The following is a 288,358-nucleotide window of genomic DNA, read 5'->3' as shown; positions in this document are numbered from 1 at the left end:
TTCTGTAAACCCATGGGCAGAAAGCCAAGAGGCACTTGCAAATGGCAAAGAAGCCACTTCTGGGTTAGAAGAGCTGAGGCTCTGGCACCCGGGACAGCTGACAGCAAGGCAGCCTCTTCACCATCGGGACCATAGTTTTCTGACACACCTCAGCAGCACGGCTGGTTCAAGGAGCTCTTTCCCCAGTTCCTCTCACCCCTTGCTGTTCAGTCTTTCCCCAGGCAGCCCCCTGAGCTGTAGTCATGTCACCTCTTTGTAGGGACTTTGTGAGGACTGGGTCAGTGATGTCTGGGTTGACTAGCAACACACACATGCAGACCAGTTCACCAACGAGGTTTAATATCCCAGCTCCACAGGTACTGGTGTTGGTGCAACCAGAGGAGCCATGGGGCAGCCCCATCAGCCAGGATCACTGCTGCAGACACCAGGCTGGAAGACTCTTGCTTGAGGGAACACGCCGGCCATCTGCTAGAGCTGGTCCTGAGTGGAGCCATCCTGCCCAACCTGAGTCTCGGGCAAGGCATTGGGACCATAACCCACCTGAGCTCTGCTGGGGGATCTGTGGGAAGAGTGAGCTGGGAGAGGAGAATCAAATATAGCTCCTTCAGAGGAGCTGTTTCAAAATAGCTTTTACCAGACTTTTCCCCAGTTGGTCAAAAAGGCAGAGAGTAGGCGAAGGGATCTGGGGGAATCTGTGTAAGTAAAGCTTATGCATACCTAATTTATTAGAAAACTGCACTATTATGGGAGTCCTCAGTAAACATGCAATTTGCACTCTGCCTGTAGTGCTGTGCTGTTCGTCAGCCAGGCAGGGGATAGCATTGTTTATTCAACTGCCTGAATAGAGACCTCTTAGTGGTGTGGAGAGGGCCACTTTGGGGACATAAAACTTTTTCACCTTAAAGGTGTGAGAAGATGAGAGCGTGGAAAAAATATTCAGCAGCACAACAAATCATGCAAAGCACCCCTCCCCTATTAGCTTGAGGGAAGGGGAGAGTTATATATTATCTGTTTATCTGTTGCTGCCACTGTAGTATTTCTGTTGTAGGCGTAAAGAGCTTACTGTTTTTATACCCTTATACACAGATCACTTGTGTTGTGTTACACCTGCATGTGCCCCTGAAAAAGCTAAGTTGTAAACAGCACTGGCACCAGTCATCTTCCCAGAAAACAATGTGCTTAATTATTAAAGCAGCTTGGGGTTCTCTGCTCAGGCTGGAGGCCTGAGGAGACTGGCTAGGTTTTAATTTGAGGACTGTTGTGGTCTCACTTCACGTTTCCCCAAAAGGTTTTTGTCCTGACTCCAGGGCAGGACAACCCTGTGGGGATGCGTGTGGAAGAGAAGGAGAAGAGCAAGCCTGCCTGTCTGGATGAGTAGGGCAGCTGTAGTGATCGCCACCCATCTTATTACACTTTTAGAACATGTGTACATAGTAGTGTAAAAGCTGAGCATGGCTGCTGGTGGTATTGAGTAAAACTCAAGCTCTTTTCTACTATGCATTGTGGAGTTTTCACACAGGCACTTGAAATATCATTGTGGTTTCCATATTCCCAAATGGTCCTACAAATTATTTTATGGTACTGTATCACTTAATCCTTTGTCTTCATTTATTAATACAATGCATTTTCTATAAGAATTTCATTGTGATACTCAAATTATTCCTGAGGTCGTTATTCCTAGCTTATGTGGCATTTCAGACAAAATTCTGTCTTGAATTTTTACTCTATACCATATTTGAAGAACTTAGTCTTTTGTCATTTATATCCTCTCCAAGGTAAAAACAAAACTTAAACGGGAGAAGAAAAGCAGTTACTGCTTTCTTGGGTATTTTACAGTTTGGGGATCTTACCAAGAAACTGTAGTGTTCTTGGTGTATGAGCTCAACTCCTGCCTTTGCTCTGTCAGAAGATTTGGCACCAACAATGAAGCTGGGATCTAGTGTTCACAATGTCAAGAAAAATTGCCTTTTCAAAGAAGAGTACAGAAATATGTCAGTCCTTCCAGCCTGATAATGAAGGGGTTTTATTGTTCATTTAATTTAAGGACAAGAGTACGGAACAAACCAGAGTGGCTTAAACCTGCATTTTTCAAATACCACTGTAGCATGACATTTTTAATTAAAACACAGTGGCTGTGGTGGGACAATGCAATGGAGCATTAATCACTGCACCCTGTGAAAACAAAGCTCTGTTTCACAATTACTTATTAACTTTTGTTCAGTATGTAGTGCTAAGAAAAGTATGCTGCAAGAGTTCTCTGCTAGTTACCAGCGACAAATCTGGAGCGCTATAACTATTACCAACTTGGATTTTGAGATTGTCTGTTGCTGTTAATAAGGTCCATTTTCTGTTAGTGTTTATCAGTGGCTGCTGGCAGAGCTTAGCACCTGGAGCTAGGAGCAGCAAATACTAACTCAGGAGCTGCTTACAGCTGTTTGCACCTTGACTTTGACTATATCCGTTTTAGAGGGGAGAAACAGCCTCTTTCTCCCTCTCTCTTTTTGCAATTGGTTACCGCATTTGCAGTAACCAATCATAGAATTCTATGATTCTATGAATATCCATATTAATTCGGATCTCCAAAGGACAATCAGTTTTGCATGTTTTGACATGAGAAAATTTATCTCATCGCTTTTTGTCTGACCCTTCTCTTTTTATAGTTCTTTTTAAAATTCACATTGAGTCTTTATCACAAAGGTTATCCTAATGTTCATCTTTTGTATTTGTCACTGGAACAACTTGTTCTTGTCTATTGTATGAATACAGCATTCAGATCTCCTTGAAGATCTCCTTCTACAATACACTCTTTAACAAGAGGAAAGAATGATTTCAGCAGTGTCCCTTTTAAAAAAAATAATTAAACAAAAAAAGAAAACCAGAACAAAACCCCCTCATTGAACAGAGATGAGGTCACTGCCAGGAACAGCTTAAGAAAGTGACTGAACCAGACTTGCTAAATCTGCAGTGGGTTATGATGAGTATGAATATACAGAAGCCTGGTATATTCTCCATACATGATGGTTAGTGCAGTGGAGAAGATAGCACCATGAAGGATGTAAGTTGCCCTATGCTAATGACAATTGATGATAACAAATTCTCAAATGACAGATCTGCTGAGGTTGTGGGTAAGGAGGAACTTAGCTCCGTTCAATGGCTTTAAAATAAATAATTCAAAACCTGTAGATGAATCTTTATTAAACCTTAGAATTAATGTATAAAAAGAAATATTACCTATATAAAAATCATACATTGCTGAAACTGGTCAAAGTTCTCGTTTTGTCATAGAGAATAGAAGACATCGTCACGGTACCTAAAAATACTGAGAGGTTTTTTTTCATTCAATAAACATGGATAGTTGTTAAGTGATGAATAAAAAAGTATAAGCAGAGATGGTCATTTCCATGCTCCTACCTTTACTGTTAAGGTGGTCAAGTACACAGACGATTCACTTCATTGTTCACAAATCCATATCAAGTCACCTTGCAGTCTGTAAAATACACGTCCAAAGGAAGCAGGGGAACCTGCTCTCCAAAGGTAACTCTTTTTCTCTGTTGACTGTAGAGGGAGCCTAGAAACTAACTTTACCTTGATGCCTAACATGTGCTTAGTAAGGTGCAAGCCCTCTTGCTTGTGTGTACAGCCATGCACACTGAAAGCAGCTGGAGCTGGATGAAGTCTCAAATCAAAGAGAACACCTATGACTGTGTGTGTCTTTTCTTCCTTCCTGTGTATTGAGTCATTTTACTCAGCAAACGTCCATCTTCAGATTTCTTTTTACTGCCATTGGATGACCATTTTGTTCCAGCCAGCTCCTAAATGATCCTGCTTAGTATAGGTTTTCTTGAGAAGAGAAAATGAAAAGCTACGTGAAGCTCATAGAGGGGCGCATGCCTCCTGTAAGGAGTAGGTAAAGTAGTTTGTAATACAAACAGAAGATTTCTTCTCCTCTTTCACTTTTCAAAATATAAACAAAATAAAACAAGAAAAAATGTTATTTTTATTTTTAATGTGTACTAAATTTTCCTTTATTAACATGTATTTTGAATTATCATTTTCTATTCAAAAATACTCCTGTGACCTGGCTGCAAAATATCATGCAAGTACAAAAATGTAACAGCGGATGTTAGTCTTGCAGATGTGCTGATCAAAACACACAGAAAATGGGAAGATTTATCATGCTTGCTGTGCACTTGACAGCTGCTTAAAAAAAAAAAGGCATTCGTCTGTATTGGAACAATTTAGCGGACTACACAGTTTGATGTATTTTACTGCTTAAAATTGATTCTTACCCTTCTGACAGCTCACTGTTTGGATCTAACATGGCACAAGAATGGAACTAGGCAACAGTGATTAACAGATCGTATCTTTTTTAGTCCACAGGCCTCCTCAACGCCATTATTATGAGCCAATCTTTCAGAAAGTGAAAGATGGTCACCCAAGGTGCCCATGCAGAACGATACTTTCAGTGATGAAGAACAGGGTGGAATTGATTCATTCCCATTATTTCAAAGTTTCTTCTACTCCAGAATGGAAATAAAGCTTCTAGAAACTCCCTGTAATTTTTACAATTTTTGAAGGGCTGATAAGAGAGATTTCATTTTGAGAAGCGAAAACAAAATGTTTCAGATTCTTACCAGGTCCAAGGAGCAAAATCACCTCTGGTTTTTACCCAAGACATGCCTGTTTGTTACTCAACCCTGACTCCTCTCCTAAACAAGGCTCCTACTGTGGGCTTCTTCAGGTGTCACAGCGACTCTTTCAGCAGCTGCAGTGCAGCCAGGACACAAGTCAGGTCTGCAATAACCTTTAAAAACAAGGTATTAGTTATTAAGAGTCCCTTCAGCTTTAAATGCAGAAAACAAAATATGCACAAGTGTCCATGCTGGCAGCATTACTCACTTCTCTCGCTCACCACCCCCAGGATTCGTTCACTCCCTGCACCAGGCTATTGACTTCCTAGTAAAGTGTCTGGAGATGTCGGTCCTTGGTTTGAAATGCTAGCCACAGAGTTTGCACATGCTGCTATGTCCCCTTTGGCTGGCAGTTGTTAAGAAGTTAATATCCACTTGCTGACTGTCATTGTTATCTCCAAGAGAGCACCATATCTTGTCAGTCTCCAGGTAGGCATGTCTAGACGGGTATGAACGCACCCCAGTCAGCACACCGACTTTCACTCTTCTGGCCCAGAGAAGACATGAATCACATCTAATGCCAAGCAGATACTAACATAAGGCAAACACGCTGTACGTGCTGCTCCACTCTTTATAATCGGCATACATTTAACAATAGTGTTATTTTAATACAAGCAAAAAAGAAAAATGTCTTCAAAAGGTGTTTACTTGAAATCTAATCTTTTACCAGTTGACTTTTCATCAAAATACATCAGATTTTTATCATTTGGCCTCTTAAAAATAAAAACCAAAACCAAAACCAAAAACCTATCAAACCACCAAAGGTACCAGCAGTCTCTGAAAATTTCAGACTAGATCCCTCCCTTGATCCCTCATGCAGGCGGATGGGAAGGCCACATTCTCCTCCTGACACCTTTGCAGGGAGATCTGTGCATATGCCCATGGCACATCTGGATGCACAGTGGGTGAGGGGGGGCAGGGAAGGACCACATGGTTCCACAGCATTGGGAAGGGATCACTGGATCACAGCTTCCCTAAAAGCTGCTAGGCACTTGTCCACTGACTGTTCCAACAAATGCAGGGGTATTGAACTAGAAACATAACTCTATCATTGATATTATGAGAAAGCCGAAAAAAATATTCCTGACTCCAAACATCTAGGCTTGGGCTTTTCCAGAAAATTACCTGCAAAACATTTAATTGAAGAAACTTTAATATGAGCAGGCATCCAGTTGTATGCATCTGCTACCCCCAGCAACATTGTCAGAGATAGCCTATGGATCATGCCCATAGGATCACATGCAGAATCTGCCTCAGTCTTGTCCTTTTCCATCCTAATCTTAATCCTAGAAAAAGTCAGTTATCCATCCCAACCTTCATAATTCTGGATAAGAGGAACCCACTTGGTTTCAGCCATAGTTACAGCAATTCTTTGCAAGTTATTTGCTCCGGGATCTTGTCTCTGATCCTATTTTATACCTTGAGAGTTTGCACAGTATGGTTCTCAGTGCATTCAGGCAGGATAATATAGTACAAACTGAGGTAAGGAAGTCAGACAACACTATCATTTCACAGATGTACATCCTGGAAAGAGGAAGACAGCGGTTCAGAGGTAAGCAAATCTGTGCAGTGCCTAGAAATCAGCCATACTGTGATGAAATCATAGCTCTAATATTATGTATATTTATTTTCAAAGTGATTCAAATGGGTACCTCAGTCTTTTTGCATGCACAGTTGGAGATTTTGAAAGAATTTTGTTTCTCAGACCTCATCACTCGAAATTGCTGCCTTTCCAGGGCAGTACACAAAGTCACCAGTCACCTTTCAAAGGTTTGACAGGTGTGCCTTATCACATCAGTTAAATCCATGCAAGAAAACCCTTGGCTAGGAAACCTGCAACCAAGTGCAGTGGCAGCACAGCAGTTAACTCCTTCCCTGCCTCTCTGGCCTCATGTTCACCTCTAGCAATAAGCCCTGATTAAGCATAGATTAAGCTGATTAAACATAGAATATTTATAAGGGCAAAAATACGAACAGAGGGAGCACTGAAAAACAACCACCAGAAGATTGTGCTGGCATTTTATTCTTCGCAGCTGATTTTCATCTAGAATATTGCTCAGTCACCCTTATGGCACAAGCACTGCAGCATTGCATAATGAAAAGCTGGCTGTAGGGTGACTTTTAGTGTTCCCTGTCTGTGCTGTGTATACTTTATACAGGGCTGTGTATACTTTGTGAGGAATACCGTTCACCTCTTTAAAGGAGAAGTAATAGTCTCTTCCCTAATTGCTTCCCCTGTGTAAGTAAGGAACATCCTTGACTCTCTGCTGCAGTTTGTACCATGGCTCAGCCTGGGGCAGCCTTTCTAGAGTCAGGGAGAGTGTGTACAGGGTGTTTTGCAGACAGACTTGATCGTCTCCTGCCCAAGCTGACACAACGTTAGGAAACCCTGCAGCCGCGGATGTGTAACCAGGGCATCGTTGTCCTGCCAACAGTGCACAGGGACCAGTCACAAGGAGAGGAACACCAGCTTGTGCCCACTGTAACAGCTTTTGTGATATACATGTCTGTAGTCTAGTACAACAGACATGAAATGTAAGTTTTCATGAAAAAACCCCAAGTACGTACAACATAGCAACTAATGTGGGGTGGATAAGCTGTTTGGGACTCAGGGTACATAGAGCTTAACTAATCTGCAAGACTGTTATCTACACTGTAGATGTAAAGTTATGTCAAACAATCCTGCCCTCTGCCCTGGCATCATTCAAACCACCCATTAAGATGCTCCGAATTTCAGCCAGAACTTGGTTAGAAGCCAACTTCAGGGCCAGGGCATGTGAAACAAGGCTTAGATCCAGAAGCCAGGAGCTTGCAAAAAGAATTAATTATTTTTAAGCATCATGATCATTATAGCTGTTCCCTTTGAGACATCTGTGAGGGAGTTAATTTTTAATGGATAACTTTCTAGTCCTTTCTGGAAATAGAGACACCATATGTCAGAGCTGATTTTCTGATCAGTTGTTTCTTCGGCTGACTTTTTCAAAGTTTCTGCTTCAAATTTGTTTTTTGTGTGATAAACTGAAACTTAGTTAAGCTACATTCAGGAACTGAGCCCTATATCCCTCTTCAATGAGGATCAGCTTTTCTTCTTCTTGGTCCTCTGTTTTGTGGTTCTTAGTTGTGAATATTTCTTTTCTCAGATATAACGTCAAGGCAGGTGAACTGTATGGATATATCTGCTTTTAGTGATGCAATCTCGCTTTAGCTATGGAAAATACTACATGACCTTTTCCCACCTAGATGATCCTGCAATTTGTGCTTTAGGTTGTGAACAGCTTCTCTATGTTGTTTGTTCACTTTCTTCTTTGCCACTATTGATAGTGGAAGAGGTTTTATCCAACAGAGACTTAAGCAAGCATTTGCCATTAAGTTTCTCAGGAGTACCAGTGACACCAGTAGTGCTTGAGCATGTGCTTAAGTACTTTGCTGATTTTTTTAAATTGGTAAAATAGGTACTACAGACAAAATTTTCTCCACTTCTTAGCTTTACCAAGCAATTTGGTCTTTTCTTCATTCTGTCAAACAAAATGTGGTGTATCACTAGAGATGGAATCTGCCTGCAAGAAAAAATAGCAATGAAAGCTACCATGCTGCCGCAGAGCATCAAGGGAAAAGTTCAGTCTAAAGCATCTGGGCTTAGTAGTGCAAATATTAAAGGAACAATAAGACAAAATCTGCTTAAACGTCAGGAATATAGTTCAGACTGTGCTTTGTCACATTACATCAGTTTCTGTAGCATTACGCAATGCTACAGCACCTTTCTTAACTTAATTCTGCACAAATCCTAATATGGTATCTCACATTTTAATCAAAAGTTGAGAACAACATTCTAGCTCCCCTTTTCTCCTAAAAAGTATTCCTTTCCAACACTAGCTGGAAAAAAATGAGTAGGCAAAATAATCTGGCTAATGCCAGAGAATATAAATTTCTTTTCAATTTGATTAATGCTTTCAGGTACACATTTCTCATCTCTATCAGGGTGGAATAAGTGGAATTCCAGAATATGAGGTAGAAGAGACAGGGACTGAACAAACACTACATGTGGTACTGATGGGTGGGAGCTGGCCATGACAGATCTGATCTGGTATGGTTTGAAAGGTATAGCAAGGGGGTCTTTCCAATCTTTTTTCAATGTTGATGCTTGTTGCTTAAGTTTTGGGGGAATTTCTTTCTCTGTGTGTTGAGAATGTAGGTTCCATTTTTAATACTTAAGTATTGAATAGCACTCTCTTCATTAGTCTTCAAGTTTTCTGGGGTCATCTTTTTTTTTTTTCATGGACATGCTTCTACTCAAGATTTTGAGGGCACAAGGACCATAATTATCTGATCTAACAGAACAGTTAGACCTTCCTGAAACCTGGGGAATTTCACTTTAGGCAGATGAGGTGATGAATTTTCTTTCTCTGCTGAGAATCTTTTGACAGTACCAATCTCCAGCTGCAATAGTAAATATACTAAGCTTTAAAGATGACTAAATTAGGTACAAAGCCACAGGGGATTTCCTATTACCTCCGTAAATGTAAGTATCTCCTGCTGATTAAATGTCCTGTAAACATTCTTAGCCAGTTACTCATGCAGGTTGATTGTACAGTAGGACTAAAGAAAAACACCTTCTTAGCTGAATAAGATATTCAGGAAACATATTTAAAGTAATAAGCTGGCTATAAGAGCTACTGCAATTTTAACAGAGAGGAAAAGAACAGCTGGATGCTGTTGGAGGGCTTGTGCATCTGTCCTCTTCATGCTTCCATCATCCAACAGTACTGTAGCTTAAGTTATTTGGATCCTGTCCCCTCTCCCACCAGATATTTGTACCCAAACAACAGGATAAAATAGCACTATTGTTTCATTACTGAATAACTTGAATGGGAGAAATGCAATAAAATGTTCCGTCTTAAGTATATAGAAATAGATACATTTGAACGGATATGTATAAAAAATGTGCATATATTTGTATGTGAAGTTACTTTTACATTCTGTTTTACTGTCAAAATTCCACCATAAAATTTAGAATATAATTAGTTGTCACATAAATGTACTTATGTCTCTAATGGAACAATTTCTGTTTCTCTTCCATTTTAAGTGCCTGCTTTGGAACATCTAGATGGGGGTTTTTACTTATGCAAAGATAACCAAACATTACAACAGTTTTGAAAATGAGGCCTGCAATGAAAATTTTATAGAAAACACATATTGTTTCTGCTTGTAATAGTTTTAGAGTTTGGTTTGGTTTTTTTTGTTTTGATTTTGGTTTTTTTTACACTGCAGGCACAAGGAAATGTCACCTTCGAGGAATGTTGATGGTGACATAACAGTATTAAAATTAATTTAAGGGTTTAATGTTAAATATGTGGTGGAAAAGAAATATTGGGGAGAGGGGTGAATCGAACAGTGATGAGTCATCTCCCACGTGAGTGGAGCACAAAGTCCCACTTGACAATATTCTCAAGTTCCCTTCCACTGACATGTCCCCACCAACCTGTGAAGAGCATGTCAGGGACAGACGGATGAATATTCCCTCAGTTCAGAACTATTCCGCACCTTCTGCTGAGCCCACGGGAAGCAGAAGTCAGCCCTGCTAAGCAGAAAGAAGTAGTCCTCCCCTGCCTCCTCCTAGCAAGAATCTTGAGATTGATCTCAAACATGATATCTTTTCTGGAGGTTTGTATGATTTCTGAATCATCTTCAAGTTCCCACCTGGGACAGTAAACACTGGGATGGTGCAACTCGAACTGTGTTTGGCTTCTCTTTGTCCTTCAGTCACCATTTTCTCCTTGTCCTCAAGTTACCCTCAGCGTGCTATCCTGCTAGACTTTAGCTAAATGTTTGTATAGACAAGGGCACTTTGTTCTTTTATGATTCATGAAGATGTACTGGCCCATTAGCATCCGCAAGTATAAAAACCACTTTTCCTTTAATTTAAATAAATCTCTTGCATCCATATGATGCATCAGTCTGACAGTCTTAATGCTGATGTGCCTTTCTTTAAGTACAGACAAAATCAAAGCCAAAGGACAAAATGTACAGTAAACAGGGAACTTTATAGTTCTTCTAACTGCAGAACAGAAAATGAAACAGACTGAGATTACACAAGGTGTTGACATATTTAGATTTCTGTAAGGCATCTGAAATGTTATACTGCACTAAATCACTTAGGAGACTGAATGATAAGAAAGAAACATGCCTTTCATTAGAAGGTTGACTGTTATGTCTCTACCTATAATCATAAGGAGTAAATCACTTTAAAGGGATGTTTTTTAAAATGAGATCTTTCTAGCCTTTGGAAGACAACATAAAAACAGTTTTCTTATATTATTATACAGCTTTTTGATATTCAAAGACTGAGAAAACTGGAACTATAATGAGAACATGGTTTGGGGGTATTCTAATTTGCTCACTAAAGTGGAAATTTCAGCACCAGCTGAACTGTACAACCAAAGCCAAGAAAAAGAATAAGACTGTAGAACAAGCAGGATAACAGCTGCTAGCCTAGGAAGAAACGACTCTGGAAAAAAACAGAGATAAATATTCAAATTAATATCATTTCTCATGCAATGTTATGATCAAGAGATTAGCATGATAGAGAGGATGTATGCATTAACTGATGAACTGTGTGTAGGGACACTGTGGGTAAAACTCAGCTGCCTGAACAGATATTTAGTGCTGTATGAAGTGCTGTTCAGCACCCAAAACATACAAGCATGTAGCACAGATATGACAAAGGACCTACCAGAGATGAAGACCTATTTGGAGTGGCAGCTGGAAGCAAGGCAAGATACACTTGTGCATCTAAATTTTCACTAGCTGCCTACACTTAGGCAAACAAACCCTACCTCTATTACTACTGTATTTTAGTACCAGTGTAACTGCTATGAGGACATGGTATTGTCTTCTACTTTCAACAGCTCAAGAAAGAGTGTAAGGACAACTAAAAGATACCTGAGAAGGATGCAATGAATGAGGAGACGGATACATCTTATGGTGATAGCTACAGGGAACTCAACAAATTTTTGAGTCTTAAAGAAAAACACAATTGACCAGAGACTCGAGCTTCCATATAGGAAATTCAAGCCTGAGAATGCACAGTTTTTCAATCTAAAAGATGAAGTTCAGCTAACTGCATGTCAAAGTTAGGTACATTCTTAGCAAAAAATGAGATGGGAGTTTTCACACAGATGCTAATGATTACAGCCTAGGAGGAAGGAAAGAGTTTTTTTTGTTTGTTTTCACCTTATTCCTTGAAAACGGTAATTACATTTGAATACTTCTCTAAAAGAGCAGCTCTTGTTCAAACAAAAATTAAGTTTTGGTCTTCATAATGAATATGGTAAGGATTGGTTTTTTTAATCTAAGTTCATGAACTTGCTTCCTTATATATTAAAATGACCTGAAAAGTAAATTATAGACCTGAGTTCATGTTGACAGTGACCTTGAGAGGCTGGAGAAAAAGGTCAACCAGAATCTCATGATGTTCAACGAAGTGAAAAGCAAAACCCTTCACCTGGAGAGGAATAACCTCACATACCAGCACAGGCTGGGGACTCATCAGCTGGAAAGGAGCTTTGCAGGAAAGGCTCTGAGGGTCCTAGTGGGCAACAAGTCAACCTTGAGCCAGGAGTGCACCCTCGTGGCAAAGGCAGCCAACGGTCTACTGGCCTGCATTAGGAGGAGTACTGCCAGCAGGTTGAGGGAGGTGATATCCTTCCCATCTGCTTAGCACTGGCAAGACACATCTGGAGTGCAGGGTCTAGTTCTGGGCTCCCCAGTACAGCAGAGACATGGACATACTGCAGAGAGTAGAAAGAAGGGCCACAAAGGTATTCGAGGGATTGGAGCATTTCTGATATGAGGAGAGGCTGAGAGAGATGGGACTGTTCAGCCTGCAGGAGAGAAGACTCAGATGGATCTTCTAGATATGTAAAAATACCTGATGGGGGTAGTAAAGATGGAGCAACACTCTTTTTAGTGATGCCCAGTGAAAGAACAAGAGGCAATGGGCACAAACTGAAACACAGGACATTCTGTTTAAAGAGTAAAAAAAAATGAAACTCTTATTTACTGTGAGGGTGGTCAAGGGTGGTCGAACACTGGAAGAGGTTTCCAGAGATGTTGTGGAATCTGCATCCTTGGATATATCCAAAACCCAACTGGACACTACCCTGAACAGCCTGCTTTAGCTAACCCCACTTTAAGCAGGGGCTAGGACTGGATGATCTCCAGAGGTGCCTTCCTCCCTCAACCACCCTGTGATTCTGTGTATCATATTTTTTGAAGGCAAGATTCAACTACATTGCACAGAAAAAAAAATGTTATTAAAATTGATGTTCTGGCCAGATATGTAAAGAATTTTGATTTTGGCATGGATTATGGGAGAGGAAGGAAGGAAGGAAGGAAGGAAGGAAGGAAGGAAGGAAGGAAGGAAGGAAGGAAGGAAGGAAGGAAAGAAGTGTCACAGTTTAAAGCTGGGCCGGCTATTAAACCTGTGGCAGATGCTCTCTGTTAACCCTGCCCCCAACCCCGAAAGGAAAGGGAAAGGGAAAAGGGAGAGAGACTTACGGGTTGGAAAGTTAAAACAGTTTTAATAAACTATAATAATGAAAAAGAGTATAATAATATTGGAATAATCAAATATATACAAATATATACAAAACCAAGATTGAGCTCCCCCTATGTCAGCCACGTCACCACCAGCACTGCAGGCCAGGCTCCGGGAAGGCCCAGGCTGGGCCCAGCAATGGACGGGAACTGGACTCAGGGATGCACGGATCGGGATCGGGGGCAGCAGGAAAACGGAGAGAGTCCTCCTTGGACACTGGCCAAGGGCTCAGGCTGCAGAAGCAGCCCGAAGCAGCAGAAGCAGCCCAAGCAGGCAGAGGCCCCCAAAAACCAGCAGGGAGCCGAGACCCTCGTGATCCCCCCGCTTTATACTGAGAATGACGTGTATGGCATGGAATACCTTCGTTGGTCAATTTTGGGTCACCTGCCCTGTCCTCTCCTCCCTGCAGGTGCGACCCCCCTTCGCTCTTCACTTGCAAGCAGTGAGGAATTTAGCAGTGACCTTGGTTTCTCTAGGAATAAGTACAGCAAGAGCCTTTCTGCATAACATCCCTACTGGTGCCTCAGTGATAACTACAAACTTTAAGCGTTATCAGTCCTGGAAGCAGACACTGTCTGCAAAACATGCAGTTAGTCTCAGAAAGTGCAGTTACTTAGAAGAGACTTAGCTGAAAGTAAAAATCACTGAAAGGAAAATTGGTCTGTTTTAGGCCAAATCAGGACAGAAGGAAGGAAGGAAGGAAGGAAGGAAGGAAGGAAGGAAGGAAGGAAGGAACGGAGGAAGGAATGTTGGGGGGAAGTGTTTGGAGGCAAATACTGAATTTGTCAAATGCAAATTACTTGATTTAAGGGAGTCACAAAATCCAGCAGTGACTTTAAAACTTTACTTGAAAAAGCTTACACACCTTACATTCTTCAGGCCACCCCTTTGCTAACTGATCTGCCAATTAATGAGAAATCAGATTTTGAATGTAAAGGCACATGCCACTCATTCCTTCACAGAAGAATGCACTGCTCCTTTAAATTGGTTTAAATTAACCCTAAAGTGAGACTTTGAAAACATGGAAATGAGATCAGAGAGTAAGCAAGTACATAACTATGTTCCTTCAAGTCCTTCACAGAAATACAGTGTTTTGGATAATTGTTTGATAAAGAGAATGTAAACAAATCAAGGTGGAGGAAAGATACAACAAAGCTTTTCTCATCATTTGGACTACTGCTAGCACCTTTTTACTTTTCCCTTATCACTGAACTTTCAAAGGAGTAAAGGAAAGAACCAGTCCTCGGAGAACTCCAACCAAGTAGAAGCATTTTAGAGGGAAGAAGCTATTTATGGACAAATCCTTTTTATAGACAGATTGAATTATTCTTAGCACAGAGCTAGATTTTCTGGTTTACATAAATGATGATTCATTGTTCTTGTGATTTGCAGTTCTGCATGGCTGAATTAAGTACGGTTTAGCAGCCAGTCATTGAGAAACTACTTTACACTACACAGAGATGAATTAAAGGTAAATTTAACTTGCACATGGCATGAAGAAATGTGTGTGACATATTTGATCCACTGGCTTCTTGAGTAATTTACTTAAAATAATTGCAGGAATGAATACAACAGGCTAGCAGGAAGGAAAAATGTGCTAGGAACCAGCCTGTCTACCTCAGGTATCTAACTTGCACCCAGCATTTTGCAGTCTGATGAAGCAGCCTCTTCCAGTCCTTTCTTACCTGCCTGTGAAGAGGTGACTGAAGACCTCCAGCGGGATAGCTGGGCTGACTTACTTAGATGTCTCAACTGAGGAGGTGAGGCCTTCAGAGGTGATTCTTTCTCCATTGCACCAAAGGAACTGAAGCACTGCAGGAGGCTACTTCCCTCTGAGCCCAAGATTTCTGTCCCTGTGACTTGCCTGAGCAACGTACTGTGGATCCCACCATTTTTAGTGTTGTTTTATCACCATGGAGTGGATCCCATATCCAAAGTCCCATCCTGCCTGACTTACTAAATAGCTTTTTAACTTTCATTTTTTAAAAATTTGTCTGCAATTACTGATCCAGGAAAGCACTGACTCTTGCATCCCAAAAGGCTTTTTATCCAACATGAAAATAAAGCACAAACTCAGCTACTCCACACCTCCCAAGATCTCCTCTCTGCTGTAACCTCCAACCAAGTTCCCAGCTCCTTTACACAGCGATCAGTATTGCCATCCTGCTGGACTCAAACTGCCAAACCTTTTGCATTATCGCTAGTGGTATCTGTCTCACACTACTCACTTAAGACAAATGTTAATTAACTGTTTGGAGGTCAAAAACCCAAATGCTGGTAATTCCAGTTACAAGTAATTTCCTATGCAACAGAGATACATGAGCATTTTGCCTGGACACAGCTGTTTAATTTAAAATTAACTATCTATCTGCTCAATCGGGGGGAAGATATTTTCATTGATACTTTTAGAGTAAGGGAGGGAGAACATAAAATCAGTGAGATGTTTCACATGTCGGGAGGCGAAGAAAACTGCATTATGAATGAAGCAAAGTAATTAACCCAGCTGTCCTCCCCATGAGCTTCATCCTCTGTAGTATAAATTAGGGATGCTCAACTGGTTTGGATAAAATAAAAATAAATATGCACAAAATTTTCATTTTCACTTTATTTCAAATCAATTAATTCAGAAATGTAAAAAGTACAAAGAGTCTTTGATCTAGATTGCTTTTTTAGTTCTACAAATTTTCTTCAGGTTGTATAATTCTGTGGGAGGTATATTTTCTAGACCTTTATGTGGTGGGGAGTCCTCACTCATATAAGCCTGAACCCACAAATACATAAGTACTTATCAGATTATTCTGAGGTTTGCACTTTTTATTGTGAAAGCTGTGGGAGGAGAAGAAGTTGAAGTTAAGAGAGGGAAATCTGAAAAAAAGCATGGATTTTGGAGACAGGTTCGTATATTTGGTGGCTGTTTTTCACTCCGGTGATAATTTTGCCAACCCCTGGAATAACAGGAAAAGACGTACCCTGAAACATGGTTTGCTGTTGCCCTTGCTCTCTGCTTCTGGTAGAAAGTCTTGGGTTCATTGACGTGTGATTGCCAACTTTGTGCAATTTCAGGGAAGGGATCTCTGTGAAAAGATTTCCAACTTGAAAAATGTCAAGGGAGTAAAAAGTGTCAAAGCTGTTAAATTAAGTGCATGGGGTTCTTTATTTTGGTAATATGCTATATGGAATATAAACTGAAGCTGTGGGTAAAGTTGATGCATACACACGGTCTCCACTTACCATACCCTCTCACAAAATGCCCTTTTAAATATAAGGTAATACTGGTTGCCACTATTGCACATTTTGGTTTAGGAGGAGGCTGAAACCCCTTTATTTGCAAATGTATTTGACATTTACACTCAACAATTAAGGTGACAAATGATTCTGCAACAAACATGATACCTCTGACAGTTGAAAATATTGGATTTATAATTAGGCTGTTGTCTCTTATTTTTTACTTCTCTAAAAGAAGGAACTGAATGCTGTAGAGGGTTGATGCTGACCCTGGCCAGCGACTAAGCACCAACCAGGCACTCACTCACTCTCCCCCATAGGGATCGGGGGGAGAATCAGAAGAGCTAAAGCAAAAAACCCTCGAGGTTTGAGATAAAGACAGTTTAATAAGTGAAGCAAAGAGGAAAAAAACCCACAAAGAAATGAGGCAAAGACCATCACTCAACACCTCCCACTAGCAGACCGATGCCCAGCTAGTGTCTGAGCAGCAGCTACCTTGGAAAAACTACTTCCCACCCCTCCAGCTTTTACTGCTGAGCACGATGCCATATGGTATGGGTTATCCTTTTGGTCAGTTGGGGTCAGCTGTCCTGGCTGTGTCCCCTCCCAGCCTCTTACCCACCATCAACCTACTCGCTGAGGGGGCAGAGTAAGAAACAGAGAAAGCCTTGATGCTGTGCAAGCACTTCTCAGCAATAGCTAAAACACTGGTGTGTTATCAACACTCTTTTTGTCACTAATCCAAAACACAGCACTATATGGGCTGCCAAGAAGAAACTTAACTCCATCTCAGCTAGACCCAGTACACTTCTATAAATTAATACCTGAGTCACATCCTGCTTTCTTTAGGTTTTCAGCCACTGCTCTCCTTTCACATGTTAAAGCACGCAAACCAAGTATAAAGTGAGACTGCAGTGTAAAGTAAAAATGGTTTTAGAGTGTTTGATCGCCTCCACTTGTATTGATTAGATAAGCTCTTACGCTACTTGCTATTTACCAAGAAAACTTTCTTGTCCCTGTATGGTGTAGTGGTGTTGCACGTATTTGTCTAGTAATGGAAAATAACATTTTGTGTTCTCTCTTCAATTCCAGTTGTCAGGCACATCACATAAGTCACAACTGCAGCAGCTAGAAACTGAATGTCTTCTGTAAAGAGGCTAAGGACTGAGTAGGCACAGACAATAGTCTTATTTTTAAGATTATGTCTATGATAAAACTTAGAAGATAAATTGTAGCTCATGGAGGCTTTTAAACTTGCCAGCCTGTGTCTTGACAACAGTGAAGCCAAGATAACAAGAGGCTAAGGACAGACTACGGGACCCATCAAGTTCCCAAAGTAGAAATTTATGCAGGCTGTATCAAACTAGCTCAGGTATCTCTACAGCACAAAAAGTTTCAGTGTAGTAGTTCCTTCGTACAACATAGAAGAAAACACCTTGCATAGTTGATGCCCTAACATAGCTGTTCTGCCTGGGAGGCTATACTGGAGAGCAGATGTAAGAAAGAAATAAATTCTATGTAACTGGAAAAAAAAATTAAATTCTTATCTGAGGTATATAGATAATCAAGGTTTTAGGAGTTGTATCTAGGAAAAATGCTGGAAAAATCCATGAGCCTAGAGGATCTAAGAAAACACTTTCGAGATATTGTACTCAATGGATGTCTCCAAAGCCTTGAAACCAAACAGAGCATGAATGATAGGACATGTAGAAGTGTGGTTCAACAGATAAAAGAATGTGCTCACAACAGAGCCTGTTGTGAAATCTAGTATCAAAGGTCCAGAGAACTCAATTAACTTTCCAATCTTTTGATTAATTATTTCTGAGAATTCCCACAAACAGAATGAGCACTGCACTATCTTGTTGCCTTGAGAATCATTGCATTTTATTGGGTTCACTTAATGACTGTTGCTTGATCTGTTGGCATTTAATCCAGAGCACATACACTAGAGTAGCAATCAGTGGCATGGGAAACCCACATGCCCTTCATATATTGTATTTTAAGGGTGCATGTCTGGCACCCATTATATCCCACTGCTAATACAAATTTGGTTAGTAAGGACAGCTTTTCTGGTAAAGGCATGTTTTGGGGCAAAGGGTGCTATTAATGTCAAATGTACTATATTTCACTTGATTACACTCCTCACAGATAACAGAGCAGCTGAGCTTTGGAGAAAGCATACCTCAATATTTGCAGCCACCAAAATGTCAGACTGGACTGTTAGGCCTCCAATAACTGCTGAAACATGTTGTACCTGATGGAGAAATACAGCTGATAGATAGGCACTAGGCAGATGCTGAGAGAGGAGAACAGGACTAGGGCTTGGTTCCTGCCTTCAAAAATGGGCTAACACCAAAACTAAATGACTACCAGCAGATCCTCTCATTGATACTGCCTCTTATTATCTTGAAGTTTTTTTCACAGGAGATGGAATTATAACTGCCCTTGGTTTCAACGGTAGAAACAGACTCCTGAAACATCTGGTATCATGAGGGTATCACATCTGGAGTTGCTTACTGCACACTGATGTTTGAATTTGTCCTGCCCTCCAAACCACTAGGGAGTGACTGCCATAACATCCATAAAGATCCACATCTAGATGACCTCTGTGTATCATTCTGAAGTTGAAGAAAAGTTATTCATGCAAATGAGTGCATATTTCTTTCTCCTATACACTAAGAGCCATGTCTTGCAAAAAGAAATTGAGTAGTTTATTGATTGGACATGGGCAACACACCAAAACTTGTGAGCTTCTTTCTTGCTATTCGCATCTCAGTTCACTGACTGGCCCTTCATACTTCCGTGCCACTTGTCTTAGGGCCATTTTTATTTCCAACAGCCTATGTTGCTGAAAAAGTTGGACACCTTCTCCAGAAGAGTCGATCAGGCTCCTTTTGTTATCAGCTGACAAGGTAGACATCCTCAGAGCTGGTACATACCTCCAGATATATCCAATAGACTTAATGAGGAGTCCAGGTGTCAATTTAGGCGACATGCAATAGGATAGATGTCTTCATTGTTTGTCACACTCACATCAACATTAGTCTGCAACACCAACAAGCCATGTTGAACACATTGTTCTTCCCAGTCCCAGCACAGTACATCAGTGACACACAAAAAAAAAATAATTTCACTGACCTGAGTCTTAGGTAGCAGGGGTCTAGGGCCAGACAGTATACAGGATCTTAGATGTTTCTGAGGGACAACTGGGCTTTGGATACCTGAAACAAAACGCCAAGTCTTCACTGTTAAAAGTGGGGGGAAAAAAAAGCGCCTCTCGCTCTCTTGTGTTCTTTTTTTCTTCTCCTGCTTGAGGAGACATTTTTTCCAATTCTGGTTACAAGAAAAGTTCTAATGAAGAGGAAACAGGCTGCCCAGGGAAGTGGTTGAGTCACCGTCCCTGGAGGTATTTAAAAGATGTGTAGATGTGGTGCTTAGGGACATGGTCTAGTGGTGGACTTGGCAGTGTTAGGTTAACGCTTGGACTCTATGATCTTAAAGGTCTTTTCCAACCAAAACGACTCTATGATTCTAAGATATCTTTAAAATCTATTTTGCTACCTGTCCGTTCCCTTCAAAACTAACTGCAAAGTCTCTAATTATGGCATGCCTCACTTCCAAATTTGAAAACATACTTTGATTTGTAGAGAATGAGGGAAATAGTTGTATATACTGCAAGTTCCACAGTATTTTATTTTTCTTAAGGAGGCAGATCAGCTCTAATTCACTGAGTATTCAAAGGATACTGCTCGCACAAATAATGAAAAAAAACAACCCTCCATTATGATCTGGCTCTTTAGTTTTGCTTCATGCTCTACAGAAAAGAATCTGAACATTCATCTAAATGTTGACACATGGTTTCTTTGGAGATGTAAGAAGCGATCGGTGTATACACAGTGCTAAATGTTTGCTGTATATGGATCACTTAATGACAGCTGTTTAAGATTTGTAAAGCTTAAAGGCCAGTCAAAACACACCTTAGTAAGACATTTGTGCAGCTTTCCTAGTCACTGTTGCTGAAATTGTTGTGAAACTCAGGGGAATAAATCAGAGCAGGTATGAACCTGCAGTCTACCCTGGCACTCTTTGCCTTTCCTCTGCTCATCTCCAGGGCCATCCAAGTCAGTGCAGGGATACCAGCTGCCAGAGACTGGTGTTTACTGTTTGTGCAGACACAGCAAATGGAAAAAATCCTCTGCTTTCCACCGCAGCAAGGAAACCTGTGTGTGTGTCTTTGTTTGGCAGGGTGACTTCTTTGAGCTGCCGGTTTTTTCATTCAGCAGTGAACCGACTAAGGGTAAGGACACAAAAAGCTTAGGTTGCCAGGCTGCCTTGGCAAAACTCCCACTTGGAGCATCAGCAGGAAGAAGACTCTGAGGACAAGGTTTTGCAGTTCATGTGCTAGGAATGTGGATGTGGACCGCTGATTCCTCTCCTGAATTTCTCTGTAGTTTTGGTAGGATGCAATGTCAATAATATGAAAATGTATCCCTTGGATACTGTCCTTGGGACTTTGCATGTAGAATCACCAAGATCTGGATTGACTTAATGAAGTATACACTGTCAACAACTTACACATCTTACTGCAAATATCAGTGTTAGGATACGTTTCCCTCTCTAGACAGTGAGGAAAAGAGGCTTCTTCAAAACCTTCATTCAAAGTAACCATTGTAGTTGGATCGCCTGAATTTACATACAACTGCTTTCCGTAGCTAAGAAGGGAGGGTCGCTTAGACACCTAAAATAGGGACCTAAGTACCCCTTCTAGCTGCAAAAATTCAAGAGGAAAGATCTATGCGGCTTCCACAGCTATTCAGTGAAGAGCCATTCAGTTTTTTGCAGCCATTTCCCAGCTGGAACTCAACAGTAAATAAATTTTCTGTAAGTGCTTAGCACTAAAGCAAAACTACAAAGAAAACTCATATTTCACATTTGGGTAACATGCAGCACAAGACGTGTTTTCCTGACACTCATTAGCTTAATATGCAATAAAAAAACACCCTGGTCTTTTTTATTGGTAATATAAAATAGACCAGGGAAAATTAAGACATATTATAAAAGTTCTGAAATGAAGCGTCTGTCTCAGAGGTCATCTGCTTCTTTAATATATCATTAAAATCCACTATTTACTAGTCTTTGCTTAGATCATTTCATGTGAACAGCTTCAAACCTTTTTTAATCCCCGTCATTCTCAGCAGCTTGCTGCATTGTTCTTTGCATTGTTCTAGTGAATTCCATTTCACACACACACAAAAAAAGGGTTTCTGCCCTGTAGAATTCTTTTGATTTTTTTACTGAACCAATTAAAATTTCATTTTTTGTCATTTCAATTAAGGAAACATTCCCCACCTCCAAAAACCAGACACATTCTGTCTTTTGCAAATTGCAGAAGGCTGTACACGAACACTTTCAGTGGGGACTATCAGCAAGGCATCAGGATGTGATGAAACGGGGGATTAACCTTTCTGAGATTGGGATGCTGTTGCTAGGGTTCCCAGCACAATAGATCCTTTCTTATTGTTGTGCTCCCTTGCTGTTATCAGAGTACAAATATCAAAGAAATATTGTTAATACTGCAGTATGTTGTTGTGGGATTCAAAATATTCCAGAAGGATTTCAAAACAATAAGAATGACACTACTCTAGAGGTAACAGGGACTTTGTACTGAAGTACGTTAATCTCTCCAGCACGATGAAAGATTTGTATACAATTATCCTTGGTGATAAAAAAAATAGATAGAAAAGCATGTGTGATTCTAAATCAAAGTGAAATACTATAAAATAGTGATATGTTTAATTTTTATTTTTATATTTTACTACCACTCCCTCCTCTTTGTATTCATAACCCTTCTTCCATTTTTTATACCTGTGTATGAGCCCAGTTATGTGTAGCTATTTGTTTAAGCATATAGTTATCTTTCTACACTCTTAAATCATTCTCTTTACCAGAACAAAATGAGCTTTATGCAGAACACTAGGCATCTGTGTAAATGGCTGGGGGCTGTCAGCCTAGGTGTGAAGTCCTCTGTGGAGTATGGGCTTCTTTGTATGAAGGTGAAGCCTCTAAGTACCAAGATGAAAGGATGGTCAAATGAGCTACAAAACGTTTCCAGTATTATCATTAAGGAGCGAGCAGCTAAACATCTCCGTGCGATTATCATAAAATATTTCACCAATCAATCTTTGCAAGTTTCAGTGCCAAACTGTAATTAGAGGCCAAAGGCCAGGAGCCAGGCGCCACGCAGTAGCTGCAAATAGTTCTGTGCCCCACTGTAGTGATCAGCTGCACGCCTGAGACAGCCCTTGCCCTGCCACTCCATGCTTACCCAAATGGCTGGGGGAGATCAGGGCAGAAAAGACAAAGGCTGCTGAGTGCTTAAAATCTTAAAAAATATTTGGTTTGTGCAGTGTGTGTCTGAATTGCCAGTAAAGCTCACTAACTTCATATTCACTGTCACAGTTCAAAGCTGGGCTGGCTATTAAACTGGTGGCAAGACGCTCTCTATTAACCCTCCTCCTTGCCCCCAGAAGGGAAGGGAAAAGAAAAAAAGGAGAGAGACTTATGGGTTGGAAAGTTAAAACCGTTTTAATGAACTATAATAATGAAAAAGAGTATAATAATAATGATGGTAATAATTAAATATATACAAATATATACAAAACCAAGATCGAGCTCCCCCGATGTCGGTCACGTCACCACCAGCACTGCAGGGCAGGCTCCGAGAAGGCCCAGGCTGGGCCCAGCGACGGATGGGAACTGAATTCAGGGATGCACGGATCGGGATCAGGGGCAGCAGGAAAACAGACAGAGTCCTCTTTGGACACTGGCCACAGAAGAAGGGGGCAAGAAGGGGCAAGACCTTCGTGATCATCCCACTTTGTACTGAGAATGACATGTATGGGATGGAATAACTTTGTTGGTCAATTTTGGGTCACCTGTCCTATTCACTCCTCCCTGCAGGTACGACCCCCCTTCGGCTCTTCACTTGCAAGCAGTGAGGAATTTAGCAGTGACCTTGGTTTCTCTAAGAATAAGCACAGCAAGAGCCTTTCTGCATAACATCCCTACCGGTGCCTCAGCGATAACTACAAACTTCGAGCGCTATCAGTCCTAGAAGCAGACACAGTCTGCAAAACATGCAGTTAGTCTCAGAAAGTGCAGTTACTTAGAAGAGACTTAGCTGAAAGTAAAAATCACTGAAAGGAAAATTGGTCTGTTTTAGGCCAAACCAGGACATTCGCTCACAGGAGAAATGACATACCTAGTAAAAGAAAAACAAATGCCACCGAGGAATTCTGTTTAGGTGTTGCCGGGCTGCTTTCTATTTGTCTTCTAGAGCTTAGGAGGAACAGGACTGGAAATGTGAACAAATGTCACAAAATGATCATCCCAGACTTCTGTGGTGGACAGGTATCAATACGCACATACATCCAGACACTGCTGCTTCTGCCCAAACTCTACTTTTTTTTTAGTTCAGGCTTCTAAAAACGAGAAAACTCCCCAAATTATTTAAGTATTTATTTCCTGGAAGGAATGTTAGATGATTCTAGTAGTAAAGGACCTATGGGCAAGTAGGAAGCTGTTGGTAGGATGAAAAGAGCAATTTTCTTTGAGTGGTAAAGAGCTTCTTCCTCTTTTTTGCTGTTTCTGTCACTTAACGCATCCTCCTTGGTACATTGCACATGCCACTTGCCCTGCCTGGTAGGGTAATGATCATAAGATAATGAGCGCTACTGAGTTTGTGCAGTGAATGCTGTGACTTGGCTGACCCATTTAAATATTATAAGCAGACACTTCAATGATGAATGATAAAGAAAACAAAGGTAACCTGTTCTTAGCACTTTGGCCTTTGAATATCTTAAGTTGGTTGCCACTAGTTTTGTCATTTAGCAAAAGTATAGTGCAGCCAGCAAAAACCAGCAGACAACAAAAATGATGAAAGTTGTAATTCAATGCACAATGAATTGCATACTTTTTGAAAACCGACTGTTCTCCATTAGTTTTGCAGTATTTTTTTTTTCCTGACACTGTTACGTAGCTAAATATTCTGGTTTGACTATTTAGGTATATAGACGTGTGGGAGGAGCACTTCAAAATGAACTTGTCTGGGTTATTTTTTTTCTGTTCCCCGTCAGGAACAGCTGTGAAATTTTTGGATGCGGTATTGAAAATATTTCACCTAAACACCTAAATTATTTTTTAAAATGTTTACTAATTTCAATAAGTAACAAAAGTGAGTTGTCCTGAGCAGAACTGTGTGATTTTAAAATTTGCCATAAAAATACTGTTTAGGTTGATTCAAAGCTATTTTAAAATTCTAGTCAGATTTTCCAAATAGTTTTGAACAAATAAAATGACATATCAGAAATTTTGAAAGAAACCATACTGATTTTTTTTTTCAGAACATATCTCAAAAAAAATTTCAGTGATAGACAAACTTGGAGGCAAAATGGAGGAAGAAATAGTAAATATTTATTGGTCAAATACAAAACTGAAATGTCTTCTAAAATATTAGAATGCTTGCCTGGGAAGTGAGAGATTTGTGTTTCAGTTCATACTCCCTTTGCTTTTAAATGTTTAATGAAAAATGGAAAAAGCTCCAGCAGAAGAGAATGAGAAATCCTTAACATCTAATCTCATATAGTCCAACAATGAGGGCATTCAATGATGTACTTATTATAAAACTAGTTCTTTGTTTTTATTAAAAGTGTTCTTAGTTAAATATTTTGCTTATCCACATTGTTTTGATTTGATAACTATATTGACAGAATTGTTTTAAGTCAGTCTGGGAAAAAAAATTTTTTTTATTTGAGTACCAACCAAGGCCAACCATGGTCATATCCATAGCTGTAAATATAAAATATTAACAAGGACAGAATTCTTTATACTCTCACCAAGAAAGAAGCAGAGATAACTGTTAGAAGGAGCAGGCTTTTTACATCCAAGTGTCTGCCATCTAAATATCTTGCTGCTTACCAGAACTCATAAAATGTTGATTTCTTTGGTTTGCTACAAGTTCATCAGCATAGAAACTATAGCCAAAGGACAGTCGTTTTCATGAGCAGCACTAGAATGGCTTCACCGTTTTATTACACATCTTTTTAGTTTGGGGTTGCTGGGGGGGTGGTTGTTTTGTTTGGTTTTTTTTAGTATTGGGCTTCGTCATTCTGTTTTGAGTTTTTTCCTCATAACAGTTCGAACTAATTAATGGACTTACATCCATCAGAATAATATGAATTTGAAGTAATTTTATTTAGGCAATTTTAGACAAAAATATTTCCAATGAACTTTGTTTTTATTGAGTGATGTATTTTTGGTGAGGAGTGGTTGTTTACTTGTTATTTCTTCAGGTGGAAGTATTGTTTCTATTAGCTTGGGGGGGATGGTAGGGGGCATTAAATTTACTTTTGTATCTCTTCAAGTTTCTCATCCAAGTTTGATAGATTTCCATGCCTTCCTGCTGTGTTTTCTGTCTGTTTTCTCCATGTTTGTCTGTGGTATTTTCGACTAGAGGCATTCTCTGCATCTCACTCCCATGCCAACACTGAAGGAAGCATTTCTGTATGGCTTGGTCTCTGTCTTCTGTTTACATAAAAAGTTCCTAGTGTTTGTTATTATCTATAAATGAAATGTTTCTTACCCATATCCTGAATGTAGGGTGGTATTTGTACTACCTCCATTTCTGACTTATCAATACATTAGTTAACTACACATCTTATTTTCGTTATCTTTGTTTTGCACACTAGTGTTAAAGAGATAGCTTGAAGTGTTTCCGTAATATAGCTATTTAAGTTTCCTTAATTATTACCTAATATATGTACTACTATCATTATATAATATTAATAATAATAAAATTTCTTTCTGGGCAGGGAATTATTAATGCAACACCTTCTAGTATGATCTTTGTGCTGTGGCTTGTAGCGGAAAGAAGCAATAATAGTGCTGGAAAGGGCCAAAATGCTTGGTTCTTGGAGGTATGCCAAGGAAAATAAATGCATAGTTACCTTTCTCTGCCAGGTAATCTTGCTGGTGCTGACTGGGACATAAAAGAAATTATTCCAGTCAAGTTCCTTTCCTTTGAGATATTTGTGCTGGCAGAGAAGCAGTCTCAAATGCATATTTATCCCAAGAACTAGTACCCTGAAGTTTTGCTCTTCTGCTTATTTTTAGTGTGCTTTACATGCGAGACACACAGAAGAAATAGAAGTCAACCTGCCTTACACAGTCTCTGCCATTCATATACAGACTTAGACACTTGTTTGCAAACTTGCCTTGTTACACGTCTGCCCAAGCTGCTTCTGATGGGGAGAAAACACTGCTCTTGAAAGTGATTTAGCTTAACACTGAAAGTTGTATTGCTTTGTCATTAATTTATTTTTTTTCCAGCTAACAAAGATCTTCTGGGAGAAACATGAGAGAAATCAGGTATCAGACATGCTCCCTGGACAAGAGAAGGAAATGCACTTAACAGTTTACCTGCTTTCTTTAAAATATTCCTATCCACTCTTCTAGGTTGAAACAAATGACACTAATTTCCTTCATCTTCTTTGCTTCTTATGGATGAAGAACTTATTCTACTTGTGTGAATATCTTTCATGATGTGTAATTCAGCTCAACTTTTGGCGGTTCTCACATTTCTCTGTCTCAGGTGATACACATCTAGGAATTAAAATCTTTCATTAAGGGCATAACTTTGAGTATTTATTAATCTCTACAGTCACATTACAGAGATCCTTGATTCATATACGCATTTAACCTTCAGGGTTTATCACCAGTTCATCAAATTGACTCAGAAGAATTTTTTTAATATCCTTTCCTGTGGACCCTCCAACACCTAATCTTCTACTGAATCTTCATTCACCTGAGCCCTCGACAGCTAGGTTTTAACACTATGGCGATTCAGAAGTGTCTCCAGATCACTTCACTTCTCCATTCTTCCATTTCTCACTTTTAAGTCATCCACATCATGCTCCAGTATCCCAGACACCTGCATGGTGTTAATCCTTCAAGAAAAGATGTTTTTACCTGATTGCATACCTGTGACTGGAAGTCAAATCTTTCATATCATGACCAATTCCTGTTGTTTGTTTTTGATTTTTCTTGCTATGCATTTACATTCTTCTCTTGGAGGAACCTTCTCTTTTTTGATCATTCTAGCCTATTATAGACAACCTGGACCCACTCCAGTGTAAGTTCTTGCCCTGAAGCCAAGAACACTCAGCAGGGTCCTCCCTGCTATTTTCAAGATCCTCTTAGTTCCAGTCCTGTTTCTCAGTTCTTGTTTTCTCTACATCAGCTCCTGTGGTAGGATTTTAATTTTCTTTTTGCTAATAAGGGCATCTTCCTGGTACCAGTTCTCATTTTGTCTGCGCCAGCTACCAGGGGTTCCTTGGCTGCCCATTCCCCTCTTTTTGTTGGACTAAATGTGCTATCATCTTCTCACTTGCCAACTTGTGCTCCCACTAATTCTTTTTCTTCTGTGAAACAAACCTGTTCTCTAGCTCCGAGTTCTCTCTTTTCCCATGTAGGCTGCACGGGCACATGTTTCCAGGTTCACTTTCTTATACTGGAGTTTGCTCTCTAGTTCTGTTATGCAGTGCATTTGCTGTATGCCTGAAAGTCAAGAGATCTGTAACTCAAGCATATTGCCAAGTGTTACATCTTCCCTCTCTCACACATCCTCCAATCATGAAGTAAATTCTACCACCACCTTTGGTTATGCTGCTTGTTTATTTGCCTCCTTTTTCATGAGTTCCAGCTGATGACTCTTCAACCAAAAACAGATTCCAGCTTGCGTACTGCTGGCAGAGGAAGGGAAGGAAATCATATCACTGGAGGTTTTAACAAAGTAGGAGTAATTCAGCAGACTTGGGCTTTTCTTACAGGCTTTTCTTTTTCTTTTTTTTTTGATGAAGGGTCTGTCAAGTTCATAAATTCACAATATGTTCTGGAATCTTGAAGTAACTTGAATCATTACAGCACAAATGCATACAGTTTTATCTATAGTTTTAATTTCCATTGTATGTATGCTGATTTATATTTCTTTGTGGAGGAGGGCTCAAAAATTACTCTGGATTTCTTTTTTCCCTGCTTCATTTTCTTTCTTTTTTCCTGCTGCAGAAAAACTAGTATCAGAGCAAGATCTGTGCAGCAATAAACCTTTGCCACTGGCAGGAATCTAGCAGTCACAAACAATTAGTTCTTTCTGTGAATGGTCCAAGGTTAATTTTAGCCTCCTAAACTGTCTCCTGCCAGATCTGATAAGTTTTCTCCTTTAGCTCCAGCTGTCTGGTCCCTGATGGGATTTGGCTACAAGGCGGATGGCATTATCAGCCCATTAACCATCACTAGCAGGAGAACTGTGATGCTGATGAATATTGATCACCTGTTCCACAGGGTTATCAGATGATGCTGAGTGAACCTGACGCTCAGTTGTTTCTGTGGGCAGCTTTTATTTTTTACTGGCTGATGGCACTTCTCTCCCTGGCTCTGCCCATGGAGGAGACAGCAATGCAGCAGGGCATCTCTGCTTTTGCCATCAACAGGTTATCTTTGACTGCAGGAAGGGATTGGAGTGAATGCTTTGCCCTGTCTGAGTCAAAGTCCGGATACAACCCAGGCAGCTCTCTGTCTCCCTTATCACACAGCTTTGCAAAATGCTTTTATTAGTGAAGCAGAGAGAGTCCCAGCAGGTTAGAAAGGATTGGAAACGAACTTTCAGGCACTGGAAGGATCTGTGTGGTACTCTCTAAACTGTGGATGGCTTGCACCAGAGTGGTGACCTAGCTGTGTCCATGGGGGGTAGGTATAAAAGATGTGAAAGGTCTACCAGTGAGACCCAGCCCGATGGGACATCAGTGTGCAACCCAGATTCCTGCAGACACTTGAAAACAGAGGGTGCACTTGATTGTTTTGTTTTTCAGAGCAGACAATTATGAAAAAAAACCCTATATGATGTCAGTGCTTTTTTCCTAGTCAAAGCAATATTACTAAGGGCTCTGGAGGCTAAAAAATACTTGTTTGGGTTTTTTTCTAAAACAAACAGTGTGGAAAAAGAAATATTATGTTTTCTTTCAAGGCATAGCAACAAAAATTCTGGGACTAAAACCAGGACCAACATATTATTTATTAATACATAAAATACTCAGTCAATTAATCAAGTTAAAATTTGACATATCTTTTATTTTGGATATTATTTAACCATTTATTTCATTACTTTGGCAATTGTAATTCATTCAAGAGACATTTGGGAAAAAACAAAACAAAACAAAACAGGATCATCATATTAAGACAAACATATTGAACAGATATCTCCTAGGAGTAAGTGGTACCTTGGAATAAAGATGAAAGAAAAAAGTGTGGTTTAGTATTACCTTATGGAAAAGAAGAAAGAAAAAAAAAGAGATTGTTTGAAATAGTCCCACTGTTTTGTTTGTTTGTTTATTTGCTCCAGTGCATGGTAGAACAGGAGTACATTTTCTATTTAAGATAACTGTTTCCCCTTTTTATTCTAAAGCAAATGCTCAATAGTTTTCAAAAATCTTAGTAAGACTTCTTGTTATTTAATTTCATAGTTTCAGGGGGCACTAGAATAAAATTCTATTTTTTTCTTTTTTTCCTTATATTTCTTCATACAAGCATTTAAAAGTTATTATCTTAGTGTATAAGTATAATTTCTAATCACAGGAAAATATAGCATCAATCAGCATTTTCTCAAATCTTTTTTTTTCCAGCTTGATCAGTGAAATGGGTATCAGCTGTACCATGGCAAAATACAGATGTGAATGGTGGAGGAAAAGGAGATTGCAGTGTCTGAAATGGAGGTGATATAAGTGTTGAATTCTTAATTTGAAAAAAAAATAAAATTCTGAAAAAAAAAAAGATTTTTCCAATTTAGAGACAGAAGTTAAAGTTTTGGGCTTTCCAGCAGAAGGAAGATTTAGAAAGCACACGAACTCCAGCTGCAGCCAACTTGCTGTGACCTGTAGGCAAGGCTTCCCCAGTGTCATGGAGAAAGCCTGGCCTCCCCAAAATGTAGAGCATCGAGAAACAAAGCCTGCCCATCAAACTTATACCTCTGCTCCACTCAAAGCTCATCACAACCCACACACTTCTACAAATATATTTGTTTCGACACATCAACCCCTTTCATAAACACTAGATTTTCTTTGAGAAAATGTCTTGTCAAGAGGCTCAGGTACTTCAGCATTTAACCTCAGTAGCATTAGAAGAATGCAAAATGGTAGATGAGAAATGGGATAGGAAGAGAAACAAACAAAAGGTAAGAAAACAGAAGAAAGAAGCGAGGGTTAGTTCATTTTTTTTAGAGATCAATATCACTGTGATGGTCTTGCTTACTCAGTGGAAATAGTTTGAGGAAAGCACAGAAGTGTAAATTGAAATGCTCAGCCACCAGTCACAAATGTGTTTCTCTTGACTGCAGATTATTTTAATGCCTATAAATTCGCAAACACTCTTTAGCTGGACTTTGCATCTCACTGATTTTTGGCTTTAGTTAGCAAAACAAAAAGAATACAGAATCAACTAGCAGAAAAAAACTAAAAGGATTAAATCATTCAAAAACTAATTTTTGTGTGACTTCCATCCAAAACCCTGTCCCTAGCTATCTACAGAGTGTTTTTTCCCAGTTTGTATACTCTGCAATTTATTATAAGACCTAGTTATGAAGCCTAAAACTTGAGAATCACAAAAGATCTATTTTGATCAAATATCACCTGTCATAACAGAAGAAATTAGGAAGAATTCAAGAAATTATATTTTTGACAGAAATGTAATGGGTGAAAGATAATCTTCCTTGCACTTCTTGATTTTTGGCAGCTGATTTCTGAAGGTATGTTGCAGTAACTCCAGGATCCTGTTAAGCTCCATACCACCTTTGTAGAGCTTACCTGTGTTCCTATGTGAGTTTCAAAAAAGGCATACAATCTCTCCAGGATTGCCTAATGCTAGAAAAACTTAATTCAATTAATATCTCCCTTTTTATGCTAGAAGTTTCTTGGATGTTGACTTTCATGGCCAAACTTTGATGCCTACTCTGGGGGCGTGTCTATTAGTTTCACGTCAAAAGTTTTCTAGTAATCTACATTCAGATCAACAAGTACCCGGACTTCACATAAAATCCATGAAAAGAGGCCAAAATGCTACATGCTGTTGGTAGTGTAAATAATTTTGGTAGCCAACAACAGTGCAGCACACCTTGACTAATTACAGAATCACAGAATCACAGAATCACAGAATGTTAGGGATTGGAAGGGACCTCGAAAGATCATCTAGTCCAATCCCCCTGCCGGAGCAGGATTGCCTAGACCATATCACACACGAACGCGTCCAGGCGGGTTTTGAATGTCTCCAGAGAAGGAGACTCCACAACCTCTCTGGGCAGCCTGTTCCAGTGTTCGGTCACCCTCACTGTAAAGAAGTTTTTCCTCATATTTATGTGGAACCTCCTGTGTTCCAGCTTGCACCCATTGCCCCTTGTCCTGTCAAGGGATGTCACTGAGAAGAGCCTGGCTCCATCCTCATGACACTTGCCCTTTACATATTTATAAACATTAATGAGGTCACCGCTCAGTCTCCTCTTCTCTAAGCTAAAGAGACCCAGCTCCCTCAGCCTCTCCTCATAAGGGAGATGTTCCACTCCCTTAATCATCTTCGTGGCTCTGCACTGGACTCTCTCTAGCAGTTCCCTGTCCTTGAACTGAGGGGCCCAGAACTGGACACAATATTCCAGATGCGGCCTCACCAGGGCAGAGTAGAGGGGGAGGAGAACCTCTCTCGACCTGCTAACCACACCCCTTCTAATACACCCCAGGATGCCATTGGCCTTCTTGGCCGCAAGGGCACACTGCTGGCTCATGGTCATCCTGCTGTCCACTAGGACCCCCAGGTCCCTTTCCCCTACGCTGCTCTCCAACAGGTCTGTCCCCAACTTCTACTCATACATGGGGTTGTTCTTGCCCAGATGCAGGACTCTACACTTGCCCTTGTTATATTTCATTAAATTGGAAGTTCTAGGTTTCTCTCTGCTCAAAGAGTACTGATGTCACAATACACCCAGCCAGCAGGCCATGGGGCACACTGTTCAGACCTTCAGCAGAAGCCATTCCATCATGCAGACTGGGATTCAAGAGTCCCAGAAGAAAAACCAACCAAACAAAAAAATTTGAGATCCTAGCTGAATAGCTAAACTGGACATAGACTGTGCTTCCAGACCCAACACTTTTGAGGGCGTATATATTTGACCATCAGGGATTGATAAGTAGCAGTTTTCAGAGGAAGGAACAGAGCACCAGATATGTCTATGCCCTAGCAGTTCAGTTCCGGATAATCTCAGGGTACATGACCCATGAGCTGTTAAAAAAAAACCCTCCAAAACCAAAGAGGCAAAGAATCAAACAAAACCAAAAAATCCTTACTCTCATTCTTGTTTTGCATTACTTTTCCCCCTCCATCTCAGAAGAGGGCTAGGCAGAACAAATGCTGGGTATATTGACGCAGTCAGTATTGCCTACTGGTTCTTGTAAACTCTCTGTGGAGATCACTGGCAGTAGACTAGATCACCCTCTGGAGGTGACCGAGTTCTCTATGCAGTTGAGGAACACTAAGTGATGCAGACTGGAGCTGTCTCTGGAGAACGCAAAGGTGTCTTCCTCACTTTGTTAATTGTGTGACTGGCCGGTAAGGGACCTCAGTTACGGACCTAAACTATGGGGACAGAATTCCCTCCCCTCCACTGGTTTTCCATAGCTTGGCTAAAAGAGAAAGACAAAGCTGTCACGATTTTGTTGATTTCTGAAACAAAGAGAATAAAACTTCCCTTTGCCTGAGGCAGACATTAAAGCTTATTCCTATACAAAAAAATGGGAGCTGTGGCTCCCATAAAAACATTCATATCTTCCAGAGTGCCTTACTCTATCTGGTTTTGGTCCAGCTTCCAACTGAGCAGAAGCAATTCAGCCACTCTGGAACAGCAGCATCCACCTGTCGCATGATTCAGAAGCAGTACCTGTGCTTTGAATTCATAGTGTGTTTAAATGCATTTTAGCTTTCAAGTGCAAAGAAGCACTAATGTACACGAAGACAAAGGAAAAAAAAGTCCAGAGAAATTTAATCGAGGGTTATTGTGCTGATTTTGCTCTCTTGTGGATATCACCCTACCTCAGAAGATTCAGGGAAAGTGCTTGATCAGAAGTTTGTTTTCAGGCAAAAGCTTTTTTGAGCATTTTGAATTGTGCTTTTCGAAGCTTTGAAGTTTTCTCATGTTCTCACACTGAGCCTAGTAAGGGATGGGTGTGCATACTGGCTTTCTTGCCTGTGAATCTTCTTAAACCTTACATATGTTTAATGTTTTTGAAAAGCCACCAGAAAGCCTATTAGACACAATAGCTCAAGGCACAGCTATAGAATATATGCTTCAATGTGGCGTTGCACATCAAAGGGCTGTGATAGAGTAGGACTTTGAAAACACTGATACGGGGCCAAGTAAAATACAGTTATAAAGTAGGACTGTCTTTCTCTGTGACCTCAGAAGTCCTTGTTCAACAGGCAAAAGGAGTATGCAGCGAAGTGATGTTTGTAAATGAAAGGCTGGGACATCCACCAGCATCCACGTGTTTTGTAACCTCTTGAAATGTTTTCTAGAGTTTGCCAAATTAGCTCCCATTTTTGTTTCTGATAAAGCCACCTGTTCTGGCTATGCCAGTGACGGACATCTTGGAAGAAAGGCAAGACCCTTCAAACATACATATTGATATTCCAGTGCACAAAATGGCAGCTGCACACAACTTCTTGAGGCTGTCATTCTGCTACCTGTTGTGCCCTATTTCCCTTTGATGATGGTTAAGCTCAGCACAACCAATTTTGCACATAAATCAGGGATCAAAGTCACAAGTGAAGTGGGCAAGGGGCCACAGGCGTGTCACTCATTAATGTCTATTCATTGACGTTAGCATAGTAAAGTGACACCGATTTCAGAGTTGGATATTTTACCTGTTTAATGACAGTCAGCTTTTACTAGCCTTCTCTGCCCGCTGCCTGTTATTGCTTCCTTCCCCTTTGCTGTGAATGTTTGCAGCACAACGTTTAAATTTGGATGCAGTGGCTGGCCCTCCAGTGGGGAAGAAGATGCTTAGGAGCTAGCTATTCCATGTAATCGTCTGCCTCTCGGTTTGGTGGGGATTATTGAGCATAAGTAATGAGGAAGGTGTTGGGAACCATAGGAGTGATTATGCACTGACCACTCAGTGAAGAACATTTACGAGCTGCTGAAATAAAAGCTACTCTGCACAATGTGTTAGATAGAGCAGTGGAAACTGTGATCAAAACAATCTCTTCTGAGAAATTAGGAAAGATCAAAGACAAAATAACTCCTAATAATATCAAAAACATTGACAAACTGCCACAGAAAGATATAGCTCTAAAGAACAGTTCATGCCTTAGAAAGACATTGAGAGAAATCACTGACAAATTACAGTACTCTGAAGTTCTGGGAGACTGGGACAGAGAGCGATTCTGCTGTCCTACACATAGTGCCATCAGCTGATACAGATTCACTTTAAGACTTTTTGAAGTTCTGAAGGTGGAGAGAGCCTCACTTTCCTCCAGATTATACAACAGCAGAAAGCTTTTGGGAGTATGCAGCCATCAGATCAGACCAGGTACTTGCCTGACAGGCAGCAAGTTTCAGGTTCTGCCCCATACATAAAGCAGTATGGGGCCTTGGACCCCCAGTTTCCTTACCTCAAGTAAGTACCCTAATCATTCATCACAATCTGTTAACAGACACCCATCCTGCCCTAAGGAATTCCTCTGAAAACATTTAATTGCAACCATATGTGCCCATTAGAAGCTTGAACAAATCAGTATTTCCTTTGCTTGTCATCAAAACTTTATCACCCAGCTCTAATTGCCAAATCTATCAGAAGTGTTTGTAGAGACAGCTAAAGGAGTGCATTGCTCATCTCCAATTAAACCTTTGCCTCAACACCAGTTGCAGGCACTGATAATCTGACCAAAGTACCTGCGAGTCCTTCCTACTCAAAGCAACCTCAACAGCATGCTGTGATGGGATCAGGGCTTGGGAGGAGGCAGGGGAGGGCACGTGTAAAGGCAGTGAAGTACAGGGCATGTCTCAAGGGACTGACAAGCCTCTTTCACCCAGGAGTCTCTCACTCACATTTGTTCTTTCTTTAGAAAAGTTGAACTAAACCAGAAAGGCAGTGAAACGTTTTCTGCCAAATGACTACAATGGCAGAGCTTTAGGTGACTGCTCAAGGAGAGCTCCCTGATAAGAGCTGTTGTGAGGACAGAGCTGGAAGATATCTCAGGGGGTTCCAGCCTCAGAGAAGGCTAAAGGGAATGACAGCTGAAGTTTAGGGAACTTCAGATGCACAGGAACTTTTATTTGCTATTAAGGAATTTCTGCTTCTGCTCAGAATGCTGACTCCAAATAGTGGGATTATTCTGCCCATCAGCTCCTACTACCATTATTTCTTTACCCAAATTTGCTTAATTTCTGTGGAAAGCAGATAAATGTGTTTTCTCTTGTTCATTAGATTTGTCCTGTATGATCTAATATTAGATTTACAATAGCTGAAACAATGAATACTTGTTGATTCTTTGGTCTTGTTTCTGACCGTTAATGGTAGCAGCTTTTCATATCCACGTATATGTGCAATAGCTACCCTTACAAAGGCCCCTGGCTATTGCTGTGTTTTCAGGGTGTAGTTCCATCTGCTTCATTCATCTCTCAGACTTTAAAACTGTCACATCTTAATAATCTACTAAACCCCATAAAACCTGTCCATTATCTATGTTTGTAGCCATAGAATTGCAGCTTTTCCTTCTGCATTAATCATGATCTGCCTGCTTTGCCTTAAGTACCAACAGGGGACAACTTTGTCAAATGGTACTCCACTAATGAAATGTGTGGTGCTTACCTACAGAGCAGAAGAAACGGGAACAAAAAGAAACTACAGTATCTGAAATAATGAAAACTTTGCAATATGCAGTTTTTAGTAGTAAATAACATTTTCTTTCTTTCAGAAGTTGCTTGGTTATTAATACCAATACTTTAGAGCAAGAACAATGCCTTGGTAGAGAGCTGAATGTCATCTACTTCAACAGAGAGCTTCTAGGCACCATGGCAATCAGCTTATCAGATATTCATAAAAGGGGATCATGACTACATCATGTCACAGACATTTTGTAAGCAGCAATGTACCTGTTTTAAGGGCTGCATGCATTTCTGTTATCCTGTTGCAGATTGCTTTGAAGTCACTTCAGATATTTCTACCAGGATAAGACACTGCTAGGCACTGACACAGGAACCACAGCTCTACTGTGAATTTTGTGTAAATAGGCAGTGTCTGTCCCATGATCAATAACAGGAGGACCAAAGGTAGTTACAAGCAACAGATGGAGAAAACACATAAGAGGCAGTCTGGTAGGTAATGAAAAGCAGCAGTTACAACATGCCAGCTGTCTGACTGTCAGACTTTTGGCATTACAATTGAGACAAGTTTGGAGGGGAAACTTGCATATGGACAATGAAGTCACTTTGCGGATAGAGTTTTATGCCATGCATAGGGAGCAACATGGAAGAAAAAGCATGTGATACATTTCCCAACATGTAGTTTTGAGTAGCGTGATCTCAATTTCAGAAAAATGCTTGATACGATGGATAACAAAGATTTCAAACCACATATGATTCGGGCTCCTAAGTCTAATTATGATGTGATAAATGGGACAAAGGAATGATGAGATTTTTCAGGATGTTTAACAAAGAAATTACAGCATGAAATGAAGATGATGAATGTGAGAAAGTAAACCCAGGTCATGGAAAGGGTTTTTTGGCAAGGCTGTGAAGATTCAGACAGATGACTTCAGGGGAAATATTAACTGATAAATCACTAGTATCAAGGAAGACCTACACTTGCTCCTTTTAAACTTGAACTTTTCCACTGAGAAAATGAAAGAGAAAGCCTCAGGATTTCTGCTGACTTCATCTAAGTTGATGATATAGACTGAAATAATTAAACTATAACAAGTGTTTTTCATATCTTTGTATCTCCCTTTCCCACTTGAATAGCAAAAAAGGCTGAAATTTTGATTTGGTTACTAATAAGAAAATAGAAATGCTGACTAAGGAAATGGCTAACAAGATGAATTAATCTTTGCCTCCTTTTAGGGGAAACAAAGAATAGATAGAATTATCTGTTACTTGACTTACAAGTCTAGAATAGTACACAGGCTTCATTTACATCTTATCTTACCATGAGCAGTAACTTGTCACAGAAGAAGGTCCCTGGGGGAATCAAAAGGAGATGGCAAAAGCTTAAGGAGGAGCTACTTTGCACCATGGACCCTGAAAAAAACCCAACCCTCAGTAAAAACAGTGTTTTCAACTCTATGCACAGGAGAGCATAGGCACCAAACCACTCAGCTACAAATTCTCTGAAGCTTTCTCAGATGCTGTCTATCCATAGGTTTTTCATTCCGCAGGTACACAAGGGCATGTCTACACTTAGATACAGATATCCTGGCTTGCTCCACTGCACTCTCCTGAACAAAGGAATGTGGAGATGCACAGTGCCATCCAAACTTGTGATCTTGAAAAACACCAGGTAACCCTGGAGGCACCTTGTGTATTTCAGAGTTGTGCCTTGTTACATGTCCAGAAATGCCCCAGTTTTGATGGGACTGGGCATCTCAACACCATGTTCATGCCTAAACTTAATTGCAATACAGAAAGCAGGCATTCCTCCATCCCATAATCCTGGAAGGATTGGTCCCATAAGTGTTCCCAAAACTTGTCCCCACACTGGGTACGCATCCCGTGCAGCTACAGGTATGTATTTTGATGCAAAGGGAAAGAGGATGACTCATGCCCCACCTGTTCTGTGTCGTAACACAGCGGTCTTACAAAATGCCTTGGAGCAGTTCCCACCCCATCCTGAGCAGTTTCCAGCCCATACTGACCTCCTCCCAGGAGAGAATCTGTATCAGAAGGCTGTGTGCTCTTGTGGCCTGCTTCATCCTGCAGAAAAGGATCCAAGGCTCCTCCAACCACACAAGGAAGCGATGGCTCCCAGCCTACCAGTTTGGGCACTCGCTTGCTCTCTACTCCAAACTCTCAAACAGATTTTTTTTTTTGATGACTGTTTATTCTGAAACAGAGAAGTAATGCTGGAAGCAGATGGGAGGATATTTGCGTTTCCTTGTTCTACCCATCCGTGGCTGGACTGTGCAAAACATTTCCAAGATCTGCATCTCTCACCTCATCTGCTCATCGATACCTGGCTCCTGCATCTTTCTCTCTGTTTGGTTCTGTAGAATAAATATCTCTAAGCATTTTTAAAAGACCCCATCCTTATAGATCAACATTGCAAAGGCATCTTTGGGTCAGCGTGACTTTACTCCAAACGGGTCCTGTTGCTGTCAAGTGTGTAATCAAGTACTTGAATGATGATGTTTCCAATGAATTGGTGATGACTTGATATCAATCACGAGTATTTGACTGTAAAATAAGAAAATGAATCTTCAAGACATATTAACATGGCTTTAATTTTTTTTTTTATGCTAGTGCAGCAGTGCAGTTAAAACTAAAGCAGGAGAATCACACATCAGATTTTATTTCTCAGAAGTATTTTTTGTGAGATCTCCCATTATGCCCTCTAGGATTCTTGTTTTGCAGATCAACAGCAGTGAGAAAACAGGATACGACTTGTTAGCTGCATAATTTCCATTTAAAATTAAAATAGTGTTGGTACTGACTAAGTTGTTCCTAGAATTTATATACATTTCCCAACCCAACTGACAACAAACTTCAGCTCTGTTATGCTTCTATGATCTTTCCTTCGTTAAAATATATAAATAAATGATGTGGTAAATTATCTCATGTCTAACTCTTGTCTTATTATTAATCTAGAGGGAGAAGAAGTTCTTAGAACAAGGCAGGAAAGACAGAGAATACAAGATAATTAAATTATCTTCAATCCACTCACAACAGGAATTTTAAAATATATGTTTATTCTTTAAAACATGTTTTTCTAATTGCAGAAGAGAGATCCCTTTATGACAATAATCATTTTCTTGAAGTGGTAAAGAAAAAGACTCTGTATTAGAGGTTCCCAGAAATTGAAATTAATCCTGAAGGAGCTCTCCAGGGGCATTACAGGAAGCAAAGGAGGGGTTTTTTTGCCTGATTGATTGTATTCTGATGAAAAAGAAAAAATATTTTTCATTGCTCTCTTAAATCAAAAAAAATGTAATTATTAATTATTCATTCCTCATGCAGAAGACTGCTGTTGCCAATAGGCAAATAAAATGAAGTACTCTTTGTCCCAAAGAGTTTATAATTCCTGTTTACATATGATGGATGAGAGAAGGATAAGGAAAATGGAAGCATAATGGCTACAGAAAAAGGTTCCTGCAGGCCCTTTAGTTTATTTTGCATATATGGGGGTAATATGACAAATAAACACACATCTGTGCATCTGTTGTATTAAATATATGTAATATGAAATCTTACTTATGGTCTAACTAAAGTTGTGTGTAGATGGTACCTCTGTCAGCCTTTTTTGTGGGCAAAGGACTCACTGTAATAGGGGAGAAGCTGTGAAACTGGGGCAATGAGAAGCTGATGGAAAAGAAGGAAAGGTTAATGGGGGGTGGAGGAGGAGGAGTGGGAACAGGACCACGTCCGAGGAGCTGGTCTCACAGGACAGGGAAGCCCCATCCCTGCCATCCCATGTGGCTGGAGGAAGACCTATGGGCTGCACTGGTAGACAGGTGACTTCCCAGATGATGGTCCACATTCCTGCTGTTGTGGCGAAGGCGCTGGTATTCCTCACACTGCCCTAGAGCCATCAAATGCTGCCAGCACAGTGGTGAAACAGACTGGGAACGCTGAGCTCAGACGTGCCAAGGTACTTTACAGAAAAGGATCTCTTGGAGCAACGGTTAAATGTTCTTTCAGACAGAAAGAATAAATACGTGCTACAACTATCAATCAGAAACCAATTAAATAATACAGTAATAGTCGAGTCACATACAGAGCACTCAGTATAAGCTGCTTTGGTGATAGGAGAATGGACAAAAATATTCACACTGGCAGACGAAATGAAAAAGCGAAAATTAAATCCCAGCATCTTTCTTCTATAGTTATGTAGGCTTGGTGTCTCTTATGAAAGAGATATCATGAGAGCCGGGAAGCCAAAATTCATTTCAGAAAAATACTCCTGTATCACTGGAAAAGGATGGCTATGCATATCCACCACCTCCCCTCATGAAAAACCCTTCCTGGCCATGTTGCCTACAAGAGCAGACATCTGCCTTTGCATTTGAAAACGACCCAATAGTGCCAGCTGGCATTTTAGTTGGCAAAATGTGCTCAAGCAGGGCACAGAGTCAGAATGGTTATTAGTCCATGGAAAAATGTAATGAAAAATCTGTGTGCATGGGTGGCTCAAAGATATTTAAACATGGTATTAAATACAAAATGCCTGTAGTTTAAGAGACTGTCTCAGTGGACATATTTAACCTTGTCAAAATTCCAGAGCTACCAACGTGCTTCGTAGCTGTAAAGGAGAGAACAGGCAGCTGGTTGTGCAGGCAACCAAGGATCCTACAGGCAACCAAGCATTAGCCTGATGTGACCAGAGAGATGGTGCACACAGAAAAGGTGTTTTAGCCTTTTGGTGTCCAGCATGGAAATAAGCAACAAATGCCACTCGTGCTGGGCCAAGGAGGAGACCTTGATGCTTCTGCTCTCCTACGATAAGGTCATAGCCTCAAATAGGGACTTGAGGAGGGGATTTGTAACCGAAGTCACCCAGGGCGGAGGGAGGGGACGGGCCTCTCTTCTGGACACCAGTGCTTCCCTGCCAACCTGAGGCAGATGTTTGTGAGAAACTGCAAATTCGTGACCTCTCCCACCAAGCAGTCTCTTTGAGTACTGGGGTTTGGGAGAGGGGTCAGGAGAGCAGAGAGGGGAATTGATGACACCCAGCTGACTTTGTGGAAGGCTGGATGTGAACAATAACAGCGGCTGCATTTCATGCAGCAGTCTAGAAATGACAGCGTTTGACAAGGACATGCTGTTTCCCGGGTTCCCAGCCCCCTGGGGCAGGGGGTGCTCTGGAGGCCTGAGGCAGCTCCTTTCCTACACCTTTGGGTGGCCATGTCTCTGTACAGCCCAAAGAAATGAGAGAAAGGTGCAGCAGTAAAATATCCTCTTGCCTTGAGTTTTCATTACCTCCTTCGCTGCCTGCTTTCCCCTGGGTGTTCCTGTTAGACATTTCAGCTTGCTTTTGTGGTTCGCAGGCAGTGCATGGGGACAGCCGCCCCATCAGAAAACAGCCGCTGCACAGTGCCCTCCCTGCTTTGCTGCGAGCACCACACCAGCCCGAGGAGGGACATCCAGCTGCAAAGCCGCAAACGCTGCTCTATCCTGCACACCCGGGTGAGGGGCATAGAATCATAGAATCATTCTGGTTGGAAAGGACCTTTAAGATCATCGAGTCCAACCATTAACCTAGCACTGCCGAGTTCACTACTAAACCATGTCCCTAAGCACCACATCTACATGTCTTTTAAATACCTCCAGGGATGGTGACTCCACTACTTCCCTGGGCAGTCTGTTCCAGTGCCTGACAGCCCTTTCAGTGAAGAAATTTTTCTTGATATCCGATCTAAACCTCCCCCGGCACAACTTGAGGCCATTTCCTCTCATCCTATCACTTGTTACCTGGGAGAAGAGAGGCATGTCACACTCTTGGCTGCATGATGCAATTGTTGAGCACTTCATAGAGCATAGACACATCTGTGTCCCACAGACTAGATCCCAGAAGTTAATGGGCTCTCTTAGACAGTGCTGCCGCATTTTGCAGCCACCCAGAACGCTGCAGTCTCTCACCAGTAAGTCAGAGACTTCTGCGTCACATGAAATACTGTAGCAACATCTTTATGATGTATGGGAGCAAATTATTTTGTTCTCTTGCTTATTCTCTTGACATAGATTTTAACAAGATGAAATAGCACAATGCTAAATTAATATAGTTTGATGATTTTGGTGGTAACAAAGGGGGAAAATGGTACAAGCACAGTCCTTTATAATTAGACTGCAATCTTGAGCTTTTCTCGAAGTGCTGCAGACTGTTTCTGAGATGCAGAATAATTTCTGGTTCCAGAGGCCTGAAATTATTTTTCAAGACACAAATCAAAATAATTTTCTCTTTCAGCCCTTCTTGTGCCTAATGTTTTTCAATTCTATGCAACATTACTACAAAGTTATTTATAAAGCTTCTTAGCTTCAACCAGCCCTGCAAACACATTATGGATATTGCTCAAAACATCAAAACATAAAACACTATTAAAAGTGCCCATCAAAGAACTACAGTAGATGCTTAGCTGTTGTGGATATTATTGATTTCACTGAAAAACGTGAAGCTGATGATTTATATAAAATCAGTAAGAGCAACTAAAATGGAAAACTGGAATGACAAAGACAAATCACAGTTACGGAATTAAATGATTTCTGTAAGCACCTGACGAAGAGCAAAAGAACATTCCCAGACTGTTTCAGGTATAGCAAATATTACTGTAAACAGCTTGCCAAAGGATGGTTCACTCCCGTCAGTGCATTTGCAAAGGTGGGGTTATTTTTTTTTAATATGTCATTTCTTTCTGTTTCTGTTTTTGAAAACTCAAATTTCAAAATGTATTTGTCTTTGAGTTTTTCCTCTCTTTCTGCGTTCACTCTTTACTCCCTTCAAGAAAGCAAAATTCAAAGACAGAAACAGGAAAAATCATGAGAAGTGTAATTTTAAGAAACTGTTAGAAAAACCCTCCCACACCAAATCCCTGACTTCTTTCCCAATGCTTCAACTAAGAGCATATAGACAAAAAAAATCAATTTTTGGATGGAAAAAATGAAACGGTTCAAAAAAAAAAAAAGGAAGGTGGTGAAAAATGTTCACTTTATGGAATTTTTTAAAATTTTTGGGAAGCCCGTTTTTTATTGATTTTTCTTTTCCTATGCAAATGGTGTAAGAAGCAGATTTTTTAAACTATCTTCTTTGTGCTGTAATGGTGAGCGCTCACACAGCCAGCTAATCAGAGCCCTATTCAGTCAGGCACTGCATGCATTGTGGTAAAGTTATTTAATTTGTAAATTTGACAGTAAAATAAGGCAGGTTTTTTTTTCAGATTGGACAGAAAGGACAGAAGAAGGGCAAAATACAAGTCTCTTTAGAGAGACTCCCAATGGGCAATTCAAGGGCAACGCTTTATTGGCAAATTTAATCATTTAACTTCAATCCAATTTACGTTCTGTTGAATATTAGGAGGGAGTAGTCACTTTTATTACGTGGAGACAAATAACTTCCTTCAAATTAAATGTTAACATTTAAAAACAAGAAGTAAATTATTGTGTCCATCCTGTCTGTTTCTAAAAAGTCATTCACATGATGTAGCACTAGTTCACTTGAAATGGGAGCTTCTGCTTTTGAGTGATATTGTGACTCTTGCAAGCAGGTGATGTTTCTGCTACGATTACTAACCTTAATTTTAAAAAAATATTTCTCTTTAATGAGTTTGCAGCTTATTTTTCAAAAGTTTTAGGGAATCTAATGGCCATGAGGGATCTGTGGGTCTTAGCCAAATCAGCCTCTCTGAATAGACCATTGGCATTGGCATTTCCTGGGCAATCTCTCTACTGGCTTGAATTGACTTTTAGTTCTAATCATTATTCAGATAATGAGAGACAGGGGTTGTCTGGGTCTTTTTCCCCTTCTAAGGCTTCTGGAGAAATGAACTCTGCTGCTGTGCAGAGAGCCAGCCTAACATATATTCCTTCCTTTGTATTCTTTACTTCCATCCCCCTCCTGCCCTGCTCCGAGGATTAGCATGCAATTCTGTTGATGCACTGGCTTTCTGCTGAACTTTTCCTTAGGGAACCTCCCTCCATAAAACTTTGAAAATACAAGCAGAAATGGTCTTATCTCAAGGATCAATGGCAATTCTAAAAGGACCAGTAACAAATTCTTCCAGGCTGCTTAATTGCACTAGAGAATATCTGAACCACTGACTCACTTCAGGCTAACATTTTTTTCTGAATAATTTTACATGCAAGTTATTTTAAATGTGACCTACAGTCTCCCAAAGCACCTCAGGCTCATCTACTTTTATTTTATAAACATCCTGTTTCTTGAAGACAACATAGTTATGCAACTTTTGAACCAGGATGAAAAAAATTTGAGACAAATAAAATGCAAATGCAGCCACTGTATCACCATAGGAAAACTTACAAGAATAGGTAGACTTGATCACGTCAAATGTGTGGCGGTTGTTTACACATGGGGTCCAAGGACTAAAATTTGTCAGCGGTAGAAATTGGCAGTGCCATCTTCTCTTTCCAAATGTGCCTTTAATGTTCAGCCCGTGTTTCTCTATATAGAAGACATTAGCATGTTTCTAGCCTCAAGAAAATGATATAGGGGAACTTGGATATTCACTGCAAATTATTTCCTGACGCTACAAAGGTCTGGGATTTTTTTGGCACCAAAGTACTGCTATGCTACCCTGTGATTTGCCTTTTCCCCTCAGTAATTCACAGTGACAGATTTTTAAACAGAATTACATCCCCCTAAGCAGTTTCCCGTGCTCTGGAGATGGGCAGGATGGCACAGACAATAAGGAAACATGACTGGAATACAGACGCGGCTGTTCTTGTTGTTTGGCATCCACATAGAGATAGGTGTTTAGCCTTTATTCCAACAACGAAATATCACTCTGTGCTCTCTGTGCATTTTATTTCTGAGGCAAAAAGAGTACATGAACATGCATAAAAGGGGAAATAGGTTTAGAAAAGAAACCCGGAACAGACTACTGTTTCTCAAAGGCTGAAGGTTGCTATTCTCGTGAGACTGGAACTTTAAGGCAGCTCAGCTCTTTCACAAGCCAATTGTTGCTATGTAAGAATGCTCCCACTGTGGGCACGTATTTTATCCAGTCTCATCCCTTATGTCTGTACTATGAATTTATAAATGAGAAGCAATATAGCAATACGCCTTTTTAAAGAGCTTCAGAACAGAATGTCCTACTGTCACACATGGCTGTAACAGAACAAAAAACTCTTTTTGAGAGTCAGATCTGCTGGAGAGTGAGAAGGATCTGTTGTCTTTTAGGCACAGAATGGTTAACATATAGCCTGGAACATGCCATAGATATCTTCCTGCAAAATCAGTATGTCTATAGGGAAGATAACTGTGTACTTTTATGGCATATATTTCTACAAACACTTTCCATGGCTGTGAGAAGGAAGAAAAAGATAAGCTTTCAGATATACAGAAGCCCGTGTATGGCATTCACAGACATTCATTATTAAAGAATTATTAAATGGTTTGTGTCATTGGGATGTATGTTCTGTGGCTTGTACATATAGAAACAGAATAAACAGAAAATAATATCACAATAACAGATTATGCACTGGCATAGCTACATCCACTTCTATGGTAGGACTTACCATTTATAAATTGATAAGACAGGTCAGATGCTAGCCTTAAATCTTTACCTTCCTTGCTTCCTGATTTAGGATGCTACAGTCTTTCCATGATGCTAGCCAACTACCTGAGAGAGCAGCAACAAATACAACAGAGAATCTATAATTAGACTCTGTGGCTCTATTGCCAACAACCTTTTAATTATCAAAGATTCTTTCTGAAGAAATTTGGATTTTGCCCTTGTTGCAGAAGAGGAAGGATCTGATTCTGCTCATAAAATTTTATAAGACTGTGTGTTATTAATTTCTTTTACTTTTTCTTACAGTTTTTCCATGCTGCAGTATAAGATTCAAACATGAACATGCTTATGGTCAGACACACTATGGATTGTATTGCAATAGCATGGAAAGGTCACACATGGAAAAAAAAGGAGCAGAACTGGTGCAATTGGCACTGAAGCACCTTCCACAATGAGAGGATTAACAGAAGCCTCTGTGATAGATCTCTGGTTTTGGATGGAAAACATGAAGTCAGGATCTCAGGCCCAGGTCTGATCAAAGACCCTGGTGCCTCATGGTCAATTTTGAGGCCCTTGGTCCTCCAGAGTTGAATCCAGGACTCTGAGTCAAAACAGGGTGAACTTCTGATCAAGATAAGGTTGTCTGGGCTTTGTCCAGCCCAGGTTAAAGTAGCTCCAAGCCTCTCTGGTCTCATACTTCTTGTTCCTGAGGCAGGCATCTCTGGTCCTGTCAAGATTCACTAGGTCTGCTCTGAGACTGACTGCCTGCCTCCTCAGCAGAAACATCCAAAATGAGATTCATCCTGCTTAAAAGCTGGACATCTGATCTTGACCTCAGAGGCCTTCAATCTGTGACAAAGAAATAGGTGCTCTCAAAAGTGAATTGTGTGTCACTTCTCTCCCCTGATTATAGAGGCAGCAGCCAGCAGAGTTGCTATTTATCTCCAAGAGGAAAGTTCCTTTCCCATGTTCAGGGGTTCTGACCTAGACCAAATGAGAGGGAGATATCAAGCACTTCAGCTTGCTTGAGACAGGAATGTGGGCAGAGACCTACCTCCAAGTGGCTGAGGAACTTAAGTTATTTCAGCGGAGTAATATGGCAGCAAATTGGAGGAGAGGATCTCAGGATCACAGTTGTGAACTAAAACACTGAAATTTGAAAAAAGACCAAACTGACCCAGCGCTGAGCTGTAGTTTGGTTCACTGTGTTTAATTAAGTGACTGTTAGTCTCTGAAGCTTCATTTTTCCTCTCAATCTCAGAGGCACAGATCCAGAGAGAACATGTTTGCTTCAGTTCTCTCTTTCAAAGATTATACTAAGAAGATCAGGCTAGTCATTTACAAATGCATCAAGCAAACAGAACATGTGAGGAATTTACTTTCAAGACAAACAGGAGGTCAGGAATAATCAGAACCTCTCACTCTCTTGCATTAAAATAGCGATAAGCAAAACGTGTTGCTCTACAGGCAGCAATGTCTAAAGTAGCCTTTCAAAACAAAAAGAAGGTTTCCACTTGTTTACTTCATTTTCTTCAAGCTGTTTAGCTGGGATCATATTCTGTTTTCTTCTGAAGCTGCCTTCTCCACAGTCAGTCTTCTCCCTGAAGATTTCCTTTCTCCTTGGTATCTTGCACCATTCGTATTTCATTATCCCACCCACTGTTAGAAATTGCTCTGTCCTGTCTCTCATTAAGTTCCTTAGCCAGCTTATTTCTCTTCTGTTTTTGTTTTCTGCTCTGCCTTTTCACACTTTCCTGTTGCAATCTTGCCCTTGGTGAGCTCCTGTCTACCTAACTGCTGTGCCTAAACACGTCCAGACGAGATCTCCCTCTGGGAAACCGCAAAGACTCCTCTCGCTCTCCACTGAGTCTATGGTGAGTGATTCAGTCACCGAAGTTCAGAGGATAGTTCCACTAGGACCCTAAAATTTAGAAGCAAGCTGGGTGAGTGGGACTAATATTTCTTCTCTTACAGATTTTTTTTTAAATTTAATCCCTTCATTCTACTCTTTTTCAGTTGTATCCTCTGGCTTTCTCCAGATCTTTTTCTATAACAGTTCCGCCATCCCTTTTAAGGTGGCACCTGCACAGACAGCAAAACCCCTCTCAAACTTGAATTGGTTTGAACACCTCACATCTGAACATAACACCTTCTTTCTTTGAAGCATTTCTGTTTCAGAGCTTCATCTCTCACCCTGCAGCAATACTGGGACACTGCAGGAGAGCAGAGTCTCTCTACTCAGCATGTTGGAAAGGTAACCTGGATGCAGTAAGAGCATCCCCTAGTCTTCCTGGGTTAGTGTAAAAGTAAGCTACAGAAGTGAAGCTTTTATGTAAAAAAAGCTACTCCATCATTTTTTTCCCTCTCCCAAATGCCATCTATTTGCCCAGCATTAGGAATGACACAAATGCCCATGTCCACTCCCAAGGCCATTTTTGGGCTGCTAGTCTCTACCTTTATGCTTATGGGCATGTTTTCTTCTCCTGCTTCCACTCACAGCAAAAGTTAAAAAGGCAAAGGCTGTCTCCAAAAAAAAAATCCTCTCTTCTGAACTCATATGGCCTGTGCTGACAAACAGCAGCTCATCACTCACTACCCTCATCTTTGCACACAAACCTGCTGAAGGTGAGCAGGGACACCAGGAGCTCCTTGCCAGCCCAAGCTTCCCAGAGACCCTGCTGGCAGCACAACTTGCTCACTGCTATCTGTACCTCATCAGTAATTTCTGAGAACACAATATCAAGAAAACAATCTACCACATTTCAGGAAGTGTAGGAGGGGAAGAAGTATTTTTACATAAAATTAGCCAAAAGAAATCCTCAGAACTGCTTGACTGAAGTCCATAGGAAAGCTGAAGGAGTTTAACAGCAGGAGGTTTCCCCAGTTCTTGGAAGAGAGAGCACCAGGCCTGCACAGCATCACATACGGCTGCTGGGGAGCTGCTCTCCCTGAAAAAAACACCTGCAATGTGATCAAGACAAATGTGTCAAAACCCATGTTGTGTGGGCATGGATTTAAAGAACTCAAAACCAGGATGTGAACTCAAGAGCTGCTAAACTCAATTGTTCTTACCAGACTCTATTCCTCCCTCCCCTGTGTTTTTTTTTTGTTTTGCACTAAGAAGAGCTGTCCATGCTGGGAACACTGAATCCAAACACTTACCACTTAACCATTTACCAGCTGCATACAAATATGAGGAATGAGAAATCACTGCAGACAGAGAATGGCTCAACAGTCTGTTTGAGAGCAGCCTTTTAGCATGCCTTTTAGATCAAGTTCCCTTGGAAAGAGAGGGATCCCCAAAGCAGCAGTAAGGGATTCCTCTCTTCCCTCATTATACTTGGACGCTGAGCTACAGCACAAGCCTCTACTGTGGTTTAAAGTGAGAGTGCCTTAATTGCTTCCTGAATTACGCTTATTATAGGAGCCTTGATTAATTTCTCTTTTCTGCTGCAATTCTAGTCAGTGCAAGAAGTTTTTGCTAGTGGCGGGCTTGCCTAGGGCTGTCATTCCTAAAAATCCTTCAACAGTCTTCATGAGTACTTACAAGTACAACATACTTCATAAGTAACCAGCATTCACCAGAAGGCAAACTGCACTATCTAAAAAAATGTGTGATTTTAAATGTGTCAAGGAATTTAGGTTTACAAGAAACTACTCAGGTCATCAAGCTCAGGTCTGCTGCTGGGTATATACCTCTCCCGCTCTAATGGGACTCCAGTTTTAAAAACACTTCAATTTCTTTAATACCCCTAATCCCATTAAAACTATTGCTGAGTTGTAACTCCAGATGGTAAGAAAATTTCTACTGCTGTTCAGCCTAATTCATTCATCACTGAATTATTCCTCTTTGTGCTGCCACCACTGTCTTTCAGCTTAAAAAATCCTTTTTCCCACAGTGTTTATAGATAAGAGCTAGAGTTTCTCTAGAGAGAAACTGACACCAGGCTGTTTTAAAGAGAGACTCCTGTACCCACTGTGCCTGGAATGTATTTATGCACCTAACATCTGTATCTCACCTAACACAGGTGCTGTTTGTAATTACAGCTGTCTTGTGCTCTGTAGGAGCAAAGAGGGGAGGAGAACAGAAGTGAGCAGTGGCCATGCCCTGCACAGTTTGGATTTCGTACTAGTTTCATCTTTCTGCCAGGGCTGTTTCTGTTATTTTTTGAGGAGCTCATTTTGCTCCTCGTGATCCTTTCTACATTCTGAGAAAGGAGAATTTCTGATGCCCAGGGCAGGCAGGTGCCCTTCAGGCCTCTACCAGACACTGCCCTGCACTGCTTTCCCAACGGGTGAGCAAACTATCTCAGACTTGGCTACTCCAGCACTGTGCTCCAGCAGGACATCCCCCTGTTTTATCCCTAATGTATATGAATTAACAAGGTTCAGATTTGAAAACAAAACAAAGAAACAAAACCTCTAAAATAGGACGGGGATGAACACTGTAATATCCAAATATCCCACCAAAAATCTCCTGCTCAGAACTTGCCTAACCTTACAAGCACTGGAAGCCTCCCTGTCTCATCTGTGGTACCCTCAGGTGCAAAGAAATCTGCTGCTGTGCACAACTGGGAACTTCTTCGTCTTCACGTTTTGTTACTGTGTCATCTCTCTTACCCAGGAGCTAGGCAGAGCCATGCTTAAATCTTCTCTTTACTTTAAGAAAGTAATCTTAAAGGCACAGAAGCAGGCCATCCTCATGAGCCGAAAGAGGAGCTGTGGGGGAAGAATTCTGGCCTGGCTGACCAGGGAGCTCTCGCAGGAACTTAGGGAAAAAAAGAAGGTTTATGATCTTTGGAAAAAGGGGCAGACAACTCAGGAAGAGTACAAGGATGTCGCTAGGCCATGTAGAAGGAAAATTAGAAAGGCGAAAGCTCAACCGGAACTCATCTGGCCACTGCAGTAAAAGATAATAAAAAGTGTTTTTATAAATACACAAACAACAAAAGGAGACCAAGGGAATATCTCCATTCCTTATTGGATGCGGGGGGGAACATTGTAACCAGGGATGAGGAAAAGGCTGAGTTGCTTAATACCTTTTTTGCCTCAGACTTTTACAGTAAGACTCGTTATCCTCAGGGCAACCGCCCCCCTGAGCCAGTAGGCAGGGACAAGGAGCAGAATAGACCCCCTATAATTCAAGAGGAAGTAGTTAGTGACTTGCTGTGCCACTTGGATGCTCACAAGTCTATGGGACCAGACGGTATCCACTCAAGGGTACTGAGGGAGCGGGCGGAAGAGCTTGCTAAGCCGCTATCCATTATCTATTATCAGTCCTGGCTAACTGGGGAGATCCCAGATGACTGGAGGCTGGCCAATGTAATGCCCATCCACAAGAAGAGCTGGAAGGACGATCCCAGGAACTACAGGCCTGTCAGCCTGACCTTGGTGCCTGGCAAGGTTATGGAACAGATCATCTTGAGTGCAATTACACAGTACATACAGGACAACCAGGGGATCAGGCCCAGTCAGCATGGGTTTAGAAAAGGTAGGTCCTGCCTGACCAACCTGATCTCTTTTTATGACCAGGTGACCTGTCTAGCAGATGAGGGAAAGGCTGTGGATGTAGTATACTTGGACTTCAGCAAAGCCTTTGATACTCTCTGCTACGGCATTCTCCTGGATAAGCTGGCAGCCCACGGCTTGGACAGGTGCACTCTTCTCTGGGTTGAGAACTGGCTGGATGGCCAGGCCCAGAGAGTGGTGGTGAATGGTACCGCATCCAGTTGGCATCCGGTCACTAGTGACGTCCCCCAGGGCTCAGTACTGGGCCCAGTCCTGTTTAATATCTTTATTGATGATCTGGATGAGGCTGTCGAGTGCACCCTCAGTAAATTCGCAGACAACATTAAGTTGGGTGGGAGTGTTGATCTGCCTGAGGGTAGGAAGGCTCTGCAGAGGGATTTGGACAGGTTAGAAAGATGGGCCGAGACCAATGGTATGAAGTTCAACAAGGACAAGTGTTGGGTCCTACACTTTGTCCATAACAACCCCATACAGCGCTACAGGCTGGGGGAAGAGTGGTTGGAAAGCGGACTGGCAGAAAGAGACCTGGGGATGCTGATCGACAGCCGGCTGAACATGAGCCAGCAGTGTGCCCAGGTGGCCAAGAAGGCCAATGGCATCCTGGTGTGTATCAGGAATAGTGTGGCCAGCACGACCAGGGAAGTAATTTTCCCTCTGTACTCGGCACTGGTGAGGCCACACCTCGAGTACTGTGTCCAGTTCTGGGCCCCTCACTTCAAGAAAGACATTGAGGTGCTAGAGGGAGTCCAGAGAAGGGCAACAAATCTGGTCAAGGGTCTAGAGGGTATGTCCTATAAGGAGCGGCTGAGGGAACTGGGATTGTTTAGCCTAGAGAAAAGGAGGCTGAGGGGAGACCTTATTGCTCTCTACAACTACCTGAAAGGAGATTGTAGCAGGGTGCGGGTCGGCCTCTTCTCCCAGGCAACTAGCAACAGGACTAGAGGACATAGCCTCAAGCTGCACCAGGGGAGGTTCAAGTTAGACATCAGGAAAAATTTCTTCACAGAAAGGGTTATTAGACATTAGAATGGGCTACCCAGGGAGGTGGTCGAGTCACCATCCCTGTAGGTGTTTAAGAAAAGACTGGATGTGGCACTTAGTGCCATGGTTTAGTTGACACAGTGATGTTAGATCAAAGGTTGGACTCGATGATCCCAGAGGTCTTGTCCAACCTAGTTGATTCTGTGATTCTGTTGATTCTGTGATTCTCATGATCTGAACTATATTTTGTACTCTGGAAAAGTAGAGTAAGACTTGCTCGTAGGGCTGGGATTCCCACAACAGGCACTGGGACTGTTTTGTTCATAAAATACCAAGCTGGCTGCCTCTTCAGTGCTTGGGCAGTGAGTCAGGTTCTACCCCGCTATCCTCCCTCCCCCAATTAATCTCCCTCTTTCCAGGAGCGCAGCACAAGCAGTGAGGGATTAGCTGCTCTGGGCTGGCAGTCTCCTCTTTTGCAGCCAGCGCTGAAGCTTTGCCAGGCTGCAGAGAGACATGGATCCAGGAGAAAAGCAAGGCAGTAACCTGAGCCTCCACAGCCTCCTGAATGCGCACTCATCTACAGAAGGGAGGTGACAGCCCTGCTGCCTCCCCCAGTCCAGTGCATCATCTCAGTGCATGTTTAATTTAAGCAGGTGTTTACTTTCATTGTTACTAAGAGCACTTGCACGCTACATTACCCACATCTTGCCCCATCACTGTGTTTTTAGAACATCTACAAAGCAGTTTTTAAAATTTTTGTTTCATCTTGAGCAACATCCAGGCCACCTAAATCCCATGAAAACATCCCACCCCTCAGTTTTCTCTGTGCAACTATCTTCATCCCCTGGGATTTAGAGGTCTTGCCTTCTTCAGCCAAGAAGACTCCCTCAGGCCCATAGCTGTCAGTCAGCCTTTCTTGTGAGCTACCTAATTGATCAGCTTAATGAAGTTAAACTGAGAGCAATTACTCTCAAGATCAGTACTTGTATTTTTTTACAACTGCGGAAGGGCTTATGAGCATCAAGCCTGCCTGTTTCTTCCCACAGCCATACCAGCTGGTCTGGAGAATGACGTGGACCTCGTCTCACTCCTGTTTGTGAGCCCCTGACAGCTACAGTACAAGCTCGTCTCAAACACACATGTAATTGTCAACTGTGTTTCATAACATGTGATGCATTCTGAAGAAGGTAGATGGAAGATGTGGCAAGAGGAAGCTATTGTTTTGCCTAGCAGAGGGGAGGTGAAAGGCAGGACAGCTGTAGGTAATCAGGGTGGAAAGCTGCTGCTGTGCCATTTTATAATCGGCAATTTGCAATCGGCAGAGACATTTTTTCTATCCTGCCAGCTGGAGGCTCTTGGCAAAGTGGTTATGTTTTTAGAAGCTAAACAAGTTCATCTTTCTTATTTTTCCCCAGAGTTTTGGATTTTACCTCAAGAGGTTTGATCTAAAGCTTTTTATTGCATCTGACTAACAAAAGACTTATTAAAAATGAAAGAGGACACATGAAAAATAGGAAGTACAAGTGTTCATCTGTATTCCACCAATCAACTGCTTTTTGAACATATGAAATCTAAGTGGTTCTGAATTTATTTATTTTCCATTCATGAAAACAAACAATTTTACACTGACATATAGTTACCACTGCAGTTTATGTTCCTGTAAAGATGTGTAGAGCTTTGAGTTGTCTTGTAGCACTGTACATAATGAAGTACTTGCAAATAATAGTTATCATATTTATAATACTCTGACAAGGGAATCAGTCTCCCGTGTCTTCTCCCCAAACTCTATGCCTCGTCCTTAGTGAGCTTTGATGTATGATTTGAACTTGTGGCATACAACTATTTTTTCAGCAATATAGAGTTAGTTTTGGTTTTCTATTTTAAAAATATATTTTAATGTCTCTATTATTTCCTCTGGAGATTATGCAGACACAGTGATTTTCTGATTAAAATATGTTGAACTAAAAGACTTAAAGTTTAAACATATCTTTGGTTTAGTGTTGGTGTTTATGACAAACTTTGAAACATGGAGACCATTTGGCTGGGTCTTTATTACAGATAAAAACTAGCCCTCCAACTTGTGCTGTGTATTATACCTACCAGGGTGTGATTTCAAAACCTTTTTGTCCCACATCTGCAGCACAACACACTGTAGCCCCGAGTCAGTAAAGCACATGCTGAAATTTGAGCACATGCTTAAAAGCAATTTACTTATTAGAGTATGCTGAAGCACACGCTTTCATACTAATGTGTTTTGTTGAACTGATGTGATGAATAGTCTGACTGCAATGTCCCAAAACATCTGCTCTCAGGAGAATTAGGTCATGTAGATTTTCAGAACTTCAGGGAAAGGAAAAAATTACAAATTCAGTCTAACCTGTTACCCAGGCCTTTTTATTTGCTTTAGAATAGCACAGGATAGCAAGGTATTTGCAAGATCAAAACATTAGCAAAACTACTTTGCAGATATTTGAGTTTGAAGGTTGTTGTTAAGATGACCATGGTGCTTCCTCCTGACCTCAGAGCCTTTGAAATAAAATCAAAATGATCTTGCATGAATTTGTCAATTAATTGAGAGGATGATATTTCAAGAAGAGCAACACCCAGAATCTGATCATTTCAGCTGTACTGAAAACAGCAGCCACTTCATGTTATTAGCTATTGTGAAATTAAGGTTGAACAAGCACAGAAATAGGCTGTCATTTTAAGAGGAGGTAAGTCGCGTTCCCTAAGAGCTGGGACCAAATTTCCCAAGTCCTGTGACCCTGAAAGCTACTCTTCAAGGGCCTGTTCAAAACTGAGATATGAACACATCAGGGATATGAAGTGCTTGGTCTGATTAAGATTTGGATAACTGCTCTTTCATTTTTTCACTTTTCCAATGGAAGCACATTGCTGCTGATTTCCTTCTCCTCTTTTCTTTTCATGCAGCCTTCATAGCTGAAACAAGTGGAGGGAGAGGAAATAAAAAATCAAGCATATGTGCTGTATCTTCCTTTCTGGGTCTTCATGGGCCCCAGAGTGTGATGCGGAAGGAAGATTTCGGTGCAATTAATACTTTCCTACAGTTCAAGTCATCAAGTCACCTTCGTCAAAAGAAAAATCTCTTCATAGCACAATTGCTAAAGATGTAGAATTTTATTTTCAGAACAGAATGAAAGACGTATCTTTCACTAAAGGCATCTTCCCTGAGCTTGTTTCAAAAAACTACTTCGCTGCAAATTCCTGGATCTCCTGAAATTAAACAGTAAGAAGAACACAGTCATATTGATCCAGATCACTTCAAACTCGAATACAATTTTTCTGTTTGCGAGGTACAAAAAAAAAAATTGTCTGCTGCTATTTTTCATGTTCTGGAAAATTGAATATTTTAAATTTTTACTATTAATATTTCCATTGCCTTTTTCACATGACCTGAATTAAAACTTTTGGTTAGATCATTTTGATTTTCCAAAATAAATACTTCAGAACCTGTGTTCTGCAGGAAATACTGCATCTTGGGTTTTTGTTCAGATGCAGGATGACAGCTGTACTTTTGAGTATTTCCTGCAGAATGATCTGGTGGTAAAATGCTTTCTGTTCTACAAGAAGACTGGTGATAAATGCAGTAACAGCTATTGTGTATTAAGTAAATGTGGTATGAAATATGGTTTAGACTCCCCTAAAACAGATGGTAATGATTCTCCTCCTAACAAGCAGAGAAGCTGAGAATTTGCAGCTTGAAATTAGTGTCCAGGAATAAGAGCCAGCAGAGCAAGAGGGAGTTATGATATTACGATCACAACTGTCATGCCAAGCAGACGCACAGAACAAAACTCGTTTCCATCAGCTTTGGGAGAAGTCTACCACCTGCACAGAGGGTTGCATAGAGAAGCTGCATATGGAGGGAAAGAGAGGTTATAAATGAAGATGTAGAATCGGTATTAGATTAAAAAAAAAAAAGATGTCTGAGAGCCTAATCTGCTTTTCTAAATCACTGCTAGAGCCAAGGTTTGGAGCCAAGTTGCTAAAGCTTCAGCATGGTGCTAAAGTACTGTGTAATTGCCGGGGATCTCTTCACCTCACACGTGCAGAAAAATATGCATTTATACAGCTAGTCCTGGCTGGGATGAGAGAGAAACATCTTCCGGGAGATCCTGTCAGAGTGATAAATAACAGAAATAATTCTTAAAATTAATGAAATGACTGATTTGCTGTAGTTATGTCCAAGATAAGGCAGGTCACTGCTTACTATTTTATCTATGGCTTTAATTGCTGAACCATGGCACATTTTCATGATGTCAGTACTTTGACTCTCGTCCCTGTTGTATCTCCTGACTCAACAGCTCCAAAATCCTCTCAAGCACTCTTCAGTGCAGATTTAGGGCTTTAACAGTGCAAATAAATCACAATAAAAGAAGTGTTCAGCATTCTATTAGATCATACATCTTGAAAAAGATAGTGGCCTGTATTTATGGGATAAGCCTTCGTGGATCTGAAAAAGGCTTATAGAGTTGCTGAATCTGAGCTCTTCTATGATGCTTCAGGGAAGAAGGTCCATGTGGCCTTGGGGTGTAGGAACAGAGAAACAATAAACTGAGTAGTGAGTCTGTATTACCTGTGTATATCAAAATCAGCTGTTGAGATCCTGAAAGCAGGAAGGAAGTTGAAAAATTGGATGAGATTCACAAAGAGACAAGAAAATTATTACAAGACGTAAAGCACAACTTCTAATGAAACATTCAAAGAGCTTAATCAAGCTAGGTTATCAAAAATATGCCAAGAGATCACTTCTTCACTGCCTGGCTGTCTCTACTGGGATCAGAACATGGGTTCTTCAGCCCAGCAGATGAAAGTGTAACTAGATCAAATAGCTGGAAGCTGAAAAGCTACTGCAATTCAGATGCGAAATAAAGCTCAGGTTTTTAGGGTGAGGGCAATTTATGGTTGGAAAGAACATATCCCAGTTGCTCTATGTTTCACTAGAAAATTTTAAACAAGAACCGATGACTATCTGGAAGGGACAATCCAGTTCAAATCAGAACTAGCTGATCTTTGTTGTGCAGAAGATCAAACTGTAAGAATGCTATGGTGCCTTTTCAGCTAAGAAACTATGAAAAAAAAAATCCCAGAAAAGAAAAGCTTTATTCTTAGGCAGTTTGATTGTGTGTAGGGCTGGCTGAGCCAACTAGAGCTTGATAATGTACAGGCACTGAACATTTACCTTAGACTACTTGTCTATTTTCCCTCTCCGGCCAGTCAGAGAGATGGCATCATGACTCATTTCACGCTCAGACAGGTCAGAGGAATTGTCCCATAGAAGTATTACACTCACTGACCACAGATGGAGCCTTACTGTCTGGCTTAAACTATCATCTGACCTGCTTTCAGATGACTTATTTTAAGTGAGATGAATGCTACTCTCTTTTCTCAATATACCATATCGGGGCATTTTTAGATTGCACATTTTTTTAGATTAATCTCTTTGAGACAAAGAGAGGGTTTTAATATCTCAATGGAAGCATGAAGGTTCTTTCACTCCAGAGATAATGTTCTGAGGCATTATCAAATGTAAATGATACAAGTGTTTTATCGCTTCTTCTGCTATTAAGTCATATGTCTTTCTACAGTGATTCTGGGATGTCTCATTAACTTCAGCAGACCTGTACAATGTAGTTAAGGGAAAAGTTCTGTGCACATATTTTATATTAACTTTCTTGAGCACAGTCTTACTTATCTTGTAAAGAACCGAGATTGCCTTCAATGGAACTCTTCCTGAGAAAAAAATGCAGGATTTGGCCCTTAGCTATGCTGTAATTCTTAGAAGGAATTTGGTATTTTTCCTTCAGTATTGTTAAAAAAGCTTTAGATACATCAGAGGTCTTGAACATATGCAGATCAGTACAGACTAAATAATGAATCCGTAAATGTGGGCAAGCTGGAACAAATCCTGTTACTAGTTTCAGAAAAGGGAAGATAAATAACAGATGAAAAGGATCTGCTTTGTTGCAAACTTTAACAGTGATGCTACTTGAGCTCATTTTGAGAGTTCAGGCAATGCAAAGATAGAGGGGAAGGGCATGTTTGTTGGTCTCTGTTCTCTGGAAAGGACATAAGCCTGCTTACCATCTTAACGTGTCTTGCATTCTGTCTGTGAAGAGGTGACCGGGTTTAATATCACTCAAAAAGTGTCATAGCCTGCTTCTGGCCCTTTTTTAAATTTATTTTTTTCTTTTTTCTTTTCTGGGATTAGGATTTCTTTCACTTTAGGGTGATTGGTTTCAATCTAGACAGTGTTTGTCTAAATAAATGGTAGTCACTACAACTTTTTGATTGCCCATGTGAAAGGAATTCTTGGCTTGGGTCCATTTCCAAAGAGAGAGATGCTAACAAGTGTTGATGGGCACAGCATGGAAGCCAGTAACTACATGCACCTGGAAATAGCACTCTTGGCCACTGGTCTGTTTTCTTCCTCACAATGGTCACAGCACTGTCAATGTTACTACAGTGGATTGCTGAAACACAGTTTTTGTTTTTAAAAGGAATAAAATTACCTTCAAAAAATTTTTCATAACAATGGCTTATCTGTCTTGCCTGGCCTGATGTTGTGCAATACACTTCGCATTTTGCACTGACTTCTTCAACTATTGCAGATTGGTCAGTGTCCTCAGCCCTCGCTCTCTTAAAATCATGTGTTTTTATCTTACCTGTGACAGATTTCATGTTAACTTCACTGGAATCTGATTTTGTCTTTCCATGGAGGCAGCTGGAGCATAAACCATGTCATATAATGAGAAAGGACAGTCTACAGCCAGAACTGTACAAGAGCCAAAGCTTGCATAGCTCATTTAGGAACAGGATTTAAATATCTGACATGTATTCTTATATTTAGGGCTAACACTGCTGTGCATTTGGAAGAGGCAGTAGTAAGCCTGGTGACAATAAAAGTAGCAAATAACCTGATGTCAAGGTTTCTATGCTATACCACTTCTTACTGTGTACTAAAGTAATTGATAGTTGTGCAAAAATTAAACTATGAAGTTTAAATATGTACAAAATATCCCGGTAGAAGTGTGGCTAGAGGTTCCACATTTAGGGCTTAAAATCAATTTTGAACTGGAAGTAAGGGTGCAACTATTTATTTATGTGCGAATAACGGTGTATTCACACACAAATTACAGCACTTACTCTTTCAGCAGATAATTAATTTCCCCACAGTTTACAAATAAAATAGTTAATTAATGAACAATTTAACATTTTTCCAAAGAAACTTAGGGCTCTTTGTCAGGACATTATTTATTTCCTGTGCAAATTCATTGTTTAAATAACAGCGTTTTATCAAATTCCTAGATAACTTCATTTATTGCAGTAAGATCTACATTACGATTATTTTTTCTTTTTCATGGGAGCTGAAAAAAAAAAGTAATCCTTTTTAAGAAAATAATAAAATATTGGTTTGAAATAGCTTCACTCCCTCGCTGAGAGCAATAGAATCACACCACTGTGGCCCTTAGTAGATGTTTCTGTTGATCTCAGACTTGAACTGGACTGTAGATTTTCTGTGCCCTTTTGAGAGTAGGTAAAAGCACCTAGATTTTTGAATTAAACATTAGCCTGGGTGGAGTACTGGCATGGAAAAATCCATTTTAGAAGTTGTGAGCAATGCGTCACTCTCATACTAATCCAAATATGTGCTGTCACTTCAGATGTGAGGGAGAATCTAAGTATGACTACGCTGTGACTCATCTAGTTTGCTTAGGAGCCTACCTGGCCTCCTTGCCAGGTATCTTTTCAGAGGCACCTTTTCATTATCTTCAGATATCAGAGCTATGTGTTCCAATATGTAATTACTCTCACAGAGAGAGGCTCTGTTTTCACATGGGAGGGTTAATCTGTCTAACTCCAATTTACAACTATTGGAGCTTATTTTGCCTTTCTTTGCAAGGTTAAAAAGCTCTCAGTTTTTTTTTTTTTCTATACATATGCACCTACTGCAAGGACTCATGCCACCTCTCAGCCATGTCTTCGGTGAAGTGAAAGACAGGGCTTCTCAGATCTCCAGAAATTCCATGTCCTTGAAATGTGAAAAGTAAATCATCTCTTACCATTTCTGTGTGCAGAAGCAAAATCATTGTCCTCTTTCTAAATGCTTCATATATATATTTTTTCCTAATATATATGCTAAGGATTATTTTGGATTTTTGCGACAGTATCACAAGTGAGTGCTCCCAGTGACACACAGCTCTTCAGATTTGACACTGGATTTTGCTCAAGACAAGCTCACGTGCTTATGTGACATTGCAGAGCTACACAGTTTTCTGCTTTTAGTTCCTGAGATAACTCTTTTGCAACTAGCTCAACTATACCTTCATGGCATTGCACCATTCTAGAAATCCCTGGCTTTAGGACACATATTTTTTCCCTCGTGCAGGCACAATCTATGTTCTATGTTCTCACAAACCATCTTTTCAGTGTTGTTAAAACAGATTTCATTGGACTGAGACCACTAACAAAGTGGTTCAGATTACACTGAAAGACTAACTATCTCTCTTTACCGTTTGCTTTTTTACCAATCCCTATGCCACTTGAAAATGGTTGTGCAAATATTGTGGAGCTTTGAGAGAGTGAAACCTGAAGGAAATTTGGTCCCATCTCGTTTGAGTAATCCTGGACATGCTTCTAGCAGCAATGATGTTCCCTGGGAATGCTATGGCAACACCAAAATGTTGGCTGCTTAGCAGGTTTACAGCATCCTGTGCATGATCCGTGAATAAACAGAGGAATCGAGTTCCCAGAGTGTCAGTCTGGCACATTTCACAAGCGCTACATTCACTTACCCAAAAAAACAGTCAGTCACTCAGAGAAAGTGCTATAGTGGCTGAGTGATAAACTTCCTGCTGCTAACCCTTGTATATACTAAGTCTAAGAAGCTAGGAATAAATCATGCATGGCTTAATTCAGAGGGGAAACATGCTCTCCTTCAGATTTTTTATTATTTTTGTACTGGCCTGCTTTTCTTTGTCCATACTAATTTTTTTTTGTCTTTGCATCTCCTTCCTAGTCTCTGGACATATTAGTACGCTTTCTTTCAGTTAGATGTGATCTGTCTCTGAACCAGAGGCTGGAGATATGGTCAGTGAAGTACCAGGTCTGAGCTAAAAAGCCCAAAAGGCATATTAGTCCAGGGTTCAGTGCATAGGAACATGTTCATATTGTTTCTAGTCTGCTGCAAACGAGAGCACAACACTGTGTTTGTACTGAGTTCTGTCATGCAGTAATTTCCAGTGCCCCAAATTGAATATAAGATTTACGTCTGCCTATTGGTCTCTTTTGCTGTGTGTATCTTAAAAAAAAAAGGAACACGAGGACTTTTACACGATTACGCTGTTTTTTCAGACAACACCTAAAACGAATGAGGTGGGAGTAGGGTAGAGTTTACCCCATTAACAGCAAGAGTTCAGACTCCCTAGTCACAAAGTCCATGCTTGGAAAGTTTCTCTAAGGAGAGACCATAGAATCACAGAATGGTTTGGGTTGGAAGGGAGCTTAAAGATCATCTAGTTCTAATCCCCCTGCCATGGGCAGGGGCACCTTTCCACTAGACCAGGTTGCTCAAAGCCTCATCCAACCTGGCCTTGAACACTGACAGGGAGGGGGCATCCACAACATCTCTGGGCAACCTGTTCCAGTGTCTCATCACACTCACAGTAAAGAATTTCTTCCTAATATCTAATCTAAATCTACCCTCTTGCAGTTTAAAACCGCTACTCCTTGTCCTGTCACTAGACTCCCTGATAGAGTCCCTCCTCATCTTTCCTGTAAGCCCCCTTTAAGTACAAGAAGGCTGCTACGAGGTCTCCCTGGAGCCTTCTAGATGCTTTGGGGAGACTTCTAATCCTGACTGAATCTTCCAGGGGAAATTTCTCTGTAAATTATTTTCATGGTTTATCACCTTCCCCGTTAAAATGTTGTGTCTGTCTTCAGTCCAGTTTTTTCTTTTAGTTATTTGAGCTTATAGAAACTGAGACTATCTTTATATTGTCACGTCTGTTTTGTTCTTTACTCCATGGATGTGAACATCATTCTTGAAGCTTCACTTTGGCAAACATAGGTAGAGTTCCCTGAACTGTATACACTGAAGCGTGTTCAAAACTGATGGCATCTGAACTGACTACTATCCCACTCAGAAGAGAAATCTTAGGGTTTACCAAAAATAGTTTCATAAAAAACATCAGCTCCAGACTCAGAACCAGTAAAATAAAATTAAAAACAAAACAGCTGCTACAAATTTTTAGGAAATAAATACATAACAAAAGGGAAAATATCCTGTTGCTGCTGTGTAAGTCGGATGAGTAGGCAGGGACTACTCTTCAGCATGGCAAAGAGACAGTTTAAGGGGGGCACGCTGGAAGTCTCCAAAACCCTTAGCAATGTAAAAAAACGTGGAGTGGCATTAATTGTTTGCTGTCTCTTCCAAACCATGAACTCTAGTTCTGAAACTCATATAAACTAGGTTCAAAACGAACCAAAGGAGGTGATTCTTCATGCAACAGGAAGTAGATGAGTGACTCTCCTTGCCAAAGAAAATGCAAGAAGTTGCAGATGCAAGTTTACATGGGTTCAGGAGAAATGGGGACAAGTATCTTAGCCCACTGCTGAGACAACAGGCTGACTGCATCCTCTGCCAAAACCAGTGTCACCATTATTATGTTTGATCCCTTCCTCATTCTTATGGCTCACCTTTAAAGGAGAGCCGAACTCGAACAGAAAACAACTGAATTCAATATCCTGTCTGAAGACCTTATTTATTTACATTTTTTTTTGGTTCTGATCTTGACTTAAAACCTCTGGATAAAAGTTGACTTACAAAACTAACGTTATGATAAAAACAGCATAATGATCATGAATGCCAAATGTCTGCATTAGAACAAGCTGACATTCATTATAAAGTGTCTTAAAGATTAACGAAGCTTAAGGAAAAAAGCTGCAACTTTTAAAACTGATTAAAGAAGTTATATGTACTAAGGTGGCTTAAGCTCAACATGCCTGTCCCAGTTTAAAGCTGGGCTGGCTATTAAGCTGGTGGCAGAGACTCTCTATTAAGACTCCTTCCCCCCCCAGAAGGGGAAGGAAAAGAGAAAAGGGAGAGAGACTTATGGGTTGGAAAGTTAAAACAGTTTAAATGAACTATAATAATGAAAAAGAGTATAATAATAATAATAGTGGAAATAATTAAATATATACAAATATATACAAAACTAAGATCGAGTTCCCCTGATGGTCGGTCATGTCACCACCGGCACTGCAGGGCAGGCTCCGGGAAGGCCCAGGCTGGGCCCAGCAATAGATGGGAACTGGATTCAGGAATGCACGGATCAGGATCGGGGGCAGCAGGAAAACGGACAGAGTCCTCTTCGGACACCGGCCATAGGAGAAGGGGGCAAGAAGGGGCAAGACCTTCGTGATCTCCCCACTTTGTACTAAGAATGACGTGTATGGGATGGAATACCTTCGTTGGTCAATTTTGGGTCACCTGCCCTGTCCTCTCCTCCCTGCAGGTGCGACCTTTCTACAGCTCTTCACTCGTAAGCAGTGAGGAATTTAGCAGTGACCTTGGTTTCTCTAAGAATAAGTACAGCAAGAGCCTTTCTGCATAACTTTCCTACTGGTGCCTCAGTGATAACTATAAACTTCGAGCGTTATCAGTCCTAGAAGCAGACACTGCAAAACATGCAGTTAGTCTCAGAAAGTGCAGTTACTTAGAAGGGACTTAGCTGAAAGTAAAAATCACTGAAAGGAAAATTGGTCTGGTTTAGGCCAAACCAGGACAATGCCACAAACACAACATGCTCACCCTAGAAAGTCTTATTTTTTGTTGAACAAAAACTCAACTCTGCACAAGGTTAAAGATTGTATTTTAATCACAGACTGAAACATCATGATTTACAAAACTGATGGTTAGATTTAAAACCAACCACTACATCTTTCCATGGGAATACTCCCCCCACACCCTAGCAGACCAGGGGTTCAAGTGAAGAACAGAGCTGTTCGTGTTGCCTTTGGGACTGAACGGTGATTTCCAGGATGATGATTGATGCTGCAAGAATTCACCTAAGATGCTTGTCAATACATTTCATTTACCCAGCTGGAAGTGGCTTCTTCTAGGGAACTCTGCTGGATTCATCAGAAATCCCAACCATCTTGCAGCTTTCTGTCCAGAGCCTTCTCTGCAGCTCCTCATCATACGTTATGTCAGCTGATTTTGTCCTTTCCTCATTGTAAAGGTAGCAGCCACCAGCTCCTTCCATCTCGGGTGATACTGCTGCATAGATGCTTGTAGAGGCTCCTTCCTCTGGAGTCTACAGAAACAAAAAAACCCCACAAATTCAGGCAAGATAGGTACAATAGAAGAATTACATTACACCATAGGACCTTACCAGTGACAACCAGCTTCCCTAGTTTTGCATCGCACTTGTGGTCTTTACGCAAACTTCAAGCTGATAGTGATAAAAATGCCACCTATCCAACCGGCAGAGTACAGTCTATTTCTACAACAGTGGTATTTTGAGATAGCTTAAAGCCACAGAACAGCTATATGGAAAACTCTAGTCCATTTTTTCAAGAACTAGTGAGATGGAGCATACAAAATAATTGATTTAGTTTTCACAGTTAGAGCTAATAAATCCAAAAGCAAACACAAATATTAAAATCCTAGTTTAATTATCCATTTTGCAAGGATGAAAGAGTTCGTACTCTGCCTTAAGAAGATGAAGGCTATGCTGTATGTGCAACGTGTCCATTGTAACAACATGACACGAGCAAAGGATCATGGACACCACAACAGCAAATTAAGATTCTGCAGTTCAATCCAAGCAGGCAGGTAAACCAGGGAATTACATTTTACACAGAGCACAGTAATCAGAGTTCTGCAGTGTCATGAAGCAAAGTAGTGAAAGATCTATAAAGACTGACGTACCATGAGTATTAAATGAAAATTAGTAAGTGAATAGCTTAGAGTGATAAATCCTTTCATCCCGAGGATATGCAAAACATTTCCATTTTGCATTTAGAAGGATCACACAGCTAGCACTGAAATTATTTCAATGGCATTTTTTTTTTATTGAAAGGCATATTTAAAACACAACATTTGATATATTTTATCAGTGATATAATTATGATCAATGCCTGCTAGATAATAATGTGTCATTTTACGATTCTTGCAGTCATTCTCTGAGTCACTAACAGTACCAATGCTGTTCATAGCTTGGTCTGCTGCACCCGACAGGATGTCTTTTCCCGAAGAGCTCACCTGATGAACGAGACAGTATTGAATAGGTTACTCGGTGCCTAATTAAAAAATATATAAATCTAAGTCATTTGAAGCTTTTTGTGACAAGGTTCAGATATTTTAAAAAGGAACAACTCCTCTGTTTTCTCACCGTGCAATAAATACAACACAACTTACTAGAAATAATTAATTTATCTGATGCATCTGGCATTTGGTCTCATTTATAAATAAGTTAAAAACACGTCACACAATCACACAATAATGCAAGTTTACCCAAAACGCAACCTCTCCAGCTGCTGCTGGGGCAGAGCACTCTCAGCATCTGCGAGGGTGACCACATTCCCTGAGTGACCACAGGCACATTCCCCAAAAAGTGAACTGCTGAAGAAACCTGCCCTGCTGAGGTATTTCCATGCACAGAGCTCCACTGGTTCCGTGCCAAGCCCTTGATCAAACGTGTTTAAGCTGAACAAAAAATACTGATGCCAACAGGCTGCAAAGAGCCGTAACACGACCGTACTTGCCTCCAGTGGCCACAAAATAGCCAGCTTTTACTATCAGTTACAACACAAAGACAGCATGTCCTGTTTCAAACACCACCTAATGAAATAAGTTGATAACTCAGCTATCCAATGGGCTATTCTCTTAGCAAAGTATCAGTCAGTATGTTAAAAAACATCAGGTCCACATAACTGCTGGAATATTTTTTATTTTTTAAGTAGATGACTGTACTGTGAGATACTATCTAGAAACACTTACAAAGTGCTTATTTACCTTAGCTTAGTACTCTGCTACTACTTCTTCACCCTTCTTCATGTTACAGAAAATAGCGCTATTCAAATCCTGTAGATTATTTAAACAACATAAAGCTATGTGCTTGCATAATACTTTGCAGGATCAGGATGATTCCAAAAAGGTGGCATCCACGTGCTCACATAGTGGCTACTATAATGATCAGCTATGAAGCAATATAAAATATCTTAATACTGTAAAGCAGCACAATAATGATGAATACGAGCGTTCACATTTTATGCAATTTATTCTGGATGACAGAGAGAAACTTGAAGTTTTTAAGGTACTGCTGTGCTTTACTTGAAAATCTAGTGACACAGATAAACCATTACTTCATGCAATGGTTCACTGGATGTTATGTTCCTGTGTTCAACAGCTTTCCAGCACAAACAAGTATAAATGTCAGTTTTGATGACCCTCAAATCTTAATGACAACAGCTAAAATCTAAAAGGCTTTAAAAAAATCGTCTGTGGGCAGAATTTGTGTGATTATGTTCTTATGAGCAGGGGTCTCTACAGTCTGTATGGATCTTCCTACAGTATTAGAAATACCATGTGTCGCTGATTCGACGGGAAGGTTCTCCCAGGATATGCAGGATTTATCAAGATTTTTATTTTTTCATGATATGTCAAGTTCCCCACCAGAGGGGATCTATTCAAAATTATATCAAATATGTTAAATGAAGGCTATGTAAGAGTTGAAAGACAGCTGTTGGTTTTACTCATGCAGCCCTAGTAGGCCTTTACCAAAGCATTTTATATAGCAAATTGTTTCCTATTCTTCAATACAAAGAAAATACCAATCAGGCTCAGACAATAATGAATGTGCTTACATGGCCACACTGTGACCGGTCTATAAGCACAGTGACATCATCATCATCCATTAAGGTCAGCTTGTGTAACTTTTCACAAGATTTAATTTCTTTTTCACCCTGTGCACTGTATCTAACATGCTGAGTAGAAGGTTCTATGCAAAATTCCTATTTAGTTTCTATCACCTGTTGCTAAAAGCGATTATCTAAACACATAAGAAAAAAATACTATAATACATTAAGCAATTAGTGTATAATAATTTAAGTTCAAGGAAAACAATTTTTCCAGTGCAACAGGGAGCAGAGTTGCATATGTATGATTAATTAATTGTCTTATCCCATCTTCTGAGTGCTTAATTAATGCTGAAAGCTTTAATTTTCCCTTACTTGAAGATCTCTTCATTGTTTTGGCCTGTTTTCTGGTTTAATGAAAGTAAAAAGGAATCCCTACACCAGGAGCCTCCTGGCCTTCCAGCTGGGTGGATGACCTACCTGTTTTGAGAGGCTGTAGGAAAAGCATATGCAGTGATTCCAGGTGGCCAAGAAGGCCAATGGCATCCTGGCTTCTATTAGGAATAGCGTAGCCAGCCGGTCTAGGGAAGTGATCGTCCCTCTGTACTCGGCACTGGTGAGGCCGCACCTTGAGTACTGTGTCCAGTTCTGGGCCCCGCACTTCAAGAAAGATGTTGAGGTGTTGGAGCGAGTCCAGAGGAGGGCGACCAAGCTGGTGAAGGGTCTGGAGGGTCTGACCTACGAGGAACGGCTGAGGGAGCTGGGGTTGTTTAGCCTGGAGAAGAGGATGCTCAGAGGTGACCTTATTGCAGTCTACAACGACCTGAAGGGAGGTTGTAGTGAAGTGGGAGTTGGCCTCTTCTCCCGGGCAACTAGCGATAGGACAAGAGGACACAGCCTCAAGCATCGCCAGGGGAGGTTCAGGTTGGACATTAGGAAGAATTTCTTTTCAGAAAGGGTTATTAGACATTGGAATGGGCTGCCCAGGGAGGTGGTGGAGTCACCATCTCTGGATGTGTTTAAGAAAAGACTGGACATGGCACTTAGTGCCATGGTCTAGTTGACATGGTGGTGTCAGGGCAACTGTTGGATTCAATGATCCCTGAGGTCTCTTCCAACCTGGTTGATTCTGTGATTCTGTGGTTCCACCTCTGGATTATGCTCATGCCTACCATGAAAGCACTGTACATCCACCTGCCCACACACAGTCAAGACTCTTTCCCAAAGTGGTGGATCTACTACACACTCACAGATCAACTGCAACACACACACAGGCACACCCCTCAGGTGCCTGTGTACCAGCAGGTGAGGAGCTCTTGGGTCGGAAGAAGCTGGCAGCAGGTTGCAACCACTAGAACAATTAATGAGTATCTAGACAGGGAACAGGATTAATTGTTCCAGCAGTGGCAGCCCCACTCCTGGTTGCCGACTTTCCTGGGAGACCCATAGCTCTTCCTTTATGACATGACAGCCCATCAAAAGATGATGAGGAGCCATAAAGCCCTTGGAAAAGAAAACAATCACAAGCAGGAGACTACTGTCAAAGCAACACATCTGACCCATCCTTTGATGCTAACGGCCTTCTAGGAAGGAGAGCACCTGATCACAGGCCAGAGAAATGACCAGCCAATGGTTGAATACCTCGATCTATAAAACCCAGGATGTTTGTCATGATGCTCTATACAAACAGGAACAAGTTCTCGTCTTAGGGACTCTGAAGTATTATACCAAAAGTTGCAGGTAGACAGACAGTAATAATAAGCATCATTCAAATCACAGGAGAGGACACTTTACACATTGCCAGAATTAAACAAACAAACACACAAACAAAAAAACAGTAACAGTATAATATATGTACATATAGGATCAGTAACATCGTCTTCATGAATTGGCTGGACTTGTCCTAAGACAAGAGGGATTCCTATAAATTGCACGATCCTTCTTCACTCTTCAGTTACCAACTTACTTGTGCTGAACTTTTTTAAATTGGATTTTTATTTACAAATTATTGTATTATTATTATCCAAGCAACTGTAATTAATACCTTTGTCATATCCAAGTAAAACTGATTTCTGCTTAACTTTTTCCTAATGAAATTCTGCATCTGCAATCCCTTTTACTTGTTACAGTATTGATCACATCTTTTACTTTTACATTTTTTTGCAATTAACTATTTGTTTGCAGTACCCCTTCGACAGTAACTAAAGGTCTGATTGATTGAAATTACATATCTATTTCTCATTACATGGGTAGGCTGTGGAAGAAGGAGAGAAAAGATTGCATGCGACTAGCTTATTGAAGCAAAATCCAGTCTATATATACAAAATGACATTATTTTGGCATTATCTGTTACCAAAAAAAAAGATTTTTTTTTACAGAAGCTTTGATATTTCTTTTTTTAAATATTCATCAACAGTAAGTCATCAACGCAGAATAATTTTCCCTTAGCATCAAATGGAATATTCTGTTCTACGAAAACTGGGACATATACTAAGAGGGTTTGTGTTTTAGTTTTGTTTTTTTAAAACTTGCCAGTTAACGCACTTTGATTAATGATTTTTAAGTGCCATATAATCTTGTCATTACTAGGCGCTAATGCTCGCAAAATGTGTTAGCTGATGACAGTCAGTCCCTACAGCCATGTTGCCACGAAATATCACATCCTTTTCATTTGTCTACAACAGGCGCAACAGCTTAACTCTTTGGAAAGCATGTATCTGCATCAGTTATACATGATGGCTTGGTGGTGCTTCCCTTGTTAGTTCATGTACTCATCCAGTTCCACCTTCATCTGAATTCATAGCTCAGAGTCACGAGCAGACAGTATGGTAGGTCCATTGGAAACCACAGAAAATTGGACAGGAAGCAAAACTAATAAGTTTCTATAATTCCTTCTGCAATCCATTTATTTTCCCAAGACCATTTTCAGTAACTACCAGCAGTGAGAACCTTGGCATGTGTCCTAAACACTATGACAAACAGTTTGAATGGTTGGCATGCATATTCTTCGAATTGTGCTGGTTGACAGAGTTGGCCATACGATTGAAAAAGCAGTAGTGATACAACCCATGGTATCAGAGGAGTACTTACTTACTCTGGAATAGCCCCAGCCAATCAGCTGACTGCACTTGGTTTGTATTTATGACTTCAGAACGCTGCCATCTTGAGAGATGGTAGGAGAGAAGGCTGGGCAAAGAGGACAGAGAGCAGAAAGCAGCTGGCAAACTCAATGACCGACACCGCAGTTGCATACTGGGGGACATGAATGAGGAGCCAAACAGGCAGATGTGCACCCAAGACTGCCTGGTATGCTGGCAAATGGCTTAACACTGAGGAAGAACAAGTTAAAACACCTTTATCCATACAATTTTTGATGCAGAACATATTAAGCATTGGTGGAATGCCCCTCATCAGCAATATTAAGTAGACTGCTGTAGGAATACACATCGATACTGGTTTTATAACAGTGGTCCTACCTCATATAATCACATCCATTATTTCATGCACTTTTCCATTCATATAGGAAATTGCTCATGGGCTGATGAGTTAAAGGAGCTTTCAGGTATTTTTTTTTTGGTATGAGGGTTCGGGGTGACCTTGCTTTTTTAAATGGGTGAGCTTCCATCAGGTCATTCTTGGCTCAGGTAACAAGAAGATGTCTCTGGCTAGTGACACGTTTCACAGGTTCCAGCTAGGAAGACACAGCAAACACTGAACAGGCCGTCTTCTGGGCTCGGGTACTCAAGCACTTTTGCCAGCGTTCCTTTACTTTTCTCAACGTTAATTATTCTGGTAAAGTTTTGCAAATGTTAGTACTTTACTGGCTTGTTCTGGACTGAAAAGCTCTGTATATACAGAGTTTTCTGCCTTTTCTGTCTTTCTTCAGGAAAGACAATGATCATCTGGGATCCCTGACCAGTACTACGCATATGCACAGTGGGGCTTAGCAACAAGAACGAGAACACGAAATTACTATTACATGGTACAGCAAAGTCTTTAATCTACTTGCTGGCAGCTAATGGAGGGGTGACACCCAGTCACCCTCAGTGCACTGCTTGACTCTCAAGAACAAAGGCAAACACGAAGACACTGCAACACAGGATAGTTTGAAAACTGTCAGAAAGGGAGTAGCTGGGATTGTGTTCCCATGAATATTAAAGCAAACAAACTTGTGAGAAAGAAACTCCCTGTGTTCCAGGGAGCACTGATTACTATGATCTGTGAACTACCAAATAATTTCAAAACCGGGTTGCTTACGGGTGCAAGACTCTGAGCTGAAATAACAGCTGGTCTAGTGTCACAGCCTCTTGGTGAAGACATGGGCTACGTGTGCTCAATGCTTGTTGTGTAACTTCTGCTGTGTCTAGACCTCCTAACGTGATCACTGCTTTGAAAATTTCAGCCAAAAAGTAATCAGTTGAAACACTGAGTATGAAAACAAAGGCCAGAAAGGAAACCATGACGCAGGTGTAAGGATGTGTTCAGCAACCTTTGATCAAGAAGGCTGTAACAGATGACTGTAAGTCCTGGTGAGACCAGTGGCCCGGACCAACTGTCAGATCCCTAGGAATCCAAAGCTGCTAGAAAGGTCTGGCAGCACAGCTTTTCTGACATCTCTGCCTTCACTCAGAAGCCCTGGTTTCCATCTGTGTTCTCTTTCTCCTCCTATTCTTTCCTATGTAGTTCACTATTATTCTCTTTCTATCCAATTTCTGCCTTGATTATAGACCAGAAAGAGATAGAGAGGTTTTATTGAATATACAGTTCTCCCTAGAGACTCAGTCAGCACCATCAAATTAATTTCTCTTCAATCACCAACTCATGGCAAACAGAATTCTTTAATAAATTCACTCCATAATAAAATTCTTTAGATTTCATCTTTAAAAAAGACAGCAGCTACAAACAGAAATGTCTGAGTTAAAACGTGAGGCCCTTCCCCTGACAATGTCATGGCTACAGAGAAATCATTTCTGAATCAAAGACACGAATAGATAATAAAAGATGAAACATTGATGAATTAAGAACACAAGGCAATTTTCAAACTAAAAAAATACAAAAATGTTGAAGGAAAGGAGCTTTTATAATATGAATAATTCATGCCTATTCTGGGAAAAAGAGAAGCTTTCCCCTGAGCATCCTAGCACAAGACGCTGTAAAGAACAGAAGCAGAGATAGCTGGCAAACAGACACAAAGAGTATCAAATCCTGAATCTCTCCTTCCCTTTCTATTAAAACCAAATTTTCTGGAAAGATCTTTCAAAAAAAATCCAGGTACACAGAGAGCCTTAAAAGCCCCACCTCATCTTCACATCAGCCCCCGTGTAGGTGGCTGGGAAGCCTGTAGAGAAAGTAGACCACAGAAGAAAGGAACTGCCCCCGAAAGACTGCCAGGGTCAGCCTGTTGCTCAAGGAGCCCAAGGAGCAGTCTGGTACGCAGGCTTGAATGCCTGATTTCTCATAATTCTTTTGATGGAGTCAACGGTGGAAGGTTTAACTTTGTTTTGTGTCAGAGCAATGCCTTCTGAAAAATCTGTTTTGCTGGAAAACCACCAAGCAGCTCTACTCTGAAGCCCTGGGATGGCTCTTCTGTCAGACCGAAAACAAGAGCAAAGGTTTACTGAGGAAGACAATGGCCATGGCTCTGAACTGTCCTCTTCCAAAGCAACTGCTTCAGACTAAGCAAGACATCACAGGTCATCTCAATAGCATCAGATGCCTATGTTATCAGGCAGCTGAATGAAGACCCTGTTGGTTAGTCAGCTTTCTGGGCCACAACGAAGAGATCTCCATTGACTTCAAACAGGAGTTTCAACAGTGAACTCACTTGTAGATGCATAAATGCACAAAAATAATTATGTGTCTTAATTTCAAACTGAATCTCTCCCACTTAGAAGTGCAATATAACCTCAGCGATTTGAGTGGAGTGTTTGTGGATCCATACTTTTCATTTTCTAAGCCGTTGAAAAGAAGAACCAGAAGAACAATGTTTAGTTTTAAGCGATTTTCAAAATGGAAACAAGAACCCAACTTTACATGACTGAATTTGAGCAGGGACTTGAAACTTTGGGTCAAAGTCATTAATCATAACCGAATCCTTTGTTCATTTTGTCAAGCGCATTGAGGAAGATTACTTTGCCTGAGGGTTGATCCCTAAGCTTGTTTTGCAGCATACAGCAATGTCTTCAAAGTCAGAACTGAGATATGGCTGCAGCCTCTCAAATTACGTTACACTTGTTACCTTGCTCAGCTCACTAACAGTATGCAAAATTTGACAGATAGGAGCCTGCTGCCCCAGACATTGCATAAACATCCAGCCAGAGACAGTCACTTGCCGGAAGAACATCCAGTCTCTGGGAAATAAGGCAGGCAGTAAGAGGAGGAGAGAGCCAAGAGAGTACACGTACTTCACAAAATGCTGGAGCCTCTTCTGGGAGTACGGCACTCGTGTGTGGTTAACCAGCCCTCTGGAAACCAGCTGATGTCCCTCAGTGACTTAAATCACTCAGAATTGTCCTGGGTATCTTCACATAATGTAGGATTTTCTGCAACACCTCTATTCACAGACAGGCAAGTGATTTACTGAAGCAAATGCGCAAGTCAGGAGAAGAGATGAGGAAAGAATGAGCCTCCTAAATCCTAATCCTGATGAATTGCGCATTAGGCTGTTACTCCTTTTCTGTGTTTGTAAAGGAAAATACACTATTTGTTTACTACCAGCTCTATGGCCACAATTACAGTATCATGTGAGCAATTCAATATAATCTTCTTCATTCCGAGATGCAGACTGATCTATCGTTAAGTAAGAATACTTAATTCCAGCTTAGTATTCATGCAAGATATATGCTAAGCAACCATCCTGTTATTTTTATTAACTGTGCAAGGCTTTAACTCTACTGAGTTTTGAACTATTACTATCTGAGAAATATAAATAAGAGCAAAAGACTACTCCTCCCTCCAACAAAGCTCCTGGAGAGGCAACCTCTTTGATAGGTAGTGGCTGGAACATCTGCATCATTTAATAATATACGCCTGATTTTTTTTTTGAAAACACAATTTAAATATGAATGAAAATCTGAATGGATCAAAATTAAAGAGGACTTAAAAGTACAAACAACCATGAAAGCTTTAGAGGTTTCATTCTCTATGCATTATCTTATACCAGTACATGGGTCATCTTTAGTTTGCTGAGTTCTTTCAAATGACGCCAGATTTTGGCAATCAAAATAAAACAACAAGAAAAGCACACAGAAATGTTCACATTTGAAATGGTAGCTGCATTTTTACCAGCCCCAGAGAGCAGGAGACTCAGCAAGGCTCTAAGTGCTGAAAAGGGAGCTCCTGAGTGCATATATCTCTGAACAATTTATTTTATTACCTGCCTGCTCACACAAAGTAAAATGTCTTTGCCAGCTTTTGCAGAAAACAAAAGAATTCAGGCATAAGATACATGGCAACTTCTGTCTTGTAGCTCCCTACTGTCATCTTTACTCTTTTACTTACTGCATAACATTTGACTAGTTACATATCATGTTTTCCCTTCTCAGAAAATGGGAACTGACCCATCTCCAACTTCATAGCCTTCTTATAAGGACTGTTTTTTTTAATACTTAGAAGCACTCAGGACAGGCATGGAACTCCTAAATATTTAAAAGATAACCACAATATAGCAAACCTTTACAAACTGCAAAGAGATCAAAAAGCATAAATAATGTACAGAACATAGACAAAATTAAATAACCCAAAATTACACAGGCCAGAAGCTATTTCACAGCCTCTTCTATTTTAAATTGCTACAACCCCCATTTTGCACCCCAAACAGCAGCGGGGCTATTTCCACCCGTGGGCTCAGCAGGGCAGTGGGGCTGGGGAAGGCTGGCTGCCAGCCCACGTTTCTCACCTGCCTGCTGGAGGCACTTGCTGAAACCAGACGGCTCAGGTGAGAAGGTGCAAATCCCTTCTTGGATCACTAGGTAAAGTCAGTGGAGGACAATTCTTGAGGACTCAGGCAGGCCATGTGCCTGCACTAGCAAAGATGGGGACCAGAAATAATGAAGTGAACAAACTAACCCAAAATGACTACAGGGTGGTACATCTCTGCATTAATACCATGCAAGATGAGAATAGGCCTGGGAAGACAGGAGAGATGAAAGCAAAAATACACTTTTCCCCCAATTTCTCACATCTACATTGCAGCAGCATGCCAACTGAGCTGCAACACATCCCACTGATGGGTCGGGGGACCCACGCACGGCCCTGTGTCCGGGGCCACGGAGGTGGCCAGTCTACAGCAGAGCTGTCTGCTCGCCACAAAGCACTTTTGTGGAAAAAGAGACATCACCCATCACCTCGCAGTGCTTATCCTCGCCATGTGTCTCAGCCTTCATCTCCTTTTCCCTTTTGCTGCCTCCGAGTCTTTCTGCAGGACTGAAACGTGATAGTCCTGCAGAGGCTGAGATGGCTGGAAAGAAGAAGTTTCAAGCAGATCACCAAATACCACTTAGCACTGCCCGTTCCCCAGCTGGTCTGGGTTTCTGTTTTCTGTATAGTTATTGTGTTTAAATTATAGTTCTGCAATATTCCCCAAGCTGAGAGGAAAAAGCCCAAGCTGGAAGGCAGATAAAAGTGGTGGGGAGGGACGAAATCTTATTCTGCAAATTTATGTTTCCTATAATTCCAGTTGCTGGCAATTTCAGCATTTAATCTTGAACAATAAACCAAAAACATGTACACAAGGGGGTTAATTTAGTTCTGTCCCTAGTGACATACTCCAAAGGTGGAGAACAAGAAGAGTAGACTAATTTTCTATAGTTATTTTAGTGAAAGGATAGAAATAGGTGAGAGTGGCTCAGATTTTCTAGTCCTATCTTTCTGATAGATACAGTAAACAGAATTAGTCAGTTCAAGCCAGTAATTACAGATTACACATCCTCGGTTTTGATTAGAAAAATGTGTCCAATAAGTTCAAGCTATTTCTGTTTAAGTAACAAAACCCTTTAAAAATGACAGTTCTCTTCATTTTAATTAAACTCAAATTTCATCTGGCCTAAACCAGGCCAATTTTCCTCAGTCTCTACAGCTGCTATACCAAAGGCCCATCTATATCCTTTTGGGTCCTTAAAATACCCTCTCTTAAGGTAGTCTATGCCAAGGATGCACGGAGCATCTGGACCAGTCACAATGGGGTGCTTTTTCCATTCATTTTCAGTTAGGCTTACTTCGGCCTCCAATACAGATAACTCTTGAGATTCCCCTGTTATTCCTGAAATACTGACAGATTCTGTCCCTTTATGATTCGATGGCATGAGGGTGCACTGTGCACCAGTGTCTACCAGGGCTCGATACTTTTGTGGTTCTAATGTGCCAGGCCATCGAATCCACACAGTCCAATAAATTCGGTTATCCCTCTCCTCCTCCTGGCTGGAGGCAGGGCCCCTCTAATTAAAGACTGGATTCGTGCAGCTCACGGGGATTGGACCTTCATTTCCCCTATTCATATTTGGGAAATAGGGACCTGAGGCCCATCTACCGTGACTGGAGTCCTGCTCATTGGTAACTGGAGCAGCCATCCTCCTAGGAAGATTCTCTCTGGTATTTCTGTTAGCTTGCAACTCACGTACTCGTGCCTGTAGGGTACTGGTAGGTTGTCCATGCCATCTGCTCATGTCCTCCCCATAATCACGCAGGGTAAACCACAGGATACCTCGTGACGTGTTCCGTTTCCTTTGAGCCGGTCCAGTAGGAGGGCGTTTCCTCCTAAAGGCTGCAACACGGGCCTGTGTAGGTAGAGATTTAAGTTGATTCTCGATCCTGGACAGTTTGTCTGACAGTTGTCTAAATGAGTCCTTGTCTTCCTTAGTCACTTTTCCCACAGCCAAGACAGGGGAAGAAATACTATCTTCATACTGTCGCATACAGTTAGCCATTTCGCCCACACTAGGTCGTGCCATAGCATCTTCTCCCCAGACTAATATTGACAATGGAGCACTCCTCACAACCTTCCGGAACATGGATCGGTTGCATTCCACTTCATCAGGATTTACAGGATCTACAATGTCCCGTGGGTGTCTATAAATGATCTCTTGCACAGCTAGTTCTCTGAGGTAGTTAATACCTTTTTCTATAGTGATCCAGTTGCTTAGGTGGCTCATAACATCATCTTTATAGGGATACCTGCTCTTTACAGCTGACAAGAGTTGCCTTCAGAGACTGATAGTGTTTGAAGTTTGTAGTTATCGCTGAGGCACCGGTAGGGATGTTGTGCAGAAAGGCTCTTGCTGTACTTGTTCTTAGAGAAACCAAGGTCACTGCTGAATTCCTCACTGCTTACGAGTGAAGAGCCGAAGGGGGGTCGCAGCTGCAGGGGGGAGCGGACAGGACAGGTGACCCAAAATTGACCAACGAAGGTATTCCATCCCATACACGTCATTCTCAGTATAAAGCGGGGGGATCACGAGGGTCTCGCTCTCTTTCTGCTATGGCCGGTGTCCAAAGAGGACTCCGTCTCCGTCTGTTTTCCTGCTGCCCCCGACCCCGATCCGTGCATCCCTGAATCCAGCTCTCGACCGTCGCTAGGCCCAGCCTGGGCCTTCCCGGAGCCTGCCCTGGCAGTGCCGGTGGTGACGTGGCTGACTTCAGGGGAGCTCAATCTCGGTTTTGTATATATATTTGTATATATTTGATTATTTCTATTATTATTATTATACTATTTTTCATTATTATAGTTTATTAAAACTGTTTTAACTTTCCAACCCGGAAGTCTCTCTCCCTTTTCCCTTTCCCTTTCCCTCTGGGGGGAGGGGGGGGGATAACAGAGAGCATCTGTCACAGGTTTAATAGCTGGCCCAGCTTTAAACTGTGACAAAAGCAAAGAAAACAATTAGTCATCTTGTAAACAAAACTACTGTTTCCCATTTTCTATCACAACAGCATACTAAAGTCATGAAATCACAGACAGATTCTGAAACCATACGATCATGGAGCTGTCTGCATAGCTTATCCTCTCAGTTACCCGAGAGGAGTAAATTTAAAGGCAAAGGCTATATTCAGTTGCAAATCAACAAATCTGAATGCTTGCTAACCAACCAGAATCAACCTGTTTTTAACAAATAACTAAAAATGCAAATGCAAAGGAGGACTGAATCTTGTTATTCAAATCAAGCTTTTTATTGTGTAGACTGAAAGTGAGTGTAAGCTCTGTAACTTAAATTCCTTTGTTTAAATCAACTGACCTGGGGGCTCTTTATTGTCTGCCAAGGAACCTACCGATGGCTTAAATTCAGAAAAGCCCTAAAGAACACGTGTAACTTTAGACAGGCAAATAGTGCCATCGATTTCAATGAGATTAGTCATGTTTCTAAAATTATGTTAGACACAATCTGAGGCATCATCTCTTTTACCATAGAGCTCATTATAGGGAGAGCAAACACGCAAAGTCTCAGTCACACAAATGCTTCCTAAGGTCTGAGATGGAAGCAAAAAACTTCCATCTTAAAAACAATTACTTGTGAATTTAAACCCATTGCATGTAATCAGCTAAACGGTCTGAAAGAAGGGCAGGTTGGTACTCGTAGTGCAGAGGGGGATGTTAGACTGGGGACAAGTGACAATGTTATTCATTTACAAGGGGGCACAGAGAGAAAAACAAAGGTGGCAGCTCTTGCCAGTGGGACAGATAAAGGAAATCAGGGAAGTGGGATGTACTGAAAATTGTTAAGTACTAGTAAGTACCAAGACCCAGATTTACTGTCCACTGAAGTTAATTTTAATATTCAGCTGTATTTCTAAGGTGTTTTGCAAACCTCCGTTAAAGTAGCAGATGGAGCCATTAATTTGTGAAAAATGTCTCCCCTGCAAAGGCCAGGACTGGATTTGATGACAGATGTGGTCCTTCCCGTGTTCCTGTTTCCTTTGCCAGACGACAGAAGTCACAGCAGAAGTGTCATGTTGCTGTACAGGTGACACAGTATACCCCAGCCCTGTGTGAATTACAAAACTGACTGTCCTGGCTCATGTCACAGGAAGAATTGGTTCAAGTTCCAAAAATGAGATTCATAGTGACAAATCTCATTACCTGAAGAAGAAAAATGAAAAACCAGAAAGGAGAAAAACATTTAATCCTTTCCACACCTAAAGTCCTTCCCCAGCCTGCTACTGGGGCGGGGAAAAAAAAAAGTTGTGGGGCTACCTCAGATAGATCCTGCCTCTGCAGAGACCTTCTGATGTGTGGCTGATTAGGGGCATAGTCTCTGGCTATGACCCAGAGACTTACACTTGCAGAATTATCATTAGCCAAAATAACACAGTGAGAATTAACCTTTTCTTTTTATTAAGTGCCCCAGGAGAGTTTCTGTTGCACTTGTATTCATGGAGCTTTTCGACTAAAAGGTTGGAGCAGTTGTTTAGAATGGGAAACAAACACTGTGAGGCTTTGTGGTTCGATAATACATGTTACAGACTCATCTGGTGCTGAAACAACTCTCTTTGTTTAGGGAGCCCATATTGAACTGCACTCTTTGGTAATGCCGCTTTGCTACACGCGTCCATTTGCCTTGAGAGCCCAATCAATGAGCCGTCCCTGCTGGCTCGCTCACGGTGATACGCTGCAAACAGCGATGTTCCAGATGATTAAACTTCTGATTCCTGGGAAAAATTCCAGCTGAATTAATGCAGAATTGTGCTGCGGTTTAGTAACTGCTTTTAACTCATAAAAATACAGGCTGAGGTCTGAGCAGAGGCTTGAACGCCAGCGCAGACCGCCTGTCCCAGCCCTCCCTGCTGCCTCTCCCGCCCGCCCGGCAGCTTGCTTAAAATTCTGCTCTTCACCTGCAAGTCTGCACAGCTCTGAAGCCGCCTATTGTTATTTAATATGTACTTCACAGAGGAATTGAATTGTTCCAATCAAGATTAGGGCTGCGTTTCTCTAGGTGGTATGCAAAGCACGTCTGCAGTCTAAACTTTCACCCGTTTCGCCGCCTGCCCTTTCACCATGCCCCACAACAATCTCGCAGATAGTCCAGGCTCTTCTTCATTCCCTTTTCCTGCTAAATTCATAAGTGCCTCTTGCCAGGCCCTCACTGCAACCTCACTGAGGGTGGCTCCTACATCAGCATGCCAGTCACGTGTCCCCATTGGGTCAGATCCCTTTTTGCAGCCCATATGCCGTGCAGAGGAGGGTCTCCTCAGGGGCTCCCAGTGCAGCACCGACACTCGCCCTCCTTGGATCACCCATCCGTGTCACCGAGCCCCTTCAGAAACCGAAAAGGGGTAGAGAGCAGCCTTCAAAACATGAGCTCTTGGGGCAGATGGCTCTTACCATCTGAGGAGCAAAGGAGCAAGCCCAAGGCTTTTGATAGTAGAGAAAGAAGAGGGGAATATTAGGTGAAACCTTGTCAATACATTGACCCAGACAAATCTGAGAAGACAGGAGAAATGGTGGGTCTATAAGTAGTGCCCAGCCCTTAGAGCAGGGAAGAAAACAAGGCTCCTCTTGCAGCAGAATTGCAAGGGGCATTGAAGCGGTGGTGTGACAGCATGTTGCATTGCTGGACGCATGGGGCATCTGGGAACGAGCACAAGTGGGGCTGGTCCCAGGGCATGGAGGCCACCAGCATCAGCCACAACCCCTGCCACTGCTCAGTCCTTCCCAGGGCATGAGCCACTGCTGCAGATGGAGGGACAAGCTGCAAAGCTCCCTTTGCTTTTCAAACGTCTGCTGAGATGATGTGGCTAGTTTTTAGTCCCTGAGCTCTGTAAGGGAGCCACAATTGAGAAGCAAGAGTTGCCCAAGCAGCAAGCTTTTTATATAAAAATAATCTAAACGTTTGGTTTTTACCAATTATATAAACTTCTTAGCGACCAAAATATAACTGACCTTTACTTTTAAATCTGTGCTCAATAAAAGAGGATTACAATTGTTTGTGAACTTTGCGAAGTCTGTAACATGGCTGGGGGAAAAAAAACTTAATTTATATTTGTCTAATCCCTAATAGCTGCTGACAGTCTGTGAAACATAGTTTTAATTATTTTCTCCTTGCTGAATCTCAGGTCTCATCATTTAATTAAAAAATAGCACATTACCAACAATTGGGACTAAAAGGAGAGTTATACAGTAGGAAAACCAGGAAATTACATTAGCACCAAACAGTGACAAATATGTCCTTCTTATTGCAGCTCTATCCTGAGACAGCAGAACATTTGCAACTCCCCTATCAAAAAAAAAAAAAAAAAAAAAAAAAAAAAAGCCCTTAAGACTTTTTCCATTTATCCTGGGCCTCTTGAAAATGTCAATGTGGTCTCTGCAATAAAAAGAATATTCTAAAGACTCCCTGCAGTTATTAATGTACAATGTACGTATCTTACACATTGGTGTAAAATAAGTGCTACTTATTTTTTTATCAGAATCATTGATGCATGAAAATGACTATAGAGCTAATCAACAGCTAATGACTATATTTCAGGAGCAATGCTCTGTTCAGAGGAAAAAAATGGCTGCAATTTACAAACAATTATTGACACCATGAAGCACATGAACCAATGCCCACAAGAGAGCTGAACATTATTTCAAATTTCTTCAGCAATACTTGTCTTTGTTCCTTCATCCCAATATAATTTTTCCTGCCTGTAATACTGTGAATATATTAAAGGCTAGTGTGAATTTATTAAAGACACTAGAACAAAAATGCAAAAGCTAGGCTTCTGATGGGTAAGTCTAACAGCCAGCAATGACATGACTATTACCGGAGCACTGTATCCATGGGACTCTGTGCAAAGCTCTTTCTTGCATAAGACATTGTCAGTCACAACATGATCAAGACCTCACCTCTCACAGGCCCAGTATAACCCTGCAGGACTTCAAATTTTTAAAGTCTTCCCAGTTTCTTTTTCAATGTGCAGTGGTTTACTGCTCAGAGTAACTAGAAGTATGTGAAGTGGCTGGAGCTGGAGGTGATGTGCCTCAATGCTCGCTGAAGCCTCCCAAGGAGACAGATTTATCACTGGCTCCTGAAATGAACCAGTGAGTTCCCATTAGCCTAATTCTCTAAATATAGCTCTGTGCCTTGTTTTTATTGCCATCTCTGTGTAGCACAAGGGAAAAGCATGAACTAGTCCAAGGTATGAATCCGAATTCTCCTCCACTAACACCGGGGAGAGAACAGCCCATCCATTCTACACTTGCATAAACAAACACCCAAGAGGTACAGGGCAGTGAAGAAGCCGATTACCTCTGGCTCTCACATTTTTCTTTTTGAGTCACATGCAGCTTGAGACACGACTGGTTTATAGTCTGAAATGATGTACCTTTACTTTAGGTTTTAACTGCAAATCAGTCTGCTTACCCCAGAACAAACATCTGGTCTTTGCTTAGAAAACAAATAGACAACTTCACGCCTGCCATCAGAGCACAGCTACTCGAACATCTGACAACAGTTACCAGCAGCATCTGATAGGAAGGAGAGATTTTCAAAAGAATAAATACCCAGCTGCGACTAGAAATAACCAGATTTGGGTGTCTTACTAGAGTTCTGCAGAAGAAAACATCAGTATTTTTAAATCACTAATATAACAAAATAGAGGAAAGCTGCTTGGTTCTTGAAAAATCAGGCAGATTCCTCTTCCAGTCTAAACTAATATTATGAAGAATTTACAAATACCTGCAGATGACCACAGCAGAAAAAACGCGCATAACCACAAAAAGATATTTGAAGAGAAAATAGCACTGAGGTACACGTTCTTACAGAAAATGTTTCCCTAAGCAAAAATAGATGCCCGTGCCAAGTATGCTCTTTAACTCTTTCTCTGAAAATGTAAACTCATTTCAAAAAAGCTCACTCAGGCTTTTTTCCTTTTATTTAGGCAAGTATGAGAAATTACAAAACGAGACTGAAGATTTTCTCAGCATACACCTCGTTTGCAAGTAGTACAGAGTTGTTCACACTCGCAGAGTTTGCTTTTGTGTAGAAAAGGAAATAAAATCTAGACAGTCCTTTGGCCTGCGCTAACTGCTGCTACATTAAAGAAGTACAAATATAACTATTTCGAAACTATAAAGGGTGAAGGAGGCTCAATGAAATGGAGATGAGAATATAGCCCAGAATATATTGACACAATTTAAAAATAAACATAAAAAAAAGTACTTATGGGGTGAGGAGCAGGAAAAGAAGCTGCTGCCCCAAAGCTTGTGCACCTGAGCGCAGTGCCCTGCCGGCTCCCGGTTTTCCAGTTTAATTTAGGGAAAAGGTTACCATCATCTATCATGTTCCACGAGTTGTCAGAAAAACCAGCCCTATGTATTTCATCATTAAGAAGCCCCACTGGAGAGGTGTTTTAAATGCCTGCAATGGAGGTTAGCTGACTACTTGCCAGTTGCACTGTAGCTCTGCCCTTTCTTCCAATTCAGAAGTATATTAACCAGAGGATAATTGCACGTGTTCTCATCCACAATCTACAATGACAATAACAAACAGCAGATCAAATGAAAAGAATCTTGCAGTCTTCCAAAATATTCAGCGCTTTGCATTTTTTAAGAGCTATTTATACATCTTTCCTAAAACTTCTTAGGTATCACAGGTGACTGAAATTAAGAGTGAAAAAATATTATTGAAAACTTCTTAATAATATATGTTTAACTTCTAAAGCTGCAGTAGGCTACATTTTTATTTAGTAAACGATTTAAAAGGAAATTATATTTTTATTAATATAATTTTGTATATGAAAGAGTTCGAAACTTGAAGGGAAGTGATATTTTAACACAAAAATTATCTAGTCTCCACAGATTTTAGCAAAGGGATTCCAAAACATGCAAGGTATGCCAGGCTTCTGCATTTTAGATACATCTGTTTTTCTATGATAAACGCACTATAGAAATGTAATAAGAAAATACTTGCAAAAGTCTGTTAAATACCTACCGTCACCAAAAATTTTACAGAAATACATGTTGACAGTGAAAATATGGAAAAACAAGAAATGAATTTATATGCACTTACTTAACAAAAATACCTTCCACCTACCACACATGAAAATAAGGATTTTTTTTTTATGCAAGAAAGCTGTTACATGAAGAAATACCTATTGGTACAAATGGTCCAGCAACGCATTGTTCTTTACCAGAGAAACTATGCACTGTTTACTAATTCCTTGAAGCGGCAAAATCACATGCATCTCAGTGACTTGATTCATAGACAGATATTTCCATCATAAATGTAAAAGAAACCTTACAGGCTGCTGACAGCAATGAAGGGTGAATGAAAGATTACTGAAATACAGCTAAATTGAGGGCAGCTTAAGAGGCCTACGTTTCAGTTCACCACACCATTTATTTCTTGACAGTTCAAATTTTCGGTATAATCCAAAGGATTTATTTTTAAATCTAGACACCCATTCATATCAGCGGGCAAACCTTTAACTCCATAACTTGAATCACTGACACATCTTAGCCATCAGAATAGATCCATGATCAGTAGTTCGCAGCAGGACTATTGTTCTGATTTGAAAGACCCACCCAAGAAAGACCAAGAATTCAGCTTTGCCCCCTCTAAAATCACAGAATCACAGAATCACAGAATCACAGAATCAACCAGGTTGGAAGAGACCTCAGGGATCATCGAGTCCAAACATTGCCCTGACACCACCATGTCAACTAGACCATGGCACTAAGTGCCATGTCCAGTCTTTTCTTAAACACATCCAGAGATGGTGACTCCACCACCTCCCTGGGCAGCCCATTCCAATGTCTAATGACCCTTTCTGTAAAGAAATTCTTCCTGATGTCCAACCTGAACCTCCCCTGGCGAAGCTTGAGGCTGTGTCCTCTTGTCCTATCGCTAGTTGCCCGGGAGAAGAGGCCAACTCCCACTTCACTACAACCTCCCTTCAGGTCGTTGTAGACTGCAATAAGGTCACCTCTGAGCATCCTCTTCTCCAGGCTAAACAACCCCAGCTCCCTCAGCCATTCCTCGTAGGACAGACCCTCCAGACCCTTCACCAGCTTGGTCGCCCTCCTCTGGACTCGCTCCAACACCTCAACATCTTTCTTGAAGTGCGGGGCCCAGAACTGGACACAGTACTCAAGATGCGGCCTCACCAGTGCCGAGTACAGAGGGACGATCACTTCCCTAGACCAGCTGGCTACACTATTCCTAATAGAGGCCAGGATGCCATTGGCCTTCTTGGCCACCTGGGCACACTGCTGGCTCATGTTTAGCCGGCTGTCGATCAGCACCCCCAGGTCTCTTTCCACTGGGCCGCTTTCTAACCACTCTTCCCTCAGCCTGTAGAGCTGCATGGGGTTGTTGTGGCCAAAGTGTAAGACCCGGCACTTGTTCTTCTTGAACCTCATGCCGTTGGTCTCGGCCCATCTATCTAACCTGTCCAGATCCCTCTGTAGGGCCTTCCTACCCTCCAGCAGATCGACACTCCCACCCAGCTTGGTGTCATCTGCAAATTTGCTGAGGGTCCACTCAATCCCTACATCTAGATCGTCTATAAAGATATTGAACAGCACCGGCCCCAGAACTGAGCCCTGTTCTCATACAATACCACATCATGGTTTAAATAAAAAAGTCCACCAAAAGAAAAAACAAACTAGGAATTTTTTTCCAAATTTTACTATGTGAAGTATAATTTCTCCATAAGAAAAATATGGCAAATAGTGGTGAAAACACCAATTCGGGTGAGGCAGACCTGCCATCACAAGGCAGGAACGTAAGAATATCTTTCTTCCCCTCAGGCAAAATCCTGAACCAAACTCTCTGTTCTGGATGTTTTAGGAATGAAAATCCTCATTGTGCAAACCCCCGCTAGTCTACTCTGGACTGTCAGTTGGACCTCCTCAGCTGAATTCCAGCAGGGCTACAAGCCTCCCCAAAGTTAGTCATCTCAAAGGTACGTTAGATGCAAACCAGACAGTCAGAAAGACCCAAGACAACGGCCTTGAGCTGCTTGTGGAAGCACAGGGGAATCCACAGTCTCTCGTACAAGGATCATGTTACTGTCCCGGCTGCCTGGCCTCTCTGATGGAAGGGGTGTCTTGAGCACTGATCAATTTCTAGAAAAACAGTTCTGTAACCCAGATTAGAGATTAACGGGATAGTTAAACCAACTATCTCTACATCTTCATTTTCAATTTACCTTGGCTAATTTATTTTTTAATAGCATGCACAGATTTCTTGACCAGGACAATATAAGATCTCATTTTCATTGAAGGCTCTTCAGTCTGACCCATAGCCCCATCTTGACTTTTCTCCTGTAAACAAAAGCCAGCACTGTTGGAAGCACAGTTCAACGCAGCTCATCAGCAATCAACTGGAAGAACTATTGTCTAGAAAGGCAAGGATGGAGGTGAGTGCAAGAAGTGGCACATCTTCACCAAAGGTTTTCCTAAAGAAAGATTTGCTCAGTACTCAACATGCTCAAAATCAAAATAAATGTTTGTTGGGAAATCTTCACTTCTGGATCCTTATACTGGGATTCCTTTTTTCTTTTCAGCATGGCAGCAAAACAGATAAACCTGAGGAAAAAAACCTGGATTCTAAATACAAAGGAATTTGGAAGGAACAGGGGACTGCAGGGACCTTTTGGGACATCTCTGATCTCTTCATTTTGCAGATATCCTATCAGCTGATCTTCTCCACAGAACTATTTAAACTCCATTTAAAAACAACAGTTTTCTTATAGCTACAACTCTGTGGAAGCCTTTTCCAGAATCTGATTCCAATGATTAGAAACAAGTTTCTCACTTCTTATTTCTTTCTCACCTTCTCAAAGTAAATACATTTCCAGTCAGCTTGCTTCAATTCATTCTTGTCTTGACAAAGTTGTTTCCTTAAAAGCAACTTCACTCCTGTTTATTTTGATTAAAGGCTATTGCTAGATATCATGATATAACTTGACAATAAAGAGGGAAAAAAAAAAGTTATTGCCTAGAGCTTCTATAGAGTCAAACTGAAATCAACACACAGAAGATGTGTTGTCTTTATGGCAACAGTGAGAGCACTGGTACCATCCTTGAGTGGGATGGTACCTGCTCACATTTATAAAGCCTAATGATGCTAATACTGCAAAAGCTTTCTTTCCAGCCGAGGGAGCATGGAACAGATTGTACATCACATGTACAAGTGGTGCTTCTGAGCACTGGAGGTGCTTTATAATCCCCTTGGCTCCTCTGAGTAAACGGTTCTGTAGTGACCTGGAGATGACAAATCCAGGTACCTGAGCACAAACACATTTTATATTTTATCACTTTTTCGAAAAGCTGGAAATAGATGACTCACCAGCAATCTGCCTTTGACCCAGTGCTGTGACGAGTGGGTTGAAACTCTCTTAGGAGAAGTTATACAGCCAAGTATCAGGTGATGGATAAATTTTGCAGTGAAAACAGTGGTTCATATGAAACAGGCTTTCCCAGTATGAGGGGAAAAAAACCATCACACCACCAAAACCAAAACTGAGCACCGAGTGCATATAAAATAGTATTAACAGGGCATGAGGGGGTAAAAAACCATCATACCACCAAAACCAAAACTGAGCACTGCATGTATATAAAATAGTATTAACAGGACAATTATATGTAGAAAAAAAATACTACGTAAAACACCCTGCTTTCTGCCTTCCAGACCTGTTTCTTGAATGGATTTCAAGCAACAACAGCTGAATCTAGTATTATAAACATTTGAAGTACTTACTACCTCTGGAGACCTGCAGGCCCTCTAAAGCGATTAGGGTTCGTTGTATCTGTGCCAGCCTTAATCCACTTCCCCAGATAATAGGCATATAAAATAGGACACATGTGCCACAAACCTAAACCAGGTAAGAAAAATAAAAGGCCAGCCCCAGATCAAGGACAATCTCTAAGGAGCAGGATCAGACATGTAAAATGCTTTACTTAAGGACAGTATTCCACATAGAGGATTCGAAGTCAGATCAGATAATCCTTGCTAAAAGAATACGCAATAAGATTTGGATCTGGATTCTTTTAGGTTTGGGTCTTATTTACTTGTTTAGCAGGTTCTGATCAGCTACACTTGTGCAAAGCCACTGATGAAGTACCAAAAACTTCATTATGATGGAAGTCATCATTTTATACGCAAAGGAAAATGGAGACCTGAGTTATCATTACTGGTTATGATGTATGAGAGTGGTGATCACCGAACTCCTCTCTGAGAAATGGCTATATTCACAGTTTGGGCAGTCATAAAAATAACCTCTGTACCTGAACAATGTACAACTCTGAGAGGTGCAATTCTGGGCTCCCCAGTTCAAGAAAGATAAGGAACTACTGGAGAGAGTCCAGTGGAGGGCTACAAAGATGATCAGAAGACTGAAGCATTTCCCTTATGAGGAGAGGCTGAGGGAACTGTGTCTGTTTAGTCTGGAGAAGAGAAGACTGAGGGGGGATCTTATCAACACTTACAAATACTTTAAGGGCGGGTGTCAAGAGGATGGGGCCAGACTCTTCTCAGTGGTGCCCAGTGACAGGACAAGGGGCAATGGGCACAAACTGAAACATGGGAAGTTCCACCTAAACATAAGGAAAAACTTCTTTACTTTGAGAGTGACAGAGCACTGGAACAGGCTGCCCAGGGAGGTTGTGGAGTCTCCTCTGAAGATATTCAAGACCTGCCTGGACACAACCCTGTGCAATGTGCTCTAGGGGAACCTGCTTTGGCAGGAGGTTGGACTGTATGATCTCTAGAGGTCCCTTCCAATCCTAACCATTCTGTGATTCTGTGATTCTGTAACAACAAGCATGCTGCCCCATAGTGCCTTTTCTACATTCATTTTTAGAATAGAGCCACCCATCAAAATATGCTCATAGCATGTAATTTTATTTTCAACACTCTGAGCTCCAAAAACAATGAGCCAGCTTTTTTCTCTATACATTTTTAATCATCTTAGGATAGCATGTGACAAGTGGCAGACGCTGTGGAAGACTGCATGTTGCATCTCAAGAGCATGGCAGGCAAAAATATTGAATAAGTCAATCAACACTGCTCTTCCTGAGACACATTCAGCCTCAGCATACTGGTGCCTGCTGCAGGGATGCAGTGCAGCTGGGAAGACATTGCACAACGCCACTCACAGCAAAGCCATGGGAGCATAAGGCTGCCAGGCATAAGGCACCAACTCTGGACCCTGCTACTCATTCAAAAAGTAACATATACGCTAAATTGGATAAAGTATTAATAAAATGGTAAGTTAAGCTTGTAAGATGGTGGTGGCTAGCTCCGAGACGCCAAGACTTTGATGAGCAATTAAGAGACACTGGGAACAACTCTTATTTTTTCAGACCGTGCCTGAGCCTAGGACCAGCAGCAACACCTCCGTCCTATTCCAGTGACAGAAAAGTAGGTCAGCATGACAGGGCCAAACAAATACCACTATAAATCCCATCTCTGATAAGCTGTCCAAGTTCATTCTTGTTTTATTGCACATTGCTCAGGTTTCATCCAAATCATCAATCCCCACAGAGCGCCTGGTCCGTGGTAACGTAACTCATGTGGTTACTTTCCCTTTCCAGTACTACAGATGGCAACAACCAATTGTAGTCATTTGCCCTGAAGAGACTCACAGACACAATTTAAAGAGAATGTTTAAATATGTAATAACATATAGAAACTACTAACTCTGGACAGATTGTATTAATGACTTGTGTTTGTGCCACATCTAGGACCAAGTTCCTTCTAGAAAAATGGAGGCTAGAGCCACTGCACCAAATTCGCTTCTCATGTTTACTTATTAAAATCCAACAAATTCCATGTATTTAGCTGAGAACATAATGAGAACAAAATGAACCATGTGAACTATGTCTTGCAGTATCTTAGTATCCTTTCTAAAATGCAAACACGAATGTTTGGGGCTGACAATTGTAACTGTTATAGTCATTACTAAAGCCAGAGTTACTCAAGTGATTTCTGAATTGAAACTTCTCAAAATTCAGAGTTTGGGTGCTGGATGATCCTGTTATTTTTAAAAATGTATTTGCTGTTTCCAGTTCTTTCTCAAACGGTGAATGGCGCTTGCTTTCCATGGTTCTCTCTCTTACGTCTCTTGTACATGCATCACACTATTATAAATACATACAGGGAGTACACGTAACTACCCAGTTAAATGCATGGCAACATCTGTGTGATAAATAGTGGAGGCACGTGTTGGATTATAAACATATATGAGAAATACATTTCATAAGTAACTGGGATTTCCTCATCTGTGGCTGTCCACGAACACATTTCCCACTTATATGAGAAATGGTCTGCTACTCCAAACACCTAAGAGTTGTCATACGAAAAACCAGCTTGATTACAGATTACATGTGCCCCAGATATGTGAACACCCCTTTCCAGTACCTACCCTCTCCTGTGCACATCCAAAACCATATTGTCTTCAGTTCTTTACTAGTGCCTCTGGTTTTATAAAAATAACACAAATTTCATGTCCTGTACCTTGGGATGGGATTCATCTAAACTAACTTTATACCTTTACACAACACAGATATCTACAGCTGAGCTAGTCACCAGAGGACCCCTTTGTCGTTCACAGGGTTAAACTGGCACTTGAAAGACTTGATTCATCTGGCCAGCTGTAGATATTTACCTTGGGATAAGACAGATCCAGAACTAGGAGTGACTCTCTACCAGCCGTAAGGGGATCAGTGGATGAACAGCTCTGATGCAGGCATTCATATTGCAGACATTTATGAGCTAGGAGATGTGTCACAGGTGGCTTCCAGGCACAGATGCCTGAGACCACTGGAAAAAGGGGATGTTTTCATCTTCTTGGCAGAACCTGGCATTTTCTGTCAACCTTTGAAAGCTCAGGAAAACTGTTAAAAATTGTGTCTATGTTGTTCATGGAAGAGTTTCCTTATTTCACATTGAGAGGTTTTTCAGTCTCCTTGGATTACTGGTAAATTAAGGAGTTTCACAGTCAGAGAGGGGAAAAGGAGTGCTTGTAAATCTCCAAAACACTCCTAAAATTTATTTTTCTGTGGTCAGTAGGGTCTTAAGGTGATGCAGCTTTGCAATATAAATTTTATCAGCATTGTTTTGTTACAGATGCATTACAAGTAGCAAAACAATAAGGTAGGTCATTCCCAGAGAAATATTAATTGATCTATAATGAATACCATGCCTGGTGGCAAACCGTCCATGTACACAGATATACGAATATGCACTCCCACAACCTCCTCCTCTGCACCTCCTTATTTCAGCGATCTAATTCCAAACTGCCACTTGCCTGCAAGCTCAGTAGCAGGATTTTCCATGGGAAGCCAATGGTCTTTCTCCCTAACTCAGTGTTATGGCTCTTTCACATGGAAGTGTGAAACTGCCTGTAACTCCTGTTCCTACCCTTGCTGAATGGTTCGCTTCAGTGGGGGCAGGGGTGGTGTCCTCCTCTCTTTCCCTCTCTCTCAAAGAGGTATCTAAGAGAGATGCTGAGGAGAAAGATTAGTGGCTGCCCCATATTCTGCTGCCAGTGGGTTCAAGTTTCAAACAGTGTTGTATTACCCGACCGAAAGAAAATGGACTTTTGATTACGTGGTGATGGAGGTAGAACTTCCCAGGCACATAAGGGGCAAGTACAATAGTGTGATCCTATAACCTCTAACTATAAAGATTATGGATTGAAAGTGAAAGGCTAATGGTCTAGTTGAAATTTCAAGATTTTCTCTAATTCCCCAACTTCTCAACCTCTTTTTTGAGACCTTTAAATTAGAGGCATTGTGGTTAATGTATTTTAAATCGACAGGAATCAGTACCAAGTCCCTGACATGTGTTTGGTCCACAGCAAATTATCTTTCTCTTTTGTGTTTGCTCCATTTTTCAAAAAGTCTGGGAATAGATTTACCATACAAAGGTATTAACCAAATACATGGGAAAGTACTGCCAAGAAATGTTAGCAAGGAATAAATTGATCGATAGAAAATGGCTTTCCTAACTAACTCTGTGGGTTCTGAATATCAAAATAGTTACAGATTACAAGACAATATGTGCTGATGTGCTACCACTGGTTAAGCTCATACATTTTCACAATTTATTAACTGTTTACTTACTCCCTCCCCATTACAGCAATACAGAGACTATTTTTTTCCCTCTTTTGGATACAAATTGAATTATTTTCAGACAGAATGAAAAAATCTGCCTGAGCTGTCAAGTTAAATCAGCAATCCTCTACCACACAGGAGTTAGGGATAAACCCTTTCTTACACAGTACTGTTTTCAGGATGCTTCTGACCTGCCAGCAAAATGATATCACAACATTTCAGTCGCTTACCAGTCCAAAAGTTTCACTCCGAAACACTTTCACATAGGGCAAACATAGGTTTCTACATAGTGCAAATTGTAGGTTTATCCTGTGTTTCTTTAGATCATTTTCCAGGCTAAAAAGGGTCAATACTGCAGGCAGCGTTAGACATGGAGACAGTTTTCCTGCCCTGTGAACGCTTTTGAAAGATGGAAGATAGTCTTCTCATTTAGAGGGATCTAATCCTAATTAGGACAGACACAAAACACTCCGTGCTCCAAAGCTGCCTTCTTATTTAGCAGTTAGAACAAATAAAGTAGCCAAGCTGCATCCACATACCCCATAAAAGGCAGGACCTGGGTGCCTACCCAAGTCCAGGGATTCACATCCAAGAAAAATACTGTGATCACCAGGATTTGGTAGCTCAAAGGTGGATTGCTCATTATCCTTCTCAGGTGGGTCGCTCCATCTTTCCCCCTAGAATTGTCCTATGGCTGTATGAATAAGCAAATATTTATTAGATGGCAAAAAAGAAGCCCTATGACTCTGAAGCTTAAATCCCTGTACCAATGTGTACAAGTATGGGACCTGTTTAAAGATCACAGTTACTGGGATAAAGTAGACTGTTTCCTTCTCTCTAATTTTGACCAGAATCCCACTTATGATCTGAAAAGCCTTTTGTAAAAATTAACCACAAATGACATGTTTCTGCAAAGAGTTTTCATTTTGTGAGAAAATTCCAGACTAGCTTTACGTGAGGACCACACACTCACATGGACCAAAGATGTTGATGCTGATGAATTGCTGCTTTCAGCTGTAGAATTTAATTATTCTCATTCTGTACAGCTGGCGTTATTGTGTGGCGATGTGTTTGTCTTCTGACACCTCGGCGGGGGGGGGGGATGAAATGAATTTTCTAGATTCACAGTGCCAAAGGGACAGTTTGAATAAGAAATGTTGCAATAAGACCTGCCTGACTATGTCTTCTGGCATGAATGATGAATCCAGGTTCTGTAGATCTTGTTTTCTAGCAGCGCTTACAGACTGGAAGCATTTCTTTAAAAACGTTACAGGATAATTACACTAAAGTTAAGCCTATTTTGACAGATGAAAGAAATGAACTAGCTTGTACCGTCTGATTTCTAGCCTATATTCCTGAAGGCCTTCCCTTCACTTTTACAGGCCAGCAGGTCATTAATACTACTCATTTTCAGTTTGTCAGTCAATAATCACTTACATGGCACTACGTCTTTGGAAATGACAGCTGAGACAAGATCTGATGCACAGTCTTCCTTCCACAGTGCCTTCCTAAATACCAGTCTGAGGCGGTTGAAAGGGCCGAATGCTCTATATCTGATAGTGACACATTCACCCAGCCTCTCATAAAGAAGGTTTAGGGGAAGTTTCCAGCGCTGCTATGCAGGAAATGTCTCTACTTCGATGGCATAATGAAGTGTACGAAGCAGAGCAGTCCCTGCCATTGGACATTAATGAGAGTCAAGATTATTTTTTGCTCTAAGGCATTTTAATTGTATCACAAGCAGAGGCCATCTGGCTTAAGAAATGAATATTCAGTATCTGTAGCAGAAGCAGAAATACTGGAGAGGGAAATGGTACCTTCCCGGCTTCCAGCTTGGACAGTACCCGTCACTAAAACTGGTGTGTTGCACAGTTGGTTAAATTGCAATTTGATGCCAGACCAATGTCTTTTTAGCCTATTATTATTGTATTACTTAGTTATTGTTTACTAGTTCGGACTTTTTGTCTTCAAAAGAAGATCACTTTATGTTAAAAACTCCTAAGGGATAACACATTTCACCACACTCTGCAGAGAACTGTGACAGCTTGTCAGCTTTTATTTACTGAGAAGTCACAGGGAGAGAAATCAATTTATTTTTTTGAGGAATAAACATAATTTCTCTCTTGCGTGTGACAGGTGCAATCCTTGTTTATTAAAAATGTAGAGAAAACATTTGCAAAATGAAAATTTAAAGAACAAGTATCACAGCAGACAATAACATCCCTGAGAAAGAATCGAGCTGAGAAAGAATGAAACCATGACTTCTAAACAGCAGGCTTTCATTTCACAAGTTTGGTGACTGTCACTGGCTCCTTTAGCTTGGCCTATCTTATTTCTACAGGGATGCCTCTCACTGCAGCTTGCTGGAAAAAAACAAACAAACAAACAAACTGATTTGGCAGAGAATTTTACTGAGCTACTTATGAAGACCAGAAGACAATGTTTCACAGTTCTGAGAAACTCAAGCTGTTAATAGTTTGAGTAAATTATGTACGTATCATGGCCTATTTACAAGACTGTAGCTTTATTTGCTTAAGTACCTAAATATCTTGAGGCAGCTCTGAGGTGGATGTTGAGCTGCCAGCCTTGTCTGCCACACCGAGCCACCTCAAATACAAGCAGCCCAGTGAGAGTGGGGGCCAGGCTGCAATCCCTAGGAGGTATTTAACTTGAATGCAGCTGGGACCAGTGCTGGCGGAAATGCATTTAAAGGTAGTGGAGGCTCTGCCATAATATTTTGGAATTAAATCAAACAACATGTTGACTCTCTCCCAAGGGAATGTGATGTGATAAACCCGTGATGTATTTCCTCACCGGAGCTATCTGGGCTGTGTTGGCTGTCACGAGCGTCAGGTTGCAGTGGGTGAAGCAATTTCCTGCATCCGTTTAGAAACCACTCTGGAATACTTCAGGGTGATAAAAGTTAGTTGAGCTGATATGATTAGAGAGCTATCACCTCATTTTCACTGTATTACTGCCATAATCCTAGAAGTAAGATTCATATACGTGCACTCGGGAATGAAATTCCAAGGGAGAAGAAATCCATAATATCAGCTATCAGCTAATACTATCAGACAACTGAATTTTCTTGTACTTGCTTTCTTATTTTTCTCAGGGGAAATTTACCCTAGTGCACAAGACCAACACAAGATCCACCCAGGCTTGAATGCTGGATACTACGGCACTCAGTACGGTGCTACTGAAATCGCCAGGCAGGCTTTCAACATGAGCTTGCTGTGGAGCTAAACAGCGCCTTGGGATGCAGTTCTGCTGGAGCTGAACAGGGCATACCTATGTGATGAACTGCTCCTGCATGTGAGAAAGGAAGGCAAAGTCAATCCCGAATGCATAAACATATCTTAAGCAATAAGCAAAGAGCAGAAGTCGGAGCTGTAACTCAGAAGTCTAAGGGAAGAGTGATAGTAAGAGTTCCCCTCTTCTTTGGCTTAGAGGAAAAACACATCGAGTGTTATAGAAAAAAAATGCTAAAATCTCAACCTCGATAACTGAAGCATTCAGTTATCCAATCCTGAAGTTATTCTGACTCAAAAAGCAATTGATGCGTTTGCTTTTCAGGCAGTACACACACCGCGCCTCCATGCAAGTCAGTACGTCTGTCCGTCACCTGTTGTAAGGCAGAATTCCTTTAGAGCGGTATCTCATCCAAACAATAGGGAGCGATCAGGAACTATCATCGGCGTCACTACTATTAGAGCTGTAAATATGAGACTCCCTCTTGTGATAAATCCAAACTCATTTTATGTGTGTTCAATGACAGCCCATTCAGTCTCTAAACATGGTCAGTATAATATGAAAATGTCTCCCTGGGCACACCAATAAAACTGAATGGGATTGAATGCTGTCAACAACAAGAGACTCAATTCTCACTCTCAGACACAGAAATTTTGTCAGAATTTTGTGGCTCTGGAGGAAATGCTGAGCACAACTTAAACATCAACATGAAACTGTTACGTTAGCAAGGTGAAGTCAGTCCAATGAAAGAACACCACCACTCGAGACTGATATTTAAAATGGCAGTCACAAGAAGCAAAACAAGTTTAATATATATGGTCTGGCAAAGCTGCATTATGCTTCTTTAAGAATGCATTACATATTATGAGCATTCGTATTACGATTTTATTGCAATATTCAAGGTGTACTCAGAAGATACTATTGATTTTTTTAAATATGGGTTTATTTGTTTGCATCTTATTTCACAGCCACTCTTCCAGCCTCCAGTTTCATTTCTAAAATTAAAGCTAGTGATATTTCCATATCAAAGTTTAAAATTAATTTGCTTTGTGGGACATGCCCCTTGATCTAAAATACTTCATTTTAATTAGGACGTTTAATTTTCTCTAATGGAATTAGGTTCCATTCAGTTAATCCAAAACTACTTTCTGAAAGAGTTACAAGCAGTAAATTTTCTCATCACAAGTCCTCCTAAGGCTTGTCCGCATGAGGAGACTGCACCTACGCGGCTAAACTGATTTCAGATTGATCTACTTACATCACTACAAAACGTTACTGAAGTTAACCTTAACTGGGTCTGCCCCACTTCTGGATCGGTTTTATGAAACAGCTTTAAGTTTCCTAATGCAGACCAGGAATAGACAATAGAAAATCAGGTACCATTACAAGTATGTGTTAGGATGAAAAAGCTAAATGAAAAATGTCCCAGCTCCCAGAGCACGAGTGTCTGGACCTGCACAGCCTGGAGTACAGCCCCTTCCCACTACCATTTTTGTACAGCTTCCTTCTTCCCTTTGCCCTCTTCTTTATAATGTGTTGCTACATGTAGACCATGCCAGATCATGTCTGCTTCTCATTAAGAGGACGTACAAGACATTTCCGAGGAACACTTTGCATATTCTGGCTCCATGTTAGGATGATGTTCTGCCCCCATGCATGCACAAAGGCACAGGGACAGATCAGGGCAGAGATAAGCAGTGCATGGGCACAGACAGTGAAAGGCATTCCCTTCCCTTACTGTGAGAGCTCGCTCCCTCCATTTAAAATGAGTGTTTGCTCTGGGGAAGGCCTGTCTTTATCAATTTTGTACATCTCAGCAGCACAGAGAAATGCACTAAATGTCATATATTATGATAGACTTCAAAACACCTTCAGCTCTGTGCTGACTACAGCTCTCACAATGTAGGGGCAGAGCAACAAAATGTTCTAAAAAACTGCGTACCTTGAAAAATAGCCAGGCTGTCATCCATTTGGCCACTTTTACAACCCAAGAGATATGCTTGTAGAGATCAGTATTCACCACTCCAGGGTCTACTACATTAGCAGTCACATGGCTTCCATTTGCAGTCAGAAGATGCTGTAGTTGATAGGTAAATAACACAAGGGCAAGTTTGCTTTGGGCATAGGCTCCATGGGGTGAATATGAACATCTGTGTACAGGAGAGAAAGAGAGAGGGAGATGCACATAAAAATAATCAGAAAGAAAACAGAATTGCACAAACATCAAATGTACTGCATTTTGCAATATCCAGCAAACAAACAGCTATACATTGAGTCGTCAGAAGAAACAGCTAATCACTGTCAGGCGTGTTGTTTGCTGGAGTTCTGGTGATTATGCTGTCAGACACCAAGTCTGATTTATGGCAGGGGAAAAAATTATAATAAAATTACATGGTACCTGCCAGAATATTTATGTCAAACTATTTAAAATAGAAATGCTGTGGCACCAATCTCCAGGATATCATCACCCAGAGGCCTTCAAACTACCCTCCCCTTCCTCACTGCCCTCATCCCACACACACATACCCTGTTCCCACCCAGTAAATCTGCACCTGATCATGCTACTCCTGGTTATTATTATTTGTATTGCAGCAGGACCTACTAGTTTCTGATGAAGGCTCCTGTGTTGGGCACAGGACAGATGAGTAAGGCAATCATTGCACCTGCCCCAGTGACACACCAGATTACGCACAGCTAAAGAGATGGATAAAAAGATGGGGCAAGGAGAGCGGCTGCAAGTGTAACCACAGTTATGCCATATACAATCTTTAGAGAAAAGATGTCTGGCTGGGTCTGTGCCAAACAGGAGGTGCGACGAAGGCACACAAATACTGAGAGTTATGGCAAAACATTACCTCTTGAGACTCCTGTGCACCTCCCTCATCTGGATGCTGAATTTGCCTTTCTTTCAAATCAGGCTTTCTAGGGACTGCTGATTAGTTGGGTTTCATTGCATGCAGGCAGCAGTATTTTTTTTTTTAAATAAGCAGGCTAGTTCCAGGCAAATTAGCAGGTATGTCACTTAAACTGCTCCTCCCGACTGGGGCCTCAGCATCACTTCCACAAATTCCTATGCCATGACAATTCACTCTTGTAATTACTACAGCCTCTCATCTAACCTTTTTTGTGCTTAGCAGAACCAGACTTAGTTCCTGGCATTACAAACAACTCATAGGCAAAGCAGGCGGAAGCCTAAAGCAACAGGCTCCTGGGGGCAGCAGAACAGCTTTGGTACTGATCCCCTTGCCTCTGCCAGAGCCTGGGGAAGGGGTGCTGCTTGCTGCTGCTGCCGATGTAGAGCGAGGGGTTAGGGTCCGTGGGGCAGTTACGCTCTCTCCTTCCCCTTCGTTGTTGTCCTGCCTCTGTGACAGCCGCAGCTACAGCTCCATCCTCTACACCTTCACCCTTAGTGCAGCAAACACCCAGGCTGGGGATGCTCCTACTCTGCTGAAAAGCCTGCCTTTGGTTTTCTATGGCTGCTACTACACAAAAGGTTTTTATTTTGAATGAATAACAAATACGTCTCAGAGTTCTTTTTGTTATTCCACTCTCATTGAATACCTTATTTATAATACCCTGCACACTTTGCCAAAGAAAGTCCTGGATGCCAGCAAACATGCTGACTCTGTAGAGGTATAAGGCTACTGAAGCAATTTAACTGTTCATGTTATCTACATGGACTCAGAAACTGGGAGACACAATGGTAAGTCGTACAGCTCAGCTACAGGAAGTAAAAGACAACAACACTGAATCTCCAGTGCATCTCTTTTTTTTTTTTTTTCCTTCTTTTTTTTTTCCTGTTCTACTCTTGTTCGAGCAAATCACAAATAAACAGGCTACAAAAGTGTTACATAAATTGAGAGAGAATAAAAAAGGACAGCTGATCATAAACAGCCCTTGCATCAACCAACGGCCTGAGCTGTAACGTGCTGGATAACGTAGCTCCATCACCTGCACCTCGGGGTAAAATGGGCGATGTTAAAGAACGATCACTGCATGAATATAAAAGTGACTTGGCATTAGTCAGGAAATTGCAGTTACATTTTAAATTCAGTAACGTCCATGCTCTGATCTGAGACACTCAAAATGTCACCTTATGCTTCATGCATATTTCAGCCCTTTTAACTTGAAGGACCAGATCCTCAGCCACTACGAGCTTCCCCTGCGCAGCCGTGCGGGGCAAAGCTCATGCCACCCATGGGAAGAAGCACTCATCCGAAGCCGCCTCCAGCGACCAGCTCTCAGCCAACCCTGGCACTTCTCCATCAGTGCCACCATTCCCGCACCGGTGGATAACCCAAGCTGGGGGACGGGACAAGCTTCCCGAGTTGACTTAGAGTGATCTTGCCTGGCAAGTGGCTCGCAGGGAAGCAGGGCTGGGGACTACACTGAGTTGTTCTGCTTGGGTCTAGTCTGACCTTCAGTAACCTTCAGATGCCAGGCAGGAGGATGGTGAACACTCCCCACGACTTCCCATTCCCACATTTTGTGCGAGTGCTGTTTTGACTTACCTTGTGGCAATGAAGCATGAACTACAAGGGCTGGATCCTCAAAAGCCTTGTACTTTGCATAGATATCTATGTCAGAGAAACATGAGTGCTTAGAAGATATAAAAAGCTATCCAATCAACGAGGAAGCCTTTTATATCACAGTGCAGAGATGCAAATGATTTGCAAGGCAGCAGGGAATCAGACTTCAATAACATACTATATATATATATATATGAATGATATAAAATTGGATACACAGAGCAGACACTTTTGGCAGAACCCCTACAATGATTACCTGCTCTCCTCCCATTTTCTCTGTGTGTGCTTTTTGCTTTCCAGGAATCTGACATCAATGGAGTACATAAAACAGAGGAATAACCTGTGACATAGAACTGACAAGGATTTTCGTTGAACAACTGTTCTCTTTTTAAGACCCCTTCTTATTAGAATCATGTTGTTTAAATGCCATGTTGGAAAAAAAATCAGCACTGGTTACTTGATTCCATTACATCCGGTCTTGACTCTATGTACCAGAAAAATTGGAGCACATAGGCTCCTGTACCTCTACCATGATTGAAACTCCCATGCTCATACATGTAGAATCTCAAAATGGTTTGGGTTGGAAGCGATCTTTAAAGATCAACCAATCCAACCCCCCTGCCATTGGCAGGGACACCTTCCACTGGACCAAGTTGCTCAAGGCCCCATCCAACCTGGCCTTGAACACTTTCAATGATGGGGCATACACAGCCTCTCTGGGCAACCTGTTCCAGTGTCTCATCACCCTCATCGTAAAAAATTTCTTCCTTATATTCACTATAAATCTACCCTCTTTCAGCATAAAACCATAAAATGTATTCCTCTTACATGTGGAATTATCTGGCTTTAAATTCCATGCATCTAAATCTATCCTCTCTTGGTGCTCTATGCTCTGTATATACATTTTCTACACTGAATGAAACTATAATTGTATATTAAATAAAATAATAATATTGACATTATGTATTTCCACATTGCTTTCATTTCCTGAAGGCTCTAAAGGCTTTCTGAAATGAAAGTACATACAAGAGGACACCCAGCTCAAAGCAGAACACAGCTTACTAGCAAACTGTGCTGGCACACCAGTGCACAGAATCACAGAATCACAGAATCACAGAATGGCTGGGGTTGGAAGGCACCTCTGGAGATCGTCTAGTCCAACCCCCTGCCAAAGCAGGTTCACCTAGAGCACATTGCACAGGAACGTGTCCAGGCAGGTTTTGAGTATCTCCAGAGAAGGAGACTCCACAACCTCCCTGGGCAGCCTGTAAAGGTATGCGAGGTGCCTGCAGTGCTTGGACCCCTGAGGACACAGTGTATTGGATTCTTCACAGCAAGGCAGGCAGACCCTCAATCAGAGAAACTTTACCTCCTAACTAGGTGGCCAGCCAGGCAAAAAACTGGTAGCTCCCAGCTCCCAGTGGTATACACACATGCTGGCCAGTCAGCTAGAGAGCTAGCAGGTACAGGTGTTCAACTGCCCAGGGATCTGTCCTAATAAATGCTGCCCACCAGGCTCGAGCTACGCTCGACAGCCTGTGCTGTGGTATGGCACAGTCATCAGCTAGGAAAAGTGGAGCAAGGACTTGGTGGGAACAAGTCCAGTGGGAAGGAGTGGTATGCCTGGCGTCAGTAGCTTGGAGAAGCTCATGCCCGTCCACTCATTTGAGTGGGGCTCTCTGTGGACCACTCTTCCTACCATGGAAAACAGTATCCCTTGGGGGATGAACCCCCTAGAGCATTTTGCTAATCCGGTGCTGATAAAATAGGGCAATGCCCAACTCACTAAATGGAAACTACAGGAGGAGTTAAGGCAGGCAGGATTTAATTAGCTGCTTTGAAATCTGGCCAAGAGAGCAGCAATATACAAGAACTTCTTCCTTTTAAAATAATTTTTTATTGATTCTATACTAATGAATAAAGGATCAGGATAAGGCAGGCTATGCATTTTCTGTTCAACTAATTTTCAGCAGAAATTCTTATTTTTGGCCTAAGATTTTTTGCAACATAGACGGACAAGCTTGAATTGTCATTACAAAAATTAGGGAGGAGAAGAGAAAGGGATCATTTTGCATTTTTGCCAAAACAAAATAAGTAAGTATTCAATTCTGGAGTGAGTGTCTTGTGGTTTGCTGATTTTTTATTTTTTTTTCTTTTCCACCAGAAGCTGATTTTACCACTCATCTCCATGATGCTGTCTCCAGCAGCAGTCTCCCTAGCATTTGTAAAAAGTAATGAGATGCCAAATTTCAAACCGGAGCCTGCAGTGGCTAATTAGGTGTTTAAATATGGACTCAGCTGCTATCCATGTTTGAAAACCGGATCCATGTTTAGCACCTCCCTTGGCAGCCAGTCTTACTCTGGTGCCTTTCCTGTCTGGCTTTAGTCAATCTATGTTCAGCAGAGGTCTCCCATTTACATCCAGTGATACCATGTTTAGTGAAGAGCATTAAGTAAGCCCAGGGAACCCACTGAGTAACAGGGGAAACAAAATTGCTGCTCAGCACAGACCACTTCCCCTGCACCTCCTGCGCATCGGCTCTCACGCTGCTCTCAGCTTTTTCTCTTTCATTAACGGTTGCTTTTGCATTATGCACACATGTGGAGGAAGTGGATACAGAGTGACTGAAGGAAGGGTGCAGAGACAGCACCCTTTCCCTTCCCCACCACATCTTCCTTCAAGAAAAGGCTCAGAGGACCCGTGACCATACCGACCAACACACAGCTACATTTAACCTGGCCAGTGCTAGCACTGACGCTCTCCTGATGTGGACATCTTTCACGCCGCACTTGTGCATGTCACCCTCCCCTCACCCATCACTATGCTCCTCAATTTCCAGCGTGTTAATTTGCCTGGAGGGCAGCGTGCGCCAAGATCAAACTGCACAACAACCCAATTGCTATGTGCTCCATTAAAAGGCAAGTGATGCAAAACGTGGGTGACATGCCGGGGTTTTTAATGAAAGGCCCCACAAAATTGCAATATATGCCTTAGGACGAATCAGTGAATTAAGCAAAACACAGACTTGCTGTATTAAAATGACTGAAGTTTCCTAATGATTTATGTATTAATCTTGCAATACATCATCACCATTGCTTAGTCAAGAATATAAGACTATTATTAAACACTTATGAAGCTTTCAGTCTTACATTTTCTTTCCCCAGGGAATGCAGCACAAGATTTTTCAAGATTTTGATAAATTTTGCAGTTTATTCTGAAGCAGCTACAGAATAAACATATTGCAGAATATAGGTATGTCTTTTCTGGTTATCATAAGCAGTTTCTTTCTTTCTATGATAAACTAAAGCCTAAGTCCTAAATACTGCTTGTTAGATTTAAGCAGACTTCTTGACAGTACTACATATATTTACTCCATGAAAACATTTGCTGAGTCTCATCAATTATGATTTTCTCTCAATAAAAAAAAAAAAAAAAGGAAAATACAGAGATAGAGAAAAGACACAGTTGGAGAAATTAGAATACATGTATTACCACTGAAAACTAGTATCTTGGCAATTGAAAGAAAAAATATATACATTAGTAAAACAAAACTAAAATCTAAAGTGTTAATGTATCTATTTATTCAGATGTTGTTACAGTTACCTTTTGTACAGTAGCTGCCCTGTTACCAACCACTACTACAGGCTACCATCTAGTCACCCCTTTCATATACATGCCTGGGTATTTTAGGTGTTCACTGAACAACTATACTTCATGTACAACTCTTTCATATACTTGATATACATATCAAAAATACATTTATAAATATATACATGAAACAGTCAAGGTGGCCTTAGCATACCCTCATGTATTTGAACTTGAATACACTGGCAGCTGTAATTTCGGTGAATAAGGACTCAAGCGTTAGGGACTCCTGAAGTGCCCTCATGACCCTGTGATGGACATGGCAGAAAGGAAGGCTACAAGACTGATAAATGACATCAGTGGTTCTATGAAAGCTGAAAAGCAAACCCTTGACGTCCTAGTTGGTTGCACCGGGGTTACTTAAGCAGCCTGGGGCAGGCAGCACTTTCAGAGCAGCCCACCCAGCCCAAGCTGTGCTGTGGGGGTTTTTTAAAGCCATGCTTCCCAACTTTCAGCACTTCACTGTATAAATACTTAGCATTCAGTGACTAGGTCCTTGTTATAGCTTGTAGGAAATGCAGAGGGAACAAAAATTAACTTACTGTCTTTGGAGGACTACATTTAGTGAAGGAACCTGGAATATCTTTATTATACAAATATTTATGAAAGGCAAAATTAGCAGGGGCTTCTCATCCTGGGCATAACTGTCATCCAGATGTAATCAATGCATCATTTTTTCATCCAGCTGATCCCTGCTCCTAATGGCAGGAGGTGAGATCACAGAATCACAGAATCACAGAATCAACCAGGTTGGAAGAGACCTCAGGGATCATCGAGTCCAACCGTTGCCCTGACACCACCATGTCGACTAGACCATGGCACTAAGTGCCATGTCCAGTCTTTTCTTAAACACATCCAGAGATGGTGACTCCACCACCTCCCTCGGCAGCCTATTCCAATGTCTAATAACCCTTTCTGAAAAGAAATTCTTCCTAATGTCCAACCTGAACCTCCCCTGGCGATGCTTGAGGCTGTGTCCTCTTGTCCTATCGCTAGTTGCCTGGGAGAAGAGGCCGATTCCCACTTCACTACAACCTCCCTTCAGGTAGTTGTAGGCTGCAATAAGGTCACCTCGGAGCCTCCTCTTCTCCAGGCTAAACAACCCCAGCTCCCTCAGCCGTTCCTTGTAGGTCAGACCCTCCAGACCCTTCACCAGCTTGATCGCCCTCCTCTGGATTTGCTCCAACACCTCAACATCTTTCTTGAAGTGCGGGGCCCAGAACTGGACACAGTACTCAAGGTGCGGCCTCACCAGTGCCGAGTACAGAGGGACGATCACTTCCCTAGACCAGCTGGCTACACTATTCCTAATAGAGGCCAAGATGCCATTGGCCTTCTTGGCCACCTGGGCACACTGCTGGCTCATGTTTAGCCAGCTGTCAATCAGCACCCCCAGGTCTCTTTCCGATGGGCCACTTTCTAACCACTCTTACCCCAGCCTGTAGCGCTGCATGGGGTTGTTGTGGCCGAAGTGTAAGACCCAGCACTTGTTCTTGTTGAACCTCATGCCATTGGTCTCGGCCCATCTGTCTAACCCTTCCAGATCCCTCTGTAGGGCCTTCCTACCCTCCAGCAGATCGACACTCCCACCCAGCTTGGTGTCATCTGCAAATTTGCTGAGGGTCCACTCAATCCCTATGTCTAGATCATCTATAAAGATATTGAACAGCACCGGCCCCAGAACTGAGCCCTGGGGAACACCGCTAGTGTGGACTTTGCCCCATTCACCACCACTCTCTGGGCTCGGTCATCCAGCCAGTTTTTAACCCATCGAAGAGTCCACCCATCCAAGCCCCGGGCAGCCAGTTTGTCTAGGAGGATGCTGTGGGAGACAGTGTCGAATGCCTTACTGAAGTCTAGATAGACTACATCCACAGCCCTGCCCTCATCTACTAAGCGGGTCACTTGGTCATAGAAGGAGACCAGGTTGGTCAAGCAGGACCTGCCTTTCATGAATCCATGTTGGCTGGCCCCGATGCCCCGATTGTCCTGCATGTGCCGTGTAATGGCACTCAGGATGATCTGTTCCATCACCTTGCCTGGCACCGAGGTCAGGCTGACAGGCCTATAGTTCCCTGGATCATCCTTCCGACCCTTCTTGTAGATGGGTGATCTCAAGAGCCCTCCTGCTCTACTGACTGCCTTGCTGTGTGCAGCTCCATCGCTGTGTGCTCAGCACATTTTCTCAAATGTATGAAACATGGACTCAAAGGATGGTCTTCTCAAAGTCTCACCAGAATCAGTATCTTAAGAAAAAGTCTAATTTTTCTGTTTGTGTACAATTACTGTTAATTTCAAATGTTTTTGATTATTTTAAACATTGATGGCAAGTTCAAGTTGTAATTACTGTAATTCCATTCTCCCAGGAAATAGATCTCTTTATAAAGAATGATATAAATTGCCTCTTCTGAAGCATCTTTTTTCTACAGTCAGTTCATATGCTACAGTGTTAAGTACTTGCTAATATTTGAAGTGGTATTTGAGTATAATGGTATCCTTTCATTCAATTTAAAATCTCCATCAAACAAATGAATGAGTAAATAAATAGAAGCAAGGAAGGTTTTGCATTGCTGCAGTCAAGAAACAGATCAAGGCTCCAAGACCTACATTCTGTGTCCTCATGACCCTTTTGAGTGACGGGGAAAACATCATGGCCACATATCTTTTCATATTATCTCTTGGATAATCTGGATCTCAGGTTATTGAAGACTGTCAAACATCTTTTAATATTATCTCTTGTATTATAACAAAAAGAGCTCTGAGGCACTCTCCACCCACTTGTGGAAAGCTTCCTAACTCTCCTCTAATAGAGCTTTTAAGCTGAAGGAAGCAATGTGTCTTCTTATGGTTTCTTCTCTCCCACCAGAATGCACACAGGGCCACGAAATGGCACGGTAATAATTTGAACAATCCAAAATCTTATTTCTGTTTTGATAAAACCATCTTAAAACTGGTGTAGACTTTTGCAGACCAGCTGCAATGCCAACAGGTACAGGAGAGATTAAAATGTGGAAGTTTTCTGCACCCATGAAACGACTGATAGTCCAGACGCAGCAAGAAAGGCTTTTGTTTGTGTGAGACTGTACATCACCAGCAGCTCTCGGCCTCTGTCAGAAAAGATGTGGGATTTAAATGAGTGTATGAAAGGGGCCTGTGAAGAGGGGGGTCCCGCTTAAGGAACATAAACGCCAACTTCAGCAAACAAAAAAACCTGCAAGAAACAAATAACGTACAGTGGCTCAAAGTGGTCCATAGCCAGCATTACAAAGTGATTATTTCAAAGCACCATAAGGGCCAGTGACAGCAATCACTTTCTCTACCATTTAGCCTTAGAGTTGGTTTTTGGTTTTGTTTTATAAATTTCTCAATACTGTGTCACCCTGCAACGCTGTAAACAGAGATCTGTAATGGAAAACCAAGCATTTCCTAAGAAGGGGCATGGCACGGCCTGGGGCCAGAGCACAAGAGATCTCTTCCACTCACAAACACACCAGAAGCAAATGAAGTCAGGCAGGTTTGGCTTTCCAGGAAATGACGAGAAGTTTCATGTCCAAACCCCGAAAAACCAACACACAGTCACAGAGCTGCCCTGACCCAGTTCTTATTGAAAACAGAATTAAAAGATACTGCTGCTTTGGCAGACTGATTGATTTTTGGTGGCAATTCAGATACTGACACCCCACCTTTGAGCTGAGAACCAAAAGACTTCATTCAAAAATCACAGTATCTCAATTTGGGCATTTCTGCAGTGCTGTATTACAGCTAGCATCACTGTTAAAAGCTCTGTGCTTCTCAGAAAGCTACTCTGAGCCACAGTGCACCTTGGTCTCTGTCCTTGGGAGGCTGAGATAGTGCTGTGTACAGCCCGTCTCCACCTCCCATGACAAGAAATGCAGGAGAACTGCAGCAGCTGACACATAATGAGAACAGAAGAAATGGAGAAACGAAGCTACAACTATGTAAGACATTCTGGCAGTAGTAAAACTCACGAGGGCTAAAATATTTCACTTTTATGGTGGCTTATTTTATTTAGAAAGTATATTTTTCATAAAACCCACATTTTTTTATAGAAAACTCCACTTAATCAAAAGATGAATTTTTCTTCACAGGTTTAAATATTCAAATGCCTGGTCTGCTTTTGAACAGATGAAGTTCTCTGCTGAAAGAAGAGGTTTAGGACAGGGAGCAGAGAAAAGGTTAAGCATTATCATTTGTAATCGCAGAGGCAGAAGTCTGCTGTTGACTCCCTCCACTACAGCTTGTAATCCTCAGCACACATGGCAAGATCAGGGATGTATGCTTGTGAAGAACCAGGAGCAACAGCCAGGCTGAACCCAGAGGGGATTTGTGGAAGGCAAGCTGATCATTTTGAACGTTTCCCTTAACACTTTATTCCAGGGATTTACAGGCACATGTGCCAGCTTTCCCCAGCTATGCTAGGCAGCTCGAAGGACAACTCCGCTGAAAAGGTACTGTGGGGATGGTAGTAGTTAGAGCGATTGAGAGGAACGCTAAAATCATTTGAAGAATCACCCAGGACCTGACCTCCACAGCTTTTAAGGTTCTCTCAGCTTTAATGAGTATTTTTGCTCACAGGGAGATGTTGAACTAACCTTCCCCTCTCAAGGGTGACAAGCTATCTCCACTCCCTATTCTCTGCAAGTCCCTTTTGCCTTCTCTGTCACACGAGTGCAGTACATTAACTTTCAAATTACCATCGAACCGTCTTGATGTTTTGGAAAACAGCACGTCTGCGAGATCCACTGCCCTGTGTGCCACAGAGAGCTGACTTCACCCATCCAACCCGCTGTGCAGGGAGAGGCTGAGCAGCAGAAACACCCATATATCACATCCCTCCCAACATGTTGCAATTCCGAACTCGTTCAGAAACACTGTGTCCTATTAAATCATTAACCATTATTAATAATCCTTTGTTAAGACCATTAATCCCTTTTAGGCCAGAAGGAATTTAACATTGTGACACACAAAGTAGCTACATTTCATTTCCCTGAATACACTGAAGTCTGGCGTTACCTTTGTGATAGTAGTGTTACACTGTGTTATTGTTCTTCAGAAACCAGTGAACCCTAAAAGTATTTTGATCAGACGGAATGAAAATACACTGATAAATGTAAAATCAAAAGTTTCCAAAGTTGGCATCCTGACTTAAATATTTCTTCATTACTGGTTGCAGGAATGGCTAGGGATCACCTGTGGCCTGCAACAGGGATAAAACACATGCTGCATATGAACTAAAACTCTGTCTTTTGGATTTATGAATTGGTCTGCTGATATAATAGCCCATTTATTTTTTTTAAATTCATTTACAGAATTTGAGATCTGTGCCTTCATCATTTTCCAGGCCAGCAAGTCAATGTTTGCAATTAATGCTAACTGCTGCAAAAGCAAGGGATCATTTTGCAAAGCAGCAAATCCTTTTGCATTTAAACAGAAAACATTTTGCAAAGAAGGACTGAAATACCCTTATGTAGGTGCATTAAGCATTTGAATACTTATCATCTAACTATAGACAGGAGTATGCTGCAGTTGGTGTTTGATCCTGTCAAGGGAACATGATTTATCTTGCAAATAGAACCAGAATATGCAATAAAAGTCACTGTGGGGAAGCTGTTTAAACAATACAACTCAAACAAAAACATATATCCCTTGAGTAAAATAAAATCTATAATAACATGTATCTAGCTTATTCTCAGGAACAATCTGTTATGATTACAATTTCTGCAGTTTTCACAGCATTTTATTAAGCAGCAGTCCAGTGACACAGCTCTTTATATGTAACTATGAAAGACTTCTGTACTAAAATGGATTAACAAATACAAGGGTAATATTTAAAATCCCTCCTACTTCCTCTTACAAATTTTCCTTTATTATTTAAAAATTTGGAAATAAAACAATAGTACTATGCTACTACTATGCTACATCAACCTCATGTTTGCTTTTGTTTGAATTGAACATATTGTACATGCCATAGTTTTTCCAGAGGGAATTAAGAAACTACAAGTGATAGATCAGTCGTGAAAAGGCACTGAAGGAACCAACTGGGAGCCAAAAAAAAAAAAAAAAGCTTTGAAAAAAATGTTGACTCATCACCATTCTCAAGGAAAAAAACTGCTTTAAACAAATGTCCATCTTAAGAAAAAGTAATTTGAAACTGATGGAGATACCTTACCTCAACAGGATGACGAAATTAAAGGTTTGGAGTTTCAGTTTGATCAACATTATACTTCAATTTACAAATAAATTAGAAATAAAATCTTCTGAAATCACTGAAATCAATGGTTTCGGCCCAAACTTAATACAAGTTCATTTACCAAAAACCACCATGCACACACACACAAGACGTGAAGACGAAGGACACCACCCATCCAAGAACAGGAGGCCTCCAGGGACTTTGCTAGACAGATTTTCCCAGCAGTATGTGACACCTCCTGTTACAGCCCTTATGAACTGCCTAGCAGAGGAGATGAACTGGAGTTGCCTCCTCTCCCCAGCATCCTCCCAGGTCCTGGGCAGAGCTGTTTACCCTATTTTACACCAGCTAGGAAGTACATATGGCAACTGGGACGTTTCCAATTCCTTTCATTCAGTCTCTATTGTCTCTAACATGATTCATGCACTAGGACTACAGGGAAAAAATACAGAAATTATCTGGGGACTGTACCTGCTTGGAGAGTTACAAAAAACATCAGCTCCTGCAGTGAGAGAGCAGAGGAAAGAGAGCAGAAAAAGTGTGACCAACTGTTCCTGACTATACAGGAGACATGAACCAGGATAGGAGTTGTGTTACTGTGGCTGGGGAGTTCATAGATCTGTGATTCACAGCATTACAGGGCCCATTTGGCATGCAAAGAGAGACGATGATGAAAGGAATAGTTAGTTATGGAGACAAAAGCTAGACAGAACACACAAAGATGCTACCCCTGGGAAAGGGAACATATTCAGGTGTGACCCACAGTCTGGGAAAGGGAACAAGGTCATCTTTCTTCTTACTTTGGTAGGTAGAGTACTTGAAGGAGTCCCCTCCACCCCAGCCTTGTAAGAGCACCATGAACTCCAGTGCACTGATCAAGCATTGTGCTATCCTCTCAACCCAAGAAGACAGCACAATGCTCTTCAAGCTTTTGCTAAAACCAGACAACCATATTTTTTTATTCTCTCACTTTAGAAAGTATTATTTAAGGCAGGCAAAAGAGGAAAAAAGGACATCCCAGCTACGCTGTTAGAGTGCACAGTGTACTACCCTCAGCATGCAATTGCTGAAATCACCACTGTTGAAACGCTTGCAGATAGCGTTTCTGTTAAACTTTCACCTCCTTGAAAACAGTCGTATTGGAAGTAGGGATGAAGGAGAATGATTTGCCTTAGGGATCCCCTTGTCGACTCATGTGATTGCTGTTGAAAATGGTCTGGATCTAAAAGACCACAAAGGTGTTTGATGTTCTTCATATACCCTTCAGCAAAAGAGCTGGGAGAACAGTCATTGCTCTTGTGAGTTTGCATTTTCAATAACACACATAAAACAAGCTATGCCGTGCCAGTTTGGAACAAGCTCTGTCCTGCCTTGATGTACCCATGCTGTGCCTCTTTTACTGGTGTGTGTGAAAAGGATGGGCAGGAAGGGGGAGAAATGACATTCATAGGAGAGAAATAAGACTGGGGCTAGGGGGAGAAGATAAGAGGAAGATAAATAGAGAGGAGGAAATGAACTGGTGGGAGGAAATAAGACAACTCCCCCAAATAAAAGAGGAAAAAATTATGAGATAGGAAAGGAAAAGGCAATCGAGACAAAAAAGCTCAAAAGACACAGGTGAAGATGAAACTATGGACACAGAAATCAAGCAGGCAGGCATGAAGAGAGAGATAACAAAGGAAGAAAAATAATTTAACATGCAAGGAAAAACAAGAAAAAAAATAATTAACCCTCCTGCTAAAAAAGAGCTGAAAAGAGAAATGTGATGTAAATCAGATTGGTAAGATGGCAGAAAACAAACCAAAGAGGAAACATGGAAGACAGTAACACAAGCTGCATTTAATACTGTTCAAGGGACAGATCTTCTAACAATTAGTTGTTACGCTCTTGCCCTGTGGTTACGGTGATACAGATGACATCTGGCTTCAGAGCAGAGCTCCGGGCAGCGAGTACAAGCAATGGTGAGCAATGGCCACAACTGTGACTACCAACCCAGAGTCTCCTGAGCTGGAGAACGATCCCATAGAAAAATACGTGGTAAAGCAGAGAACTGAACCTCAGATTACTGTCTCCTTTATGTCAAGACATTCTTCTGCCTTTCCTTCTCTGCCATGTCCAATTTGTGGAATGCTATCATCACAGCGCCTACCATGGGTGTCTATCGCATCCATTAAAGCTCTGAAACGCTGCTCTGAATCACAAGGCATCTCCGAGGCTCCGTGTTGTGGGCAATGCCTGTGTACGGTACCCTGCAACAGGCATCCTGCTGTAGGCACACACTCGACCACATAAGTGATCTCACTGTTTTTTAGCAGCACCATTTATTATTCACCCAAGTGAGGGCTTATCAGCTGTTAGGCTAAAAAAAACCCCAGGCATGTCTTCTTCTACCTGAACCAAGAAAAGGTTTGGAGCTGAATCCACAGCCCCCTCTGGGTCCCACCAGTGTGCCTGTGTTCTCGGAAAGCAGGCACTGCTGACACCCCCGAGCGATTCAGAGCATCCATGTGGGAAAGGGCAGGCAAAATCAGCCAGAGTCTGTCATCCTTTATGGCTCTTCTCACGTCAATGAAGTTGAAATGTAAAGGGCACAGTCTGGTGCAAAACCTGCAGGTATATTTCACTGGTATATTATTATTTTTTACATCAGATTGGTCATGTTCATGCTCAACCATAGCTTTCCTAACTGAAACTTTTCTTGTTCCTTTAAAATATGAGTTAATAATGATGAATCACAGGTAAGGACAATCCTACATTAAAGAGGCACAGTACAAGGAAACTGCTATAATCAAGGAAACTACTGTTATCTAGAGACACAGAACAGCCACATTTAATTTTTCATTCTGCACTTTAGCCCAAAGAAATAGTAATTACACTCCCCTCAGCCCCCTTGCATGGTGCCATCCAGCACATACCCATCAGAAACAATAAATACATACATCAAGTGAAGAGTAAGGGTAATCTCCCGTGGTTGTTTTACAAGCAAGAGATTAAACCATGACTACCCTGCAGAGTTTAAACAATGTGCTTGTAATAAAACTGATGCCATGGTATGTAATCAGAAGTCAAACAGAAAGTTTGACATGCCTAATGCAGCATTCATATGTAAAATGTCTGCAGCGGAAACAGCCCAGCCCTGTAATTTCAGGCTTTGTTCCAAAATGAAACCTCGAGCCGGGTGCCTCTGAGCACATGCTGAAGTCCCTGTCAAAGGACGGAGACAGAATTTCTCCATGGAAATGATGCAAAACTCAGTCTGGCTCTGTGCAGGCAGAAACGCTCTGGAGCCCATCAGAAGACAGGCTCTGTTTGAGCCTGTTAGTAAGCACGTAATTGCCACACGTGACTGCATGGGTAAATTTTGAAATGTATCTATCTCAGTTATCCTGCACGTTCCTCAATTAACTAAACAACTCTACACGGTTCCTGTATGACACCGGAGACATTTACTGCATCATTTGATGTCTTCCTAGAAGTATCCTGTAGGTGTTCACCCACAGTTTTCCTAAATGGAAGTAGTTGGACAGAATACAGCCATGCATTGTAACCCATCTTACTGGGTTAAAAACCCAGGATGGCCACGCTCTTGTTCCTCAGTATGGTCTTGGGGAAGCACATGGGGTGACACAGATGGGGCTCCAGCGTTTGCAGTGAATCACCAGGCTGATGTGTGAGAGGGCAAGCACCATGGGGACGGGAGGGATGACACAGCCCAGGGACGGGAGGCAGGCGAGAAAGCTGGAGAAGGGGTGTGAGGGAGGCAGAGGTGGGGGACCAGAACATCAGGAGCGGTGCAGGACAAGGTGGAGGCCAAAGGTGGAGGGAAGGGAGGATGGTGTGCCAGGAGCTGCAGGCCAGTGGGCAGAGCTGCCAGGGAGGAAGCAGCAGCAGGCAGCGTGTGGGCCAGGTGAAGCTGAGAGGCAGCCGGGCAGGTGGGGCTAGCTGCCTCCCCAGAGCCAAGCCAGCAGCCCTGTGCTCAGCGGGCAGGGAGCTAGCAGCCACAGGCAGCTGTCTGTGCCCATCTCAGGGCAGGATCAGGGCCTCTGTATATGCATTCACTTGAGTACAAAGTCTATTAGCATTCACGCAAGCCATTTTAAAACATCCCAGTTATTGAGTCTCCCTGATTAGGCAGTGCCGAGTCCAGGCTCTGCACCACAACCATCACTGCAGCATAAGCATCAGAAAGGAAAGCAAGGCTTTCAAGGTTCAGAATAAAAGACTCAGTTTACAAGCTTATAAATTATTTGTGTCTTTGACTGAAGGCTGCAAGCTATGTTCAAGTCTGAAAGATATTAAGCAACTGCTTGAGAATCACCATTAATTAAAAAAAAAAAGGCAACAAAAAACCCCCCACATTCAGTATTCAGTAACAATTCTCTTGGATTTTACTTTGCACATCCTTACTACAGATCAGTGAATACCAAAAATGGATCGGTACCTGCTTTGTAAGTCATTCAGGTGCAATTTGCCTACATAATGGGTGGCTGACGAGACAGTGATGATCCTAGCATTGTGACTGTGCGTTCCTGATTGCTTCAGCGTATCCAAGAGGAGGTTAGTCAACAGGAAGTGTCCCAAGTAGTTCAAGCCGAAGTGCTCCTCAAACCCATCCTCCGTCTTCCTTTCAGGGACCAGCATCACCCCAGCTGGAGGAAAAAGTAGAGGTAAAGCCTGTTCATTTATTTCAGCGAAGCAGCAAGCTAGAAAGAACATGGCTCTCCTGCTGCAGAGTGGAAACACGGCATTTAGAGCACTGAATGATTGGTGATGGCACTGTGAAGTGTAAAGCCAACAATGATTGATTCACGCCGAGAAAAATGTCAAAATCTTCACTTTCAGTTCCTTTAACCAGAAAACAGGTAGACTGACTCTCTCCCTCTCTCCCTCCTTCCCTCCCTGCAGAATTGCGAGGATAAATGAGTTGATTTGTGAAAAGTGTTTTGAAGACATTAAAAGTTGAGTTAACCCATTACTGGCATGCCAGAATGCAGTGCTGCAGATCCACAACAATAATTAATCCACCTACAATAGGTGGGAGCTGGGTGATCCCAACAACATTCCCTCCATCAAAGAGCTCAGAGCAGTGGAGACAAGATCAGGCTAAGCAGCAGACCTGCTCTCCCAGATGGCTTTCTGCTGAGTCCTGGCTGGAGTTTAAAGATCTGTTGAGTCTTCATCTGAAATCTGCAACTTCTATCTCACTGGTGTGTGTGAGAAAAAATGTAGTAAATTTACCCAATATATCTTAATTACTGTGCTTACAAGCAGCTGCATATTCAAATGAGGTTTTGAATGCTTATTTTGGCAATATTTTTGCATATATTTCTACAAACCACAATTTTCAAACTCAGTGCCTAAAATAAGCATCCATATCCCTAGCACACAGCATCTTGCAGAGAATCCTGAGCTCATGCATAAACTATATTATGTACTGAGGCTGTGTGGGGGATAGCTATCCTGCTCAATTATAATGTGGACTCGAATGTTATAAATTATTCTTATTTTATTAACATTTAATTATCGTACAAGTGGACCTGACCTTTGTAATTTAAATGTAGATGGATGTGGCTCATGGAGAATAGTGTTGCAGGCCATTTGTCTTCTCTCTAAAACACATGGATGTGATACAGCAGAAAGGCCACCTCTGCTCACAGATGTGTCAGCTTCATCCTCATGCTGCTTCATTTGTCCTTTAAAAGGTCTTTAACATCCCATTTCTTGATGTCAGCCTAACAATGGCTTATTAAATTAACATTTTAAATTGCACATGCTGTGCATCTGCACCATTCCTTCTTTGGGGGATCCCATCACCTGACAGTCACAGTCCTGCTTTGTTTCTGCTGCTTGGGCTGAGGAGGAGATATTTTCAGGAACTTTTTAGCACAGCCAACACCCATAGCAGTTCACCTACGGCTGCCTGTTGCTTAATAGAGCAACTGGAGAAGCAGCATGACAGGAAGAAACCAGAGAAGACAACAGAGAAAACAAAAGGGCTGCATGTAACACAGTGTACCTGCATAGGGAGACCTTAAGACCAAACGTGAGCGATGCTGACTGATGGTATGACAAAAGAAACACAATACAAATTACGTGACCAGGCTTTACAAAATCTCTGGCATCTCTCTCTGTCATTACAGCCACTCTCCCAGACCCCTCAGAATGATGGGAAAACCCATCTGCCGGGTGTGGTTTCTCTGCATGTCAAATCTCAACTTTAACAATGGAAAGACCCAAATTAGAGGGTGTCTGGTCGGGTGTCCCATTGTATTCTCCTTCCTCAGCAGCACTTACTCTGATGTATGGTGCAACTGCTTCCAGAGCTGGAAACAGATTTCGATTTCCTCCGTAATCTGCATATGCAACATTTAATGACATCCAGAACAGTGTCCAGAACTGAACACTCGCGTGAAGGTTATGGACAGACAGAAAGTTGAAACAAGTCCTGCTATGACTTTTTCTTGTTTTCTGGGAAGAAGGAAAGGGTGGGAAGGGCAACAAACCCCAAGCTCCCAGACCAAGTCTCAGCCTGCTACAGTGCGAGTTTTAGCAGAGACGAGGCTAAGCACCAGATCTTGGAGGGCAGATGGGAACAGCACCACATCTCTGAGCACCCAGGATGGTACAAGGAAATGATTTGCGTTTCTGTGAGGCCCATCCTGCCCTCCAAAGCTCTGACACTTGGAAAAGGCAAGAGGAAACAGTTTGCCAGAGGTCTATTTGCAGCAACACTGGTAAAATGCAAGCCCAAGAAAAGGCAGCCAAAGTAAAACAACGCTGGCACAGCAAAGCTGATGTGAACCCCAAATGCTGCTTCTGTATCTGTCAGGGTTGCTGCAGGGCTTGCTATTGGCACCTCCATGCACACACACACACTTCTGCTGGCCGAGTCAGACGGAGGGATGGAACAATTTGTCTGGAGAGGAGTGCAGTAGATGACTGCTACAGCCATTCAGCTTTGCATCACGACCAGCAGGCAAACCTGGGGAGGCTGTCGCTGCTCACACCAGCCCCAAGGATGCCTGTGCTACAGCAACTGCCTCCTTGACCTCCAGAGAGGTGCGGGATTTCAAGAGCACATAGAGGCTCTGCCCCCCCAATTAGTCTCCACCATCTGTGCTGCACATCCTGGAAGTAAAAAACAGATCTGAGCTCAGGTCAGGAGATGGAAAAAATTTACACTCCTGCAATGCACAACTGTCAAGATACATATTCCTGAAAATTATTTTGCTCATTTTTCAGGAGCTTCCTCTGAGCAGAAATTGTGGTCAAGTCCTTGAGCAGGCACAATCACTTCTGCCTGCATGTGTTGCTACTACAACTCCCTTTTTGTCTTCAAGAACTGGTCAAATAGTACATTAATCCAAAACACTTCTGAAAGATTTTTTTTTAAGGCTCTCATCTTTGAGGTGGTTTATATCAAAAAAACTTGCCCTGCAATTTGAGGGCAGTTTCTCTTATTTAAGGAGAAGCCATTTTAATTCGCTGAGAGTGAGCGTACAAAGGAATACCCAATAGGCAACCAAACCTGACCGCTTCTCCGACAAAAGGGAAAAACCTTGTAAGTGTAGCAGCAAGCTCTCTTTTTTAAATAATTAATTACCTAACATTCAGTAGATACTAAAAGTGGCATGCTATTGGTTTTCTTTTGTCCAGGAACATCATCAGCTTTACTCAAGGGCCCCAAATGGTAACTCAAAGAATGAAAGCTACTTCTATTTTTAATTCTTTCAGTTAATCCAATACTATTTGAAACATTAAAAAATGCCTTTTTTTTTTTTTACCTTACTTCCTCACTGTAAACTAAGAATGATTTTGCTTATTATTCTGGTATGGAATTCATACAACCCACTATTTTTCTGATTTTAATTATCAATAGTCAGTCTCCTCATTTTTTTGGAGTGCATGCAAGATTTGAAGTGGCAGCACACAGACCATTAATGTCAAACACCTCAGTTCTGATACAACTTTCTTAGACTTTTTTTTTAATAAGTAAGCTGAACGTGAGCTTTTACTTTGTAATTGATTAGCTGTTATTGAAATATTCAGACAAAAGACTGACAGTATGCACGCAGAAAATGACCTAAAGAACACATCGATGTGTGACTTTGCAAGAGTAGAAATAAATTAGAATAAGGAAAATATTTTGCTGCATAACTATGCTGAACAACTGTTCTTCTTATAGATACAGTAATATATTCAATGTGCTGCAGTTATGCATTTATTGTAATATGTTCAAATTATACACATTTTTATTAGCTATAATGAATAAAAAAACTCTACTCCTTTTTATTGACTAGGCAATAGTGCACATTTTTCTCTCAAAGAATAGATACATCTCAAAAGAACTGTCTTGTAAACAGTCATTTATCACGATTTTCTATAAAACTTTCTAATGAAACTCTTGGTTGGGGATCCATCAGCATATTAGTCTTATGTGATTTTAAGAGCATAATGGATCTCATAGTGCACACAACATAACCAAAAAGTTTATGACAGTTGGAAACATTGTAGGCCAGGCATTACATATTTTTATTGGATTATATAGGAGAATTTGTACCTTGTCTGCCTGTACTGCAGATGACGGTAAACATTACTGTAATTCCTGTACCTCCCACTGCAAAGACATCCTTCAGCTCCATTATAAAATATATTTTTAAGAGCTTTAAAAATACGAGTATTTCACTTATCTAGATTTATTTACAGTGAGCTACTTGGAGGTTTTTAAAGGCAGTTCTCTCAAGCTCTCTGCAAAAGAAAGGTTTAAAATCTCTTTTTCACAGGCAGAACAAAATGTCTCCTTCCCAGCCAGGCTCACAGAAGGGGTTTTGGAGGCAGTGCCCCCACATGCAAGTTCTTTTATCCCCAGCAACCCAAAGGCTGGGCAGACAACGCGAGAGGTCAGTGCATACACTTACACGTAACACCTTCACAGCAGGAGGTGAACCTTTATAATCACATGTACCCAATTCTTGCTATTTACAAGGAAGAGGTACATACTGTACCAAAAAAGTTCCCAAGGGGAAAACTTAATAGAGAGAGTAACTCCAAGTAGAAGTACAAAGCCTTTTCTCTATACAGGCTTTGTACTGGTGTAGCTGATTCATTTAGTAGCTTTTTCCATCCCATGAGTGCACCCATGCAGGCAACCCACCTAATTTAACAGATGATTGTCAAAACCGCTCTGCTCTGCACACCCGTACACCAAAAGATCCATGGGTAGATTTGTCTAGCTATGGAATAGTATAGCCCACCTCTGTCCTGAATAGGGACAGCTATAGTGGAGTGAACATCTCCATAACTATACAGCAGCATTCCCTGGTTAGGCTGCCTCTTCTAGATTGCTCATTTCACCTCGTTCAGTTGAGCTATGCTATCCCAGAATATGCCTGTCCTGTGGATTTCTCCTGGCTAGTGAGAAATGAGAAGGTGCAATGCCTTATTAGAAGAATTGCCCCCAGAAGCAGCTACTGGAGATACAGCTGTACTCACATAACTGTTTTTACAGGTGTGCCTCGTCTGGGCTGCAGAGAGGTGAATTTACAGCACTGCTGCAGCACACTGCTTGCTAAGCTGGGTCTGTAACCCAGAGCCCAGTGCTGGTGTGCTGCACACCTATTGGGATCCTAGAAAAGCATTATGAGTCTAGACAGGACCACACACAGAAGCCAGATTAACAGTATATGAAAGTTGAAAAGGCAAAAATCCAAACAGTTAAGAAGAAAAACACAGAAGTAAAAATTAAGCTTGGTACAGCTCTCCAATGCTATGGTCCTATTTCCTACCTCCCCAGAGGGACGGGTGGAGGTAGTTCAGACTCTTGCACTTCCTAATATCTTCTGGAGCCCTGTATGTATGTATATGCAGTTTTCTAAAGCAAACTGGGAGGAAACTGAAGCAAAGCAAGGAATTTTATCTCATGGTGTACCAGTGACACCTAGATGTTACCTAGAGTCCACACCAATGCGGTGTTGACTCTGAATCCTCTTGCATCTCCCCCCGGGCAGATGAAAGGACATCTGCTGTCAGCCTGTTTGGCAGGACAGCGTCCTGTGCATGGACCTTCCTTGGAGGGGACTGGACACCGTGAAAACTGGTTTGATAAACAGCTGCCGAGAGCAGGGCAGTGCCAGAACTGAGCCCTGGACTGCAGAGGAGAGCCGTCTCCAGCGGATTCAGTCTCTCCTGCCTCTTCCCAGAACAAGGTCCTCCACAGGAGTCTGCCTGAGCTTCTGCTCCAGCACTGAGCAAGTTCCCACTAGCTCCCATCTCCTGCTCCCTTACAAGCGGTCTGCACCTCCTGTTGCCATTTTGGCACGCTGGCTTCCCAATAACTCCCCCAACTCCCTGTGCCAGCCAAAATGCACGGCCCTGACGAAGCCAAGAACGGTGTGCTGCTTCCCAGCCAAAGCTCTGGGCTGCTCTCCCCTCCCTCTCCTACCCCCAGAACCTGGTGACCCAACACTGATCTTATCAAGGAACCGCATGTGTATGGGAAGGAGGGGAGAGGCTCAGCCCCAGACATGCATATCAGCTTCATCTGCCTCTCTGCTTCCCTGCAAACGGTAAGTTCGTTCTCCCTAATTTTCTTACCCAGCCACTCTAGCTCCTTTGTGTCTGAATCTCATGAGATCTCATGCTGCATCCTGCAGGCATCTGCCAGTCACACACCTGACTCGCCCCTTCCTCACTCCTGAGGCCACGATCCGTGGCTCTGAGGCTCCCACCAGCTTCCCTATTTCCCCTTCAGTATCAACCAGATGTGACACAGGGGTAGATGAGAATTAACTTGTACAAGTTACATCGAAGTCAGTGGCCAGACAGAAGAGAGAGGTTCCAATCACATCCTCACCAGGGGGGATAATTCTCATCTCTGTTAAATGTCAGCAAACTCACAAAAAAGATATCAGTCAATAATTCCCTCTCTGCAAGAAAAGGTTCAATCAGGTTGTGCACAACAGAGACTCTAGTCCTCAAGATAAAGACTTAATCGTCATGAATTATGTGGTGTCTAAGCACTTGCAAACTCTGGCTGAGACCTTTTCTTATAGTTCAAACATGCCTAATGCCTCTCTTTGTCCTCACTACCCACCTCAGCTCCCTCCCCCCATACTTGCTCTCCTATGAATTTCCTGATATTGAACAAGAATATATGCTACATTCATAGTTTAATACTGTTAAAAAGTCTTTCAATCAGCAAACTTAAATGTATTGCTGTCAAGTTTTCCCCCATCCTAATGGTTCCCACCTGACAGTCCTGTTACCTTGCATCAGCTTTATCTTCTGCTGTCTCTCCCTGATAACCTCCCAGACACAACCACCTCTCTTTTATTTCAGTTTTCCACACCAAGGTTTCTTGTATAAATCTGTCTCTCTTGGAAGTTACGGCCTTGTCCCATCTCCATTCAAACCGAGCTTCTTCCTCTTCCACATAACAGGTTTTGTTGCTATGCCTAAAAATGCAAGAGCCAGCTCTTCCAGAGAGACATGGTCACTAGCCAATTGAAGTCACCAGCTACATCAGCTCACTAGCCACGTTTGGCGAGACGTTTAGGTCCTGAGAGTGCTGAAATCACGTCCCTGCTCCACAGTCGCGTTCCAGTATATCAAGGTAAAACACAGACACCCATCACCTCCCATCCACCTCTCCACGCCTTGTAGTCTGCTTTTCATGGGACAGAAACTTGTCATGGAGATCATGGAGGACCCAGGCCCCCAGTCTGGACATTGGAGAGACCAGGAGGAGCCTGAAGCGAGCCACAGTGCCCATCTCCACTCCAGCTCAGAGGTAGCCCCAGGGAGCAGAAGGGACACTGGTGCCCAGCCTCACTGTTGGTGCCTTTGCCTGCACGCAGTACTTCCCACCACGGCTCAGGGTTGTGATTCCAGCAGAAAGACCTACTCACTCTCGACTCAGAACATGCTTGGTACAGGCAAAATCTTTAGCAATTAAAATGTAAAAGATGGTTTTCAAACTGCAGTGCTTAACCGGCTTCTGACTCAACCCAGCATGGGAATATTCCATGGGTGGCAAAAGGTGAATCTGTCTCTGACACAAAGGCAGCATCTCGCCTGCATTCGAGTCCCCATTCCAAACTGTGATAACACGAGAGCCTTTCTAAAGAGACTTGTCATCATTTTTGACAACAACAACAAAAAAAAAAACACCACCCCACGATGTTTTTCTTATCATTCTTGGAAACAGATGAACTCTTTTATCTGGCATTACAAAAATAAATAAATAAAAATAAATTAGCCTTAGGTAAATGCTTGGCATGGAAACTCTTAGCCCAAACATTAAAAAGTTGGGCTAACTAGTAAAGAACTGAAAATTTAGTAATGTCTACTGCTAGTGCTCCAGACCTACCTACAATGCTCACAAGGGAGAAGTGGACTGTGTTAGCTGTGCCAAAGCAGATAAAGCAATGCATCTTTCTACTGAAGACAAGCTCTTAGTTAATCAGTAAGTTAAAGAAAAAAAAAAAGAAAAAAATGCAGACAATTCACATTCAAAGACTATGAGAACAACAACCAAATCTTGGCAGGTTCAGCACAAAACTGAACAGGCTGCAATACCTCCTTAAGAATAGATTCACTTTCTGATTCAATGTCATGCTGCTACATAGGGAACACACAAAGCACAGGCTAGTTCCCTGCAAAATGCGTCAGCTGAAAATATAATCCACAACTGCGGTTTTGTTTTCACACTAAAATAAATCAGAGCATTCATAATTGAGTCTGGCTAGAAAAAAAAACTTTATTTCCTAAAAATATGCTTAGTAAGTGGCTGGCACATTGGTGAGTTATCCCACTCACAATCAGAAAATAGGAAAACCAGTCACAGCTTTCTGCTTCAACAGGAAGTTCTCTTGGAAGTAAAATATCTTGTTTTGCAATTTGTATAAAAAACATTTTTACCTAAAAGCTATGAAAGGATTAGGTAAAAATAAAACATGGGTCACTCCTGCCTCTCAGAAAAGCCAGTGGCAAATGTTCCACGCACTTAAGTAGAACCAGTTGGGTTTCCTAATCCATCAATAGCTGAATTTTATATCTGTCTTCCACTGATAAAATGTTCACATTCAGGACATAAAAGCAAACGGGTCAAGAACCTGCAGCATGTGGAGCCTGAGATATTTCGCTTTTCACAAAGTGTTTGATATCACAGACACAGAAAAAGCTTCGGAAATAATTAGAAAGACAAAGATAATATCAAACAAAAGTCAGGATTTTCATGAATGAAATCCTTACAGTCTGAAAGTTGGAAGTAGCCTAAAGTCACTCTTCTAACTTATTAGTTCTTCTAATAAAAAATAAATCTTTTATAAGAAATCTGATCTTTTTATATAGGATACACAACATTCTGGCAAACAATGTTATTCAAGTATAATAAAAGCTCTAGCTGATGACTGCTGCTAAAAATCTGGGCATTAGGTAAATGCTGGCATTGCACAATCCTTGGTTGCTCTGAACAAGCTGGGTCGGATACTGTCAGCAGTATCATGGTGCTCTGGTACATGTGCCCAGACAAGTTACTTCCCATACCCAAGGCACCTAATACCTGTAAAGACCAGTGTGTAATCAGCCAGGCTCCCCATACTTTCCAGTCACCTCTCTTACAAAGATGACCTCTTCTCACAAGTCTGAGTAAACGGCACCTGTCACACACTGAGCTTCTTCAAAAAATATGGCTCTGAGAGTATCATCATCTCATTTTAGAACACATTAACACTGCATGTTAATGCCCTTATGAATCTTCCAGTTTCGCCCATCTTCCATGAAATATCCATTTTTAGCCAATCCCCCCCCCCCACCTCGAATTACCTTTTCCAGCTCTAAACATCTCCCAAAGGCCCAGCTCTCCCATGATATCTAGTATCTATCATCCATTACATACAGGTAAAGGGCCACTTGCCCTTCTGCTTGTCCTCTTCTCTCTTTCTGCCTGTTCCTCTACACCTTTTCCGTGTCAGCTTTGCCTACATATTGCTCTAATTTGTCTTCAAGGAAGGATAAAGATGAAACATGATGCTGTAATCAAGACACTGGAACGAGATCCATGAGATATCAGATCCTGAGTTCACCACAGCCTTCCTGTGTGGCTGGAGAAGAAGCATTATTTTTGATGAAATCCCAGTTCCACTGGAGTCAACAGCAACCCTCCTCACTAACTTTCCCTCAAGGCCTCCTTCAGTGAATTTTCACTTCTCTGGGGTTTCTTTCATCTTACAGTCTGCGTAGCCTACAGCTGCTACAGAGAGGGGAGCTGGCTCTTACCTAATCCAGTGGGACAGGACCTTTTTATAGATCCCACTGTGATAACGTAAGTAACTATTGTTAAACCTAACTGAACAATAATACCCGTGAATAGGTAGGTAACTATGAAATTGTTTGTATTTGATATATCCACTTGTTCCCACCCCTCAAATCTCACACTTCTTCTGAAGATCTGATCCTGCAAATACTCAAATACAAGAATAATTTAATATGTGATCAACCATGACAGCATCCATGGGACTACTCAAATGGCTCCCTGCAAGAGATTACAGATGGACTGCACATGGCTGAACTGTGTGTAGAGAACACAAAAAATATATATATTTCACATACTGACCTACTGATACAGCTTTTATTGTGCCCTAGGAACTAAAGAGGGAAGATTATAGAGATTTATTTTATCAACAGACTGAGATTTCTCAGATGATCCACGAAGTACGAAATATGAACATCTGAACTAGCCAGCAGTTCAGAAATATTGATTTTAAATTGGCTTAGATAGGCTTCAACCTGAAATATATTAACTGTAATCTGTCTACAATAGGCTAATAATATCCTGAAAACTCCAAGTTCTTTTTTTTTTTGTGTTTGTGTGCATGCCAAGGAAAATACTAAATGTCCTTGTCATTTCCTCCCCCTCCTTTCCTAACCTGTAGCTAAAATCACAAACCATTCAATGAACAGCAACAGAGAAGCAGTTGGTATTTCATTGTTAGTGAGTCAGACTGTGCATGTTTGGTATCCGTAGGTACTCTGTTGTCACTAAGGATGTTGTGACTTTGGTGTTAGCTCTCTTGGTTTTAAGATCATTAAGTACAGTAAACAACGTATAGAGCAAAAACATTAACTACAAGGTGCTGAGAAACATTTTTAGCACAGAGAGAAAATGACTGACTTCAAGTTAGAAAAAACCTCTCTGGCATGAAACAGTGACTACTGCTCATGGAATTTTATGAAGTGTTTTACTATCTGTCCCTTTTGCAACCACAGAAAGATAGCAGACTTCCTAACGCGTCTGAACAGCAATACCATTTTAATGAATGTATTAAATAATTACAATAGTGTACATGCTGTTATTTGCTAAATGCTTTTCAACTGTACAAAGGCACAGTTCTTTTCAAAAACAAAACCAAAAAATTGGCACTCAATTGCTAATCAGTGGACTAGAAAACACATTCTTCTGACCTTCTGTCAGATTAAGTTTTCTAAACTGCTTGTACTGTATTCATCTTTCTGTGGCTCATAGTTCAGCTCTTAGCTTATTTTTTTTTTACAGAAAATGAATTTGTTTTCTGTGTCATAGCATTTTTCTCTTTTTAGCACTAGCACATTAGATTTTTTTTAAAAAAGTTTATGTAATACTCTGTTTGCATCTGTAATATGTTTTGTTTATTTTAAAAACCAAGAGCTGAGCACGCACATTACCGATGCAGAAAGCATAGTAATGGAACAACAGGCCTGTATATGTCAGCTGAAATAATGCGTGCATTCAACCAAATTTTTCCTTTTAAATTAGAAATTAGAAAGTTAAATGTATATGCTATAATCAGCTATAACAAAAAGAGAGGAGGTGACTCTAGCACACTAATCTCCATTTTGAATGCCCTAAATGCTCACGTAAGACTTCTTAAAGTGACTGAATTAGTTCGACACCTAAACCTTACTGAAATTTTTGTGGGACCTGCATGTCTAGCTCTACGAGAATACTTTGAAACTCAGGATTTTAGTATTAGTTTAATTTCCAACTAGATCCTTGAGCTAGGCAAGTGATGGAGATATAGTTCTTAAAAAATCACCAGTGACGTGGAAAAGCGCTGAATTTCATAATGATCTTAGGTCAGACATGTAGTATTGATTATTTACCTAGCACAGTAATTACAGAATCACAGAATCACAGAATCACAGAATGTTAGGGATTGGAAGGGACCTCAAAAGATCATCTAGTCCAATCCCCCTGCCGGAGCAGGATTGCCTAGACCATATCACGCACGAACGCGTCCAGGCGGGTTTTGAATGTCTCCAGAGAAGGAGACTCCACAACCTCTCTGGGCAGCCTGTTCCAGTGTTCGGTCACCCTCACCGTAAAGAAGTTTTTCCTCATATTTAAGTGGAACCTCCTGTGTTCCAGCTTGCACCCATTGCCCCTTGTCCTGTCAAGGGATGTCACTGAGAAGAGCCTGGCTCCATCCTCATGACACTTGCCCTTTACATATTTATAAACATTAATGAGGTCACCGCTCAGTCTCCTCTTCTCTAAGCTAAAGAGACCCAGCTCCCTCAGCCTCTCCTCATAAGGAAGATGCTCCACTCCCTTAATCATCTTCGTGGCTCTGCGCTGGACTCTCTCTAGCAGTTCCCTGTCCTTCTTGAACTGAGGGGCCCAGAACTGGACACAATATTCCAGATGCAGCCTCACCAGGGCAGAGTAGAGGGGGAGGAGAACCTCTCTCGACCTGCTAACCACACCCCTTCTAATACACCCCAGGATGCCATTGGCCTTCTTGGCCACAAGGGCACACTGCTGGCTCATGGTCATCCTGCTGTCCACTAGGACCCCCAGGTCCCTTTCCCCTACGCTGGTCTCCAACAGCTCTGCCCCCAACTTGTACTGGTACATGGGGTTATTCTTGCCCAGATGCAGGACTCTACACTTGCCCTTGTTATATTTCATTAAATTTCTCCCCGCCCAACTCTCCAGCCTGTCCAGGTCTCTCTGAATGGCTGCGCAGCCTTCCGGTGTGTCAGCCACTCCTCCCAGTTTTGTGTCATCAGCGAACTTGCTGACAGTGCACTCTAATCCCTCATCCAAGTCATTAATGAATATATTGAATAGTACTGGTCCCAGTACCGACCCTTGAGGGACTCCGCTAGACACAGGCCTCCAACTGGACTCTGTCCCATTGACCACCACTCTCTGGCTTCTTTCCTTCAGCCAGTTCACAATCCACCTCACTACCCGATCACCCAGACCACACTTCCTCAGTTTAGCTGCGAGGATGCTGTGGGAGACCGTGTCAAACGCTTTACTGAAATCGAGATAGACCACATCCACAGCTTTACCATCATCTATCCACCGGGTTACATCCTCATAAAAGGCTATCAAGTTGGTTGAGCATGACTTCCCCTTGGTGAAGCCATGCTGAGTGCCCCTAATGATCCCCCTATCCTTGATGTGCCTAGAGACAGCATCAAGAACAAGTTGTTCCATCACCTTTCCGGGGATGGAGGTGAGGCTGACCGGTCTATAGTTACCTGGGTTCTCCTTCTTGCCCTTTTTGAAGACTGGAGTGACATTCGCTTTCCTCCAGTCCTCAGGCACCTCTCCTGTTGCCCACGACTTAGCAAAGATGATGGAGAGTGGCCTAGCAATGACTTCCGCCAGCTCCCTCAGCACCCGTGGGTGCATCCCATCAGGGCCCATGGATTTATGGACGTCCAGATTGCTTAATTGGTCCCTGACCCAGCCCTCATCAACCAAGACAGATTCCTCCTCTATCCTGACTTCTTCTGGGGCCTCAGGGGTCCGGGGCTCCTCAGGACAGCCTCCAGCACTATAGACAGAGGCAAAGAAGGCATTCAGTAACTCCGCCTTCTTTTTATCCTCTGTCTCCAGGACCCCCACCTCATTCATCAGTGGGCCTACATTGCCTCTAGTGTTGGCTTTACCTGCAATGTATTTGAAGAAGCCCTTTCTGTTGTCCTTGACCTCTCTTGCAAGGTTTAATTCCAAGGAGGCCTTAGCTTTCCTAGTTGCCTCCCTACATCCTCTGACAACAGACTTATATTCCTCCCAAGTGGCCAGCCCCTCCTTCCATGATCTGTACACCCTCTTCTTCCACTTGAGTTTGCCCAGCAGTTCCCTGTTTAACCATGCAGGTCTCCTGGTACCCTTCCTTGACTTCCTACTTGTTGGGATGCTCTGATCTTGAGCTCGGAAGAAGCAGTCCTTGAATGCTAACCAACTATCTTGGGCCCCCTTACCTTCTAGTACCCTGTCCCATGGGATTTCCCCTAGCAATTGCTTGAAAAGGCCAAAGTTGGCCCTCCTGAAGTCCAGGGTTGCAATTCTGCTAGCTGTTCTATTCCTGCCACATGAGATCCTGAACTCTACCATCTCATGGTCACTACAACCAAGGCTGCCCTCAACCTTCACCGCTTCAGCCAGACCCTCCTTATTAGTGACGACAGGATCCAGCAGCGCTCCTCTCCTAGTTGGCTCATCCACCATTTGCATCAGAAAGTTATCATCAATGCACTGGAGGAACCTCCTGGACTGAGGATGGCTGGCTGAGTAGGCCTCCCAGCAAATATCAGGGTAGTTGAAATCCCCCACAACAACCAGGCCCTGTAATTGAGAGACTGCTCTCAGCTGCCTGTAGAAGGCCTCATCACCCTCCTCATCCTGATCCGGTGGCCTGTAATAGACACCCACAACAGTATCACCCCTGCCAGCCTGCCCCTTAATTCGCACCCACAAACTCTCAACTCGCTCCTGATCCGCCCCTGGACAGAACTCAATACATTCTAGCTGCTCACTCACATAAAGAGCAACTCCACCACCTCTCCTTAGTGGCCTGTCTTTCCTGAACAGGACATAGCCATCCATGACCACATTCCAGTCATGCGAGGCGTCCCACCAAGTCTCTGTGATTGCCACTAAATCATAGCCCCCCGACCGAACACGGATTTCCAACTCCTCCTGTTTATTCCCCATGCTGCGTGCATTGGTGTACAGGCATTTCAGGGAGCGAGCTGAGCACACCGATTTCACCCCAGGGGGATGGGAGGCCTCCTGGTCTACCTCAACACTAGAGCGTTGCCCCAGTGGTGCAAGCCCAGCTACTACCCCATCCCCCTTCGAATCTAGTTTAAAGCTCTCCGAATGAGCCCTGCTAATTCCTGTCCCAGAACCCTTTTGCCCCTACCACATAAACCTTTCCCATGTATTACGGTCACGCCTGGTGTCTTATAAAACCAGCCATTATCAAAGAACCCAAAGCCCTGCCTGTAGCACCAGTCTCATAGCCAGGCATTAATAGAGAGAATCCTACTATTCCATCCCACGTCCTCACCTGAAAATGGAAGGAGGGAGGAGAAAACAACTTGTGCCCCAGACTCTTTCACCAACCGTCCTAGGGCCTTGTAGTCTTTCTTCATCCCCCTCAGACTATGGGATGCAGCTTCTGCCCCACCTGTCTGGAAGATCAGCAGGGGGTAGTAGTCTGTGGCCTTCACCAGGTTGGGGAGTTGCCTGGTGATATCCCTGATTCGGGCTCCAGGCAGGCTGCAGACCTCCCTGTGATGGGGGTCAGCTCTGCATACTGGGCCCTCAGATCCCTTTAGGAAGGAGTCTCCAACCACTAAAACTCTTCTCTTCTTCCTTGTGGAGGAGGTAGCTATACGCCTGTCAGGTTTTTCTGACTGTGCTGGGACCTCTGATATAGGTTGCCTCTCCACCACATCCCCATTGGACCGGCTGTATTCCACTAGGGCTTCATATCTATTGCTCAGAGGCACCTGTGGAGGCAAGGTAGGCAAGGAGGGCACTCGCCTTTTGCCACGGCCATAGACTTGCCTCCACTCACTCTTCTCCTCTAGGTTATTGTTTTCCACCTGAGAAGGGCAGAGTACAGGGGCCCCTCGATCCTGGGAGCTCTCCGGCAGGTGCTCCCATTTTTGTTGCAGGGAAGGCAGAGCCTGGCTCCACCAGTCTATCTCCATTTCAGCCTCCCGAATGCTCCTAAGCCTTTCTACTTCGGCTTGAAGCCTTTCAACCTGGCTTTGCAGCTGTGCCGCTCGGCCGAGCAGATCGTCTACTTGCTCACAGCGCACACAGCCCCCTGTCACCACAGAGACGCTGTAGCATTCCCTGCAGCCTGCAACCTGCACCATCGCCTCCTTCCGTGGGAGCTCTGTCTGGGTTCCCACATCCATGCTATATCACCTGTCTTTAATAATATCATTCATGCTATATCACCTGTCTTTAATAATATTTCAACTTTAATTTCATAGTTTGCATTATTGCATAATGTTAGAACTTTCCTCAATTCATCTTGAAATGTCTGACTTTTTGATAGGCTCACACAAGCCCACAACAAATATCATATACCTTCACATACATACAGGATACATATTGATAGAGATAATATGTGGAAAGACCACTAACATATAGACATGATTATATCAATAAATTTAAAAGATTTTGATTTAAAGCAATTAAATAATACTAATATAGTGTGCACAAAAATGCAATGTAACAGTTCTTGGCATTTTTATATTAAACATAACCAAAGGGCACAGCCCTTGATAATAAAACTCTTGGTCCTGTGAAGATAGAAAGGAAAATTCTTATTAGATTTCCAATGGTCTGATTCAGAAGTCATGGGACCCACATAAAGTCTGATTTTCAAAAGCTGATGGAGACTTTCCATCAGCCCCAACAGACTTTGGGTCAGTCTCTTAAAAACATGTGACTGCCTACAAATACATTGTGCAGATGCTTGGCCTGCAGGCTCTTCCCCATATGCTAAAAAATAAAAGTACTTCTTCATATCAAGAATGCTAGAACTTCAAGATCTGTAAGAAATAAGAAAGTACTAGGTGATACTAAGAAACCTACTATTGTAGAAACATACATTGGGACATAAGAAAATCAACGATGTCATTATGAGACGTCCTGCAAGACATCTAATGGTCATGCAAAATACCTTTCTATCGACAACAAGTTTTCTGACAGAAAGCATACACAATCAGTGACAACATGCCCAACAACTCATTCCCATCAGACAGGTAAATATTGCAAGCATTGTCCTCTTCCAGGCACCCAAGCTTGTGACCAGGGTGCAGTGAAGGCAGTGGAGCTGGCAATTGTGATGAGGCTTTTGAGTGAGCAGTGCCTCCAGCCCTGCAGCTCAACATGGACCGAATCTTGCTCCTCAGTGCATTGCATTACAGTGAAAAAAGGGACAAAAAAAGGAAAGAGGAAGGGAAAAGGAAAAGGAAAAGCCTACCAACTAGCCCAAATGTCAGCATTTGTCTTGGATGTGCTCAACACTGATAGAAAGCCAAGAGAAGCTGTTCAAAGGTTTTTGCTTCAGGCCATTTCTCCTCCATTAGGTATATTCATTTTCTTCTTGTGTACCAAGAAATTACTTAGGCTTTCACTACGAAACTAGTAACAAAACTAAATGCTACAGATTATTTACAAGAGCAAACAAAAAAGGACTGAAAAAGAAAACCCGCAGGAAAGAGCTTTCAGAAGTGGAGGCTGGTGACTTGCCAGGTAATGGTCAGAGACTAACCTAACTATAGAGGAGCCTTTACAGCAGCTTTGGATGTGATCACTTCTGTGGTTCTGTTAAAGATTCAGCAAAAAGCAGAGCTGGACCATTCATTCCATTGTAGTTTCTAACAGGATTTTCTCAAACAGCAGATTTCTCTTGCCAAATGTATTTGGTAATCAATCGTAAGTGAAATCAAATGCCCTTCTTGCAGGTCACAAAAATATACACTGATTCAGGCAAATATTAGGCTCAAGCTTCTTTCTAAAAAGAAGCTTTGCGCCTACACTCTTTGGTCTCGTACCATATTAGGCACATTAGAAGATCTATTTTCATATAACTTTGTTTCTTGACTGAGAAGACGTATTTAACTGCCATTTTCATCCATCCTGCTTCAGCAGCAGGTAGGGCAGAAAAAAATCCTTTATTCAAGAGGGCTTCGCAGCTGTGCTGTTGCTTCAGCCCCATCATTTCTCCCGTAAGCTGCCCCCAAGTCCCTGCTGCACAGTCCTGGCTCTGCTCGTGTAGCCGGTGGAGGGCAGGGAATGCGTGACAGGCACATAGATCTCAAAACCCTTTTTTCCACAAAGTGCTGTTTTTTTCAAATAGTCTTGTTCCCATCTGTGTAACAGTTTGTACTCTGCATCTTTAAAAGTAGGTGTGTAAAACTGGAAAGATTTTGCAACCAGGATTAAATATCCTCTACCTTTAATTATTGCACAATTAAAATAATAATAGTAGGCTTTTTTGACTAATCAAATAAAAATGAACGTTTATTTGAACATTTCATGAATGTTTCATATCAATCAGGAAATAAAATACTCTTGAATTTTTATTGCAATATTTGCTTGTGTTACTGAGAGCTCTTTAAGGCATCAATGAATGTAATAAACCCAATTATTTACAGCACGTTTGCCCGCACTAGGACTGAAGACTGCATAGGAAAACATAAAATGTTCTTTGGGATGTCTTCAAAAAAATACATGCAAATAATTGGGAAAACAAGAACAGCAGCATATAACAGCAGAAAACTTCTAAAAGCAGCCTAAATTGTTGCTGGCGGGTTTTTCCCCTAGTTAAATCAACAGGTGAAAATTCTCCTTGAGCATGCAGGGTTTTTGGAGGAAAATTATTGTACGGGCTGGTTTCCAAAATACTGTGGGTATAAAACATAATTAGATCGCAAGTATGTGAATAACAAAAGTTAAAATCCCTAACAGTAATGAGATTCATTTGATAATTGTATGAATGCAAGACAAATGTTGTCCTTTTAATTTGTTCTCTGACCACTGAGGACGTAGCTTTATGGACAACTTTCCAGCAGCACCTTGATCTAAGCAGTGACTGCTATGAGGTCACTGGATAATTTGCTAGGTTATATTTCAGATGGATTAACCCCTCAACCCAGCTCACCAGGCAGCCACAGTAAATGCATGTGTTCATACAGGGAAAATATAAGGGGAGAGAAAGTAACTAAAGGTGAAAAGACAGGTTTTATACAGACATAAAGTACAGCCTTCCTTTCCTTTTTTTTTTTTTTTTTTTTAATTAGGGATGCTCAGGTTCTTGTGCAGTCACATGATTTTTAGTGCTGGAGAGCTAAAAAACCCAGCAAAGGAACAAGGCTTGCAATAACATCATGAGCAGGGATGGCACTGAAGTGTTCAGTCTGCTCAGCTGACAATATTTCCAAAAAATGCAATTTAACTCCTAGAAAAACATCCCTGTTAATGCAGCCATATTGTAACCTGCCATATGGTTCAGATAATCAATTTGAAATGTGAAGTGATAGAGAAGAGCCCCATTTGTCACATCTTCCCCTGCAGATATGTGAAGAAAAAAACAGAACTCACCATTATTCACCAGGACATGGAGCGGACAATTCTTTGCTCTAAACCGCTGCACAAATTGTCGTATAGACTTCATGGAAGCCAAATCACAGTATAAAAACTCCACTGGAAGAGAAGAGGAGATTAATAAAAACAGAGTTAAGTCAGTTACAATGACATAAAAACACACTTACAGGCATCAAGGACTCCTGTGATAATGTCACCAGGAAAGTAAAGATTTTAAAAATAAACCAGGCTTTTGAAAATTATGGGTGAAGCTGGTCTCAGAAGGTACCTTCTTTCTCCTTCCTTCCTTCATTTCTATTTTTAAACTATTGATTCTTCACAGAGCAAATATGAGGAATGCTGCTGCCAAGAGGTAAAGAAGGGTAACAAACTGAGAAAATATGTCCCAGTCCTACTGTTTTTTCTACTGCTGCCATTTAGGAAGAGGGGCTACAGCTCTTCAGCACTGAGATGATCAAGACATGGCAGCTGGAAATCAAATGGGGAGAGGAGAAGCCACACTGGGCATCACAATGTTTCCCTGATGCCAAATATGCTGCCCTGTGTTTTTTTCCAGATTATCTGCTGGGTGTCTGCAGCCTGAACAGTGATGAAGTTCAGCAACACGTTATAAAACAAAGCTTTATTGAAGCAGTAGGAAAGATGAGCAACAGCATGCCCATACGGCGACTCATCCGACCACCAACAGCAAACACAGCATCATCAGAGATGCTGTGGCTCCTGTGGACAGCCAGGGACACTTTGTGTCCGGGTCACCTGGCAGCAGCAACCAGTCACGCAAATGCCTTTTGAATGTGGGTAAGAGTTGTGCCGCCCCTTGGCGCTAGCAATGGCAGCGTGGTTTGAGAGGATCATACCTCACACGGATACTGTGGGCGGCAGCCTGCCTACGCTGCCGATGACGGTCAAGGGCAGGGTGGCAGGGGGGAGGGGGTCAGCAGTCTGCCTACGCCAGCGATGTTGGTCAAGGTGCAGGGTGTCAGTGTCTCAAAATATATTTAAAACTGGTATGGTTTTATTTCCAAGAAAATATGTCTCTAACAAAAGCATCCTTTGTCCAAAGCATTAGTCAGCCATTGACCTTCACTAGAACACTACAAATTAAATTAATTAAAATAAAAAAGATTATTTAAATCCCCTAATAACTTTAAACCCATCAGGACTGAAAATTCTCCTCCTGTTTCAGTTGTTCTGCTTTCACCCCCTGACTCTCACAGCACTGCTTCATCGGTTGCCTCGCCTTGCATGACAGCCACAGTCAGGGCCATGAAGTGAAAACAAGTGGTGCTCCCCCCCAACAGCAGTAGCTATCCCCACACAAACAATCCAAATTCTTTAGAAACTCTTCAAAGGGGAAAAAGAAAGAAAATTGTGACTTCATCCACCTTTTTTAGCCTTTTAGAAAGTATATATATTGCATGCCAGGCTTTTGGTTTGTTTCAGCATTAGCCATGTTTTAAGCAAGAAAATGTGAGTCTCTAGCGCAGATGTTATTCTCTCTTCTGGATTGCTACGTGTCGTGGTGGGACTCCAAGTCAGTTAGATGTTGTCATCTCCACCCCAGCCAGAGCCAGTACACTAGGGCTCTGAGGGGGGTGTGCCTGAACCTCTTCCATAAAGTGAATTTTCCAAGAAAGACCAAAAGGTGTTTCAACTTGAGAAAGTCAGACAGTACTGAGCAACCTCCAGTGACTAAGTCCAGCAGAAAGAAAGGCGAAAGCTGTACAAACCATGCTCCCCTTGCTCACTGTGTCCTTGCGGGGTGAGTCCTTATTGTCCTGTTTGATTTCAACAAACTCCCAGATTTCCCGAGCTGCGGGAACCACCGCACAGATGCCCGGTCCCCAGGATGGTTTTGGCTACCATAGCTGAGGACTGGGGCTCCAGGTCCTCGCTGTGTTTTCCCTGCTCCGCTCTGCCCTTCCACCTCACAGCCCAAGGGCTGCTCCCCTGCGCTCCATGGGAAGGAACAGCCACCCCCTTCCTTGCACATGGCTTCCCCCACCTCTTCCTATGAAAGAAACAGCCTTTAAAAGAAAGGAAAATTAAAGATATACAGTTCTTCACACACGCTAAAGAAAGACTTTCTGGCAAGAACATTAAACTATTGGGTAAACAGGCTCCAACGCAAGCTGCAATAAGAGACCTTTCCTGTTATTCTTTTTCCCGGTCCATCAGTGATGTTCACCAAACTGTTTCATCCTGTCACAACCAGGACTGTGAGCTATAATGCCTCTTTATAGCGTGTCTGTACAATAAGAGTTTAGGAAGGCTTGCAGGCACAACAGCAAGCTAAATAACAAAAGACAATCACAGTTCTTATTAAACTCCTTTACAGGAGAACAGTTCCTTTAGTTCCCTTCAGTTTTACAGGGCTTTAATAATCCTTATATATTTTGAACCTAGACAGCATCAGTCCTCTGAAATTGTCTTAGTGAATTTATATAAATTACTTAGTGTCCTTTTTCATTAAAAAAAAAAAAGGAAGCTTAGATTCCAGTTTTAAGATAGTGTAAATACATTTTTTTGAAAAGTCTGTAAAATCATATAATTTCAATGACACTAACCCATGAATAACACTGGACTATTTCTTGAGCTCTCTATAGACCTTTAGGAGGTCTGCAATTTTGTTTAATTTCACTGATGTCCTGTACCTAGAGGTGGCAAGGACATGCAAAAGTTATTAACTCCTGTTAAAGAAGAGAGTTGTTCAGGTCATTCCTCTTGTGGCCTAGCAGCTACATAAAACCACATGAACAGCACTGTAATTGCTCAGATGCACAAACCCAGTTGTACTAACTTATTAGTAACTAGTGCAACAACAAATGGAGTAAAGACCTAGGCAAAGCTTTATGCTGACTCTGCTGTTGCTCTGCTTCTCCAGGCAGCTCATCAAGGAAAGAGATTAGGTAAAGTATGATCAGCTTCTTAGAAAGCAGCCACTCACACTGCCAATGGAGGGGTCCCTTTTAACACAAAATATTCAACTTGGTACAGAAGGCATTGGACTTTCATCAGCTGCAGCATTTTGTGGCACAGTGCAAGGTCCAACCACTTCTTCACCACCTGTATGGACTGTGGCAACATTATTGACTCTCCTGGATTTTGCTAATGACACTGTATGTGCAAGGAAAGCAGGTCCCTGAGAACACTCACTGAGCTAAATTTTAATCTCTCCCCTCATCTGACCTCAAAGTTGTCCTTTTCTGCATTGCCAACTACAACGGTGGCTAGATAACCAGCGTGTCAAGGCAGGTGCTTTTCAGGCTGACTGCTACAATCCCGTCCTTCCCGGGAATTAACTTTTTGCTACGTCTGTCTGATCTCCCTTCCCTTAATTTTGTAGTTTTGCAGAGCAACCGCTGTCCTTCATTATGACTGTACAGTGGCCAGAGTAATGGCATACTAGGCCAAGGCTATCATTACTAAGCTTATTTACTTGCTTACTTGGGAAGCGTGTCATCATGTTCAGTATTTGTAAAGCACTTGCCATTGAAAAATCAGAACATGCTTTACAAAGGAAACCAAACAAACAAATCAAACCCCAAACTTCTTTTTGCTCATGGGGCAGAAATGTTAATAGCCAAAGTCCTTGTTCGTGCTTATTCGTGCACGGTGGCTCTTTGCCAGGGAGGCGGTCTCACTGGCGTGAGCGCCACGCTGACTGAGGTGCCATTCCACTCGAGAAAGAGTGCCAAAACATGGCTCCAAGTTGTGTGCTGACTCAGCAGCAGGACCATGAACAGAAACCCAGTTTCTTCTTTGTCCCATGGTCTGAGTATTTAATTTTTTTTAGCAGTGAACTGAAGAATTACACATCCACAAGATAAGGACAATGGTTAGTTTTTAGAATATTTCAAAGCATGCACAAAAATACCATGCAAGCCATTTTTAAAATGTCTTTATTAATAAAGACCAACATTTAATAATGTGAGCAAATGACCAAACCTGAACTTGAACTAGCAATGTGACTTGGATCACTTTTCAGAAACAATGATGGCAAAAGGTTTTCTGTATGGGATAAGTATGAGCAAAAAGAATAAATACATGCAATAACAACAAGCAAACTGAAACATATGCAAAAACTAATATTTAGATATATTACTTCTTACTTTTTTGGTTTGTCTGCCACTAGACTTCAAATTATTCAAGTACCTAAAAATTGACAATAGTGGTCATTATGCTTTCGAGTTTAATAACATCTTTTCAAAACTAACTGTTTCCTTTGATTTGCTGTATGCCATTACAAACAAAAATGGGGAATAGAATCTACATATAGAATATCTGCAGCTAATGCTACTGAATTACCCTATTTTCTAACTCTATCCCATTTTATATCTCCTTCTCCTATAGCGCCCCTTGCTTTCAGGTACTTCTAGAATTACAGACATGCCCACATTTCTGTCTTCTAGTGGATATGTTCCTTGTTCTTACCCAAATAATTTTTCCAACGAAAGCAAGTGAGCACATAATTGTCAGAAACTGGCTAAAATATTCACTGTTAAAAATATTTTACTATGATTTTATTGTAATTTGATAACTCAGTTGTCAGAAAGTTATTAGCTAATAAAATACAGAAGGAGCATAATTTTCCAAAAGACAGCTAGAGTTACTTATGCCACTATTCACACATGAATAGATATGTATATGATGGTGCTACAATTGCTGCTTTGCCTAATTGCTTTCTTTCAAACATGTGTCTGTCTGGTGCAGCATCTTTTCAGTGACAGAGAAGTCGGTACAATGTTTTTTGGGCTGCTCCTCAATCAGGCCATAGGAATCCCACAAAGCTATGCTGGCTGACCACACATGGCACCACTGAGCACCTGTACAGTTCAGTGCCTCTTCCTGTACTGTGCACCTTCTGCTCACTTGGCCATGGTAACTGCAGCCAGAGGACCTGAAGGACAGGCAGCCCATGGCTCTTGGAGAGCTTTCTGACACCATGAGCACCACGGGAGCCCAGAGGAGCCCCAGCATTACGAGAGCCTGACACAGCCCCTGAGTGCTCATGCTCCCACGAGTTTCCCCCTTCATGTCAGCTTCCCCATTTCTGTCCATCTGCTTCTTCACACTATTAGCACATCTTTCTTTTTAACATCTAGAGTTCCCCTCCTTTGATTTTCATGTCAGCCCAGTTGACTCTGGTTGCACATTTTGCCTGTGTCTGTATCACAGAGGCATAAAAAGCATGAAATGGGAATTTGGGGCTACTATGGAAGGAAAATTCAGAAGCAAAAAGAATGGACAGATATTACAGTGAATGATCAGGGACTGTAACTTCTGAGATATTCACTGATCAGCTGAACACAGGAAAATGCAATGTTTGAGCTCCTGCAAAGACTATGTCACTTAGGTTTGATCTAGATCAGATTAAGATGAGATGGAGGCCATCTATCAATTACCATTTTTCTGCATTCAACTCTAACTCATCATCTTGAAATTATTATGGACAGCTACAGCTCTGCTTCAGCAGAAATCATAAGTCAGAGTCAACTTTCTTTTATTACTTAATGCCAAAGCAGTTTTCCATCATGCTTTCACTTTCTTATTTTTTGCATTAGAAACACAAGCAGGGGATCCATTCTAGGGAAAGCTGCAACTCTGCCCAGTGCAGCAGGGAGCTGAGAACTCATAGATCATGGTGGAAAGAGGAGTACAGAAAGGATTGCTTTGCCTGTTCCCATTTGCCACCCATCTATCCAGTATCTGAAGATACCAGCAGGAAGAGTTACTTCTCCAGCAAGGCACAAAGAATGGTTCCTAGACAAGGTAATAAAAAATGGTGCTCAGTAGCCACATATTCATTTTCAAATACATGTTGTAAAAGCTCCACACAGGTGCATTGTTCTCTGGCTGCCGTATCTCCACAGGGGGTACTAAGGAATTTGGCCTATCGTCTGCTGTTCTGCCTCACGGAGTTATACTTTGGCATCTTCACAGCAGCAAGGAGAAATGTTGTCCTGCTCATGAAAGAACTGAGTATGCCTCTGAGCACCTGGACAGTGCAACGGAGATTATGTTTATCAGAAAGTGCTCTTAATGAGGCAAATATCTACCATCTGATAGATGCTGCATTGCAGAGCTAGAGAAGCTCTGTCAGCAAGGTGGCAGGTGGAAATGAAGTGGAGCAAATCCCAGAAGAGAAAATGCATGAACTGTGAGGAGGAGAAGACATAACGCAGTACTGACTGGAGCCTCCTTCCCTTTTGTCACTGCACTGCCCTTGCTGACACTAATAAACAGTGGTTTTGGCTGGTCCAGTCTTCAGAGACAAGCTTGATATCTCCCTTCTCCTGTGGTCCTCTACCCAAAGTAAGGTGTCCCAGAATCAACTCACCTTTCTCAGCAATCTCTGCTCATCTGCTTACACATCTTCCAGCCAAAATAAAAGTTGTTCTCAATCAAAACAGGGCTGCCAAGTGGGGGAAAATGAACTTCTGGAAATTCTGCCCAGCTGAGCTCAAAACTGTGGTCGCTACATGACCACATGTGAGGAGTGATCGTCCCTCTGTACTCGGCACTGGTGAGGCCACACCTTGAATACTGTGTCCAGTTCTGGGCCCCGCACTTCAAGAAAGATGTTGAGGTGTTGGAGCGAGTCCAGAGGAGGGCAACCAAGCTGGTAAAGGGTCTGGAGGGTCTTACCTACGAGGAACGGCTGAGGGAGCTGGGGTTGTTTAGCCTGGAGAAGAGGAGGCTCAGGGGTGACCTTATTGCAGTCTACAACTACCTGAAGGGAGGTTGTAGTGAAGTGGGAGTTGGCCTCTTCTCCCAGGCAACTAGCGATAGGACAAGAGGACACAGCCTCAAGCTTCGCCAGGGAGGTTCAGGTTGGACATTAGGAAGAATTTCTTTTCAGAAAGGGTTATTAGACATTGGAATGGGCTGCCCAGGGAGGTGGTGGAGTCACCATCTCTGGATGTGTTTAAGAAAAGACTGGACATGGCACTTAGTGCCATGGTCTAGTTGACAGGGTGGTGTCAGGGCAACGGTTGGACTCGATGATCCCTGAGGTCTCTTCCAACCTGGTTGATTCTGTGATTCTGTATGACAACACTGTGAGTAGAAAATGCAAAAGCACTTCTAGGCTGCTAACACAAACCTGGGGCTTATCAGTCTACAAACTGGGTATGTGTGGAAGCACACAAGCCCCTGTCAACAGAATGACTCCTATTAACAGAATTTTCCTACATTGGCCAGGATTAACACAAGGGCTGGGATGCAAGTTATGCTCAGACATGCATGATGACAGAACATTGCATGCTGTTCAGGACTATACGCTGCTTACTTTAAAAAGACTTCTAGGAAAACAAAAACAAACAAAACCCCACAGGTAAATAAGGCGTATACCAGCCAATTGCATATTGAGCTGTACAATGAGAGACAGTCATCATAAATGCAGCAAGCACAGCGTCTCCTGTTTATGCTGTGCTCCTGCCCTTGTGCACTTGATGACCTCTCTGGCTTCTACACCACAAGCACTCTGGAATCTCCCCTATTCTGCATTAGCAGCCAAGATTCACACAAATTAAATATTAAATAGATTAATGCACAGAAAATTCTAGTATGTGCAATCATACCTATGGCACTGGTTGACCCTTAATTCCAGCTGTGGTTATGGTGACCATTTGCAGAACTACGGCTACTAATCCTTCAAACTATTTTACGTATGCAACTGCGGACCAAAATGTCGGCTGTTGCCTGTTGTGCATCTTACAAGTTCACCCCCAGTCTTCTCCTCTGTCCTTTATTAGTCTGAATAATTTTGTGGCACTTTTTCAGACCACTGATTTTTTTCATAGATTATTAATAGAAATAATAAATGATGGCTAACTCTAGCACAGATTCACTGTTCAAGCTGATGCTTGTGATATGCCATTGAAGAAAAAGACAGATGGAACACATCCATCTGGCAAAGTGTGTGAGTGCACTGCCATGGATCAAAATAGTGAGCATATTTAAAGACATATGGTTTGGGTACAGTCATTAAAAGATACATTCACAACTTCAGTTAGACTAGTTTGTCTATGGCCTTCCAGCAGGCAAGTGAGAGCACCTAAATTCAGCTGCTCCTTCTCTGAGTCATCCATTCTAGTGCCACTAACTTTAAAGGCAGCCTAAAGAGATTATCTTCCTATGCCTAATGTCAGCCTTTGTGAACAGCCTCTGTGTGTCATCCTCCAGCCTATTCAGTGAAAGAAGAGCTCTGTATCAGCGTTCATGACATAAACAGAAATTCACATGGGGCAAATATTAGTAACTCATGCTGTTTTTTTTCCTCAGGATGGTTTGAACACTGTCTGCTTGAAGAGCTATTGTAAAAAAAGGCATTTCATGGTGCCATTTCTTAAACATGTAGCTTTAACCTATTGTTCTAAGAGAAACGGGGGAAAAAAGACTTCAGCTTTCTGAGAGATGTTTTCTCTCTCAGAGGTGGAAGAGCAAAACAAAAAAGAAATTTGCTCTCTGAAACTGAGCAGTCTGGCTTAGCTACTTTTAACTTCCACAAGAGAAGTGCGTGGCCTAGTCCAGTGACCCTTTAACTTCTTAAATTCAACAAACACCCCAGTAGCTCTTATATACTGGTTAATCAACATAAGCAAAATTCCAGGGTAAGAACAGTGTTTCAGTTCCATCACTACCAGCAGCTCCCATCACTGCCAAAATATCAGCTCATCACAGGACAGCACCCTGAATGGCTTCACAGATCAAGCAGCTAGAGCACTGGGATGTAACTGCAATACAAAAAGGAGGTACTCCATGAAGGCAACAGAAATGCCCATGCACGACTCTGCTAATTGCACCACCAGGGAGGATGTTATTTAAATATGCTACCATTTTAGCACAATTCCTACAGACATAGCATGCTTTGGGTTTTCCAAACATGCAAGTAGTGCTTTGCTGTATAATATTTGCTATTTTCTGTTCAGCAGGCACAGAGCTTGAAAAGAAGTAAGCTGCCATCAAGTTGTCAGAAGAGTAACCTTAGGAGGTGGTGGCAGCAGGATAAGAGAAGTAGGACCCACAACCAGCTCTCAGGGTGAGAAAGGTTATCTTGGCTTCCCATGGGTAAAACTTCCTCCAGATTATTGACTGGGGAGGCTTTATTTTTTTAGAATAGCAAATAAAATAATAGATACATACAAAATTTCCTCATATGCTTGCTGGAAATTAGATGCCACCTCCCTCCTCCTCCTCATGAGTTTAGGTGATCATCAGCCAGGTTTCTGACTGCAGAGAGACAAAGTCCTCCGATATCCTCCCTTGTTGCTATGAGAAGATTTTGGTTTTACCCCACTGAACAACTATTTTGGGAACCCTTTCTGTCATCATTTCTAGTATCTACTGCTGTGCCTCCACATAGGTTGAACGGAAAATATGATTTTGGCAGCTTCATTTAGAGCCCTGTGGAGAAATGGTGGGAAAATGACATGAGCACACCAGTTTCACTCTGGCGCTGTCATATGGGAAAAAAAAAAAAAAAAAAAAAAAAAGGGTTGCAGCGGAAATGCTTCTCATATCTCTTTTTGAGAATTGAGGAAGGCAACCTTGATCCTGTTCACAGCTATGTTTTCTTCCCTCCACAGGGACCAGAAACAAGAGGACAGGCCCAGGTAAAGTCCCTCTGCCTCAGGGCAACAGATGAGCTCACAGTGAGCATCTGAAGATTCATCATTTATGGACAGAAGAGAAGATGGTTTAGAATATCCTCATTTCTATTATATATACTTTCAGATGTATTTTCCTCTTGCTCCCTGGTGAACAGATTTTTATATTAAATTTCATAGCTATATTTTGTGAATTGCAGATATGTTTCTTTTTCTTCTTGGGTGACATTTACTCCTTACAGTGGCTTATTTCTACACTGTGACTTATATCTCATTTAAAATCTCAAAATATATGGCACATATGCGACACACACATTGCAGTTTCCTCATATTGACACTTCCCATCAGGAATAAAACTCAAGTAAACCAGCTTTTTGGAAGTAATACAGTGACAAGCTATTAAAGAAGATAACAGTCAGCAAGGCTTTTACAAGATGGCAAAATAAAAATGTACTTCAGAGCAAGCTAGGAGTATGAGTCTTCCTAGAAAAGATGCTGAGTCCTCATCTGATTTAAACTAGTATAGTTCTCCAAAGTGTATGGAGCTATCATTTGTTTCCAGCTTCTCAGCTCTGGACTTGCACATTCCAAATGCATCTTGGGTTGTGTAGCTTAAAAGCTAAGAAATCAAATCACTTGTATAATTTGATAATCAAGGACACATACATGCATATGAAAGAGTATTAATGAGGACAAAAAAAGGCTCAGCAATCTTTTGATGTCAGCCTTCTCCTTCAGAATATTTTATTAGACATGTACCCTGACTAAAACATGCACCAGCACTCCTCTTGAGCTGTTCCCCTCTTGACTTGCAGAATTTCTTTTCTATACGAACAGCTTACTGTTCACAAGCAAGTGTAATTTATTTATTCAAAACATTTTATCCAAGCTAGCCAAACCCTACCAAATTCAAATTAGCTGCCTTGCGCATATCTTTACACCCCTAAATGTTGCTTCCCTCAGCCTCCCCAATTTATTTATTTTTTGATGTGAAAGTCTACTCTCTTCACCTTATAAAATAAAAAAAAGAAGACTTCACATTCCCAATGTATTCATTTTGGAGAGAGAATCAACACGAGCTTCAGTGAAGATGAGGCTGTTCAGAAAGTCAGGAGTTTGCTAAAACAGGGCTACCTTAATTACAGACACTTCTAGAGCCATAATATCGGTAGAACAGACTTTTTGTTTTAGTTGCTACAGTAATGAACCTCCAAATCCAATTAGCCTGCTTTTGGACTTAAATAGCTCAGTGCTGATGATACCCCAGTTCCCACAGTGGCCCAGAACTGAGCTGGGCCACCTGGTCATCGTTGGTGCGGGTCGGGCTTCTCCTGTCTTCTCATGGATGTAGTTGTCAAGAGATGTGAACTGTCTTGTAACCTTCAGTCTTTTAAATTTTACCTGATATTACTGACTTTTAAAAATAGATTAAGACCTTCTGTGCTGTTTTATGGCAAGTATCAAAGTTTTCAGTCAAAACTCAGAATGCAACCAGCATGTCCTAGTCTGCCATGCAGGAGCTACTTTCCACGAGCCAATATCAAATAGATACTTGGAGATCTGAAAAAAATCCCTTCCAGTACGAGTGCTTGTCAGTACACTGTCTAGACATTTAATACCTGAATTCAACTTTCAATTCATGGCCAGACTTTAATACCAGAGAATCATTATGTGATGGCAAAACAACTCTCCCATTGGCTACATTTCCTGAAAAGAGCATGCATTTTCTGAGTATAGCTGCTTACCATTTCAAAACCACCAAAATAAAAACCTCCAGTGTGAAGAAGTATGTTTGTAATAAGCTTTGATATTACCATGAAAACACCTCAGCAAATATTCTGCTCCACACCCTCTGAGGTAACACAGAGAGTCTGATAGTGTCTCTGCTTTGTAGTACTTCAAGGACAAAAACCTTGCAGAGTCAAAGGAAATAAAACAGAGAAGAAGGGAATAATATTTCCAAGCTCCCGTCAAGACTAACTTTGAGTTGTCCAGAATACAACATCTTTTGCTCTAGACATGAGAACTATCCATAACACACACTTCTGCAAAGACTACCTTCCTTTTCCCCAGAAGTTTTATGCTTTTTCCCCCGTGTCAGTCCTAGCACCCATGCAGCAAGCTTGAGCAGCTCTCAGATCCAGTTTCAATCAACTTTTTTTTCTCCTTTTTCTCTTTTTTTTGAGATAGTCTTCACATGGATCAGTGAGTCACTCCTCCCTTCTGGCAGCAGAGGCAGCAGAACTGGAAAAGGGAAGGTAGCAGGAGCAGGCAGCTGGGGTGGAGGAGACGTGAGGGGCAAGGGCTGCCCCTTCCACCAGTTGTGCGGCTTTAGGGCCAGGTTAGTCACAGCTAACCTGGTTTCTGGCCACCCAGTGGGGTGGCTGCTCTCCCCTCGCATCCCTGCCCCTCTTCACTCCTTCCACACAGGTCTGCTGGTGTAACTGCTTGTCCTTACTTATGCCAACCTATACCTGTTGTTGGGATGTTATCTGGGTTATGGTAAGGGAATATAAATAACCTTGTGTAGCATTGCTGTCAACCTTTCCCACTCCTCCAAGAATCAGGATGCATAGGTTAACTTTTTCCTTTTCTTCAGATCTGACACTAGGCTGTTTCTCTTTCATGCTTAAACAATCTTAGGTCTGTAGAGGGCTTCTAAGATATGATTCATCTGACCTGTTTCACAAATCTAGTTTAAGATGAGATGAATCATGTCCTACAACTGTTTATTCCTCTCCACAGACTGCAAAGGGAGCTTGGGGACACTGACTCAGATTTAAACCTCTGCATTATAAACCTCAAAAATTAGGTGATTTGAATCCCAGCGTTCAGTTTCAACTAATAACAAACAAACAGAGAATGAGAGAAAAATCAGAGAACAGGGTATGTGTGCAGATGACTCAGTGATATTCACCATATTCAAGATCAAGGGGAAAAAAAAAAGAGTGAGAACTTCCAGCAGAATCTTGCCAAAGGCTCACAGATAGCTGGATAACACAAAGAAAATTCAGCTGGAAAAAGATAAGGAGTCTTGAAGGGAATTTTTAAGTTCTTTTCATAGTGTGAATGCTTCTGAAATAATTTTGACTTTTCAACACAAAAATTGACATATTGCACACTCTAATTGACAAACACATCCTGAGAGTCAATGAAGGTAAAGATAATTGTGGCGGCTGGGTTTGGTGTTGCTATGTATGTACATGCACATAACTGACACTGAGCTTAAGCAAACTGCAAGACATTATCATTTCTAAAATAACAACAGCATAGCTATGCATCCCAGGTGAGAACTGGCAGTTTTGCTGCTGTTCTATAAATCACACAGCTCTCACAGCTATTAATCTGCTGTAGAGACCTTAATAGCTAGCAAAGTGACAGGAGAAAGAAGTGCAGAAGAATAAAAAGCCAAGAATAGAACGAGTCTCTTGATTGCTGCTTCAGAAGCTGCCCTGTATGCTGGACTCCACCTCCTTTCTCTTTTTACTTCTATAAAAATAGGCATTTCTTATTATTTTCAGAAATGCATTCATATAAGAAAGGCTTTTTTTTTCTTTTGAGATCAATTCATCTTTAGAAAACTTTAGATCTCCCCCCACCCACCCCCAATCCTGTTTTGTTACTTTCTTTGCATTCTTCTTCCTATCTCACCTCCTTCACTGGTCCTCCAGAACTTTCAACATGATCACTCTAATGTAGTGTCCCTATTGAGCAAGGGGCTTTAAAGCAATTATCTGTTATTACGTTACATTACATTAATTATTATAGGTCCCTGCTAATGCTGACATGGAATTTCAGGCAATGTAAGCCAGAGCTGCTGAGCAAGGAGCCACAGGATTCTCCTCCATCTCAGTATTCAGTGCTTCTGGTACTTTCATTCTTCCTGAAGGCAGACTGACTTCTGGACATTTGAGTAATTCTTACTATTAGGAATGTGCACCCTGTGTATTGTGCAGTCTCAACTCATGCTGATAACAATTTTCATTAAACAGTTTGTGTAAACTCTTCCTTTCATTGGAAAAAAATATCCCTGCGAAGGCTACGTCTGGCTGGAAAGGGTACGCTCTCATTTGGGAACTATTTAGGAAAGAAACAGATACTTTTAACTGCATAAAACCCCTTTTTTCAGGAAAAAACAAACCAAAACAAAACAAAATAATTTTTCTAAACTTATGGCTCAGGGAAGGTACCAGGGGAACAAAAAATGGATACTTAAGCTTTTCTCCTGTTCAAAAACCCAGCCTGTGCATGACAGTCTTTGTCACTGCCCTTTATGCCAGCTCTAGAGAAAGGACTATCTGTACAGATAAGTCTTTGCATTCCCATTCAGTCTTTGGATTTACTTTTGGATGATACTTTCATCAGCTAAACTAATTTTAAAAAACTGCTGGTGAGATACTCCTCCAGGTCTGAATTTCTCACCTGCAGAAGGGGTGCAAGGTATGGAGCAATGCGTTAGTCGTGCTACAGTGATGGCAGCCAGGCTTGCTGGATTGGTCAACAGAGATGTATAGCTAAGGCAAAAGCATAATTACTGTAGGAATCTATTTCTGTATGCATCTGCTCTCTAGTTAGCGGGGAGGAAACCAGCAGGTAGAAGGGTCTGTCTTTTTTGAGGCAATAGTCCCAGCACTGTTTTTAACTTGGTGCACACCCTGGAAAAAGGAGGGAGAAAATAGAGTGTTGTTAGTCTGCTTATACCCAAGTATAACTCAAATATGGGTAAACCAGATTTTTTTTCCATTCTCTTATCTAAGAAAAATAAACTCAGAAAGACAAACCTCTTTTAAATGTTACATCTTCTGCAGGGAATTAATGATGTATGAAATTATTCTTCTTATACTTTCTGATGTACAATCAGCGTTTGGTTAATAAAGAAGCTAGGAATTCTCACCATAGATTACTATTTCTAATACAGTGATAGCTGTGATCCTGGCACTATGAAGAAGGGGAGCAGAGAGCTGGAACTGGCAGGATACTGGATCTGAGGACTTACAAAAGTTTTTGATTTCTGCTTAATGCCAAACTAGCACTTTGGGGAAGATAACCCCTCACATACTGGGAAAGAAATCAGATAATAACTTTTATGCAATCAAGCATGCTATTCTAGCAGACTACCTTCAACAGCAGGTCTGGATCTGAATGCTGCCTTTTGAATACATTTTGAATTGCTGCAGAGCCCCATATTAGCAGCGCTGCAAGATCAAAAGGCTCTGATGCAAAATTTTGGTGCAGCATGCTGCAACATATACAAACCACACTGCCTGTTTTTAGTAGATTCTCACCCACCATAGTGCCTCCTTAAGTCTCTGTTTAGGGCTCAGTTCAACTCGCACTTGCAAGAGGGCTGAATCTGCCCTCCGATGCCACGAACCCACCCAGGCAGCGCTTGGTAGGGTGGTGGGTCCCCTTCCAGCCTCCCCTCCCTCAGCCGGGAAAGGGCAGTGCAGCTGATCCTGCACCCATCTGGGAAAGTGTGTCAGCTCTTCCTGGGGGAAAGGGGGGAGCAGGACCGCAGAGCGGTTTGGAGCGACCATCCAGCCCAGGCATCCCGCGCCGGCACAGGGGCTGTGTGCTTCCTCTGGTTACTTTATAGAAGTGACACAGATCTCCTCAACCACTATTTTTGGGGATGAAGTAAATTTGGTTAGCTGTGTATAAAGCTCTGGAAGAACACATTTTTAATGGGCAGGTAGAGTGCTAATTTAAGGGTAAATTATACATTGGGTCAGCAGCTTGGCTGCTTTGCTGTTTGGTTCTTTCAGACTACTTGGATGGCAGCCATCAACGCTCTGTGATTTATCTCTAATTTTTCCACTTTTTCAGACCCTTGGCTGTTGTAATTCAATTTCTGGCAACTGCAGACCTTAACTCTATTATAAGTTATACCCCAAGGCAGACATACTGCCATCTGCACTGTAACAGTGGTGGTAGCTAGTGGATGCGAAGAGGCAAATGTCCAGATGCCACTTGGGCTCTGAAACAGCTTTAATATACAAATGATGTTTGGTCTAGAAATACCCTCTGAATCAAAATACGAGCCTCTCAGAAATATCAGGGTACTCTCCCAAGGGACCCCTCCACCCTGCACTTGACTTCTGCATATTACTTGCCCTGACAGCTTTAATGGATGCAGAAAACTAAGTATTTTCCTTTGCTCAGCCTCCAAAATCACCAAAGGAGGAATTAATCCCCATCCAGTCATCCTTCATACACACTCGCTTCACTTCCCTTGTCTTCCCTTATCCTCTCCTCCCAATCTCCACGCTCTCGAGAAGAAACCTTCTTTCAGGGGGTTTGTGCTTACAGCAAACCATCAACTTCTGCTTTCCTGAGAAATATATCCTGTTCCCAGCTGCCAGCAGCAGCTCTCTACAGGCTGCAGGCACAGTGCAGTGTGGCTGCATGTAAGAGCTGGGAGGCATCATCCCCTCTCCCGGGAGCCTGGCAACGATACAAGTCTTGATCTGAATTAAAGAGGGATGATTATATTTTAGGTAGAAGTTACCCCAAAATCTTTCTAAAAAGCTCAAAAAGGATGCAGCCTACAAACAGCGAGGTGGAAAGAAAACATGGGAATGGCTGAAGTATGCTCACACTTGTAGCATAGGGCTCCCAGCAAAAAGAAGGAGCCTCGCCCCATGCTGGTGTTGCACAGATCAGCACCAGTATAGCCCATCTTTCTGACCTCCTGTGTGACACAGGGCCTGACCCTACAGTTATTCATTCCTGAGTAGAACCTATAATTTCTCGATGGGCTACGGCACAGCTTGATGAGCTACTAGCTGAGGGAAGATAGCAAGAAAAAAGGATGCTACTTCTCCACAGGGCTAGTTATCTTGAGATGTGGACAACCTGTGTGGCCGCGGTTGCCATCTTCTTGTCCTCTGATGAGAAAGGAGGACAACAGTGGTTATCTTGCATGACAGCCAAGGGGGTGGAGAGCTGTTCATGACACCACTGGAGAATTTCTTTGCTCCCTACCATGGCTCCTTGGATAAATATTTAGATTTATAAACTGCAAATTTATTGATATTTCCTAAGCAGAGATTCACCTGATACTATCCAGGCAGAGTTTCATCTGTCTTTACCCAAACAGTTCAGTATCTGTCTAAAAACGTATCTTCAAAGCTTCTGGACTTGACAGTAAGAAAGTTGTAATTTGCTCCTTTTTGATAGGCACAGCTATCTATAGTACACATCCGAACTGTCTGCATGGATGACTTCCCACAATATTCAGCTTTCATTTCTGTTTTAAAATTACCTTACCAAAGAGAATGAGGTGAAACAGAAAGACTTCAGGCCTACTAACACCCATTCTCTATTAAACTATTATGAAAGTCATGAAGAAAAAGGTAAATTGATCACGAATATTTCCTGTCCCTATTCTGGAAACAACTGCATTCTTGTTCTCTGAAGACATCTCTTTGCCGTTGCCTCAGCTAAGTCAATGAGGAAAAAAGGGAAGTCCAAGCCAGAGAGAACAGAGAACAATTTAAGACATTTGGGCAACCTGTAATGTAATTCTGCTGGAGGGCAATATTCACTTCCACATAATTTTGTTTTTGTGGAATAAAGGACTTGTTACAACTTGGCACTGCTTTTTAGGAGATTTAAATTTCTAACAGAAAACAAACCCTTTAAGATGCTTGACTTGCATTGTTTGAAATTACTACATTCTTTACCTCTAATCAATCTGGTTTTGATCATTGCTCTTTTAAGATACATTTTCTTAGCATAAGCAGAAGTTACATTGTCTCTGCATAAGCTGTGACTCACAGCTATGATTTTATACTACTTTAATGTAAGACTGTTTTGAAAAGTCTCTCAAAAAAATGTGTATTCAACCAGTACATCAGCAAAGATTTTAAAAAAATGAAATATTTTTTTCAGAATTACCAATGCTGACACCTATTTTATCACTTGCAACCGTGTCTACAATACCAGCCAATAACCATTTTACTTCAGTTGGAGGGAGCAGCAACCATTAAAAGGCCAAAAGTGTGCAATCACGGTATGTGAGTGACAGCTCATGACATTTCAGAAGTTACAGGCTACGTTTCACCCACGAAGCTGAGGAAAAGACATTTGCACTCCATGCTCAGAACAGGGAATCCTTCCAGACTCCTCTAGATTGACAGGGTTAGTTTGCCCACAACGAGAGCAGTTTCTTATTCCCCTTTGCCCTTAGTTTCCTGACTACTACGCTTTGCGGCTGAAGTGAATCCACTCTTAGGAAGGGCCAATTTATGCTGCTCTTTTTTTCCCTGAGAGTAGAGTCATGGTGCGTTCTGTGTAACACCTGGCAGGACAGCTTAGCCTGAAGAAGAAATCCAGGGCACCATTTTTCCCGCTTTGTGTCGCTTCTCCTCTATTTCCCTCTACTGCAGTTGCATTCTTGTATTCTTTCAGTCCTCCTTTAAAACCCGGTTTTGCTTATGGTAAGGGAGGGCATAAATTACACATCCCTACTTCCGACTGACTTCTGTCTTCTGGAGCTTTTCAATGAAAGGAGGGGGAAGAGGATGCGCCTGGTACTTACAAAACGGTGGGAGCAATGCTTCTTGCGGCTGGAAATACACATCTCAAGAAGAATGTGTCATGCATTAATTCCTGGAAGAAACATCCAATCTGTCACTTTAAGCTATAAGATTTTGTTTTAATTACAAGAGGGGAAATAAGACCAAGTTATTAGTGGGGAAGTGACAAAACTGATGACTGACAAGAGAGAGAAACTTACAGCTGGTACTTATAAAATTTAAAGAACATATCTGTGCTCTCTCAGAGGTTATCTGAAAACTCCTCCTGTTATACTGTGGTCAGCTCGTGATAAAGCCACCTGTTAATAACAGTCAGACTTGGAATCCAAGAATGTTTAGAGATATTCTTTGGAGAAAAAAAAAGAAAATAAATACAAGTGCTATTAATTCTGTAACGCACCTTGGGTATAAAATCTTGAAAGCTGAAGTGCTCTGCAAAAGCACAAGCAAGATGGAAGAAGGAAACTTTAATTTGGAATGAAAATCCAATGGCTTAATACAAAGTTCTACCAACATAGCTCCAAAATCAAATGCGGGTCAAACACCATGCCTGGTTTAGTGGAACCTTAAAAGTACACTGGAACATACATAGATATTCCAACTTAATTTCCTTAGGATAAAAATCAATAAGAAAAAGGTTTTACAAATGTACTTTTCTCAACATCACTCAACTTCTTCTAGAAACAGCAGGAAAAGCTCTAATACTGTCCAAGTGACCAAAACTTACCATTTTCATACTTTGAGCAGATCTCACTCCTTTCAAACACTCAGAAAGAAAAACACGGACTGCAGAGCCTTATGAGACACAATTCTAGAAAAGCCACTAGTTCATGAAACCCCCGACCTAAGTATGCAGGTGAGTAAGGAAAGATTATCATGCAACACGGCTTATATATTTAAAACATCACAACATTAGAAAAGACATAGAAAAAGGTGGGATTTTTTTCTACAAATAGTGAGATTCACGTAGGCCCTTACTGCAGTTACAGTTCAGTGGGATCCATTAGAAGCAAAAGGATGAGCTATCACGTGCAAGAACATCAAAGTAGGCAAATGACGACACATTAGTGTGGCAAACGCTACAACTTTCAGTTATCTGTTCACAGCTCTGCATTTCTGCAAGGCAATGTGGATAGCATACCAATGCGTACAGGGACGGCCTGACAGATATGAATACTTGGTCCGTGATGATAACAAATGGTAAGACTATCAGATTCACAACAAAGCGTGGAACTGAAAAATTTCTAATTCAGAGTTCATATCACATTACTCAATCTACCTGAAAAGAATGCAGTGGGGAAAAACCATTATGAATTTTGAAAAAGCATTAAAAAATCATCAGACCATGCAAAAGATATCTCTGTAACCTATGAGCTTTTTCCTGGCCACTTATCACATTTATTCCAGCAGTCTCTGTCCTCCATCCATTAAAATGTAGCATTAGCTGGGGAAAATATTCAGTGGTATTTGAGTGTTTGAGAGCTGCTTGAACCCAAGGTTTCAAACACTTCTGTAAGTAAAATTGCCAGAGTTTATCAAGAAGGGTAAAATAGAGCAAAATAATTATATACATTGGTAATTAATTCTTTCTCTATTGAAATGCAAAAATTGATCTGTGACAAATAATTATTAAGCACTCTTAAGAGTGAAAATACAATGGCAATTTTCTAAATGAATTTAATGGCTGACTTACTTTAATTAGTGGTAAATTATTTATTGCAAGTTCTTTATTCACCTTCTATTTACACAGGGGAGGCTCAGTCCTGGTTGAGCTATAGAAATCACTGCAATAATAATCAATAAAAGATGTTACCTAAACCTTATGGTTTTGTCTGGGTTTGTGAAAGAGAGGGCAAAAGAAGACTCTGACTTTTATTTTACTGTATAAGGTTATGTACAAATAACCTATTTGCAGCTAAAGTTAGGAAGCATGGAGTGAGCAGACCTTCACAAATCATGGGTATATCCACAAGCATTATGTCATATCCCTTCATAAACTCATCAGCTTCTACTTTAGAAATGGGTCTTCTCTCTGGTAATTATGGGAAGCCTGATCCACTATCTCACTTCTCCAGCTAGTGGGAAACCAACATCTGGCCTAAACCTATTCATGGTTAGTTTATACCTCATTGTTTTTGTAAATTGTCTTTTACTGTAAATTTATTTGTACTGTTTTTATTATTTGCCCCATTGACATATCCATGAGCAGCAAGGGTATCCTCTCTCACATTTATTTTTAGACAAACCAGCCAAGTTAATTTAGTCTTTTTTTTGTTAAAGCAGACTCTCTGTTTACCTCAGAAAGCCTTCTCTATTTCAGTTTGTGTTCACTGTATTGAACATGCAGAGCAGGACAGTACCCCGCATTTTAGATGGAATTCAACATGAACTGGTACTGATATTTCCTAATTTCCTTTGGGTGTACACCACCAAATACATCCTAGGATCATTTATCTTTTTCACAGATATATGAAAGCCTAAGCCACTAAAGCAATGGCTTATCTTTGTCATCTTTAGTCATCCTAATAACACTGAATCCACTGATGTCCTCCTTTTCCTCAGTTATTTTTAACAGATGAGCTTCGAGTTTATAGCTCAAAACTTATTTTATGTTATGGCTCAGGGAAGCCTTTTGATACCAGACAGACAAAAAGCATCTCAGTATTAACAGTCTGCAGCTTATTAGCACAGCATACTTCTGCTGAACTTCATTGCACCACACAGAGCGTCATTTGAGATGATCAAAATTTAATATCAAAATGTTCAACTAAGCCATGCTGGAAAATCTACCATTAAAATTCTTCTAAGTCTCATCATATCACTCCAGAGAAAATCAACTATGACAAGCTTGGAAAAGTTCACATTTAAATAATGCTCTTTGTCCTTCATACAGGGCTTATAGAAAAAGTCACCACCAAAAATCACAGCAACTTTTTAACATACTACCTCTTCTTCTTTGCTAGATCTTTGGGGGAATATAGGAAGGAAAATGGGAGGTCAGAAGAAAGGGCAGTATTTTGAGGTAAAGGTTGCTGATCTCACAAAATGGCAAAAAACAGATAAAACATGTCAAGAATGAAAAAGAAAATATATGGCAAGATACAGTCATGTGAAGAATACAAAAGCAACAATTAATTGGACTTGAATTAGTTGGAAGAAAGTAAATTAGACAGGAAAGTTTTGAACAACTTTTTCTCAGAAATGCTTCAGTGGCCATGAGGAACTATGAGAAAAGATAAACACAAAGAAGCTTGGGGTTTGGGGTGGGGTTTTTTTGGTCTGGATTTCTGTGCAATAGAGGCTTCTTTTTTTTTTTTTTTTTTTTTTTTTTAAATGGCAATAAATGATTTTAAAACTTCTTTCAAGTTTAGTCATGCTGTAACAGGTAAACAATACCCAGTTCTTGGAGGGTTGCACCTCTATTTTTGAGTTGCATTCTAATCAGACAAATCAAAGTGCTCCACATGTACCGTCCCAGCCACAACCAGCACGTCATGGATCTGTAGCTGCTCTGGCCTGGTCGAGTTCCTGGCAGCAAACTCCAGCCCTGCAACTATGTAGCCATGAGAATAAACCTTACTTTCCTGACTGCAAACATCTTTAACATTTGATATTATTCCTGCCTTCCTATTTGATAAACCATGTTAACACAAGCCTATATTATATTTCTACATATTTTTTGTACTTCCTTTGTCATTATCGTATATTGTCCTACCAATGTGTATGTCCTATCACAATTTCCATTGATTCATTGTATCTCTTTTGACTTATGATTTCTTTTTCTAGTGTCCTATCACATCCTCCTCTACCACAGTCTCAGTTACAATGGGAGAGTGAATTGGCAATTCAAAACTTCTCTGCTTATTCCTTCATATTTTGCACCTACCACTGAAAGCAAAATTTTTTTCCTATGTTCAGATAGTTCCTGCATTGATCCTCTGTGCAAGCTTGCTTGACTTTACCCACAGCGGGAAACTGAAATCCATCTGCCCATGACTGATGGCTACATCTGCACCAACCACTTGCTACCTTCTGTCCTAATTCCTCCAGTTACCTGTGGAGGCAGATGACCCTCTTTTGGCACTAATCTCTGTCCTATTATTTAAATGTACATCTTGCTATACATTCCTTCTCCAGGATCTGCCAGACTTGGGGGATCTCACAGCAATCAGTGGAACATTACAGAGGTCATTTCCATCCCACCGGACTTGTGACTGGTGGTCTGGATAGACAAGCTTGCTCTGACCCTCCCCACTCCATGTTCACGAGTCCAATCCCACGTCTTAACAGCATTCATCAGACAACAGTGCTGTCACTCGTGAACACGTTCTTACTCTGGCATAATGCTTATGGATTTGAAAATGCAGGGCACGTTTAAATAGATGAACAGCAAGTAGGTTGTGTGTGGTTTTTGTTTTCAGTTTTTCCCTTGATGAAACTCTGCTATGTTGGAAAGCATTTTAATGAAATGCATACAGAAAACAAGCAGAAGTTGCTTGAAAATTAGAGTTAATTACACATTAACTGCAAGTCTTGTATGCAATGGTCTAAACGCAGTACTTAACACATTTATCATCAGAAGTTTAATGATAAAAACAAAACAAAATGCTTTTGGTCCTTTTTACAGTTGTATAAAAGCATGAATTAATTGGCTTATTAATAGCTAGAAAGTACTAGAGTATTAGCATTGGGCATTCTTCTGTCTCCCACTTTAATTCATTTGGAGTACACGCAGTATACGTACACGCAGTGTTGGCATAACTGTGTTCCTACAGAAACGAACAGATATTTTACAGGATAGAATGAACAGATACAAACAAGATAAGAAAAATGACAAGGAAATCTCGGGGAAAAAAACCACTTTGTTCTCTAAAAAGCAGTTCATAGCCCAAACCCTACACATCCAACTTCAGCGTTTCAGAGAAGAACTTCGGTTTCCTCATGGTCAGAAGAAGAAAGTGGGCTCCTTCAAAGGAAGCTTTGGAAGGTGACCTTGCTTCACTGACTGTATCAGAAATATGGGAATCTGAGTATTTGCCTAGATGATCAGAATAAATAAGTATGACAGGAAAATAAACACATTTCTATTCCCCCTTTTTTCGATTATAATTTCTAGCAGTTATGTGGAATTTATGAGTACTAAGCAAGTAAATGAGTTACCCAGTTTTACATTTGTCAGAGGTATCTGGAAGAGTAGTTGCTAGCGATGTTACAGTTTCTTGTAAAAGTGAGTGTCCAGATATAACGAAAATTATCTCGGAGAGACTGCATTCTTTGTGCCTGTCATTCTACTACTACTACTATGCTGAAAAATGAAACTGATTTACTTGCTCATCTATCCCAGCTTTTGTTTTTTTTCCTAAGAACCCACTGACCCATCCAACTATCCTGGTCTATAGCTTTTCTTATTCACATCATAACAGTTTTCTCAGAGACTCAGTAAGCTCATTAATTTATACTTCAGAACTAGAAACCCTTCTTTCAGAAAGGTAGGCTATTTTGATCTAAGCCTAGACAAGATGAAAAATCCATCTCTTCTGGAAATTTTTATTCTATTTATTTTATTTTATGTTTTATCACCCTTGTTATTAAAGCTGACTTCTCATTTGACCTTGCCTGCCTTCAACTGAGGGACATAGGGCAGATAATACCCACCCCACCCCAAGTTTTCAAACCTATCACCAGTCTTCACAGGAGTCCACACATCTTACAATAACCTTTATAAACATTAGAACTGTTGTATTACAACTAGTTAGTTTTCAGCTCTCCCTAACATGTTCTGAATTGCTTTATGCCTCTTTTTTTTCCCACTGCTGCTAACAGCCCTTTAGTTTTAGTACCTTTTTCATTTTTTTTTTCTCTTAAAATTAATGACAATGGACTGAGCTATTCCAGGAAAAAATCTACATAGTCAGACAGAAACCGAACACATATTTTTCGCCTGGGGTGTAAACTGGCAAGATGCAAGCTGGCTCTGGTCTGGAATTTGATGTAGAGCTGTGCATAAGCAAATACACTTGGCAAATACTCAGGTAACACCTAAGTTTCCCTCTAAGGCACTTTCTCCAGTTGTTCAGTCATTTCCTTGATCCACCCTTACGCTTTCTCCAGTTTTTCCAATACCTTATGTGTGTGTATACATACATGTATGTACACACATGTATATTTTGTTGCATCAAGTCTGAGTTTTTGAGTGTCATTAAAAGGGCATGTATATTCACAGCTAAAGGTTTTAATGTGCTGCTCATTCTTTTGATTTTGCACAGAACTATACAAAGTATTCATTCTTGATTTCCTTAATCTTAGGGTCCTATTTTGTTTGATCCAATTTTGTTTTAGAGTTGGGGGTTTTTTTTAGGAAAAAAGGGATTGATGCATGCAATTAATGGGACTTGCCTACTTACTTTTGTGCCGTCTATGGGCTATCTCAATTTATTAAGGTTAACAGTGAAATTATTCTAATGCAAAGCAAGCAATTTAACAGGTATGTAATTTGGGGAGTGAGATTTTTTTTTCTTTCTTTTCCAGGCCAAATTGTAACTCTGCCAACTGGAGCCACCTCCTTCTCCCCCGAGAAGCCAACCACTTCCACTGAAATGCCAGGAGAGACCATTTTCAAGGCAGCGCTTTGCATCCACACCATTCATGCAGCTCAGAAGCAGCTGACCAGATTTTTACTGAGTTTTTCCAAGTAACATACCCTTGGTCATGGGATCAAGCACGAAGAAGATATGAAGCAACTGAAAAGTAGAGGAGGTGGCAGGGGTTCAAATGGCAAACAAACCAGTATTAGCTGCTCTGGCGAGGTGTCTCAGAGAGCTGCAGCAAATTTCAGTTTGGAGTGCCTGGATGATACCTCCTTCTGCACCTGGCCTAGCAAGGTTACAGGTACTATTTATTGATTTTTTTTCTCTCCAGGATGGTTTCTGTGCCCGTACTGCAGATAGCGGCTGCCCACTCAGACGCATGTGCCCATTGTGCTGTCCGACGGCTCGCCGGGTGCTGCATGGGCCAAGCACCCTGCCTCTGCTGCGAAGGACCCTTTGTTCCTTGTGTCAGCAGGTATCAAACAAACACATCAACAGCGTCCTTTGCCCTTAAGACACCCAAACAGTGGAAGACCAATGGAGGCTGTAATGCAACTCAAACCAACGCTTTTTGGAAACACTGTGCTGTTACAAAACAGAGTGAGAAGCTTGTTTTCTAGGAAAATGAATCCTTGTTAGATGAAAACTACAAGGAAAAAGCTTTGAAAAATATGACAGAGCTGTACTGCAGGGTTTTAGTGGCATTTTCCTCATACTCAATACTGAAATTAATTCACAAGACTTGCCACAATATGCTGATAGGATATAGCTGTAATACTTTAAGCTGCTGTTAAGAATTCAAAACATGACAATCAAAACAGTTCTCTTTATATACGATTAGAACATTTATTTGCTTGTTCGATGCAAAATTAAGCAGTAAAAGCAACCAGCAGCTGGGAAGGCAGCGAAGCAATAAAATTGATTGATTGCCCAAATACATAAAAATCATATCTACAGCTTTCAGACATTCTCTCAAAAGAAGAAAATCATCTCTTCAAGGTTACCAAACAACCTGGTTATACAGGATGGCGAACCTGCTGTTAAACAGAAGACAAAGTTCGTCTGTGAGGTGTAGCTAATACAATTACTGGTTGCTCAAAATAGCATTCGCCTCCATAAATCTGTCTCTGTTTAAGTTAATTACCAGAAATTATTCAGCAAAGTAATTTTTCTTGATTCTTCGATTACATCAGACATACAGTTGTGTGTTAAGGAAAAACATACCAGTCGTATAACCCTTTTTTTTTTTTCAGAAAAGATGCTTTCTCAGGCTTCATTTTGCTTAGCAGCAGCTTGCTTCATAAGATTACAGATCACTTCACCACAGCACATCGATATTCTTTCATTCATACATTACAATAAGGATCCAGCTTTCAAATTATATCCATTTCTCCTGTGCCACCATCATTCTCTCAAAGTCAGCATTGTCCAAACCAAGTATTAAACAAGTATTTATAGTAAAAGTGGAGCATAAACTGCAGAAAAGCAATCAAGTTTGGTACACTCACAGGCAGACTCTCTAGTGAAAGACTGGTATTTTCAGTCTCTATTTGTCATGAGAGGAATAAGAACTATTTAGAATGTGGGCAAATGGTATTTAACAAATAAAAATATCTGAATTAAGAAAATTAACTGCTTTTCCATTGAAAGAAGTCCCAACTAAGAAACCTGAATTCAGCCTCAGAGAAGGTGCTGAAGACAACACACTCTTTTGCACCTAGAGCTGGGTCAAGAACTGTTTCTTATCCCCATTGACTGAATCAAGGCCACAGTTGGGCATGCCAAATTCACATTGCTCTTCATTATTATTACGTGTGACAGCTTTAGTCGATGTGAAGGATCAGAATCCACAGCACATGGCATTCAGGGGGACTCAGTGCCTCGCTCTGGCAGGAGCTATTGAAAATCCAAGCCATAAATCTGCCTTTGCAGGCTCTGATCAAGAAAAAAAATACTGCTGACAGGTCCAAAAAGTTGTTGAAATACTTTCACAAGAGAAGTTGCTTATGAGACAAAAGGATGTCATTCCTCAACACATATGAATAAAATCTAACAAATATATGGCAATAAATATCTTCAAAGGCTTTTGTAAGTATTAACTAACCAAAATTAATTTCACTAAAACTTCTACTTGACTCTTAAGTGGTTGGTTAAGCAAAATAGCCAAATAAAACTCCTACCTGCATGGTTAAACTACAGAATGGCTTCTGAAATAGATTTGATCAGCATTAATTACTTAATAAAGCATCATGAATTTTACCTACGTATATTGAATGGACATTACTCAGCAATCTCTGAACTGTAAGAGTTGCAATAGTCCTTTTGGTTTTCAAATTGTGGTTCAGTTTTCCATATCATTGTAATTACTGCAGCTGCACGGCTGCCAACAAAATCTTAGACTCAAAGCTCTTGGCTATGACAGCACATCTAAGTAATCACCATGGGATACTGGGCTAAACTCAAACAGGTTTCTTTTTTATGAGCTATATACATGAGCAAAAAAGCTAGAGCATGTTTAAACAAAGCAAATCAATTCAAGTCAAGCCTCCCTACTTAATAGATTCACACAGCTTATTAAGATGAGCAAACATGCCTTAATGAAGAACACCCATCTTCTAAAAGAGAGAAATAAGGCCTTGGTTCTGCTATTTAGGCAGGGCAGGGCAGTGCATAGCCCCAGTTTCAGGCTGTCTCAGTGCTCAGAGAAGCAAATCCACTACAAAATGAGTTGACTCTGGACTTTTCACTCCTCTGCCCATTACTTTTAGTCCTACTTTGCTATCTAGTAGAGTTGTCGTGGTTATCTGACAACTCCCCAGTGGGCACATCACCCTTTTCAGGACAGCAGGAAGCCATGGCTACAGAGACTTCATGTTCAGCTGGGCTTTTCTAGTGATAGGACAGCTTCTTTCACTTCCCCTACTGCAGCGTCTAGAAAATCACCAAGTATTCCAGAAGCTCCCAAGATGTAAACAAACACTGGGTCTAAAGGAAGATTTAGAGTAATACCATTAGTCAGTGGAAACTACCATGATCATTTCCTATAATGACAACTCTTCCCTTCATGCATTTTCTTCCCACCCCAGTACAAGTTAAAGAAGTTGTCAATGTAAGTTGGTCAACAATTGTGTCATCCTCGGACTGTGCCATCACCTCAGACGCTACAGGCTTTTTCCACTGACTTGTCAGTTGTGGGAAATAACCATTGCCACACTATGGCTTGTCAATGCTGCTTAATACCATAAAAGTTTCCCAAAAAAATTTATTCAGATGCATAGATTTGGAGGCAACAGTTCCCAAATGAGAAATTAGATTATATCAGACTTGGTTGTGAATGTAGTTGGGGTATTCTGCATAACATCTTTGACAAGAAACAGTTGGTCTGGTTTTCCTTGTGTTTTTGCTCCATTAGTAGTGACAATGGACAGCAGATGCAATAGAAGTGTAAAAATGCAACCATTTTAATTTGTAGCACTTAGCAACCTCTTAACCCTGGTAAATTTGTTGAGATGATTGACTAGAGTTAACTGAAAGGCTCAAAGGCTCCAGAACAGGAACTGATTAGCTGAGAATTTCTTATCATGGGCACTGGGCAAGGGTCCGTGACTTACATACGCAGACACACATCACATTTGTAAATGAACTACTTAATTCATTATGTAAATTTTTACAGCTAATTACAAAATGCATGCTAAGGAGTGCTTCATATTCCAAGGGATTTTGATCTCTGTGAAAGTAATTAAATATGGAATTGGTAACTAGATTCATCATTTACTGAAAAATTAAACAGGAAAATATAGCAAAAGGAAAACAATTACTATACAAGAATGTGGCTTCATGCAGAATCAACTCAGAATTTCAAATAGAAAACCCAGTTTGCCTAGAGGTTTTCCTGTTTATCATTTTTTTAAAAAATGGCTATCTGACATCATCATTTAGTGTGCACAGTACATCTTGCAGTCATACATATTCCCTCTCTGGTTGTGTCACCTCTCTGACCAAACAACCTGAAAATATATAATTATGTATGAAGAGAATTCAAATGGAGAAAATACTAATAAAAGTGGTATTGAATGACATTAGAAAGCTCACCAACATTACTGAACAGATTAAATTAGTATTTTTCCACAACATCAAGTCTCTGTCATGGAATGCAGCTCACAGTACATGCCTTTCTCTATCTTTTATTCAAATTAACTCCGAGCTTTTCCTTGCTTTGTGGCTTTATCCTAATGGAGAATTATGACGGAGCAGTCAGTTGTTGCCCAGGTAGTATCACTCACAGGAACCCTGAACCCCACCAGGCAATCCAAATGTGCATTGAATAAATAATGTGGTATCTGCCACATGAATGACTGGTTCTGTCATGCACGGAAATATTTTAATACTTACTTTATTTTCTTTTCCCCTCATCAGTCAAGAGATACTCTCTTGAGCTGCAGATACTTGTGGTTTTGTGGTAAGAGCAGTATTTCATCATGATCTACTACACAAAATACATCCATAGGCCATGAAAAGAGAACTTTTTAGGTACATATGCATTGAGTTCTGCAGCAAGATGCAGAGGTGCTGTGTATTATCTAAGACACAAACCCAGGTTCAGTCTATTTTATTGAAACAGAGACGTGTCACACCACAGCACCACAGTAGCTTCCAATTCAAGCATTTTAATACAGTGTTTAAACACAGTTGTTATCACTTGAATAGAAGTACCATGTTTTTACTTGGCATATGTTTTCCTTTAGCCTGTATCAGTAAGCTCAATGCCATCTCTTATTGACATGTTTCTTCTTGGCTGGCTTTGTTTATTTGCTATTGTGACTTACATCTACTCTTCAGACAAGAAATTCTATGCAATTTCCTTTATGATTTTGTGCAATATTAGCACCACTAAAGAAACACAGGTTCACTGGCAGAAGAACCCACTTATCTGTTTCCAGACAATTCATGCAGAACACCATCCTCCCTCCCACGAAAACACGAAAGCTGGAATATCACAGTTTGTCTTATGTGTTCCCCAGGATGGATCTCCCCCACATTTCTTCTCCATCTGTACTGGTAGGGGGTTCTTTCAGAAGGGTTATTTTAATACAGTACAGTTAACATATCATATCTGAACCACAAATCTTGCATCTCTGGCTGTCCTGGTTTGGCCCAAACCAGGCCAATTAGTCTTAGAGAAACCAAGGTCACTGATAAATTCCTCATTGCTTATGAGTGAAGAGCCGAAGGGGGGTCGCACCTGCAGGGAGGAGCAGACAGGGCAGGTGACCCAAGATTGACCAGCAAGGTATTCCATCCCATACATGTCATTCTCACTTTCCTATTTATCACTAACCCACTGCCTCCTGGAGGTGGGGCCCAGGAGGGACGGGCCCTCCTGTCTCCCACTGATTGGTACCAGCTTTGCCAATTCTCCAGTTAAAAGCCTGCAGGTGTGATGGCAGGGGAGCTACTGTATTTTCCCCTCTGCTTGTGCTGGGGGGAGCAACTCTGCCTGAGGAGGATTTCCAAGCTCTCAGTCTTGGTTTTGTATATATTTGTATATATTTGTATATATTATTTCTATTTTATTTTTATTATACTCTTTTTTCATTATTATAGTTTATTAAAACTGTTTTAACTTTCCAACCCATAAGTCTCTCTCCCTTTTCCCTTTCCCTTAGGGGGCGGGGGGAGAGGGTTAACAGAGAGCGTCTGCCACCTGGTTAATAGCCGGCCCAGCTTTAAACCATGACACTGGCATATTGGAATTTCTTTCATAACATACAGTTTGAGCTCTCATTAACATTTCATGACGCTATGATGATGCATTATGGTGGGGGAAACAGTCTAAACAAAAAGCTCTACTTTATAAATTTTCATTGCTATCAGGTGATCTACCCTCTTAGTACTGAGTTTCCATGAGTAAACTCAGGTGAGAGGTAGCCTGCATGATCAGAAGCATTTACAAAGCCAAGCACAAACTAGTTCAGTATCACATATAGAACAGTCCTGCAGTGACACATGTGGAGCTCGATATTCTTTGTGCTGAAGGCTATAACTAAATGTACGTTTACTACAGTGGGAGGCTTTAGAGAAACAAAATGAAAAAGGAAGGATAATGATCAAGATTGTTAAAATTACAGGGGAAGATGTGCATATTGACCTAGACAAAGGCTAGGTAACATAACATGATGTAAGAAACTAAGGCTTAAGGAGAGAGAGAGTTAGATAGGAGGAGAAGATCAAGCAGGCACGTGCAAGAAAAGCTCTTTGAAGTGAATTAACAGAAGAATTTATACTATAAAAGCTTAAAGTAGAGGCAAATGTGACCAGAAGCTTGGGAAAAAAAGACGATGGTGATGGTCAGCAATTTAGGCAAGCTGAAAGCAAGACAAAGCATAAGATTTGGAGACTAAATGATTGATATCTGATTCAGGTGGAAACAAATGAGGGGAAAAAAAAACAAGAGAAGTTTCCTGTATTACTCAATTGCTAAGTGGAATACTTCTGACTCTCTTAGTGTCACAAATTGTTGAATGAAGCTTCTGTATTATCTGTACATTTTTTAGATATAAGCACCTCCCAAATACAGCCAAATCAGAAAGAAACTGATTTAAAAAAAAATCCAAATATAAGATAGAAAAAAAGATAATTTGGAAGAGCTCTTGGAACAAAGCCTCCTTGTGAAAGACATGAAACAGAGCACGGAGAAACATTTAGGAGATAATGTTTCTGCAGGTTTTCAAGTCTGTTTCAGAACAGTTAAGAGGTTTTGCCACTCTATCTCGTCAGTCAGTCATGTGAGAGTGAGACTGAGGAATTCGACCAACTGGAAGCACAACAAAAGACCAGCAGGAACTTTACTGACAACAACAAAAAATTAGATTAAAGGATCTGAGCAATTGCATTGAGTCCCTCCTTCAGAACTGTAATAGGGAAAGAAGAGCTACTGGAGAGACAAGAGAAAAACAGAAGGTTTCTGTTCTGGACTAGCAAGGACAGAGAAATCAAGAATGCACTCAGACTAGTCCCCTGTTAGGAAGTACCACAACGCATGTACTGCGCATAATTTCAAGAGGAAGCATCATTGTTCATCAATACATAGCATTTCCTTCAGGAAGGGAGAATAAAAGTATCTTTGCGCTAGGGAGAGAAGCATTAGTAACTTCAGTTAGAACGGCATACTGACATCTGCCTTGCAATGTCCTTTGGAGAGTTGAAAAGACGAAGCATCTCCAAGCAGCTGAAAGCTGGGAGTAGGAAGTGGTGAAATGCCATAAGAGTTACGCAGAAGCAGCTAGAGGAAGCCGCACAAGTGAAGGCTATATGACTGCTCCACTCAGAGATAATGCACAAGACATAATTCAGTGACTATAAAGCAGAAACATGTACACTTGTTTTCATTTTAAAATAAATGAGAGTGGAGTTGCCTTTATTGGAACTGAAAATTCTGTGGGCTAATAGTTACTTCTGCATGGCATTTCTGCATATTCCCGGAGCTCTGAGCTGGATTCTGCACTGTGTCTGGAGGCACAACTGGTAATTCTTGAAATATGCCATAGGAACAGGACTCAAATACCTACAACAATTTTAGCTGCAGGAAATATTTCGAGAAAACAATAGTGAGTGAATAGACCATTTAGAGAAAGTGTATTATTTGCCTCACTTGGTGAAACCTGTTTTCTTGATGCTGCCCAAAAGGGAAAGAAGGGGATCAAGTTGACGAGAAATTCTGTTTCTAGAACAAACTATGTCAAGTTGGTTAATATCCTTGACTGTACTGGAGAGGTAAATTATTGGTAAACAATACTTTGAAACATTACCTTGAAGCTTTAAGCACATGCCCCAATAATCTGAGATGAAATCATTCAGCTATCAAGGTGTTACTGATTCTAAGTAAGGATAAGAAAGTTTAATCAGAATACCTAAATTATACTTTACTTTCATATTATACTGCTTTTACAGGCTTTTAAAGGCAAAACCATGTTTTTGTTATGATTTCATTAATGTCAGTGGTAATTTCAGCAGCACAACAACACATCACTAAAAGGATTTTGTTAAAATCCAACGTACAGCACAACTAGTAATGAAAATTCACCTGCACAGATGCTTCTAAAAATATATCCAGTGAGATAAATAAGAGATTCTATCTTGCTTTTAACTCTCCTTTGTAGATAATATATTGTGCATGCACTCTTCTACTGAAAATTTACTCTTATTTGAGCTTGTCTCTCTTATTCTTTTGTTGAAATCTGAAGCTCTATTCTGTCATTCACATTCAATCAGTCTACTCACATTGACTTTATGAACAGAAAAGTACCATTCAAGCAATTTGGACACCAAGCACATAATTTTAAAAAGAGAGATTGGACTTCCTGAACTAACGTTTCTTCTTTCATCTTCATACAAGACTGCTATTGTCATCACAGAATCACAGAATCACAGAATCACAGAATGTTAGGGATTGGAAGGGACCTCAAAAGATCATCTAGTCCAATCCCCCTGCCAGAGCAGGATTACCTAGACCATATCACACAGGAACGCGTCCAGGCGGGTTTTGAATGTCTCCAGAGAAGGAGACTCCACAACCTCTCTGGGCAGCCTGTTCCAGTGTTCGGTCACCCTCACCGTAAAGAAGTTTTTCCTCATATTTAAGTGGAACCTCCTGTGTTCCAGCTTGCACCCATTGCCCCTTGTCCTGTCAAGGGATGTCACTGAGAAGAGCCTGGCTCCATCCTCATGACACTTGCCCTTTACATATCTAAAAACATTAATGAGGTCACCCCTCAGTCTCCTCTTCTCTAAGCTAAAGAGACCCAGCTCCCTCAGCCTCTCCTCATAAGGGAGATGTTCCACTCCCTTAATCATCTTCGTGGCTCTGCGCTGGACTCTCTCTAGCAGTTCCCTGTCCTTCTTGAACTGAGGGGCCCAGAACTGGACACAATATTCCAGATGCGGCCTCACCAGGGCAGAGTAGAGGGGGAGGAGAACCCTCTCTCGACCTGCTAACCACACCCCTTCTAATACACCCCAGGATGCCATTGGCCTTCTTGGCCACAAGGGCACACTGCTGGCTCATGGTCATCCTGCTGTCCACTAGGACCCCCAGGTCCCTTTCCCCTATGCTGCTCTCCAACAGCTCTGCCCCCAACTTGTACTCATACATGGGGTTGTTCTTGCCCAGATGCAGGACTCTACACTTGCCCTTGTTATATTTCATTAAATTTCTCCCCGCCCAACTCTCCAGCCTGTCTAGGTCTCTCTGAATGGCTGCGCAGCCTTCCGGTGTGTCAGCCAATCCTCCCAGTTTTGTGTCATCAGCGAACTTGCTGACAGTGCACTCTATTCCCTCATCCAAGTCATTAATGAATATATTGAATAGAACTGGTCCCAGTACCGACCCTTGAGGGACTCCGCTAGACACAGGCCTCCAACTGGACTCTGTCCCATTGACCACCACTCTCTGGCTTCTTTCCTTCAGCCAGTTCACAATCCACCTCACTACCCGATCACCCAGACCACACTTCCTCAGTTTAGCTGCGAGGATGCTGTGGGAGACCGTGTCAAACGCTTTACTGAAATCGAGATAGACCACATCCACAGCTTTACCACCATCTATCCACCGGGTTACGTCCTCATAAAAGGCTATCAAGTTGGTTAAGCATGACTTCCCCTTGGTGAAGCCATGCTGAGTGCCCCTAATGATCCCCCTATCCTTGATGTGCCTAGAGACAGCACCAAGGACAAGTTGTTCCATCACCTTTCCGGGGATGGAGGTGAGGCTGACCGGTCTATAGTTACCTGGGTTCTCCTTCTTGCCCTTTTTGAAGACTGGAGTGACATTTGCTTTCCTCCAGTCCTCAGGCACCTCTCCCGTTGCCCACGACTTAGCAAAGATGATGGAGAGTGGCCTAGCATTGACTTCCGCCAGCTCCCTCAGCACCCGCGGGTGCATCCCATCAGGGCCCATGGATTTATGGACGTCCAGATTGCTTAATTGGTCCCTGACCCAGCCCTCATCAACCAAGACAGATTCCTCCTCTATCCTGACTTCTTCTGAGGCCTCAGGGGTCCGGGGCTCCTCAGGACAGCCTCCAACAGTATAGACAGAGGCAAAGAAGGCATTCAGTAACTCCGCCTTCTTTTTATCCTCTGTCTCCAGGGCACCCACCTCATTCATCAGTGGGCCTACATTGCCTCTAGTGTTGGCTTTACCTGCAATGTATTTGAAGAAGCCCTTTCTGTTGTCCTTGACCTCTCTTGCAAGGTTTAATTCCAAGGAGGCCTTAGCTTTCCTAGTTGCCTCCCTACATCCTCTGACAACAGACTTATATTCCTCCCAAGTGGCCAGCCCCTCCTTCCATGATCTGTACACCCTCTTCTTCCACTTGAGTTTGCCCAGCAGTTCCCTGTTTAACCATGCAGGTCTCCTGGTACCCTTCCTTGACTTCCTACTTGTTGGGATGCTCTGATCTTGAGCTCGGAAGAAGCAGTCCTTGAATGCTAACCAACTATCTTGGGCCCCCTTACCTTCTAGTACCCTGTCCCATGGGATTTCCCCTAGCAATTGCTTGAAAAGGCCAAAGTTGGCCCTCCTGAAGTCCAGGGTTGCGATTCTGCTAGCTGTTCTGTTCCTGCCACCTGAGATCCTGAACTCTACCATCTCATGGTCACTACAACCAAGGCTGCCCTCAACCTTCACCGCTTCAACCAGACCCTCCTTATTAGTGACGACAGGATCCAGCAGCGCTCCTCTCCTAGTTGGCTCATCCACCATTTGCATCAGAAAGTTATCATCAATGCACTGGAGGAACCTCCTGGACTGAGGATGGCTGGCTGAGTAGGCCTCCCAGCAAATATCAGGGTAGTTGAAATCCCCCACAACAACCAGGCCCTGTAATTGAGAGACTGCTCTCAGCTGCCTGTAGAAGGCCTCATCACCCTCCTCATCCTGATCCGGTGGCCTGTAATAGACACCCACAACAGTATCACCCCTGCCAGCCTGCCCCTTAATTCGCACCCACAAACTCTCAACTCGCTCCTGATCCGCCCCTGGACAGAACTCAATACATTCTAGCTGCTCACTCACATAAAGAGCAACTCCACCACCTCTCCTTAGCGGCCTGTCTTTCCTGAACAGGACATAGCCATCCATGACCACATTCCAGTCATGCGAGGCGTCCCACCAAGTCTCTGTGATTGCCACTAAATCATAGCCCCCCGACCGAACACGGATTTCCAACTCCTCCTGTTTATTCCCCATGCTGCGTGCATTGGTGTACAGGCATTTCAGGGAGCGAGCTGAGCACACCGATTTCACCCCAGGGGGATGGGAGGCCTCCTGGTCTACCTCAACACTAGAGCGTTGCCCCAGTGGTGCAAGCCCAGCTACTACCCCATCCTCCTTCGAATCTAGTTTAAAGCTCTCCGAATGAGCCCTGCTAATTCCTGTCCCAGAACCCTTTTGCCCCTACCACATAAACCTTTCCCATGTATTACGGTCACGCCTGGTGTCTTATAAAACCAGCCATTATCAAAGAACCCAAAGCCCTGCCTGTAGCACCAGTCTCATAGCCAGGCATTAATAGAGAGAATCCTACTATTCCATCCCACGTCCTCACCTGAAAATGGAAGGAGGGAGGAGAAAACAACTTGTGCCCCAGACTCTTTCACCAACCGTCCTAGGGCCTTGTAGTCTTTCTTCATCCCCCTCAGACTACGGGATGCAGCTTCTTCCCCACCTGTCTGGAAGATCAGCAGGGGGTAGTAGTCTGTGGCCTTCACCAGGTTGGGGAGTTGCCTGGTGATATCCCTGATTCGGGCTCCAGGCAGGCTGCAGACCTCCCTGTGATGGGGGTCAGCTCTGCATATTGGGCCCTCAGATCCCTTTAGGAAGGAGTCTCCAACCACTAAAACTCTTCTCTTCTTCCTTGTGGAGGAGGTAGCTATATGTCTGTCAGGTTTTTCTGACTGTGCTGGGACCTCTGATATAGGTTGCCTCTCCACCACATCCCCATTGGACCGGCTGTATTCCACTAGGGCTTCATATCTATTGCTCAGAGGCACCTGTGGAGGCAAGGTAGGCAAGGAGGGCACTCGCCTTTTGCCACGGCCATAGACTTGCCTCCACTCACTCCTCTCCTCTAGGTTATTGTTTTCCACCTGAGAGGGGCAGAGTACAGGGGTCCCTCGATCCTGGGAGCTCTCCGGCAGGTGCTCCCATTTTTGTTGCAGGGAAGGCAGAGCCTGGCTCCACCAGTCTATCTCCATTTCAGCCTCCCGAATGCTCCTAAGCCTTTCTACTTCGGCTTGAAGCCTTTCAACCTGGCTTTGCAATCAATACAGGGTATTGCATCGATACAGGGCTTTGCATCAATACAGGGTATTCAAGGACAGAGCCATCCCTAATCCAATACTGTATTGGGAGTATTTGGTATTATTTATTAATTGAATCATTTAGTTATGTAAAAGGAATAATGCACACTTAGGCCATCCTTTTGATCCACAGACCTTGTACGCATTACGTGAGAGATTTCTCCAAGGCTGAATTTTCAGGCTCCATGTATTACTAGAGTAAGAGAAGGAAAGAAAGAAGCTAGAGGCATTTGAAGAGCATGACAGCTCAGAGAAATAATCTGCAGACCATCTAAATGACACAGCTAGAATAAGTCCAGGAGCGCTTACCCAGCTGCAGCCTAAGGGATCTGCCATGCAGCCAGCTGCTGCTGCTATTTGACATCTGGGAACTGTAACTGGCATTGAAAAGCAAAAAAAAAAAAAAAAAAAAAAAAAAGCGGGGGGGAAGCACTGAAGAGTTATGTGAGGTTAACAACAACAACAACAATCATCATCTCTCTTTCCCCCAACGCTACAGAAATTTTGTTGCAGATGGAGCCTCTGTACACTGCACGGACACAGTGCACAAATGAAAGGTGAAATAAGCCCTGGCAAATGAGTGGAACACAATAAAACTACTAGAGAAATACACTAATATTGCTAAAAGCAGCACTGTATGCCCATACCTGACCAGCAGTTTTGTTACTTACTGCTCCACTTGCAAAGATTACCACGGCTAATGCATGCCGTGGGGATGAGAGTGCCTGGTTTTTAAGGCTGAGTCAGTGGTCTCAAGCATTATGTCAAGGGAATCCAATTCTCCACTCACAGAAAACCTCAGCCTGCTTTCCCCTGCCTGTTCAACCTTGTTTACTGGGCATGGACAGAAGTGCAAGCAGAGAAGTGACTTGCCTGAGAACATGCAGTGTGCTATCAGCAGAGCTAGGGAAGCTGAAACCAGCCTGCCAAGGAAATGCCCCTTGCACAAAAGCCTGGATCCTCCTACCACACCAGGGACCAGGTGGTCAGCATTTACGTAGTAATGCAAACTCATGTTTTCTGGGTTTCAGTGTTTTGAAAATAGCGATGAAATACAATAAAAGAGGCAGTCAGTACTTCCAGACTACTGCACAGAGCTGCTGGCAGGTTCCCTTTCTATGGCTTGTGCACTTCATCAAAGGTTACTCTATATGACTACATATAGCTTCCCATCCTCATATGACCCCCTCTCCCTCTCATGACTGACAGTGTTTGAGAGATGAGTGATTCAGATACGCCTGACACAACGTCGCAAAAGCTTTACTAAGTGTAATTTTATATAAGAAAATTGCCTGCTTCTCTGGACTGGATCAGCAATGTTTCCCCTTGTCAACGCGCAATGCTAGGGAAGCTTTGAACTGCTGCAGCCACTCTCTGAGAGAGAGACCTCGCTGGGAAAAATCATGGGTGGAAAAAAGACTTCTGTGCCCCTGCATGTGTTTCTGTGGCAGTTTCTATATTTACATTTTTGGGGAACTAACTTTGGGCCAGATTTTGTCACTCCTATTCACAGTGAAGAGTATCTCACTGCACAAATAGTCCTGAGGGACTAGACTGAGGCAATCTGGATCATGCTGAAGAGCTCTTTCCACTGTGAGCGATTTATTTTTCTGTCTGGCTTTAAAGATGGCTTCAGCTGAACTATACAGAACTGAAGGCAGTGTTCATGGTGGTGGCAGACTGTGACTTTTACATAGGAAGGACCATTTCTTCAAAGGGTCCTCTGCTCATGGCAGGGGCAGATGGCACTGATGTGAGCTTGGAGCACCTGCGTGAAACAGGGAGTGAGAAAGGTGAGGCACGTCTGCGTTACACTGATGCTGCTCATAGGCACCTCATCAGCAAGTACAGACAGAGCACTGTGCAAATCTCTCTAGCAGACAAAATTTACATTTCAGGCAATGAAGACTTGGCCTTTGTACTTGGCATCAGACAACTTACAGTGTTGCGCTAGACTGGAAATTACATTTCTGGAAGTTCCAGAATGGACAGCTGTGTCTAACTTATATAGACGTTGATACTGAATGCATGTACTAGAAGTGTGTTTCCGAATGCAGTGGAGCCATGGCCATCACCCCAGTCCAGAGCTTTTTCCTGAGGCAGTAAAGAAAATCCCACTGCACGAAGTAAACACACACTATATTGATACATAAGGTATGACTAGGCATAGTTGTAGACAACAGGTGAACAGGTCAACCACAGAAGTAACCCAAAATTTTTGCCTTTTCTCTTTAGTTTAGCTATAAGCACTTCTCCAAAGCCCTATAGAGAAAAGTACCTCACTGATTCACAGCTACTATTCAGCACAACTAGAAGGCACTTTGGGAGCCCAAAGATTTTACTGTGCCTGTAGCTTAAACAACAATACACACACACAGGAACTGAAAGGGGGAAGAAATCAGTTGGTCATGCCTGGCCTTGAGACACCCATCAAACCTACAACTTCAGAGCTCCAATGCAAGTCTTAACTCCTAGATCACGTACCCTAGCACATTTACATCAACCAACACCACAAAGAAGAGAAAAGGCGCTCCACTGGCTTATTTCAGAGTCCCATGGGGAGCTAAAAGTGTTCACCAGAAACACAGAGAAGTATAAAATGCACTGCATAATTCCAGTACATTCAGGAAAAAAAAATCCCAGCACCCACGGATGTGTTCCTGTTACAAAGACTTAAAACTGGCAAAGCTATAGAAAAATTCTGATGGGTCCTTATCTAAACCACTTACTCCATAAATAGGACACCTAATTTCACGCCCTTTACTCTTTCTTTCAATGATCCAAGTTCCCCTCACCCCCAAAGTAAACCAGAAACTAAAAAAAGATCTTAACATTACAAAACGTTAAGCCTGCCCTTCTGTACCTGTGATGAAAACTGCTCGTGCTCTGGAGGACCCAACAGTGTTACCCCCAGAGAGACCTGCTCTCTGTCTTCTTGTGAATGATGGCTGTGTTTAATTTGGGCTCAGATCCTGGCTGACATGTCTGAGTCCCTATAAATTTCACCCAGGCCCGCAGGATAAAGGGCTAGATGAGGGCTGGCATGTAACACGCAGAAAATGTAGAATAGGAAAACTCTTTGGGTTTGGGGGTGGGAAAAAGTTTGCCTGTCTGGTTTTGGGTTGGGGGTTGGGTGCTGATAAACATAACCTTGAATCAGATTGTGGCCTTTCCCTTGTGAGTCCTCAAATATTCCAGCCCAATGTGCTAAATGGATCAACACACAGGATCAATGCCTTAAAAAGCATAAGGAGGAAGAGCTAAGCAGTTTTCTTTTTGTTAGAGTTACCCATAGCTAATGGCTTTGCTGGACTGAAGCCAGCTACCATAACACATATTTCTTAAGTTTGTCTAGAAGTGGTAGATGTATTATTTGTTAACTTATCTCATGAAAAAAAAAAAAAAAGAATATAAATATTCTTTTACTACAAACAGACACAAATTGTTTCGCAGCAGGTTGAAATGCTTCAATATATATTTTCCTAGGAGCCTTTAAACCGCTGTTTCACTAATTCCAACAAACGCTTGTCTTCCCTTTAAAGGAATGAATTATGCATGGCAGGAAAGGAACAGAAAGAAGGGAGATGATCTCAGTTAACTACAGCTGCCTAGATGCTAGCTGCCCAGCTCCAGCCAGTCATTTATGCCCTCCTTCAAATAGGTGTCCAAGGTGGAGAAAATTGCCTTTTAGATGTGCCAGTCTCTCTCTTGTCACTAGCGAAGGCGTTTGGGTGAAGAGCTTGGAGGACCCAACTATCTCTCAAATGGCTGAGGTTGGCCAGGTGAGTCACGCAGTGCCAGGGAGCACCAGACAGGAGCAGAAGAGCTCAAGTTCAAGCCCCTAACCTCATCCTCGCCAGCAGCACCAATTGCTGGTTTCCTTATTTCTTCGTGGCCTGCCAAAGAGTGCTCCAATTCCCTAGGGCCAAGTCTGGTAAGTCTCATCTAACAGTCAGCTGCAGTAAATGCATGTGCAGCCCAGAGACATAGAGGAGCTGCTTTCAGCACAGTGGGTCACCACGCAAAGCGAGCAGGAGAAGGGCTTGTCTGGCCCATTAGTTATTGCTGCTTCCCACAGCATTTTCCATCAGCTCCCAGCCACCAGCAGTTTAGAGATGCTAACTGCCCAAGCTGTGCCTCAGAGACATTTCAGCAAATGAGAAGACCACAAGTTACACAACACAGTCCACAAAGGCTTTCTTCGTCACTGAGTTTAAGCAATACTGTAGATGAGGTTACATAGACCGAACCACAGCATGCCCAGCACCACCTATCCCAAAGGACTGTTTCTCACAGAGGAGATATCACACTGGGTAATGAAAGGCCTCGCTGCTTTCAAGGAATAAAAATTGCATGAAGCACACTTGAGTTCCTTCCTCGCAAAAGGATCTGTCGCTGAGTGAATGGAGTAGAGTCTGGGAAGAAGATCCATGCTATCTGTCTCCTGACATCTTGGGAACAAAAGTACATAAAAACTGTGTCTGGAAGATCTTGTTTATAGTCTTTACACCAGATGAGACTGAGGTTTTGATGCAGAAGGGTGGATGAGAAATCCTCTAGAACATATATCTCCCTCCACAACCACTTTGCTAGCTCTAGAAATCTCCAGCTCTCATAACACTGAAATATGATTTTTTCCCCTCTTGAGCACCGACTTAAAATTTCAGAAAATCAAGTATCTCAATGTTTCATGCAACATATATTAACAGTATTTTATCCTACCCTGTTTCCTATGGAATAATTAAAAAACCACCCATGTTCCTAATGGGTTGGACTTGATGACCCCTTCTAATTCAAGTAATTTGGCGAGAGCATGCTATAGATTTCCCTGACTATCCAGAACTTAGCAGAACTTAGACTTCCAGAGTATTCAGCTTTCCTCCCTGCAAAAACAAAGGTAATGATCAGCACTGATGTGTGCCTCTATCTCACCTCGGTATGCGGTGAGGATGCCACCAGTCAGAAGTACCTCCTAGGTCAATTAGTTTGTACATAGCTCTCAAAAAAAATGGGACAGATTGTAATTCTCGGCCTCAAAAGGACCATGTGGATATATCACCCAAAGCCATGACATGCGCAGGTACTACAATATTTAGCCTAATACAGTCTAAATATTTCTAAACAGGCCCAAGCCTCTTTGATCTGGGAGATAAAAGAACAACATGATTCAAAAATGGAAGTTAGGCACTCCAAAAAGCTGAAGTTAGGCCTGGCAACAGCAGGCAAATTTTTAATACTGGTAACAAATTAACCTCTTAATAATGCATATGATAGATTCTTCCTAAGTTGCATCAGACACAGTTTTGGGGCTTCTTTTCCCATAAAGGTCTGCTGAAAGGTCCGCTGACCACTTTATCTTACATCTCATTGGGTTTAACTTTTTCAGTACATTGGATGAATATTTTTTTTGTTTAAATATCCTTAAAATCTATCGGTTTGCATACAGTGTAAATGGGAGTTGAAAGAAACAGTTCAAATCATGCATTTATTATGAAACTATTTCACTGACACAACTACATTTTTCCCCCACCCTTTGCTGCTGCCCACTTTTTTCCTCCTACACAGCTGTACCCGTCGGTCTCTTATGTCACTTGTTTCTACATTGCTCCATGTCCTGTCACGGTTTATCCCTACTCATTAGATATTTGATGAGTGGGAAAGCAGCAAAAATGTAGCTAAATCCCCACTTCCATCATTATATATTTTAACGCCTCACAGCTTATGTCTGATCTATTACTACCGCACAGTTTGAAAGGCTCTACTTAGAAACTATATTTTAGTTAAAAATCAGACCATTACTTAGGTAAGCATCTGTACTTTCCCCTCTGTGCGTGGCATTGGAGGGAGTAGACGTACATAAGGACATAGAAGCTCTAAAGCACATTAAAGCATCTTATTTCCCATTTCCTCCAGACCCCTACCCTTCAAAGTCTTTCTGAAAATCTGACAGAAACAAGGCAGGGAAGAATACGTTTTCTGGGGCATGGGGCCTGCGTAGAAACATTGCGCCTTTGTTCTGAAGCTACACCATGAAGTGGGCATTGTTCAAGCATGGCAAGACGATTAATATGCTGCAACATCTTAGGCAGGAGAGCTTATCCTACAGGTGGATCAAGCAGTCCAGGTGTTTGGAAAGCTGTCCCCTGCCTCTTCCAAGGATTCCAAAACCGCGTGCTATTTTTGGAGCTTTTTTAAACCACTGTGATAAAACACCTGGGCTCTCTTTGCTCCTTATGCTAGATATTGCCACGGGGGAATATTTTGTGTTCCTTATGCCTGCCTTTATATAATTCACAAAAATAAGTGATCAATGACAATGTGAGAGCCAGGCATTCTCAATTAAGATCATATCAGCTCAGAAACAAATAATTTTTTTTCTTTTATTCCTGCCAATTCTTAATTAAAACAGGTGAGTAAATACATAAGACTGCTGAAATTTAATTTGGAAAGGCTGAAATTCCCAAAGACAAGCTGTTATAGGCATGTTACTGAAGAAACAAAATATTATTCACTTTATGGATCTTTACTTTTGGCTTACATAAGAAAATATTAATTTCTAGCCAAAATAAATCTTGATTTATAGTTCTCCCTGAGTCACTTAGTGAAGTGAAGCTTTTAGATCTTCACTGTAACAATAAATAATACTTTTTAAAAAAAAAGTCCAAAGCACAAAGCATACTCATGAATTCAGAGGCTGAACTGACTGTAATTAAAAAGTCCAACCTCTGCTCATCTTTAGAAATTGTTCCTGTATCTCATCCACCCTTCTCCTCTGCTTTCTGAGACTTTCACAAAATACACCAGAACACTGAAGTGACCTTTAAATCAACAATTTAAATCACTCTTGAGACTGAATATGGAGATTCAATACAAACTACTGTTTATTTATCATACTAAAAAAGGTGAAGGATCTGCGTTGATACAGCTAATGTATCCAATATAGCCAGCAGCACTCCACCTGCAGTTGGCATCCCAGCCATCCTTCAGCTGTTGCTAGCTCTTCCACCATTACTGCTTCTCAAGGTTTGGATATGTTTCTTGAAACTCTCCCTTGTGAGATAAAAATCATGTGTCCCATGAAAGAGCAACTCAAAAATCTTGCATTTATCTAGTGTTGTATGTTCATGCTAGTATCTGCATCACTTTCAGTTCAACATATCTAGGTTAAAGACACATGTCACAGTATTCACAAATGCCTTTACAAAGTCTTTCAGATGTTCTTCCTGGCAACTCATGTTTCCCTGACTCCTTCTCTTACTCCAACAAAAAGGGGAAAAAAATCCTTATTTATCCATATTTTTTCCTACATATTTCCTTACTGCATTCACTTAAAATTAGCTTCACTTTCCAGACAAGGTTTCTGACCAGTCAACACAGCATTCCCACTGCTCTGTGTCTAACCACTTGCTCTTCCATCTTCTCAGTGGACATGACACCCACATACTGAGGTAGATAATACACAGGAGGGCTCCTGAATAAAATACCCTCTGTCCAAAGATGCTACACAGCAGCAGCTTTCATCCTAGTGCGCTGCCTTCTTGGTGCCTTCAGCGCCTTGCTTTTGCCACCCACAAGCTTCATTCTTCAGTTCCACAAAGTTCAGTACAACTGTTACTATAAGATGGGGTTGATTTGAGGCACAGGCACTGGCCATTTCTAGATCATGCTTGTTTGTTTTATTTGAGCTTTTGCTGTTCTGCACACAGACCACTGTCAAAAAAAAAAAAAACAACCCACACGTTTTCAGCGTCAGGTTTGTTTGGGCCCCAAGAAGAACCCTTCCCTATACACCTGAGTTTAAGGGCTGACTAATGGCCCTGTTCATCAGGAGCCGAGTCATTGCCTCTGCCTGCTGCCAGTTCTGAGCACTCCCAAGAGAAACGTAGTGGTTCATTTGCTTTGTACCCAAACAAGTGGTAGGTGCCAGGTGTTATGAATTTTCTGTAAAACAGGCTGAATAGACAGGTGGTGAAAGTTGCTGACAACACAGAAACATTTAGCTTAACCAAGGCTTGGGAGGATCATTAGGAATTTCCCGAAAGACCAAGCAAAAGTACACAATTAGGCAACACTTAACAGAAGAATGATTGCAGATAAGTGCAAGGTGTTGCGCGAGAGCAAGAAAAAACAAACAATGTTCTGGATGAGTGTGACCTCTTCGAAATAAGGAGCCCATTAAAGAAAGGACTGCAAAATGCCTGCAACTGGGTGTGTGTGGGGCGGTATAGTATAAGGCAACTAAATCTTTGACTTGTTGTCTGTAACTACCATGCATAAAAGATAACAGCAGTTATACAGACTATTTTTGGCTTGAATTCATCCTTAATACAGAAGAGCCTGGTTTAGACTCATTGCACTGGGAATGCAAGATACAGAGATTCCAGCTCTTTGTCAGGCAACGTGTAGATGAAAGGTGACTGAATTCAGCTAATGGCCAACCTTTACAGGCTACTCTCACTGCAAATTGGAGCCCAGTGCTACGCAGTGTTTTCTAAGCAGTCAGGCTGATTAGCATACAGGAACTCTAGCATATACAGAAATCACACCACTACTCAGCACTATACAGGCTAAATAAGGGTTTAGAAGCCTTCAAAAAATCCTTGCAATTAACTGTAAATTCATTGAAAACAAAAATATTAAAAGGTATGCATTTCAAAATGTGTAGCTGAATTACAGTTCTTATTGACTGAAGAAATAGAGAAATTTAGTTTGTGAGGCTTTTAGTAGTAAGTGCACACATGGATGGGAACTGTACCTGCATGCACAGCCTTTGTGATTCAGATTTGAAGGGCTATGAGACTTGATGCCTCCCAGCACAAACTGATGGCCAACCGGGATCAAAATTCTGGCCTTCCTGGGCCACCTCCGAGTAATTGTCCAGGTCAGTTGTTGAAACTGTCACTTCACTGAAAAATCTGGGGCAAGCCTCTAATTAAGGTAGTACACGGAAAAAAACAGAAATATATTGTACTCTACAAAATTATGAGGTAGAATCCCTGATTGCGTTCAAGTAAATGGAAGGTTTACCATTGTTTGCAAGAGGAGATGGAAACACAGCCCCAAACCCCATTATTTAGAAGGCTATAATACTCCCCCCAAAAAAAGGTTGGAAATATTTAGATGCAATAATCAAGTAGCTTTGTTATTCATGTTTATTGAATGTAATCATACAAACTGTTAGGTGCAGAATCCTTGACGTTTCTTCTCAGTTCTGCGTAAATACCAAGTTCTGCTCTGGCCATATTATATTTATCTTCCTTTAATGCTCACTTTTTAAGGAGGTGCTTTTGAGTTGCTTTGCTCTTAGCAGAGAGGGATACAGGTCAACTGAAAAAAAAAAAAGTCAAGAAAGGAACAGTAACATTAAGGAATTTTTTTCATTCTGCCTTCGTAAAGCCCCAGTGTGGTTTTACAGGTTTCTACCTGCTTGCTGTTCATATTCAGCATGAACACTAAACCACCAAAAGAACTTCTCGGATTTTAATAGTGCTTGAGAACTGGGTCAATATGTGCTGAGAGAAGCACTTCAGATGCATACACCAGCACCTGCCACAGAAGAGAGGAGGGAAGAATGAACAGGGCTTCAAAACTTCAGTAATGGTGATCTGTAATGCCCTTTCAATTTCCAGTTTTGCAAAATACATTGAGTGGTGTGAGCTTCCAGTCCCTGGGTAGCAGGAGGAACCTCTGTGCCTCCATGCCATGGCATGGGAGCCACGATGGCCTTCGGGGGTCCTTCTCTCTTGAGCAAGGCTTCTGTCCTCTCCTGCCAGTCCTCTGCTCTTTTAAGATGCTTCAGCCTTTCTGAGAGCTGGGAGACCCCTCTACCTAAGCTGACGGCCTTTATCATCAGCAGTAAACATAGCCATCCAGCTGCACTTGGAGTAGGCGCTGCTGTACCATCAGCATTTCCTCGGCAGCTGGCAGACTGCAGGTGCACGCTCTCACACAGCGATTCGTGCAGTGCTGCTCCTCCGAGCACAGCCAGCACACACAGGGCTCGGGGGCTTCAAAATGCGAGGCCCTCCAGCCAGGCTGGTCTTCCTGCTGCTGCTTTCTTGCAGCGTTAATCAAGGGCTCTCCCTGCTAACCTAGAGAGGGAGACGACACCTGAATGTATCAGCATCGGTCCAGGCAGACGGCAAAGGATGAGCAAGGAGCTCTCGTATCAAAGGCAAAAGAGATCCACATTGCCAAGGAACTGGTTGGGGGAAGTGATGAAAAGACATAGATGGGTAACTTGAGGTTAAGTTCATACCCTTAAATTGCTGTGTCTACCCACTGACACCTATTTCTGCCTTGCCTTTGGCAGTCATACTCAGAATTTGCAGTTCTGAGATATAAAAAAAAGGAAGCGAGAAACAGTTAGAAACACAGACAATTGGGACTTGAGAAGAAAGGTTTGAAGAAAGGATGGAGGGATGGTTCAGTGGGAATGGAGAAGACAGGGAGACACTGGGACAAAGAGGGCATGAAGAGAAACACAAGAAGAGAGAAAAAAACCCTGAGAGTTATTTCATCCCATTCAGAGAAGATTAACCTAATGAATCTATCATTCTTTTTCTGGTTTTCAGTTGAATAATAGCAGAAGTTATCTTTTAGGGTTTTCCCAAGGCTAGCATGATACCTCTTCCTAGGACACAAACACCCACTGGACATCACATCACTCTTACTTTGTGTTTTTTAATTTGACAGCTTTGAAACTAATTTAACAGCATAGTTGCCAGAGAAAATATATCATGCAATTCAGATCATCCACGTGTACTCTTACAATCCTATATAAAATCAATGAAGGAACTTGTTTTTCCTGGTTGGGCAGTAGGTTTATGTCTCCATCTCAGAAGCCAGCTAAAGAGAAACTAAATAAAACTTAGCATCTTGGATGAAATGTGCAGAATAGCAAATCACACCGTTCCTTTAAAAAATGTCCAGTTTTTCTGACTATGCAAGCACCATTAACCTGGGATCATTTTTAAAACTGAAAATGAAAAGGCATGATAAAAGTACAGGCTGTTCCCACCGATACTGCTTGCTTGCAGTATGCAAACCAGAGAACATGAAGCAGCTCCTATGAGAACACAAATGCCATCTTAAACAGAATCTGAAACAGCAAGATGTGTGTTACAAAGCTATATTTCCCATTCCTTTAAAAAGAGAGGGAGAGAGAGACAGACAGGGATGGAGAAGGGGAGAGAGTACAGAAGGAAGGGAAAGGGGGAGAGGAAAAAAGAAAGGGAGAAGAGAAGAGAAACAGAGATGGAAATACAATGATGCTAGGAATGCTGAATGCTTTGGAAGACCTTCGGAGCAGATTAGGAAAGTTAAGTACACAGAATGGAAAGGAAAATATGCAATTTCCCTTGAGAGAAAGGTAGGGGGACATACGTAAGCTGAGGGCTAGAACAAAGCCAATATCCTCTTACATACTGCCTGGGGGATATAAACGAGACTGAAAGCAAAGCATCAGCCTCACGTGCACTGTGCTAGCCCAGCTCGTGCCTTGCAAGCAGGCACGGCTGTGAAAGCTGTGTCACTGTTAACTAGGACGTGACTCCCTGACAGTTTCTCTACCGTGTTAGTGCAATGAATGCAACTCCCAACAACGAAATCCTGAAATATGGACTGACTCCAGTTCTTTCCTCAGGGACTCATCTACTCAAAGGCTGCTTAGCATATACAGTAAACAAACAGCCAGCCCTTGCACACCGTATTTTCTGGATATAATCTTATGATCCTTCAAACTTACGTGGCTGTTACCTCTTTCCAGGTTCTTCTTTCTGTCTTCATATGCTTCTTCATTCTTTTCTACTCCTTGTGTTGTTTTTCTCCTTAGTCTCCCTTTCCTCACACTCTTTAGTATCTCTCATCTTTGTTGGGCTTATTAACTTGCATGTTAGTGTCTTAACTGTCTATTCTGGATTAAATTTAAAACTAAATTAAAAAAACATGGCCATTCAAAAAGAAAATGGAATAAGGAATGTGATATTTATGTTGCAATTTTTTCTCCCATCATTCTGGCCTCTCTTTTTTTCCCTTTTTCTCCCATTTTCTCCTGTTTTACCTGTCCAGTTCAGCTGCTCTTTGAACACATACATATATACTCCTTTTTATAGCATCCATTGCAGTAGGATGCTCATTTTTCTTTAACACAATGAGTAAACAACATAGAAAAGTGATTATCTGAAATCAATCTGCAAAATCTGAAATTAATCTGCAAAACAAGGAAATTATCATATTGTTTTAAAAATAAAAAGGATCAATAAAAAATCTATTTTTCAGCAAAGAATAATTTACTCCTGGTAGTGTAAATTTATACAATTCCTCTAAGACTGAATTCTCCTTATATTGTCAGCTACATATAATTTCACTCAGTGCTAAAAAGAAATTGAAGGAAAAACAGCACTCATTTTTATCCTCTGTGACTACCAGAAGATGGTGTGTTTTAAAAGGTCTCTATGGACAGTTGCGATGGCAGCTTGTGGAAAGGGTCCGTGAAGCCAGGCAGCAGGGAGAGCACCGCTCTGGTCCAGCAGGCAGGGACGGACCCACAACCGCTCTCTTTCCTTTCAGCTCCAACCCACTCCTCGCACAACTGTCCCCCATGCACCACCATGCTGCACTGGACCCGAACTCCCCACGGCACGTGCTTCTTACTGAGGGCTGAAGGAAATTAATTAAATTCCCTGTCCTGGCCTCATTCTACTGCCTTACAAATGGCTGGCGGGTAGCACTCTTCTAGCTGAAGGGAAGGATTAGCCCTTTTGCATCCAGCTTCTGAAAATAACCCCCATGCAAACACTTTGGAAGCACAAAAGCATGGCTTTATTTCAAAATATTATCTTCAAAAAGAAGGTAAAATTACGTTTAAGAGACTAAGGATACAGGCGCTAGATTCTCACACAGAGAATGGCATTTCTGGACTACCCTCGTGAAATTAACTTTGGCGCCAGCAACGTACATGACCTGATGAGTTCTTCTTCATCTAACCAGAAAAATGACTAGGTAAAAGATCTCTACCGCAGACACCCACTGAAGGCTGTGTACCCACGGCACATGGCTGAGACCCCAGGCTCTGCCCCAGGTTGCCACCTGGACAGCCTGTCTGCGAGGAGGCAGGAGGCAGACCTGAGAGCTCAGAGGGAATGAAGGACCTCTCAGCCCAGCACCAGCCAGCTCCCCAGAGCTGCTGCAGCTACGTTGTCCTGCCCGTCTCCATACACATACGCTGTCAGCATAGCCAGTGAGAGACAGCAGAGTTACTCAGTCCCTAACGCACCTTGGGGTCCAAATTCCCACCAATAAATGCAAACATGGGCCTAAACTCTCTACTTTTGACTGCACTGAGATAAAGTCCATGCAGCCCTGCTCTGCCCCACACAGCAAATGCAAGCTGCTACTCTCTGATTCCTTTCCTCTGGCACCATGTAATGAACACTGTATACTCTGCTCACCCATGCTGCTTGAGGAGGGGACAGGCAGAATTATACCCTCGGTGATGTCATTTTCATTACTTGAAACTCAAGATTTATTCAGACTTAATCTCTACATACACCCAGGTTGGTTAACATGAACACACCAATTTGAATTTCAGATCTATACAAAAAGTCACTGTTTGGCAGTTAATTGGATAATAGGTGAACACTGCCACAAATTGTTCTCTTTTGCAAGCAAAGGCAAATATACTATTTCATCCTTTTGGGGGGACACACAGAAAAGGATGCTGCTTTCTGAATAGCATGTTTCCAGAGATATGATTCTAGCAAATAAAAAAAAAAAAAGAAAAATCTATATTCTGTCTGTAGGACAGTCTGAAAGGGCATCTGGAGAGGCCAACATAATGTAATTGTATATCATCACTAGTTGTCAAGGTAACTACAGGATTATGATTCCAGACTAAAAAAATATTTCATATATCTTCTAAGATAGTGGTCTTCAGCCAGCCATTTGAGATCATCTTAACTGGAGGAAAAGCCTGAGTAAGATTCTCAGGAGAACTGCTCACTATGTCAGCCTTGTAAGACACGCATCGGTTCTACACCAAATAAGCACATTTTTTGACATCTCTCTCTATTATCTATGGCCTGTGGTTTCAAGGCATAAGGCCTTCATGGCACTGGAGGTGTGTTTTGCCTTCTTCATTCAGGAACAAAGTCTTGAAAGAAATCCCATTTGAAGACTTCACTTAGCTGGGACCAAACAATTAATTTTGCATCATCTCAAAGCAAAAAAAAATTACCAGACTGATGCAAAGTAGGCTCAGGCTCACTTGAAAGAAGTGTTTTCCACAGGACATTTCCATTTTGTGGCAATTTTTAAACAAAATCTTGTTTTAAACAAAATCTTTGCAAAAATCTTGTTTAAAATAAAAGAAATTCCTTTATAGCATGCATTTGAAAAACAACACAAAGTATTGATAAGTAGCAGCTTATTAATTCAAGAAGATTTCAAGGTTCAGATTCTAAAACAAAGATTGTCTTTGACAGTACAGTAGTCTGGGACATAAGAAACCCAGAATGAGTTGGGATGAAAAGACTTTGATCTGGATTGACCTGAACACAAACTACCACCTCTCGAGTTAATCCCTTCTACAGCAGGGGCACTTTCCCTGCTTTATTTTGCAGATATGAGTACAAAAATGTCCCACTCTCTCTTTCACCAATAAACACTCCCATCAAAACAGACACATCTCTGGGAAATATTCTGTCGTCACGAAAAATTGTTCCGATTAGGGCCATGGGATTTTTGCATGGACTGACTTCCAAGTGTAAAATAAGGAGAAAGCCTTCAAGATTTTAAGTTGGAAAATGAACTTTTCACAGACCTCCAGTTCAGAAGCCCCAAAATGCCATGACAAAGTTTTGAACAGGAGAAATTGCTTTTTCCTTACACTATTTTTTACTTTGCTCCCCTCCAATACCTACATCTCTTCCCCGCGCCCACTGCCCCGATGTGCCATCAAATTCCTAAAGAGAAAGAAGCACAGACACGATGCCATTTAAATGAGATCCATGTTCCAGGAAGTTCAGTAACTGTAAATTATTAAAAAAAAAGTGCAAGTGTGTGAGTATAAGTGAGACTGGAGTGGAATGAGAGAAAATATAGAAAAATACTGCCCAGAGCCCTGGAGATCTCTCTCTCCCACCACAGGCCCACACATTTTCCATGCTTGGGAGCCAAAACACTGGCAAGGATTATTTTTCAACTAGGTGGAACTAAACATCAGAAAGATGATTTGATTTATTTTGTCTCCTCAAGTCACGTCAGCTGTGAAGAGCTACACCTTCCAAGCAGCCTGAAGTCAACAGTAATCTTCATAAGAGAAGACAGTGGCAGACATAATGTTAAGACTAAATAAGGACTAAAACACAGCTGACTATTATCTTGGGGAAATTAATCAGGTGCTGTTAACAGTTCACACCACTTCATCCAGAAACATTGCCTTGATATAAGAGGAAAAATCTAAATCCAGACATGGTTATTAGATATCTAGTGATTCTCACGTTAGATGTTTTGCTCAATTCAAGAGTTTATCAGTCTCCTTAGGAGTATTTATTTTTCTTCTTAAAAGCAAGATTTTCTAGCACCAAGTACCAGAAAAGACTATAAAAAATGCTCTGGCATTACACATTTCCTGCAAGTCTTAATATAGGCTGAGAAGGGTTTCGAAGTGCACGAGCTTGCTAATTTCCATTCAGATTGTGAAAATGTGGCAGAGATGTCATGCGTCGTGTAATCTTGAACACATTTTATTTGGAATTTAGATTTTAAAATTTAGGTCTTAAAATAAAATATATTAGTCTATGCCCTGCATAGACAAATATAACAAGAAGGGCAAGCTGCTCTAGAGTCATGGGCAATATTTCCTGGCCTTTTCACACAGAGTATTGCTCTCAGCATCAGTGTTCCTGCACCCCTTCCCTCTGTTTCCACAGAACGGGTTTTACCTGCACAAATAGGTTTTTTTTACACTGCTCCAAAGCTCTTCTCAAATACCCATTTCCTAAGACTGCATTATAGTCAAATTATTGCTGTTTTTACCACTATCTGTACCTGATAGTCGTCTTATGGGCACTGTATGAACATTGATACAATTCCTTGAAGACCCTGCAGTCCAGGGATCTGTGTATGTTACAGTATTTGTAGTCAGGGCTGGACAGACGAAGCAGACAGGGTTTCATGTGGTTTTGGCTTCTAAAATTTCATAGACTCACAGAGTTACAAGGTGGCTGAGGCTGGAAGGCAGCTCTGGAGATTGTCCAGTCCCAGCCCCTGCTCAAGCAGGGCCACCTGGAGCCGGCTGCCCAGGACCATGTCCAGATGGCTTTTGAATATCTCCCAGGATGGAGACTCTACAAACTCTCTGGGCAACCTGTGCCGATATTCAACAGCCCTTACGCTAAAAAAGAGAAAGGTTTTTCCTATTTTTGAATGGGATTTCTCGCATTTCAGTTTGTGCCCATTGCCTCTGGTCCTGTCACTGGGCACCACTGGGAAGAGCCTGGCTCATAACCCATTTAAGAACTGGGACATGTATTCAGAGTTTTGATTCTTTGCCATTGAAAAATGACCCTCAAAACACAAGTTCAGCAGGGACACACTAGTGTTGGCCCTTCGGAGGTGCAGAGGCTCCTCTCCGGCTGTGCTCCCTCTGGACTCTTGCTGTATTGCTGCAAGGATGGAGCTGACAAGGAAAGACCAGCACTGCCCGCATGGTCAGGCAGACCATAGTCTGTCAGTTCACATGCAGCTCGCACCTGGAAGGTTACATGCACAGCCCGTAAGAGCTTCAAATATAGGCTCTGCTTTTCCCATGTTTACTTCAGGCCACAAGTTCTCCATGTTCCTGGTAGATGGATTTCTAGCGCAGAAGCCGATGGCATTTCCACAGAAAATATTCTACTCGTCATAGGCAAATTAACTTCTAAAGCTCTACATGTAACCCTCGGAAGCTAGAACTGTATCAAGTAGATCTTGGAAGACAGGTATGAAAGCATTCCAGAGAGAAAACAAATTGCCTTTTTCTTGGCTTCATCTTTCAGTATTCGCTGGCAATTTTCTTGAGAACAGACAAGGTCTGAAAATAGCTCATGCCACTCACCTGCAACTACTATTTGAGCAGGAAAAAATAATGGCATGCTATGGGAGGTGTGAAACCCAGAAGCACGTCTATCCGGCCACTGCTTGACATCATGGCTCTACAGGTACATAAAAGAGGATCGAAATCCTGCAAAAGGGTGAAATGGGAACTTTTTCAGGCCTTGCAGAGGCAATTTCATTTTGAAATTCCCTTTTCTCTGGTTTGCCTTCAGTAGGGCAGCACAATCAGCAAAATCCTAACCTCGGAGCTGCAGTCCCATTAGTCACACAAAGCTTTGGTGATTTACAGTCAGAAAATTGTTTCAAGACACGTGAAAGGACTTTGTTATTCTGCCTACAGCTACACCTGTGCACTTCTTTGTCTCTAAGTTTCAATTAGAAATAATTTAAATAAGAGAAAATCATGTTTCCTAGTGTCAGAGCCTGTTAATGAAATATGTTTCACATTTCCAATGGAAATGGGAATTTACGAAGCTAACAGGCAGAGCTTGTGTCTGCATTATGAATACATTTTATATTTGAAAGACTTTATCTCGATCTCACTATCCAGATCTGCAGCTCATCTTTAGCTCTGCGAACCATACTCGTATTGCTCTTAATGTCTGAATTGATACCCTGTTAACATGATGACTCAATTTCTAAGGTGTCTTAAGAAACACAAAAAATAGGGGATTCTCTATTGTTTTAAATGTCTGTAAGCACTGAGGAGAAAATCTTGTAACATGTTACACTGAAAGTTACAAGAAGAACAAAAAAGACGTGAGCAAGCAGGCTTAATGAATTTAACCATGTTTTTGCATCAAAGTATTATGTAAAACAAACAGAAAAGCTGGACAATTGATTTGCAAACTATTCATCTAAATGATTTTATCAGCAGGCTCTGGAGATACTTTTTCTGTGGATTAACATCTTCCCTGCTTAATATGGAGCCAAAAGTTACCAACTTTAGTGGGTAAGGGACTTAAGTACTATGAGCACAGAGAAACTGTATTAGCCCCTGCATTACTTTCTTAGACTCTAGAAAGGGGTCTTCCATCCCTTGAGCATGTGGAGGATCCATCCTTACAGACTTAGATTGTTTAACACATCTAATATTTTTCAAGATTCAAATATTTCCATATGGCTTGAATATACTTGATATAACCTTAGATGAGGCTACGGAAAGAAAATAAATCTTAGTGTTTAGGCAAGGTTCTTATGCCCATCATCAAATGACAAAGCAGAAGAGCTCTGCAGTTCCACGGAGGGTCCTGACAAGTGGCGTACTGTCAGATCGAGACTTCTTTACTCCTCACTCATATCACCACCCTGTCTTTCAAGATGTCTTCATGAGCCTGGTGTTCAGTTGTACAAGTCTAACTGAGGGCAGTCCTTGACCTGCCAAAGCTAAGCACTGGAGATAATGCGCCAGCATGAAAAAAGAAACCACGTAGATGGAAACTGCACTGTTATTGCTAGAAAACTCTTTAAACCAATCCTACAGGTCTTTCAGCATCAGCAGTGGTAGAGAAAGGATATGCCAATGGCAGGATGTGGTAGAAGGGACAAAGTAGCCACGTCAGGTCTTGCCACAAGCTCAGGATGTTATGCTTTTACACCTCAAAACTACACCATGAAAAGCAAATCTGATGCAAGCAAGCATAAACTCACACGTGCTTATGCACACTTACAGAAAATACTTCTCAACCACAAATACTTTCTACTAGTTTGGACTGGTTGGATGATCGCTTCCATAACGACATCTTTGACATGCCATGTCAAAGAAAAAGTCTTGGGTGACATTTTTGCACATTTTAACAAGGCATCGGTCTTTGCTGAACTGGCTTACACAGCTTTGGCCCACGTGCTGGGAATACCACCATTGACTCTTGGGCAAAAACAAATTTAAAAGTTTGGGAATTTGGGAACTATCAGCAGCTGACTTCCTCTAGCCTGCAGAGAAAGCCAACTACAGTCTGGTACAGAGTAGAAAAACGTGGACTGTTTCATTAAAATTGGTGCCTGACATACAGCAAGCATCAGTGGAGTAACTACCCATGAGTTCTTCTGCAAATATGCTTGGTACATATCAGCTAGATTACCCCTTCTTCTTTCAGGTAAACTCTTCCATCTCAGATCTCTAATAACAAGGAAAATCTCCTTGCTTGTTAGCAGGTTATACTGCAAAAGGGAGCAAGTGACCTTGTCATCTCCTTATTCCCTGGCTGAGCTATATGTAGCACAAACATCCCAAGAGAAAACTCTGGGAAAAAGCCAGGCTTGTTGAATGCATGTGAATTGCAGTGTTTTCAAGGCAGTATCATTCCTCCTACTGCTTAGCCCATGCTGTCTTGATGTGGGTCAGACTGTAAACGACACGATTTGGTTGTCACCGTGCTAACCTCTGCATTCCTCTGACTCCGAGGGATAAAGTTTCTTCTTCCTTTCTCACCTGGCTTCAAATGGAAGTGTCATGAATGCTGTAGATTTAGTGCGTAGTTTTATAATTGTGGTTTTATTTGAGTTGCCACAAAAATGTTGGGTGAGATTAAACACAGGCTTCTCCTTTTGAAGAGGTCTGTGCTTAATATGACTTTTACACCTTGTTTTCTCACTATTAATTTTTTTCTCCTTTGAGTCTAGTTGCAATTCCAGCTCCTACACTGCAGTTGTGAGAGCCTTTCCTTGGTACTTTGCTAACTGATATTTATGCATAAAGTTTTGGTAATTGCTGATTCCATTGGCATTCATGAACCTATGCTGGAATGAAAGAAGCTTTCATTCATGTTTATATATTAGTTTCCAACATTTGTATGTTTGTAATCATCAGGCTAAAATCAGCTTTCATTTGCAGAGATGTAAACTGAGGGTAACTGAGTCACGAGATATACTCTATTACACACATGGAAAGATTCTTTCTAGTACCGAGAGTTGAGTTTATCACAGAAACTTCCCAATTCCATAACTCAATGTAGTTTCTTCAGGACTGGTACCTACGGTTATGGCTACGTGAACAAGCGGTTTGGATCAATAGAAGTCAATCTCTAGAGCTCATTTTGTGTTGGGGACCTGACATAGGCACTTCTACAGGTTGCTGGGACTCTTAGTTCAGATAAGCTCTAAGTTTGCTCCCGTGCACTATGTTCTGTTACTGCTGCAGCTCACCTCCCAGGCTAATTCTGTCCAAAGAGAATCCAGGTCAGGACCTGCAGTGTCCTTCCTGATGTGAACGCTTGCTCAGCAAGTGGGCAACATTTGAGTGTTGCCTGAAAAGCGCTCTCCTGATCTAACGAACGAACACACTAACACAGACACACCCCATACGTAAATTACAGAGAATCACACAATTAGAATATCTCTGTGGCAATCCCTACCCATCAACAATTTTCCCAGCCATATAATTGCTACTATTAACAACACAAGTTCCCAATATAACAAATGGAAGCAAGATAAATGCCCACATCATTCTGGCTTCTCCCAGCTTTATGATTCAGAGTGGAGCAATCTGTTGCCCTTGGTCTTCTGGAAATAGTGCCCACGTGATAATTTTAATGACAATGCAGCACTTCTGGTCTGTTCTGGATATCTGAGGGCTTTGATTGCTTTATCATGGAGGAGGTTCTGAATTGGGTCTAACATGCCCCAAGGACCTGTACCCTATTCTCTTCCACTCAGCTATCCATGTCCTTCCTCGCTCTGTACACTTAGCAATGGGTAACTCAGCACAGAGACCCAAAACCGGGGAGGACACCTAAACAGTCTGGAATCAGCAGGGAGAGGAACCAAGGAGGTTTCTGGTGTAGCATCATGGGAGAGGATGGGTGGTAGGAAGAGGTGATGTGATACACTGCTTAGATTTTCTGCGTCCTTTAGCATAGCTGCCTTGTAGGGGAACAGCCACAACTGCTTTCCTCTCCAATATTCTACCATCTGTTGTTATTGGCTCTGGCTTGAATGCCTCCAGCATGGGAAACCAGGCTTCCTGCCTTCCTCTATTCAGAAATTTTGTCAGTCCTTTCTTCACGTCTTGCCATACTGCTGCAAAAAAAGCATCAGCTGTGTGCATAGCCTTTTTATTATTATCCTTTATCCTCCTCTGATGATACTGTTAACATGTTATTGCTCATCAGCTGCTTCATAGGATTCACTTATGTGCATGCTTTGAATCTCACTTGTCCCTGAAATAAGTCTAGATTATGTCAAGTAAAACTACTTACCTTTAGATAGCAGACAGAGCCCCAAACAGTGGGCCAAGATGTAGAAGGATAATATCACCTTAAAAACACTGTAATTACATGTATTCAACAAGCCTGGTCTTTTCCCAGAGCTGTCTCTGGGGATGTTTGTGCTATGTATGGCTCAGCCAGGCAACAAGGAGAGGACAAGGTGTCTTGCTGCCTTTTGCTGCCTAACCTGCTAACAAGCAAGGAGATCTGAGATCTGGATAGCAAACTGATGGCACCCACTCATATAGTTTGTCCATAGTAAAAGAAGGACAGCTATATTGTCCCAATCCTTGATCACACTGGCTGCCCAGCAATACTGTTTTGAGTAGTTCTCCTTCGAGAGTCCAACATTCCAGATGGGAACAGTTTCTGTAAGCAGTTTTTTTTATATGGGCCACAAAAAATGCTCAAAAAAAGGGAGGGGAAGAAAGTCAAGATAACTGATGTTATTATCACAGAATCACAGAATCAACCAGGTTGGAAGAAACCTCAGGGATCATCGAGTCCAACCGTTGCCCTGACACCACCCTGTCGACTAGACCATGGCACTAAGTGCCATGTCCAGTCTTTTCTTAAACACATCCAGAGATGGTGACTCCACCACCTCCCTGGGCAGCCCATTCCAATGTCTAATGACCCTCTCTGAAAAGAAATTCTTCCTAATGTCCAACCTGAACCTCCCCCGGCGATGCTTGAGGCTGTGTCCTCTTGTCCTATCGCTAGTTGCCTGGGAGAAGAGGCCAACTCCCACTTCACTACAACCTCCCTTCAGGTCGTTGTAGACTGCAATAAGGTCACCTCTGAGCCTCCTCTTCTCCAGGCTAAACAACCCCAGCTCCCTCAGCCGTTCCTCGTAGGTCAGACCCTCCAGACCCTTCACCAGCTTGGTCGCCCTCCTCTGGACTCGCTCCAACACCTCAACATCTTTCTTGAAGTGCGTGGCCCAGAACTGAACAGTGCAGTGACTAATCACATATTGAACTGTAGCTTTTGAAAAGGTGATACGTTTGCACAGCCTAGTCTTGGTCACAGTATCTGCACGCACATCCTGTTACAAAGCAAAGTGCAAAATCATCGATAAGCAGTAACACAGGACTGCTGCTCAGACTCGCAGAAGTCCTTTGTACAGAACAATGCATTTGTAAATACAAATATCCCTCAGTCAGTGAGGAATTCTGAAAAGGCAATCTCTTCCAGTTTGTTTTTAGGCCAAATCTGCCAGGACATGAGATTACTAAAGCCTCAGTCATTATAATTACAATGAAGAACTTCAGTCAACTTCAGATACACTTTCAGCTTCCTCAAACTGCCAGATGTATCTTGACAAAGTTTATAACTGAAGGTTAAAGTTTACTTCATTCAGAAAAACCAAGTAAGACCGGAGTGCTAGAAAAGTCTGTGATCACACAGATGTGAGAAAATAAGGCAGAACCTGGTTTATTCAGCTTCATGCAGGTCATGTGATGTAATTAATTCCAAATGGTTTTGGTCTCTGTACAGAAACTTCCAGCAATAGACTTTAACGACGTAATAATTACCTTTTTCCTTTCATGATCCTTCTGACTATACCTTAATTTATGATGCTTTTAACTAGCATACATGTATCCTGAGGCTATGATGGGTGCACATTTATTTAAGTCAAAAGATAAATCTTAATGAAAGGGTTTTTTAACACAATAATTAACGTATTTTGATCATCATAACAGTAATTATTAGAGGCACAAAAACAGAATTAGATCTCAGCAGAAGCCATGAAGATCCTAAACAGGGTGGAGTACCAGCACTGCCCTATTATTTTGCCAAGAAATGATACATCAAAGTGGCAGCAGTGAATCATCGTACACTACTGTGAACTACACCCAGTGAATCGAAGAGATGGAAATATTAGATGCACTAACCTCCACCATACATTGCAAATCATAATCGCACAGCAGATGATAGTGTGCAATATGCTTTTTCTCATAGCTGTCAAGCTATGCTCTCCTTATGCCTCCTCCAACATGATCGCTAACCAAATTAAAACAACAAAACTGGAAGAACCACAAAAGCATATGAATTTTAGCTTGATATGAAAGGTCCATTTATTTTTAAGAACAGTTTTACGTTGTGAAGCATTACAAGCTTTCGCCATGTGTCAAATAACCCAACTGGGCAGCACTGTTCTTTTAGAAACTTCTTTTTTTTAAAAAAAAAAATCACCTTTTTATGGGATTATACACACCATGAGTGGCAAGATGAGCAATGAAAAAGAGCACACCCACTCTTACCTTCTGCCTTCCTCCCTGTAGCAGAAATGACTAGTATTCTGATTTTCTGCCCAGCTATTAAATCAATATGCCCATACACCAACACAGGCAGACTGTAACTTGCAGCCAGCCCTTTTGCAATGGCACACATTAAAGAAGTCAACAAAACCCAAAAACATTTTTAAAAAACATCCTATTCGTTTTACCCTTGTGTCAGATTTACTTTAAGAATTACTTTCCCCAAACTAAAAAAGTTTGACAATGCACAAGGGAACCTTATATAAAAGAAGACACCAGCAAAAAGGCAGGAATAAAGTGTTCCTTAAAGAAAAGGATGTAGTATGGTACCTTTTCCAGTCAAAGTTTCTTCTTGTATTTTCCTCACCGCTTCTTGGCCCTCACTCTCATTGTTTCCAGCTGTTACAATACAGAAAAAGGAAAATCAGTGATGTAATCAACTTAAGGACAGTGAATATAAGCATGCCACTATGAAGGGCTAACCACAGTGTGAAATCAGTATGAAGTTTTAGGTGAAAAGGCATGATTCGTTAGTGTCAGGCAGCAGAGGTTTTTGATGAGGGCTGTACAAATGCACTGCTGTTCACAGGAGTTCTGCCTGTATATCTCATTTATTCATACAAGATATAGGACCATCTGCAGGCTGGACCAGCAGAATTGAGATGCGACTCTGTGAGCCAAGTGAATTATATCACATCCAGATGCTACAAAAGCTTCACTATAATTTAGAGCAGACCTCCCTCACTCTTTTTCCAAAATGGAGACTTCCACAGTTGGAGGAAAGGCCCCACTACCCCAGCCCAAATGCTCAGGAAAAGTTCTACTAGTGGTAACATAAAATGTGATTAAGCTTCAAATAAATGCCTTTTGTGCCATTCAGTTTAGGTGGACAGTTAATTGTCTGACATTTGTTTGGCAATTTTTTTATAATAACTTATATGAAAGGAAAAAACACAAGCACATGCAAAATAATGTGCTTGGTAGTACAAATTAGATTTTTGAAATGAAGTTTAGCATTCCATTTATCTATCCACAAACACTTTCCATAGCATGACACATCAAAATACCTATTGTTTATTATCTAATTTGGACATAAATGCTGATATCCCTTATGAACTTCATGAAGTTCCCGCCTTCTTTTCCTGATTATATAAACCTCTGCCTTGGTTTCTAGACAGGCTTTATCTTGTGCTCCTCTACACTTGTGCCCCTCTGTCCTGTCCTCTCATTCACTTGTTAGCTATGCAGCAGAAATTTCAGGTTTTCCACTTTTTTTCTCACTTTTTTTTAGCAACAGTGAATCAGCTCTATCAAAGATAAGGAAAGAATCATAGCATCACAGAATAAATTGAAGTTGGAAGGGACCTCAGGTGGTCATCTGGTTCCACCTCCTGCTCACATTAGTTGGTACGTGCTCATATTTACTTTAAGATGTCAGAACATGCCTTACAGTGCTATTAGACTCGATTCATTTTATCTCACAGAGAATGTGTTCAACAAGTGGGAGTGAGCCCTTTGAGACAGATCATGTGTCATCAATCGGTTGCACTAGCTGAAGGTTCAGAGCACTGAATGGAGATTTTTGGGACAACCTGACCAATTTGAGGAGGTAGGTTAATTCGTTTGAGGATGGAGTTTTTGCTGTGCTTCTGCAGTAAACAACAATGATTTGCAACACATCTTTGTTTTCATGATATGCAAGCAGATTCAATATTTACATAAATGTAGCCAAAATAAAGACATTTACCATTCCAGATACTGGAGAGAAAATAATTCTCACATAAAAGCTAGAGTCATACTGGCCTATAACTGTTCTCTATAAATTCCATTAATGATTGAATTATATTGCTCAGACTGACTAAGAAAGAAAGAAAAGAAAAAAAACCCACAAAGCAGATATTTGCAGTATTTTCTTCTCATTGTTGTTTCTTTTCCCCTTTAAATCTATCCAGCCTTGTATAGAACAAAAACATTCAGCTTGATGCTAATTTCCAGATACAGATGTAGCGTCAACAAACAAACCCTCCGGTGAAACTGCCATTTCTGGGGAAATCCGTGCACAGGGGTTATGGGCAAGGGATCAATTTTCCTCACTGTTTCACCTCAAGTGATATACTAGAGTAAGATTTCAAACTCCGTGTGTTATTATGTTGGATAGAGTTAGGCAACAAACAAAAATACTTCGGTGCCAATTCTGTGAAGATCTTATTTGATTCCTCTTTCATTCAGTACTCCTTATGCAGAGAACAGGCTTATTAAAGCCTCCAGTGTCTTGATTTAACTCAGTATGTTCACTTAATTTGTTCTTTTAAAAAAGCTTGTGTTCACAACAAATTTTAATTTGCTTTATTTTGCTGTTATATAAATGGTTATTCATTAAAGCTCAGTGCCTTCCAAATGAGCTCATTTTATTCATATTTGCATATTTTTCACTCTGGACCACTGGGAAAAAATAATTACTTTGTTAAACAGTCACTTCTAATGTCTGTTTCCAGCCTGATTCAACAGAGAGTTTGAAAACCAGATTCTGGAGGCCAGAGCATCGCAAAATTGAAATAGCTTCAGTGAAAGCTGCTACTGTAATAGAGGCTTTTGAAATACTTCTTTCAAAGAAAATCTTGTAAGAAAGAATACAGACACCAAACAAATGACCAAAATCCTTACAAAAAGTTCAAAGACATATATCAGAAAGATGCCATAAGACTTGGAGAGTAATCTATGCTTTTGAATTAGCTTAAAGAGATCAGCATTCCCTTGCTGAGGATGGGTGGGAGAGGAAAGGGACATCACACTGTTGTATTGCTTCTCTCCTCATGCATCCTTCTGGGATCCTCTAAGCAAAGTGAGTGGTAAGCATGAAAAAGAGCAACCTCCTTTTAAGTGCTACATTAATTATTTAAAATTCAAAAAATACTTTTTAAGTCACCAAGCTAACACAATCAGTTTTAGGTTAGGAAAAATAAAAAATTATTTGTATCTTCTTGATGAAGATGTGTCAGTAAAGTGCACAACCTTCAAGTGTACTGAACAGGAGTACAGCACTCTAAACTACAGAGGGGGAGAGTTTACTCTACAAGGGTCGAATCCTTACCACCACCAGCTGGTTAAGATCCTCAGTAGCATATTTGTCACGATTCTTTTTAAAACTTTGTGATCCTCTGGCTGGATTTTTTGCCAATGATTCATCATAATTTTCAGCTGTTCGACATGCTAGAATTTATCCATGACAGAATTTATCCATTTTAAGTGCAGTAGCATCTGTAGTGTAAGATCTGCCTACTCCGGATTCAAGTGGTTTGGAGGGGAGGATAGGAAAGGGAAGACAGATCATGTTCTTTATGCAGTGAGGGAATCTGAACAAAAGCTTTGAGAAAAAGGGATTCAATGCCTTGAGAGCTTAGATCATCAAAGTACCCAAAACCATAATAATCTTGCTTTTCATGCTAATTTAAAGTGTCTATTGGGAACTCAAAATAGATATAGTTGTCTCAAGAACTGTTTATGCAAGCTGTTCAGTGCCCTATCTGATGTTTTTCTTCTGCTTAGTCCGCACTGAATAGTGAAAAATTCAGGTGAGACTGATTCAATAACAACGTTAACTACAATACATTCTGACAATAGTAATATAAAAATAAATTCAAGTCTGAATGGATGCACCTGTATAAAATAAGATGTCATTTTAGTGGCACAAAAAAATTCTAATTCTTAGTAAAATACTGAAACTTGTGTTGAAAAAAAATGGAAAATAGATTTAAATACAACTTCTAGTCAAAAAAAAAATGACTCTCCTCTTCAACATTCTTCTACACAAAAGCCACAAGTCAAAGCACGTTGATCTAAAGCTACCACAGAAGTACATAGGAAAATTCTTATCAGCAGCAATAGGCTTTGGATCTTACCCTAAAGGTCAGGCTCTGTTATCTTAATCACTTAAGTAGATCCTAACTCCGAAAGCTATATCAGGGTTTTCAGTAGAATTACCACAGAGGATTGCTCAGCCTGAACAAGGATGGCAAAAACACAGCCCATAGAAACCCAGCACAGCTGGGAAACATTTATACTATCGCTAGTTATGGGGTCCTGATATATCTATATGTATTCTTTATAGAATATTTTTAATTTCTTTGAATGTGAAAATCTCTCCAAAAGAATAATTGATACTCACGTTCATAATTTATGTACAAAATTGATCCTGATAAAAAAGCAAGATCTTTCCAATTGGGGTTTTGCAAAAATAGGAATTTGCAATCTTGACATTACACGGGAACGTACAGCAAGACATTATAAAGAGATTTAAAATAGTCTATGAACAATGATACAGCCTATAAAGGTTGCCTGGAGAGAATAAGCCCACAATTCCAAAAAGCCCTCATTTACCAAAGTTACCAGGGGGAGAATTTCCCAACTTTCAGCAAGATAACACAAAAACAAAATGCAAATAAAGACTTTTTGAGATCAACACCGAGAAGATGCAAACCATCTAGGATGCAGTGGTCCAGAGAAAGACCTGACCCCTCCAGCCTGGAGCCCAAGAGCCACCCTGTGCACCGAGGCACCCCTCAGCCTGCAACAAGCCCTGCTGCAGCAAACCCGGGGAGGGGAGGCAGGGGGTGAGCTGCCCGGTGGCAGGGCAGCCGTGCCGGCACATCGCCTCCCAGCCCTCCCCACACCCCCCAGCCTCTGACAAGTGCTACCCCCTCATTCACCAGTGCCTGGGGGACTTGTCTACAGGAGATAAACGCTCATCCCTTGGCTTATTTAGCCGTAATTACGTATCGGTTAATCCCTGAAACGACAAACAACTTTCCAGGGTTCACAGCCTGACCCATGGCCCTCCCTACTCCCTCCTGATCACTTCAGGTCACCCAAGTTTAGAGGTGGTGCCCATAAACTCTAATGCATATGTGTATTACCAGAAGCAGCTTGACAGGATGGTAATAAATTCTGTATAAATGTATACCATCTGATTAAGGAGTTTCTGTGAGTTGCAGAGGGTGATAGTTATGTGTCTTTGTGCAACAGAATATAAAAAAGATTTGAACTGGAAATTTGAATTAAGGTAGTAAGTAGCAAAATCCTCATTAAGATTTAAGGGGAACTGATTTCATTGAAGCACCAGCCTGAAAAAGGGCACCAAAGCCTCAAGAGAAAAACAAAGTCCTATCAGTTGGTGTTATGAGAATGATGATCTCATGAGTGTGCATGGCACTGCACAACAAATAACATGCGTGGAAAAGAGAGGTCTGACTGCCCCCCAAAAACCTCTGAGGATGAGAAATTTGCACTCAGTACAATATGAGTGTTTTTTAAACAAATTGATAACATCTTCAATAAAAAAAAAATAAATCTGTCTAGGAAAAAGGAATACAGATCGTGGGTCTCACCCACAAAACTTCCAAGTCATGAATTTGTTATTCAATAAAGCCAGGTGTAAGGAAGTGACCTGGTATAAAAAAACATTGAGAAAGTGATACAAAGCTTCCTTATGTTTAGAAGTACCACGCATCCTTTGTCATCCAGTCCATCACACAGCAGTCACAATTAAATACAGGCCTTTTTGACATGAAAGGCAAAAGTATCATTGTAATTGTTCCTTTGAGAAACGAAGCAAAACTCAGTAAGGAGAAGGACGTTGGTTTGCAAAGAGAAAAGAAATTATCATTTTTGCCCTAGGTTTCAGCAACCCAGCTGTTCCAACGAGAAGTTAAGAATGACCCTGTTTATCAAACCAAAGCCACATCCAGAAAAGTGCCCTGTTTCCAACAATAACCTGTGGCAGGTACTTAAGGAAAAAGTGTAAGTGACAGCATTAAGACTAGGAGTGATGTTTTCTGATCCACCCTCCCAGTAGCAAGAAGTTTCAGAGATTTCCTAAATCAAAGGTCACACCGAGCCTCTCAATGAAGCTACCTCCACTACTTCATCTAATCGCACTTTCAATTCATTCAAGCGCTTGGCCTCAAACGGGTTCTGGGACAAGATGCTCTGTGATTTAGTGACACACTTAATTACATTAAAAAGGTGGTGCTTCAGTGGTGTTTTTTTTTTCTTTTGTTTTGTTGGATGTTCTCTACTTTGTGTACAATAAGACAGAGAATAACCACTTCTCATTCACTTTCGCTATAGCATTCATAATTGCATGACAAGACACCTCAGTCATCTGTTTGCAAGCAGTAGAACCTTTGTTATTAGCACAGAAACATCCCATCCTCCTCACCATCCCTCTCTCGTTTTTTCCAGTTTTACCAGATTCCTTTTGAGTATTCACAACAGGGTGAACCAATGATTTCTACAAAGGAAGAGGGACGCTTCCTGTCCCGTTTTCATCTTCTTTCCTGCTATATAATAAGATTTTATTTGCCTTTTTGACTTGCATTGAATATTGAAGATGTTCTGCAGAGAACTTTCAACAATAAATCAACTATTTTTTTGAGTGCTAGTAGTTAATTTAGATCCTGTTCTTGTAAATATATAGGTGTGGGTTTTTTCCTCATATGCAGTATTTGCATTTACTGACAGTATTTATCCCTCCCTTCACAACCCAGTCATTCAATATTGTGGGATCCTTCCCTGTTATTCATGGCAGTTAAGATTTCACAAGATCACAGGATAGCTGAGGCTGGAAGACACCTCTGGAGACTGTCCAGTCCCACCCTCTGCTACAGCTGGTTGCCGAGGACTATGTCCAGTCAGGTTTTGAGTATCTATCTCCAAGGATGGAGACCCCACCACCTCTCTGGGCAGCCTGTTTGACCACCCTAAATGTAAAAAAGTGTTTCTTATGCTTAAATGGAATTTACTGCTTTTTGGTTTGTGCCCAGTGCATCTTGTCCTGTCACAGGCACCACAGAGAGATCCTGGCTACATCATCTTTACTGGCACATCAGGTGTTTTATACACATGGAAAAGGTTCCCCTGATCTTTCTCCTCTCCAGGCTGGAAAGTCCCAGCTCTCTCAGCCTCTCCTTCTATGTCAGATGCTCAAATCTCCTAATTATCAATAGTCACATTAATTTGACTATCCTAAACACATTTGTGCAAAATGCGTCATCTCACTGTTCACCCTTTTTTCTGTATCTGCTTTTATAAATGTACTGAACATATGCCTATGGGTTGCGGAGTCCCTTTGCTCCATCCCAAAGCTGACAAATAATTCCTAAATGTTATTTTCTGTCTCCTAATCAGTTACTAATCTACAAGAGATTTTTCTCTTATCTCAAGAGAAAATAGCCACTTTAAAGTCTTTTGGCATGAACCTTGCCAAAAGCTGTTGAAAATCAAGATTAAATTAATTCACACAGTTGTCGAATTCTTGAAAGCATTTAATAAATGCTTAATGAATAAATTAAATGTCTAGAAAAACTGCACTACCTCTTCCAAAATTTATCATCACATATTTAATCCTGTACTTTCTAAAATGCCTGACATTTTTTTCAATATAAAAATCACACTCACTGGACTATGCACAACATCCTTCCTAAAACTGCCCACCTTGCACTTCTCATATACTAGGATGATTTAAGGTCCTATGCAGAAGATACTAGTACAGAAATAGTTTTATGCTATTGAGGGATTTTGTTTTTAATCCCAGTGGCTTGGTTTAGACTGTTTCAATTTATTTTCTGATGGGTGGCAATGTATTTATATTGAGTTTGTAATAATCTCCATACTGTTCATAAGCACTGCATCTTTTTAGCTGCTCATTTTATGTACTTCTTTCAGAAGAGATAGTGAATAGTGGTTGCCTGTCACAGAACACATTTTCAGATTGAAGACTCCAAGCCCATTTGGTTGTTCCTCATAAAGATGTTTCTCCATATCCTTAATAAGATTGCCCTTCTCTAAACCCTTTCCATTTTTATGCTATCCGTTTTGAAATGGGCAGACCAGAAGCAAGTAAGGTGCAGGCACACAAAGGATTTATACAGTGATAAACTCACACTGTCTCTTTTGTTTGTTCTTTTTCTAACAATTTTTAATACTTGTTTTTCTTTTCACAAGCTATTGAGCACTGAGTTTTCACAGAATGATCTATTGCAGCCCCAAGATCTTCCTCCAAAGTGATGATGGTCAACACAGAACCCATCATTTCTTTTTCTGGAGTTCAGATTCTTCCCCATGTCCATCACTCCATATTGATCTACACTGAACTGCACATGACTTTTAACACAATAACATCTCCTTATGGTCTTCCTGCAATTCTTCACACACGTCCCTGGTCTTTATTACCCTAAATAGTTTAAAACAATTTGAAAGACTTGTCACTTCATTATTCGCTCCTCCTCTAAAACTGTACGTTGAAAGCATGGGTTCTAACACATATCCCTCTTAAACTCCAGTAGTAACACCCTCTCTACTAAGAAAATAAATTTATGTCTATGTTCTGTCATAACATGCAATGCTACTGTATGAATGTAATAACATTTGTACTTATCCTTTGGGCTATGTAGTGTCCCTAAGAACCTCAAGGAACTTCGCTTTAAGATTTCTAGAAATCCAAACAAACCATATCAACCCAAATCTCTCTCATCCGCATGATGGTTGAACTCAGTTAATCAAAGTATTTTACTATGCAATACACCTGCACAGTTGATTGACCTACATTTCTACTTGAGATTACTGCCCAAAAGAGAATTCTTGTGCTCTAAGTGTCTGTTCAGATGTTTGTCACAATTTTAATAATAGTTTCAAATGTTCCAACGAATGCTGTAATGAGTTTGTTCATAAATAAGTGTCTTAAACCACTGCCATTTATCAAAGAAAATTATAAATTTTACAGGTGAAATGGTCAAAATGAATGAACATAAACAAATACATTTTTTAAAAAGGAAAAAGTTTTTTTAAAGCAAGGACAGTGACAGTCTTCAAACAGAAATTAGGGACTAAAGCGTTCGTCAAAATTCTTACTGATTTGGAAGGCTGTGTGTGGCTGTGGGCACATGCATAGTAGTGCACACATAACAGACAGCACTGTAAGTGGAGTTTTTCATAACACTGATTACGCTGTACTGATATGTTAAAAACTGAATGACAATTATAAGGCAATCCATAAGCATTTTCTTAGTGTTCCTGCCAGAAAAAGGAAACCATCACCCACTTTTAAAAGGCTGATAACATTTTGATACTTCCTGACTAACTACAACCCATTCAGGCCTAACAAAACCTGGCTAAAATTAGGAAGAAAAATACTTTGATAGAAAAAAATTATAACTCAGGCATCTCATGCATCTACGGATAGTGAGAAAAGACTATTAAAGTATCCCATATAAATTTTCAGTAATTGAAATGAAATCAAACTGTCTTTGAAAATGAACAATTGCACCATCTTGATAGGATTTAATTATCCTTCTAAAGTCACTTTGTAGTATGATACAATATAAGAATTGTCTGATTTATAGTGCAAAGAGTCCAGCTTGAAAATTGGAAACTAATGTGAATGAAAGAGATGACAGAAATATCTCTCATTTGGTCTCCTGCAGGGCTTACAGAGATTGCACAGAAGTGCTGAGTCTGGTGATGGAACTACACTTATTTATGCCAAAATTGCATGGCTCAAATAAGTCACTTGAATGTATATACATATATATAAATATGATGAGACTGTCTCCTTCATAATGTGAGCCTGTCTTAGAAAATTGTGACACTGATATACTCGGACACTAAAGATTGATTACACTGTCCTGAACTTTGTGTTTTATACCAAGCAGCATACGTGTAACATCGTTAAGCTGGAAATCTTTTGAATTTCACTCATCTTTCACAGAGAGGATTATCAAAGCTTCTATATTAGATATTGTCACACTTTTATTTCCAGACGCCTTTTATTAATGTACTGGGGGGGGTGGGGGGGTGGGGGGGGAAAGGAAAAATCAAACCAAAGCTCTCCTTTTTAAGTCAACAACTTTAACACGCACTCACAGAATCCTCTTAAAATTAAACCCCAGTGATGAAGGATGGAAGGGATATGAAGAGTTTATGCTTCTAATCAGTCTAAATTCAGACACAAACTGTGGCCAACACTGTGAACCAGAACTGAACCTGGTCATAAAAATGACCAGGTTGTCTTGATTTTCAATGTCCTTATTGCTAAGAGCGTATTTATTTGTAAGTTCACACAAAACACCATCTTCAATATCAGCTACTGGTCAACGGGCACCAAAAATGGTGTGTCATTTACCTCCTCCCTCTGAAAATGAAACTGCAAGCTTATTTACCAAGTACTAAATTGTGTAAAAGGGAGCAGGAGCTCGTGGTGTGGCTTGGCTCTGAAGACTCACCACTGGCAGTAGCTTTCCCTAATAGGGGTCCCAGCTGTCTGTCATGAGATTTTCCTGAAGTAAAAGCCCTGCTCACTGTGAGTAATGCTACCACAGCCTGGCAAAAAGTCTCAATGAAATCTATCAAACAAATCCGTAGAAAATTACTTTCATCATTTCAGCATTCACGCCGACCTTTTTCCCAGCGAGAGGCTGAGGGCAGGACAAGCAGCATCTGCAGAGGGAGACCATCCGTCGCTGGGAGAAGGGAGTCTTGTGCACCAGTGCTGGGACTGAAGCTGGGACTGAAGCAAGAAGCTGCAAAAGAACTGTGCAACCACTTGCTGAAAGGGCTGTGAGTGAGCACATTGCCCTTTCATGCGGTGACTATTCATGTTCCACAAGGTAACATGCTTTCTACTTATTTGTTTTCTGCATTCCACTGGTAGATTGGATTTGAAAGTTACTTCAAACATTCACTCCTCTAAAATGTCAAATGGAGTCAAAATCACATCCATCACAAACAGTGAATCATCTCACATTAGACATTCAGGTTTGACTCATTTGCCCGCTGTAGGGAAATCATTCTTTATTGCTAAATATTCCCATTACTTAGTTCCTGTAATGGGAAAGAAGCATTCAGTGAATGGACAAGATTGACTGTGAGCTACACAAGCCTCCCTTGCAAGCCCAAATTCACCTAACATCGACACTTTTTTCACGTAAGTTCATGCCTATATACAAACATAGGGTGAAAACATTTCTAGAGTAGAAAGCTTAAGCACGCTTGCTTTCTTACTTGAGGCTTACATCGTTGCTTGCATGGCCTGAAGCTGAAAGTGCTAATGCATGACAATGTGCCAGCAGGCATTTTAAGCATATTCTGGATGCTTGGGGCCAACAGTTAGCAACAAGGATGGAAGGTCGTTGCATTTAATGTGTTTTTGAGACTGTTTTAATCTTGCAGCTGGAACAAAGCCTGATACTATTCATTCTGCTGACAGGACTTCTTTGCTCTGAAGAATTTCACAGGCAAAGAAGACGGCTGTGACTCATGGGGCTCAGTGTTTAGGTCAGAGTTTGCCTGGAAGAATTGAAATGGTTGAAAACCTTACTCATCAAATGGTTCCTATAATTAATTTCATTAATTTACATTTGTAGAAATTCGTAATGCAAATATTAAGCTTGGTACAAATGAAGAGTGAATGTAAACGCGCGTGTCTGTAAGCATCAGGAGAAAGAGCAGAGCAAAGAGTTACAAGAATGTCCCTTATTGAAAATAAAGGACATGTTCAGGACCCTGCTCCTGTGGTGTTTATGCCAAGGCCACAGCTCAGAGGACTTGCCAGCAGATGACTATGCACTCTGACACCAGGAGGATAACATCAAGGTTGTGGCATATCACCCATACCATTACTTTTCCTGTTAGCCCATCCAGAAAATAGGTTCTAGACATAAGTCTATATACTCTAGACAAGGAAAAACTTACTAAGAGCTGATGACTTCTAAAGTGTATAAAATATCTGTCCATACACTAGCCTGCCATTTCTGATCAAGAAGAACCACAGAGACAAGATAAGGACTCAGTAGCTGGCGTACCTTTTCCCATGCTGCACACAAGTGATGCTCACCAGACCACATAAGCCCACACGTCTTGGTGCTTCTGAGAGTACGGGTGTGAGTGAATGAGATCTATGAGGGGGTGATTGTGAGTTGAAAAAAATCAGTTTATTTAGAGATTTTATAATTAAATATCACCTTCCCTTTCCCAAAGATCTCACACTGAATTTTGTTACACAAAATACCCTAAACACTAAATGGTATAAGTCTTCAAAAAAGTAGTAATGTTCTATGCTTCCATGACCCTATGTAAAGAGAAGAAAATTGGCCTTTTTGTTCACCCACTGAGTACATTTTTGCAGTGCACCTTAAATATGAAAAGATGTCTTTAGTGAAATATTAATGCTAGCATCATTAGCTACATCTAGCTATATTAGCTACATCAGCTACATCTAGCATCTAGCTGCATATGGCAGCATCTGTTTGCATTTTTGCAGATGCTTGGTTTTGACACATCTATTAAAACATGTATGAGTAAGTGGTATTCCACATTACACCTGTACGATTCCAGAGCTACTCCATTAGTGTTACTGACTGCACTAGACTAAAAATACATAGCTACTATGCTCTTATTTATTGTTTGGTGTGTTTTTTCTTTTTTTCCAGAAGATGAGAATACAAAACTGTAGAGAGAGCACATTCTGTATAACAGCTAAATAAAATGGCATCACCAGCTTGCTAGTGTATTATGAAACATCAATCTTCAGTGACCTTATGGGGTAAAAGTTACAGTGTTTTAGGTAAAAATCTAGTTAAAGAAAGGTGAACAGAGCAAAATGTAGCATTTTAAACATATGAGTATTCATGATGTTACATACTGATTTAGTAGATATATTAGTGCACATATATGAATTATAGAAAGCTTTAAAAATATGAAAAAAGTCTCACTAATATTGTCTGTAGCAGAGAGAAGAAATTGTGTGTTCAGGACATTTTTGGAGTTCCTAGAGAAATTCACCTGTCCTAACTTCAGATGTCTCAGTCTAACAGTCACCTTATAAATTCTTTATTATCAATGGAGAGAAACAGGCACCTCCAGAAGGTGAGTTGTCCAGCCCATCTCAAACTGACACGAATGAACCTCTCAGGGTATTTATTTCCTTGCCTTGCCTACTAAGGCCAGCTACAGTGACAAACTGAGAAGTAAATGTGCAATTTTTATACAAAGTTATAAGGCTTCCTCTGCCCTTATTACATGGATCATCCCCCACTACACACTGGAGTATTCCTTCAAGGTTTTCCTTAGTTTTCTTCTTAATGAACATGTGCACCCTAACGTTGAAGAATAGTCTATCCTCAGTAACAAGATAATAAAATATTTTTGTAATACCCATATTTTAAGTCCTTTTCATGACCTTATTGTTTACTTCTTATATAAGGTAGTCCAACTCTTCCAAGTTTTGCTTAAAAAAAATCCTATCCACTTTTCTTTAAGATCTTGCAAAACAAAACATAAATCAAGTCTTTATTTGTATATATATACATATATAATATACAGCATCTATAAATGCTAGCAAAACCCTCTCCTACCTTCCCCTGCCACATTTTTACTTATGCTGGAAAGGAAATACTCTTTAAAAGAAAAAAAATACTTTCTCAAACAAAAAATATATTAATATTAATAAAATAATGACTTTACCTATTATAACATGCATGCCAAGTCGTGCCAAATGCTTCACAGTTTGGTAACCAATTCCTTTAGCACCTCCAGTCACGATAGCAACCTTTCCATTTTGTGTAGGGAAAACTATATGAAGAAAAAGAAATAACGCAAGGTTAGTTCACAATAATAACATGATTATGAAGTTAAGATGTATTTTAAAGAGCTGTACACTTAACAGACCACTCAAGCTGGGCCAGTAAACAATCTCAGAAGTAAATGCTGTATGGAGATAAAAACTAGAGAGCATCTGCCATTATTTAATGCACTAGACCGAAGTTGATGACACAAAAGACAAAAACCCAGTTCAGAAATTTTCCCATTTCTATTTGCATGTATTTTGTCATCCTGCAGTAATTTGCCCTTTAAAATTTTCACCTTAACTTTGTTACAGAGCAAGGTGACAGCTCTTCCAAGTCAGCTCAGGGATCGTTTACTTCATGCGTACAGGGAAAAAAATTCAATCGGCAGCACGATATCCTGCAAACCTCTTGAACGACGAAGGACAGGCCTCCATCAGCAACACGGGGGAAACAGCAAACAGTTCAGTCAAAGATGACGCATCTAAGGGGCAGGAGCTGGTCAGCCTAATGTGCATAACTGAGCACTCCCTTGTTGAAAATCACAGGGTCCTGGCCCCTAAAGGAAGGAGGGGGCAATTTTTTTCATGAAAAACCCCACCTGCTTTTCCCACCCACCCCACCCCTCTCCCATAGGAGCCAGCGTCCCCAGTGCCTGCGGCTGGCCCCATTCCGCCACCACCCCAACAAGCGCTTCTTAACCCAGGGCAACACACAGCCCAGGGGGTAGGGCACGCTCTCCAAACCCCCTCTGCTAGGGGCTGCTTAGACCTACAGCCCGTGCCTCCTGCGTCCCCAGACAGTCCTTCAACCGCCAAGTGAGCCGAAAAGTGGCTGGGACAGCCCTGGCGGGGCAGCCACCATCCCGACTGTGAGCTCTCACACCAGCGACATCTTGCCCAGTGCATCCCTCCGAGATGGAGGGAGCTCTCCCGACAAAGGAGAGCGAAGGCGTTTCAATTTAACTGGGGGAGACATGAATTAGGTCAAATATCAAATATGATTTTTTGATGAGGTGGCGAATCTTTCAGGTGAAGCACCCTGTGGTCTTCAGGCGACTGAGGTAAATTTCTGTTTGCTTTTTTGGAAGAAGCTGCTAGGTATTTGTACAGGGAAAATGGGGCTGAATATTTCATTTTGCCGTGGTGCAGTGTCCGTAGGCCAAGTTATAGATAACAACTGTTAAAAAGATGCCAACTTTCATCTATCAAAGGACTTTCTATTTTGATTTCTAGGTTTTTAGGGGATTACTTTGTTGTACAACACAAGCTCATATTTTATATGGTTATGAAACACAGAACCAGTTGCTGCTTTCTTCACAGCAACTTCAAAAAGGACCCAGATTTCATCTTTTCTGAAATACATAGTTCTTTCCAGCATGATTCAACATGAATTTCTGTTCTCTTCCGGTAACAACGTGGCTCTTCCCATCCATACAGAGTGAGAATTGTTTGCAAGTATATGAAAATTAATTCCTATTACAGTGATATCCATGCATGTAGGTGTCCTAATATATATAATTCGAGCTAAATAAAACTTCGCCGAGAGCTTTCCTAAAGGGCTTCATTGTAGTTATAAGCAGTCCTGCAATTTCCACCAAAAATATTTCTCATAACAAACCCTAAGTGAAATGCCCACATTTTTTTTGCAATAGTTACGCCTAGAAATTAAAGCTAGACCTGACACTAAATACTTCGGTAAATTGTCCACTCTGAGTAGTACTTTTTAATTGCTTATTACTTTACTAGACTTGGCCTTTTTAGATTATGTTTTCCTGGTCTGTTCTCTGCCAATGAAGCAGAAAAAAAAAGGAAAAAAAATGTTTTTAAAAATGTAGACATGAAATAAAGATTTTAAAGATGAAAAAAAAATGTTCTTAGTGTGAAACAAGTTGTTGTCACCTCTGTGTGAACAGCCCTTGTGCCTCAGCGTGGCCGGATATGTTTGAAATTTGGCAAGGACATATAATCTCAAGTCCTTTCAGCCATGGAGTGAAAAATCACTGCCTGAATGATTTGCGTTCGTAAAAAGGAGGACCAGTATGTGCCCACTGTTCAACATTTTAGACCACATGAAAACACGATCACATTGCCTTGTACCAAAGGCGTGCTGAGAGGAGATAGGTCTCTCAACCAGGAACAGGGCAATACTCTTTGCAAGATGGCAGACAAATCAGAAACAAACAGCTTTTTGAGCTTTGTTAGCTCAAAAAGTTCAAGACTCTGGAAAATGAGCCCTTGCAAAGCAAATATCTCTTCGTTCAGTCGAGTCCATGCTGCAAGAGCCACTCTGAGGCCTCTCCTGAGGGGTCAAACAGCTTTAAATCCATACAGGCAGCACTGGCATTGCCTTGGTGTTAAAGCAGGAAAGGCCATTTCTGGCCACAATAGATACATGAATTTTGCGTGTGGCAACAGCATATGTACTTTTAAAGAAAACACCATCTAGAAGGCAAAAACATGAGCTGAAGTCCACTAAGTAATTTTCTGTTAAAGTTTAGTTAATCCGATCACAAACTGCATTGAAAATTCTGCTGACACGTGACAGAGCAAGTTGCAAAAATGCGAGATTTGCTTCCTCCCCAGAGCTCTCCCTCCCTGTTTATCTTTCATCCTGTTTCACCTGTGTCTTTGGGTACAGAAACCAGACAAAAAAGGAAAATAAAGTAATTTAGAAAAAAGGAAAATAAAGTAATTTCTGGTTTTGTTTATTTCACTATAGCTGAAAAAACATACTCCAACTGCAAAAAAAAAAGGAATTTCCTTAAGAGAAATTGCTTTCCTTTGGGCCTGAGTACCTTCTCCTCCTCTTCTGCCTCCCCATGCCTCCTCTTGAGTCCTCCCCTCTCACCACATTTCCAACCTGACATTTGGATTTCGCATGCTGCATACAGGTGCTGTCACTCCTTTCCATTACTGCACCACTAAATTTACTTATTGGATAAGAAGTGACATTTTAGTGCAAAATTAATTCACTTGGAAGAAAATGAATTAAAGAAAAGGAGAAAAGGAAGTCAGGGCTGGGGAAGGGGCAACAACGTGAAGGAAAAATGGGAAGTCAGAAGAGCAAAGTGATAGCAGGCATCACTGTGACAAAATGGTGCTAAGCAAAGGACAATGAAAGAAAATGTGTGGTCTTTTCCTGTCCATGAAGGCTGCAAAGAAAAGGACAATTTTTGGTCCCAACGGCTACTCAAGTCAAGTACGTTACCAACCTGCAATGAAGAGCATGACAGACACACAGACTCCACTGCAGAGATGCATTCAGTGAGATCCTATATTACAGAGAGCTTTAAAACAGGCCTGTTTGTAGCAGCTACCTCCAAGGACCTAAGAAAGCAGCCAGGGAGGGAGAAATGAGGGCTGCAGACACATGGATAAATGGCCAGTATCCATTTTATTTACAACAGGTACAGTTTGCAGCTTCCACAGAGCATGGTTTTGAATAGACACAACACTGCATGTCATCTCAGTGTATATCAGCCCACTTCATCCAAAATGGGAAACACAAAGAGAAAAACTGAAACACATCTTTGCTGGGCAGGGTATAAAGAAACCACCCCCTCAATTAATTCTTAAATTTGATTTTTATTAATCTTAAATTAATTTTAATCTGCAGAAAAGACGTACTGTTTCCATGAAGACAGATACCTTAATGTAAAATGAATCTCTATGAAAATGAGACACTGCTAGTTCTTACATCAATAAAAGTGGTCAATATCAAATCCAGGCTGTGTGGGTAAGACAGCAGCAACTACAATGAAAGGCAGTTTATTGGTGCCCTGTTCCCGCTAGAACTCCACTGCCGGGTAGGGTTTGCGAAACACTCACCTTTTCAGTGTGAAAACACCTCTTCTGTGATGAAACCCAACAACAAACTTTCAAAGCAGACCTGGGCTCAGCCTGGTTTTCCAGCAGATACTGGTTTATTTTGTGTGAGAGGTGGAGCTGAGCATGGCCCGAGGCTGGGAGCCTCCGGGACAGGAGGCAGTGGAGACCCACAGGCTTTCCCACCGTTCCCTCTGGCACTTCTTGCACCTCATTTAAAACACCCCAGCTCTCTCTCTGCCTCTGCTCCTGGTAAGCAAGTAGATACTGATCTCAATTACAGAGGCGTAATGCCAGTGATCTCACTGTGGGACATGAGAACCGTACAGTCCTGGTGCTAATGAAATCCCCTGACCAAGCACTAGCTGTTAATTTCCCTTTGTGTTCGAAGAAACGAGCCTGCAGTCCTAAGTGCTGCTTTATCACGCCGAAGTCTGAGAGAGGCTTCTCCCAGGCTGCAGGTTCTGCCCGCATCCCAGCATATTTGGAAGAAATAAGCCTGTCTACTTTGCAAGTGGATTAAGTTAAAGCAGAAAAATAAGGCATGTTTATTCTGTAATAAACATGTCCAGATAGGAAGCTATTTTAAAATAATTATTGTGCTTTTAAGTATATTTCTCCTTAATCTGAAATAACTTCCATGTACAGAGACATCCTCACACACAGTTGATACAATGAAGAATTTAAGGCAATTCTGTAATTTTTAAAAAATAGTAATTTTCAAGGGACTCTTAAAGAGGGCTGTCAAGATGTCTCTGCAACTGCCAAGACCACAGAGAAATAAAACAGACTGCAGACCCATATCGATATCCACTTCCATATCAATGACCAATTCCTGCCAGCAAAATCTCAACTCTGGAGTAGGGATGGCGGTAATTGAAGTAGACAAATCAAAACAGAGGCACTAAACTCACTTCTTTGCAGAAATGTACTATGTGAACACAGACAATGCAAACCTCAGAAGAGCTCCCCTTAAGAGTTGGCTTGTTTTGGTATTCTGAAATCTTTACAACACAGCCTGTTTGAGGCCAAAAAAAAAAAAGAAGAAAAAAGTATTAAAAGTTTATTAAAAGCAAATTGCATTAAATTTTTACAAAGTTCCATCTCCTACCCTCCTAATCCAGAATCTGCATTGTGGAACATTATGAGTCACGTGAAAATATAATATCTTTATATTAATCTCTTCATTAAACCCCCATTTTTAAGACATTGAAGGCCAAAGGCAGAATTTAGATTGTTTGAACCAGTCTCCAGTCCTTATCTGGCTAGAAAGACGAGCACTGCTGAAGGCATCTGAAGAGCTGGTCAGAGCAGCCACCCGAGAGGCACCATGCTGGGACCTGCCTGCACCTCCTGAACCAAGAACTCGGCACAGGGACTTCAGTGGCATTTGTGCTGAAATGACCCCTGCAGACAAATCCTAACAGTTATTTTTTTCCTTCCTCCTATAACTGAATAATTTACATGCAAATATTATGCCTGAAGGTAACTGGCAGAACCACACATGGAAAATAAAAAAGGAAAAAAAAGAAAAGAAGCCACAGTGAATATTTAGTTTGATAGAGTAACAAGAGCCAAGTTTGGAGCTGTTCCTGTATAGCAACACTGAGCGAGTGAGAAAAAGAGGGCAAATTGTAATCGTCAGTCCTCATCCAATGTCACAGGACATGGTACAATTGAGTTTTTCTAGTTGGCTAAAGAATTCATATAGCTCAGTCTATCACCAAAGTATTGAGCAATTTTTCCTGTCCCAAAATATTCTGACATTTTTCCCCCAATTTACACTGTGGCAATGCTGAGATTATAGCCATTAAGCTCCCTTTCAAAGCTGATGAAGAAAAATAATTCCTTTGCTACTCTGAGAGGCAATCAGTGGATGGCTGGGAAATCCACACAGCTTTCAGCAACAGCCTTTTGTTTCAGCCTGACAGTAACTTCTACGTAAACTTCTGTCTTGGCAGAAAACGAGTCAACAGGGTGCAGACTCAAAAAGTCATTCCCAGACTATCCTAACAGAAGACAATTTCAGGTATTCAAGTCCTGAAAAATAAACCAGACAATCTTTTTTTTTTCTCTCGTATCACACCAGCTTTTGTCAACAGAAAAGTTGCGGGTCCTAAGCCTGTCCTAAGCCTGTGCAGATGATCTTTCAAATGCAAATGGTCTTTCCAAATTTGCACACCAAAATCTTTTCTGCCTCTGCTGCTTCCTATCACTTTCCTAAAGAACATCAATATGCAATCAAGATGGAAGGCTTTTAAGGCTGGAAACCAGGTAGGTGGCAACCAGCCTGACTAGTCCTTCTGTGAAAAGGTATCCTGCTGGTTTCAGCAGTTGCAAGCCATCAGACCTTCCGCTCACAAACAACTGCCATGCACACATGCAGATCCACTGGCACATGACCAACACGTCCAACATACCTCGAATCGATGGATGCATCATGTAAGGATGATTTATTTGCCCAGGGAGAGCATCTGTTTCCAAGCACAACAGGAATTTTGCCCCAGCCAGGTGACAAGCCTCCTAGCTTTTGTCTTACTTTACTTCTGCAGAAGAAGCGAAAGTCAGGAATCACGAGGGAACAGAGGTACTGGAGACAGTCTGGCCCTGGAGATACTCATGGGAAGGGAAAGGTGCTGAAGAACCAGAACAGCAGGAGAAACCAAACTATGGAAATGTGTCCCTTACCCTACAAACACATAGTATCCCAAGGTGCTATTAATGGAACAGCAGCAGCCAGATAGGTTAAGAATTTCAGCAGCCAGGGGAAGACCTAATTTAAGAAGCCTCCTACAGAGCCACTGATAGGGAAGATGATGGATTGTTAATAACCACTCACAAAACCACAGCAAAAACCCTGGCATCCGTAAGACCAAGTTTCTTGTTTAACCATTGCACAAGGCGCACATGGGTCCTAAAACACTGTGTGCCAATGAACCAACAAACAATAACTCACACTTACCAATGCTGGAAATTCATAAAAGCTCCATCCCCTGTATTTCAGGCTGAGATATCTGACACAGGAACACATGTGCAGCCCACGCCTTGTGAAATGGACATTTCCACAACTGGGCAGAGCTCCTGCACATACACACGCAGCATGGGCAGCCACTGGACCAGCAGCAGCAATTTGCCTGGACACCTGGAAACCCAACTGGTGCCATAACTCAAGCCACAGTACCAGGTATCCAGCGAGCCCTGACAAACGGCCAAAGTGTAGCCAGGCAGCAAATGACACAAAAGCAGGAGAGTTGGCAGCTACGCCAACTAGAAAAGCAGCATGCTCACCCAGCTAAGGAGCTAATGCGTATCCTCATCCCCCTCCCGACCCTGTCAACACGGGAACAAGTGATACCTTTTCAGAGTTAGCAGCAAACATCTGCTGTGCCAGACTAATGAAATTTTTTTAACTGCCAACGAAAACAACTAAAAAAAAAATAACCCAAATTTAATCCTGCTGTAAGTTTATAGCATTTGTTTAGCTTTTCGACAAGCATGACAGCTTGCTTATAGAGATGAAGTGATAACATTTGCAGGCAAGATGACAAGCCCTTCACAGAAGCCACAGATACAAGTTCCTAAAATCGATTCCAGGACTCGTCCCCAGATATCTCATTTAACACATGGGAAAGCTGTACTACAAAGGATTAATAAGCAGAATAGCTCCTCCTCCCTCTTACTTTTCATCTCATGAACACATTGGGGAGCCTTGGGAGGTACTAGATAGCAACAAGTATTATGAGAGTTCGGTATCACAAGACTGCAGCACCAGTATCCAGAGCAAGACTTAACTATAGTAAAAGAAATCCACATATTAGAAAAGATGAAAGATAAACTGGCGCAGTAGTAAGAAGAAAGTTATGATGCCAGCATTACAGTACTGAAAGAAATATTTTTTTGCTAAAGAAAAATAACAATACCCTAAATAAGGCAGCTTTTCAGAGCAACAGTTTTTGGCACTCAAAAATCCAATTCCTGTGATAAGAGATCTCTCCAGCAACAATGGGAAAGGGGGTGGAAAACTGCACTAAAAATTTTATTTGCATGACACACCTATCTGCATTTCTTTTAGTGATTCTTGGAAAGACAGGATAAATGCAGATAAAGGGAGAAGTGTGTGTGTGGAAGGCAGGGTGTGGAAGGGGAAGCAGAAGGGAGTGTTAGACTCTCAAAGACACAGGAAAAAGTTTTTTTGGTTAAGGTCATTTTTGAGTCCTTCAACCCCCTTTCCCCTCTCTTCATCTTCCTCCCCTACTTCCAAGTATTTAGCTGAGACACATCTCCAAGCAATTTAATACACCTGAATCATAAATCTCTGCATGATGGTATTGTCCTCAAGTTACAAAAAGGTCCAGCAAGGAGACCTGCACAGACAGCTTGGCCTCCTGCTACTTATGGATGTAAACCCACTGTGGTTTGGTGGGGGAAAGATGGTGTAAGTCAAGGCACTGTAACCACAGTCTGGTAGAAAGGTAAGCTACGGTTATTGCCAAAGTCATCCAAAAAATATTTCTTGTGCACTTGCACATGTGTTTTCAGTGCCCTGTTTTCGAGGGCGTATGACTGGAGTGTTTGCATGAGAAGAAGTCCTGCCTGGTTACGAGAGCCAAGGGAAGTTGTATATTCACACATCTTTTGACTGGAGCCTGAGTGCTTTTGGTTTATTTGTCAAATAGGATCCTCAGTAGTACTGATCCTGGACTTTGTGATGCTCCTAGACTTGGCAGAAGGGCTGCATGGAGAAAAAGATAATTGCAGTTTTCAAAAACAACATAGATGGCAATTTTCCACACTGATTTATGCTGTCTTCACTCTGACTGTGAAGAACCTCTTCCTCCAACAAACCCCATGAAGACCTTCTGCCTGAGACTCATTCATCACACCAAAAAAAGATGAATGTTGCCCCTCCAAGAAGGAAGAGGCTGAGAATGGAGAAAACTAAAGAGGATGGTTAATCTGGGAAGTTTTCTTGCCATTTCTGAATTGGCTTCCTCTAAGACAATGGGAAACAAGGCTGCATTGAAAAATGGTTTGATGAAGCACGTATCTGAGTTTTTTACAACACAAGCTCAGGCTGAGTTTGACAGAGAGATATTAGGAAATTGATCCCAACAAATATGGAGCCGCCCTAAGGTAAAAGAAAGCAAAAGTAGAAGGGAGGGTGTAATTCCTGAGTCCTAAATCTCACTTCTGGCCATGTTTGCCATTCTCAGGTACTTTGTTCCTTTAGCCAAAACTCATCTAAAGATAAGAGATTTGAATCTAATTTTTACGAGTGCCAAATAGATAGATTGAACACACCATTATACAAATCAGATAGTTGGGAAATACCACAGTGCACTATTAAAATCTGCTAAAAATTCATCAGGAATCCAGGTTTGCCCACAATCTGCTCTGGGGGTAAAGTTCCCAACTGAATGTGTAGGAATAGGAGAGCACTCAGTCTCTGGGAGTTGGGGGGGAGGCGGGGGGGACAAGAGAGAGAAAGAAGTAAGAGATTGAAAAGCTGCCTTAGACCTGCAAGTACAAATTATATTAGTGAAATTACAACTCTGCAAGTTCCAAGCAGGCATCGAGCAACTTCTGCCACCACACGCTAGTCCTTATCTTAAACATCCTTGCTATTCCTGGCTTGAGCCAGTCTTTTGCCGGAGAAACACTAGTTCCAAGGAACAAGTATATTTCAGATAAAGGCTGATACTACATATCGACAAACTTGTGCAAGAGTATTTGGCACCGGACTACCCACTGGCGTTACACCACACATGGCATGTTTTGCTCCACTATGCACTCATTTCGTCTTGGGGACAGATGCCAACTAGGGACTCGGATGAGGCCATGAAACGCCGCCTTCGCTTGGAAGAGGAGAGGGCTGCTTTGCTGCCGTCCAGTCAGACACGAGAGGTGCGTGGGACACCACCATGCTCTGACAGGAGCGGCGGCTGAAGAGCACAGCGCTGATTCGGCTCAGCCGAGGCGATCGATGCCGGAGCAGCCCCCCGGCTTCACTTGTAAAAGGCACTTCACAAAAATCTAACATGGGGTTTTGTGAAATAAGGGCAAAACAATTGCAATGATGTGAAGAAATCCCAATAATTCCTTAGGGTATACTGGACAGACACACCCCGCATTTAAAAGACTAATGGATTTGTTAAAAATGCTAGGAGAAGAAACTCGACACTAGCTCCAAGAAGAAAGTACCCACTCCCTACATATGCATATATTTAAAGGATCCATTTACCCCTATCATTTCTTACATGGGAAAATACTATCACAAGAATAGAAAAGGACATATTTCCATTTGCTGTGTATTCTCTGCCCTGCTTATCTTTCATTCCTTTTATATATTTCCCTATTAAATCTTACTCTTTGGCTTTCTTCTCTTTCACTCCAGTCATGCTAAAGAAAGGGAAGTTATATACAGGTGTATCTTTAAATCAAGAAAAAGCATCTGGTTATCTTTTGAACAGATTTACTGATACTCACTCCCATACTCCCTCCCTCTGGGCAAATGTAACTGTGCAATACCTCAGGCAATGCCATTTTATGTAAAACTTCCCAATGCTCTTCAAGTCGTGTCACCTTGTAATTATATTTTTTTCCTGTTGTGAAATAAGAGATGAAAAAGAGGAGCTCATCCCAGGAGATTTAAATAGGGGTAATGGAAATAGCTCTGCATAGTCTAGTACCTGTAGAATGAATTTTCCCATCCTGTAAAAGTTAGAGACATTAGAATTTTTTTTTTTCATTCTGTATCAGGAACCGAAGACTGTCCTGGCTCCAAGCTTTTACAAACAGCTAACAAGTAGATGCAGCTCCATCTCAGAATGGTTTACATCCCTCAGGATATGAGAAACCATTTCAAGTCCTTGCTTTCAATCATACCCCGAGCACACAAAAGCCTTCCCAGTGTAACTCTCAATCTAACAGTGCAAAGTTTCAGTTTCACCAAACATTTGCCATTTAAAGAAACTTTTCCCTCCCGCAAAAGTCCCCAATAAATGTAATATTTCTCCATACCATGCTCAGAAATCCAGTGATCAATTTGTAAGATGCCATAAATAGAAAATAAAGTGAAATGTAAGTAATGTCAGAAAATGTCCTCTCTCGGAAAGACCACATCCCAGCTATCTCAAAAAACTTGACAAACAGTTATCTGCATGAAATGTGGCACAGAATTCCTAAGGCTTTAAAATTTCATGTCTAACTGTGAAAAAGTAGCATTTCGGTTACAGTTTTGACCTAAAAGCCAGAGTGATGACAGTGAGTTTGAAATGCTAAAGAAAAAAAGAATTGGCAGAGTGACGTGTGTGTTACTTCATTACAAACTGAGTAAATGTCACAACTGGCTGCAATGCAGAAACCTCATTTCAGAAGGCTGTAAATGCTAGGCTGGTTGTTTCACAACAGAGAGATCACAGGAAAAAAAGAAAAAACAAAACCTGTTGCTACTCTTGATTTAATCCCAAATAATGTAGAAATCAACCTGAGCATGCAAGCCCCCACACCTTGCATGGAAGAAAGATTCACTTTGAAGTATGAAGAAAGCTCAGAAAATGCTGAAACTCAGATATTCATCAGCACTTTCATACACAGAAACTGAAGCAAAGAGTGATCTCCTTACTTACGGTCAAACTGGAAATCCAAACCAGAAGCAAAAGATTGCTACTTGCTTTTTAGCATGTCACCACAGGAATTAAAAAGCCAACAGACAACAATTTATACTTTGCACTACCATCTATAGTTTTCAAAAGCCCAAATATTTTATTATTAATTTTCAAGACAGTATTATCATATTACTAGACAGTACAGGATATTGTATCACAATCCCCAGTAGCGTCTTTACAGGTTCTACTTTAACTGCTTGTAAATTCCAGCACCTCTTATTCTGACCACATGCTATTAAAAGATTGAATTAATCATTCCATCACTTCTTGCTCAGAGCGCAGATGCAGAGATATAGCTGAGCAACTAATACATTGGAAAAGTTGATTCCCTTACTATATTAGATTCTGAGGGAGAAAAAAGGAAAAAAAAAAAGTTGGCAAGATCATTAAGAGTAGTTTAAACTGCATCTCCTCTCTTCCCAGAGACAGAGAATGTAATTTCCATATCCCAATCAAGCTTAAGAGCAACCAGCTGAAGGTCACATTCAGATCTGCCTCTTGCAGCCAAAAAATGCTCTGCTGCCACTTAAACAATCCCCTTTGCTTCCCGTGGCTTCAGAGTGACAGTATTTCCATCAAACGTAAATAAGTAAGCAGAAGTCACAAGTTGGTATACAGAACTTAAAGGTAATTGAAAGTTTCTGGAGTACTTCACTTCAGAGAACTGTGCAATCACTTGTGAACTGAAGTGTTTATTATCATATACAAAGCTCCAGTAATTAGAATCAAGAAGAGAGGTGCAAGGTGATTAGAGATTATTGGGAAAAATCTAGTTAACAGGAAGTGTAGCACATAAACCAAGCTACCCTGAGATACCTGCAATTAATTAAAGTACAAAATGATAAAAAGCACATTTCCATATTAAAATCTTCAGAAGTGACTAATGATCAGAAGCCATTACAGCATCGACATTAATGTGAGATAACCCTCAGGTGCTACCAGCTTACTAAAAAAGATGGAAAATAGCCTCAACACCCCTTTCTCTCCCTCTCTGCCCTACTTCCACATCCTTCAAACCAGCCCCTGGCTACTCACATGTATTTCTTCAGCTAGTCGGCGCCTGGTGAAGAGTCTGGCCAGTGGCAAAGGCCGCCTGCAGATCATCACTCATATGGGTGCCCATTTGCCCCTCAGCGTATGCACCCAAAGCAGTGGCTCCAAGGAGAGCAAGGCTCACCTCGCTTGCGTGGGACAAGAGAGTGTCGATGGAGGCAGACAATCATGGGGCTGTGCAGCCCCCGAGAGAGCTGCCCTGCGTGGGGTGATGCCCCAGCTACCCAGGGCTCTGAGCTGCTCAGCCCTCCGCTGCCACATGCCACCTCCCAGGGACACTACCCGGCCTCCAGAAGCACAAATTCATGATGGAAGATAGCTTTGTGGGGTTTTAAAATTTTTTTTTAGAGACAGCTCTTATTTTAGTTGGGAGTTTTACTGAAGCCTCCTGAGCCTCTGCATGGAGCTGTTCTGTGTACACAAAACCACTTAAAAATCAATTCTAACTTGGAATGAGAAAGTACAAAGGGCATGCATATGTTTTGTCTTCAAGACAGCTACAACATTTGTTTTCCAAAGACGGAATTTTATTCATTTTTCTCTTCTTTGACAACAGGAGCAGGTCAGGGGTTTCAAATGGAGTATGAAAGTCCGAGTACAGAAAGGTCTCGACTGTACTATGTATAATTTCCTAATTCTCTCATGACAGTCCTTTTCTAGGAAAAGACTGATTTCTTCTCAGACTCCTCTCTTAACACATGCTGAAGTGATCTCATTCTCACACATTTTCTTTTGAATTTTCATCTTTCTTGTTCCTCATAAAATATGCACCGAAGTTTTCACAAGGAAGGTAGCTGCTTTGCAATAGAGACAGCTAATTGTTTTGAAAGATTTTATTTTTTAAATTAGACATTTTTATTTCTCAGTGAAAAGCTTATTTTTGAATGAAATTTTATAGGCCATTAATCTAATGCAGATTCACGGGACTCAGGGAATTAGCTAACTTAAAAGAGCAGCTACTGTGCATGCTCCATAATTGCTCTTCATCAAAATTGTCAAAGATTTTTAATATGCACAGTTACCACACAGATTAAAAGCTCTCAAAGTATGTCTCCGTATAAGAGGCCATTATTCCACAGTGTCATTATCTGCTATTAATATTTCGATTAGAGAGTGTCACACGCTCCTCTCAAGAAACGCGACTGCTCGCAAAACGAGTCCCATTGTTGATAATGCTCCGGGAGTACGACACAAACGACCTATTTTTATTCCTACATCTAATTAACTCCTACAAATAGCTTTCCAAATTTTTAAGGGAAAAGCTCATTTCATACAGAAACGAGTGTCTTTGTTGACTGACACCTCCTAACCATCCTGCTTCCAAGAAGAGAGGCGAAGCAGATGTGGTGCTTAGGGACACGGTTTAGTGGTGGACTTGGCAGTGCTAGGCTAACGGTTGGACTTGATGATCTTAAAGGTCCTTTCCAACCAAAATGATTCTATGATTCTATGATTAAGGTTGCAGAGACCACACCGGCCCTTCTGCATGGCCAGGCTACGGCCTCACCCCCCAACTATCTGATCTCACCAGCAGTTCAAACAGGCCGGTACATCCCAGCGCACTGTCAGTCCTTCTAAGGATGCCGGGCAGAAACACCAGCACTTTCCAGGCATCAGCACTGGCACAAACAGGCTTCACGCCTGCTTTCTGTGCCACCCGACCAGAGGATCTAGCTCAAATCGCACGGCCCTGCAACAGCCCGTTTGGTGTGAAATATTCTTTCAAGGCACGATTCCTTTTTCTTTTTTGAGAAAAAGACACTTCGTTTATTATTACAGGTCTTATAGTCCCATTTTCATCATGCCAAGCTGATAATCAGCTTCCAGTGGAGCTGATATACCTGGAGCCACCTCTCAAAGGACGGACCTTGCCAAGCTGATGTACGGCAGTTACCTATCTACAGCACTCGCATTACACCTCGCATTAAACAGCAAAAAGTTACACCTACGTTTAATTTCTGTTTGATGCTAAATAATTAAAATCATTTGAATGAAGCTTTTTTTTTTGAGAAGCATAAAGGAATTTAGCAATTTAAACATATCAAGGGGAGGGGGGAAAGAGCTTGAGGAATAAAAGCCTAAGAGCTTGCACTGGCTTGTTTGGCAGCTCTCTGCTGTTTCCAATATTTCTCTCTCTGGGGCTTTTTCCACGAACATGCAAGGCCTGTATTGCAAACACACGCCTTATGCTGCACACTGACTTCTTAGTGATTTGAAAGATGTGACCCTAAAATGCAGTTGCTATTCCAGACTCCAGCCTTACATCTCCATCAGCCCCCCGGAATACACTGTCTGAACAGCCAGCCCACTCACACTCGTTCCTCCAGCGGAGCTTTGCCACCAGTTAGGACCTCTCTCAGAAAAAATCATGGTGATATAGAAGGTAAAAGGTGCGCAGCTCCTTGCAGGGAGAGCAAAGCGAGCCCCTCCCGTCTCTGCAAGCTGTACCAGCAGCTACTAGAGTCCTCACATCAGCATTTATTTTATGTTATTTTATTTGAAGCTTTGCAACTTTCCGTACGGAAAATCCAGCAGCACTGAGGGTTACACCACCTTCATTTTGGCCACAGCACCACCTCCCTCCCAAGGTGCGCTGGGACACCTGGCTAACGTGTCTGTGTCCTGATGCAGCCTGTGACCAGCGCTGCTGTACCACCAAAAGCCCACACTCTGCTCCAGACACGGTTACTGGCATTCCCTGCTTCACCTGGGGAAACAGGAAAACATCTACTGAATAAGCTGTTCTTCTGCAAGTGTTGCCCTGCTAATGTATGTGGTGCCTTTACAAGGGAGTGCTTTGCCCAGCATGGCAGGACCCAGGCAAAGCCAGCCCCGTGCAGGTTTAGCCTGGAGAAGACAAGTTCAGGCAAAACAGCGGTAGTCACAGTCAAACCCAAGGCAGACAGCAGAGATGTCAACACGAAGAGAGACACCCAGAACAACTCACCAGGATCGCACCACCTACACTCCTGTGACGGCAGTGACGTTTCTCTGAGGAGTGCAGGCATCTTGCCAGCCCAGCGTTTCTCCAGTCCTTCTGCTGTTGCACACACCAGGGCTCAGCATCTCACCCTCCAAACCATCACCAGCCAAGCCAGAGGAGCACACCGCAAACCCATTTTGACACAGAACCCAATGCAATTGCAAGCATCATGCCCACAGAGATGCTGCCGGCAGAATGGCCACGCTGGCCTCACGCTGCCTGCTGAGCCACCGTGGTGGCTCCTGCAGCTCCCGGCCTCGGTCCCCGTCGCCGCAGCCCTCAGCAAAACCACGTGCCAGCTGTCAGCCAGACCGTACTTGTAAGGATGACTTTGTCCTTTACAGCAGAGGGTAGCAGCTTGGAAGAACGTGAACTGAATAAACTGGACCTCATTGCTGAATTACAATCATTTTCTGTATACCTATGTTATGTATATGCTTCTCTTTTAAAGAAGAAAAAGAATACTTTGAAAATTGGATTAGAAGATTGGGAAAAAAAAATCACGGTTTTCACCTGTGCCTCACTAGAATATTTTATGACTGGTTTTAATGAGTAAATATTGAGAAAAAAACATTTTTTTACTCACTTTAAAAATGGAGGTAGAAGAGATGGATAAAAGATATGCTACACTTAATAGCAAAAATCCCAATAAAGGTCATTAAATTAGCGTATAAACAAGACCATATGCCACTGTAGTATAACCCTAACGGCCATGCTCAAGCTGAAATCCAGGCTATGGCATTGCCCACCTATTTGGTTGTTTTACACACTCTTCCCTGTATCTTCAAATACCCCTTTCCTCCTTGCAGTGCTGGATGACTACACATAATGTCCTTAAAAGCTCAACTGCAAAAACGAACCCATGAGAAACTACAGGAGGAGTAAAGTTACATGCCTACAACCAAGTACAAATAACTCTGCTGGCACCAACCAGGTACTACTGATGGCAGCGCCTGCAGCTCCTGAAACTTGGTTCTGACTCGAGTTAGTTGCTCTTTAAATATCTGTACTATATAATTAGGAAGTACAGCATCATTGAGAGAACATGGGTTTTGCATTTCTTGACCTTTTTCCTACTAATTTTCAGCAGACTATTTAATGTTAAAATCATACGCTGTGCAATGCAGCGACTCCAGTTATGAATGCACAAATAAGACTGGCATATAGGTGATGGCATTAATTAGCATGAAAGCACTCCAACAGGCAGATTAGATGATATCTATATTCACACGGGATGGCTTTATTCATTAACAATATGTTATTTTGGAAAAATAAGTCCAAGAAGCCCTTGTATAGCTGCTGTAAGAAGCTTTTCATAGCACAAACGTTTCATTTTCAGTTATCCAGGTTATACTCAGTCGCCAAAAAGCCAGCACTTACTGCTCTGCAAGCACTGTGTTCATTGGGATACATTCAGTAAAAGAATTACAAGCTCATCTCTTCACTGTGCCAGTCCTGGTTTGCAGAAAGTGTAGTGCCAGTAATGTTTTATTTAGAAAGTCGCTTTCATTCTGTGTAATACGTAGACTGTTACATCCTTTATAAGCCATTTGCAATGGTACCACTGAACTTTTTTTTAAAGAACAAGGTCTGACACCAACTCATCTGTTATTTCCTTAGCCAGGACAGGATGACATGTTTGTTAAAATAGTATTATACAGAACTATCTGTTTCTGTTTTAAAAATAACCTGCGTAGGGCAGAGAGCATCTTCTGGGTTGGCTTTGTAAAGCGCTTGGCTTACAGGCCCTACTGTCAGTTGATTCAGTACCAATCACTAACAGGGAGCACCAGCCGGCTCCTGCTGCGGCACATCGCGCCCGGGCAGCGAGCAGTAGCAATCAATCCCTTGTCCACAGCACAGCAGATTAAAACTTAATCCCAAATTCACTGAACACTCATAAGGCTCATTAACTTCAATCCCTGCTTTGTCCATGCAAGAAACTCCAGCGTGAGATGTGAGGTGAGGAGGTGACGGGGCTTTGCTTTCGTCTGACATGACTCCGTTTTCTCTTGCCGGTGAAGCTAACGTCACAGAGGATAACTCAGCGCAGAGCTTACAGGAGATGAGTGTTTCCTCATAGAGTCGGAGGGCGTTTATTTATATCACCATGATACCAATATGTCAACAAGAAAAAAAGAAAATAAAAGGTTTTAACTGTTCCCCTCAAGGTCCTCTTTCAGAAACAAGTTCAGTGCATTTTTTAGGTCCAACTTTCCTTTTTCTTTCCTCCAGGCTAATTTAAAATATTGAGCAATGTTAGCAATCATGGTTAGACATTCCCTCAGACAGCAAAACATCCATGTCTCAGAAAGCATACTCTGGCAGAAAACAGTCACACTACAAAAAGCAGAAGCATATCAGAGCCAAGCGCTCTTAGTCAGCCTTATACAACTCAGCAGGTGTTTTGGGTAGGATGGGGGATGTAGTCTTCTTGCCTAATGAATTTTCTGTGAAGCATCAAACCTCTCCCAGCAGAGCACAAGTATGGTGAAAGGAAAGCAAACATCGTAATTTTGTTACAAAACTATGGCACTTTCTTTTTTCTTGAAAGATATCCTGAAATGAAGCAAAATATCACTGTTTTTTTGGTTATTTGCTTTAGGAATAGTAGCTGTCAAATATTTTTTTCCTTGCTGGCAATAACCCCATTTAAACCTTGCTACATCCTACCACATCTGCAGCATTAATGAAGTAATTTATACACTATGATAAAGCCACAAACCCAAAATCACCGTGTCTGTAATGACATCTGTAATTTAGAAACTGCAAGGATGGGAAGCTTGAAACTGGCAGGCTACGGTTTCTGAAAACACCAAGGGGAGGCTCTGTGTGTGTATATACAATTATGACATTTCTGGTCCATACTGCCCAAATCTTGAATCTTGCCCTGTCTGTAAGGCAAGGCAAAACCACGTAATCTGAGTGACACACATATCAAAATGTTTCATAAGACTCCATTTGTTCAATGCACTAAAAGATTCACCATAACAGAGCTGAATCAAGAATTACACGTCAGTGCCCATGTAACAGCAATGCTACCACAGCACTGAGTGAGGGAGCCCCAGGTAAAGCATTTGTGGTGGGACACTATCTGCATGGTCTAAGCAAACTGACATATTTTGATGCTAATACAAAAATATGCCTAAAAATAACATCACGGGGTCCTTGGCTACTTCCTCTTGCCTTCCGGCCTTGCAAAACTTTACCAGGCTGCTTCAGTGCCCACATCTAAGCCAAATAAGATTTCTGGTTATGCAACTTGTCCCACGCAGGCAGCCTCATGGTGGAGTCCGCACGAGGTCCTGCGTGACTAAAGACCTCCCACCCACCCAACTGCCCCAGCAGTAAAACTTTACATCCCTCAACTGCATTTCTACAACCTCCAGGTGCCTTCAACTGAAGCGTGACTGAGTGCAATTTGGTTAAACAACTCTTTTTATGATGTAAAGGAACAATTATGTTTTATAGCTCATTTTCTTGAGTTGCAGCATCTCTAATGCTAACAGAGTTTGCTCTATCGCCTAAACAAGCAGATCCTACTTCAAAAAGCCCCAAAAAAGTAGACACTGAGTGACCGAAGAAGCTCCTAATCGCACAACCAGCTAATGCTCGGGGTGAAGTATCACATTTATTGGCATAGTGCTGACCTGAAAGCAAAGGCTGTGTATTCTTTGCAAGATACCATCTGCCCATCTTCAGACCCAAATGCCCTATTGGCACAAACACAATCAATTGCCCGGCTCTGAAATCCACCAGTGCTTCAGCTGCACGAGCACTAAGCAAACACCCAGCCTTCCACCTGTAACGTTAGACCCCCACTTGCCTCTTTCCTTTGTTTTACATTAACAAGGAGCAAAAGTTCCTGTTTATCACGGAAGGACCAAGCAATAGAAATGCTCATTCACATCTCCTGAAACTGTTGATTTTATGCTTGTTAAGACTAAATCATCGAAGCTGAAACATCCTAGCAAGCAGAGTAATGACTAGATAAAAGAAGGTTGTCCTTTCACTTGTACGCTCACTGAAATACCATGGGTCCTATTCCATATTGCTACCATGTAGGTAACAAGGCAGAAAAGGAGGTGCTTAAACTTAAGCTTTTTACTCTAAGAATTTTACCTAAAAAAAATGTAATTATTTACATTTCATGTTCTCCCATGTTTTGGAAAAACACAGTTGCAATTGCCTCCCTCAACAACAGAGTAATTAAGACTTCCAGCTTCCAAGTCATGGGGGAAAATATTTCTCTTACTTCAGAAGTCTACCTACACCTAAGACCTCAAGTGTTTGAGTAACTCACTTTATGATCCTATGGATACAAACATTTGAAGCACACCTGAAGACAAAATGGATACATGGAAAATGAAAACTTGTGGGTTTTATCTAAAAAAGCAGCCCACCTCAAAATAGCATTATTTAAGATATATTTAAGGAAAAACACGATGCTGGCATTTCTAGTGGTTCTGAAGGCAGAGCATGCAAAATGGATCTCTTTTAGGGATTGAATTCCTAAATCTATATTTGGACACCTAACTCAAGGAGTTAGCGCAGAGGGTCTGAAGGCTCGTTTTTAGGCCACATCTTGTATCGTTTTCATCTTAGCCTAAAAATAAATATCAAATGAATTATTAATTTTGTAGTCTTGGTGTTTGCAAACTTATCACCCAGCAGTGTCATTGTCTGCACAATCGTCTTCCCAGGGTGGTCAACCAGCCCAGCGAAGGGGCAGGATCAGGGGAAAAGCCCTGTCCCACCCCCTTCCTTCAGGAATGTGTGGACCAGAAAGTAGTTCCAGCAACACAAAAACACAGGGAAAACACTCTGGAGGAATCAGTTTTCCCTCTGCAGAGCACAGCAACTTCCCTGAACTGCCTAGAGACGGGGCAGAAGTGCAGTCACAGACCAACGTTGCAGACTGAGCCGTACCCCTCACTGCAGGAAGAGTTCACCAGTCTCTGCGTAGGACAGCCTGCTTTAGACATTCACAGATCCCATCTCTGGGTAAAAAAAGAATTTTATCTTCCATCAGCTCTAATACACATTGCCAAAAAAGGCACAAAAAGCATATGCAACGCTCTTAACAACTGACAAATAGTTTCTTATATTATCTGTGAATTTATCTCTCCAAAAAGAACTGTGAAATCTTTGCGAACATCAGCCAAAGTAATAAAGGGGACGTGGGGTGGAGTGGGTAGGCCATAAACAAGGTGGTTGCTCTGTTTGCAAGACTACAAAAGAACTACTTCATGTGAGTGCTTTCACCTGGGGATTGCATCATACTTTCAGACACAACGTGCAGAAGGCTGCTCTTTTCTCACCTCATTTATCCAACCAGGCACGCAGAAATCTCCTAGCAGCAATGCCAGTCTCGCATTCGTAACACTGTGGGGTAAACTAAATATCATCCTCAACCTACTGTTCATGCAAACCAGTCAGCAAACCACATACAGCACAAGTGAACTTCTGCCTACTTTCACCACATCTTGAAAGAACACAGATAACATCCTCCTATTCTTACACTTCGAATGTAAGAGCTGCACAGCGAACAACACAGCAAAGGCCAGCAGTAACGTACACGCTACCTGCACAGGAAATAAAACAGGGCTTAAAATTAGGGACAAGAAAAGATACATACCACAAACTGATGGCTCCACTCATCCACAAGACCAGCTCTTTCTCACCACGGCACTCGCTCCCTTGGGACCTGCCAGATTTACGATCAGTGGCAAGTTCTTGCATTGCATGTGAATGTGCGTCTGTGGCAAATGACAGAGGCTGTGTCAAAATATCATTCAGAAATAGCCATTTTAGCCCGAGCTCCCACATACTAGAGGACAGGTTACAGTAAGAGCTTGTTCTTCCCTTCTTCTCCACTATCTTATTACTGAAAACTCCTCCCTGGCCATTTGGGAGCACTGGGGTTTGAAGGTGAGAGAGGTCACCACCAGCAGTGCGGAAACATCGAGAAGTGTGCAAAGCACTTGTTTTACATGGCTCTGAAATGTCAGGCTATGGGAGGGTTAGTCATTTAGTATTTTCAAATGTTCTGAGGATACCAGATCACCTATGTAAACCAAAATACAGACTAGATGAAGCCAGTTTTCTTCAATATCATGGTGTAAAAAAGTGTAATGACAAGGCACTACTGTTTTATGTGGAATAACACTACGAGTCTTGACATACAGGTCAGGGAAAGAGAATTGCCTTACTTCTCCAGAGTCCAAATTTGTCTTTAAAAACCCCGCAGATGCCACTCTAGATCACAAAAAATGCAGGAATTGCAGACTCCTGTTACAATGTCAGTATTTTTCCTAGACGGACCCACTTCCTATTCGCTCCCACCAATGAGGCAATCGAGCTTTTTCAGATTTAATTATTATTAAATTCCTTCTGCTCAGGTAAGTTCTGCTGTGTGCTCAAGAAACCTAAATTTGGGGCGACCCAACATGCAAACTCACAGCGAACTGTACTATCACCCAGAAAACAGAACTGCGCATTGTTTGCAAAAGCACTTTTATTTTTCTCACACACACACATCAGAAAACCACGTTTGAGAAGATGAAGGTTTCCCTTGGAGCACAGCGTTCATGACGTGGGATGGGATGTTTCTGGCATGAGGTCTCCTGATGCTGACTTGACATCTTCCTTGTTATGACTCTAAATTCCTATCACTGTAAAACTCACTGATGACTCATGAGAAAAAAAAAGCATATTAAAAAAATAAAAAAAAAAGGGAAAATGAAACCCTTAAACCCTTTCAATCACAATGTCTATAAAGACAGGGTGATACACAGAGACATAAAATGTCTCAAATTTAAAAGCAAAGCAGCATCCCTCGGAGAAATAAAAGATGAATTTCTCATTCCTGACTGCAAGTATTTGGGGACAATGACGTACTCAGAAAATCCTATGTAATCAAAGAAATTGCAGGTTTTTTTGAAAAAAACAACCATATTATGCATTGCTTGGAGAATCACTGTTGAACATAACGTGATGCACGTGCAGCTACAGACAAATACAGTCATACTTTCAGTGTACTAAGTAAACCAAAGGAATTAATTCTCTACAGACATACCTAGATAAATTATTATACTATCACAAACATTTATGGATGCATCTTGATTAGTCTTCTACCTGAAAGTGTTAAAATAAAGACAGTATTTCTTACTTATTTCAAATAAAAGTATCCCCTCCTGTCTCTGGTATAGTTAAAAAAAGGACTACCCTACTGCTTCTGACAGCTGAATATACATGTACCTCTGGCCACAGTACTTGTAACAGTAAAACCACTATAAACATTACCCCCAAAATATCTATCAAATAGGAACTGTAGCTTTACCCTCTACACAAAATCTTTATCTGAATGCCATACACCACTCTTTTCTACGTCAGCATTAAATACAGAAGTATCTGAATAATCACAAAATTTCCCAGGTACAGCTTCAGCCTAGAGCACAAACTAGTATCATGTTAAGATATTTACCTTAAAAACCCAACCAACCAGAGCAGTACACATCCTGTTTCTACCCTGACATGCAACAAGGACTACTATCGCTTATTATGCCTTTGACTCCGAGCATATTTTCCTATCTGCGTTGAGCCCGATTCCTCAGCATCTTCCCACTTACGTAGTCAGTTTTGGTCCAACTGAGCAATGTGTTCAAGTGTACGTCACTCTGGGGGGAAGAATCCCTGGCTCTGCCTTTTCGCAGCACAGCACAGGCACTGTAGCCCCAGCGGACTGTAATAAGGACCTAGTTTAAACTCATTTTAAACCGAGTTAACCTGTTCTCTAAGAACAGTGTCTCTGTAAAAACACGCTGGGGAGCAGGGCTTCTCCTCCCTGCTGCTCCAACCCAGGGCTCTGCCCAGGCAGGGCCAGGGAGAGGAGACAGGACAGAGGAGCGCCAGACAAAGTACAATTTTGCAAATTAAAGTCACTGGAAATAAGTACTAATTGTAATGTGTGGAAACCAGCACATGTATGCAGCAGGTAATAGTCTGTTCAACATCTCTGAAAAAAGATACATATGATCACCACTTCAAAGCATTGCAGATGGCAGCATCACCACTGTGAACACTAACCTTTCCTTCTGGCAGCAAGGGAAATCAATACCACCCTGCGTCGAAATGTCAATATAAATGCTCAAAAATCGTAATATTAACATTTCAGAGTCTGACGGACTCTCATTTGAAAACAGTTTCTGCAACAGCCTTTCCATTTTTAAAAAGACATAAATCACATTTTATCACTGGAGAAGTTTTTAAAACACAAGGTAAGCTGAAGACAGTGGTTTGGGTTTTTTTTTTTAAACTCAGTTCCCTTGTAGCATTTTAACCCAACTGCAGGGGCACTGAAAATGACTGTAGAAACAGTGAAAATCTGTTTAATTGATTTTTATTGTTCAATCTAAAGGAACTGCTTTTGTATGTAAAAATGACAGCATTATACAGCAACGGTAGGGATGTTTTGAAATTCCAGTTTAAATAATACCAAGTCACGAGACATGCTTTACTGATGTGCTTTTAAGGCAGACGTAAAATTACGCTATATCTTTAAACTATCTCTACAGCACCAAATAATAATGTTGTTAAAAAAGCAAAACCGATTTCTGTAATTTTCCCACATCCCCTAAAAATAAAACACATCTTGAATTTAGCAGCAGACTAGTCACTCAGAGGAAATACGGTGAGACAGACCATATAGTCTTGGCCTGGGGAAAAAAAAAAAAAAGCCACAAAACATAACAAACCAGGAGCCAAAGCAAGAGAGTCATCTTGGCATAGCCAAAAAGACAGCCTAGACTAGATAGCACTGTACCACCAGAACTGGGATCACCAGCCCTTCAGAAAGACATCATCCTCTGAGAAGGACACTCAGAAACGGAGACCACCAAAAGGAATATGGTGTGCAGAGACTAAAATGCAATTCTTACAGCATAAAGTTTGCTTTACCCAGTTGTCATGGAATATGTAAAATACACTACTTCTGTGTTCAAATCTGTATGCTTCCCCTCCTTCAGAAAAGACGTCCTCAAGCAGCACCTTCTTTTTAAGCTATCCCACAAGAAGGACAAAATCATGAACCGCGTCACTCTTAAGTTTTCAGAAGTTCTGTAAAATATTACAAATAGCCATTTAGTGCAAGTTGCTTTTGCTTTTAATATTCCTGCCTGCATATGAATGCTCCTGTAAACCTAACTGGACCCCCGTGACATTAGTTGAACTCTCCAAATTAATCTAATACATGGCTGCGACAGAAACTTAAAATAATGCAGAACTTTATTCCCTTCATTTAAACCAAGGTATCTCAGACACGGTTTGCCTGAAAAATTCACCTTTTAAACTCCAGTTTGGTTTGAGGTTTTCCTTTTGTCTTCACAGTAATCCCTGACAGCAGAGAGAGGTGAAATGTGTACAGAGGTTGGTCAGTCACACAAAACTCCCTTTAGTTATGTTGTTAACCCTAAGAAACCTTGCCTAGCCCACCGAATTCTAATCCTGAATTGGAAATACTCAGCTGGTGGCAAAAAGCCATTCTTCTTTTGACGTAAAGTACGTACTTTGAGAGCACGTTTAAAAATTCACTCTTCCAGCATGAAAGCACTCAAAAGCTGAAGTTACTCTATTGCCCCTCCAAAAAGATGTCTCGGCTGTACCCAAGAGAAAAGGAAACATTAGGCTGCAGATTCAAATTAGCTGTCACGAAACACGAACATAAATCTGACTTAAATAGTGTAATTTGGAAATGTGTTCTGGGCCCACCCTTGGCAATAACACCACGGTTTAACTCACATTGTAGCAATATTTAAAACAGCTCTGCAACTTTGGTTCTCCACCCAACTAAACAGAAAATTATGTCATTAAATGAAAAACACCACACATATTTAAGCAAGATAAATCTAAACTTCTGACATTTTTCATCTTCATATTTTTTTTAATCCAAAAGATTTGTACAGCATTTTTTTAAATAACTTACAGGATCAAAAGGATAATAAATGCATAGCTTCAAAACCTTAGAATATAACCTCCCCTTGTTGCAGAAGAGTTCAAAGTCATAAAGTGCTGCAGATATGAACACACATCAGACAAATAATCTAGTAACTAACTTATTTTTCTGGTTTATTTAACAATATTCCAGGCTTAGAACATTAAATAAAAATCTCACAGACAATGGGTAGGACTAACAATGGCTTTGTGGGGTTTTTTTTTCTTTTTCTTCTCCTTTTTTTAAAAGAATGCTGAGACACATCAATTGAACCAACTACAGTTTTATTTTGGATACCAAAAAATAAGAAGAAGCTGGAAGGGAGTAGTGCATTGCACCGATCTCAGTAAAACTGCTTGTAAGTGTCACTGCATATGGTTAGCCCTAGAAGGACGAAGACGGAAACAGGAGGTGGATGCTGCCAAGAGGGGTAGGTTGAACACGGACCAGGGGAGCAGTGCTCTGTGCTCTGCCTTGGTTGTGAGGGTACAGCTTTGATTTATGCTCGTGTAAGAAAGGATGCGCATGCCTTGCACTAGCACTTACGCAGCTCCTCAAGGGCTAGTGGCGGTGGTAGCTGGTGGAAGTGGTACAAGCAGATGCAACCGACATGAGCTGGCACTCAATGGACGTAAAAACCAAGAGGTCTTCCTGGCAGACTGCAGGCGTGTCACAGGAGCTCAGGTAACATCAAAAAGGGACCTCCTGTATCTTGCTCCCTGCCACTATTTGACTTTGCTGCCCTCACAGACAACCTACGTACCTGCGGGAGCTTAGGCCAAGCCTGTGCTTTGCACCTTGGGCAATCACATACACCTCTTCAGTGGATGTGGAGAGCAGCAACATTCAAAGGGATGCACTGTGAGTGTACTTAGTACAAGTGCAAATGGATTTTCAGGGGATTGAAGAGTGAAAACCCAGACTTACTGACAGCCAAACATGGGCCACACCATCTGTTAAATGCATTTTTCCTGGGCTTAAACGTGCCAGGTAGTTCACTACCGTTTACTCCACTGCTCCTATACTTCAACCTCTGTCCTTCTTCCTCACCCACCCGCCCCTTCCCGCCACCTACAAAGAACACAGAGGCCTCAAACTTCCAAAAACTATTAAACCAATACATAAACAAGCAGTCTGGCAACAGATTCAATTCCATCGCAATTCTCATTTTTGTATGTTCCTCCTGGCTGGGTCCTTTCTACAACCAATGATGAAAAAACGCAACTTTCTTCCTCCAGAACAGTAACAGTCAGTCTTCAACAGACCTCTCTCCAGTAAGGTTGGGCTTGACATAGTCATAAACTAAAGCCAAGGTGGGGGGGCGAGACACTAGTAACAAAAATAAAACCCCAAGCAAACCTTGACTGTAACTGGACAATGCCAAGAGTCCTCCTCCGCACCTTAGGGAAAAATGCTGGCTGCCATCCCACTCCGTGCCAAGCGTGAGCTCTTAATCTTGTTTATGACCTGCAGTATTTCATAAGAGATGGGGGGTGGGTTGGTTTTCTTTCTTTTGTTCTTGTTTGCCAAGTTCTCAAAAGGGCTTAAAACACTTAGGCGTAGGGACACAAAGGGAGCAATTACAATACACAACAACTCATCAGAAACAGTACTCAAACATTAGACTGGACCGGACTACAGCCCACTCTACAAACTGAATCGAAAAGAGACAGGAGGCAAAAAAAGAGGTTTTAAGTGCTAACATAACAAGAAACAATCTTAAAGACTCACCAAACACGTGGGGAAATGCAGGGGTCCCCTTCTTTTAAATATATTTACATAATATTAAAGCTTTTTATTTTGCTTTTCTCGTCAACAAAATTTTCTAGCTACCCTGGGCAAAGTCTCCATTTAAATTAAGACGTTAAGGATATTATAACATAGACAGACAGTAAGACCCACGGCCAGTACACATCTCCCCGGCCTCTCCTTCCCTCCTTCCCTCCGCTGCCGAGGGACCCGATGCCTTGCCTGCTTCGCACTGCGTGGCATCAGCCCCAATGCTGGCACAAAGCGAAGGTAACACGACGCCACCCCGGCTCTGCACACGTCATAACCACTTTGTAAAAGCACAAGAGACTACAATCAGGGTTTGCCTAGACACACACACACAAAAAAAAGGTTTTGCCATTTAGCTGCTGCAGTGAAATGGTAAAACCGGACTAATGCGGACACAGCAATACCAGTTTAGAAGTGTTTATACCATTTACACCGCACTGGAAAGGAAAATAACTTATCCCAGTGTAAGTGCATCCACACTACAGCCTATGCCAGCACAGTATCAGTTAAAATAATAATACATCAGTCCCCTAATTGACAGAATTATACCAGCTGAACTTTTCTAGCATAGACCAGGCCTAAGACATGAGGTAGTGAAAAAGAAAATCAGGCTCAAGATCTTTTTTCATTCCATAGCATCAATACGCTCTAAAAATCTTTGCTGCTCAGATTTACGGATTTTAAAAATAATGTTTTAAAATCCAAAATTTAAAGCTAACATCCTGAGTCACACAGGACTTACAAACAGAGGCATAAATCTTAAAAACGCCCTTGCTCAGGGTTCTAATCCAGGAAAATATTTTTATGATAGAAAGCACATAAGCATGTGTTTGTCTCCCACTAAAGCAAGTGGAAAAGAAGCAGATGGGTAAGTGCTTTCTGAAATCTGGGCCACAGTCAGAAATCACGGTCTTTGTAGAATTTATTTCCTCATTCATTTCAGTGCTGTTTAATCACAAGTCATTCATGTTTTAAGACAGTGGGAAAAACATAGACAATGGAAGCTAAATCAAGTTTGTTACAACTGTTCAGTATTTACAGCATTCATAGCATAAAACAGAAGTATTTTTGGTAACTTAAGACAAATACCTTTTTTCTTCGTTATTAAATGTACCGCAGCAGTTAAACAAACCCACTGTCTCGGATATTAAAGAAATTGTTGTTTACATTTACCGAGTCATTTAAATTAAAAATCTGTTCCTGTTCCAAACCCCACTCTCCTTCGTCTTCATCCTCCGGTTCCGCCTCGGACCCGTTCCGACTGTTTTCGTACAAAAAGATCTGCTCATCCACGTGAGCTGGGGCTAACCGGTTTCTCTTTGCACTTACAACATTAGCAGAAGAACCGAAAAGGCGTTCAGGGAAGACCCTCGTGGCCAAAATACACCAGTATTTTTGAAGAACCTTTGGTAAAACTGGAAACAGCGCTAGTCTGTCAGACCACCACTTCAGCGGGTCTTCGTTCAAACCGAGGACCTTTTGTGACTTGAAGTTGCTCAACTCCTCAACGATCTGAGCGTGCCATTCCTCCTGGTCTTCCACGCCTCCCGTCTGGCAAAAGATCTCTGCGAGCATGTTGTTGATGACACTGGTAGGAGGAGGAGTAGAGGAGATGATGATTTTTTTCACAGGGGGCTCTTCTGAAACAGTGAAGAATTTCTCTTCAGTCCTAAAAGTATTCTCTTTTACTTTCTCCAGCAGGCTTTTTGCTTCTTCCACCACTCTGTTTTCAACCTGCTGCCGCTCAAAGGCTGAAAGAAAAGGCAGTTTTTTGTAGCGGGGATCCAAGAAAGTTGCAACATTGAGAAACATGTCTATCTCAGGCGTGTGCTGGTAGGTGGTTGACAACTCTTTAGCGATCACCTCCTTTGCCATGCTGATTTCTTTCAAATCGTTCTCTTTGATGTTCAGGGTAGTATTCAGAAGCATGTGGAGCAGTGGCTTCACCATACTGATCGTTGGGTACTTTGAGGCAGACATCATCTCTGCAACCTGCTTGAAAGGCTGCAGCAGCTCCACCAGCCCTTCGATTGTATTCCACTCACTGGCTTCCAGCATGAGGTGGTGGTTGTTGCTGTCCTCCACGAGAACAGCAGCGATGACAAACTGCTGCTCCTTGAGGCGCTGCAGCATAGCAAGCGTGCTTCCCCACCAGGAAACACGGTCGCTTACCAGCATGCAGTGGAGAATATTCTGCTGCTTCTGCTTCTCGCTCAGCATGTACATCGCGACCGTAGACTGCTGAAAATATTCCACCAGTTTTCGGCACCTGGCAAGAAGGCTGCAGAGTTTGGGGAGCTGAAAAGCTTGTTGTATTCCTGCGTTAAAAGTGTGCCCCAAACAAGGCATCTGTACGGGAATATCTAGGAGAGAGCAAGCTTTCACAATGTCTTTACTGTAATCTGTTGTAGAACCAAAGACTTTTGTATTGATCCCCCACTCAATGAACGTTTCATAAAGGACTCGCGTAATAGTCTCTGCAGTATTATCCTCCGGTACTTCAAATGTTTTTAAACACCTCGAGTTCACCGCCAGGCAGTTGGCAGGACTGCTGCTGAGAAAGTGAACCGCGACGGTTACGTACGACCTGTTCTGGTTTTCGCTCCTCCACATGTCCGTGGATATGCCACACCACAGAACCTCGGTGAGCTCTTTGAGCACAATCTCTCTAATGGCATTGTACTTTTCAGGAATAGCTTTTGTACAAAAGTATTTCCGGCTCGGAAGTTCATACCTGGGGTCCGCTGTTCTCAAGAGGGCCTTGAAGGTGGGTTCATCAACGATAGAGGCCGGATACATGCCCTCACAAATTAAGCTGATGACTGCAGATGTCAGTTCCTGATGCTTTTTGTTTTCGTAGTTCTGGTAGGTCTTCATGATGAGGCTATCTTGAACAACCTGCTGCGATGACTCTGGCTTGATTTTGGAAAAAGCAGTGGCAAAGGCTTCCCTCATTTGCTCAGTGTTACTTTTCACAAATTCGCAGAATTCGTCGGGGTGATTTTTCTCAAGGTGGTAGGAAAGGTTGGACGTGTTTCCTGAATAGGCAATCTGTGCCATGCAAATACGGCAGTAGATCTTCTTCCACTGTAATATGCATCCTTCTGCATTGGTATCAAACCCAAAGTACTTCCACACTTTACTCTTTGCTCTCGGGTGAGCCACTAACTTTAGGTCTGATGGGGAACCTTCTAAACTTTTATTCTCCATTGCTTCTTGGCCACCGTCCCACCTTTTGATCCTTCACTCATTAATGAGTACCTGATAAAGGCAGTAAGATAAAGATACAATGAGAAAGCACAAGTTTGACCACACTTAACTATGTGAAATCAGCGTTTCTGCGAACGTATCAAGAAACCTACCTTACTAATTACATTTGCAAATTTAAAGATGAGATTTGCAGGAAGTGTGACCTACAAGAAGCCCATCGGAATATCAAAAATTAAAAAGGGTTTTAAGATATCACATTCTGCTGTGAAACTAACCTAGAAGACCTGAGTAAATCTTGTTTCTGGAATGACATAATTCTCAGTAAAGAAAGCGTAACCACCACCACCGAGTAGGTAAATTACTGTCACACAAACTGGTCATCTGCTATACCATTTTCCTGCCTCTTAAGTTATAGTTAGGGTTAGACCAACATCCTCTTCCTAAGAGTTACAGAACTTCACTGGTAACATTTCTTTTAATTGAAACCTGATATTGAAGGAGCAAATGTTTTATTCTTTGTTTATTTTTAAAAAAGTTTTGTTAGCTCGATGTAACTGTTCCAGAATTTGCTTTAAAAAAAAGGATATAACTAAAAAATCTGTGATGCAAATTATGGCATTAATCTGCTCCTCTGAAATGTAAAGATGTTTTCTGACTAAAATAAAAGGAAAGGGAGTTTGAATCTACATGCAGATCAACAATACGCTTCTGACACCTTTTCTGTCCTTCTCTTTCTGAAATCAAAGCCATCTCCTGAACTACTAGTCCACAATCGTGGTTCCTGGAATAGCAGTGCATTGTAATCACAGGAAAAGCAGACAGGGAACCACTAATAACAGTTATTATCCACATCAGCTGGAAAATAATTTTGCTGTGTTTTCTTCAAAAGGCTACAGAAGTCAGGAGGGGGTGACACTCTAGAGATGAGCGTGGCGAAAAGGCAAGACTCGGCAATCTGTACCTCAATATCTGCACAGGAAAACGCTTCATGTGCAGACGGTCACATGCAAGCACAACTTGAGGCCTGGAGCGTCCCTGTGCACAGTGCCGGCAGCCGGCACACACCAGAGCTGATCTCGCTACACCAAAGAGCCGAGCCACAGCACAGCATGACTGCATGCTGACGCTTCTCCATTTCCTCTGCACCACCAGCCGAGCCGCCGTGACAGCAACAAGCCCTTTGCCAGGGGCGTGGCCAGGATCGGGAAGGAGAAGGAAGCCATCAGTTTAAACACAGATGTGACTCCTACACAAAAATCCAACGTAGGACAGAAAGAGAGAAACATCAGGAGCATCCCTGCAGCCAGCCTGAGAGCAATGGCATTGCTCCTTCTCTGCTCGTCAGGAGCTGCACCTGCGCCCAAGCCCTGAAATCCCCTGGTGCTAAGACTGGCTGGTTGGGGGAGGAAGAAACAACCTGACTTTTTCATATTGCTGCAAGGGAATATCCCAAAAAAATGTATGTGTGCAAGCTTCTCCGGTGTGCTTCCTGCTGTTGATGAACATTCCCAAGAAAAGACATTTTCCCTCTGAACTATAGCCTGCATTTTGCAGCACTGTCTGAGCATCTTGAATGAAAAACCCAAGACACGTTTACCAGGACTAAACATATTTAAATACAGCAGTTGGTTTAGAAGCAGAATGAGAGATGCAGGGCAAGCATTTTATTGGATTTGTTTTCAGTATTTATATCTGAAGATTTATTCCTGAGTGTAGACCTTTTGTTTTTTTTTCCTGAGGGGGCCAACATCCTGACTCCTAGCGTGCCCTCTACTATGATTCATTCAGTGCCTTTTCAGTTGCCAGGATAACCTATTGATTCAAGATGGCAATACTGCCTAATTCCAAAGATGTGTGTATCAACAGCACCAGGGTAGGCAATCCCGCAAAAAATGGTGGTTTTGAAAGACAAAGTGGTGTAATGTATAATGATGTAACCCTGCCATAGCATCAGACTGTGTATTGACAAGGTACATCATATCAGTATGTATTGTTATTGCTTTTAGATCCCTCCATTTCAATGCATGACATGGTGTCTCAAGGAAGTACAGAGGCTCCCAGTATTTCATTAAATCTTACAGTTTCTTTTGCCGTTACGTAGCAGTTCACAGAATCACAGAATCAATCAGGTTGGAAGAGACCTCAGGGATCATCGAGTCCAACTGTTGCCCTGACACCAGCATGTCAACTAGACCATGGCACTAAGTGCCATGTCCAGTCTTTTCTTAAACACATCCAGAGATGGTGACTCCACCACCTCCCTGGGCAGCCCATTCCAATGTCTAATAACCCTTTCTGTAAAGAAATTCATCCTAATGTCCAACCTGAACCTCCCCTGGTGAAGCTTGAGGCTATGTCCTCTTGTCCTATCGCTAGTTGCCCGGGAGAAGAGGCCAACTCCCACTTCACTACAACCTCCCTTCAGGTAGTTGTAGACTGCAATAAGGTCACCTCTGAGCCTCCTCTTCTCCAGTTCCTGAAAGCAAGGAGGAAGGCACTGTAATAAAAGAGTTGATGCGTCTTTAATATTTAAAATTAGTATGACACACCTCGGATCATAAAGAGTTCATCACAGACTGATAAAATACAAGTTATTTTAGAGCAAGGGAGTGTTACACACTCACTCCACCCTTCATTCTTACATATGTTACAGCTTTGCCATTGTTTTGAGATGGATCTGGCACCTGGCAGTAGTGGCACAGAGTAGCATTGCCACAGTCAAGGATATGCCAGAATAACACAGCCTTTGTTGTAATGCTGTAAACCACACTTCAGCTGTCATAACAGCTCAGATATAAACTGCTAATCACCCCTGCCTCTCCTCAAGTGTTATACAGCATAACTGGCACTATGAAAAAACAACAACCAAAAAAAAACACCAAAACCCCACACCTCTCATTTTTCTATAGGAAGATAGAAGTATTTTCTCTTTCAGTGCAAGGCGGCATTCATAGCCTAGGCTTGGCAAAACCCAGAACAGCTTCCAACTCTGAAGTCACTAGCACCTTGCAGAATGAAATCCACTGGGCGTGAAGCACCTCACAGCCTTTGGGAAGTGCTGCAGCTTCTTACAAAGGCAGCTGATGGAAATGCTGCCTTTTAGCTCACCTAACTTTCCATGATAAAAAAACAGTGCCACTTTCGTTTGCTGAAAACCATTCTGCACGCAGAAGCCTTCAGGCTACAAACATGCCTTTTCCTTTCTCCCTTGAATCCCCACCCACACTGAACAGAGTGCACCTTCGGAGAAGTTGCTGCTCTCCTCGCCTCCTCCATGCAGCTGGCCAACACCACCAGCCAGTACTGGGGCCGAGGCTTTTAAGAGCCTGCAGACAGGCTCCTCTGCTAGCCTCGCAGCGGACTCAGCTGCCACAGGAGGAGGAAAAGGAGGAAGGGAGCAGGATTCCTGGCCCTAGCGCCTCATCCCCGCTCTCCCCAGGGTGGGCTGTGCTGCCTCCACACACCTCTCAGACCCCTCTCATTCTCCTAACAGAAACCCATGACTCCCCTCTCCAGGGCAGGGCTTGGGCCAAAACACCGAAACACCAGCGACGACGTGCGTTGCGGAGGGCAGCGGTGCTAGCCTTGCACCAGGCAGGGCTCAGTTTCCTCGGTGGCGAAGAAAATAGGTTCAAAACCTGTACAAGAGTCACTCAGATTGTGAAACCAAGCACGGGGATGTGAGGAAACGTGGGGTGTGCAGCCACCCTGCAACCTGAGCTCTGCCCCCTTGTGCGCGCACAGCGATGGCACCCTCTCTAATTACACGGTAGGTATCGTTGTCGCACAACCCTTGCCTCATTCAGCGCAGGGGCAACCATAAAACGAGTGTTCCCTCGCTCCTGAAACTACCTAAATAACTCTCTCAGGTGCATGCATGGGGGAAAGGGGTTAACTGTTAGAGGCAACTTTATTTTTGCCTCTGACAATCCTTCCTACCTGGTCGCTTCTCTGCCCACCTCTGGATGTTTTACAACTGAGAGCTCGTACGGCAGGAACTGCTCGGTCTATCATTATGCTTTACTCATACAAACTAAAAGCCCTCAATATGTGAGTTGAAATTAAGAGATGCATGTTCCTAAATTAATATTTTGTGATTAATTGTAAAGAAACTCAGTACAAATGATGATACTGAACAACTAGAAATTGGGGCAAATTAAAAATACATATGAAATTTCAATCACTTTTAAGAAGAAGTCAGCTTTAAGGTCTTCTGAACTTCAGACACATGACCACCTTCTTCAGAGCCAGTCTCCTCCTCATCACAGGTACAAAATTTTACTACAAAGACTTCAAAACTAAAAAACATTCAGCATTTAGTCTTCCCCTACCAAATTTCAATGAAACATGTACAGTAGAAGAGAAAATGCAGGAGGAAGATGCCAAATAAATTTGTTGAGAAGCTTTTAAAATACCAAGATTATTATTATTATATGAACCATTTTTGTTATCAGTAGGATGACTTTCAGCGACCACATTTCCAGTGTTAATATCCTGGTGTCACAATTAATATTAGTTTGTCTTTTATCAATCCACTGATTAGATTTTTGTTTTTAAAAAGCTCTTTATATCAAGATCTGTAGTCACGCAGGGCTTCTTTTTTTCCTCCAGTTAATTAAGATTAAGCACTGTAAAAAGAACATCCAAGCAGCAATTTCTAATGAAACTATTAATTGTTTAGACCACTGAACACTAACACAATTTATACTACCTATCGGCAGTTATACCGTTTATGCAATTAGTACTTGGAAAAATGTTTTAGCATAAGTTAAACATAAGTTCCCCTTGACTTCTGCACGCTGACTTTAGTTAGTGATGCAATCACTGACTGCACCCCATTCGTCCTCCCAGCTCTGTATCTCCCTTCTCTGCACTTCAAGATCAGAATTTCAGACCCACTTCCCTACTCTGTATTGGGGGGGGGGGGCTCACCTCAGTAGCAAATATTACTATCTTTTCAGTTTGCAACTCACAACAATTACCAAGTTTTTGCTCTGAATCTAGATTTCCGAGCTCAAACTGCCCTCTTTCCCCAAAAAACTGTCTGGAATCCCATCTATAAAAATTAGCTGAACCCCAGTAGGATGTGCCAGAACAGATGGTCACTTTTAAAAGCCATGCGAAAGCACATGTACCAAGAGCATGCAACACTGACTAAGATAGGGTAAAGAAAAAGAAAAGAAAAATGAAACTAATTTGGTTTACTTGGATTTAAATCTTGAACACTTCTTCCTGGCAAGTGCAAGAAAGCAAGCTTTTCTCAGACAATCTGGAGGCAGAAGGGCTGCACTGACACCAGACCCCTTCGCTCACCCACGGAGCTCAAGGATGAGCCACCAGGCATCCCTCAAGTTTTAAACCTTCCATGGGAGAGCTGCACCACTGCCGCATGAAGAGTGGGAACTCTGATGGGGAAACTTGGGACAAGAAGACGGGATCGGAGGCAGGGCTGACTCTGCCGCCCTGCCCTGCCCTTCCCAGCCCCACTTCTCCCCCCCCTCCAGGCTCTACCCGGGAAGGCACCCTGACAATAAACTGCCTGTACGGATAAGAGTTACAGACACCCCCTCAAAAAGATATAGAAACTTTAAACATACACACCTTTCTAGGTTACCGTCTGGAAAAGTTACTTGGTGTTTTCTTACAGTGAGTGTAGTTTACCGATTCAAGCTTTAATTAAGCATGTTCTAACAAACACTTTCACTTTTTGTCACACTACAGTCGCTGTTTAAGTTATTATGGAAATGAGGTTAATCTGGGTAAAAAAGTTCCTGTTGACAGGCTGATTCACTTTTTTAAGCAATGGCTGGACACAGCGAGTCGAAGCAAGGCAGCAGGTAACTGCCAAGAGGCAACTGCGTGCAAACAACTATCCGAGGAGGAAACTACTTGTCCTGGGAAGAAATCACTCCGAGTTGGGGCTGAAAGAAAACTTTCCACATCTGTCAGATCTGCCCTGGTCCTACTCAGACAGCTGACATTTCCCAGGCTGGATCTTCACTGCCTTTCTCCGGCATTTCCAAATTCAGCACTTCTTTTTTCTTTTTTTCAATAGCAGCTAAGAACGGACTGCAACAAAACACTCAAGTCACATTTTCGTCATGCTGTTTCTCTGTGGTTCGAAAAAAGATTTGGAAAGTGTTACACACCCTAGGCACAATACCCAGCTTTACTCTGCCAAGAAAAACTAATGCTAGAAAAATGCTCAGATGACTTCAAACTGTACGCACATCTGCCCTTTCCGTCACCAGGGTTCTCTCGTTTGTGTGGGGGTTTTATCTCTGTCTTTTGAGAACGAAAAAGGAGAATACCAGGCTATCACAGAAGTATCGGGAATGGATAAAAAGTAGATAAAACGCTACCCACGGCAGCCACATGTGATGAAATGCACAAATACGCTCTTACTGTGTGGTGTACCTGTCCCATCTCCCCAGTGCTTCAGATATTCTCTAAAGCAATTTCCTCATCTCCTTACCAAAACACTATGCCCCCTCAGTATTTTGTTTTTTACTGTTCCTCTGGTTAAAACTATCAACAGAGCCACAAAGGCTCACTTGGCTGCTAAGCAGAGAAAGTTAAAGGCACTGACTTGCAGGCAGTTGTACGCTCAGCTCTTATGATACCCTACGCATCCATCCGGACTCGTAGTTTGCTATATGTTTATAAATCCAGAAGCATTTTAAAGTCTTCAAGAGTAATGCGAGAAAAGAGGAAATTCAGATCTTTTGTTTTTGTCAAACTCAAAAGTTTCCTCTAGTCAGTATTAAACATGCTGTTGACCCAAACTGGCAAAGTGTGAAAGCGTAACTTCTCCAACAAATAACTAATCTCAAGTCCCGTGGAGAAAACCACAACTGTCACTCGCTTGTCAGCTTAAAGGCGGTCAGCGACTGACAGCCGGTATCAAAGACTGAGTCTGTAGAGCGCGGGTATTTTCCCCTCCCGGTGCGGCCGGGCAGGGAGGCTACGGCCGGAGGTCCCGGCCGCCCCTGCGGGAGAGGTGCGGGGACAGCAGCCGGCCGGGGCCGGTGGCGGGGCGGGGGCACGGCGGGCAGCGGCGGCAGGAGCGCCCGGGCCAGCGGAGGCTGCCCGCCGCTACCCGCCTTCCAAGCACCTACCTGGACTGAGGGAGGCTGCGCCCGCGCGGCTCCGGGCCGAGGTCTGAGGTGAAACCGCCAGAAAAGCAAAAAAGAGGAAGAGGAGAAGCGGGGACCCCCGGCCCGCGGAGCCCCCACACCGCCTCCCGAGGCCGCAGTCAGGCCGGCGTGCAGCCAGGCGCCCGTTCCGGGCCCGACCCCCGCCCCGCCCCTCCCCGCGTCCGGGGCGGCCGCGGCCCGGGGGCCGGACGGGGCGGTAGAGGCCGGGACCCACCGCCCGCCGGCGGCAGCGAGGGCGGGGCCGGGCGCGGCGGGGGCGGGGAGGGCGCCCTGCCAGCCGCAGCCCCCTCAGGGCCGCTGCCCTCAGGCGGCGTGGTGGGCCCGGCCCGCAGAGGGGTGTGGGGGAGGAGCCCGGCGGCGGCCGGGCCCGGGTCGGGGCTACCGCGGTGCCTCAGCCCCTTCGCCGCTGCGGGGCAAGCGGCGCAGCCGGGGCGACCCGCCGCTACGGCCAAGGTCGCGCCTGTCCTGTCCTGTGCGGGCCGTCCGGCCGCCCCGCGGCTGGGCCGCGAGGTCTCGGCCCCGCGCTCCCCGGGGCACCGGCGCTGCCGCCCCCGGCGTGGGTGGGCGGAGGCGCGGCAAACTTTCCCCTCTCTGCGGCGGGGGCTGCCGCCCCCCCGCCCGGCGCCGCCCCCCAGTCCCACAGCCACCCCGCCTGGCGGCGCCGGCTGCGGTGCTCACCTGGGGTCGGGGGGCAGCGCGGGCGGAGGCGGCGGCGCAGCTGGTGCAGGATGACGAGGAGGCCGATGCAGTACACCCGGAGCAAGGGCACCAGCGCAGACAATAGCGACATGGCCGCCTCCCGCCCCGCGGCGGCTGGTTCGGGGCGAGGCGGGCAAGGAGCTCGGGCGGGCGGCCGGCCTGTGCCGTGGCTCGGTGACTCCCCGCCGGGCCGGGCCGGGGGGGCGCGGCGCGGCCCCCACCCAGCGGAAGGGAAAGCGCCGCCGCTGTCACAGCAGCGCCCGGGTGCGCCGCGGCTCCCGCCCTTCTGGGCATGTGCGGCGGGGGAAGGGCCGCACAGCGGCCGGCGCGGGGAGGGAAGGGGAGGCGGCGGCGGCGGCGGCGGCGGTGGGCCCACCGGCAGCCGGCAGCGACGGGGCGGCGGCTCGGGCCCCGCCGTGGCGGTGGAAAGGGGACGGGGGAGGGGAGGGGGCGAGGGGCGCGGCGTGACTCGGCAGCGAGAGGCGGCGGCAGTGGGGGGGGTGACAGGCCGCGCGGTGAGGCCGCCGGGCTCCGGGTGCAGCGGCTGTCGCTGGCAGGTCTGTTGAAGCGTCCGGGCGGGGGTGAAGCAGCCGGCTCTGCCTCGGAATCCCGTGGCTGAAGGCGCTCATGGAGTTGTCTCACGGTTTCCCTTCTCCTCCGCACAGACGATGGGCCTGCTGCTGAACCGCGTGGGCATCGCTCGGCCTGGGCACCGACCCCTGTTACCTCAGGCATCCAGTCAAGCTTACCCCTGTCGTGGTCGCGGCTGTGACACGTACTGGTTTTCTCCAAATGCACCTTTATGTACAAAGCCGTCCTACATCAGGCACCTAAATTTACACCAGCCTCATGAACACATTCCTTACAGTGATACCTGGTGTATCACATCGCTTATCTCAGAAAGTTTTTGTTGTTCAGTTTTAAATACTCATCCTTATTTTTAAGACGCCAAGTATTTGGGAAGGAAGAGCACATCCTACCTACCAGTTGTTCTGGTAGATGGCTGGTTTCGGCTACAGGAGATACAGCACCTAGCCACTGACCTCGGGTTTTCATTCACAGAACTGGCAGTTTTTTGTAAATGCAGATGAGCCCCAATATCAACACAAAACAAAAAAATATGAACAGCCATTTCACAAGAGGAGACATTGACCTATATATTCAGTTTCAAATCTTTAGGTAACATTTTGTCTTTGAGGATGGTGGGGAGCCATACAAAGTTCTGGAAGTGCATTTGAAATGTAATCATCTCCTCCCCTTAAAAAAAATAAACATACTTTCTAGAAAAAAATACAATTAACAGTATACTTTTTCAATGTCAGATCAGATTGCTCAGCAGAACTGACTTTCTTCTGTCGGAAATATGCATAAAGTAAAAGCATAGTGTGTAGTTGCTCCAGGACAAAACCAACCATTTAATTTTATGTATCTCTGGTGAATATTTTATTAACACATGGAATTATGCAAACATAAATATTAATAAACAGAATAAACATGAAGTCACATCAATGAAGGATTTGTTTCTTCATGTATATTGTTCTCAACCATGCATCGAGTGGTAGAAAGAGCATCACATAAAAAGACATGAAAGAAGAAACACTGACATTTAGTAAAGGTGAATTATTCTTTCAACTTATCTGTAAAAATCAAATCTCAACTCCTTTATGTTGCTTTGCATCCTTTCTCAGAACTACAGCATTAATGAAAGCCCTTTGCACATTAACTGTGAAACTTGCCTACAGTTTATTTACACGATCTGTATATAAATATACCATGTTTTCCTCAGGTTTTCTAGTGTTATAAAATCAAACGATGCGCATTCAAGCTATGGAAATAAATACCCCTCTGTCTTTTTTCAGACAATGCTATACAAAGAATTAGACGGGAACCAACCGATGGGTTAACATCACGGTCTTACTGGCCCACTACTTTTTCTCAATGTGTTAAAATTATTTTCAACCCTCCATGGTTCATGAGTATGGCTTCACAGAAAGGATGAGGAAAATTTGTTTCAACACTATATTATTTTTTCTAAAGGCTGATGGGACATGAAGTGTAGGGGAAATGAAAACATTAACAAAAGGCTGTAGGGCTTTGATTCTTTTCAAACAGGGTCTTATAATACATCCTAATTTTAATTGATGCTTGCTTTTCAATAGTCACCATCTTCTTGATATTTTTGGGTTTTTTCTTGCAATCATTAACTACGAAGCCTTAAGTATTCAGGCTGGAATCTTGTCCTACTTTAGATACCTGACTGAGATGTTATTACCTCAATGATACTTTAGGTGTCTGAGCCCTGGAAGGGACAAAAGGAGCAATCTAATTGCCTCAGCTTTGCTGTACGGGCAGCGGAGAGAGAGGGGCACTTCTGAGGACCTGCAGAAGATGACTGCTTCCTTTGGGGTGCTTAGAGGGCTTCCTTCTTTCCACCGATGGTAAGTGAACTCACAGCACCAGTGGGCACAGCCAGCCTGCAGTTAGAGCACAGGTACCCTCTCGGAAAGTCATCGGAAACACTAGTAACACTCCATCCACACGTACTCCAGCCTATCTGTCCCTCCTGCAGGACGGACACTGATGAAGCAGTGTGTGATCACAGTGCTTCCACCTACATTTTGCATAAAGATGCATGAAGCCGTAAGAAAGGAAGTGGGTGATGTTTCTAGACTCTAATTAAGCCCTGAGTTCAAACTGCCCAGCAAAATGTCATGATCAGCAACTATCAGCTAGCCTGGATTGGTAGGTGTTGCAGCTGAGAGCCTGTGCAGCCAGGAACGCACGAGGCACAGGGCCACATCGCAGCAGACAAAAGCAAACTCAAGGTTAGCCTAGCAGTTCAGACGCTCTCTGGCACGGGGTGGAGTGTTCGGAGGTTATTCCCTATTTTTCTTGTTTGTTCCATGACAATCTCATACATGACACATCTTTTCCAGGTATGTGAGTTTGCTCCCCTTGGTTTTCTGCCTCTTGAGAAATGAAGCCAACGACTCCTTGTATTCACCACGTGGTAGTCAAGTTCAGTAGGAAAGGCCAATGCTTTTTGCCCCAGCATGGCGTAATAGTTGGGGCAGTCTTGTAAGATGTCAACAGTGTCATGACAATCCCTCTCAAACAGTAAAATGTGCACTTCCACTCCCATGCTTGGCTCAAGACGTGCTCTCTGAGTTGCGCAAGTATGTCGAAGCTGATGGTCCATGCCGGAAGAAGCGAGATAGAATTCTGACTGCTGCTAATTTTTCAGGCTTTTAAAAGGGATTTAAATGTCTGTCTTCCTAAGCTGGATTGCAGTGGGACTTGAGGCAAGAGATAATGCTATCTTCCCAAAACAGGATCTCCTTAACATGTGTGGGTGAATAAAGTTAAATGCCTGAGGAGCTTTCAGGTTCAGTAGGGAGGTGCTCACAAGATGAGGCAGTGCTGGGAAACAGTCGGTTGGGATTGCGTCTGGAATTCATGTGGGGTTTTGAGCACCTGCAGATAATTTTGACAGGCTGCATATGCTTTTTCCCCTCTCTATGCAAAAAAAAAAAAGAGTAATTTTTAGGTATCCCCAAACTAAGCATCATCTTGCCTAATACTGGGCACTTGAGATAGCAGTATGTTCTTAGGCACCCTCCATAGTAGCTTGGGGAGGGTCGGTTACCTGGAAAGGGAAAGAAACTTTGCCAAGGGGAGAGGTGTCTCCAAGCTACACAGTAGGAAGTCCCGGGGACTGAGAGCAGGCTCCTCTGCTGTGGGCAATCATCTAATGGGACACATTTATTTTTCTTTAGTAATGAGGGAGGAGATAGTAGATGGGTGTAAGACCATGACCACTGGTTCTTAGCATTTGCCCATGAAGGGGAACAGCTTTTGATCCCTCTCAAGCCTTTTTCAGATATTTTACTTTTCAATAAGATAATCTCATTGGGAAAAACTGACCTTGCTGGGGTGGCGGTTGCTATAAGGATGTGAACCCCAGGAACACAGTAAAGAAAAGAAATCTGATCTTTTTAGCCCAGCATTTAAGTTCATGGGAACAAGGAGACAGATTCCAGTCCATATTCCCTGAAGAGGCTACATTTTTTAGACTAGAGAACAGGACAAAATATGGACTAACAAGCACAAATAGAGTTCTGGAAATAGGGACAGCTTCCCTCTACAACCAAATGCTCAACCACTCAGCTATTATGCAAGAAGCACAGTGTGCTTATTACTGCTGCTCATGTTTTTTAAGTGAACGCCCCTGCAGTGACTATTGATTTGTGCATCTGAGTGTTCAGCCTATGTCACGCTTTCAGGAGATAGCTGGTCTGGAAAGCCTGGAGCATGAGTAGTTGGGGCTGGGTTTACATCCCCCCGCTCAGTACCCCTACTCCATATCAGGTAAGATTTGAGCATCCTCCCTGCAGTTCAGTTCAGAGACGAAAGAGTTAGAAGGAGGCATGGAGAAAAAAGCTGGTAATTTAGAACAAAATAAAATCCCCAAGCACATGTGTTTACATACAAAACTTCCGCACGAACATAAGTATAAAGCAGGTGACCTGCTAACAAAATACACAAGCTTTGTTAAAACCAACTTCTGTCATAAACCACTTAAAATAGTAAATCTGTGTAGAATTGAGTAGGGGTATTAGCAGCCTACAAAGTACTCAGCAACTTGACTTGGTGAACTGGCTGAGAGAATAACAAAACATCTGGAAATTCTAGATAGAGCAAGGATTAACCAGCATTATCTCAGCAGTGGGAAATCAGTTCTTACATATTTTTGGGACTTTATTTGAAAATGTCCATAAGTAGATGAACTGCTTGATTAACATACATGAAGTTTCAAAGCCCTTTGACAAGATCCTGCACGCAAGTGATGGCTAAGCAATTGGGAGATAAGACACAGCATATTTACAAAACAGAAGAAAAGAAACAAAACCCCAACTAAAACGAGAGCAAAACTAGAGTACTCGCCACTGTTGCAGCCAGCTGGACAGCCTCAGGAAATGGTGGGACCGAACCCCACGAATATGTGGGAGTGGTGGTTTTGGGCATGCTGGCTTCGTTAGGTCCCACCCATTAGAGATAACCAGGTGACTCTGCACCACATGCAGGGAGCCTTCACACTGGTGACTGGTGGCCAGGTCAAGGAAGCTGGGAGATGGAGTTTGGATGTCAACATCTTCAGAGTGGTACAGAAACGGCCCAAAGGGGCAAGGACTGTGCCACAACAGAACTGCGTGTGTGGTCGGGGGGCTGTGGGTGATGTTTGAGACAGTCCGGGGAGGCATCTTCTGCTGCCCAAAGAGGGCTATTCTCAGCTGTTTTAAACTTTTCATACAGCTTGAAGTGACCTGGCTTTGTGCCCCGGTCTGTCTGTGTGTGCCTCACACCGGTGTGAAGATACTTTTCCTCATGTATTCCTGTTTTGCCAATTGAATTCTTGGATTGGAGATAACACGTGTTGTCTTTAGGACCCACGCTGCTTTTGTACTTAACTAACTGCACAGATTTCCTGGGCTCCTTGGGGGCAGGTCCTGCCTGCAGCGCTCTGTGACTTCAGCATGGGAAAAGCATCTCTTATTTTTTTTGTTGTTGTTAAAGACTGGCTGAGGTGTTTCCAACTGCCTGTCTCTAGGCTGCCACATATGAGAGAGCAAACGCGGTGATGGGTAAAGAGACGCATAGAACAAGCTGGAGGGAAGAAGATCAGGCCAAAACACGATGCAAATGCTGAGGCAAAGGAAGATATGCAGATGACATAAAATAGGAGTTCTGAGAAGGCTAGAGCAGAGGTGGGTTGGTTTTGGTTTAGCTTTGCTGAAAAATGGTGCAGCTCAAAGCTAACCCAGATCACGGCATGCAGCGGAAGGATGAAGATGGGCAATTTTCTGGTCTGTAGGGTCAGGACATCTGAAAGCAAGTGGAGCTGAAAGCTTTGTGCAGTAAAACCATCCTTCCTGCGACAGGGCTCGGGCCAGCTGCCCACCCCAGCTCCAGGCGGAGGTGTGCTCGTGGGGTGTGCAGGAGGTGGACAACAAACAGGAGGGATGCATACAGTGACTTGAGCTAGGAGGTGCCTGAAGCCCGGTGTTACCTTTCTCCCTTCTGTATCTAATATACTAGGGGATTATTGAGAATGGGAGAGGGGTCCGGCAGTTCTTTAAGCCCACTCTCGCTTCTTTTTGTCACTTTTCTGGCACAGCTGCTTTGCACTCATCTTTGTCAAGTGGTCTCTGTCTCCTGAATCTCCCAGACACTGATTGCTGCTGCAGCTGGTTCCTCTAAACCCCCCGGCGGGCTCTGCACTGTCCCCTTGTCCTGGGACAGGCCAACACTGTCTCCCATTTTTGCCAATTCCACTCTACTTTACTTTCTAATCACCTGGACAAACCTGTCTCTCTATCTGCCTACAATCACTGGATTCCCCATTCTCTTGATCACAACCTGCCTGTCAGTTGTCCAAAAAGATTAGTACACCTTGAATTTTCCACTTACTTTAAATAAAGGAATGATTGCAGCATTATATAACTTGTTTATGTTTGGCTTGTGCAGTAATGGTTTGGATTTCAGCTATTCTATAGTGTTACATTAATTTACTAAGCACAAAGCAACTGTGTAAAAAGCTAGCAAGGTCAAGAAATGAACAGACTCCACATTTTAAATTTAAAGGAAAAGTTAAACAAAAGATTAAAGAGGTCCTGCTATGCTTGAGGACAAATTCACATCTGACATAGATGAGTTAAGAGGAGATGTCTGAAAAAACGCTTCTCATTCCTTGTCCTTGGGGTGATCCAAGTCTCTGTAAACACTAAGCTTTATTTTTCATTCTTCATTTTTGTCAGTATAAAAGCAAATCATAGTGTGATTAGTGCCGAATTGCCTTAAGAACAACTGCAGAGAAGATTCAGCCGGGCTCAGACCTTACACTTTCTCCTCTAACATTTGTCTGTGAGGAAGCATAAAATGTTCCAGAATTGTAGTTTGACCCCCTAGAATATATGCACCAGAAATTATCAAAGACAATTCATTCTGCTGATAAAAATAATTTAAAGGCTGGAGAAAGCAAAGGGCTCATCCTGACAGTTGTTAAAATTACACTTTCAGAATTATCTGAAGATGTCTGATTCCGATTATATATATGACATTAGCCTTCGTACTTTTCAAAGGTAACAAACTATTCTGATTATACATAATACATTACTTATGATAATTCAATTTCCAAGTCTATTAAGACAGCAGTTTAATTCAACTTCATCATCACATCCCAGTCTGCTGAGACAGTGCAAAATGAGAGATCGGCCATTTTTAAAAAATCTTTCACTAGAGACTCACAAAGTGTTTTTTCCCACCACACTGGCTGCCCTGAGAGCCGAGATTGCTTGAGCCTGATGGATAACGTTCAGATTCCCACGAGGTGCAGTGGTTAGCAACAGTGCATTTTGGATTCTGGATTAGTCTTGGTTTGTGTTGTTTTCTAATCTGCTGCTGCTGTTTCAGTAATATCAGCCATTTACACGCAGTATTTAATGAGGATAAGCTTAACATAAAGGACTCAGCTATCGCTGCTTGTATATATGTTAGAGATATTTTTAGTTTCTGGGTTTGAGGTTTTTTTTGTGTAAGAGTATGCTTTTAAGTACCAGCATGACATTATAAAATGACATAGGTAGTCCACATACATAAGAAGCTTTTAAAACTAAGATTTAAGACTGTTTTATACAAGTATTTTTCATCTAGTAAAAGGCCTTAATCCAAACCAACCATAATTCAAGTGAAGATATTGGAATCTTTAAAGCTACTTCTTAAAACTAGGCTGTTTTTTTTCCTAGAAACTTGCAAAAGACCATCACCGGCTGATCCACTACAGGTCACTCTGACTGTTTGATTGGTAAATTCAGGATAAGCTGCTTTAGAATTGCAGAACATTTTATTCCACAATCCAGCTAGAAGATGTTTTCCTACCCCCTGACTTCAAAGCAGATTTATCTAAGGTCTAGATTACTAAAGTGAGTTTAGACAACTTCTCATAATAAAAACCATAATATACGTATATATTGTAAATGTATATGCACGTTTATGTGTACAGACAGATAAAATAACATTTTGAAATTTCATTAAGCTCATGGAAGGGGAATGGCATTTCCTGCACCCAGGACTTACTAGGGAAGAGTTTAAAGGGGTTGGTTTATGCTGTTACTTCTTTCCTCAAAGAGTAGAGATCTTTTCTACATAATCACATTACAGCATCATTACTACTTTGAATAAAAGAGTTATATTGGCTATAACATGCACTTGTTTGTTACACAAAAATTATAGGTGGAGAGCAAATTCTCCTTGTAACCACATGTTCAAGCTGCAAGCCTTAGCAAACAGGTTTTGATCTATCACAAGTGTAAACCCAGGAGCCTTTACTACTGTTCCAGATTAAAGAAAAGCAAGCAACCAAAACCATACATTATGTACAGGATGAGTGGCTTTATGTTCACAATTTTGCTGGCTGAGTTTCTAACTTCAAAACAAGAGGGTTTCCTGAAACTTGCATGTTGCGTCTTGCACCCATCTTGCACGTGGCCAGCCTGTCTTTTTATTGGGGTTTTGCTTCCTAATGATGAGATTTTTAACAACCAATTCACTACCTTTAAATATTTTTTTTTCAAGGAGGAATCAAGGTAAAAACTGCGTTTTGCATCTGGCTTTCCTTCGTTTTTGTTTGTCACAGTATCAGTCATTGTCCTTGTTTTGCATTGTCTTGCAACCAACTGTTTAGAATAAGCCATCAATAGCAATCAAGGATCTGATTCTCTCTCTCTTGCTGTTGTTGATTAAATAGGGAGAGTATGAACTGAAAGAGAACTTCACTGCTGAATCAAAATACAGTTTATTTACATAAAAGGCCATAAATTTGCCCCTAGTCAGGCCCAAAGAAATGGCTTTTTTTACCTCCAGGTTTAGTTTTCTCTCTATTTAATTATTAACTGCTCCTGCTCTAATCAAAAGGTTAATTTAAATCATGATGTTATGAAAGATAATTTTACTCAGCTTCAGAAATGCATATGGATGAATGCATGGTCTGTAGTGTAGAGATGGGATCAAGCACTGAACAGCCACATTGGATGAGATGGAAGATCAGCACAGATTTCTATGTATCTGTTAAATGACCAGGACCAGATACCTCAGAGGAAAGTTTAAAATGTTCTCTGCAGACAACTTCCTACACGGTAATCTCCACTTTCCTTCTCATCTCCATCTATTATACTGATATTTAGTAATGATTGTTAGACTAAAATCCTGAAGATTTCACATCCATTTTTTTGTCTTGCTGCCATTAATTGTCTCTTTAGATATATTAGATATGTAGATGGTTCTCCAAATTATTTTTGAATTTTATTAAGTCTCTTCTAGTGGTGCTGCATTTCATGGATTATATACATTGTGTCACAAAATACTTCAAAGTTTTATATTTTACCACCTTCTAATTTCATTGCATAGCCCTTTATTTCTGTACTATGAGGCAGGAAAGCAAAATGCCCAGTCTATCTTTAAACCACTTATTATTTTATATACTGCCTTTTTTGTCTTACTCATTTCCTGTTTACTGTAAAAGATCTTTTATGTCTCTTCGGAGGGAGTTCACGATAAAACACAATCTGTTAACTTTTATTTAGACACCTCCTGTACAAAGTGTAGTATGGAGTGTCCGTTAATATAACTGAGACTGATATGGGAAGAGGTGTTGGTATAAAGAGTATTTCGTATATTTACAGTGAAAAACTACAAGTGTAAACTAGGCAGAGATTAAAGTACGAGTACTAAGCGAACCACGGACAGGAGATGTTCTTGTTAAGGCCTGCACAGAATTGGCTAGTCACACCGTGCCGCTCTCTTCCCTGTTTTTAACTGCGAGATCATATGAAAACACAGATGACAACTGTGCTAGATGTTTTCCTAAAATTCTGCTCCTGGGCTCTCCTGGCTGTCTCCAGCACTGGCGCACCTCTTTACAGCCATCCAGCCTTGGCTTTAGAGGGTGAAATCTCTTCACGTGCTGCGAGTAACGAGATCGGCACTGACGATGGGGACGAGCCAGGACCTTGTCTAGTGCCACAAAATGCCTTCGACAGCATCTGCTCTCTCATCAGCACACAACAGTTCTCCATCTGCGTCATTCTCCAGCCATGCTCTGGGACCGCATCACCCCTTCGCCATGTAGCTCACTACGCTGCTAAGGACAATTTGTAAGTAATGTTTTTTTCTGCACTTTCTTTTTCTGATTATTGTTGTTTGACACTTGAGAGAGGGAGTGAGAAAAGAAAAAAAAAAAGAAAGAAAATAAAGGAATTTGCAATGAGTTCTTGAAACATTTTAAATATAAGGCTTGGTCTCAACTAAGTTTCCTCTTTAATTATCTGCTGCTGCTACTTGGAATTTTCAGGGCTGTTTGAGCCCTGTAATAAGTTGTTTGATTTATAGTTATAACGATTTATTCCTGCTGGGGGGGAAAACCATGCTGATTACTTCTCTTTTGTTTTTGCTGTGTCATTCTCTATGCTCATTGTATGTACTGCAATGGTTTTTCTAAAAACATAAAAAATCAATCCATATAATTTTCTAATTTTCTAAACACTTGATGTACACATTGATACACAAGCTACAAACTATATCATGTGTGAAGATGAACACAACTGTTGAGTGTACAGATGTTTCTGGTTTTTTTCCCAGAAAAATACATTTTTCCATATACCAAGAATCAGACGTGCTCTCTGTTATTTTCTTGCTCACACAGAGCAATCTATTGCAATCTATTCTCTTGTTTGCTTTTTTTGCTATGCACTAGGCTAATCGTTTCAATGATTTTCCCTTAATAACCTCAAGCCGTTTTTCTGATCATTGCACTGGATATGGTCCTACTTGGTAAATATACTTTAGCTTCAATTTTTTTTGCTCCCAGACCAACCAGTTTCCGTTTATACATACTACAATGAATCCAGTAGAAAAGTCAACCAACTGGATGTTTTTATATGTGGTTGTTTTGTGTACTTTGAATGAAATTCATTTACTCCTTTACAGAGGGTCAAGAAGTACATCATTTTGAGTGCTCAGGAGGTGAGTTTCTGCTGCATTCGGGCCTCCTGCACAAAGGGGAACTTTGCTCTTCTTTCAGTATTAGCATTGTGCCTGCAAATAGAAATAATTTTACCTTCAATTAAGCTTGCTACGCATCAGTGGCACACTACTGACTTCAAGTTTATTCCACATTTACAAGAGAGAGGAGAATAGGTTTCACTACCCCGAAGATATATTTCTTAATAACTTGTAGCCACTAATCAAAAACTAATCCAGATTATTAGTGAGTAAAACCCACATGCATCTGAAGTGTGGAGTGACTTAATCACCTCTGTCCAGCGTCTCCAGAAATTGTCATGAATGATGATAGGAAATATTTGTTTCAGGGGGAAACGAGCGAGCAGGTAGTGATGGCGCATACAGCCTCCTTCCATCAGCTCCGCTCCCTGCTGCACATTAACTCATTTTCTTGTCTAGGAATTGCTCCACAGATTGACTGGTTTTATTTACCAGCCTTCCTAGGCAGAGCTTGGCAATGAGAAAAAAGCGTGGCACCTCGTCTAGCTAGTCATTTATTTATTGTATTGTTGCCTTGCTTCAATCCACTCTCTGCAAAGCTTTTGTTTATCTTTCTTCTTTGCCTTGTACCTGCACTTCAAGCATAAGGCTGCTGCCTCTCACATCTCTACAGAGAAGCCTGAACCTGTGCTCTCATGTCTCCGTGCAGCGACTCTTCCAAGGAGCTGGCTGGGGAGGGAGGAGGGTCGCCACCAGAATACCAAGCACGTCCTGATTGCCAGCCAGCTCCAGCAGTATCACTGGCAGTCTGGAAAGCAGAAGAAATCCTCCATAGTAATTTTGTGATACTTGGTGGATTTGCAAAATTTTAAAGCTTTGCCTGTTTGTCAGTGTCCTTTTCATTTGCTTATAGAATAAACTAATTGAAAATATTCAAATGTAAAAAGTAAGCCCTAGTATGCGTCTAGAAAGAAATATATCTATTAAGATCAGTGACAATTACATGACAAAACCCCTATGGACTAATTAGTAGAGTCAGCAAACAAACAGTGGTTTCCTAACAGAGGTTTTTTTTTTCTGATTTTTTTGCCCCTCTGATAATCTGCCAGTTCCTCAAGCACATTTCTTCACCTCCTAATATTCTGAAAGGCACCATTACTGTCTCCCACATCTTTAGCACCCACCAATTCCAATCAAAATAGCAGCAATGAAGATGGATACCCCCTGTCAGGCACTGCTTTGTCTCCTAGCAGAGAAAGGAGGGCAAAGCCAGTATGATAAATCACTTTCCTTAGAGGGTATAGTCAAGTGACATGAGAAGTTAAAGGCTTAAAATGAAGTTTCGACTTCACCTGTCATTTTCTGTGTCACAGAGTGGCAAAACCCCAGCAGTGAATACAGTCCAGCTCAAGGAAGGAGAGAGGGGCTGCATGGTCTGATGGCCCATACTGCCAACTATTTCCATGAAAGTCCTGGTGCTATGGCCAGGCTGCAAACCTTCTGTCAAAAGCTAATTTGAAGCTGTTAATATCTTTACAAGCAGTACATAAAATGCTCGGACTGAGAATTTTCTTTGATAACGCATGAAGGGCAAGACTCGAAGCCCAGCAAATCTGTGAAACACATCTCGGTAGGCTTTGGTTCTCTTTAGACATGACACCCAGCTGCGAAATGAACAGAAAGGGCAGAGCTGGGCAGAATACTTGAGCGTCTTGAAGAAGGGAGGCTGGGGGGGAAGGGCTGGCTGGAAATACCCAGCACCCTTTCAGGTCTTTAACAATAGATGACAAACAGAAAACAAAACAGCAGCTGGTATCACCTCCCAACACAAAAATGTTTTTCTCCACGGATCGTAACGAAAAGGCCATGTTTCTCTCCTGTGGTTTCTTTTAGTGACTTGGAAGACGATCCTCCATCTTCTAAATCCTTGGGGGCCTTTTCAGCCCTCAGAGTGGCCAGCCTGCTTTTGGGGCAGGCTTCCCAAGAACGAAAAAAAGCAGCGATAACTAAAATGTAAATGCTGTAGAGGATCTCTCCTCCAAACTGGGATTGTTCTGCTTTAGCCCTAATCTCTGCAACACCACCCTTGAGTCTCAGATTTATTTACTGACCACAGCCCCACTGTAGTTAAGCTGTGGTTTTGCTCCCGAAAGTGACCCTAGGAAAAAAACCTGAAATAAAATCATCACGTGATTCCACATAACTCAGGCCAAATGATATCCTCAATCACCCCCATACAATGCCATTTACTGTCGGTACGGTTGCAGAGGTGTAACTGGAAGGTGGATTTGGCCTGCAGAACTGTAAATCCCATGGGACAGCAGCTAGAAAAATGCCAGTCAACTTGTGTAGCCCAAACCGAGCTGCGGAGCTGGCGGGTACGGCTAAATCACATTGTAAATGTATAAACTGAAAAAAAATGTTCCAGATGGCATGTTCTTACCCTTAAATCCTTTCAGCTCTCACCTGGGGATGTCTAGACACAGTCATACAAAGAGAGGCAATACAGAAGAAAAAAAAAACACTCTTGTATACCAAAAAAAAAGATCACACTTGAACAGTTTACTGGAAAAATCTTAAACGTTCCATACCTATTTTTCTTTGAATATCAATAGTCTATTTTACTCTCATAACCTAAACAAGAAGGGAACAGGTCAAACAAATGTTAGCTTATAAAATTAGAGACTTTTCATGCTTTGCTAAAATCTCAGTGCTGAGATGTCTGATGTTAGAAACAATGGAGCAAAAGATTTAAATGACCGAAAGCTATTTTAGAATAAATGTGTCCTGCATAAGTCGCGTACACAAGAAGAAAATAAAAATTAAGGAAAATTGTTCAAATGAAAAGCATAAGCTGTGAATATCAATAGACTACAATATGTAGGCTCGCATATACTAGCTGTCATTGCTCTATTTGTCTTCAGATACAAAATTATTTAGGATAATTATAATTACAGCTGGTAAGAATTTCCTTGCTCAGGGAAACGCTAACATTTCAACATTTGTTTTCATGCTGAATCAGAACAAAAAATTTCAACTTCCTCTCAGAGAAAAATTCTGAAAAATTATGGTTCTTAGGTATTAAATATAGATACTGCAAAACACTGTCCTACATATATCAAGATTTGCAGCATCTAGTAGGAACTTATTGTAATATTTAATTTGGTATTCCAATATGATTACAAAGTCAACATGAAAGAATAGGAAAACTAAACACTTCCAATTCACAAAGCAGAATATGTTGATGTTGAACAAGCATGCTGGGGTGAGATTTTCAGCACTGTGGAAATGTTTGCATTTTGAAAAAAAAAAATTATTTGCTGCCAGTAAACTTTTTTTATTGTTTCACTAGCTAAGTTTTGACACCTTTCAGCACTTCTTCTCTTTGACAATATCCTGATCATGTGGTTTGTCTTTCCTTCTCGCTTCCTTCCTTCCTTCCTTTCTTCCTTTACATCAGTATGATGACAAAGCAGCTTTATTACTGTATTTGGATTTTTTTTTTTACAGTGCCTAGTTATATGGAAACCTTCACATCTCTGGACTAATGTACAAAATTGAATCCTCATAAAATCCAAGCGAGGCGAGTAAGCAGATAAAATGATGGACAAAGAGAGGTGTGCATTTAAGGGCAGAGCTAGGATTAGAAGCAGCATAGCCCTGGGTCTTACACTGTGCTTCAGACTGTCGTGCCTCTTGAAAAATGGCTCAGTGAATCAGCTCACAGAAGGGATTGACCAGCTGAAGCACCATGTGTAAAACCAGATTTTCAGTGTACTTCTGACAACACAATTCGTGCATGTGGGAGCGCAGGAAGCAGGTGGTGCACCTTCACCAGTCATTTAGTTCAGATCAAGGAGTGCGCTTCGTGAGGCAGAGCTCCTGCCTGTCCCAGCAGCCTGCCTGGCTTGCACCCTGGAGACATCTGGGCTACGGCAGAAGAGGCCCTCCACAAGACACTCCTAGGGCGTGCAGGTATTCAGACCATGCCATCAAACTTGACGTGGTCCAAAGTAACACCCCCTGGAGTATCAGCTCCTTTTTCCTCTCATCTGCTTCTGCTGAGCTAGTGCAGACGTAGCCATAAAAATACACGTGCCATCCACCATATCTGGAATATTCCTGCAACTATTAGTTAAGATTGGACCTTTTTGGAAGTATCTGTGAAGCAAAATCCTTAAGAAATGTGGTTAAGATGCTATGGAAACATACAGACCCTATGGCACAGCACAGTGTAGGGTAACGTAGGTGCACCCGTGTTACCTACTTATAAAGGCAATGCTTACACCAGGAGGTAAAGAAGTGCTCCTACACTCCATAACCCATCTCTGTAACCCCTTCATCTGCTTCTCCATGGCTGGAAACCAAGTACTTGGGCAGGATGTCTTCTGTGACACCCTCACGGGAGATGCCTCAGCTGGACAAGGAGGCAACCAGCTCTCCTGAACACTCATGAATGCCTAGTTCATTGAAAACTCAAGCTGCAGCGCAGCATATCCTGCTGTTCTCCTTCTGACAGGGGACTGCATCAAAAGCTTTGCCGGAAGGACAGAGAAATAATGTTTGGCAATGACGTGCCTCTTACCCAACAGCGAGAGCCACGGTTCCACAGCCCAGTGCTCACCCTGTCCCCCACGTGAGTGGGCTGGGCTCCCCGGCCCCCACCTACGTGGTCCCTAGAGGGAAGGCTGCAGTGTCCCCTTGTGCAACGCTCAGGCACCTCTGCCACCACCACGAGTGGCCTGCCTGCGTGTTGGCCAAGAGCAGATTTCAGCACAGCAGCCTCCACATCCAGGCACCTGCGCTTGGTGCCGAAAGACGGGGGGCTGCAGGAATTTGCTCTTCACTTTTCTTTTCAATAAACTGTCTTCAATAATTGCCTTGGCTTTAGAGTCGAAGGCCTCTGGAGTAATGAACAACTGTTATTTCTAGTACAATGGGATCGTTGTCTATAATGGTATGCCTTAATTGCTACTGCAGTGCAAATTATGAAAAGTAAGAATATCCAAATATAGAGACACTCGGCCCTTGTGACAGGAAATTAAGGTCTGTTCTCTTAACACTGCTGCATGCCCTGAACTCCAGCTCAAGTCAAAATCAATCACATACATTCAATACTTCGAAAAGCAAGCTCTTAACCTTTACAAACAAGAGCTTATAGAGCTCACGTCATGTGTGTTCTGGCTGTCCCTATAAATGTCCGATGCTTTTTCAGATCCTACTAATCTCCTGGGCACCCCGGTCCCATCAGAGTTAATGGCAAACCTTGGCTAAAAAGGTCAAAGTACATTTTTTTAAAAATAATTAATAAATCTGTGGGTGTGTTATCTTTTGAAGTTTTAGTGGGTTTGATTGCTTAATTGGTTGTTATTTTTACTGTAAGAAAAAGCAAGCATATATTGCTATATCATCTGCAATACAAAATCTTTCATCTTCCTTCCTATTTTTCACGCCTTGAGAGGCTATAGTTTTCAGCCTTTTGGACAAAATCTTTTCCATACCTGTTCATGCCTCGTGTTGTACTTCTTGGAAGCAATAACGTCCAGAACAAACTCAGGCTTCTGAGAAAGAGCGTGTTATGCAATTTCAGTAGTCCAAGAACTAAGAGTCTAAATAATTAATCTCCACTGTGAACTGTCTGAATAGGGTGGTATTGTCAAACAATAGCAGTGAACTGCTGAGGAAAGGTCCAATCCTTCTCTTACTGACGTCAGTGGGAATTTTGCCAGGAAGCTCAGCATGAGCAGGGTATAGCCCAAAGTAATCAGTTCTACAGATGATTACATGAAAAGCCCTTAATTATAGCATGATGATTGAGTATTATTACAGTCATGAGACAAAGGCATCTTCTGGAACCAAAACCAAGAACGCATTGAGGCTATTCCTCCTCCGAGTTGTGCCCCTTTGGCAGCAGCCTTTTATCAGATGACTTTTCACATGTTAGCACAGCTACTCTGGTTTTGGCTGCAGCCTGACACGCACAGCGAAACGAGCCCAGATTTCCTGTTCCACAGTTCCTCTCTGCTAAAGGTCTCTCAGCCCACAAAGTCTGTGCTGTTTGGAAAGTAAAATGTTTTCGGCAAACCCAGGAACACTCTGCACTTTGTTGTCCGTCTTCTCACTTCAGTTCCAAGGCAAGTCTTGCTCTGTAGGCGCCTTTTCCAGGCTGGGGAAGGGCAAGCAGCTAATGACCGTGCGTGATGGCTGCCATCTTGATGAAGGAAGACTGCAGCGCAGACCCCCAGAGCCAGATGCCTGCTTCAGCAGGCTCGAGCAACCTGCCTGGCCCTCGAGCTGAGAGCAGGAGGAAGCAGGTTATAGCCATGAACTGGGCACTGAGGGCACAGACGACATGTGCAAGCTAACGGGATGCCCATGCAATCAGGATCAGGATCTTCACAGTTCTTCAGTGGGTGTTTGTTAGGCAGATATGCGGATGCACAGTTTTGCACAGTTCATCTGAGAAACCGAAGCTTGCACAGTACCCTGCAAAAGCAAAGTCTGTATGAAGATGGGAATATAATTAGACTTTGTATGAACTTTGGATTAAAATGCTTTATTATTACTTGTATGTAAGGAAGTTCATTTTCTCCCTGTTACTTGGTGGTCAAACAGAAGCCTGCCCTCCCTACTGAAATCGGTAATTTGGCATCTTAGCAAAATCTGTTTTAATAAAGACAAGAGGCAAATATTTCTAAAGCGTGCATAGTCACTTCACTCAGTGTTACTAAATCACTAATACTGTTTGGTTCTGGGTTTTATTGTCAAAGTCACAGGAAGCTGCAATGATGACAGCGGGAAAACACATGTCCACAGCAAGTTTTAGGTACATTTGGGGGGGGGATTTTCTTCACTACCTTACTTATGAGAATAAGTAAGTTTTTATGTTGCGTTTTAATTTATTTTCTACATTTGTATGTTGCTTATGTTCTTACCTGAAAGGAACTATGAAATTCTCCCACTGCTTCCTGCCTGAAATTGCTCTCTCCGGATGTAGCTCTGATTTCCCTGTCATGATACATGTTGTCAGGCTTTCCCTCCTCTCCAAATTATCATTAAAATGGTACACTGGCAAGCAGTCCCATTTGTAACGGTGGGGGATTATGACATATTTTCAGTTATGTTCATAATAGTAGCTGGTAATTTCCTGAAGCTATGCTTTCTGATTAAATATCTTTTCTTTCTGCAGTCCTGTGAAGCAGTGGTAAAAAATCACTGCTATTTCATTTTAACCTCTCAAGGGAAAAGCAAAAATCAGTTGCCTAGCAAGTAGCAGTACTATTGCCTGTGTTAAAAGGTCAAGACAAAAATGTGCTGAAAACTTTTTGGATGCTTATATAAAGAGATGATTTATGACTTGGGAGTTGCTTATTACACAAGGGGGTCTGTATTTGACCCTGTGCATCCTGCTCTCACATATTTAATGCCACTTAAACAAGAGTAGTATCTGTATTCCTCAGACAAGCACTCTGACATTTCAGAAAGATAGCAGGTACCTCTCAGTTTAAATAAACTCAGAAATGTGCCTGGAAAATCATTTGTCATTGGCTATAGAAATGTCAGAGTTACAGATTAAGCAATAGAGATATTAAATTCTTTTCACTCTTTGACCATGTGCTAAAATAAGCAGCAAGTGCAAAGCTATTGTGCTTATTTTCTACGGGCAGCTACTACATTTGGTAATACCTTCCATGGAAATTCATCACACAATATACATATTACAGTCCTGAATATTCCACCTATTCTAACCCATGCTATCCTTCAGTTCTCAAGATCTTTGTATAGAGCAGCTCATATGTCACACATAGCAAACATGCTGCACCTCTCAGTTGGGTGGATAAATTTCCGGGGAGCTACAAGCTCAACTTACTAGGGTGCAACACCAATTTCATACAGAAACCTTTGGAAGTGAGAGCTCGATCTGGGTTTGGGCTTTGTGAAGAACCTAAGTGATAGGGAGTACAGGGAATTTATGCGTTTTACACAAAGAGGCTTGGCACACCTATAGCTCCTACACTCTGGAAGCACAATAATTGCCTGGCTGCCAGTGTTTTTAAGGGACAGGGAGGACATGGAACCACATCTACCCTTCTTGTGATTCGTAAGAAACAGAAAAATCTCCAGGAAAAGTGAGAAAGACCACTTCTATCAGGTACAGTGGAAAGATGTCCCGTCAGCCACACCGTACACCAGAAGGCATCATTGCATCCTGCGTCTTCTACAGCATAACCAGAAAGTCTGATAGACAAAGCTTTCACCTTACTGCTCACATTCAGTAAGCGATCTGTCTGGACTTAGCAACCAGGGTGAAGCAAAATGCCTCCCCCTTCCTTATCTGCTGCTACAGAGGCATGAAAAGTGGATCGTACATCAAAACGGGAGAAAGAAGCTTCTTAATCTCCATAAAGCTCTCAACCTCTGCCACCAAGTTTCCAAGTTCAAAATACTCCTTTTCCATTGCAAAGCATTGGTACAAGAGCTCCCCAATGACCTGAGCCAGCGAGCGTGTGAGCTTTTTCTGTCTCATCCATCTCGACCCAGACCGCTGGTTAATCCAGGCCTGGGTCCTGCGGTGAGCTCAGGCGGGCTGGCACGGCCTCTGACAGCAGCTGGACCGCAGGCAGGTTCAGCATCCCACCTGCAGGGACCTCGTGGCAGGGTCAGGGCTCTGGCAACTGATCCAGACATCCAAGTGGCTACAAAAACTTTCACAGAAACATTAAAATAACATTCCCTTTGTGTTATTTGTTACTCTTTCCCTCCAAATTTATCAGTTATATCAACCATTTGTTAAATTAGTGTTCTGGAAGGAAATCCACTTACATTCTCGCAGATTTTTCTTTGAACTGATCAACTGTATCAAAATGCTTTTCAACTTGTTAAAAAAGAAGAAGAAAAAAGGAAGAAGAGGGGGTTATGAGCTAACATCCTTTCTAATAACCACAGAAACCAGAATCTTCTGGAGAAAATTTGCATTTATCTCTTCCTGGCGTAAATCACTGTAACCCACTTTCCCAATTTGCCTGATGGTGAGGGATTGCTAAGCAACACCACATTTGCAGGTCAGCTGCCACTTCATGACTATGCCAATGTAATTTTTTTTTTAATTTTTTCAAAGATTATGTTGCTATTTAAGATTAAGAATATTTCAAAACATTAACATCTTCCTACTGTAATACTAGCTCTTGCTTAGTTTAAAGCTGCGTTGCTATGGTTGAATATTACTTGGAGTGTCTAAATATTTGGAGGTAAAACCTGCCATTCTCTTCAGTAGTATAATGAAGTAAGGTATAAGATCAAGCCTGATTTTAACTATCATAGATACACAGAATCATAGAATAGTTTGGGTTGGAAGGGACCTTAAAGATCATCTAGTTCCAACCCCCCTGCCATGGGCAGGGACACCTTCCACTAGACCAGGTTGCTCAAAGCCCCATCCAACCTGGCCTTGCACACTTCCAGGGAGGGGGCAGCCACAACTTGTCTGGGCAGTGTATCCTTATAAGGTGTCCTTTCTCTTACTCTGCCTGCCTTCCCTGTTCTTCGTGCCAACAGCAACTGTTTGATTTGACCTGAAGGAAAGCTGAACAGCTAGTTTGAAGTAGTAGATGAATCATTCTAATATCTGATAACTTTCCCAAAGAAAGGCAGCTCTCTCCAGGAGCAAATATCAGTCTCCATTGCTTAACGAGCTTATCTGAGCCAATGTAGTTAGCAGGAACACGCTCACACTCAAAAGCCGATTGCTGATGGTGGGATTTTCAGTGTGCTGCCAAACCGCCAAGTAGGATAGTGATATTCCTGATCTCCAGCCAAACTTCAGCACACAGCCTGTGCCTGAGCAAGCGCTGAAGAGTAACAGATAGATGACTTATTGCAAAAGTTCCCAACCACGCAATCCCAAAAAAATATAAGGTGCTCCTCAGCGAGCCACCAGTGGTGCTGGAGCATCTCCTGCTCTTGTTCTGCTCAGGTGCTGCAGAAGTCCCCTTCTTGCGAGCAGCCCAGGCATTACCCTTAGAGTGTCAACCAGACACTCAGCTACTTCAAAGAAGTGCCAAATAAAGCTGGGTTTTCATAAAAGTAAGCACTTGAACACAGCGCAGAAACCTTTTTAATGCCAAGGACCTCATTAAATTGTCAACTTCCTTGCAAACAGTGCTCAGAGGAGCGAGAACACAAACGCGGGGAATAAAATTCACCAGTGACGTATGCTGGTAAACCAGGACTGCCAGAGCCAAACGCTTGGGGTCATGAGTGAAAGCAGCACTTGGCTTGCACCTGAACCCAGAAGCCCCAGTGAAGCCATTTTCCTAAGGCTAGCAATGAGTGTAACAAGTGGAGAGCTGGGGCTGAGGGACCTCCAGGGAGCCAGGCTTCCCTCCACCAAGGGCACCATCTCCTTCTGGAGGCTCCCTCGGCTCCTGCCTCTCACCACCGACCCTGGCTGGGCAGGAGAATCCACCTCAAACCACCATCTGAATGTCAGCCTTGGGCGAGCACGATTTATTTTAGTGCATTTTAGCGGGCATGCTCAAAATAGCATGTTTAGCCTAAAAAACAATAGCATTTTTAAAAACTAGTATTTGGGGAATTTTTTTAAAAATCTGTTACCTAGTCTGTGAACCTTTCAGTACAGTAAGATGCCACTTTTTTTCTACAATCTGATCATTAGACACATGCTTTTCCTAAAAGTATGGGGAGACTAATGTAATCAGATGTAATTAGAAAGTCAAAGTTAAGGATTTTAAAAAACAACAGAATCTAATCAAACACAAATATGACAGTTGTCATCACTGTCACAGTGCTTACAGCAATTTCCCTTTAAATTTTCCATGTGTTTTCACCAAGGACAGAGGCTAGCCATTGAAGCCATTTTAATTATAGTTTTACATCACATTTTTTCTCTTTGGGTCTCTCTCTTCTCTTTACTAGATCTAGTTCTTTGATGGGATCCATACATGCCGAGGTTGCTCACACTGCTCTGATGCTACAATTGGGTATGACAGCTTTCAGAAACTTGCAGACAATCCAAAGGAAATTGAAAGGTGGAACCAGAGTTTATCACCGAGATCCAGTGACTTCAGTAACATTGTACGGAGCCCCAGAGTCTCCCTTGTCATAGAGGCAGCACACGCCACCTCATTTTTTTGGTGAAAACCATGGAGCACTCACATGCATTCAGCATGACAAAAGATCCAAATCAAAAATTTCTAGCCAGGTTCTGAAATGCCATGTAAAATGTCAGCTAGCACTGTAATAAAAAAGGGAAAACCTATGTAACACAAGAGTACTCTGATTAGCATTTTGCTTTTTAATGAATGTTACACATTCGTCGAAGACACTGGGCTTCAGAAATAACAAAGTACTCACTGGGTGAAAAAAAATCTTTGCAGTTCACTGGTAACTCTCATGAAAGCTCCTTTATGAAGTGAATATTCCTTTGGACACTTCTTTAATTGGACACATCTTAGGACCAAATTCTCTCATCAAAGGGTAGATACTAAGCTCTCACTGAAGTCAGTGGGACTTAGGCATCTCAGAAAAAAACTTTGCATTCATTGGTGTTCCTCTAGGGAGAAGAGAGAGTAAGAAAAAAAATGTATTTTTAATTAATGTTGTAAAAAAAATGATATTACAGTTTGTGAAATAAACAAACAGATAAAACCATTTTATTAAAAAATTGATTGCTATTTATGAGATTATTTGAAAACATACATCTCTTAGCACTTAAGTTTTTTACCAGAGGGTACATGTATTTCGTTCTGTGTTTATGTATTAGTATGTATTATTCATGTATTTATCCTCCATTATGTTCATATTGCAAGCTTTTACAGAAGTTTCTCTCTATTTAATAAAATACCTTTTTTTTCCCTTTTCAGAAAAATACCAATTTGAAATTATTTTTCCTAAAGATTATTAATAAAATAGAAATAGTACTTCTAACATTACTGAATTCTTAGTTGCTAGGATTAGAAATCACAAGTCCTACCAGTCACATAAACCACCTAACAAGCAAATCTTTATTTCGATGGAAAAAATGGTCAGAAAGGCCGGCTACCCTGTGTGTTAAAGAACCATATGAATCACAGAAAAGGAAAACTTACTCAGCTGTTGACTTGCTTAGTCTATCCCAAGTTAAAGCATAATTATCCTTTCTCTGCATTTTTATTTCAGAAATAAAGAGGCACGAAGGCAGAATCTGTCATAGACTCGTAGCCAGCTCCCGACAGCCTTCTGCTTGTGCTCCGACTATGTACTACACAACTCAATGCGTGTTCCACTGCGTTTCACGGACACTCACCATGGTTTTTCAGCTGCTAAACACAGTCCTTTGAAGAGGGAACAGTCTGAAAAACCTCATCTCCCTCACTTCTCTTTGTACCTTTCGAGGCAGATGACTTGTTCAGTGTATTTTTACTTTCTTGCCAATTAGCTTGACTACACATTTAGTATTTAAATTATGTTGTTAAGTCTTCTGTAGTTTTTATATTATTCTACATACAAATCTGATGGAACGTACCTGGCCTAGAAACCCTGATGACAGACAGATCCTCAGGTGTGCAGACATTGTCACGGTACTGTCAGTGTCCTTCGAGAAGCAGCCTTTTGCTGGCTCCAGACACTGAGTTAGGATGCCCAGGCCATGGAGGCCTTGGTCTTTGTTTTTTTTTTCTGTGCCAACACAAGTAGTGTTTAGGGTTGTGACTTTTGTGGGGTTGTTATTAAAGCCTTTTGATACTGAAGAGCTCTTTGGGGATCTTTTTGGTTTGCCAGTCACACAGCGATGCTAAGGCATTACCATTTTCTGCCCCAAGTCAGTTTTGTGCTCTTCACACTTACGATCCAGAGGGAGATGCTGCTGCTGACACATCCCAGGTGGAAGCTACCAGCCGCTTGGTTCAGCTGGCCTTTGGAGTTCATTTAATCACCAAGGAACCGATGGCAGTGCACAACTTCCATGCAACACAGTCACAGCTCAGGCGTTGCATCTTTCGTCCTTGAATTTTCCCCTGGTGCCAAAGGCTGGAAACTGAACTAGACAGGGGGAACAGCCTGGCTTTCCAGCTGCTGTACTGAGTGCTTTCAGAGGAGAGTTTTCATGTCTGCCAGAGTTCAGTCTACTATACAGGCTTGAGATATCAATGGCCTGGAAACACTTCTTTCCATTCTGCTTGAATTTCAGGAGTTAATAAACTTTACATTTTAAGGTAGCTTAAATTTTCCTGACAGTGTTGCTAATGGAGGTAGCTGTTGTACTTACAGATTTCTCCAAATAACAATGGCAAACTCCCTCCTCTGATTAAGTCAGACCATTTCTTACAACTCAGCCCCTGTTAGTTACGTCAGTGGTGCAGTACTGTGACGCATCTGCCCAAACTTCGTCCAGATATAATTTGAGAAGGTTTGAACTGACTTATCAGGACTAGGACTTGTTTATATGCCTTTGATTAGCCTGAAGAGTAAGATCTCCAAGCCTTCTGTTTAGGTGATGGAGAGTGACAGACCTTTCTAGATGCTGACCCAAACTAGCTAAATTCGATGCTGAATGGAGACCTCCTGTTTGCACTGTAAAAAGAAGATCCAAGGAAGACTGGCCTCCCTAAAAATCAGCCTTTACGAATCCCATGTAATAGATCCAGTGGAAGAGTCCTCTGAACATTATTAAGAGATGAACCTAAAATAAACCCCACACAGCAAATCTGTCTTGCAAATGGGGAAAGTAAAATTTGCAAAATACATCTTTTTTTTCAAGCAATTGTTATTACCACCCTGTACCCAAGGGAAGTCTACTATGGACCAGGGAAACACAAGACCAAGGATGTTCCTGACCAAAGGAACCTGTAATCAGAGCAGACCACTCCTGAGATGCTAAATAAAACACGCTCTGTAATTTCTCTTCAGATATGTCTCTGAAAATGTTCCTGTCTAATTCCTAACACCTGCCACCTTTTATACAGTCCTCCAGTAAGCTATTTGCCAACGTTGGTACAAGTGTTCACTGTACTGAAACCAATCTTCTCTTTTTCAACACAGTGCTTTGTGAGACACAATATCAAATGTTTTATTACACTCTAGACATACTACATCTCCAGTAACTCTCAATTTTTTTTTTATTTCCTCCGAACAATGTGACATTATCCAATATGATTTTATCTCTAGGAATTCATGTGTGCTGGTCATCATTCTCTCATACTTCAGATATTCAAACACATCCTTTTCTACCATTCATATCAGTAATTAACCACAGCTAAACATGCAAATTACTGAATGGGAAAGGTGGGATTCCTTGCTTCCATTTTTTAAAGAATTGCATCCTTTCTCCTCTACACCTCTCTTGTCTATTTACATTTTTATCATCTCTTTAGCTAGCTATACAGATGTTTGTCTTTAGCTATTTGCAAACTGGTTACAATTTTTCAAAATTCATTGTTGTGCTGGTTTTGTCTGGGATAAAGTTAATTTTCTTCATAGTAGCTAGTATGGGGCTACGTTTTGGATCTATGCTGAAAACAGTTTCGATAACGCAGAGATGTTTTCGTTATTGCTGTGCAGGGCTTGCACAGAGTCAAGGCCTTTTCTGCTTCTCACACCACCCCACCAGTGAGGAGGCTGGGGGTGCACAAGAAGCTGGGAGGGGACACAACTGGGACAGCTGACCCCAACTCGCCAAAGGGATATCCCACATCATGTGGCATCGTGCTCAGCGTATAAAGCTGAGGGAAGAAGGGGGGCACGTTCGGAGTGATGGCGTTTGTCTTCCCAAGTAACCATCACACGTGATGGAGCCCTGCTTTCCCGGAGATGGCTGAACACCTGCCTGCCCATGGGAAGTAGTGAGCGAATTCCTTGTTTGCTTTGCTTGTGTGTGTGGCTTTTGCTTTACCTATTAAACTGTCTTTATCTCAACCCATGAGTTTTCTCACTTTTACCCTTCTGATTCTCTCCCTCATCCCACTCTGGGGGAGTGAGCGAGCAGCTGGCTGCTCCTTAGATGCTGGCTGGGGTTAAACCATGACAACTGCAGAGGATCAGAGCATTATTCTGACATGTGGACTACTTGAGCCTAAAGATCACGTGCAGGTCTTTTTTACTTATTTTTTTTATAATTAGTAATCTGATACAATTGTTTTGCAGTTCTGTTATTGCGAGATTACCCCACTACTTTATTCTTTTGATAGATCCTATAAACATCCCATTTGAATTCTCAGTAATTTGGTGTTTATTGCTGTTCTTTTACTGTCCAATATACTGGAATGCCTTAAGCATCCTGATATTTTTTGGCATTGGTTTCCTTTGAAGTTCAATAAGACATGCACAACTACTGCCCTTTGCATCTTCCCACAGCTGCACCCACAAAATATTGTGCATTTGTAATATAAAAATAATCATTTGGTGGAATAACAGCAATCCAGAGGATACTTCTAATACTTGGCTACACTTGCTGAAAATTTTGATCACTGAAATATTGTATTTGATCATTGAAATAGAAAAATATTGTATAATATAATGGAAAAATTCAAAGTGAAATCTTGGACTAATCTGAGTTGATGCCAAGTATCCAACTGCTTTGTTGATTAGAGCTATACCCTCATAAAGAAGAGAACTGCAGAATTATCTATAATGATGCAAATTCCCAAATTATAAGAACACAAAATATGAACATTTTAGTATTTTTCTGATACTAACCTTAATTAAATTAGATTTTTACAGCTACTGTTATACACTTTTAGAGTTAAAAATATCATCAAGTGTAGGATGATGCTAGATAAAGAACAGTCATCAAATATCTCATAAAATACCCATGATGAGGGGCTTCAGTTGCTGGTACACAAGCTGCCCAAGTGTCATAATAAGACAGAGGTTACAGGCAAAGTTTCTGGGGACCACCAATGACTGCTTCATACAGCCAAAAATCCTACAAAACAGGGGAAAAAATCACTTCTGTGGATTCAGTCCTAAGCAATATTTTGGAGTCAGTTCAGAGCTAGTTAGAGCTTCAAGCACTTACAGTTGAAGATTTTGCAAAATTCTGTAACTTCTAAAAGATAGCCACTTTTTTCTGGCAGCTGTGTGTGACCAGTATCACAAGTGAATGATAGCTGGAGCACGTCACGAGGGCTCCTGGACTGCATCCTATGCTGTCCAAAGAGAAGCCCTCTCACACTCACTGGGAGAGCTCTGGGATATGAACCAAAGTCTGGGAAGTGGCGACAACCAGCAGTCCCATTTCAAAAGCATAGTCTTGATCTAAACCAAAACACTAATGCAGATGCTTTCTGTTTATCCCATGGGATGGTAGTTAAGTCCTACTATTACAGGTTTTCAACACTGGTGCTGTGTCATGGTGCTTCAGTTCTTCACGCATTCTATCTTCAGCAAATAAAATAAAATTAAGACTTAAAAAAAAATATTGCTTGAAAGTAGGAAACAGATTTTTGACCCTGAAATTACCCCGAAAGTATAATTTAGCTTTCTGGGCTTCTGGCTCGAAAGAAGGCTTTTTTTCCTAAAATAAACAAGAAAAAAAAAAGAACCTTTGCAACTGAACTCAAGCATTTCACAGACCTTGAGAAGGACCGTGCCAGTCAGGATTTACCATCTGTACGTAAGTAGAGCTGGGGAAGGGAAAACATATCACAGATTATTTGCTGTGAATTCCATGATGTTTGTTACCTCAAAACGCTTGGTATCATAAAGCTGCCAAGTGTGAGATAACTTTCACACATCCATCAGGCAGTTGTGTTACAACTGCTGCCTGCTCATATCCAGTGCCACAGCTTCAGACGGGCTGCAGCCAGAGCTCCTTCTTCAGTCTGCTTAGAGTCTGCTGGAGGAAGCTAGGTATGTTGAGAGAGAGATATATATATATAAATATGCTGAAAATTCACTGGAGCTGGGCCAAATGTAGATCTGAGCAGGGAGAGAAAGGGCTGAGTAGTATTAATTTCCGTATGTCGTAGTACTCCTGTATGCTCTTATGGTCCACTCTGAATCTCCTTGGCTTTGCCGCCTCCTCAAAACGGCTCTTTCAAGCTGTGCAATGCTCTTTTGCCTCCCCAGCTGTCTTCTCAATTTCTTCCATCCAACTCCCCTGCTTCCAGACTTTAATACAGTAATGGGTACGCTACTGTATCAACTTCTCAATGGCTGTTATTTGCTAGCTTGTGGAAATAGCCATTGAAAACAATTTTTGGCAACAAATGAGTTGCCATTGACAAGAACAGAAATAAAATCTAGACATCCTGAGGTTATTACCTCTTCACATTAGACGCGAACCTTGGCTAGCTATTGCAAACCTACATCTTGTAATAGGCAGCCTAATAATTTCTGACAAAATGGTGTAATAGAATACACATAACATAAGCACAAACGTTTTCTATGTTATATTTTTCTTTATGTTTCCAGCTATATTTCTGTACAAATGATAAATACGTAAAAGGCTCATTTCTCCATAAAGTATAAGAACAAAACCCAAAAATGCTCGCTGTAAAAATGCAGACAGCCAAGGTTACACAGGAGGTAACTCTGCTTTAGGATGGATTAATTTGTTCATGATGCATTATTATTCTTTACTGACTTTGCAGGAACCCTAACAGATAAAAACTCTTCCAAAAGAGCTGTGTTTTCACCGTCAGTGATTCTTGTGCAAAAGCAGAAAAAGATCTTGGCAAGACAATAAGACACAAACATAAGCCCAAGGCTATTCTTTTTCTACATAAATTTTAGTGTCAAAATGGTAGGAAAACCAAAATAATTTTCAAGCTGCTAGAGGGTATTGCCAACTGTGAAAAATAGAAAGATAACTATAAACATAATTATTCAGGTGTGCCCTGTTAACTAACAGGAAGACTTTGAAGGGCTAACACAGAATTTCTAAACACATTTGTTCCTGATAAGCAAGATATACAGATAATAAACAATTACAGTGATGAGGCTTTGAGCAGCCTGGTCTAGAGGAAAGGTGTCCCTGCCTGTGGCAGGGGGGTTGGAACCAGATGATCTTTAAGGTCCCTTCCAACCCAAACCATTCTATGATTCTATGATCCTATGATTCTATGATTTTCTCCTTTTCAAAATAGCCTACAGAGACAATATTAACCAGGCTGTACTGGTTCCCAGCAGGATGCATGTGGAGGGAAAGCCCTGAGGTAGTTTTTAATTCCATTTCTTCAGGATCTCTATTAGATGTTCTCTGTAGCAATACCTTCTGAACAAATCCACCTGGGATCAAATTCTAATTATCATTTAAGAATTCAGTGGAAAATCTGCAGGAGTGAAGGATGAAATTTGATCCTTAGGCATGTAAAAGAAGAGGTCATATTTGCAGTATTTTTCCTTTTGTAGCAAGAAAGAGAAGATTCCCAAAGGATCACTTGTGGTCCGTCACTGGTCTGCAAGCCATTTCAAAAGGTACATGCCTTGGAAGAGAAAGGTACCCATTGCTGTGATGGCATGTTACTGTGAGTGCTGCTCTTCAAGGTACAAGGCAAAAGAGGGCAGTGGAGCACTGTACATTTGAATAGATTAAACTAATGATCCCTGCAGACCTTTCATCTACATTTCTTTGCTGTAAAAATTATTACAATACTGAAAAAAGCAATCATCTTGTATTAATAATATCCGGACAGTTTAAACTGAACATCTCTTAAGCTTGCATTGAAAATGGCATTTATCTCCTATCAAGACTTGTAATCAATGGATTGAAACCTCCTTAAATTGCATGTTACCTCCTGAATCTCCTGTCACAGGAAGCACTGCATTTTCACTCACTAATAGGATTCTCCATGTTGGTTTCATTTGCGTCACCCCCCTCACATGTGCTCCAGGGAAGCTGGCGCTCCTGTCTATAACACAACTCTCCAAGTTTAAAAAGGTCAACAGGGGTTTAGGTGTCCTCACACAGAATGAGCTTTGTTTCCTTTCCTGTGTCACCAACAACAAACTATGTTGGATTTTCCCAACGTGCCATGACCAGTCATTGCTTATGTTGGGTGCTTTCTTAATTTATTGGGCAGTTCTGCCTTCTGAGTACTTCCCAAGTGTTTCTAGGCTTTGTCTGCACCACATCCATCTCTAAATGTGTTCGTTCATGCAACTTTAAATATTCAGCAGCACCATCTGTTGTTCCCATATTTAAGAAAAGAGCTTGAAGGTCAAAGATATCTTCAAACATCTCTAGCTTTATATTTTAATATAATAAAATCTGAAGTTTGGATTTGCTTTGGTTTTCAATTTGAGTCTGGGATGCTGTTTCCTTTCGCTGAAAACAGCGGTTCCCACTTCTGCATAAGCTGACATGGATAGTATGTCATTAAAAATAATGACATGTTATTTAAGAGGAATGGTCACAGTGAAGAACACTGGCCTCTCCACCCAACAGCCTTCTTTCGTCTTGTCAACAACAGCCTTTAGTCTTTATTTAAAATTACTAAGGTTTCCAGTGTCAACATATGCCTCTGACTGTCCTCGGGATGGCAGTGCTCTAACCAGGTTTATTAGCAAAGCTCTTACTTTCCCATTATAAGCCAAAGTCTGGTTCTCAAATGTCATTCACTTCAAAACGCTGCATTTTATTTAATGGCTATAACATGTCAGCACTGTCTCCAATGCTCCTTTGATGTAAAAAGACAAGGTGATGTGACAAGATACCTTTGATGTGCCACATCCAACCTGAAGTTTGAATTATTTATACGTTTGGAAAATTACACAAAATGATAGTGTAGTGATATGTAACCCGTTACCACTACATTCTCAGATCAAAACACAATAATCGCCAACATCATTATCTTATTCCAGAGCAGTTTCAAGGGTAGCTCCCTGGACTGGGATGCGCGGAGTCTGTTTATAAGTCTGGTTCTTCCATGGTGCTGCTGGTGACTTCAGGGAAGTCCCCCCAGCCTCCTCGGCTTTGGGTTCCCCTCCTTTAAAGCAGGGGGGCTAACACCCATCTCTTTTCTTAGGTGTCTGGACATCACGGTGCTACGTAGTTTTTATATTTACAGTATAGAGGCTAGGTATTATTCCTGTTATTACAGTTTTTGCTCTATTTTTACAGTGATATTATTCCTACTACTACAGTATTCTGCCTCCAGGGTGCCAAGTGCTGAGCAAACACAAACGCAGGCTGGTCAAAGCCTGCCGCTGTTTACACTTGAAAAATGCTTTAGAAGTGTAAGACCATCCTTTCCACCCCAGTGCACTTAAGCTTATGGGAAAATCAGTAATTTTCTCCACCAATTGACTAGGCCTTTTCCAGTAGGTCTTGCTCTGTGTAAAAAGGCATAAAACATCCTCAAATATAAATAGAAAAACTTTGCAATAGTGCTAAACCCACAGATGCTACTCTTCTTAGTGAGATGTTTATAGAAATACTTTTATGTTTTGGCTAACTCTCTGAGACACAGAACAACAGCTTTCTTAATGGCAAAAATATTGTTTATTCTTTACTTTTATTTACTCATTTTGTCCTTTAACTAAATAATAAAGCAATGTAGTTTTTCAGTGATGTACCTAATAAGCCATCTAAAATTAATTAACTCTTCCTTTCTCCTTTCCTTAAATAGTTCCTCATTTCCTGAATTATGGTTCTGTATAGATATGTATTTATACTGATTTTTAATATAAAACTATATATACGGATTTTATCATTTACATTTTATATCAAATTCTAAAATTTATATAAAGATATATATACATATCACTATCCAAAAAAAGAGCTGAGCATGTCCAGGTCAGCTGAAAATCAAGAGACTTTCCAAATCTGAGTGCTGTCAGTTACAAGACCACAGGGTCCCCACAGCACTTCAGCACTGTTAGAAGGGCATTCCACTGCCACGCACCAAAGCTGAGGATGCTCTTGAAACGGAGAATCCCCTACCCAAAGGTGCTGAGCACGAAAGGAGACAGGCATGGACGGGCCACTGTCTTTACCAGAGATAAAGTCCATCCAGAAAGTTAACTCAGAAGCACCTTTAATTTGTGATGGAGTCTATTTCCATTCTCACTCCTGTACTCACTAAAAGTTGGCATAAATATAATGGAAAGCCATATAAACTGCAGATTGCAGGAATTCCAGGAGCTGCTTTTGCAAACCAAGCTGTCTCGCTCTTCACTTCTAGGGCGCTGACCCAGCCCATGTAATAAACTGTGACCCAAAACTACGCAAAACAAGGAAATCAAGGTCTGTTCAGTGGAAATGGACAAATGAGAAGTGATCATTTTTATTTCAAGCATCATCAGTAATAAATGTATGTACACATGTGCATATACATAACATCTCTTTAAACTCATGGTAACAAATCGTTTGGGTGCAAACGGTAATGTATTACATATTACAGAGAATGTTTTTAAAAAATTGAACCATTATGATCGGCAAAAAAACAGCAAAATGCAGGTAAAGAATAAGATTTGCTTGTGCTTTTAAATTTAAAAAAAAAATCAACTTTTTACACATTACAGCAAGAGATGGAAAAACGTAGTTGCCTTCTGCATCGAAAGAGCTTATTTTCCTCTCATTATATTCAAAGGCGATAATTTAGCATTTTTCAGCCTGTCCCCTATCAGAGCACAAAAACCACTGTCTATGTGCTGAAAGGGAAATCCAGCACAGGCTTCCAGCAGAACAGGTCTGGTGGGAGGAGGATGAGGCTGGTAGATGGCTGTACGTGAGGACAAAGAAGTGTGAAGATACTGTGTCAGAACTGAAATCAAGTGGTAGACACCATCCAGCTGATCGTAACAGCAACATCTACACTCTTGCAACATTAATACAACTAAATTATTGAGAGAAAATTAAATGGATTTCACAGTTCAAGCATCTGTTCTTCTCATAAAACCGTAGCTCAAAGAGAAATGAAGTTACAGCACCAGTGCAGGCATCACAGGAATGTAAGAGACAGGTTATTCACAGGCTTAAGTAAACCAACAGCTATCTTAAAAATGGCGAATTAGGAAATACATCTTACTACAGAGCTGAAGATGTTATTGAATAAAATATTCATTAAACACATGGATACATGGCCGCACTGGGTCACAACATCAGGTTGTTAAGGCACATCACGATAAATTTAGTAGTGTGCATCTAAGCTCGTCTTCCAGCCTGCACCAAAGGGTGACTGCCACAACACAGCATGGCCTGCAGTCACGGCCTAGCTCTACACTGCCCTTCTGCACCAGATGCTGGATAGCCCCTGTCAGGGCAGACTCTTCTGGCTTCAAAGTGTCTCCACGTGAGAAACGCATCGCAAGGTCTGGCATTCCCAGACTTACCTGGGGTTTGCAAGTTCCCAAAGGATTTGCCTGCCATCCATCCATCCATTCATGCTATACTATACACTAATTTCTTGTTTCAGCTATTAGTGAGGTGTCCTGAGAAACTTTTCTCACTCCCCGAAGCGCAGCTACCACCAGTACACCCCATCCAGGATGCTGTCTTTCAGTTAGCCCTCTCCTTGCTGAACCTCAAGAAGCTTTTAGTTGCTTTTACAGTTAGCACAAGAACCACTTGATTTCTCTAATCATCTAGAGGTCCAACCTGTGTAAAAGTTTAGTTTGCCTAGCTGACATTCATAAAAATAGCAGTAGTGTACCCACAGGCTTATCCAGGAACGACTCCTTTTAGGTACGTACAGAGGTTCTCTGGAGTGCTGATTCCTTCACTTCTTTTCATGAAATCTGCTGAAGCAAAGGCACACATTACACAGCTATATTTTTCAACTGCATACCATGAACATTTTTTTTTCTCATGAGGTAGCAGTTTGCTTTTAATTTAGCAACACTTTACACAGGACACACATGACACGTTATTAATAAACATTATTAGTTCTAAGGTCTGTGTGACACATCAATCATTGCCAAGTCAGTTAAAAAAAAGGGTACCTGGCCACATGGGCTGAAGAGCGACAAAGGTGGCTGGATATCATCCTAGCTACATCACTTACTTGGCTGCTACTGTCTGCAGCCTGAAGAAGGTCTTCAACCATTTATTAATGCATATATATGTATCCTCAGAACCAAAGCCTTTGCAAACAGAAATTGGCACCGCTCCACTGAAGTCAGCTGAATGTGTGTAACAAATGAACAGCTCCTCCACAGCAAGCAAAATTTTGCCTTCCTTTATGTATCATCCCACATGCCCATAGGATTTTGCCTACGTGATTAAAAGGGAATGACTCACAATAGTGGCTGCAGTGTCTTCCAAGCCTGTTCCCACCTCCTCTGTTGTGCTGCACCTTCCAGCTGACCTTATTAGCAAAGCCAGAAGAGAAGAAACCCTTGGCTGATCAAAACAGCAATACTATTTCATAATACTGTCATACATTTATCCTTGGAATGAACATCACCTCCAACACATGGACTCAAGTTAAATGAATTTGGTGTCAACATCTTGTTCCTGGGACAGGAACAGTCAAACATTTAATTCCTAAAGGCAGCAGGTTCATAGAAGTTCTGGAATAAATACATTAGATAATACTATCTATATCCAGTTCATTCACCTGAGTACTCTAAAATTTTAAAAAGGGAATTGTCATGTGAATTTAATATGCAATACAGGATCTTGCTGCTTCATACACAATTCAAGTTTAGAACATAGAGAACTTTCATAAACTCACCTAAAAGGCAAGTTTTCTCTTCTCTTTCACCTTTAATTTAAAATCTCTCCAGACTTATAAGCCCAAATGATAGAAAAAAATAAAGTCAGTTCAGAAATCTCCAAAATAGCAGTTTATGTATTCAAACATGTAACATTCTGGCTTTTTTTTTTCTAGGCTCAAAATATTTTTCATCATGATTTGACACATCTTCAGGTAAAAAAAATCAACTGAGGTATACAAATGTGGCTTTCCATGAATTTAATAAGGGGGGTGGCAGTGAGTCTGTGTACTGACATGAGAGAATCAAAGTTTGAACCCCTGACAGAGATACACTGCAGCTCTCATTTATTTTGGATTTGCACTGAAAATAATTACTCTTGATAGCTTAGTCTTGTAATTTTGAAATAAACTTGAGTGTACACCGAAATGCTGGAATAAAGCTGGTCTACCATCACCTTGTGGAACATCCCTGCCCTCACCAGCATCTGCCCACCATCCACTCTGAGCACTGTGAGTAGCCTAGGCATAAGATGACAGGTTTGATCCTAAGGTGTGCAGTTCCCATGGGATTGTTTTTCTCTTCAAAGCAGTTCACATTCAAGCCAGGCAGTACCTGAAGATCCTACTGTACCAACTACCTGTATGGACATTGTAGTTAACATAACAGGCTTTGTACAGCTGAAGACAAACACAAAGTCAGATAGAAATTAGACAAGATTATGGAAAATATTATACTACACAAAAGTATGCCCAGCATGATTATATTATAGTCAGAGCGATGTAACTGAATTAATTACCAGTTCCTAGAAATGTGCTAGAGTCCCCACAGAGGTGTAAGAATTAAGCAGGCCGTAAGTACACTGTGATTTTTGTCTTCAACCTTCAGGCTACTATTATCTGTGATGGCTTCATTCTCCACGCATACATCAGCACAGTGGTCATTATGGTCCAGTGATGTACTGGCCTGAATGTGCCATTTCAGCTCCAGACCACACCATACCCAGAAGTGTTGCGTAGGAGCTGTCAGTGTAAAATCTAAGGATGGTCAGGGCTACCAAGAACAGAGCCCCACGCTGACCCAGTCATAGTTCTGTGTGTCCATCTTTTTGGTTTACCTGGCTAGCACATATTCAGAGTTAAGGGAAAGAGCATACTACAACAAGCAAGCCGCTGCTTATTCCAGTAGAAGACTCTCAAAGAGTACGTGGTTCGTAGGATCATACAATCCTAGGAAAATTCAAGTTGGAAGGGACTTCAGGAGGTCTGTAGTCCACTCTACCGCTCAAAGCAGGGACAGCTTTGAGGTCAGACCACGTTGCTCAGGGGGTCTTGAAAACATCCAAGGACAGAGGCTACACAACTTCTCTAGGCGACCTTCCTGACTGTACTCATAGGGAAAAAGGTTTTCCTTACATCCAGTCCAAAGCTCCCTTGCTTTAGTTTATGACCATTGTCTCTTATTTTCTCCCAATGCACCACTGTTAGGAGCCCAACTCCACCTCTTCGGTGACCCCTTCTAGGCACTCCAGGCAGTGGTACTACTAGGTGTCCCAAAGCCATCCCTTCTTCAGGCTGACTCAGCCCAGCTCCCCCAGCTGCTCCTCACAGGGCAATTCTCTGGCCCCTACTGCCCCCTCTGCTGAGCCCCCTCCACTTTGTCCATGTCTGTCCTGTGCTGGAAGGCCCAAAACCAAACAGTATCTAGATGTGGTCTAACAAGTGCTGTGTAGAGAGCGATAATCCCTTCTCTCAATCTTTGGGCTATATTTCTGTTCATACAGCCCCAGAGGCTGTTGACTGCCTTTGCTTCCAGGGCACAACCACTGGCTCACGTTCAGCTCGCTGCCCAGGGCTTCTGCCGCAGAGCTGCTCCCCAGCCCATCCATCCCCAGCTGGTGATGTTGCAGAGGCTCTTCCCGCCATGGTGCAGGAACTGACATTTCGCTTTGCCCAGTTTCATGAGGTTCCTGTTGGCCCATTCTTCCAGCCTGCTTAGGTCTCCCTGAATGGCAGCTCTGCCCCTGGGTGTATGGCTGGTGCCCCAATTTCGCATCACCTGCAAACATTGAGAAGAGTGTACTCTGTCACCTTCTCCAAGTGAGAGACAGAGGAAAGAAAGTACTGGAGACTATCTATATGTTGTCACTGAACTGCTAGGTGGCTTTAAAAGTCACTGGATCCCCCCATAGCTTGCTTTCTCCATACGCAAAATGTGGCTGGCAGATCTAAAATGCTCTGGGCCGTGCCCTAAGAACCTTGGAAGAAAATTTCTATTCAGATCTTGGTATCATTAATTGTTACCACCATTATTGCCACATGCTTCCTGAGGTCACATGTTTGTTCCCTAGCAGGGGTTAACAGGACTCATAGGAATTTACAAGGGATACCGTGATGTGTCCTTGTAAAGATGGGTTAGGAAGGTTTTATTTTGGCTCACTTCACAGACTGGCAGTGCTCAGACTCCCGCAAATCCTACACTCTTCTGTGCCAGAATCCTCAAACTGAGGTGAATACTCAGGCTGCGGTGGCCTGAGGGCAGAGGTTGATAGGACCAGTAATGTGCCATCTCTCTGCTTCATGGCATCAATGAATAAATGCATATTCCTTAGCTCTTAACTCACATTATAGTGCAATTATGCTGAGTCAGTCACTAGAAACGTACACCGATGAGTGTCTTTCTGTGTGCTCGCAGTGTCTTCCTTTTATCTCCACTGATACCAAGAGTTCATTAAACTCCCACTTAGTTATAGTCCCTGTTAAGCACGTCAGAATGGTATTACAGTAGAAAAGAAAACCAAGTCATTAGAATGGAGACTGACTGTAAACTTAGTTTTAAGCCCATTTATATATATATATCTCACAAGGGTGGTGATGATAGTATGTTTAGAAGTACAGAACTATATAAGAAACATGTCCTGCAAGTTAGCTAACTATGTCATATATGTTTTGCATGAGGAACACAACTTAATGAAGATGTTGTTTAATTTTTGCTTTAGGTATCATGATCAGTTTGTTGGGTATTAATTTAATAGGGTTCACAGTGCATGCAACCCACCACTGAAATGGATACTGAATAGCAAACAAAATTTTCTTCATGTGTCCAGGTTCACCCCAATATGCAATAAATATGGAAGAGGCTATTCATACAAAAGGCTTTTTTTTCCCCCCAGCCCTTGGTACATACATTCCCCTGTTCCACACAAACCCAAACATTCTCTCAGGCAGGCTTTATATAAAACACCATATATAAAACACCATAATCCTCCAAAAACATCATAATCATGTAGCAGCTTTCACTGTATGTAAGTTTCAGTACTCGTAACTTCAGGGGTTTTCTTTCCTCCTTTGCACTTAAAGACACAAGTACAAAAGATGTATTACGTGAAAGGTTGGTACTTTTGTAAGGAGGTGTTGGCTACTACTGTTTTTAGCCAAAATATTACAATTCTGCTATCTTCTCTCTGAGATGCTCTTTTCTCACATATATTTCTTGGTCATAACAGGTTAAGTGCCTAATAGGCTTTTTCTCAAGTATGTGAGGGCTTTGTGTTTTTGAGGTCAGTGGAAAAAAACAAGACACAAAATCTATTTGTTATTAATGTATTTCTTCTAGCCCATAAAACCCGAACTCATTTTTTTTTTCAAAGTGAATAGAGTGTTAGCATTTTCTTTATAAGAATGATTCATTTATAATTTCAGTGTACAATATCACTCATGTTTGATCACAAAGTCCTCAAGAAAGCACCTGCAACAGTCTCTGGTTTTAAAGTAAACACACATTGAGCAATAATAGAGCCAGGTGTCAAGGACAAAGGAATAAAATCATCCATGTAAAGATTCTCAGCTCGTTCTAGAGATGCAGATTTCTAATTCAATCACATAAATTGTACCTATGTATGTGTATATATACACACACACATGTATATGTGTGTACATATGCGTATATACACTTTCTATATAAAGGCAAGGGGCAATTTTTGTCCCGTGAGCTTAGCATTTTACTCCACATTAGCTGCACTTTTCAAAATTGGAATACTCTATAGAGTCTCTCTTCTTCCATCTTGATGCAACATTCTTCCTCCTTTCTTTTCCCAATCCTTTCTCTTTCTTAATCAGTCACAATCAATTTTTTCCCACATCTCTTCTCAACCATAATCCACATTCATAAAATGTCTACAAAGAAAGTCTGAATGTCACCTTATCGGTATCCTTTACATATGATTGAATTTAATGGTGACTTGTGAAACGCCAGTAAGAATCTTTAGTATTCCAAAGTAGTACATCAAAACATTCAAAATAGGATGTAATTCTCAACAGCAGCCAGTTATGAGCCCCTCCAAGCTGAACCTCGAATTTTCTCATTTGGGTAAATTTTGAAAGCTATCAGAGTGCCTCTAACAGAGCAGATGCTGCTCTGCAGCTATATGAACCATATCAGCTCCGCATATTAAAAGTCAGCACGCTAAAATAAGAATAAAAAAAAAAGCTATTTTAAAGGATATTTACTTGAAAAACCTAGCTTAATGTAGAACAACAATAAGCAAGTGTGCGCTGCTTTCCAATACACTCATCATTTTGTCAGCCACTTCAGGAAAATCAATTCGTGCAGTTTGTCTACAAACCACGTTATGCACCGAACAGTCACAGTCCAGGAGGATTACTCCTTGGGAAGAAAAGGAGAAACACACTCAAGCATCAAAGAAAAACTCGGGGAAAAGTAATCTGTTGAGAAAAGGCAGTGGGACTTTTCCGTACGTTTTAAGGTCCAATTCCAGCCGTGAAGCAGTGCCGTGAGGGACGGAGGGAGCGCGCCAGGCGAGCGTCTAAGGGCGCGTACGTACCCGATGGGGGCTCAGAGCCTGCCTCTTAGGTGAAGGGCAAACGCTCCTGATCTTTGTAACTCCATTACACCACACTCCAGAGTTTGTATTAACATCACCAATTGCCAAGATCGTTATTCTAGCTAAGAAAGAAGAAAAGGTATGGCCTGCTCATTGCTGCAGGTTTAATACACTTGTTACAGTCTCACTGTATTCCCTAACACTGCCCCAAAATCTGTCACTTAAGGGCCCTGCCTGTTTCAAGTGTTGTAATCATGGGCATAAATCATACAATTAATGCCCACAATCACACCTCAAGCTGTTTACAAACATCCAATCATAACTGAGTGTTGTCACATTACCGATCATCGAAGGGTCTTTAAGTGACTATAAGGGAAGGACTTTAAGGACTCGAAGAACGACTGCAAAATCATTGTGTCTGACCTCTTGTGTAAAACAGACAGGAGAAAATCATCGAGCCCTCCACTACATGGGCTGGAGCTTTGTAGGGCAGATCTACGTGTCCTGCCTGACAGCAGCCTGAAGGTTACTCTATTTTACGCTCATTCGGAAGGGAAAAGGTACAGCTGAGCACTTGCATGACACAAGGACATCTTGAGGATGCAGCACTGGCCACCCATGGGACCCTGGCTAACCTTCATCTCTGCAAAGACCCTTCCTATGCTGGAATGATCTTCACTCCTCATTTTAAGCCTGTTTTAGGGAAATGGTGTAAGATGCATAGAGGGCCATACCATGAAGACACTGACTCTTATTAATCCATTTTATGAGAAGGAACTAGAAAATAAGCAAACCTGTGATGTTCATTGTCCAGTTACACTTACATGCCACTTCCAGAAAATATTTAATAAACCTTCAGGGAATTTGCCTGAATAGGGATTGAGTAAATAATGACTTATCCAAAAACATACTGCATGTTTAAGTCAGATGTGACAGGGTTCCTGGGGCCATGCCATAGCATGCTGCCTTGCAGTAGGAATTAATCCATAAAATTCATTACACTTCTGCTGATGAAGCAGTGGTAACTTCTTCACAGTCTTTTTCACACAAAAAGGCAAAGCTTTGAAATAGCCTTTTACACAATGCTTGAGTAGCCTATTACATTGCTTTTGGACTAATAACACACTTTCAGCCTATGACATTACCGATTTTTGCAATATGGTAACGATTTCTCTTGGCTCAAGTAGGAACATGAGAACAAGTTGTCTTTGCCTTGAACAAAGGTACTACTCATGATGTTACAACCCATCTTACAGCAAAAATACAGGTGATCTGCATCTACTTGATGCTATTATACTCTGTGTCTCAGTTGCAGATGATATTTCAGATATCACCTTTGAAACACTACTCATCTATTAAAGAGACCAAGCTGGTGAAAATTGTTGAGTTGGGGCGGGACCACCTAGTAACACCAAACACAAATAAAATCGTCACCAAACTTCTGAGCAAGCAAGTTAAATAAATATATAAAAATAAGGTTTGTAGGCATTCCACTGAAAACCGATTTGCCCTTGTTTACTGTTTTAATAGTTCTCTCAACTGCAGTAACATCCTGCTGTTTCAAATTCACATGCAAATCTGTCAGTATTTTTCTGACTCCGTTGAAACCAACTGCAAAATTCCACACTGACATCATCAAGGCCAGGATTTCATCCTCTTGTATCAGGTGTCACAGCAACAGGAAAGGTTGGTTTCATACCTTTAGGTTTTTGCATTTGTTAATACACAATAATGAACATACATAGTATCAAACCAAAGCCAACAAATCTGTGACTTCAACTATAAACCAAATACGATATTGATAATCATTGCCTCACTTATTTTTCAGTTGTGCTAGGCTGGAATATACCCGTTAGTGTTTATACAAATGCATATATCCATATTTATATATAAACACATATATATTTACCTTATTTAGAATAAAAGCTGTTAGAAAAAAAAAGTTCTATGTCTTGACTCCTAGAAACTATATGCTTAAAATAATAATGAGTCAGCTGGAAACACCAATGATCAGACAATAACTGAATGGACTATTTCACAGTTTCTGCAAATATAAGCTGATTAACATTAGTTATGATGGGTACTATAAAATACATTTGGTCATATCAACACTTCAGGCATTTAACCACACGCAGACATATCTGCCAATATTTCAAGTTTTGTGAAAACCATTTTGATTTGCCACTTTCTGTCCAGTTCTATAACTTAACAGTTTGAAATACTGGCTTACCATGAAATAATTAACACTAAATGGCAAAGCCTCTATAACTGTCTCTCCCGCTAGCTCCTGCCAGCTGGGAGAGGGGCAGAAGGTGCTCACCGCTGTTAATTCGGAAAGGAACATGTGACACAACCTGACATGTCAAAGTGTGAAGAGTTTTTTGCCACTTAGGTAAAAACAAGTGTCCTGACTGGTGAAACCACAAAAAAAAATTTAAAGAAGAGGACTTGGAGGTTATTTTATTTCTACATAATTAAACGCATAAGGAAAATAGAGCTATGGCTATTTTTCAGTGCTTTTAAGAGCTTCTCCCTCCTCCTCCCTTCTTCCCTGGCTGGTCAGAGCTGTTGAGTAACAGACATTTCAGAGTGTGCACAGGGGAAGTAAACAAAAGCATTGCTACTGTAGTTTCAGGGCAAGGAAACACTGATGTCACTGCTGCTATAATCACATTAGTGGGGTGCC

The 288,358-nt window shown here is 41.7% G+C and overlaps 2 protein-coding genes across 5 annotated transcripts; both read right to left on the bottom strand.

Moving 5' to 3' along the window:
* Positions 1 to 64,440: 64,440 nt before the first annotated feature.
* DHRSX (dehydrogenase/reductase X-linked) lies at positions 64,441 to 246,445 on the bottom strand. 3 transcript variants are annotated; one of them, XM_068424280.1, is made up of 8 exons: positions 246,159 to 246,445; positions 207,713 to 207,820; positions 194,528 to 194,596; positions 133,531 to 133,632; positions 114,562 to 114,769; positions 97,677 to 97,884; positions 83,806 to 83,887; positions 64,738 to 64,901 (listed from the first exon to the last, which is right to left on the bottom strand). In XM_068424280.1, exons 1-8 carry the CDS (start codon positions 246,268 to 246,270, stop codon positions 64,816 to 64,818), a joined length of 975 nt encoding a protein of 324 aa, XP_068280381.1. In that variant the 5' UTR covers positions 246,271 to 246,445; the 3' UTR covers positions 64,738 to 64,815. The 3 variants fall into 3 exon arrangements, with proteins under 3 accessions (XP_068280380.1, XP_068280388.1, XP_068280381.1); XM_068424279.1 differs by lacking the exon at positions 83,806 to 83,887 and having other exon boundaries at positions 64,441 to 64,901; positions 246,159 to 246,442; XM_068424287.1 differs by lacking the exons at positions 83,806 to 83,887; positions 246,159 to 246,445 and adding an exon at positions 214,061 to 214,153 and having other exon boundaries at positions 64,441 to 64,901.
* ZBED1 (zinc finger BED-type containing 1) lies at positions 229,874 to 246,238 on the bottom strand. Of its 2 annotated transcripts, none has more exons than XM_068424271.1 (2): positions 246,159 to 246,238; positions 229,874 to 238,374 (listed from the first exon to the last, which is right to left on the bottom strand). In XM_068424271.1, exon 2 carries the CDS (start codon positions 238,321 to 238,323, stop codon positions 236,236 to 236,238), a length of 2,088 nt encoding a protein of 695 aa, XP_068280372.1. In that variant the 5' UTR covers positions 238,324 to 238,374; positions 246,159 to 246,238; the 3' UTR covers positions 229,874 to 236,235. The 2 variants fall into 2 exon arrangements, with proteins under 2 accessions (XP_068280372.1, XP_068280375.1); XM_068424274.1 differs by lacking the exon at positions 246,159 to 246,238 and adding an exon at positions 245,442 to 245,573.
* Positions 246,446 to 288,358: the final 41,913 nt, after the last annotated feature.

Source organism: Nyctibius grandis, chromosome 2 (assembly GCF_013368605.1).
Source record: "Nyctibius grandis isolate bNycGra1 chromosome 2, bNycGra1.pri, whole genome shotgun sequence".
In the NCBI taxonomy this organism is placed as follows: domain Eukaryota; kingdom Metazoa; phylum Chordata; class Aves; order Nyctibiiformes; family Nyctibiidae; genus Nyctibius; species Nyctibius grandis.
This window is presented reverse-complemented; position numbering and strand designations above follow the sequence as displayed.

What these genes read in the sequence shown, in the direction of transcription:
- ZBED1 (XM_068424271.1), bottom strand. Translation starts at nt 238,323, where the DNA reads ATGGAGAATAAAAGTTTAGAAGGTTCCCCATCAGACCTAAAGTTAGTG.
- DHRSX (XM_068424279.1), bottom strand. Translation starts at nt 246,270, where the DNA reads ATGTCGCTATTGTCTGCGCTGGTGCCCTTGCTCCGGGTGTACTGCATC. An exon ending in AGAAACTTTGACTGGAAAAG is followed by an intron (nt 133,633 to 194,527) that starts GTACCATACTAC and finishes CTTCTCTTCCAG; the next exon opens with TGGAGTTTTTATACTGTGAT. An exon ending in CAGCCTGGCTATTTTTCAAG is followed by an intron (nt 64,902 to 97,676) that starts GTACGCAGTTTT and finishes TTGTTTCTGTAG; the next exon opens with ACTCCAGAGGAAGGAGCCTC.